Here is a 265,367-nt window from a genome sequence, read left to right on the forward strand (position 1 = left end):
AGTCATGTCATAAAAATTAACATGGATATTAAATTGGCCTGGCACTTACTGGCCTTGCAGTGTCCCCCACAGAATGAACTTTGGTCTCTGTCTTCCCCTGGGTCTGACTGGGCCCCAGCCTCCATACATTTCCTTTATTGGCAGGAGGCTGGACCTCAGATTTTTGTACTTTGGGAAACTTTGACCCTGAAATTGCAGCAAGGGAAGGGCAATTTATTTTGGGAGGTTTTACTCATGTTGCCATGGAAATTGATCCCTTTTCCAACTTTCTGTCCACACCCTTCAGTTTAGAGCCAATACTCCTCAGTTGACTTTTAAAAGACTCCGGTGGATACCCTCAGAAGCATCTAAAACACCCCAACTGGGCTGAAGACTTTCTGTGCAGTCCTTTTAGTAATCTATACAGATCCTTTCTCTAAAGCTGGTGAAATGTTGTAACTTCATATTAATGTGCAACTATGTCTATACCTACATCTGTGTCTGTAAAGGGGAAAACTTTGTAACTCAAGTGTCTGTGCCCAGCTGAGATGGAAAGACATTTTCAGCTATTCAACACCCCAGAAAATCTATCCCTTTTTTACTTTTCTGAAAAAATTACTCCAAGGCATACTCAGCAAATGCAAAGTAAAGTAAACATAATAATGGAAAGGCTGTAGCATAAAAAGCCCTAGTGATAAACACTGAGACCAGGAAGTTAATACTAAACAAATATCACACTAGCTCACAAGATAACTGTGCATCAATTATTTGTGCAATGATTTTCACTCCATAAGTTGAATAGAAGCAAATAATAGTATCCCTTAGAAACTTAGCTTAGTAGCTGTAGATTTCTGGGGAGAGTTCCTGGTCTTCGGTAGTCCTACAGTCTCATCTGCCACCTACAACAACCTAATTAAACATGATTTTTTAAAGTTATAAATAATTCCTTACATATACTAAACTGGAGCTAATAATGGTTCAATTTAAATATATATATATATAATTTTTATTTTATGACTTTGGATCAGATTATCCATCTGTTCCCACTATCTCTAGAAATAATACAATGATGAAGAACAAGTTATACCAGAAGAACTGCTACTCCCACTCCCTAGTCTTTTGGAAGACCAAATGCCGTAACGGAAATAGCAAGACAGGCCAGGGAATCAATACAGAGTCTAGAAATTATGAGCAGTGTAACCTTAGACAAATCACTTCACTACTCTTTGCCTCAAACTCTTATTTATCCCTTGCTCTACAGCAAAGGGAGACAAAAGGAGACCCAGTTCTCTCTAGGCTGGACTTGGATGAGAGAGAAAATTATCAGTAATCAATACTATGTAACATGACAAATTGAGCAATCAAAAAAATAATAAGATGAATTCATATTCCAGGAAAGGTTAAAGAACTAGGATTGACTGAGACACAATGTAGAGAACTTACATCCTCTCTAATAATGAACACAGCATACACTCATATTTATAAAACAACTTTCTGCAGTTTCTTCAGAAGCCCTGTGTGTGTGTGTGTGTGTGTGTGTGTGTAACTTGATCATTACAATTCTCTAGGGAAATAATTATTACCTCCATTTTTTTAAAATGGAGAAACAGAGATCAGAGAAATTAAATATTTATTTAAAAATGAATGGCAAGATAAGAGGTGGAGATACAGTGACAAGAGTGGGAATGCTGGAGTAAGGAGCTCTGAAAAGCTGCTCTTCCATGGAAACAACAAGCAAAACACCGACAAAAATATTATCAAAAACAACTGTTTCACAACTCTGAAAATTAACAAAGGGGAGCATTTATTTACAAAAAAATGGCTGAATATCAGCAAGCACTGTGAGCTTTGTGGCATTTTCACTTGCCCTTTCCTTACCCATCCTCCCTGGCTCTGCAGCAGTCTTGAAAGCAAGAGGCACTGCACTCAGAGTGAAAACCAGCAGCCCTGGGGCAGCAGAGTGGGTTTGGAGTGCCCCGAGGCACCATTTTCACAGAATTGTCATTATTTGATATGTCTGGCAGTTCCCTGGGAAACCCTGTTTTTAAGATCTTGTCTTAATCTGAACTGACTCAGAACGTCTTCCCCAGGACATTTGTCAAAAACAATCAATAGCCACTGTTTAATATCACAACTGCCTGAGGCGGTGATAACAAAGGAGACAGACAAGCTGTTGACCAAAAAGCTTACAAGGAAAAGTTGGAGAACGAAATATTCCCGGGGGCTTTGAGAAGGTCCAAAACATTGCTAGAGATCCAGAAGGACACAAACAATAGGGCTGTACGCGTCCCCAGGAAAGACATAAGAAAATGGAAAGATGTCTTGTGTTCATGGATTGGAAGATTTAACAATGTTAAGGTGGCAATACTCTCCAAATTGATCAGTAGATTCAATGTAATTCGTATCAAAATCCCAGGTGCCTTTTTTATAGAAATTAACAAACTGATCCTAAAATTCATATGGAAATGCAAGGGACAGAGAATAGCCAAAACATTCTTGAAAAAGAAGAACAAAGTTGGGATCATACTTCCCAATTTCAAAAGTTACTACAAATCTGTTGTATTCATTCAGTGAGGTAGTAACATAAGGATAGATATAGAAATCAGCGGAATTGAATTGAGAGTTCAGAAATAAATTATTACATTTATGGCCAAGACACTTCAATGGGGGAAAGAACAGTCTTTTCAACAAATGGTACCTGGACAATTCGATATCCACATGCAAAAAAATGAAGTTGGAACCCTACCTCCAGAGAAACAGAACCAATAGGACATATATAGATACAAAGGAGGAGATTTATTAAATGAGGAAGCCAAGAATTCCTATGATCTTCCATTTGCAAGCTGGAGGCCAGGGAGGCTAGTGGTGTAGTTCTAGTCCAAACCTAAAGGCCTGAGACAATGGTGAATGAATCCAAAGGACTGAGAACCAGGGGGCTGATGGTGTAAGTCCCAGTCTGAGTCAAAGGTCCAGGAATTAGGAACGTTGTCCAAGCAGGAAAAGAAGGATGTGCCAGCTTGAACAGGAGAGCAGATCCACCCTTCCTCTGCCTTTCTGTTCTGTTCAGGGCCTCACTGGATTGGATGATTTTGGGGAACACCCTCAACAAGACCACCAGATGACCCATGCGCTGGACCCCAGTAATCAGAGGATCCTCACATCGTCCATTACCTTTGGTTTCTGCCTGCTTTCCGCATTCCCAGAGGCTACCTCAAGGACACAGCCTTGAAACGGTGATGTGGTGTTGAAACCATCTGGATAGTATACATGACTAAACCCAGTTAAGGCTTTTATAAATCCTTTAAGATTTGGCAAGCAAAAGCAGCAATCTGCTCGTCTTGTGGCTATCCCAAACAATCCTCATATGTAAGATACCTTTGCTTAATAAACCTGCCACCTAACATTTTTAGAAACCTGCCATGTACCAACCTGGAGGGCCTGCCTCCTTCTTTGCTCTCTCCCTGACCTCTGCATATGGGGCTGGTTTCAGATTACACCTGGGAAGCTCCTAAAACACTTGTAAACCAACAGATGATGTCCACCTACACTGGTGAAAGTGATCTTTTCTCAGTCTACCAATTAAAATCCTTCTCTCTTCTGAAAATACCCTCACAGACACACCTAGGTTTAATGTTCTACAAGCTATCTGTGCATCCTTTAGTCCAGTGTGGATAAAGTGAAGGTTCCTATGGCCAGAATTCTCACCTGGCCCTGATTGGCTAGCTCACTACACATGTGTGGGTAATACGTCAGTATTGACTGTATATAAAGAGCCCTGCCTAGTGCTCTGGGTGACACAGTGGCATGGCTGCAAGGCTGCAGGAGAGCAGAGATGAGACTGGAGTGGTGGCAGCACTGAGGACAGAGGCCCAGAGGACAGCTGCACAGGCAGAGAGGCCCAGAGGCAGAGACCAGCTTGCTGCATGCAGACTCGCTCTGAGTGAATGGGATTCTAGTGACTGACCTGCCACTGTGGAATTAAAGTTGAGTATAACCCTATCACCCCAATGAATAGAACATTCTATTATCATTTCTTTGGTCATATTGAATCCATAGTGAACTTGCCAAGGGCTGAAACCCAGTGGCAAGCCACCAGTCAAGTTGACACACAAAATTAACCAACAGATCAATATGAAAATTACTCAAAATCAAAGACCCAAACATAAGATCTAAACTATAAAACTCTTAGGAGAAAACAGGAGTAAACCTTCAATGGTTTCTTAAATACACCAAAAGCATGGGAGCAAAAGAAAAAAATAAGTTGGACTTCATCAAAATTTACAACTTTTGTGCTTCAAATGAGACTATCAAGAAAGTAAAAAGACAACACACAGAATGGGAGAAAATATTTGCAAATAATTTATCTGATAAAAGACTAGTACCCAAAATATACAAAGAACTTATACAACACAATAAAAAGACCAATAAACCAAACTAAAAATGGGCAAATATGTGAATAGATACATTTCAAAAAATACATACAAATCTCCAAAAAGCACATGAAAAGATGCCCAACATCACTAGGTAAATGCAAACTAAACACTGAGACTATTTCATATTCATTGGGCTAGCTATAATCAATCAAAAAGATGGACAATAATAAATGTTAGTGAGGAAAGATGTGGAAAAATTGTAGCCCTCATACGCCACTGGTGGGAATATAAAATGGTTCAGTCACTTTTAAAAACACTTTGGAGTTCCTAAAATTGTTAAACATGCAGTTACCGTATGACAGCATTGCACTCCTAAGCATAGCATCCACTCTAAGAAAACTGAAGATATATTTACACAAAAACTTCTACACAAATGTTGAGAGCATTATTCGTGATAGGCAAAATTGTAAACAGTCCAAATATTCATCAACTAATGAATGGATAAACAAAGAGTGGTATGTCCAGACAATGGAATATTATTTGGCCACCAAAAGGAATAAAGTACTTACACATGCTACAGCATGGATGAACCTTAAAAACATTTTGCTAAGTGAAAGAATTCAGACATGAAAGGCCACATAGTGTATGATTTCATTTAAAAGAAATTTCCAGAACAGGAAAATCCATACAGACTAAAAGCAGATCAGTGACTGCCTAGGGCTAGTGGGCGGTTGGTGTGAAATGGGAGTGACTACAAATGGGTATGGATATTCTTTTTGGAATGATGAAAGTGTTCTGGAATTAAAGAGTGGTAATAGTTACAGCATTCTGTGACTATGTAGAAAGCACTGAATTGTAAACTTCAACAGATTGAATTGTATGATATGTGAATTATGTCTCAATAAATTTTTTAAATTAAGAAAAAAGAGGTGGAGTCAGGAAGCAGCTATTGCAACTGTGAAATTAGGGGCTCTGCACCACACCACACCAAATGAAATGTGTCAGGCATCACAGACGCCTGTTTAATGAAGATGCACAAACAGAAAGGGAATCGCTCTCTTTGCTGGACGACAAACATGAGTAGTTGAGAGATAAGTAATAGTTCTTATATCTTCTATGCTCCTAGCCCCCACTGGGAGCCACACATGGTAAGCTCTTAATAAATATCTGCTGATTGCGTACATGAACTAGGTCTTTGGTACTATAAAAGAAAAGTCTTGTTGGCAAGATTTAACGAGTTTAACAAAGTTTAACAAACTCTGGGTAATTGTCACCCTTTCCTCCATAGGAATGCTGAAGTAAAAGTGAGGAAAGCAAGCCCTAAGGAATCTGAATATATAGGCAGTTCTTATACTAAAGAGAGATTGGACTGAAAATCTTGCATGTGGCTTACTTGGTTTACTCTAAACTAATCTCTGAGAAAAATTCTTCCCTTTTCTCCTGGCATGACAGGCACATAAACTGATTTTATAGTTTCAGAAAATAACTCAACCTAATCTATGTTTGTGTAAGGCGCTACTATACCAATTATCAAACTATGCTTCTTTCTTTTTAATGTCAATTTGGGGCAAATTATATGCATATAATATGTATATTCATAAGTATATATCAAACTAGTCCAGTACTCACCATATTATTTTGTACTTGCTTGTTCCTCTCCACCAGCACATCCCTAGTCTATGTGTTCTCCTGAGAGGGAATATATATAGCATATTCTCTAGCACATGCCTGGCATCTGGGAGGCATGCAGTAAAAAACTGTTAGATTGAATAATCACAACATATATTCTATTTAGAGCAACAAAGCCTCAGTTGCATAATTCTTACACTAACAAAGTCTTTGTAAATTGATTTATGGAGTCGCCATTGAAGAATGATAATTAGTGAGTTGTTTATATACATGTATATATAAATAATTATATACGTATACACATATAGCATTAATATTACTAATTATTTTAGTGGCTAATTTTTTAAGTGTTCAAGACTAAAGTTTAGGGACCATCTATTATGCTCAGATTGAAACTGCATTAATCTGTACATGTGTTTCAAAAAATAGGTTCTTTTTAACCAAGTAATTACACTCTGAAAAACCCAAGGAAATAGTCATAAATGTAGAAAATGCTTTATGCATAAAGGTACTCACTGATGAATTATTTATAAATAATTAAAATTGGAAACAAACTCCCTCAATAGAGAAATGACTACATAAATTCTGCAGATATTAAAAATAATGTTCAAGAAGAATCTAGAATATGATAGAAATTATATTATACTGTAACTACAACTATATAAAAGAGGAGAAAAACTCCAAACCTATGATAAGAAATATACCAAAATGCTAACAATGGTATAGTTTGTGTGGTGGGACAACATACAGGTCTTTCCTTTTTTTCTATTTTCTAAATTTTAAATGTGATTTTATCATTATAATTTCTAAAAATACAATAAACACTCAAGCAAATTACATGAAAACATTTTCTAAACCCATATGACTAAAATGGATGTCTCTGATGAAGTTTTTGTTTAGGACTCTCACTTTGAGAGTATAAGGAAAAAGACTTAAAATGCTTTATGAACTGCTGTGGGGCAACTGGCAATTCGGAATATACTTAGCCCAAACCAACTGAGAAAATTTACTCTCTCTTGGCTGGGCAATTTTTGGTACTCTTACCTAAAATTTTCCACAATTCTAATTATTCTACAGTGCCTGGGGAATGCAGAGCAGAACTTCATCCTCAAACATTCAGTGAGCAGAATAATACCAGAGCCTCTGGATTAAATGAAATTCCCAAGTCCTGGCCCCAGAGATCCAGGTTCACTAAATCTGGGATGGAGTCCAGGCATCTGCCATTTTAATTTATCAAAGTAATGAGACAGATGAGCTATAGACCACACGTGAGAAAACATGCTTTCCATCATCTTCTAAGGTCTTGACCTATTTTTAATTCAGAAGTGGCCCATTGTAATGAGCTGTTATGGAAGGGAAATTCTGCCAAACTTACCAACCTACAGTACAGGTGACCCCAGCAACCCCAAGTTGGAAGCTTTATTTAAGCACCTCACATTAGTTTGCTGGTTCTTAGGGAAAAATAGAAAACTTTGGAAGACAGAGAGGGAAAATGCCTATGCTTTAAATTCCAAGGAGTGTCTCCTCACTTTGGGATAATAATACAATAGGTGAGCAGTCATCTTTATCAGTTCTAAACTGACCTTCTGATAGGTTTGTTAATATAAAAAACAAGCTGAAGAATTACCTTAACCTTCATTTCTTAACTGCAAGAACCTTTGTTATACAGTCACTGTTTGGACAGGGACTTTGGATCAACAATGATAACACCTCATCGACACTCCAATGTAATGTCATCAGGGTAAACCTGGGAGAGGGCAAAGAGATGCCCTAGAGGCGAGAAGGTGGGACCTCCGCACATTCCATGCGATCGGTCCCAGAGCTTGCCAAATACACATCCAACTGCTTGGAGTCTATGCTGGAAGGAAACGGAAAGCTGGAAGCTTTCGCGAAATTCTAACGGGAATTTCATTCCATTTGTAGCCAGTCCTGAATTCCACTCCATCAGGCGTGTAATTGAGGCGCAAGCTTCTGCCAGAGACAGTCACAGTAAAGCTTGTAAGAAAAAAAAATTGCTTCAACAAACCTGTCGACTGCTCGGCCGTTGTCGTTACTTTGTAAGAATGTAACTTCCTTTTCTTCCTTTTTTCCCCAGAGGGCGCGCGGGCTGAGGAGTTGCGCCTGCGTCGTCCCCTTCCGTTCGCCTGACCACCGCCTCCGGAGCTGCGGCCCGGGAGTGGTGTAGTACCATTGATAGTACATTCTTATTAACTAAAGTCTATAGCTTATTCAGATTTCCTTATTTTTTCCCTCGTTGGCTGGTGTCAGTTCATCTCACTCAGTCTTTCTGAAGTACAAGCTGGTAAATGTAACAAAAGCTATAAAACTGCAAGTGAAAAATTGGCAAGTGTGGATAAAATGAGAGTTCCTGTGGCCAGGATTCTCACCTGTCCCTGGTTGACTAGCTCACTGCACACCTGTGGGCAATACATGGCGGTTGGCTCTATATAAAGAGCTTCGCCCATTGCTCTGGCATATGACACAGTGACAGGGCTGCAAGGCTGCAGAAGAGCAGAGCAGAAGCCAGGAGGTAGGGACGGGCTTGCTGCCTGCAGACTCGCTCTGAGTGAATGGGATTCTAGTGACTGACCTGCCACCTGGAAATAAAACTGGGTATAACCCTTTCACCCCAATAACGTTTTGCTATCAATTTCTTTGGTCACATTGAGTCCATAGCGAACTTGCCCGGGGCTTTAACCCATTGGCAAGACAGCAAGAAATAAAAGACCCTTGTAAATACTTTTTGTAAATATTGTATATATTTTGTAATTTGTAAATATTTTACAAATATGTTTATATCAGCACTATTTGTGATAGTGAGAAATGACCCAAATATCAAAGAGTAAGAATAGATAAGAAAACTGTGATACACTAACACGTGGTGTACCTTCTGGCTATTAAAACTGTAAACTAGGAAAGTTGTTTTAAGAGATGGACTATACTGTTCATGAGAACAATGGAAAGTAAAATAAAGTATGCATACTGGTTAGAATTTGGCAACCCAAAGTTAAAAAGGAATTTAAGGGATTGGAAATGATTAGAATTTACTCCTTAGGTTATATCTTCTGTATGTGTGGTTGCTTTCAAAATTATTACTAAAAAATAAAACTAGCAGCAAATCTCATCTTTAGGAAATACATTAAGTAAAAGATTTATATGGTGAGGATATTTCTGATTTCTATGTTCCCTTCCCTATATGTTCCCAGCCCCCTCCTCTCTAGACCTAGGAACCTATACCCCCAGCTCCCTCCTCCTTCAGACCTATCCTTATATTGAGTAATAAAGTAGTTGTAAAATATTCTCCCTAGCTATAAGGAAAAATAAACCAAACCAGGGTTACTGATGGATCTCGCCCATTTTGAGTTGTAATCAAGCAGAGTGAGTGTTCTTCAAACATATCCGGCCCACACCTGTCTCATGTCTCCACTGGCCTACGAATAAACAGAAAAGCTGCAGGTGAGAGATGGGCGGTGACAGCTGAGAGCTTCCACTCATCTTCCTGGTATGTGTGGGAGAGCAGGTGACCTGTTTCCTAGAGGAGGGGCCTCCTGCCTGAAAAGTCATGCACCCAGAACACTGGACAAAGAAGCTGGTTAAAAATAAAATTACTGCTTCACATCAAAGGAATGCAAAGAATAATTTTTTAAAAAATTTAAAAATACATTTAGGATATAGCCCCTAACTGCAGAGAAAAGAAGTGATACTGACACAGAAGAGTGGTCTGCAAATGAATTCTGAACTGCCCCACTTTCAGCCATCTGTGGACATAAACTTTTCTTTAACTCACTAATATTGCTACCGAGTTGAAATGGGAAAATAACAATATATTAAACAATTAAATAGGTTGGAAATGACTATGTGCAGGAGGGTTTCATTTTTGTTATAAATTCTGGAAGGATACACAACAAAATACTATCAGCAACTACTTTAAGGTAGTGAAATTAGGGCAGTTTTTCCTTCGCTTATTTGTTTAATCTGACTTTTTTTACAATAAACATATATTATTTGTATAATTTTTAAATTCTTTAAAATATAAAATAGATGTAAAATTTATAAAAACCAACCTTTCATCATGACTTTAGTTCTGTGCACCTAAAATGCAAATATACTTTATATACATAATGATAAACACAAAGTACATAAGGATCTTGCATGGCTTTTGAAACATAAACTACTTTGTGTTTAGTTTTAGTGCTGAGTATAGTTATAGCTCAATTTCCTTCAACTGTTAATCATGTGAAGTATATGTAAGAAATCCCTATAAACTAGAATAATTTTTTTATCAAAGAAATCCATTGCCCAAACCAATCACATAATGGGAATATTTATTGAGGTACATCCCACATCACAAAATACTGCTTCATTTCTCCTGCTAAATTTTCTATACCTTTTTAAGAACAATAGTCCCTTACTTCAAAGCCATCTTCCATCATAAGTCTGTATCTACATGCTGTGGCTTTAAATTTGTAAGGGATAAGGATTTCCTTTTCCTGACTCATAGAAGATGAATAAAGGCATAGTTTTCAACCTGAGAAATGCCGCACAAAGACCTCCAAAACAGAACTGAGCCAGACATGTACCACAATAAAGAGAAAACATTAACTATGGGAGAGAAATAGCCACCACAGTACTGGGATTGCCAGGTGCTACTGTACACCTGTTCTGCGGCTCTACTTTTCTGGGTGGCCTTGAAGAAGTTTGTAGCAGGAAAACACCTGGACCCAAGAGACCACAAGAAGGTACAAGGTGACACACAGAGAAGGGACACTGGTTGATGGTCAGGTGGCATCTGATATGACCTCTGCCCGTAGATGTGTGTCTTTGCCCTGTCTACAGAATTAACCCTTTCCTCAAAGAATCACAGGCTGGTCACAGGTTTAGGTATTTTACTGGACGCTGGGTTAGCTCCCTCATGCAGATGCCTGCCTTTTCTAAGAATCTGGGAGACATCTTAAATAAATACAGTAGATCTTGGGATATAAAGAACAATTACAATTAATTCAGTTCCCCATTATTCACATTAGAACATTCATGGTGGGGTTGGAGATGGGGGTGAGGGTGGAGGTGGAGTGACACAGAATATAAATAACACTGAAACAAATGAAATATTCAAATAATTAGAAGTCTTAACAAGTAGCAAGTCTTCTTGCACTTCAACTCTCTGTCAGTTTCTGACTGATGTTACAATTAGCCAAGAACTAAGATCAGAGGAGAAAATGCCTGTGAAAGATCATCCATAATGGATTATGCTACTCCAGAAAGAAATGAAATTTCTTTTTCACCCCAAACTTGAAGAATGGGTCTAGGATCAGTTTTCCCAAGCACTTATGCCAAGCATCGGGAATCTTGCCCAAGAAATCTAGAGCAATGCACAGATCTGCCCAAGAAATCTCCCTGCAGTGCATAAAAAGTAGGCTCTGAAGGTTGGCTAATTATATGTTATTATGAAATGTTACTTAGGTAATATGCCCCTTAGGATTTGAGAGTTAAAATCACTCTTGTGAGAAGATTTGGCCTCAGGATAAAGAAAAATCAGTCTTCTGTTCTTTTTGTTGTTGTTCATTTGCTGCAACCCACTAGCGGTAAGATATGTTTTAGAACATCCCATCCCAAAGATCTGAGGCCAACTTGATGTTATTGGTATAGTTTTTTCTCCTTCCTCCCCTTTCCTTTCCTCAGAAAATTAAGGGCCGCAGGGATTTCATATTCATTATAGAACCAGTTAGGGTCAAACCAGGTGGAAACTAAGGAGAACACTCAGTCAACATCCAGACCCTGTAAAGGCATCGATAGTCCCATTCAGGTGGATATATTCTAGCCCTTTCCAGAAAGAAAAATCAATGTTACCTTCCCTGGACCATCAAGTCAGTTCAGGCAAAGCTATTATCATAGCCAATGAGTACTCATTTGCTCAATTTTAAAGTTCACTTTAATCAGAAATTCCAAAAGTTCTCATCTGGACAGCCTGTGATTTGCAAAAGCCTAAATCCTCAAAGCACTGAGGAAATGAGACTGTTCCTGGCCACACTCCCTCTTGCCTCAGCCCTTCCTAGGTCAGTGTCTGGGCAACAAGACTGGTTGTGGGATGGTGGCAAGTTGCTTGGTTCACTCACTACATTGATGTCGCTGAAGCACTCCTCTGACACCAAAGGATAGGAGTTCACTAGAAAGTTAATTGTATTTGGGGATATAAACATAATTGCAAAAGGCTTCAAGTCCTATTAGGTTAACAACCACAGTTCCAGAAAGAGCGATGACATAGAAATGACTGTTAGTAGCTGCCAGCTCTGGGAATGTTCATTCTCAGGAAAAGAAATAGAATGCGTGGAAGAATTAGAGCCTCTCAAAACAGATTCCTGGCTTTGGCCCCAACACAATTCAAAAATTATCTTTCTCCTTATTTGTCTTATCATATTCTTATTTCATGGAGTCATAATTTACATACAGTAGTGCCTTTAAAAAAATTTTCAAAAAAAAATTTCAAGCCTTAAAAGTGGGAAAGAAGAGTCAAACTTGAGAGCTAGGGATCAAGAAATACTACTTTCAGACCAAGGAGGAGGAATAGTTCAACAGGTCAATAATTTTTAATCCAGTTCGGTGAGACTTCATTTTGACCAAATTAGTGGAATTTTTATAAAATTCACTGCATAGCTGAATTTAGATAAAGTTTCGTTAAGTGATAGTGGCTTTAAACACACACACACACACACACACACACACACACACACACTCAGCTCCTCATAAATCTCACCCCTTCAGAGCTCTAAGTTTCAGTTCCAGGCCACACCAGAGCTGCTAATTTGAAGGGTGTCAGTTTATGTGACTTCAATTAGATATAATTGTTTAATGACATACCATCAAACTAATGATTGTTATGCACAAGAGATAGTTGGATAGTCTATTTCATTTGAAATGAGAAACACAGCATCTTTCATGTAGAAACAGAAGGAAAATGTCTTGATCAGTAAATATACTTATAGCACCTTTTTAATAAACTGGAGGATTTCTTTGTTTTCAGCATAGATGGAAATTTAAAGTGAATTGTATATTTAAAAGGTGTTAAAAATAGTAATAAATTAACATATACCTACTATATGCCAGGCAGTTTCTAGAGACTTTGTATTAATTCATGTGATCTTCTCAAAAAACCCACCTTTAAAAAGGGAAAATTGGGAAGCTGAAGGCCTTGCCCAAGCCGGGACAGGATCCCAGGTGGGCCAGCTTCCTTGTCACGAACTCCAGTTCTGCACTATCCTAACCTTTCCTTACATTTGTAATCATTTGGCTGATGTGGGCAAACAGAAGCACACACACCAGCACTGCTGTGCTAGGCAGAGCCTGTACAGAGAGTGAATTTACACTATTAGATCAGTGCCACCATGAACCCTGACCACCGGCACAGCATGCGATGATCTAATCAACCAGACAGGGCATTTTAGAGATGAGAAGGAAAAGAAAGACCCTTTTGGATCTTACCTGATTCTTTCTAGTTCTTATCAATCAAATCATCCCGTCTCAGATGTTCTTTCCTCATCATAGACATCCAGTCTTACCCACTCCAGCCAGCCGACTGAGTCAACATTCCTAATACTTTCAGAAGAAATAGAGACACTGTAATAACTAATCTGTGCTTCCAGTTTGTCCTCCTCACTGCAGCAGGAGGGCCCTTTGTCCGCCTTAGCTTGTGCATATCACTGCCCTGCCTTAAAACGAGTTCTTAAACCTCTACAGGAGTTTATTGTGGTGATGGTTGCACGACTGTGAATACACTAACCCACTGAGCTGTACACTTTAAACAGGTGAATGAAGAATCAAAGCGTCAGGATTCTTGGCATGCCATGTGTAAAATCCTAAAGTGTTGAACTAGAAGGAATTTAATAGCAGAAAATGACTGTGGTATATAGTATGTATAAGATTAAAAATTACTACAACTGTGTCTACAAAAAAGGCAAGTGGTTAAGAATATCAACAGTTTCTAATGTTTGTCTTTAATATGAAATTACCATTTGTTAAATAATTTTATTGCCTATCACTATTTGCTAGGAAAGGAACATTAACAACACTGAAGACATAAGAAAAATTTCAGAGGGAAACTTTTGAAGTATATCTATATCTGATATATTGAATTATTTTTTTTGTCTTTAAATTAAGACTTTAGGAAAACATCTATATTTGGAATAACACTAAGGTTTTCTAGAAGGAGATTTAATAATCCTTGACTTCCTAGATAATGCCTCTATTTCATGACATATCTTAAAATACTCTTTTTTCAACCTGGCCTTAAATCACCTTTCCATGTTCACTTCTTTCCACACCACCTCACTGTTACATGGCAGTGGCTGTGTAGCCCCCACAGCCACAAGTGACTAAGTATCCTGCAGACACTGCAGCTTTGCTCAGGCTCCTTCCTTCTTCTAGAATATTCTTTCCTCCTTTCTTCACTTGGCCCTTCAAAGCCCATATAACATCTGTTTTACCTTCCTGACTTTCCCAGTCTAAGAAAGTGCCAGGAGAACAAGAAACATATTATCTTACTTAATGTTGTATTTCCAACATACACAGAGAGGCTGGTACATAGAACATGCTCCATAAATGTCCTCTACTCTGTATTCTCTTAATGTCGATGCAGACCGCTATCCACTAACCTCACTGGGCTAGAATTATTTTTCAGTGACCCACCCTCACACTCTCCTTCCCCAGTAGACTTCTTATGGGCAGGAATTATGGCTTTATCACATAATTGATTTTCCATAAATATCTGCTAAATTTAGATGAATTGAAAATATATTCTCTAATCTCCAATGTTCCAAGTCTTAGGGAAAAAATAAAACATACCAATAATTTACTAAAATACCATGTAGCAAAAACTGTGAGTGAGGTGCATACAGGGTGTCATGAGAATGCTGTTGCCAGAGCTATACATCTTCTGGGTTGGAGGTATTTACCCTGGAATCTTCTTGGAGGCTGTGACATTTGTACTGTCCCTTGAACAAAAGGGCAAGTTCACCAGGAAAACATCAAAAAGGATTCTAAGCTGAATGAATTCAGCACCAAGACAAACCGGGAGGGTAGGGTCATTAGCACCCCAATGGGTCTGGTGTGGCTTCAATGTAAGTAGGGAGTAGTTGGCAGGAGGCTGGAAAAATGTGCTGGGCTTGGCAGCCCTCCTAGCCTGGACTTTCCTATATGACCAAGAGGGTGACACAATCAGATGTGTTTTATTCTGTTCTCAACACCCTCGTCTGCCCTGCCCCCTCCCTCCCAGTATACATGTTGACTGTGTAAGAGAGCTGACCAGAGCCAGAGGTATGATGTGTGGACTGAGGCCAGAGGGCCCCAAATCCTCACGAGAACCACCCTGAGACCAGGACTGTGTACTAACCACTGAGCGGCCAGCACCAGAGCTATGCAAATCACACACTGAAGCAGAAAGCAAGAATGTGGTAGAACCAACAAGGCTGGTTTCTCTGGAAAGCAAGGATCAATGCACTTGAAAATTCCTGGCCTCTGTGAAGCCCTCCAGGATCTCCCTAGTCCAAAGGCAATCTCACCTCTGAAATCCTCTGGAGCACTTTTGGACTTATGACACTTTGCAAATTTGTTCCTGTAGTGTGGTTTTTGCCCTCTTTCCTGGTACCAGCTCTTTACTCTTCACCTCATTTAAAGAGCTTTTGTCTAATAAAAGGCAGCTTTAAAAGACACCTTGGGAGCAAGAGAGGGTATAAACTAATCAATTAACAATGAATCTTGTTAGAATTTAAGTCTCAAGTGGGGATTTTAAGTGGGGCGAGGTCATGCCACACTCACCTTTATAAATCCCACAGCACTAAGCAAAATATATTTGCTATATAACTTGATGTAGTAATAAAAAATATGATAAAGTGAAAACATTCCTTAGCTTTTAAAAGAAGTTGTTATTTTTGTGACTCTTTTCCTTGAAAATTGCCTTGCTAGGGAATTTGCATAGGTGTTTATCTTTTATTCTTTTAAATTTTCACCTCTTCCTAACCATGATACCACTATCTGTAATTGTTACTCTTTTTTCTTGATTTGATTTGCCAAAGTTTCATCCCTTGTGTATCTTTCTGGAAATAACCACCCTTAGACTTATTTATTATTCCTTTTTTTCTAATACAACAGAGCTATATTTATTTTTGCAAAATTATAAAGTAAAACTACAAAGAAACAAAAATATTTGACACTCACTGAAACACAATTTTGTAACAAAGTTAACGGTCATCAGTACAAGTACAATAAATTATAAAGATTTGTTGATATTTTCAATGGAGGAATGAAGCAGAACCACAAAAATACTTAAAAAATACAACATTATTGCTACAGCACATGAAAATATTTCCATAAAAAATTAACGATTTCCATAGGGACATTTAATTTTTAAGCCCTCTTTGAATTTACATTCTGAAATCTTGATGCTGTACTGCAGTTTATAGACTAGCCATTCCCTCATTCCAAGGACCTACAAAGATCGGTTCCATCACAAACAATTAAAAGGAGCACTTCCTGTTATATATAGCACTTCAAGGCTAATATTTAATCTTATTTGGCAACAAGTTTAGTGCAAATAAAATTATATTAAGCAGCTCAGAAAATTCCTAGGGAGAAGGCATTCACCTCTTAACCCTTACCACTTCCCAGAGAATGAACACTGGCCATTCAAGTCTACAGAAAATTACTAATGCTAATTCTGCCATTTCTTACTCAGGAAGTTTCCTTGAAAGATGGTTGCAGTCACTGTGTAAATCAGTCGACAGTTTTTACATTTGGAAAGTTCCTCTTAGCTTGATTTTTAAAAAGCAGGGCCTGAATGTCAATCATAACTGGACCTTACCTAACTGCTTCTCTGATCACACAGAGACCTGAATGAGGCACTAATCATTTCACACACTGGCCACCTTGGGTTGCACTCAAAGGAAGACCTGAGGACAGGGCTGAGGAATCTCTGAAATCAAGTTTTACTCTTCAATAATAATTTCCTTTCACTGTTTTGAATGCCAAAAAAAAAAAAAAGAAAGAAGGAAAGAAGAAAGGGAGAAAGAAGGAAGGAAGGAAAGAAGGAAGGAAGGCAGAGATAAAAAGAAAGGAAAGGAATGGCCAACATAGAAAAGACTAGGAACAACAAATGCTGGCGAGGATGCAGAGTAAGGGGAACCCTCCTACACTGCTGGTGGGAATGTAAGCTAGTTCAACCATTGTGGAAAGCAGTATGGAGGTTCCTCAAAAAACTCAAAATAGAAATACCACTTGACCCAGGAATTCCACTTCTAGAAATTTACCCTAAGAATGTAGAAGTCCAGTTTGAAAAAGACATATGCACCCCTATGTTTATCGCAGCACTATTTACAATAGCCAAGAAATGGAAGCAACCAAGTGTCCATCAGTAGATGAATGGATAAAGAAGGTGTGGTACATATACACAATGGAATATTATTCAGCCATAAGAAGAAAACAAATCCTACCATTTGCAACAACATGGATGAAGCTAGAGGGTATTATACTCAGTGAAATAAGCCAGGAGGAGAAAGACAGGTACCAAATGATTTCACTCATCTGTGCAGCATAAAAACAAAACAAAAACTCAAAGGAACAAAACAGCAGCAGACTCACAGAACCCACAAATGGACTAACAGTTACCAAAGGGAAAGGGACTGGGGAGGGTGGATGGGAAGGGAGGGAGAAGGGGAATAAGGGTATTATGATTAGTACACAAATGTAAGGGAGGTCACAGGGAAAGGCAGTACAGTACAGAGAAGACAAGTAGTGACTCTATAGCGTCTTACTATGCTGATGGACAGTGACTGTAATGGGGTATGTGGTAGGGACTTGAGAATGGGGGGAATCTAGTAAGCAATGTTGCCTATGTGATTTTATATTAATGGGAACAAAATAGAGAAAATAAAATAAAGGAAAGGAAGGAAGGAAGAAATGAAGGGAGAGAGAGAGAGAGAGGAGAAAGAAGAGGAGAAAGAAGAAAAAGGAATGAAAGAGGGAGTCATCTGATTTCAAAATTGGTGCTTTCCACTCACTCCTCAGCCAAGATTTATCCTCCAAATGAGCAGAAGCCAGAGAGCTCCTAGCCAGAGAGGATTTTGTTTGAGCTTCCTGGAATTGCCTCCCTTTTTCTTAGACATTTGTTCACTCTCTAGCCAAGGCCTGGGATTACTGCTTTGGAAAACAATGTGGCTCACTGTACCCTGATCCATGCTGGCAATGGAAGAAGAAGAACACCTCGGGGGTTTTAAGCCCCTCACTCTGTCCCTGGTCTAGGTTTCACTGGCCCAAGGACTTGGCCCCCAGAGAGCGTGGATGACCCCCAAGGTCCAGGATTTGCTGACCTACAATCCAGGCAGATAAACACTAGGCAGGCCATCTCAACTTGACCTCTTTCTTTACCAACATCTCAGCAATTTTTCTATTCCCCTTAAATTCTCTCCCTGAATAGTTCAAGTACAGGGATAGAGTGGATGATGTAGCAAAGAGGGGCCCACCTCAGTCACTATATTCTTCTCTTTCCCTGGGAGTATGGAATTTCTCATACTGGTTGGCCATTTTCCATCTGCTGTGCTGACTTTTGAGTAATGCAGCAAAGGATGTCTTTCGGGTGATATTTCTAGATATTTCCCGGCTCTTGGCCTTCCTGGTGGGGGAAGAGCTTTGAACTAGGGGATAGACAGGAAAAATGGGCTTGCCCCGAGGGGCTTCCAGGAGCTGCCATATTTCCCCAGAGGTGTTGCTGGTCAGATACTGCCATGGCTTCTTCCCACTGCTGTCCCGGATATTCACCCGAGAAGCCAACCTTTGCACTAGCAATTTGATGACCCCCTGGTGGCCGTGAATGGCTGCAAGGTGCAGAGGGGTATATCCACAGCTGGACTTCACATTTACATCAAGAGCAACCCCTGCTTTCTGTGCACCTGAGACCAGGTCCTGAAGAGCCCTGAGGTCACCATGTTTGGCCATCCAGTGCAAGGCCGTGTACCCAGTCAAGAAATCTTTGTGCAAAGCCAGCTGGGGGTCCTCCCAGAACAAAGTCAACACCTGAATCCAAGAGCCACTGGCAAGCTTGACAATCCACTCATGCTCCCTGGCATCCAGGGGCACCAGGGATGATTTGTGCTCAGAAGGTCTGTGCAGGACCAAGGATGCAGGCTCCTCCCCACCTGGGGCCCCCGAGCTGTGTGACTGTGGACCCCTCTGAGCAACAGCAGCCCTAAGGTCTGCAGGTCTGGGTGTTAAAGCAGCATCCACCCTTGGGTTGGGCACCGCCCCTGCCTTGGAGGTTTTCCTGGACCGGGGTGGGCGCCGAGTCCTCTTCAGCAAGTCCTCCTCGAGGTGTTCTTCATCTGAGGAGGACAGTTTGGCTCTCCCTGCCTGAGAGCTCCTCCTGAGGGATCTCCTTAACTTGGGTGCTGACCAGGACAAAGGCTCCTGGGGGGAGCCTGCAAGGCCATTAGCCCTTGCTGGGACCTGCTGAGAGATGTGACCATCCCCTCCGGGCTTGAGGCCTTGAGGGCTCTTGCTGGAGTTGCCCTCCTTTGGAGAAAGGCCCTCAGCTGGATTCCTGAGTTTTCTCCAGTCTGTCCCCAGGGTCACGTGCTGGCCCTCTTCAGAACCCCCAGGGGACTCTCTGGGCCCACTGCTGCTCTCCTCACTGCCATGGCTCTCCTGGTCCACAAAGTCATCCAGATCTTGGAGGGACAGCTGACAACGAATGCTACGAAAGACCGTCAACGACGGATTCCCCTGCCAGGATTCCCGGACGGCCGGAAAGACAGGAGAGGAAAGAGAGGGGCCAGGCGGCGCTGAGTTAGGTTCCGGGACCCAGAAGTTCAGCTGCGCGGGTGTCTGGGGGAAATCGTCTGGGAGCACCGACCAGGCGCGGATGGGGCCCTGGTCCCGGGGCTCGGGTCTCTGCGGGTGTCTGGCCACCCATTCGCGAGTGCGCCGCTGCTGCAGTAGGGCCGAATGCTGCAGAGAGCCCGGGCTCAGCAGCTCCTGCAGCTCTCGGGGGAAAGTAGGCCCGGACAGGACAGCAGGCGGGGACGCCCTGCTCCCAGCAGCCCCGACGGCTGTCGGAGGCGAGCGGGACGCTGCGGACCCCAACTCGGGTTCAGCGGACGCTCCTTCCCGCTGCTGCCTGGGAGCCCCGCGGTGATCCTGGGCCCGCGGGGCCCGCGCCGCCCTCTCCCGGGCGGTGGCGTTGTCCGAGACTGCGCCGAGTAGCAGGTCGCCCCCGAGTCCCCCCAGGCCGTTTTGCTGGCATTCCCAGCAGCAGCGGCCCTGTGTCTCCGCCGCCGCGCACCTCGTCGGGACCCCGTGGCCGGAGCTGCCTCTCCGCCCGCCGCCTCCCCGGGCCGTTTCCCGGGCGCCACTGGCGGGGAGTCCATTGCAGCCGGCGTCGGCGGCTGGGGCTGCGGCACCTGCTGGCTCCTCCTCCGGCTCCTGGTCGCGCTGCCGCCGCCTGGGCGGCTGCGGCTGCGGCTGCGACTCTCCCGGGCGCGCGCCTCGCGGGTAGCAGGGTGCAACCCCTCCTGCAGGGGAAGCGGCCGCGGGCGGGTCGCAGGGTCGCTGCAGCCCCTCCTCCCCCAAAAGGTCCCTGTACCTCCTCTTGAGCACCACGTACTTGGTGCCGTCGGGGTCCTGGCGCACTGCGGCGACCGAGTTGACGAAGCCCTTGAAGAGCTCGCGGCGGCGCTGGTGCTGGCTGGGGGGCGCGTCGGGGTCTCGGAGAAAGCTCTTGAAGTGGTTCAGCAAGGCGGCATTGGTCACTCGGCCCCCGGCCTGGCACAGAAAGTCCAGTAGAGCCTCCTGGCTCAACTCTTGGGCCATCGTTGCCTTGTCGTCCCCTGGCCCCGGGGTGTCTGCGTTTCGCTCTCCCTGCGCTCTCTCCCGCCAGCAGAAGCCCTGGCCTGTGGTGTGCCACCTGCGCCCGGTGCGGCACCACTGGCCTCCATCAGCTGCGGAGGGCGGCACTGCTTGCAGACCCCGAGCTCGCCAAGAGAGCCGCGAGTCCCCAGGGAGAGGCCCCTGAACTGAAGCCCCGCACGCAGCCCCGGAGGGAGAGGGCGGCTCCCAGGCCGCCGCTGCGCGACGCAGACCTCTAGCAGCGAGTCCCGGCAGCGAAAGTTCCCGGGATAGGTCGGAGTCGGTTTCACCTGCTCGCTGGCGACGCCTCCTCCCTGGCTCTGGGGGAAGGGCGCAGCCCGCCTCCTCCAGTCCCTCCGCCCTCTGAGGTCTCCTTAACCCCTGCCACCTATCCCAGATGAGTCAGGCTGGCCCGAGCCGGAGATGGTCCGCAGGTGAGGACGCGAGCAGGCGGGAACCCGCTGCGAGCAGCTCTGCAGGACGCGCAGCCGCTCCCGAGCCGGGAAATGGAAGGCAGGTAAGCGACCGGCTGCTCTTAGGGTCTTGGCCACGTAGGAAACGAAAGCAATAGGAGATCCGTTCCTGCTCTATCCTTGCGCTGCATAAATTAAGACTGAAGTCGATGGGTGGGGAAAAAGGTGCAAATTAACAGGCATCATGTCTCTCCAAAAGGTGCCTTTATTAGCGCTGTGGGATAGTAATTTCAGATTCCCCGAGGCAGTGTCGATCTCGGGGGAAACTCAATTTGCATCCCAAAGAGGCCTCTCGTACCCGGAGATACCTACTGCCCGGGCGGCTCCTCCAGCCCCGGCTCTTGGGGGTCTAAATACACCCAAGTCCGTACTGAAAAGAGAAGTCACTGAAGATTACAGGACGATTTTGGCCTTCCTTTTTCCTTTGTAATTGTCTCACGTTGAGGTGCAGGAAAATCAGGTCGATAGTTGTCCCTGCAGCTAAAATGAACAGGAATTATGTCTCAACAGTTAAAGTATCTGATGACTAGTGTTATTTGTATTTCCTCTAAAATCTGTGAACAGATTTGTGTACAGTCTCTTTTGTGTTGGCCTAAGTGGTGAAATGTGCTTTCTTCCCTCCGAATGTAAGTTTTCTTCCCCACATTCAAAATGTTAATCATATTACAGGTTGGCCTGATATGACCCCACAACCAACATTAGAATGGCCACCTGACTCTAATTCTCCATTGAGAGGCTGTGAACTTCCTAATTCTGAGTCCATTTGTAGAGTAGAGCTGTCTTTTTTCTTGGCCTCTTCCAGATGGTAGAATTACAGCACTTTTCCTAACAGCTGCTTTCCCTCCTTATTTTGTCTGTCCACATGTTGATCCTGCCATTTCTTTAATTGAGGTCTTTGAGCCAAGGTCCTGTTTGTCTCTTTATTAGGCCTCTTTACATGCCGAGGACACTTTCTTCACTCTATCTATTTACTTTTCTGGCTCCAGGCACTCCCTATTTTTTTCTTTAGCTGCATTCCCATTTCTTTCTGTTACAAGGTCCTTGTTTCCCCGTTGGCTCCAGCTGTGATGGCAAATGTCTATTTCCTGGAATCCTGTCAGCTGAATTTCCTATTGTAAAGCCTCTATTTTCTCCTGCTCTGTCACTTGCCACTCTTTCGTATACTCCCCCTCCTCTTTCCATTTTTCCTTTTGCTATATTATTTCTGATTGTTTCATGAGTCCTTGGCATTTTCGCCAAGGTAGGGTATTGAAAGTATATTGGCCCCGACTTGTCGACATGTGTTAGCATAGACCAAACAGAGTGACTGCCACATAGGCCACATTAGCTGAGCTTTAAGTCCCCAACAGTACCCTGGTACTTTTCCATGAATGAATTGGAGTCATTGGCTTTAAATCATCTAGGTCAGAAAGAAGAACTGGGAAACATTTTTGTCTATTTTTGACGTTTTCTAGAATCCAAACTCAATACTGTGTTGAGAGGGGGATAATAATTTTCACTGAGGTGGAACATTAACTTTAAGCTTTTAGGATAGTTATTAAAATAAAGATTTTGTGTTAAACTTCAGCTTCCTTTTGAGTTTATTTCCTGGTGTTGTCATGGTGGGACTGAGCAGTGTGTCCACATCTAGGGCAGGAGGGCATTTTAGAGTGACAAGTGGGAAGAATCCCCCTTTGGTACTTTTCAAAACTTATGTGTAAAAATAGGGTTCTTGTGGCAGGAGAGAATGATGCTATGGACAGAGGTTTGGACTTGAAGCACTTAAAAGGACCAGGGAGGAAGAAAGGGGTCATCAAGGGCATGGTTGTTGAAATCAGATTTATCTATAGTTAAGGGTGGAATTAGTAGGCCTGGAAGAGTAGAAAGCAGGGAAAGAAGAAAACCAGTAGCTTTAGATTTCTGGGTGGCTAAGTGGGTTAGCACCTTCTGTCCTCCTTAAGTTAAGGGAATGGTTAATTAGAATGCTCTTTGTCTTATCTCAAGGAGTATTTTTTCCAATGTTTACAGAGTGCTCTTGTTGCCCCGGCACTACTGGAAATGGATATAAAGAAGAAAGTGTGCTCAAGAACTCACTATTTATGGGGAGCAATAAGAGAAATGGCATGAACCTGTGTGTTAAGGGACTTAACAAAGATGTGCCCCAGGTGCAGAGAAGCTGAGAAGCAGAGCATAAAGGAAGAACCCAGGCTCAGCTTGGGGATCAGGACAGTTTTCCAATAAGGGCAACTTGGAGCAGAAGAGGTGAGGAAGAGACAGAGGAAACCCCTGTGCAAAAGCACAAAGATCTGGCTCCACAGAGAGCAGGCCTGTTCAGCTTTAAGGAAAAGGATGTGCTGAAAAGGAGGCTGCAGAAGTAGAAGGGAGTCAGAAAATGAAAGGCCTGAGGTGATTGGGGAAGCAGGAACGGGAGTCTTTGAAGAACTTTTAAGAGGGTCATGACCTGACCAGGTTAGTACTTTTAGAGAGATCATCTCACAGGTAAGTGCTGGTTTGGAATCATGACCCAGATTAATGAGTACAAGTACATTGCAGAGTAATAGTGTATTTAACCAAAGCTAAGACACCTTTGATTGTCTGATATCTTCTGGTTTCAGAGATATTAAAATGTAGAGAAAAAAAGTGCCTCTTAAAGTAGAAGGAACGCAGCATGTTTAATATGATTCTATTTTTAGAAAAAAGTTGTGTTTGTGTATTTAAATGAGATTTGAGGACTGAATCATGGGTGAATTTAACATTTTCTGTATAGCCTTATATTTTACATTGAAAGTATATTACTTTTTACTTTGAAAAAGATGTTAAAGAAAAAAAAGACACAAATGAGTAACAATGACAAAGAATAAAATAACATCAAGTCTTAGGCTGCAGGAAGGAAATGAAGTTGCCAGCAGGAAGAACAGTCCAGAAGTTCTGAGATGATCCAGAGAAGGGATGCCAAAGGTCTGAGTTCAGTAGTGTCAGGGAAAGGGAGATGAATAGACGGATTGAAGAGAGATTTGGTGGGCAAATTCAACAGGATTTGGAGCCAGATAGCCTGGGGATAAGGAGCAAGCTTGGCTTCTCTCATGCATCTAGCCTGAGTCCCTGAATGGATGGTTGTTAACATCTAAGTGGAAAGAAAATATAGAAGAAAGCATTGGTTTTGGAAATGGGAAATATGATAAATTCAGTTTGGGGCATATTAAGTTTGGTGCATATAGGCTATAAAAATAGGAATATCTAGAAGGCAATATATGTATGAGGCTCCAAGAATATGACCTTAACATAAATAAATAGTCATTTAAACCACAGCAATAATAAAATTGCTTGGAAAGAGATATACAGGCAGTGAGAAGGGAAGAGGGTAGGGGTGAAGCCACACTTACCAAAGAGAATAAGGAAAAGAAACCTGTTAGGGAGACTTAGGAGGAGTGGCCGGCCGGGGAAGAGGAACCCCACTGAGCCAGGTATCACAGAAGCACCTGTGCAGAAGGAGGAATAGCTTCCAGAGAGGATGCCAACTCAGACAAGAGATGAAATATGACCAGAGCCTGTCAGCTCCCTGGTGCCTGGTCTGGAGCAATTTCAGAAGAGTGGTGGGGACAGAAGTATGGTCACAGAGGGGTGAGGAGAGTGGGTTGAGAAAGACTTGACTGTGAAAGGAAGGAGAAAAGACAACTCTAGATAAAGAGTATCAGATCATGTAACCTCAGATTTTTCTCTGGTGGTTGTTAGAGAGATATGATCATGCCTATGTGCTGAGGGAAAAAAGCCAGGAGAAGCTAAGTTGAAGATCTGGGGGAGAGAGTAAATAATTGACGGCGCAGGACATGGGGGTGGGGCTGGAGTCCAGAGTTCGGGTAGAGAGCTTCCCTGGGACAGGACCAGAGAGAGCCACTTTCCTACTGAGAACAGAACGAACAAAACTGGCTATTGCATTAATTAGGCAGCTAAGAGACGGGGAGGAAATGTGTGAGGAGGTCTTGATGGGGTTGAAAAGCAGGTTCAATGGGTGTGAGTGAGCATGAGAGCTATGTAAGCATACATAAAATATTGTGAATTCTTGGGGCTTAAGGTTTCCAAACTGGAATAGTTTGGGGGTGATGACAAGATTCAGAGCGTGATGATATGGATGAATCACAGTGGAAGTGAGAGGCACTGGAGGTGATAACATCACAGAAGTAGGAGGGGTGTCGAATGAGCCTTAGAGATGCTAAAGTCATCTAGGCAGGAGAGGACACTGAGAATTATCTGTGTAAATCTTTAGTATTGTGGCATCAGTAACACAGAAGGCGTTTTGCCGGGAGCACTCACTGTGCACCTCATCAACAGATGCACTAGGCAAACGGTGTAATAGAGTGGCTTACACATGGCTGTCACATTCCACATCACACTCCTTTATCTGATCCTCAGGACAAGTATGGGAAACATGTAGAACAGAAATCACTACCTTGCAGAAAGTAGCCCTCCTTGCTATTGATATATATATATTTCTTGTAGGTTGTATTCTGATATTCTTTGCCTTTGATCCAAATCTCTACTGTGAATGTAGAGGGACATCTCCACCCAAGAAGGTAGAACTGCCCAATGTCAATCATCCAGGTAGGCAGGTAGATCCCCAGGTGAAACCAGAGAAAGGCAGGAGAGGAAACCAGGGCACTCTCCCACCCTCCCTCTGGATTTCCCTCTCTTTTTATCCCCTCCTCTTCCTCCCTCCCCCTTCCTCTTTTTTCTTTCTCTCTTCTCTCTGTCTCTCACTCACTAAGGTTTGGATTTCTGCAGGTCTGGGCACCGCCCCCCCCCCCCCCCCCCCCCCCCCCCCCCCCCGGCACTCTGAAGAAGCAAGGGGAGGGCATTTTCATGCTGAGGTTGAGAACTCTAAATTACGAGTCAGATGATCTAATGATAGAGGGCTCTCTACATTTATTTACCTTCTCCTGTCCTGAACCTGCATCCATTTATTTATTCCCTTATTCCTTCCTTCCTTCCTTCATCAGTATTTATTGAGGGCCTACCATGTGTATGCCCTTTTCTGAGGCTGGAAATACAGTGGTAAACCAAACAGACAAAATTTCTGCCTTCAGGAAACTTACTTTCCAAATGAGGATGAGACAAACAATAAACATAAAAGTAAACAAGAAAATATCACTAGTGATAAGTGATCAGATACGAAAGCCAACTGACATGCTAGAGACTGACCAGAGAGCTACACTAGCAAGTGTGGAGGGGGAAGGCGGCTCTTAGAAGAGAGCAACACGCAGAGACCTCAGCGATGAGGAGGAGACAGCCATGTGAAGATGGAGGAGAAGTGAGTGGGATGGGGAAGACGGAATAACCAGTTCCTCAGAGATGAGCCTGGCCTCTTTGAGGAGCAGAAAGAAAACCAGGGGTCACGTGGAGCATAGTGAGAGACCGGAGTATGGCGTGAGAAGTCAAAACAGTGAGTGGGGTCTGGATCTTATAAGACTTACCTAATAAGATTTTAATAAGTGTGATAATAAGATTTTAATCCGAGTGTGATGGGAAGCCATTAGACATTTTTAATCAAGAGAGTAATATGTGTTTTATGTCCTAAGCAGATCAGCTGGCTGTTGATTGGAGAATAGATTAACAGGGATGCTAATGTAGAAGCAGAAGACCCAGTGGGGAGTCTTCTGTGCAGAGCCAGGTAAGAGAGATGGTGGTGGCTTCGAATGGCAGGGTATCAGGTATAGAGAAGGGGTGACAACTTAGAAAATGTCTGGAGGTAGAACCCATAGAATGTGCTGGTGGGTTGGATATAAAGTTACCAAGATTGGGGCTATTGAAGTAAGACCTGGTTTGGGATAGGAAGTCAAGTGTTCCCTTTTAGAAAGTTTAAGTTTGAGATGATCATTAGACTCTGAGTAATGACCTAGAATAGGTAATTGTACATGAAGTCTGGAGCTCACCCCACCCCCACCCCCACATGCATTGGAATTGGGTCCAGGAACCTGAAAGTTGTACTACTATTACTGCTGTGTATACTGTTACACTGCTGCAATATACTATTGTTGTTATATAGAAAACCACCACAGCCACTTAACTGGTTATAAAATAGTAGGAAATTACATTATCTGGACCTTGGTTTCCTCAACTATAAAATAAGGATAAAAATAGCTCCTATCTCTAGGAACTTGTTAGGAGAATTAAGTCTGTTAATGTGTAAAGTACTTGGCTCACTGTCTGGCATAGAGTATGTAATAAATACCATTATTACTATTATAATTATTATAAGTAGCATCAGGTCTAGAATCAGAATGTGAGCAAGGAACTTCAGAACCATCTAGTCTAATTCCTTCATTATGCAAATGGAGAAATTGAGGCCCAAAGTTTATGAATTGGCCACATTTAATGATAGAGGAAGAGCTAAGACTAGACTAACTGCTTAAATGTCTACTTTTTCTGGGTGGGCTTCACATATAGATTTGGAAATCATAAGAACATAGATCATAGATGAATCTGGGAACACAGTCAAAGTTACTGAGGAAGAACCTGGAGAATGAGTAGGGAATGTGAAAGAAGAATGGAAATAATAGCTAGTAAGGGAGACTATCTCATAAAAATGATAAGTACTTAAAAAATGTCTTAAAAATATCTCAATGATATTTATATTTCAGATTTATACCTCCATCTTCTCCCTACTTCCCTCCCCACTCCCCCACCCCCACACACATTGGTGGGTCCAGGAAGATCTTCCTATACACAACCAGGCAATTCTTGAACACCAGCAAGGTGTGCAAGAATTCAGGTCTGCTTCTATCTACCTGGAGACAGCACCAGATCCAGAGCTTAAGGACTCCGTTCTACAAGACTGCCCTCCACCCCATACTCCAGACCCCAGTCACAAGCCCCAGGCATATCCTGGGCTTCTGATCAACTGACTACAGATTGGAGGTTCCTACCACCTCCCCCTTAGGTTCAATTAATTTGCTAGAGCGGCTCATAGAACTCAGGAAAACAACTTAGGTTTACCAGTTTAATAATGGATACCATAAAGGAAGCAAGTCAACAGCCAGATGAAGAGATACACAGGGCAAGGTCCCAAATACAGGAGCTTCTATCCTCGTGGAGCTTGGGGCCTGGCTTGGTGGCACATGGAGGTGTTCTGGTTCCCCAAGCATGGAAGATATCTTTGACAGAGAAGCAGGATCCATGAGAATGATACGCTCCTCTCAGGGGTTTTTGGGAGGGCTTCATTGCATAGTCATGGCTGACAAATCATTGGTAGTTGGCTGATTCAACCTTCAGCCCCTGCCCTTGGATGGGGTCTAAAAGTCTCATTAACATGAAAAGACACCCATTTCACCTTTTTGGCCTCTGCAGTGCTTTCAGGAATTGTGGATGAGACCAAATATATCTGGGAAATTCATATTTGGTTATCTGAATGACCAAGTATGTATTTCTTATGACTCATTATATTGCAGTGGCAATGCCAGGACTCAGACGCGGAGAATTGTAGTCGGGGGTCAGCAGCACTTAGCCCCTACTGTGTACTTACATTTCCCTGTGAGGACCGCATCCCTGAGCTGCTTTCTCACCCTGGCCTCAGATCACTTCTGCCTCCTCCAAACACTTACTCCTTGTCACCCTCTCCCTCGAATCTTCATCTTCTTCTTCTCTTTATCTCTACTGACTGTTTATCTTCCTAAAAAATAACAATAAAAAAATAAAACGAGCGCGCGCCGTGCTTTGGACTGCCTCTCCATCATTCCTGCATTATGTCTCCCCTTCCCAGAGGCCTTTCCTGACCATCTTGAGTAAATCAGCTTCTCACATGCAGGCATCTCCAGGGATTCGTATTTGGGGAAAATTAAGTTTGAGATGCCCCTTAGATATTAAGTAGAGACAAGTGGGCAATTAGATACACAGTTCTGGTGCTCAACTTTCACAGCACCTGCCACTCCACTATTAGAAATAACTTTTGTGTGTGGGCCCTTCACCCAGAACATGGGCTCCATGGGAGCCAGGCCCAGCATGTTCACCACCAGCGAGAATCAGCTGTGGAAGGGCTTGCAGTAACAAGGTGTATTCGTTTCTTGGGGCTGTTGTAATGCATTATCACAACCTACGTGGCTCAAAATTATAGGAATTTATTCTCTCACAGTTCTGGAAGCTAGACGTGAAAATCAAGGTGTTGTAAGGGCCTCACTCCCTCTGGAGGCTCTGGAAGAGAATGCTCCTTGTCCTCCTCCATTGTCTGGCTTGCAGCCACAGTGCTCCAGTCTCTGGCTCCATCTCCATATAGCCTTCTCCTCATCTGTGTGCCTCCTTCTGTTTCATACAAGGATGTTTGTCATTGGATTGAGGGCCCAATCAGATAATCCAGGATGATCTGATCATGAGATCCTTAGTTTAATTACATCTGTAAACCTTTAACTTTTTATGAATAAGGTAACATCCATAGGTTCCCTGGATTTGGATATGGACATATCTTTTGGGAGCCCACCATTCAACCCACTACATGTGGGGACAGAAGTTCAGGAACATCTCTCTCCAACCCTATGCCTTCTCCCTTTATTCTGGCTAACTTCAACTTCCTCCAAGATTCAGCTCACTTGTCACCCAATCAAAGGAGCCTCACTTTGTCTCAGTATGTGTCCCTCCTAGAATAATAATAGCTATAGCATATGCAGCTCTGTTTTAAGGGCTTTCTCAGTATGAACTCACTTAATTCTTGCTACAACCCTATGAGATAGTCTCTATTATTATCCTTATTTTACTAAATCCTGACTGTGTCTCTACCCCAGTAGACCTGCCACCAGGGCAGCAACCAAGACTTTGCCGTCTCTCTAGTCCCAACACACACCATGGCCCATGCAGGCTCTATAAAGATCGGTGTGTTTAATAAAAGACTGAACAAGAGATAGACTGGAAGTAGAATAGGGGGTGTTTTGAGTATTAATTTAAGGCATTTGGATCACAAGTGGCCAACAGAGTTTTAAAGCTGAGGAATGATAGGATGAATGTCTTTCGAATACATCCTCTTCTTGGGAGAAATGTCATCGGTATTGTTTTAAATATCATGTCCAGGTATGTAGTTGCATCTGGGCCTTCCTCCTGAGCTCTCATTTCACATCGCCAGCTTTTGCTGGGGCTAAGTGAACCCAAATTCAGCATGTCCGAACCAGCCCTCATTATCCTGTCCTTCCCCCGGAGTCATGCTCCCCATATTACCAAGCTCACCAGCATCCGAACTAGACCACTCAAATTAATTCCAAACATTTCCCCACTTCCACTGCCAATTCATCATCAAGTCCTATCAGCTCTGTCTCCTCAATTTTATCTCAACTCCATTCCCTCAGCCATGGCCGTAGTTCAGACTCCTGCAGCTGTTGCCTGGACTGCTGCTTGCACCTCCTCCCCAGTCTCTGCCTCTAGTCCTCCCTCTCCAAGTCCAGTCCATCCTCTACCCTGCTGCTTGTCTCATAAGCCTAAAAATCAGATCTGATCATGTCACTCTCTTGTTGAAACAAGAGCAAACTAACCTCCAAAACAATTCTGCCCTGGTTCTTCATTGCTCACAAGGTACAGATCTTCAAGCTCTGCCTTTCCTCCCCATTCATGCACTCCACACACGTGGACCGAATTCCCTGTTTACCCAGTACAGAGCTCATCGCATTTTTGCGCAGGTGAGGGAGAGGCTGCCCGCCAGTACAGATGGTCCGGGGTGTTCTGGCTTGGACCACCTCCCGTCACAGGCAGGGAAGTACCTAAAGGAAGAGACCACAACTGGAAGCCATTGTGGTGGCGTCCTCACCCGTTCGTTTTTCAGTATATACTATAACTGTATTGTCATTTGTATGCCTGTTGAATGGGCTTATAGATTCTATAATTAATCTTAGCTTAATCTATAATCTTAGATCTAATATTAGATATAATTAATCTTTAATTAGAATTAGATTATAAATTAATCTTCACCAAGAACGCAAATGGTTTAAAATAATTCTCACACACAGGAAAAAGCTACAAAATAAAGATAATACTAAACTTTAAGCCTGAGAGACCATGGTCATACCTGATATGAGCTTTCAGCAACCTTAGATGGAAAGCACTAACCATCTAACCACATCTGACAAGAACTGGTACCCAAATTAAAAATTATGGTTAAGAACATTTGAAACAGAGGTTTATGTGCTCCCTTTTCAATGATGAGCTCCTCCTTAAGCATATATCGGAGCTTGAGGTATTAGCGAGTAATAATGTAAAAAGCCATCATGATTAGCATTTCTCTGTCTCTTTTCATGTAACATACAGTACAGTTTGATGGGACTATCATTTTTGTGTTTTTAGAGGTTATAAACATTCCCCAAAAATAGAGTGTCATGCTTTTATTAGCTCTCACTTTTCCTAACATCTCTCTCTTGGAAAAATTAAAGCACCCAGCCGAGTATGAAGAAATCACTCAGTTTCATATTGGTAGGCATCACATAGTTGGAAAACAAATGAATGAGCTTTCAGTTCTCACTGTTTTTAATGCTTACTCAGTGCTTATCATGTTCATGATTAGTAATATCTTTACAATTGCTTCTTTTTTCCTTATAATTTCTATTTATGTTTGTTTTTAAAAAGTGCTTTAGTGTAGTAGTATATACATATACTTTTAAATAAATAAATTGCCCTGGGTTACTTGTCACTGTCTAAGCCAGTTCCATTTTCTTCTTCAGCTTTGTGCTTTTGTTACTCTTTTTCTCAGTCTGGTTTCTTTCTTCTCTGTTTGGCAGAGGCCTAATGATTTTTCAAGGCTTTCCCGATAATCAGAGGCACAAATAATCACTTTTCTCTCTTTTCTTTTAGAACATACTTGTTATGTACGTCTCACCTTGGATTATACTTGTCCTGTTAGTGTCTCCTCTAGTGGATTGTCAGTTTCCAGGAAGTAAGGATCATTCTTCATCATCATTTTGTCCTTACTGCCATACTGTTGCAGGTTGTGGGTGTTGCAAGTGTTGATTGAATTTAATCATCTCAGAATATTCAGTCTTAAATCTCAAACCAATATGAGATCTATGGAAACATATGGGACAAAATGAGATATAAAGAAATAAGAAACAGAGGGCTTTGGATTTAAAGCAAGAGATTTAATTTTACATATAATATTTTATAAGAATGATTCTCAAGGTATGATCTGTAGGTCCTTCTGACAGACTGTAATTTAACAAATGCACATCTTCATTCATTATATGTGAAAGTGTGTAATTCCACAGATTTTCATCTTGCATGCAGCTAAGGGCTGCTTAGTAATCTACTAAATGAGTCATTAAATTTTGATATTTATAAACTACAGTTGGCACATATCTAAAGAGTGCTAAGGATTCTAATTTAGCAATCTACTAAAAAGTCTGGCAGCCACAAAAATGCTTGGCAAATGCACATAAGCAGATATGTTGGATTTCTCTCAAATTTCAAAAGGCCAATTTCTCACGTCATCACTATTCTATTAAGATAGCTGAGGTTCTGATTACAGTTCTTCCTGCTTATTAATTATATGTTACTGTTAGTTTAGTTTTATCATTATCAATTTGTTTTGGGTCCTTCAATTTATAGATGTCTCAGCTGCATAGTTTCAGACATGACTCTGGAGGTGGAATGTCTTTTATGTATAACCAGCATGAACTTGGGCAAATTATTTAATTTTTCTGAGCCTTGGTTTTCTATCTCAAAGTGGGGATGGGTAAGAATAAAAGTACTTACCTCTTTGGTTTGATGTGGGGAATCTTTGAGTTAATGCTGCAGAGTGCTTTCACAGGATGGTACCTGTCACGTAGAGAAGACCCCTGGCACATAATATATGGTTATATCAGTTAGGGTTCGGTTCAGCTAAGAGCAACAGGAGACCAAAATAACAGTGACTTATTAAGACAGAAGTTTCTTTCTTCACACGGAACAATGGGCAGCCCAGAGGTAGTATGACAGTATGCTATCATCACATACTCAGGTTCCTCCCATCTTGTTCCACTGTTTCTCCGTATTTCCATTCCACAGTCTAGATGATTGCATTCCAGCAAGCAGTAAGGAATAAGGGCAAGGAGAATTTCTCTCTCCAAAGACACCTCTCAGAAGTTACACATAATACTTCTGTTTATATTCCATTGACCGGACCTTGATCACTCACTACATCTAGCTGCAAAGGGAGGCTGGCCAGCAAAATCTTTATTTTGAATAGGCATGTTCCCTACTAAGTAAAAGGCGAATTTGTTATTACAGAAGTGGGTTTATCATCTGGAGCACTGTTGGTCTTTAGGCAGGACAGTCTCTCTTTTGAATGAGACTATCTTGTATGTTTCAGGATATTCACACCTCCGTAAGTGCTGGTAGCACTGTCCCAGTTACTGTATCAACCCAGTGCTCCTACACCTTACAGTTACCCTCAGAGGGTGGCACCATCCTTAAATTTTAGGTTTCTGTGGCAGGCTTTGTCGCCTAGTGTATCAGCATACACCTTTCCAGGAAGCACCCCTTCCTATAGCCATGTTGCTGGATAGCCATTGTCTCATGTGATCCTTCTTCTAATAACAGATGAGAAGACACGTCAGCATCTGACCCAGGCCAGGCCAAATAAAGTCTTTTCCTGGACTTTTAAAAATGGGACCTAGGGGATCCTTCATGGGTAGAGATATAGGCTCCACTGCTCTACTTACACTGCTGGTGGGAGCATAAAACGGTGCTGCTGCTTTGGAAAACAGTCTGGCAGCTCTTCACAAGGTTAACTATAGAGACACCATATGACATAGCCACCCTTCTCCTACTGCTGTATCCAAGAGAAATGAAAACATGTTCTCATAAAAACCTGTATGTAAATGTTCATAGCAGTGTTATTCATTAATAGCCAAAACGCAGAAAGAGCCCAAGTGTCCATCAGCTAATACATGGATAACAAAATATGATATCTATCCATACAATACAATATCATTTGTCAGTCAAAAAGAATGAAAGCACTGATATGTGTACAACTTGAAAATATATGCTACTTGATAGAAGCCAATCACAAAGGACCAAATACTGTAGGAGTCAATTTGTGTGAAATGCACATATATGCAAATCCATAGAGACAGAAGGTAGGTTACTGGTGGCTAGGAGAAGGTAGGACTGGGCAGTGACTGCCATGATTTAATCCATCATACCTATATAATGAAACTGTGATAAAAACTCCAACTTTAGATTCGGAGAGCTTCCTGGTTGGTGAATAATATATCAATGTACCTGGAGGGTGGCACAGGCTCCTAGTTCTCCCTCACTCTGTATCTGGCCTTATGTGTCTCTTCCATTTGGCTTTTCCTTTATAATAACACAGTTTGAGTTGTATCCTTTAAATAAAATAGTGATTAAATGTACAGTGCTTTCCTGAGTTCTATGAGTCATTCTAGTGAATTATGAAACCTGAAGGGAGGTCATAGGAATCCCCATACTTGGAGTCAAGCTGGCCCGTCAGAAGTACAGGTGGTCCCCTTGGAACTTGAGGCTGGCATCTGAAGGGGGTCTGAGCCCTTAACCTGTCAGGTTAGATTTGAATGGAATTTTTGGACATCCACTTGGTGTTGGAGTGCCCTGGAGAAGGTAGCATTTGCTAAGTGAGCCATGTTCAGAACGGTTTAAGAACACTACAGGAAAGTACATGGTACAAAAGCACTAAACTGAATGTAGTTAGAAGGTAGTCGTTGTGCTACTTTGAGGCACTTCTTAAAAGTGAGAGATAAAAGTATTGACATTTTTAGAGCTGACTTATACTTTACAATATGATTGTTTACTGGGGTACTTTGCAAAAGACACTTTCTCTTCTTATCAACCTTTTCAAAGATAACGAGGTCTGTTTCCCCAAAAGTATTTAAGGGTAGATCTACATGAAGGTGAAAAGATGGAATTAGAGGCTCTCTTTTAGCCACATGATTATACGTATCTCCATCAGGAAAAAGCTTCCCTGGATCTTGAAATGAAAGTGTCTGCTGCTCTTCAAATAAGTGTGATGCTGTGCTTCATACTCCTTTCAGTAGGGATTTGATTACATTGCTTCTTTTGGAAAAGTTGATTATTTCCATGCTTGCTCTGCGCCCTTCCCTCCTCTTTAGTCTCCTCCTTTTATACCTTCCATTGCCAGAGAGAAAAAGGACATTTTTAGAAATACATTTAGCCAGTGGCGGATTTAAAGAAACAAGAACAGTCCATTATGAAAAAAAATTACATTGCTCCAAGCTTCAAAGCAGTTCATAAGGCATAATACAAACTAAATATTTGTAAAATGAACGTAAATGACGGGAGGACATTTTAAAAAAATCAATTGCAAAAACAATGCAGAAAACAAGTAGTCAGTGTGTATAATAAGGTCTTCCTTGTGAGGAATCATACCGTTATCATATGTATGAATTTGATCATACTGAGATAGAATCCCCACATATCGAGTTAATTCACAACTTAAAATTTCAATAAGAGATTCATTTCCCCCTAGACACAAGCAATGGTTTTAGTGTTATTTCAAATGAGATTATATACTGTACTTCATTGAATTAGTTCATCAAATCATGGTAAAAATGGCATGGTGCATTTTTTCTTATTTTAAAAGATTACTGTCTCATGATGGGTCTTTATAGATTGCCTTTTGTGCCAGAGTAAACATCTTGTATTACTTTCCTAATATTTTTTAACTGCCAGGAGTTTCTGTACATAGTACCTTGAGGAAATAGTGAACGTGAATAAAGTTATGCAGGCAATTTTTAGTTAGCTAATTGACTAACACTTTAGTTCATCCAAAGTGGTTCCTAGAGACTATAACAAGTAAGTAGCTCATTTATTTTTAATTGCTAAATTAATTTCAGCTGTAACACTTTTATTTAGGAAACGACTTAATGGGAGAAAGTATTAGGCAGCAAGAAGAGAAATGATCAAATATGTAATAGTCTTTATGATTCCATCAGGCAGAGGGCTCATGATACTATTTAGAAGAAATGAAGCCATTCTGTAATTTCAACTCTCTAATGTATATTACATTTGTAATAAAAATAAATATGTGTCTTTTAATTTTCTTAACGAGTTAAATATATGTATAAAAAGGCTGTGCATTGTAGTGGAAGGAACGCTGTATGAAAGTCTGAGGTGTTGGCTCCAAGTCCTACTCTGCCACCATCCAGCTCTATGGTCTCAGACACAGAAGTTAATTTAATTCCTGATTCTTGGCTCCTGATTCATTATTCTGGGGAATAGACTCAAGAATCTCTCATGTACTCCCTAGCTGCAAATTTCTGTAACTAATTACATAACCATCAGGGTGTGTGTACAACATTAAAGTGTTTCAGGAGCAGTACTGAGCACAGGATTGTAGACACATTAAATAGGTCTCCAGTTCTGCCACTTGTAATGTAACCTTGGGCAGGTAACCTTTCTGAATTCCATTTATTCAACTCTAAAACTAGGTTAATAACACTATAACAGACACTGTGGTGCCAGCCTCCATGCCCTGTCAGCTGCCCACCTCTGGGCCTGCCTCTCTCTCCTTCACTGCCCCTGGCCTTTTTCTGGTACACAGGGACTTGCACAGCCCAGAAGTACCAGGGCTTAATGTCCCCAAATGCAATCCTCCACCAGTGAAAGAGTCTTCCGGACTTTCAGTGGAACAATTTGGAGGCACATTAACAGTTCCTCAGTGGGCTCCTATGAGGATTGAAACCTGTTCCCCATATAACCAACTCCTTAACAAACCCTCCATTGGCTTTTCTCATCTACCTGTCTCCCTTTTCCCACTATCTCATTTGTGCTTTCTGGGATCTCCTCTCAAATCTTTTTGCACACAATGTCTTGTCTTAGGTTTTGCTTTTGGTAACTCATTTCACAATTGCGGTGATGATTAAGTGAGAATATGTGTGTAAAGTATCAACTAGATCCTATAGAAAGACCCCAACAAATAGTAATTATTATTATGTCTGACAACTGAAACAGAATATCATAGTTCCAGACAATGTTCAGGTTGTGTTTCTACAGTTAAGTGATATTTATATCCTGCTAAAGCATAGTTACATAATTTTATAAGGCTATCTAAAATAAAATTTTTGTAAGTGGGGAAACTTTAGGTATGATTAAAAATTTGGCATAGAAAAATAAATTGCTAAGGATTTTTTGCTTTTTCTTTTCCCATTCTTATTTGTCCTTCCATTGTATTTCTATACTGAAGTCATAGTTCTAACTTCTGTATGAACTGTCATAAATTGAGTAGTATTTCCTTGAAGAAATAGAAGAGCATTAATAATCCAAGCAACATCTTGCATATCATATAAACCTTTTGACTACTACTCAATTATCTAAGTATTTAATCATGAAAAGTTCATTTATTTCACTTTAACATAACAATTATATAGAAGAATGCTAGATATTTTGTATTTTCTTCAGTGCTAGGATTAAATTCCTTTAATCATCTCTTACTATATATCTTTCCTAGGCAAGTGTATTTAACAAGCATGCTGTTGTTTGCTGATAATGTGTCCCTGTTCAATTTAAAATACATTCTTGGCTTTTAAGAAATTCCGTGAACAAGCACACAGCTTATGAAGAAGTTATAAAAAGTGATAAAATGGAGTAGCATGAATCTTATGGCCAGAAGCTGTAGGTGTGTCAATATTCCAGTTCTAAATTACACATGCTAACTGAAAAGACCCCTCTAGGACTTCTGTGTTTATTTGCACAGGCTTGAATCCTCTGGGCTTGCTCTAAGACCAGAAAGGCATCCCTTGGGAAGTGCCAGGTACATGCAAAGGCAATAATTTTTCTTTTGTTTTTCAAAATTTAGTTTTATTGAGATATGATTGACATATAACATTGTATAAGTTTGGAGTACACACATGGCAATTTGATTCATTTATATATTGCAATATGATTACCACCATACCATTCACTAACACCTCTATCACATCACATAATTATCATTTCCTTTTTGTGGTGGAATCATTAAGATCTAGTTTGTTAACAATTTTGATGTTTATAATACAGTATTGTCAACTGTAATCACTATGATGTGCATTAGGGCTCCAGGACTTATTTATCTACTGGTTTCAAGTTTGTGCCCTTAGACAACATCTCCCCAGTTCCCCCATCCCCAGCCCCTGGTATCCAACATTCTACTCTCTGTTTTTACAAGTTTGCCTTTTTTAGATTCTACTTATTTGTGAGTACATACAGTGTTTGTCTTTCTTTGTCTGACTCATATCACTTATCATAATGCCCTTAAGGTCCATCCATGTTGTTTCAAATGGCAAGATTTCCTTCTTTCTCATTGCTGAATAATATTCTATTGTATACATACCACATCTTCTTTATACATTCATCCATGACAGCCCCTGAAGATATTTCCATATCTTGGCTATTGTGAATAATGCTGCAGTGAACATGGGGGTATAGATATCTCCTTGATACTCTGTTTTCATTTCCTCTGGATGTACACCCAGAAGTGGAATTGCTGGATCATATGATAGTTCTGTTTTTAAGGAATTATTTCCCTTTATGAAGGTGTAGTAACCTAGGGATTCCAATATATTGGTAGTGGGAAGATAAATTGGTTGGTTCTTTCTGAAAAGTAGCTCAACTCTGTGTATCAAAAGTTTTGAAATATTCATAGTCTTAGATCCAGTAATTCACTTCCAAGGACATTTCTTAAAGAAATAATGAGAAATTTAGACAGTGTACATAGATGTTTATTGTGCTTTTTATAATAGCAGGAAGGAAGAATATAAGGAAAGAGAGAAGACAGCAAGGAAGGGAGGGAGGGAGGAAGAAAAGAGCAAAGAGCAAAGAAAAAAAAAAAGAAATTGGAAACAACCTAGTATTAATATTCAATAACCAGTGAATGATTATATAAATTTTGATGCACTCATATGATGGACTATTTGGCAGCCAGAAAGATAATCTTATTTATCTATAACAATGGTCGATATCTTTCATGCATAAAAGCTTCTATAACACAAGAGAACAAATTAGATACTCCTTTGAAAATAACAGGCAAATAATATAAATAGAAAATTTATGAAGAAAGAATAGTAAAAATACTTAAAAGATTAAATTATTAATTGTCATATAAAATTAAATTTTAATTAAACAACAAACTATCATTCTTTACTATGAAAATGACAAAAAATTTAAAAAATGAAGCCCAGTGCTGCCAAGAGGGCAGAGGGCCTTTCTGTAAAACAGCAGTATGTATCAAAAGGTTCAAAATGTGCAAAAGAAAAAAAACTCATAGCCTAATTAAGATATCTTAACATTTTCTTTGTAGGAACTTGTTTCTACCACCAAGGTAGTTAGATATTGAATGAAAGGTTAAAAGGAAGCATGGTACATATTTCTATCTGAAAGAAGCCAGTCTGAAAAGGCTACCTAATGTACGATTCCATTTCTATGACATTCTGGAAAAGGCAAAACTACTATAAAAAATAACTATAAAAATCACTGTAAACAGAACAAAGGATTACAAAGGATTCAGGAAGGGTTGAATAGGTAAATACAGAGGATGTTTTAGGATGGTGAAACTGTTCTGTATGACTCTGTAGTGGATCATATTGGTAATGGATCCATGACACTGCATTTGTCAAAACACACAGAACCTTACTGCAAAAAGAATGAACCTTTATGTATGAAAATTTCAAAAATTCATTTAGGAGATTGGGGACCCCAAGATGGAATACAGAGTGTGACAAAAATTTAAAAATATTTAACAATCTTGGGACAAATATAAACCCCATTATTGCATAAGCTCAGAGAAGAGTTGATTACACATTTAAGTTCAATCCCTTTGTGATAACTTCACTCATCTGACTGGAGAGGAAGATGATCAGACGGATTAGAGAGAGAGAGGCAATCAGAGACAGTCTGGAATTAGCCCTAGAATGGACTTGGCCTCTTTTTCTTCTCAGCCTCTCTGTTATGGCCAGGTTAATTTATGTCCAATCACTCTTCCAGTTCCCTTAATCATTATTAATATAAGTTGTCCCACTGAAACTAGAATGTCATTCAGGCAAGCATAGTTGCCATGTCAAACCTTTGTTAAGGGTGTTAGACTGTCTGATTTTATTTATTTATTTATTTATTTGTTTATATCATTAATATACACTTACATGAACAACATTGTGGTTATTAGATGCCCCCCATTATCAAGTCCCCACCACATACCCCATTACAGTCACTGTCCATCAGTGTAGTAAGATGCTATAGAGTCATTACTTGTCTTCTCTGTGTTGTACAGTCTTCCCTGTGTGCCCCCTACATTATGTCTGCTAATCGTAATGCCCCTTTTTCCCTTTTGTCCCTCCCTTCCCACCCATCCTCCCCAGTCCCTTTCCCTTTGGTAACAGTTAGTCCATTCTTGGGTTCTGTGAGTCTGCTGCTGTTTTGTTCCTTCAGTTTTTTCTTTGTTCTTATACTCCACAGATGAATGAAATCATTTGGGGCTTGGTTTTCTCTGCCTGGCTTATTTCACTGAGCATAATACCCTCTAGCTCCATCCATGTTGTTGCAAATGGTAGGATTTGTTTTCTTCTTGTGGCTGAATAATATTCCATTGTGTATATGTACCACATCTTCTTTATCCATTCATCTGATGGACACTTAGGTTGCTTCCATTTCTTGGCTGTTGTAAATAATGCCTCAATAAACATAGGGGTGTATATGTCTTTCTCAAACTGGGCTCCTGCATTCTTAGGGTAAATTCGTAGGAGTGGAATTCCTGGGTCAAATGGTATTTCTATTTTTAGTTTTTTAAGGATGCTCCATACTGCTTTCCACAATGGTTGAACCAATTTACATTCCCACCAACAGTGTAGGAGGGTTTGCCTTTCTCCACATCCTCGCGGACATTTGTTGTTGTTTGTCTTTTGGATGTTGGCCATCCCAACTGGTGTGAGGTGATATCTCATTGTGGTTTTAATTTGCAATTCTCTGATGATTAGCGATGTGGAGCATCTTTTCATGTGCCTGTTGGCCATCTGAATTTCTTCTTTGGAGAAGTGTCTGTTCAGATCCTCTGTCCATATTTTAACTGGACTATTTGCTTTTTGTTTGTTGAGGTGTGTGAGCTCTTTATATATTTTGGATGTCAACCCCTTATTGGATCTGTCATTTATGAATATATTCTCCAACACTGTAGGATGCTGTTTTGTTCTACTGATGGTGTCCTTTGCTGTACAGAAGCTTTTTAGCTTGATATAGTCCCACTTGTTCATTTTTGCTTTTGTTTCCCTTGCCTGTGGAGATATGTTCGTGAAGAAGTTGCTCATAGACTGTCCAATTTTAAAAGTTGATTTATTGGATGGATGAATAAAAAACTGTTTACTCAATGTCTACCATATGTACAGCCTTATAAGAAAAATGAAAAATTATAAAATATGATTAGTCAAAAAAAAATTAGCCATTTAACAGTGACATAACAATTCAGAGTCATTCCAAGATAGTATGCCACCACATCCAAGACAGGATGACATTGTAGCAAATGCATGGACATATGAGTCATTCCTCCCATCAGTCTCTGCCCCTTCCTTATGGAGTGTGTGGCTTTGACATGTCTCCTAGACCCAGGCTCATTGTTTTTCTCAACTGTAAAGGGGAGACGGTAGCTATGCATAGCAGTCAGCTTTCAAGATAGTCTCTAGTGAATTTTGCCTCTTGCTGTATTCCTGCCCTGTCCAGTACCTCTTACATTGAATAAATATAATCTGATAGTCAGTAGGCTATGGCAGAAATGATACAGTGTGCTTTTTCTAAAGCTAGTTCACAGAAGCCCTTGTGACTTCCACCTTGCTCTTTTCTGCACTGGATCACTTTGTTTTGGGAAAGTCAGCTACTATGTTACAGGGACACTCAGTCAGCCCTATGTGAAGTCTACATGGGGAAGAACTGAGTCCTCCCGCCAGCAACCAGTGCAAACTCAGATGTCTTAGTGAGCCACCTTGGAAGCAGGTCCTTCAGCCCCCACCAAGCCTTCAGATACTGCAGCCCCGACCCACATTGTGACTGTGATCTCATAAGAGACCCTGAGCCAGAACCAACCAGATAGGCTGCTTCTGATTTCCTGACCTGCAGAAACTGTGAGATAACCACTGTGTATTGTTTAAAGTCACTACATTTTGTGTTATTTATAATATAGCAGTAGCTAAGCAATATTCTGTGTTATAGTATGTTAGTGTCTTTATCTGCTACTCCAACATCAGAGAGGGCAGGGACTGGGGCGGCATCTTTGGAAAGGAGGGATGCTGTGGGCTGTAGACACAGCTGCCAATTTGTACATGAGGGTGAATAAGGGTCCTTCTGCTGAAAGGATTTGGTTTTCTTCATTAATTGGAAGCATAGAATAGCTGCTAGGGGCGTGACAGGCTATAGAAAAACAGAAAAACAAAAAACAGACAGGAGGAATGTATAGCAATATATCGACAAGGCTCTTATCTTTCTCTGTCAATTCTCTGTGATGTAGGGACAAAAATCATGAAAAGAGCCAGCAATTGGGGAAAGCCTGAGGGAGAGGTTTATCAACGACCCAGGTATTTGGGGCATTCACAGGGGGCACTAATGCCCTGGTAGTAACACACATAGTTATAAATTATAGTATAATTTATACTATAAAATTATCAATATTTAACCATTTTGACCTACAAAATGTCAGTTTCATGCCATTCAACCTATACTAACTCTGTAAAGGTTAATATCTTCCTGTACAGGAGTTGAGATAGTTGAGCTTGAGGGAAAAAGCGAGTTTCTTAAGAAACTACATCTTGAGGAAAAAACCCTTAAAACTCCAGGATTTTTCTTGAATACTCTTATTTCCCAATGAGTGGAATACAGTAAACTCTTTAAAAATCTTTCAAAAGGAAAATATAGAAAGGATATAAAAGGAAAAAAGTCTTGATCTCCATTGCTTCCAGCTACAAGTAGTAGAAACTTGACATCTGACTAAAACCGGCTTAAATGATAGGCAAATGTTTTAGTTTATTTGTTGTTGAAGAGGTGGGAGATAGACTTCAGAGTTAGCTGATTTAGCAGCTTAACAGTATCATGAAGGACCCAGGTTTTTTCTTACCCTTGTTTCCTAGTGCAATGGGCTTCAGCCTGAGGCAGAATTTCTTTCGTGGTTGTAAAATGTAAACAGTTGGGCTTCATGTTTCCTTGTTTGTGGGGAGAGAAAAGCTGACCTGTGAATTTCTCCTGAAAATGAGAAAGTACAATCCCAGAAGTTTCCAGCAAACCTCTCCTCTCACTAGACAGAATTGGGTCACTTATAATAGGTCATGGTCAAGAGAATGGAACCATACTTATACCACTCAGAGCCATCCCTAGAGAAAATCAGTTTTCCAGATGTGTTTGAATAAAATGGATGCAGTTGAGTCACCCACAATGTGTATTACTTTGGCCACATCTGCCCCATATATTTTTTCACAAAGGCAAACACTGTTTATTGCCAGTTTCCCATGCATTCATCTGAAAATATTCTGTGCATGTTCATTTAGAAGCCTTTTTCTATCTTCTTTTCAGAGAAATGGTAGCATATACATGTTGTCTTACACTTTGCCTTTTTCAGTAACATTATTGGTAAATGTTTAATTAACAAATGGTAAGAACATATATTTTATAAGCCAAATGGCTTTTATCCTAATTATGCGTTTTGCCTATTTGCCTCTTGTATTCCACTAGCATTAAAGCCTTTTATTTTTTTAAGGTCAAGCCAATTTTAGTTGGGCTATGGGGGAAATAGGAAGGTTTTTTTTTTGTCTGAGCTGAGCATTAAATGGGATCAGCACATCCTGGGTGTTAGTGTGGTAGTGATGGCAGGGAAAAAATCTCAAGGGCTAGATGAAATAATATTGTTGGGGGTTGAGTTTATTCTCCTTGGTTTTGTCCCCACCACAACAAAGAATTGAAGGGCAGAGACACAGTAGTGAAGCAGAGTTAAGGTTTTATTTGAATGCACTCCAAGGGAGGAGGGGGCCAGAGTCAAGGTGGACAAAGGCAGGTTTACTTGAATAAAGCAGAGAGGAAGGAAAAATGGAGGACGGGGAAGCTCATTGAACTCCTATGTGGCACAGGGCATAATCCCCTGCCAACTCCTGAAGCCAGTGTCACGTGGCGTCCAGTGTCCACGAATCTGCACAGCGTGGGAACTAAGCCCCTACCACCCCAGGATTTGGGGGAGCTGCAGGGCACTGGATGGAGTGGGATTATGTTCTGAGAACTTCCCAAAGGCAAAGAAAAGAGATTTTCAGGCAGGTTACTAAAGGAGCATGATCGTATATCTGCAGTTCCATCTGGTTTATCCGGGCAACGGAAACTTGCAAGCCCCGATCAGAGAGCTCAGCAGCCCCTCCCTGCTTAGCTGGAGAACAGAGAGCAACTCATTCAGAGAAAGGTGAGTGTGGAAAACTCAGAGAGGGGGCGCTTAAGAATTTACGGTCTGGGGTCTTATAGGACCTTTTTGGGTAAGGGTCAGCATAAGGCATGATGTATACAGGTGATTCATAATTCCTTTGGAGTTTTGTCTTAAGAACAGGGTTATTTAGGTGACTGTGTTGGTTTGGGATTTCAGCATTCCTTGCCCACATAAGTTTATTTACACTTCTGAGGTCTGTCTCCTGCCCTGGTTACAAAGTTACTTGATTAGAGGCTGGAGGAAGAAAGTAAAAAACACCATATAGGTTAAGTTAAAGAATAAACTGGGCCTTTTAGCAGGCTAAGTAGATTTTACAATGGCATGATCTAATTGATACAATGAAGACATGGGCTGTGCTCAGATACTTTTATCTGGGGAATATCCGGACATTCTAAGTTAATCTTGGCCTTTGGAGCTTCAACTAATTAACTCATTAACTTTGTGAGTCTTTTCTGGCCCTCTGGTTTATCCGGTTAACTGTTTGAGTCCCTTTCAGTGGGCTTTACTGGCCTTAAGTCTCCCCTCCACCCTGCTCATGTCTATTTTTCTGCCTAACAATATCACAAGACAGCAACAATAATAAGGAATCGATGTTGGTTGCTTTCTTATGTCCCAGGTTGTGCTAAACATATATTCAGTAAGAACTGAGTTAGGTCTGCATCAGTTCTCTCTTCACATCTGAAGACTCTCCTTCAAATGCTAAACCTTATATTTCTTAGTGTTTTAATAATGGAAGTGACTCTGTTAGACTTGGTATGAGAAATTCCAAAGAGCTGCCTTAAAAAAAATGTGAATGCTAAGAAAGGATGATAAGGGATGTAGAAAGAGGAGTCTAACAACCTGGGTTTGAATCCTGGGTTGGCCACTTACTAATGTCACAGTGACAGCTGGACACTGGGCAATATTCTTAATGTCTCTGTGCTTCACTATCCACATCTTCACAGAGGGCTGTTGTGATGATTAAACAAGATATATATGCAAAATATTTTGCTTGGTGCCTCCTACAGAGTAAGCATTCAACAAATCTAATCAGAAGTTTGATAGTACATGATGACGTCTAGAGAAACAGACCTTTTTTTAAAATTAAAGTATCATTGATATATGATCTTATGTTGGTTTCACATAAACAGTGGTTCAACATTCACCTATATTATCAAGTCCTCACCTCCTCCAGTGCCGTCAATGTCCATCAACATAGTAAGATGTTATAGAGTCAGTAACTATTCTCCTTGCTGTACTACCATCTCAGTGACCTACCTATATTGTGATTGCAAATTATTGTGCCCCTTTATCCCCACCACCCTCCCCCCACAATGCAACCCCTTCCCCTTTGTAACCACTAGCCCCTTCTTGGGCTAGTGAGTCTACTGCTGTTGTTTTTTTTTTGAGAGGGCATCTCTCATATTTATTGATCAAATGGTTGTTAACAACAATAAAATTCTGTAAAGGGGACTCAATGCACAGTCATTAATCAACCCCAAGCCTATATCTCAACAGTCTCCAATCTTCTAAAGCATAACAAACAAGTTCTTACATGGTGAACAAGGTCTTACATAGTGAATAAGTTCTTACATGGTGAACAGTGCAAGGGCAGTCATATCACAGAAACTTTCAGTTTTGATCACGCATCATGAACTATAAACAATCAAGTCAGATATGATTAGTCGTTTGATTTTTATACTTGATTTATATGTGAATCCCACATTTCTCCCTTATTATTATTATTATTATTATTTTAAATAAAATGCTGAAGTGGTGAGTCTACTGCTGTTTTGTTCCTTCTGTTTTGCTTTGAAATAGACCTATTCTTACAGCTTTGGCATAACAATTACATGGGTATAATAATTCAAAAAATAAATTTTATTGATGTATAATTCATATACAATAATACAAATACATTTTAAGCATATTGGTGAGCTTTGACAAATTAATTCACCCATATAATCATAACCACAATCATGATATGAGCATTTTCATCACTCCAAAAATTCCTGTTGTGCCTTTTTCAAGGCAGTCCTCCCTGAGACCCCAGGCCACCACTATTTTGCTTTCTCTAACTAGTTTTTTGTGTATAGAATTTCAAATAAATGGAATCATATTGTATGTACTTTTTTTGTATTTGGCTCCTTTCACTCAGCATATTTTAGAGATTTGTCTACATTTTGCATGTGTCTGTAGTTTATTTTATTGTGGAGCAGTGTCCAATTGTATAGCTATCCCACAATTTGCTCAGCAATTAATTTGTTGAAGGACTCTTGGATTGCTGCCATTTTTTATTATTATTAATAGAGCTGCTATGAACATTCTTTTTGTGGATACATGTTATTTCTCTTGTGTAAATACCTCTGGTTGGAATTGTTGAGTCATATGGTAAAAATGTTTAACTTTTTAAGAAACTGCTAAGCTGTTTTCCAAAATAGTTGTATATTTCACACTCTCACTATCAATGTATTGGTGTTCTGGTTATTCCACATCCTCCCTAACAGTTGGTATTGCCCATTTTTCTAATTTTCACCACTCTAGTAGGTTTATAATTAGGGCTTAATTTGCATTTCCCTAAGGACTAATGATGGTGTATATCATTTCATGTCCACTTGACCAAACATATATCTTCTTTTATTTTGTGTATGTTCATATATATTTTGCCTAGTCAGAAAACTTGTTTGCCATTATTGCAGATATTTTTTTCCCAGTCTGTGGCTTGCCTTTTCATTTTCTTAATGGTGTTTTTTTTTTTTCCATAGAAATCAATTTTAATTGACTTAAATTTAAAAAAAATTTTTTTAAATCTTGGTATCATTAATCTACAATTACATGAAGAACATTATGTTTACTAGGCTCCCCCTTCACCAAGTCCCCCCCACATACCCCTTCACAGTCACTGTCCATCAGCGTAGTAAGATGCTGTAAAATCACTACTTGTCTGCTCTGTGTTGCACAGCTCTCCTCGTACCCACCCCACACACTATACATGCTAATTGTAATGCCCCCTTTCTTCTTCCCCACCCTTGTGCCTCCCTTCCCACCCATCCTCCCCAGTCCCTTTCCCTTTGGTAACTATTAGTCCATTCGTGGGTTCTGTGATTCTGCTGCTATTTTGTTCCTTCAGTTTTCCTTTGTTCTTATACTCGACATATGAGTGAAATCATTTGGTACTTGTCTTTCTCCACCTGGCTTATTTCACTGAGCATAATACCCTCTAGCTCCATCCATGTTGTTGCAAATGGTAGGATCTGTTTTCTTCTTATGGCTGAGTAATATTCCATTGTGTATATGTACCACATCTTCTTTATCCATTCATCTACTGATGGACATTTAGGTTGCTTCCATATCTTAGCTATTGTAAATAGTGCTGCAATAAACATAGGGGTGCATCTGTCTTTTTCAAACTGGAGTGCTGCATTCTTAGGGTAAATTCCTAGAAGTGGAATTCCTGGGTCAAATGGTATTTCTATTTTGAGCATTTTGAGGAGCCTCCATACTGCTTTCCACAATGGTTGAACTAATTTACATTCCCACCAGCAGTGTAGGAGGGTTCCCCTTTCTCCAAAACCTCGCCAACATTTGTTGTTGTTTGTCTTTTCGATGATGGCGATCCTTACTGGTGTGAGGTGATATGTCATTGTGGTTTTAATTTGCATTTCTCTGATGATTAGTGATGTGGAGTATCTTTTCATGTGTCTGTTGGCCATCTGGATTTCTTCTTTAGAGAACTGTCTATTCAGGTCCTCTGCCCATTTTTAAATTGGATTATTTGCTTTTTGTTTGTTGAGGTGTGTGAGCTCTTTATATATTTTGGATGTCAAGCCTTTATTGGATCTGTCATGTATGAATATATTCTCCCATACTGTAGGATACCTTTTTGTTCTATTGATGGTGTCCTTTGCTGTACAGAAGCTTTTTAGCTTGATATAGTCCCACTTGTTCATTTTTGCTTTTGTCTCCCTTTCCCGGGGAGATATGTTCATGAAGAAGTCGCTCATGTTTATGTCCATGAGATTTTTGCCTATGTTTTTTTCTAAGAGTTTTATGGTTTCATGACTTACATTCAGGTCTATGATCCATTTTGAATTTACTTTTGTGTATGGGGTTAGACAGTGATCCAGTTTCATTCTCTTACATGTAGCTGTCCAGTTTTGCCAGCACCATCTGTTGAAGAGACTGTCATTTCCCCATTGTATGTCCATGGCTCCTTTATCGTATATTAATTGGCCATATATGTTTGGGTTAATGTCTGGAGTCTCTAATCTGTTCCACTGGTCTGTGGCTCTGTTCTTGTGCCAGTACCAAATTGTCTTGATTACTGTGGCTTTGTAGTAGAGCTTGAAGTTGGGGAGTGAGATCCCCCCCACTTTATTCTTCCTTCTCAGGATTGCTTTGGCTATTCAGGCTCTTTGGTGTTTCCATAATGGTGTTCTTTTTAGGAGCAGAAGTTTGAGTACTGATGATGTCCAGTTGTTTAGAGCTTTCTGTGTCCTAAGAAATCACTGCCTAGGCCAGTCAGTAAGATTTTTCCTTTCTTCTTCTCAAAGTGTTACTGTTTTAATGTTTACATTTAGGTTAATGATCTATTTGGATTCAGTCTTTGTGTGTAAGTGAAATAAGAGTTGGAATTCTTTTTTTTTTATATGATGTTCAATGGTTCTGGTTTGATTTATTGAAAAGATTATCCTTTCCCATGGAAACTACCTTGGCACCTTTGTCAAAAATCAGTTGACCATAAATATGCAGGTTTATATCTGGACTCTTATCTTCTTTCAGAGGACTATATGACTCTACTTTGGCCAATTCAACAATGTCTTGATTATTGTAACTTTTTGTAAGTCTTGAAATCAGGTAGTTTAAGTTCTCCAACTTTGCTCTTCTTTTTCAAATTTGTTTTAGTATCCTGGGTCTTTTGATTTCTGTATAAATATTAGAATCAGGTTGTTGATTTCTATAAAATAGCTCCTTGGGATTTCATTTGGGATTATGTTGAATCTCTAGATTGATTTGGGAATAGTTACATTTTTAAATAATAAGTATTCTAATCTATAACATGGTATATCTCTCTGTTGAGGTTTCCTTTCATTTCCCTCAGTAGTGTTTTATAGTTTCTAGGGTACAGATCTTATAAATATTTTGATAAATGTATCTTAATTTTATGTTTTCTAATTATCTTGTACAATAATTTTATATTTATTATATTTAAATATTAATATTTATATTAATAATTTTACATTTATAGTTATTTCATTATCAGTATGATCCTATGTATGAGGTAAGCATGGACTTCATTTTATAAGTAAAGAAAATAAGACTCAAACAGATCAAAGACTGTGTATCATATGACTGGCTCATCTTGCTTCTGGAAATATATCTTACAGATATGCTTTCACATGTGCAAAATGACAAGCACAAGATTATTATTGTGGCATTGTTTGTAATGGCAGAATATTAGAGAGAATCCTGAATTTATCAATGATACCATTAAATAGATGATGATATATTCTTAAAAATACTAAGCAGCAGTATAAAAGAATGAGAATTACTATGCACTTACATGGAAGGAAGTGCAAAATACATTGTTAAATAAACAATGTGAAGAATGATATACATAGGACATTTTTCTTTTATGTAAAACATGGGGCAGGGTAAGAAATATGAATATATATTTATATTTATTTGAAGTTGCTTAAGAAAACTCTGGAAAGATACACAAGACACAAATAAAGCATTTATCTTTTGGAAGAGGGATGGAGCATGGACAGATGGTGAATAGGGTGGGGGACTTCATTCTACACTATTTTACGTTGTTTTATTTTTTAACCATATAAATATATTACTTCTCAGACTGCTGATTTACCCTCAGTATTTATTTTTCATTTCTTCCTTTTACAAATAGGATCCTGCTTCCAGGTTTTAGTAGAGCATGTCGGTGCCATGTAAGAGATCACAGATCCTAACCTCCCTTGCAGCTAAGTATGGTCATATGACTGAGTTTTTGCAATGGATTGTGAGCAGAGGTGACATGTACTGTGCCCATGTCATGTCATTAAAAGGAAATTGCTCCTTCCACTATTTCTTCTTATTCACCTGTCCCACGGGCTAAAGTATGGATATGGTGTTAGTGAGCTAGCTTTGATTAGTGTAGATGAGATAACAACCAGAAGTTGATTGAATGATAAGAGAACAAGGAACAAGGACTCCTGGATGACCTCAAGAAGCAGAGCTTCCAGGCCTCTCCAGACTGCTTACCACCTCCTAGACTGTTCATGAGAGAAATAAACGTCTTTTTGGGGCCACTGAGTTTTGGGGTATCTCCATTACAGCAGGTTAGCCTATGCCCAAACTAGTATATCAATTTTAAAAATTGTAAAGCTTATGATATTTGTCAGTGCAGGAACATGAACCAAATTGTCTCCACTCCCAAACCCAAGCCCTCCATTGTGGATGAACAAGGAGATAGCCTTGCAATGGCCCCATTCTGTTATCTTCCTAAAGGACATAACAGTGAGGCATGAGGCATAATCAGTGCATAAGCATAAGCATAAACAGTGAGGCATGAAGCAAATTTATCATACTAACCAACCAATATCTACTTCTGTTGATTCACGTGGGACTAAATGAAATGGACAGAAGAAACTTGCAATATAATGCTGGTGACTTTTGAAATCTTAGGTTGGAAAGGGAGAATGAATGGCAAAGCAAATTGTACTTGGAAAAGTTAACAAAAGGTGATGAATGCAGTCCAATAGGCATTGGGAAATGAGGTAGCAAGGAAATAAGTAAATAAAAAAAGTTTAACTTCATTCAAAGGAGAAGAGATGAAGGTACAGAGTGACCCCACATACTAGAGAGCTGGTGGAAATTGACAGTGGAAGAATAGTGGATAACGAATAAGTTGAGACACATAAAGTGAGAATATAGAAGTGATACTGTTGTCAGAATACACAGGAATGTATGTATGATTCTATTCTAATTCAGTGACAATGTCCGGTACTCAGAGGGACTTCAACAGAAATTTTCTATGCTCACAAAAAGTAATAATGACTGGCACCACAATGACTGGCCACGGGGAGAAAGGAATTATATGAGAACTAGAAATGCCAGAACTAGAAGAGCTGACCCAGCTCCAGGGCTGGCTGTCTATGAGAGTGGCCAGTGGGCCAAGTTATACTCCAAGGAGCATGTCATTTCACAGGATGCTCCTTAATGAGGTCAGATTTTAAAATAACACATATTAAAGAGTAGCACAAGCTTACAAGGACTGATATTTTCTTATAAGGTTAGGTAAGTTTTACTTTTAAAAAGAATACCAAGAAATTTTCAAAACTTGTTTTTCAAATACCAAATACTGGTTAATACTTGCCACAAGAATGTGAACAAGAGAGGATGAAAGCCACTGCTTGGTGCTGATGATAAAATGCTAGTCAGAGATCCTCAACTTTTATTTATTTGCCTCCTCTTTCAAAAAGAAGAATATTTTTAATGAAAAAAAGTAGAACAAACATGATTAAAAGGCTACTGAAATCCAGTGTGGTAAATGAGCAACCAGTGGTTTGAAGTGACCTAAACTTTCCAGGCCTAAATGAATTATCCATGAAAGACTTTGTGTAAATGATTGCATAATCAATATCAGACTGCTTTGGGAAGTCAGAGAAAAATGAGAAATGCCAAAAGATTGAAGAGTGGCAAATACTGTTCTGATTTTCAAAGAGAATAAAAAGCAGTGGGAGCAGGAGAGAAATTGAAAATTACTGGTAAATTTAACAATGTTTAGAATGAATTTTTAAGCAAATGTTTGAGCAGAGAAAGAAAAGGAATTGAGCTTGTGAATGACAATTTCAATTTTTTTGTTATTGTTGCCATCTATAAGTTCTCAGTGGAAAAAAAGGATTTACTGCAGTTGTTTCAAATGAAGAAACTTGAATAAAGGGACTCCTGTAAAACCTTGTTAGTCTAGTATGATCACCAGATCAGTAGTATCAGCATCAGCTGGTGCCTGATAGAAAGGGAGAGTCTCAGGCCTCACCCCAGACCCTCTGACTTAGAATCTGCATTTCAGTAGGATCCCCAAGTGATTCGTATGTACTAAGATTTGAGAAGCACTGAGTTAAACAAAGTTAGAACAAGTAAGGGATGACAAGGCACCCAAAGTCTAATAACATGAAGAAGTAAGTCATCACCACTCCTAGAGCTGAAGAAACAAAGGAGGACACTGTGAGACTGAAATCATAAAAATATGTTAAAAACCATTGAATTGTACACTTTACATGGGTGAAATGTATGGTATGTGAATTAAATAAAACTGTTTAAAAAGAAGAAAAAACAAAAGGCATGCAAAATCTGTATGCTATACTCTCCAAAATGTTGGAGAAAGCAATGGAAATATATGGGGTGAAATACTGTGTTCATGGATTAGAAGATTTGATATTGATAAGATGTTTATTCTCCCCAGGGATTCTGTAGATTTAATGCAATCTCAGTTACATTCTACCATGATTTTTTTGGTAGAATTTTACAAATTTATGATAAAATTGATATAGAAAGGCAAAGGAACTAGATCAGCCAAAATAATTTTGAAAGAGAACAAAATTGGAGAATTCATTTTCCCTCATTTCAAGACTTACTATAAAGCTACAGTAACAAGGCAGTTTGGTATTGGCAAGAAGATAGATACACTGATCAATGAAACAGAATAGTCTAGAAATAGACAAGCACATATATGCTCAGTTGATTTCTGACTAAGGTACAAAGGCAATTCAGTGGAAAAAGGAGAGTCTTCTCAACATGTGATGCTGAAAAATTGCATATGTGAAAAAAATGAATGCCAATCCTCATCTCACACCATATAAAAACTGAACTCAGAATACATTGTAGACCTAAATATAAAAGCCAAAACTATGAAGTTCTAGAAGAAAAAACAAAGACTTGGCACAGATTTCTTAGACTCCAAAAGCACAATCCATAAAAGAAAAAAAATCAATAAATTACACTCCATCAAATAAAAATCTCTGCTTTTTGAAAAGATTCTCTTAAGTGAAATGACAAACCTTAGAGAAAATATTTTAAAAATATGTATCTGATAAAGTATATATCCAGCATCTATAAGAATAAATAATAATAAAACAGCTCAAAGAAAAAAACAGGCAAAAGACATATAACTAGAGAAGGCATATGGATGGCAAACAAGCAACCGAAAAGATGCTCAGTCAGTCTTTGGAGAAATGCAAATTAAAACCATATTGAGGTAACACTGCAAAACTACTAGAATGACTAAAAATTTTAAAACTGAATATACATACCTACTGCTGGGGGAGGGCAGAACCCCCAAAATTACTACCACAGTAATTTTTAGACCATTCTTACTGCCTCAAAAAGAAATCCCATGCCCCTTAGCTATCGTTACCCCTTTATCAACTCATTCCCCTAAGTCCTGAGCAACTGTTAATTTACTTCCTGTCTCTATAGATTTGTCTATTCTAGACATATAATATAAATGAAATGACATATAAGTGATCTTTTGCGATTGACTTTTTACACATAGCATAATGTTTAAAAGATTCATATCTGTTGTATACCATTTATCAGTACTTAACTCCTTTTTATGGTCAAATAATCCTCCATTGAGTGGATATACAATATTTTCTTTATTCATTAGTAGATGGGACATTGAGATTTTTACCTTTGGTTATGTGAATAATGCTATGATTTCCTATATGAGCCTTTGTGGACATAACATTTCTCTTTGGTATATATCTAGGAGTGGCACTGTAGTCGTAATGGTAACTGTTTAACCATTTGAGGAACTGCCAAACTGTTTCCCAAAGTGGCTGTACTATTTGGCACTCCCACAACAGTGTATAAGGGATCTGATTTCTCTGAGTAACTGAAAACACTTGTTATCTGATTTTTTTTTTATTATGACCATATTAGTGGATATGAAGTGGTATCTCCTAATGACATCAAGAATCTTTTCATGTTCTTATTGGCTATTTGTATGTCTTTGGAGAAATGTTTCTTCAAATCTTTAAACCATTTTTTTTTTTAGATTGGGTTATCTTTTGTTATTGAGTTGGCAGACTTTCTATTTTCTAGATACAAGTCTCTCATTAGATATATTAATTTGCAAAGATTTTCTCCTGTTGTGAGGTTGTTTTACTTTTTTGATAGTGTTCTTTGACTATCAGAAAAGTTTTAAATTTTGAAGCCTAATTTGTGTACTTCTTTTTTTCTTGCTTGTTCTTTTGGTGTCATATCTAAGAATCCACTGCCAAATCCAAGGTCATGAAAATTTACCTTTGTATTTTCTTCTAAGAGTTTTATAGTTTTAGCTCTTAAATTTAGGTCTTTGATACATTTTGGAATAATTTTTATATATGAAATAAGGGTGTGAATTATTCTATTGCATCTGCCTATCCAGTTGTCCCAGCATTGTTTGTTCAAAAGATTATTCTTTCCCCATTGAATGGCCTTGTCAAAAATTAGTTCATCAAGACATGTGGGTTTATTTCTGGTCAATCAATTCTATTTGATCTTTATGTCTGTTCTTATGCCAGCTCCACACTGGGTTGATTACTGTTGTTTTGTAGTAAAATTTGAAGTCTGGAAGTGGGAGTCTTGCAAGTTTTAGCTATTCTGGGTCCTTGAATTTCTATATGCATTTTAGGATCAAATTATCATTTTCTATAAATAAGCCAGCTAGTATTCTGCTGGTGATTGTGATGAATCTATAGATCAACTTGGGGAGTACCATCACCTTAAAACATTAAATTCTCCAATCCATGAATATGAGATGTTTTTCCATTTACTTTGATTTTTAAGTTTTTCAGCAATATTTTTGGAGTGTAAGTTTTGCACTTCTCGTTACATTTATTCCTGTTTTATTCTTTCTGATGCTATTTTAAACATTGTTTTCTTAATTTCATATTTCAGTCATTCATTGCAAGTGTGTAGAAATACAACTGATGTTTGTATATTGATCTTTTATCAGTACAACCTTGTAGAGCTCATTTACTAGTTGTAATGATTACTTAAGTAGATTCCTTAGGATTTTCTATATACAAGTTTATGTCACCTGAGACTAGAGATAGTTTTACTTTTTCTTTTCCAATTTGGATGTGTTTTAAAACATTGGAACATTTTTACATAATAGGTTACAGGAGGGTTCAGGATCTATTGTTGATTATACAGTCTGAAATGAAAGTGGCAAAGTTTTTATCTTAGTCTATCTCCTACTGTATTCCTTTCCAATTTATCGTTTTTACTGGAGTCAAGGTGATTTTGTGGCAGATAGGGTTCTTTGCTTGTAAGCCACAGAAACAAATCTTAGATAACTTAAGCTAAAAAGTAAAAACAGATTATGGAATGCATAAATTCTAACATTTTGCACTGTCTTTGTGTCACTTGACTAATGACTCAAACACAACAGTGTCTGTTGGCTAAACTTAGATCACATGCTTTCTTGGGTGTACTTTGGTGTAAAGGGAAGGATTTGATGGAAAGTAACTTTAGGAGTCTCTTTTGTAGAGGCATTTACTTTCAACCAGTTTGAAAAACTCATTGGAAAATCTCATTAAAAAATTGGGATTTCATTAAAAAGGGAACAAATTCTATATTACTAACAATGTCACATATTCACTAGAGATCTTTTCTAAAATGCAAATATGATGTTACTTCTTTGCTTAACCTCCTTGGCTCTTCCTTGCCCACAAGATCAAGTTCTAAATCATTAACATGGCAGTAAAAGTTTTTCACAGCCTAGTACCTGGCCTCATCTCCATGCCAACAGTGCTGAACATTTATTGAATATATCAGACCTCGTGCCATATAAGCTAAAACACAAATAAGCACTCTTACTTTGAGACACTCATGTTCTAGCAAAAGATGTATATTAGTATGATGAACTCTTAATTCCCTAACTTGTAATGAGAGCTAGCATGACCATTACTCCTGGTTTTTGCCTATTGTCCTAACACAGTTACTAATAGTACTAACCCTATTTTTCAGTCTCTAAAGTTTCTAAGTTTAGACAATAAATATAACATACCTACATTTTCTCAGTTAACACTGAGCAAAAAAATTCTGTGAAGGATTGAATCTGTTATGTCGTAGCAGGAATGAGATAGTGCATTCCTAATGGATAATTTGTGTAGAGTTTAATAAATCAATTATTTGCAAAGGTATGGGCAAAATATAGAGAAACCTCAAGAGGCGTATCCTGGGCTACCCTAGGGGAGGTAACTGTGACCTTCCACTGAGAGATGCAGCCCACCAGCCATGATTCCATTTCAAGGGAGCTGGGGGAATACATACCCATACTCCTTTGTTGTACTGCTGTAGCTCCCATTGCCTGAACTCAACTGCAATCTAAGGAAAAGAAAGCCGTTTGAGTTCAGGCTCCTGGGGGAAGAAAGGATGGAGAGTGGATCTGGCGAACAGATATCCTCCATAAGGACTCACTGTTAATACCCTATATTACAACAGGAAAAAATGAGATGAAGAAAGGCTAACTTGATCAATGTGACAAAACAAATGAGTGGTAATGTGGAGTTGATGTGTCATGTTCTCCCTACTCTCCCCGGTTCCCACACTCAAGCAATGCCAGTTATCTATCCTTCCCATAGCATCACCATCCTTGAAACCACTGCATCTTTGCTTATTCTGTTACCCCTTTGCTCTCCGCCCTGTTCCACCTCCTGTTCTGACAGGAAGAGTGAACAGCTCCTTCTACTGTGCTTTAAACCACCCCACCCCACCATGCCTGCCCAGTTCATATATCTGTTCTAGGATTTGGCTTATTTATCAGAGTTGTTTAAATATCTGTCTCAGACAGACTATGCACTAGTTAAGAGTCAGAGAGACATAATCATTTAGAAATATTTAGTTCCTAGCACAGTGCTAGGTACAGAGTTAAAAAAGAAATCTATTTGTGGGGGGGACCTGGTGAAGGGGGGAGTCTAGTAAACATATTGTTCCTCATGTAATTGTAGATTAATGATACTAAAACAAACAAACAAACAAACAAATAAATAAATCTATTCCCTTAGCAACTCTATTAGGGAGGAACTATTACAGATTTTAAGGTGAGAAAATTAAAGCACTGAAAGATTAAGTAATTTGCCCAAGGTCAAACAGCTATGAAGTGGTAAGCCAGGATTTTTTTAACATGGGTAGTCTGCCTGTAGAATGTTATTTAAATAACTTCATAATGAGAACTAACACTCTGAAATAGCCTTCCTTGACCAAAAGTAATTAAATTGTACTTCTATTAAATATATTTATGCAACTGCCAAAAAAAAAAAAAAAAAAAAAGGAGGGGGGAAATTAAGGCATTGCTCCTAGTCAGTGAAAAAGTAGTTTAGGCAGAAGCTGGGTACATTGTGATGATTTTGTCCTAAAAGGGTTTCCTCCAACAAATGAAATGTTGGACTAAGTGACTTTAAACTTTTGTGATGAGAATAAACTAACCTACCCACAAAGGTAGGAAATTACTATTCTTTTATAATCTAATCAGCAGTTTTACACATAAGCATTTACAAACAAAACAATTAATTAAATCCTGCAGAGAAGCATTTCTTTCTTGTCCCTCCCTCCCTTTGCATAGCGCCCATCCAGGTGGTAATCTTAATTCAACACTTACTGAGCGCCTACTGTATGCTGGACATAAAATGGTGGTCCTTCAAAAGGTTTAAAATTAAAAGTCAAGGGGGCAGAAATTGGCAAAACTGGAGGTTAGAGCTCTGCAAGTGTGGGTCCGCCCACAGACTGAGGAGGTACCCATTCAGAACTCCCCCGCCCCTTTTTTTTTTCACTGAATGCTCTCATCCCTGGCGGTTCCCTGGGATCCTGGCTCTTCGACCCCTCCCGGGGCAACCCAGCCTCTCTGCCTCGCAGCAGCCAGACCGGCGCCCGAATCCCCTTCACCCCTTGCCAAAGGCGGCGCGGCGCGATCGAATCCGGAGACCCAACAGGGACAGGGCGGGAGAGCAGACCAAGGCCCCGAGACACCGGTGCTCGGTCTCAGCTCAGACTAAGAGGCGCCCCGGTCTAACGAGGTTTGTCTTTCACCTAATTCAATACGCCCGGGTTTTCCCTGAGGGCGCAATCCCGTGGGTTGATCAGAGTCCTTCACCGCCTCACCACACTTTCCCTGCGCTTCAATCTAATTGGTCCCCGTCCTCTGACCGATCGCTATCCTCAATCGCCTTGTCGTCGTGGGCCTCCGTCCCCGGCCCCTCGAAGGGCGGCGGGAATATACAGCACCTCTGGACCCTGGCCGCCCAGGCTTTGCCCGGGCGCCGCGCCTGCCCGCACCACCAGGACCCTGCCATTCTGCCCGCCACACAGACACGCAGTTACGCCCCAACATTTGCTGGAAAAATCCTTCCTCATGGCCCGGTAGTCTCCCAGTCCGTGCGCCTCGGAGTCTCACCGACTCCATAGTCACTCGCCCGGCCCTGTCTCCGTGCCGGCCTAGCGCAAACCCGCTCTCGCGCCTCCGGGCCCTGGGTCTGTTTCCAGCGATCAGATGAAGTGAGCTGAGTCCGCACGTGTGATCAGCGGGCGCACGCCACGCCTGGGGGAGGCCTCGGCCCCCACGCACTAGGACAGTCACCAGCTGTGTTCATTCTCTGGCGGGGGCGTTCTTTTCTTTTTCTCTAGAGAGTGGTGGTTGGGTCGTCCGCGGCAGCAGCTACTATGGCCTCTTCCTCTTCACTGTGGTCCCCTAGCCGGTTGCACGCTCGTGATAGCGTCCACCTGCCTGCCTTTTAACTACTCCCTTACAAAGAGAGGAACTGTGGAGGCGCCTCTCTTCCCTCTTGGGGGTCAGCCGCCCACCTCGGTTGCCCACCGCTTGCTCTGGTGGCCTGCATCTCTTCCAAGCCGGTTCCTCCGGGTGGAGCGTGCTTGCTCAGGACTGTCTGTCTGCGACATGTTGTCCCCGCGGACCCGTATTGCCCCAGGGCCCCTTCCCCTTCTCCGCAGCCGCTCCAGCAGCCCGCTTCGCGAAGCGCGTGGCGGGACCCGTGTCTGGAACCCCCGCGCCCAGGCTTTTACTCGGACTCCAGCACGTTGTTGAACAGGGGGTAGCGGCCAGCGCACAGGTTTGGGGCCTCTTGGTGGCACCGGAAAGAGTAGCTTCGGGGCGGACGGTTACCGCCCGGGAGAGAGAGCCCTGCGGCCTGAGGTCGCTGACCCCCGCTGGAGGCCCGCCTGCCATCCTGCCTCCCACCGCCTCAGCCCCGGCGCGCAAACTCACACCCCTTTCCAGAGAAGCAAATGGTCCCTTCCAGGCGGGTGGCCATGTTGCTCTAATAAATCGGGAGGGGCGGCGGCGTGGGGGGAACAGAAGCCGCCGGCTGCGAGGAGGAGCCGGGCGCGAGCCGAGCGCAGCAGTCAGGGAGGCGCGAGGGAGGCGCGGGGGAGGCGAGCCGGAGCGGCAGCCACTGTTGGCGGGGAGCACCCGGGCGCAGCCGGAGCTGCCGCCGCGATGGCCGTGGCCGTGGGAAGAACGTCTGTGAGTGCGGGGACCTCGTTCGCCTCGCCCGCTGCTCCTCCGGCGCTGGGCGGTCCCGGTTTCGGGCGGGTGCCGGCGGGGAGCACGGGGGAGCCGGGCGTGGGCTCGGACGGTGGCGGCTGTGGGTGTGGGTGTGGGTGTGGGTGTGTGCATGCTTTTGGGCGCGCGTCTGGGGCGGAGGGGAGGCCGGCGAGCCCGGAGGCTCCGCGGCTACGTGATGCCACAGTGTGTCGATTCGTCGCGCCCAGATTTCGGGGATGGGGGAGAAAAAGGACCCCGCTCCTGTTTTCCTTTTGAAAAGATTCTTTTAGTCCCGGCGTTTCTCAGCCGCCTCCCTTGCTACGCGCACACCTTTCCCTCATGACAGTGGAGAAAGGCGCCGAGTGCGGGGGTTTCCATCGGCTCCCCCAGATCGAGGGGTGACCCGGGCATGGGAGTTGTCAGCCGAAGCGCTGTGTGTCACACGGTTGTACAAACTGGCCAGAAATAAAGGGTGGGATTTCCGTGGTGGCTTCCCCAGTGCATTGTGAGACCCCGGACACCCTCAGGCACCCACGCGGGTGACTGGGCCCTACCCAGGATGTGGACAAAAGCCTTACACACACAAAGTTTTCAAAAGGCCCCCTTGTCGCGGTGGGTGGAGGTACTGCTCTGCGTGTGGAGGGCCGGGGGTGGCGGGCCGAGGGCGGGAACGCGGGGAAGGGTAGGGAGGGCGGGTGCGTGGAGAATCCGGCGCCGCGCCGCCGGGAGTTGAGCGGGCGAGGGCGGGGTGCGCCTGCCCGAGTCCTGGGGAGCAGGGCTCAGTTCGCGCGCGGCTCAGACCCGGTGGGAGGGAGTCGGACTCGCAGGGCGCGGTTTCAGCCGGGGCTCCGCATCCCTGGTGGAAGGCGGAGGAAGGGGAGGCGGCGGCCTTTCCTATTGATTGAAAGCGGCCGAGCCGGGTGGGGAAGGCGGCGTCCTCTTGCTTTCTCTTTCCCCATTCTGTGTCTATGTTCACAGTCCGCTTTCTCCCCACTGGCTTTGGGGGCGCCTCGAGCGACGTTCTTTCTGCTCTACCACGTTTTTTCCTTTTTCTCTTCTTCCCCTTCCCACAACTGTAGCTGCAGGTGATGGCTTGAGAGATTTTGTAGAGTACAGACAAGTTTTACCGAAATGCCGGAAGCTCTGAAATCCCAGAAATGCAAGCCTGTGCTCTAGGACTCCCCGGGCTCCTTCCTAACTCCTCCCACGATATACAGGCTTTTTGCACCCCCACCACCATCCCCGGAAATTTGGAGGTCCCTCTAATGGTTCTAACTTGGTTTGGTGGTTCGGCGGCTGCTGTGTTTTCAAAAAGATTCTCCACAGTCAGAAAATGTGCAGTAGTCATATTGAAGTATAAATGTGGGTCTTTTAGGCATTTTAAACTCTAATATTTAATGACATACTCTTAAGAATTCAAGTCTCCTCTTGCACACAAATAGTGGTCTTGATAATTAGTGGTCGTAGATTGTTGTTCCTGAGGGAATTTGCGTAGTCCCTGGGATAATCCCTTTATTTTTCTGGTGAGGAAATCGAAGTCCAGAGAGGTCAAGTTTATCTGGTTAAATTACTCTCTCCTCCTTCCCGCCCCCACACTATGTTTATTTCCAGGGCACAGATTCAGAGAACTAAAATAATACCTGCTTTAGGTAATGGGAGAGCATCTAGGAAATGCGAACTTTTTCTGAGGGTCGAAGGGAGTGTCTTTTACTGTAGCACCTATTGCTGATGCATTCTTGAGGCGCGGGGGAGGTGGAAGAAATAATTTGCTGCACATTTTCTATAAATTAGTTCATATATGTCAAGTTAAATAGGAACAGTATGTGGATTTAAGATTTAGTTGTGTGGCCATAATCATACCCAACACCAGGTCTGCCAACCAGATGTGAGCTTAATTCCACAGAATTCTTATGTAAGACCTCTCATTCAAATAATAGGGGAGATTTTTTAAAAGTGTATGTGTACAGAGGAGGTAACTGCCTTCGCTGCACATTCCCTCTTGTCTCTGGAATTAACATTAAATTATATAGAACTTTTTGGAGAACTGAGTTGTGGGCTGGGTGATCCATTGACTATAAAGTCAGAAAGTTATTTCATACATTTCCAAGAATCTGTTGAGCTCTTTCACTATTCATTTGGTTACTGTCTTAAGTATGGTGTCTGCAGTTATGTCTTCAAAACAACCCCAGTGAATGCTCCACACCCAGCTCCAGGGGGTCTACACTGCATTCTCTACCCTTACTGTTCCCTTATCCTGTGATTTGAACAAAAGAAAGGAGGAGTGTGTTGAGAGAAAAGAATCACTTCAAAGTTGATTTCTGTATGAGTGGAGCTTCCCTACTTACTCCTTTAGAGTTAGATTTTTTTTCTTAATTGTTTAGTAAAACATGAACATATTTCCTTTCCTTATAAATTGCATCTCCCATCCAGATTAAAGGAAAGATCAATCAGAATAAATTGCCCTCAATTTTAGACAGTCTTGAATTTGAACATCTTAGTGTGATATCCCAGGTAAATATGACATTTTACTGGACAAAAACCCCTATATGTCAGAAGCAGTATTTTCTGTCTTGTGAACTGGTTATAGTTATAACCATTTATATCTTAAGGCTGAATTCATGTGTTTCTTAAGTTGGATTTGGATTTGTTGCTGGAAAGCGAAAGCTTCAGTTTACTGTGATGCTTTTTATTTCCATTTTAATCTTGACCCCTCAATTATCCATTTTCTCAGGGATGGTTTTGGGGCTTGGCCCTGAGAAGACCCTGAAGCACATATGCTGTTTCCAGAAGGTAACGGATGATTAGTAAGAGCCTTTCTTCCCCAGGGATGTGTCCACATTTTGGATGAGTTAGTATTTTTACATCCAAGTCCCAGGGCAGCTATTATTTTTATTTTAAACAGAACATGATGATTTACTCTACCTGGGAATTAGACTTTATGTAGCTGATCCACTCTCTCTGAAGGTGTGGTGTTTATTAAATTATGAAGTCTAAGAGTTGAACTTTAGAGGTCATTTGGTTCAGCCTCCTTCCCAATGCAGAAACATTTCCTACTCTATCCCTAACAGAAGGTATGTTTAAACTTCCCAATGGCAGAGATTTGCCTATACCATCCTTCAAGAAACACATTTAATTGTTCTTTTATCTGTAAAATCCAAAGGAACTGGAAAACTAAGTTCATTCATTCACTTATTTAACACTATCCGGCACCTCTGAAGTGTCAGCTGTTCTAGGTGCTGGGGGTACAACAATGGACAAGAGAGAAATTCCCTTCTTACCTGGAGATTTTATTTTCAGAGAGATTTAGTGTGCCTGTGTATTAAAGTGACAGAATTCAGTGGCGTATGTAAACCATTTAGGGAGAAAGGGAATTAAGGGCTTACTGCTGAAACGACAGTTGTGATTCTGGTAAAGGATCTTATCTGCTTGAGGATCATTACAAACAGTTCCTGAAGATACAGCCTGTCTTCGGCAGGAGGAGGGGTGGGGACTGACACTGAAATGCTATTATTTCCTCTTGTTATAAGTTGTCATTCCTATGACTTGAGGATATAGTCCCCCACAGAGGGCTGTGGCTGTTGTACCTATAGAAAAATTAACGGTCCAGGGGAATGCCATCTAAATGATAAAGGTGCTGTCATCTAGGGGGAGGCTTTTAGAAATAAAACTCTTTAGTCAGTGATATAAATTATACACATTGAAGCTCTACTGGCAGTTATTAAAGAAGCAAGAAGTGTTTGAGGTGCAGTAATCCCTCCTGTTTAAATCTTGTGAACGCTGTAGGTTATTTTTTTGTCTTCTAAATATCTACTTGAAAAATGACATGTCAAGTAATGATTCTATAGCATCTTACTATGCTGATGGGCAGTGACTACAATGGGCAGAGGAGACTTGATCATATGGGTGAATATTGAAACCACAATGTTGTTCATGTGAAACCTTCATAAGATGGATATCAATGATACTTTAATTTAAAATATATGTATATAATAATAATAAAAATATTTAAACCCTGGAAGTAGCAGCAAACAAACAAAAGGACATGTCAACATCACAGTGAAAAAAAGACCCAAGGAAAGGACAAAACTACCCATATTCTGCCATCCTGATGTAACAGCTCTTAGGGTGTTAGTACATTTTCATCAGTTTTTCGAGCTGTATGCCAGCAAGTGTAGCCCATCTTGTATGAACTGTCCCTTAGAAACCAAACTGTGTGGGTGTACCCTCTCTGACTACTGGGACACTCCTAATGGAAGAGGCAGATGCTTAGTGCTTTTGAAGGGGCCCTTCTGTGTCTGTGTCCAGACAAAGAAAAGGATGATTTGAATGGCCTACTTTGATTGATTGCTGGAAGACCCGGTGTTTATACCCAGTGATGATGCCCCACAGCTGATGAGGATCTTGGGGTGTAGACTTGCTGTGGAGCAGGCTACAGTTTTCTGTGCCTGTGTGTCTCTTTAGAGGACCTCAAACTTGGGGGAGGGGAGTAGGGGCCGCTCTTGGATTTTGTTACTTATTGGGAACTGTCTTTCATAGCTTTAGCTACAACTGTCTCTCGACTGGGGTCATTGAAGCTGAACCATTATTTAAACAGACTCAGCGGGTCTATATCCTTTTTCCTTATGAAACCTGCTTTACAATATAATTGATGTCCCTCCATGCCCGCCCATCTTTTTCTTTAAATTCAAATTGACTGAAAACTCCCTTCCCATGAAATAATACCTCTCCTGACCAACTCAGGATGCTGGCAGCCTATCAGTGAAGCCGCTGTTGAACCTAAAAACAGTCCTTGGGCTGAGGTGATAAGGCTTCTTAGGAGAATTTGCTCTGTTGTTGATGTCAAGTTTGCATCATCTGAGGCCTGGCATGAGGTAAAAATCAGGAGCCTGTCCCTTGACAAGACCGGAGCCAAGGCACTAGAGCCACTTTTTTAAGGATCTATGCCAGTGTGAGCACCTTGTCAAGTCAAAGGAAGTTGAGCTGTGAGGATGCGTTCTGTCTGCCTGCTGAACTGTGACCCGTGTGGGACGGAATGTGATGTGTTGATGGAGGGGGAAGGCTGAGGTGGAAAGGCAGAAAGGGCTTCATGTTCCAAAAGAAACATCTTGGTACCTGACAAGGGAGCTTTCTTCCTGTCCCCCAACTTTTGCATTTAAAAAATTGTGGTAAAATGTATATGTAACATAAACTGTACCTGCTTATTTTTGACAATTAAATAACAGTCCTTGGGGAAGAACTTATGTTTTTTTTTTTTTCTTACAGAAATAGAATCACAATAATATAGATAGGTTAGAAATTGAAAAACGAAGCAACCCTCAGCACACTAACACATGATTAATCATTCTTGGCTTCCTAATCCATCTGCTTTCTCATTCTGTGCAGGTGCTGAGATTATATTGAGTATTTGAGATGTTGTCCTGGCTGTTGTCATCAAATTGCTCTGAAGGATGAGTAAGCAATAGGACTTAGCAGGGAAAGTGAGATGGAAAGGTGTTTCAAGCCAAGGGAGCAACATGTGTAAAGCTCTGGAAGTGAGGCAGAACCTCTAAAGGAAATCCAGTGTAGGTGCGACATCAGTGTTCAGGGTGGTGGACAGATGTGAGGCTGGGCAGGTGGGAAGAGATCATGCAGTACATCCTTTAAGGCATATGCATATTAACTATACAGCTCTTTAAATATTTATATCCTATCCACCCCTGTCCCTCAACTAAGTATATCTCAGATTCTTGGAACTGGTTGATGGAAGACACTGAAAACCTGCAGAGCACAACTTCTTCAGGATTCAGCAGAGTAGAGGGGAGTTGGGGAAGGATCAAGAGAGCATAATTGAGGAAGCAAAAAGAGGAGGAGGAGGGGACAGTGACCACATTCCAGCATAGGCCCTCCTCTCTCTGTTCTTCTGTATTGAGACCTTTGTCAAGATGTAGAACTAGGAATTATTTTCTTAGGCACTTGGGGTGAGGGTGGGAGAATGGTAGGACTTTCCCACCTTAGACTGCAAGTACCATTGAGTGTTGTCCATAAAATAAATTAAATATGCATTGGATCCTATCAAAGTAGGCAAAGGGGATATGCTGAACCCTGAACTGACTATTCAAGCTCTTAGATGTATCACTTCCACAGGAACTTCCAAACACTCACTCCTAAATGCAACAGGGGAAAGATGGATATTCGTTCTGCAGAGTGGCTCTGCCAGTCATTTGGCCAAACTTGATTAAGAGGACCGTGGGATTGGAGTTAAATCCTACCGTAGAGAGGGGCAGGCAATATTTTGAATGATGAGAGTTCACCTTCCCTTCCTACTCAGGAAATCTCCAATAGAGGCAAGGGTCTTTATTATTTTAAAAAATTGTCTCCCCATCAGTATGGTTTTTCTCACTGTCCTACTCGGATTCCAGTTGTACTTGGTAGAACGGTAAGTGTGTAGGTAGTGTGTTTGTGTTAAACAGCCAGAATGCATTGAAGGCAGAGAGTGATCATTCCTGTTAGTCACTCACAACGAGCTTCCAGCAGTGTCCGCACCAAGTGAGGGATGAGTGGTGACCTTCTGTGCTACTCGGGTGGCCCCAGCCCTGGGACTATGCTCTCTGGGAAGTGGTTTTGAAGGCATTTGGACTTCCAGCTGCTTGGTAGAATTATTTTCCTTGGGATGCCTCCAGTTCAGTCCTTTCCCAGCCCTTCTGTCCCCAAATACAGAGGCATCAGATGGCACCTTCTTCCCTTGCTTTGTTTTCCCTCACTGAGAGGCAGTAGTATAACACATTTTGGTCAAGAATGTGGGTTCTGGAGCCAGAGTGCTGGGGTTTTAGGGTGTCAGCTCTGCCATTTAACCACCTTTATGGCCCTAGGCAAGTTACTTATCTTTGAACCTCATATTCCTTATCCATAAAATAAAACAGTACCTTCCTCAGTCATTGGATTAAATGAGTTCATGCACACAGTGCTTGCAGTGAGGCCTGAAACATTCACCCTCCCTTCAGAGATGTGAATGCTGGAATAATAGCAGCTTTGTACCGATGACTGGGCTCAAACCAGAATTGCCAACCCACCCACCCAAGTCTTCCTACTTAATATTTGCCCCTTCCTCTTGCACGCCTGAAATGCAGTATTACGTTTTTCTTGTGAGAGCAGACCTTTGAGGTATAGGTGCAAGATACCCTCTCCATGAAGTCCCCCTTAACCATTCCAAGTTTTGGTGGCTTTTTGGTCTTTGAATTCCTACTGGAGTATTGCCTGCAACACGATGTCATTGTGTTCTGGAGTAACCCTCCACACACACTTTCTTCAAGTTCCTTTTTTTTTAAAAAGGAATGATCAAATATAGCTGTGAACATTTAAAAAAACCGCCCCATTACCGTAAGCAACAGATTCTGCTAGCCTTGACCACATTGTGCATTCTTAGCCTCAATTCCCAGATTTGAGGGGAAGAGACTGTGTTGAGCACTGCTGCCCCCACCTGCCCAGTCATTAATAAACATTTATCTGAATGAGTGAAAATTGATCCTTTGGGTCAGTTGCATAAGACATACGCTGGCCCACATCCTCTCAGTCCACCTTTTCATTCCAGCTTTAGCTGCAAATTTCAGGCAGGTGTAGACATCATAGCTGCAGCTTTCTGCTTAGGCTTCTCTCCTGTAGCTGCTTGTGTTCTTTCTAGCTGTTCTGACCTTTGTAATGAATGTCCAAGGGAGTTTCATGGGCCTTAATTGATGGAGGATGGAAGCAGGTGGAATTATTTATACTTCTCTCTTTTGTTGCTAAATGGGATGATTCTGAGGCACAGTCTGTATGGCTGCTCAGAGGGTCCCAGCCACAGTATCAGCCTACAGGGGAGATTAGCTCCATATGTAAACCCTTAAGGTGGCTGTCGATCCTTCCCATTATACTGTTCATAGTCCCTACTCCTTTTCCTTTTGATCTCTTCCCCAAATAGCCACATGCATGCAAGCCCTCATCTTAGGCCCCTGCAATTTGGGGAAATCTAGGGGAAAACACATTTGGGATCACTCTTTTACCTTATGCAAATGAGGGAGGATGAATATTACTTTTGTAACATGCTAAGTAATGCCGGACATTAAAGTAATGCTTAGAACAAACTTACTTGACTAGGTTTTTACTATTTATTAGAGTTCAAACTTCAAACTTTTTGTAAAAACTAAACTCTGAAAAGAAAGAAACTGGATACCTCACCTAAAACTTTTAGTGCTTTTTATTTCTAGTTCCTTGGAATGAACTCTCACACTCACTGTCCCAGGATGAAAATGTTCATTTCTGGTTGCGCACTTTGTTCTGTAACTTGTTTAACATACCCATTTCAAGTAAATTATGTATTTTGTTATCTAGAAACTAGGTACAGAGTGACTGGGAGAAATATGTTTTCTGGTACATGAACTGTGAACTTGGACCACAGCTTAAAACTGTTTTGAAAAAGAAATCTTGAGCTTACACTGTCTTCATAGATTTTGGAAAAAATCAGGCAATAATTCATGAAACAATGTTTAGTTAACAAATGTTGAGCAATTGTAAGTGACCAGATTAAGTGTCTGCCTGAGAGTTCTTAGGACAGTTGTTCAAATCATCCCTTTACTTTTTATGAGCCTAGCCCAGGGGCAGTCTCTGATAAAGCAGTAGAGATCCTTGGAAACTTCATACACCAAACTGATTCATTCTCCAGCTCTTCCCAAACTGGTTACCTCTTCTCTTGCTCTCAGGTTGGGTTTGACTTTTTGTGTGGGTGGACAATCTAAGGCTGTACTTCAGCCTGATGAAGTGATTTGATGATTTTTACCTCTTTGTTTTCAAAGCCTTTTCCAATCCTTAGTCAAGCTCTTAATCAGTTCTGCCCTGGGGAATGTTGGACTGTCCACAGTTGAAACACAATTTTATCTCTGAGTACTCTAAGAAGTCTTTTAGTTGTTGGTAATCAAATTTGCCCCATTCAAAACCAAAATTCCAAGGTATTTTGTGAAGTAGGGCAGAAAATTTAATTAAGATAAGATTTCAGCCATTGAATGATTAATAATTGATTTTTTTGCCACTAGCTGCTATTCCAAAGCTGTTTTTTAAGCTGTGTGGAAGAGAACCTGAGTCAAATCGGATTTTATAACCAAATCAAAGATAAGGGTGATAAGAATTCTTAGGACTTTACATGATACACACTTAGGTATATTGAGAATTTGGGATACTGCTAAATATTTATTGGTAAATCTTCTTTCTGGAAGAACTTGTGTTCTTATTGCTCAAAGGCTTTTCCTGTTTCCCATTCGTTAAGTCAGCAAACACTGAGCTCCAGCCAACACTGCATGTGTGGAGATATTGAAACTATATTCCTTCTCATTCTCCCACCAAACCAAACCAGAACTAAAATTTATTTTTGGCAAATGGATCTCCCTGTAACTAAGATTCAAAATCTTGGAATAAGGCTTGAATTTAAGGGTGAGTTACCAAGGCTTGTTGGTCATTCCATTGCCGATTGAGTTTGTTCTCCTTGGTTCTTGTCCCTGCTGAAACAAACAATTGAAAGGCAGAGGCACAGTGGCAAAGCAGAGTGAAAGTTTTATTTGAATACACTCCAATGAGGGAGTGGGCCAGAGTCATGGTAGACAAAGGCACAAACTTTTAAGGGAGGGTCTGTTTATCATGTCCTAGCTGGGAGGCTTCTCTCCCATTGACAGGGTGAGGTCCCTTGATTGACAGTTCTAGTCATACACCCATTCTTCTTGGTGCACATGAAGAGTGCACACACAAAAGTCTTTTCCCAGAGTGCACACACAAAAGTCCATGGTGTGGGGGGTGGTGAGCAGAACTGCAATTTTATTTTAATGAGATTATGATGAGGTGTGTTTGGGGTGGTTCTTCTTGGGACCTGGTTGGGACCAGTTGGGCCTTGTCCTGATAGGCAAGAAAGTTATCTCCCAGCAAAGCCTCTGTCGTCTTGTAGTGGGACCTTGAACCTTATCTTTGCCTTCTCCGGCTGCTCCTGTCTTTTCTACTTAACAATTCCTACCTCATGTCTCAACCACTTGCAGCCTCATTCATGATGGTGGATCATCAGCCAGATACTTGAAGACCTTTGGTTTTTGGTTGTGTTCTCTACATTGTTGGAAATACCTAAGTAAAATATCTAGCCCATGCTCATAAGAAGCCTACAATTTAAGTTAAGGAGAAAAGTCTGAGACTCAGATAATGTTCAACTTCTGTGGGGGGATCTTTTTTTTTTTCCTCCTTTTTCATCCTCCTCCATTCTTTGTATGTTATGAATTATGTTCTGTACTCTTTGTCTTTCCCTTGGGTGACATCTATTTAGCCTTAGGAATACTTCCAATCTATAGGAATCCCTCCAAAATGCACTGTAGAGGTGGTTTGTGGGAGGTAAATTCTCTCAACTTTTTCTTACCTGAAAATTGTTTGATCCCTCCTTCGAATTTAAATGATAACCTTACTGGGTAGAGTATTCTTGGTTCAAGGCCTTTCTGCTTCATTGCATTAAATATATCATGCCACTCCCTTCTGGCCTGTAAGGTTTCTGTTGAGAAGTCTGATGATAGCTTGTTAGGTTTTCCCTTGTATGTGATCTTTTTTCTCTCTCTAGCTACTTTTAAGAGTCTGTCCTTATCCTTGATCTTTGCCATTTTAGTTACTAGGTGTCTTGGTGTTGTCTTCCTTGGGTCCCTTGTGTTGGGAGATCTGTGGATCTCCATGGCTTGAGAGACTATCTCCTTCCCCAGATGGGAAGTTTTCAGCAATTACCCCCTCAATGACACTTTCTATCCCTTTTTTTCTCTCTCTCTTCTTCTGGTACTCCTATAATATGAATATTATTCCGTTTGGATTGGTCACACAGTTTTCTCAATATTCTTTCATTCTTCGAGATTCTTTTTCTCTCTGTGCCTCAGCTTCTTTGTATTCATCTTCTCTAATTTCTATTCCATTTACCGTCTCTTCTACTACATCTAATCTGCTTTTAAATCCCTCCATTGTACGTTTCATTTCAGGTATGGAATTTCTTAATGATTGAATCTCCGACTTAAATTCGTTCCTGAGTTCTTGAATATTTTTCTGTACCTTCATAAGCATGTTTATGATTTTTATTTTGAACTCTCTTTCAGGCAGATTGGTGAATTCAGTTTCATTTGACCCCTTTTCTGGGGTTTGTGAGATTTTGGTCTGAACCATGTTCTTTTGACATTTCATATTTCTGTGTGGTGCCCACTAGTGTCCAGAAGCTCCAGTCTCTGGAGCTGCTCAGCCCCTAGAGTGAGGTTGGTGGTCATAGGGTAGTGGAGCTGGTGTCTGGGGGGAGAAAAGATCTGTTTCCTGATTCCCGTCTGTGGTGCCTGTCTCTGGTGTCAGAGCCAGTGGGCCAAGCACACAGGTGTAAGCCTCTGTGCTTGGCATCTCTAGCTGTTGTAGGCAGGGCCTCCCTCTGGCTGGCCTGATGCCAGTGCAGTGACTGCTGGTTTGTGAACCAGTGCCGGCAGGCTAGGAGGAAGGTGCAGCAGGCTGCATGTCACAGTGGGGGGCCTTGGAGCTGAGCAGCCAGTCAGGGGAATAGAGCACCTGAAGCTCCTCAAAGTTCCCAACCAACTGGACAGAGCACGCCCAGACAACCTGGTCCAGCTTTCCCCACCCCCAGACAGCAAGCTCCGTGCAAACCCCACCCCTTCAGCAGCCCTCTCGCTGCTAGGGAGCCTCTCAGACTGTCTGCCTTTCCCTTGTCCTGGAGTGGCCAGGTGTGGATCCCGTCCTCCACAATCGGCTGGAATCTCAGTCTCTCAAGCATTCCACCTGTCTGAGCTCCCCATTGTCCAGAACACCACACAATGTAGGTTTCTGCTCCCAAAGCAGACTGCCAGGGCTGGGTGTTCCTCAGTCCTAGGCCCCCACCCCCTCCCCGCTCCATTTCTCTTCCTCCTGCCGGTGAGCTGGGGTTGGGGAAGGGCTCTGGTCCCACCGGATCAAGGCTTTGGTATGTTACCCTGTTTCGTGAGGTCTGCTCTGTTCATGAGGTTTGTATGCAGACCTCTTTTTTTTTTTGCTCAGCCTTCTTTTTTGTTCAGCCTTCTTTTTTGTTGCTGTTTTAGGATTAGTTGTATTAATTAACTATATTTTGGTACCATTTGTGGTTTTGGGAGGAGTTCTCCATCTCACCTCTCATGTTGCCATCATGAATCCAGAAGTCCTGTGGGGGGCTCTTGTCAACTCTCCCTGTTCTCTTAGATAGTAAACTTTGGGAACTTTGTTCAGCATTCATAAAGAGTATGACCCATTTCTTTCCCTTCTTTTCCCTTCTTATTCTGTAGCTTGAGGAGTGCTAGAAAGAAAACCCTAACTTTCTTTCTTCCTAGGCTACCAATCTGAAAGTTATTTTTTTGGCTTAAGGCCGGGATGAAAAGGGCACACCAAAGGAAATTCAAAGTCTCTGCCAGATTAGTATATGCACTCCATTCCCTCTTCAAAGCACACTGACTGCCCCCAGCATGCTAGATGCTTTTGGCTCATAGGCTAGTACTCTATTCTAGGGTACACATGCATTTCTGTACCTGTGCTTCTGGGTCAGTTCGTTGTTTCCAAACCTGCTTAAGCCAGTTGTAATAATCATCATGATTGCATAATTTAATTTAATAGTATATAAATCTGTGAAATGCAAGTGCAAAAAAAGAGTTTCTTCTAAATTAGGTGATTTAGAAAGATTTAGGAAATGTGTGAATTTTGCTAAAATAAAACTCTATGGATTTAATATGGCTAAGATCATTCTAAAAGGTTGAAGGCAAATTGTAAGAATCTAAAAAGAGTTTGCCTGCTGGAGAAAGACAAGTGCTGAATGACTTCACTCATTTGTGGAGTATAAAAACAAAGCAAAACTGAGGGAACAAAACAGCAGCAGACTCAAACTCCGAGAATGACTAGTATTTGGTTACCAAAGGGAAGGTGCTGGGGAGGGTGAGTGGGGAAGGAGAAGGGGATTAAGGGGCACTGTAATTCTCAGCCACAATATAGTCAGGTCACAGGGAAGGCAGTACAGCATGGAGAAGACAAGTAATACCTGTAGCATCTTACTACGCTGATAGACGGTGACTGCAATAGGGGGCATGAGGACTTGATAATATGGATGAATGTTGAACCATTGTGTTGTATATTTGAAACCATCATAAGATTGTATATCAGTGATACTTAAATAAAAAAAGAAAGAGTGCCTTCAGATTGAATTGAAAATGTCTTTGAATTCTGACTCCATTTGAAACAAACAGACAAGAAATCATAGATGACGTTTATGGATTTATGCTTGAGCAACATCTCTAATTGAAATTCCTCTGACTCTTCATGATGGAAAAAATCCTTGGCCCTTTGTCAAAGAATTGGTCAATGAATACATGTTTATATATTTTAAGGTGAAATAAAATGTTTATAACTATTATTTTAAAAATCCCAGTCTGTAAATGCCTTTTAAAATTATTGTCCAACCCTTACTCCTAATAGCCTTGGATAAAGGGACTCTTGTAGGTGACAGAACAGCTGTTCTCCAGACTTCTGCTCTCCCACCCCCATATTCTAACACATGGGTAGATGGGCAAAAAAAGGTTGATAATTATTGGTTTGTCCTGGGTTGAAATGTAAATGTCTCTGGGAGAGTTAACTCATTTGACACTGACTTCTTTTACACCTAATGTAAATGGTTATCAATTTTCTTTTTTTCTTCTGATTTCAGAGTTGAATGGACACTAGAAACATTGCCTTTTTCATTAGTTTCTCTTAGTTTAGTCCAGAATAAAAGGAAATATGATTTCTAAAGCAAAATAACCTCATTTTGGAAAGGCAAGGTTATTTTAGTGATCTTTTAAGTTCTGTCTTTGAGATATGTGCACATGCACATGAGATAAAGGTTACTCAAAGATGTACTCAGTCAGTGTGGGAAGGAGAATGTATCTCATTAGATGGTAGATGAAGGCTTGGACCACAGTCTTGGTGTCAGCCTTCCTGGGCTTTTGTATTCATTTGGGTGCTTTGACCAGCCTAAATAGTTCATTCCAGTTTTCCTTGGATAATCTTCCATCAGCAATTTGATCTAATTTTTAATCCAATAGTGAAAGTCTTTGGTGTTAGAAAAATGAGCAGAAAGTTAGTTTTCTATTTTAAAAGGGAGTGAGAGGAGAAAGCTACACCAATTGAAGCCGAAATATGTGATTTCTGCATTTCTCAAACTAAAACTGGAATACTTTTTTAGGTTTTGGGGTTTTTGTATTGTTCTTTATTTTGTTTTGTTTTTTGCTTTAGATATACTTTTGGAGTGTTGTAATTTGCCTATTGGCTTTGCTGCTAAACTCAATGCACATATTACAGTAATGTCCTAATTGAAGTTGTGGAATTCCACACATTTTTCTGTGATTAGATTCAGTGGGTAAAAGTTGATCTTCACAATAACTTTGTGAGATAGTTTGACTAGATATTATTTCTGATACAACCCTTCCAGCCCCTATTTGATAGACCAGGACTCACAGACTTGCCCAAGATAAATGGTGATTATCTTAAGGCCAAGTTTTTTGATTATTGGTTATACCCTCTTAGCAAACACAGATACCCTGAAGGTTGCAGAACAACACTGTCAGAGCTTTCTGTGATGATAGAAATGTTTAACTGCATTGCCCAGTATGGCAGTGACTAGCCCTCTGTGACTATTCAACACTTGAAATGTGGCTACTACAACTATAGAATTAAATTTTTTATCTTGTTTAAATAATTTGCATTTAAATTTAAGTAGCCGTATGCGGCTAGTGGCTACCATATGGGATAGTGAAGCTTAGGGGTATAGTTGAGAAGTATTTATAATCCTGATTTCTCTCTTCTCTCATTTTTTAGAAAACCTTTTTATTAAGGAAAATTCCAAACGTACACTAGAGTAGAGAGAATGGTATAGTGAACCCTTCTATCCCATCACCCAGTCCAGTCTTATTTCTTCTCTCTAACTTCCTCTCCCCACCCCTCAGCCTCACAAATTATTTTGAAGTAAAACCCAGGCACAGTTAGATCTCATTTTGTTTTAACAGCTAAGTTGGTGGAAGGAGGAAATGGCATCAGGGAGAGATACTCAGGGATCTTCAGATGTGTTTGTAATTAAAAAAAAACTTGGAAGTATATGGATGGATGGTAAGAGATTTGGTTTAAGATAGATAGTTAATGAGTATATAGATGGGTGATATGCTGCATGCTTGAAATATTTTATCACCATTAGTATCATATAAAAGGCCAAGAGTCAGCCCAGAAATATAATAGTTACTGTATGTACCAGACCTCACTTACCTGTGCTTAAATATTGAACTTTGGATTCATGGGTCATTTAAACATTATTCATAGGCAGTATTTATCATTGAATTTTCTTGAATGCCAGCAGTGTTACAGGGTCATAGGATCTTTAAAAGGTGAGAAGCAAGTTGGGGATCATTTTTCTTTTAGCCCAGTCTCCAAACACGTAATTCTAGAGTGGTAGCTTGATTTGAGCTCATGTGGAGAGGCCCATTGCTTTCATACCATACTTGCCAGGTTGACTCGTTCACTGAGTTTAAACTTGTAGCACTAAGTCACTCCTACTTACTTTTTAAAACAGCAGATACTTATGGCTGAATTTAGAGCAAATATGTTATTTCTATTTGCAGTATTGAAGATAATTTTGTTGGGAAGAAATGTTTTTGTAATTAACAGTATAAAGAGGTCATTTATGAATTTTATCTTTTGGGCTGAGAATTTATGCCTGTTACTGGTGGGTATTATTATAGGAAATGCCTGTTTGTCTTCTGTATTTGTTTGTAAAAGGAACCCTCGTAGCAAGCACATTTTGGTTGTGTGGACACACTGAAGGAAATAATGCTTGCATCAGTGATATTTAAAAGTGCATTTTTCCTTCACAACATAAAACAAGAGTTGTTACTGTGCATTTGCAGTTGAATTTAGGAGCTAGTAATGATTTTCTTCTTATGATATAGTGCAGAATATGTATATTCTAAATTTGGAACTCTGCTTAGGATCTCAGAATTTAAGGGGAATGAATTTGTGATGGTAAAAGGATCTTGTATCATCAGAAATGCTCCCAGGCCTTGGCTCAGCTGTCCTATTGATGGAAAAAGACAATATGCCTTAGAAAAAGAGCTAGTAAAAATTTCAGCAGCATTCTGAACAGCTGCAAGCTGACAGTTGCCACAGGACGCTGTTCCTTTTTTGTGGTCAGGTCTCCAATAGAGCCTGACCTGTTTGTTCCTTTCGTCTTTTGTTAACCACATTCCTGGGAGAGAGGGAAGAGCCTGTTTAATCTCATCATCTACACTGCAGCTTAGTCCAATTTGCTTTTATTCCATGATTCGTGGAAACAGTGAATAGCGGGATAACACCCTACATGTTAATGTTACCATGAATCAAAATTTTTGCCATTTTTGCAAAAACTACTCCCATGAAACAAGCTGCCTTGTCTCCACTTAATAAGAAATATTTGAATCCATGTAGGATGAAGATTTAGGGAGGTGTTTTGTCAAATCCATTGTGCTATAGAGACAAACTATTAAAGCTTTAAAAATGACTGACCTGATTGGGAAACAAAGCAAGTATTTTCAGCTAAGAGGGCACAAGATTACTATGAGTAACTTGTCTTTTTTTTCTTATGTATTAAGTTTGTAAATTTTGAAAAGCTTTTATAATATGCCTGATTTAACTCTGGCAATGACACATCTTGAAAAAGAATACATTCATGTAATCTAGATCTCAATTAATGTTTATATGTTATTACAGTTAGGAAACTGCTAAACTTGATGTAGCCATAACATTAATAGGAAATGGAAATTTACCTTATGTATTCTCTTTAAAAAAATAACGATTGATCAGTGGGTTATCACAGCTTTGATAGGCCTCAGATTGGATCTGGATTGGGTTATTTCTGGTACAGTAAGGTAGAAAGGAGAAAAGTACATAAACCATCTTTAACGGGGTGAGCTTCCTTATTTGGCTCATTTTTTTAGGGAGAAAAAAGTACCAAAAGGGACAACTGTCAGATTCCTCAGTTAAAATGCTGTGAATTGGCAAGCACGTGCTACCCCTTGGTTCTGCCTGGCAAAACTGAGGGCCTTCTTGATGCCATAGGTTTTAATTTTTCAAGAGAAGATCGACACTTAAAGTTCGAGGTGAAATTTCCCCAACTGAAAATGTTGGCAACGAAATGAAATATTTTTAAAATACTGTGTGAGCCACATAAACATGTTTGTGGGCTGAGACTGCCAATTTGCAATCTGATTTCCTTTGGAAGTCATTCATTTCTTTTTATTTTTATCTGAATAAAGAAACTGTTAAATTTTTTTTGGTGTGCCTTTTAAAATGCTTTACCATTTGAACAATCGAAGTACTTTTTGTAGAAAATGTGCTTGTTTTTAAGACAGAGGGGAAGCAATTAATTGAACTCTGATATGAAAATGTCTCTAGGTTGTCTGAAGGCAGCATCAGAACTTTTAAACAGTTTCCTTTCCATGATCTCTCCAAACAGGTCTAAGCTGTAGGAGATCAAATCGGGAGAAGTGGAACCACAGTTGAGGTGTGTCGGGTGACTAGGACCCACCACAAGAGTAGGAGGGATTCCTGAGTGTGGTGTCCAGTGCAAATGTCCTTCTGCAAAACATGCTATATATAGTGAATGGGACTGGAGTTTTTTCTGTTTGGTTTAGGTCCAATGACAGTTAATGGTTGTTCCCTACAGGCTGTGAAATAATTTATGAGTTTGGCAGTAGATGATGTAAAATGCAGGTGGATGTAGGTAGAATAATATCTGTTCCCAAATCAGTGAACTGTTTGTGCTAGAGCAGGGAGGGATTTCAGAGGTCACAGATCCAGGGTCTTCCTTGGAGATGAGAAAACGGAGTTCAGCTGAGGCTGCCTTTCCCTGTACCCCTCCCCATCCGGCAGGAATCCAGCACTCTCCCTTCTCCTTCCTCACTTCTTCCCACCTGTAGGACAGTGTATCTTCCAGGAACTATTTGTGACAATTAGAGAGGCTTGGGAAAACAAATCAGGCATTTAGTAAACAGATTATTTAGAAAACATCTTCCTAGGATGTTGATTTGGCTTATCATTGTGATAGTTAGAACAGTTTTTACTAATAAAATTTCTGTTGTTTTGATATGCTTATTTCCAAAAACCTACTCTTCCATAATGTTTTTTAAAAGCAACCAGTTAGATGAAGAGAAAAATGTGGCAGTTAATTCCCTTTCTACAGAATTTCCTCGTGGTGGGTTAAACCACATGAACTAGTTGATGTCAGTTGCTTCTGAACTACAAAAATGGTAATCTCATATGGTTCAAGATAGTAGCTTGAGCAAAAGGGTAATAAGGAGCATCAGGGTGTCTTCCTATTGGTCTAAAGACATCTTTGGCATTCCACATGGTCACTGACCACCCAGGCCTTCCAGTTTATCCTGCCCAAACTCTGTTAGGCTAAAGCATTTTTCTGAGAAATGTGGACTCGAAAGCTCCATGTGCACACGTGGAACAGCCTTCCTTCCATGTGCTGTATTTGGCTTGAAAGCCTTCCTTGCCTTGACAAAAAGACTACCCAGCAAAAGTCAGATGCTGGATTTGTTCTGAATTTTTCAGGCCAAAAGAAGCAAGTTGGAATGGAAGTGCTTTTCATGCTCCGTCGTACTTAACAGCACAATAGTTTGATTAGCAGTTATATTAATACTAACAGTTTATATTGACGATCTGAGATTCTTGAGAACATTGCCCTGTTATTGTAAGTGAATCCTAATTCTGATTTCATGGTGGTGGTGGTGGGTGGCAAATGAACCCACAGAAAGCAATGCCATAAACTTTAGGCCTTTTCTTCTTTAGGCCTTATTCAACCCACTGAATATTGACTTTGTCAAACCAACTTTTGTAAAAGAAGTGGCATTTTAGCATTTTGAAGATGACAAAAACAAGCATAAAATAAGAGACATTTGAGCTTAACTCTGATAGGGAAAATTTTATTTGAGAGGTAAAGTGATCTCTGAATCATATTTCAGGCCCCTGACCAAATAAAATAAATATTTGGACTTTAGGCATCAAGGGAATTAGTAAGAAATGTATGTGTGCTCATTTTTTTAAAGAAATTAGAAACAAATCCACCAAAATCCAATCAACAGGAGAAAGCCAAACTCTACAAAATTCATGATTCGTAAAGCTCTGAATACAGCACAGCTGAATAAATACAACTAAAGAGCCATCACAAACAGCAACTTGGAATGGGATTTTTCTGGGACTACTTTGAACCAGAGGGTTAGTTAGAAATTCGCTTCTGACATTTCAGACTCCTTTTGACTAGTAGTTTAAAATTTGAGTGCGATTCTAGTTCTTAAAAGGAACTGTAGAATTAAATTGTAGAATTTAAGGGCCCTTTTACTGGGGTAAAAGGTTTTCCAAAGGAAAAAGGTATGTATGGGAGAGGCTGAATCTGTTTTTCCCCCCGTCTTAATTTATTTCTGCCAAAATGCTCTTCCATACTCTGTTCTTTCTGGTGAAGGCTCACCTGCCCGGGATGGTGTGCCTCAGTAACTTGATGTCTTTCTCTAATCCCACTAGGTATGCAGGGCCCAGTGCACACCCCCTTCTCTCACACTCTGTCTTTGCACCTCATGTAAATGCCTTTCCCCTGGCCTCCTTCCCACCCTCGACACCTACTCATCCTTCAAGGCTCTTCCAGGTCTCTCAGCTTTGCCCTCACCCAGGCAGTTAGGACTAGTTTTCTGAATTCCCATTACCTTAGGCTCTTGTAATAAGCAGATGTCATGTTGTACCATAATAGTTTTCAGACCTTACTTGTTTATTTATTATTATTTATTTAATTGAGGTATTGTTGATACATAATCTTATATTGGTTTCAAATATACAACACAGTGGTTCAGCAGTTATCCATATTATTAAATCCTTACCCCCATTAGTGCAGTTACTATCTGTCAACATAGGAAGATGTGACAGAATCATTGGCTTTATTCTCCATGCTATACTACTATCCCTGTGATGAGCTTATATTATGATTGAGAATTTTTATTGCCCTTTATCCTTCCCTTCCCCCTCCCTCACCCTGCCCACTTCAGCCCTTCCCCCATGCCCATAAGTCACTTCTCAGTGCCTGAGTATACTTCTATTTTGTTCATTTTGTTTTGTTTTATATTCCACAAATAAGTGAAGTCATATGCATATCTCATTTATTTTTGTATCTTAATTACAACAAAGAATAGGGCCTGGCACAAACGAGTTCCTCAATAAATGCTTCACAGCCAACTGTGGTGATTGGCCCAGGATTCTGCCTATGTAGAAGACTTAATCAGTAAAAACTACTATGACATAATGTCCTAGAAGGAGACTGTAGAATAGAGAATTGAATGATCTGCTAAATTTTACCTGGGAATTCTTAGTTACCATTACTTAATGGTTGAGCACCCGACAGAGGGAGCTTTGGAGGGCTGAGAAATGAGCACAAATGCAGCGGACTGAAGATTTAAATTTTTCTTTTCACCTATTTCTTGTCTCAGCCCAACCTTTCTCAGCCCCTGGTTGCCCAGACCATTACCAACTGGAGTTGACAGTGTAATATAATTTACTCCTGTCCATCAGAAAATACTGTGGAGTAACTCAGTAAATAGTATAGGTAGTTCTCTTTCATGCTGTTTTTGGGCCTTCCCCCACCTTGTTTTCCTAATTATCGAAATTATATGTATAGCAATGACCCCTGAAGCTATTCTGTGTGAGCATTAGCGGGCTGCTTTCAGTATTTTCATTTACATTACTTACTGCCTCCCAGAGAGCTGCCACATGCTTGGTAAAAGTTCTTGAAATAATAGTGTGAGAGGTGGTTATTCATAGATGTCTTGTTCTGTGTAAGTGAGGATACAGGATTCATTGGAAGAATAAGTATTTACATTTGAAAAAGTTATATTTGATATCCATGTGCACATATTGTATATAAACATACACTAAATAGCTAGCAGAATTGACATCAGATTCATAGAGAAAAACATTCTAAATGTTGTCTACTATGAAATTGTTTAGAATTAGCAAGACTATACCAGGTGCTTTTTAATTTCTCATTTGAACTATAACAAACTTGCCGGGTACTTTACAATGAAAGGAAAAGAGACCTAGAAGTACCCTATCTCAAAGTCATTCAACTCCACAGAGTCAGAGAGCTGGAGTGTCTGTTCCTGACTGATGTGTAGCCAGTGCTTATACTGCTATTATTCCATGCTGCTTTATTTTTTTGTGTTAATTACAGAGAGTTTTTTAAAGGCTATTACTTAAGATAATGATATTTAAATATTAAATCTAAAAATGGCACTAGAGACTTCAGGCAGACCTGCCTGAGATGTATATTGGTGAAAGGTAACACTAATTATTTTTTGAATTTAAATAATTTCATGCATTGTTCTGGAACAGAATTTTGAAGTGGTTATTTTAGTTAATACTTAATTAGATCTTTGAAGTCTGTCTGACATAAGTTGAAACGCACTTATAAATATGTCAAGATTTTTATGAACTTCTTAGGAGGATAGTATTTGCTTGAGAAAGTGGGGAAAAGAAAATCACCTTAACATGGACACAGCTTTGGGCTATTCTCTCTATCTTGTTGACATTCGTTCTTTTTCTGTGTGCAAGTAATCTCCCAGTCTGCCATGTGTCATTACTTACACTTTGATGTCTTTTTATACAAAACTTTAAAGGTGCCATCTTCTTTTTGGTTTGTATTTTGGTGTCTTGTTTTAAAAAATCTAGTTCTTCACTGAGGTTCATTTAATTATTGTTAACAACTGTTTTTGTCTTTTGCTCAGTGGTTTAATCGGGACAAGAATGTAGCAGCTGTTAAGAAACTGAGTCCATTCATCTCATGGGAGATGTCCTGAACTAATAAATTAGAAACTCAGAAAGGAGACAGCAAGGGAAGAGCTGGAACCCAGGACATGAAAAGGAACACAGATCAAGAATCTAGCCCTATTAGAGAGGAGTGGGCATTTAATTCCCTGTGACTTGAAGAGACTTGTATGAGATAATTAACACTTAACTTGTAATTAGCAATGGAGCACATGCCAGTTTATTTGGAAGACAAGAAAGGGAGTGCTTGAGTTAGGGGTAGGACTTGTAACTGAACTGCAAGTCTGTTGTTTGGGGGAAGGTATCTAGTTTTAACACTCCTTCCAGTTGGTTTTTTTCCAAGTTTACAGATCAAAGTAATGTTCTCTTACTAATAGTAATATTACTGAACACCCACTATAAGGCAGGCCCTGTGTCTAAGCACCTTTTATATATATATATATATATATATATATATATATATATATATATGCATTATCTCATTTAGTTAGCAAGCTTATGAGCAGGTGGCCTTGTACCACTTTACAGATGAGAAAACAGGTTCAAGAAGGCGAAACACTTGTCCAAAGTCCAAAGTCATACAGCTGATAAGTAAATGGTACCAGATTCAAATTCAATTTCTTCTTACTTAAGAGCCATTCAAATGTGGTGGTTACATAGTTTTAAAAATGAAAAAGTATTTGTGAAGACAGTGAGTCTTTGAAGTCAGTGATTGTCCTGTTCTGCCCTAAAATCAGGCCCTATCAAGCATCTGTAGTCATGCCTGGAGTTAGTTGTTCTTAGTGGAAATGACAAATTTTTGCAGGACTTTGAAACCCTTTTAAAAAAAAAAAAAGAATCAAAGCCCCTTCCCCCTGCTTTTCTACTTTTTGCCTGGGTGCGGATGGGTCTGTCTCTCCTTCCAAGCTCTGGCCTTGGTCTCCAGTGCCCTTCATTCAGTGAGGTCACAAGTGTGGGCACTTGAAGGGCCCTGCCAGCGTGTGCATATGAGACACATGCACATGAGGCAGCCACGCAGAGCGTGCAGGAGAGCCGCTGTTCACTTGCTGACGCTCAGAGCATGACCATGTCCCAGGGCTTCCATCCGCAGTTAACCTCATAGCTCAGCATGTATTTCATCAGACTATCACAAGCATAACCTTTTACTTCAGTGAAAATGTGTCACATATCAAGCAAATAGGACAGAAACTAGAATTTGCTTATATGGAAGAAATGCTGAGGTGAGTCGCTAATATAATTTCAAGGTGTTAAAGCAGGTTAAAAGTCCAGGCTGTGTTACATACTTGCTCTGAGACCTTGGGCAAGTTTCTTTCTATCTGTGATTAGTTTTCACCTCTGTGAAATGGGGATAATAGTATTTATCTTACAGGGTTGTGAGAATGTATACTTTAATGCATATAAAGCATGGAGAATAGTGCCTGGCCTAAAAATAGAACTTCAGAATGTTAGCTACTTTCATAGATTTAAAGCAATAAGCTGCTATGCCGGGGTGGGGGTCCTGGTACTACATCAGTGCACTCCGTGGACATATTTATAGTCTTTTCTCTGACAGCTTTGGTGAGTTGATTGCACTTTTACCTCCTGTTTCAGATGAAGACATTCCTTGTGGCCTCCAGAGAGGGAGGGTCTAGCTGGACCCCAGCAATACTGCTTCCGCCTTTGGGCCGTCCTTTTCCCCCGTGGCCACATTCCTTTGCTTACCCAGATGTGATCCCCCCTGAGGCCTAAAGAATTGGGTTCTCCCCCTTGGGTGTTGGTGGTGTGCATAGTTGTACCTGAGCAGCTGAAATCTGGACTAAAGCGTCCTGGGTGTCCTTCGTGGCCTCTGCCTGCTTCTTCTTTTTGTTGCCCTCATCCTCCTTAACATTCCCCCTTAGCTACAGTGCTCCCCAGCTGTTCACAGAGCTCAGTGACCCCTGCTGAGCGCTGACTGACACTCTTGCCAAGGCCTGGACCAGATGCCCTGGAGGCAAACTGAACACCGCTTCAAGTTACTGTTGTGTGTGGTTTCATAGAGGATTCGAGCAGGAAGGACTTTAAAGAAATCATCTTGTCCAGCTCTTAAATTTTACAGAGAAGGAAGCCAAGACCCAGGAGAGGAAGTGACCTGCTTAAGGCCCATAGACTCAGAACTGGAGCCAAATCCCCTGACTTGCTTGTGCTACAAATCCAAGGACAGTAGAACTGAGGCGTGCTAGAGAGGTGTAGCTTGTCTGCAGATTGTTTGGTGGTTCCCATTGCCCAGTGGAGGAAACCAAACTCCCCTTCCAGTCACCTATCTCATGTTCAGGACCCTGGTCACTGTCTAATGTATGGTGAAAAACATTTTAACAGTTTTGGAGCTGGGCCACAGATGGAGTGAATCATTTTCCTTAGCTCCCCAATGCAGTTAGATGGTTCTGGTGAGCCATCTCGTAGGGAGCGTGAGCCCTCGTCATAGGCTTACATACCCCTGGGTCACTGAAGGTGCTGCTGATGTTCACACCGAACAGACAACACAGGACACCACAAGGAAGCTCTGCCGTTGTAGCAACGCATTCACTGCGGCAGGGCAGCATCCATTTGGGACGTTTTTGGTTAGTTTATACCAGAACAAAGTGCTTCCCGTAGCCATTCCTATGGGATTTTGTTGCAACTTCAATCCACTTCTTTTTATTTTTTAAGGTTTGAAAATTTTACTTATTAATTCATTAAAAATAACAATAATCTCATTACATGTTACCATAAATAAGTTTTATGAAATACAACCACATTTTTCAAACCAAAACATTAGTGAGATAAGATGCATTGTTTTACATTTTTGTGAATCTTTTTAATGTCCGAAATAATAGAACACAGATGGGTCCTCAGATCTTCTCATTGACTCTGATGCAGTGTATTGTTTTGGTTGAGGTACATGAAGGTGATCCAGCTTCACAGATGTGTGGTTGGGAAAGGAGGAACTTGTACATTCCTAAAAGGTCCCTGGAGAGGCCCCAGGGAACCTCTGACCACACTGTCAGAACTACTCCTTTAAAGTAACTCTCTTAGGCTCTGTATCTGTATTCGTTCCCCTCTCGGTAGGAGCATTGGATTTACTGACAAAGGGCCTAGAGAGGAAGTGGGCATTTCTATAATATTGAAGTTAAGAATCACAGTGACTGTGCTGAGGGTGGTGTATAAAGTAACACTATAAAGAAAAGGAAAAAAATGACTGGACGCAAATTCAGGATAGTGTTTGCCTCTGGTGGTGGGCATGGGAGTGGGATGCCATGGTGTAGGGTAATCTGGGGTTTCACAGCTTTTGGTGATTCTCTTGCTTCTTGGGCTGGGTGTTGGGTATTTGGGTGTCTGTTCTGTTTTCTTTACATGGTAAGGATATGATTTAGACACATTTAAAGAGAGTTGTGGTTTCTAGTACTTGGGGGAAAGAATGAATCTGTTCATTTCCTTGTTTGATCTTTTCTGCTTTTTTGGCATGAATTTATTTAATCTTTCTAGGTCTGAAAAACACCTGTTTGGATACATGACTTGTGACCAGATCCATAGCAGTCATTTTTCACTTCCTGTACTTGTGTTAACATAAGCTCTGAGGTTTGTGATTCCCTCATTGTTACGTGAATAAACAAGATTGGAGACTCTCAAGCCTAAACATGTGGCCAGAATCAAGAGATCTCTTGGCCTGGGAGTGGCCAAGTGACAGTGGCCTCCCGCCACTTTGAGTCTTCTCTGTCGCATCGATCCAGGCCCACAAAGGCTGGTTGGTTGTTTTGCTTTCTGCTAGGTAATAGGCTGGTTTTGTGATCCCAAAACCATACTAAAGTTCTGCTTCTTGGATAAGATAACCCATTATTTATTTGACTTGAATTTGGATCCATCTGTCTATGTGTCTTCTCATTTGGCTTCAGTATTTTACACTTTTTGAGGACTGACTACTTCTAGTGAGGTTGTATTTGAGGCCTGGTAGCGACTCTCATAGGGTGCTGGCAACTTTTCTCTGCTCCTCCAGTGTGAGTTATAGAATCCCATAGTTGAAGAACTAGAGATTGTTCGTGTACCCTTCCTCAAAAACCCTGCTCCCTTCTGTGTTACAGATGATGAAACTGAAGTGCAGAGAAATGGTAGTACATGTTTTTTAAAGCAGACCCTAAGTGGAGTAGGACTGGAAGCACTGGAGGATTTTCAGCTATGGAGTGTAATGGCCAAAGTAGCTTTTGTATGTGTGTGTGCTTATTCATTTTAAGGTGGATTAGTCCAGCTACACAGTACATGGAATGAGGTGGAGAGAAGAATAGAGGGTCCTGAAGACAGCACATTTGGTGGGAAAGAAATTTAGACCGAAGGAAAAAGCTTACGAGGAAGCAACTACTAATTTTTATTGGAAGGAGAAAAAAATGTTAATAATATGTGACTTCAAACTTCTTAAAGTTTGATTTTAGAGTGCTTTCCATTTGTTGCACTTGCAGAAGTATTATTGCCTAAATAGATGACATCTGAATATGGTTTCCTTGCTCCTGAATATTCGTTAAAGAACTCTTTGTAATTGCCTCTTGGATTATTAGGAAATTGAAAAACAGGTATTTTTGTGTTGGTGTCATCAATAGCTGGTGGTTTAAACATTGGCTCCAAATTGCAAGCTGTAGAGAAGTGCATGTAAAAGAATGTGAGTGCAGTTAAAATGCCTTCTTAGATGGGAGGCTAAGTAAATATTACATTAAGTGAAACAACGTAAGTGAAATTACCAACTGGTGCCTAGCTCATGGTAGGCTTTAGAATTTTGAATGTTAGTTTCCCTAAGCCTGAAAATATTACTAGCTTTAAAAGGTTTTTTTTTAAAAATTTTAAGCTCAGAAAAGGTGAATAATGGTGTTCTATCAGTAAGTCAATAGATGTTTATTTTCTCTTTAGATGTTTGGGTGATAAGCCTCTACACTGGATGAAGGACTGAATCTGGAGATGTCCTCTCATCCCAAAAAGGTGCATCTTTTTTTTTTTTTTTTTTTAGGATAAGTAAGTTGATAAAATGGCTTGCCAATTCCTTGAACATAATGGGAAGGGGTAGAGAAAATATTTCTTCTTCTCTAGCCCATACTGCCGAAAGGTTTTCCGGGGAATACAACCATACGTGCTTGTTCCTCAGTCCAGCCTGTGAGGAACTGAGAAGGAAAGGAGAGGAATTTCTGATGTGTTAGTCATGTGGTTTTAATCAGTCAGGACTGCTAACTACATCCTGTCTTTCTTTTCTTTCTCTGATGCATTTTCTTTGCATCGTCTGTGTGAACTTTGGTTGATTTTTCTCTGCAACTGGTTTTTTATAACTTTGCCAGAGAAAAAATTAATAAAGGAAGCTTCACTTTGATGAATGAGAATAAGAGTGATTGTTGTAGGCTTGCTCGACTTCAATATATAGTCTTAAGGTTGGACTTGATCCTTCTGTGTGACAATACAGAAAATTCACTCTAACAGTTCATGGTGGAAATGTGTCTCTTCTCAGGTTCTCCCTCCTCTTGCTTCCTGCTCTCCCCACACAGCTCAGCTTCCACGTCACTCCCCTTCTGTGCTCCCATGGCGGCCTGTGGGTGTGGCAGAGAACCTCCCCTATTTCTGACCTCGGGACATGGTGACTCTGTAATATGGTGCGCTGGCATGGGGCTGCGGATGTCCCAGGATGGCCAGCACACATATCACTCTGGTTTAAAAAGGGTGACCAGAAGGAGCTTTCCTGGGCTCTCGGGCCTTCCTCATGTGCTCCAAGGGCTCTGGGGGCAGTCGGCCTGGCACTGAACCACTCCTCACCTGCTCCATGACCCTGAGAAGCTCAATCTCTGAGCTTCAGTTGCCTCAACTATGAAATGGGAATAGTACTAGTACATACCTCAGAGGTGATGGGAGAGGTAAGTGAGCTCAAGGTAAAGTGCCCAGGATGGTACCTGGTACGTGCTCATGTGTGTGTGTAAAATAGGAGCTTGATAAATGCTAATGTTAGGTTTAGCCGGGGAATTATTTCCTGAGAGCAAGTGTCCCTGTGATGTTTGGCCTTTAACTAGGCACACCCAGTGGCTGCTAAGTGTTGAGAAGGGGCCATACTGAAGCATGTGGCCAGTGCATTAATGCCATATCTTCTCCAGTTTCCAAAGGCTCTCTTCTCCCTCACCCCAGCCATCAAACACACCTTGGGCATTTTAGCACATAATGAATGCCCCCTCCTGTATGGCCAAACTGGAATCTGGTGAGACTGGTTTGAATGCTGGCTCTGCCACTTAATTGAGCTTTGGTTCTTCGTCTATAAAGTGGAGCCAATAATATCTACTTCACAGGGTTATGAGAATTAAATGGGAAGAGTTTTTAAAGGTCCAGATATGGTGTTTGGCCCAAGAGTGCTGAGTAAACTATTGTGTATGTGATGCTTGTGGAGGAAGCATGAAGTATTGAAACATTTGAAGGGTAGACCAAGCTTGGTGCTCTCAGAGTATCTTACTCATTTTTGCTAAACTGCACTTAGCACTGTGGTTTTAACGTAAATGTTCAACAATTGCTTTTTGGTTGATTGATCAAGGGACATGTTAGACTCCCTTCTTTTTAGTTCTCTGGCTAAAGAAGTGGTAGAGCCTGTTTCCTCTTTTCCCTACTTTGAATATTTTAACCTTCATTATTCATGAATTCCAGGAAACTTTAAATTGCTAACTTTTAAAAAGCTATCCATTGACTTTTCCACCTTGATCCTGAATATGAGATGAAATATGCAGTACATTTATTGGTTCTCTATTCTCCATGAGGACTAAAGGTTCACTCATTTCTCTGTCCAGATGTACTTGGTTTTATGTGATGGTTTCTTGAGTGTTTGTGCATGCAGGCAGCCAGATGGCTTGTGGCTGTTGCACTGTCTTGTGGATTATTAGTGTCTGGATGGAAGAGTGTGTAGGAAGTTGGACTGAGCAGAATTCCTAGGGAATAGTGGCCAAACCTCCATCCCTTACACTGGTGGTTGCCCCTACCACAGTGCGCAAAACCCGCTCCCGGTAATAACCAGCCCAAGTGTGTACAGTTGGTGCAATTGTGGCAAAAGGGGTTGAACTCCGTGTAGCCATGATTACAGTAAGATGGACAGTCTGACCCTCTCAATGCAGGAGGGATTTGAGGCTTGGATTTTTCTCAAATCCAAGTGGCCAAAGTTCAAAGTTGTTCTAATTTCATGCCAGTGTAATCATCACTTGTTTTCTCCTGCCTGCCTTTCATTATCATTATGTGAATAATAATTATTCTAATGAGCCATTAGGCTTTGGAAGAGTTTAATGGCAGCTACTTGGATCAGTGCCTAAGACTTTTGCTAATTCTGTTCTTTCTCTCTCATTGGGTCTCATTTAACTTTCTCAGTTTCTCCTTCTTACAGAATATATGAATTACAGCAAGGGTCTCTTACCAAGCTGTAATCTTTCACATTTTTATTTCAGCTTAATGCTTCCCTGTAAACATGCTATCAAAGATTGTCAGGGACATATTCCCATTCATATATCCCATAACTTCTAATCTATTAATCTAAGAGCCTTGAGGTGGAAACTGGATCCCATGTCAGTGAGAAGTCCGGGCTGTTGACCCAACCCCTTTGTGCTCTGTGGGAACAGCATGCATGAAAATGTAACCTCTGCTGTTTGTTGCGCATATTTCATCATCTGTTTTTGAGAGCTGATAGGATTTTATAGCAAATTGTTTTATGTAGTAGAGGCTTCCCAGTGTCCTACTTGGGTCCTACTTAATTATTCAGAAATACCACAATAATAATGGTAATGAAAATGAGACAAGGGAGAGGTGGAGGGGGAACTGTGGGAACATTCTTCGGTGGCAGCATGTGAAAAGCTTTGTTTTACATTAGCTGACACAGCCAAGAAGCCAGCATCTAAATCATCCATCAGTAGCAAACATTGGGGAGTGGAGAAAAATTGTGATATGGTCTCTGGGGTCTGCTTTCCTAAGCACACCAGCGTGTGAGAAAACCCCTCAGCTGACCTTCTCTGACAGGGAGATGCACACTTCTATAACGCGCAGTTAACCTTCTGTAAAGTAGAGAATTGTCTGTTCTGCTAGTGGGAATGTTTATTTTTTTGGGGTTAATTGGCTCTGTTTTTTGAAGAGAACAGAGTAAGAAAGAAAGAAGAAAGCTTTAGCTTGATTAGAATGGCAGAAGTTGTAGTCAGAACTGATGGAGTCAGTCTATTAGATTCTCTGCAAGACACACATTTTCCCCCCTTTTTTAGTGCTCTAAAGGAGGTTTGCATCAAATTGCTTTGCATTTGGATGGCTGCCCAGGCTGGTATTCTAGGTTAAAACCTTGGCTAGAAGGCAATCCTATACTCAAGATCCCTAGGTCTACTGCTCTGTAGGAAAGATATGTTCATAAGTGCATTGGGTGGAAGGAAACAGAAAAATCTCTCCTGATATGACTGCTCAGTGAGTGTTCCTAGATCTCTTCCACCACTCAACCCGGGCACCAGTGACAGGTCCTGGGTGTGTGCTTAGCTAGGTATTGCTTGTATGTGTCTTCATAAGGCTTCACTTTAAGAAATATTTCCAGTATTCTGAAATGTGAACCACTTTTAAAGTTTTATATCCACTATTATTCTTAATTTTTCCAGTTTTCCCTGTCCATTGATTTCCATGCCCTGTGGACCTCTTTCTTTTCCTGCTGTCTCACTTGACAGACTTTCTGTACTCCCATCACTATATCGTTCTTTGCACCTCTCCAAATCTTGTTTCACTTTATCATGACCTAGATCAGATCAGTCCTCTAAGAAAGCCTTACCTTTTTTTTTTGCTAAGGTCCATGTTAATCTCCATTGTCTAACCTTGATAGCCTTTGTGCTATATTTCACCACCAAACATTCTGCATTTGCCTTCTGTTTTATCTCAGTGATTTTTCTTCCTAATAAGGCTTAATTAAGTTCCTTAAAAATGTTTGCATTTCCTAGAATTCTCATTTTGTCATAGGCACCTAAATATTTGCAAAGTTTATTGGAAAACCTCCCCCAAAGGCAAAGTGACTGGCTGACTGGCTAACAGTAATTTGAGGGAGATCTAGTTTCCTGTTTCATTAATTTCTGCCATTTTTCCCTGGAAACTTAGTTGTGTTCTGTTTTATGTTAGGGAAATGTTGGTGTTCATTATTATATCACATCCTAAAGTTACACCGAAGAATATGGAATATTATAATGGGCACTGTGGCAGGCAGAATCCTAAGATAGTCCAGGATGCCAGCCCCCTGGTGTGCACACCCTGTATTGCTCCCAGAACATGTGAAAGGGACAGCCATGTGAAAGGACAGGAAGGGATAGCCACTCCTGTGATCAGGATATGTTGTAGAACAGTTGACTTTAAGATACGAAGATTATCCTGGGTGGATCTGACCTAATCAGCCCCTTAAGAGGGACTGGACTTTTCCTGGAAAAGATTTGTGTGTGGCAAGAACATGGGATTCTCTGTTGTTGGCTTTGAAGATGAGGTGGTCACATGGCTAGTACCTGGGTGACCTTTTGTGTCAGCCCTTGGCTGACAGCCAGCAAGGAGAGGTGGACCTCAGTCCCACAGTTGCAAGGAGTTGAATTCTGCCAACAGTTCTGGTGTTGGAGTGGAATTTTCCCTCCAAGCTTCCAGATGAGAGCTCAGCTTGTCAGCACCTTAATTTGCACCTTGTGATACCTTAGGAAGAGAACCCAGCCAGTGGAGCAAACCCAAATCCAGACATCTGACGTTGAGGACCAAGAGCTAATAAATAGGAGTTGATTCAAGCCATCCAGTCACTTGCTACATGGCAATAGGAAACCAGTACATTCCCCACATTTGTGTAAACAACCACTATACTACCCTGATAGTGTTTCACTGATAGTGTTTCATCCAGTGCTGACATTAACATGCAGTAGAATAGAACTGTTAGGAGGGTTTGAGAATTTTGGTCAGAGTTGTTTAGTGGTACATGCAGAGTGATCTCAAATGTTAACTTGTGTGTTTATTTCCTGAGAATGTATTTACCATGGCTTTGGTTATTTTTGGTATCATTCCTCAATTTTCAGGTGCTGGAAATGCATCCTTGCACTCAGAGATGGCTGGAGTAGCCTTGCTTTAGGAACTGAAACTGCCTGGGGAGGAGAAAGTTCTGGCTGAAACATCCCTGGTGTTTTTGCTTACGACTACCTTAGAACTGGTTTGGGCTTTGTTCTTCTTCTTGGAGACAACCATTACGTGGTCATTATCACGTCTGAAAACCCCTTCCATTTTCAGGAAGGGACAGAAATACATTATATCTTCTAAAAAGGAAGTAGCTAATTTATATCCGGTGATAGAAATGGTGGCATAAGGAAGGAAGTGTCCCGTCCATATTTCATTATTTGCTGATTAATGCATTCAGTGAGTAGAAATACATGAACTGAGCCACAGTGTTTCTCAGATAGGAAGCATTGAGGAATTGATGTGTGAATATGAGGGGTAGAACTGTACATGAAAAGTTGAGAAAAAAATCTTTCAACTGATATGGGCCCTTAATTATGTTTGACCTCCTATTCATCACAGTTTTGAAAAAGCTTGTCTGAAAGATGTACCAAACCATAGATGCAGGTCAGAAGGGACAAAAATAACCCGAGTGACATTTGGGTGGTTTTCTCCTCTTCAAGATAGGTGATGTGTTTGAAATAGTATCGGGTTACTAGGGATCCCACAGGAAAGCCAGAGGGTTTTGAAATGATTACTGGTGCTCCTCCATGGTTTTCTCATTAGCTTTCCTAGGCGGCTGGTCCTGAGAAGGGTTCTCCCATCTCTGATGTGGAATGGTGCGAGAGGGCAGCTGCAGCATCTGTTTCCAATCTCACAGGGCCTTTGTAAATGCTTCTTGCCTATTTGTCACATTGCTTCCCTCCCACCCTCCTTTTCCTCTGAATAGTGCAAAATTTGTAAGAGTCCCTGGAATGCACATGTGGGTCTTGTCATTCCCAAACATGAGGTTTTCTGCTGATCAGCACTTTGTAACATCAGGCTGTTGTAGGCATTAGTCACTTTGACTCAAAAAGAAAGACTGGTCTTCAGAAACTTAAGAAAATGTTTTTTTCATTAATTCTTGGCATCCAGTTAAGTTTAACTTCTCAGAGTTTACATGGACTTTTAGAAAAACATTCAGTCTGTAAAAAAAAGTGCTTCCACTTTTTACAATATTTGGATTGCCACACTTCATGGTTATTTGCCAGAAGTTTGCTTTACTAATAACCCAACACTAACTCCCTAGTGCCCCACCCGGCTTCAGATCCAGGGTTGTGAGCAGCAGCTGAGGCTCTATTCACTTCAGATACCCATTTCTGGGGACTGCTTGTAAACAATATTCTCCCTAGTTGTTATGTGAGACATCTAATTTCTGATGGGCAAAGGTGAGACTAATCACAGGCAAACCAGCCAGACCTTAGAGGAAGTGGGCAGTTATTTTAGAGAAGACAGAGCTGGAGACAGGGAAGAACCCGAACAGCACTCTGCTTTCAGGCCCTTGGCGTCCGGCTTCACTCTACAACCAATATGATTCTTACCTTCAAAGCCAGCCCCAAGCATCATGCAGAGACAGGTGGACCAGGCACCAGGGCGTTAGGTGTGCGCCATGTCTCCGTTGCCTACCTGGCCTTGTTCATGGGGAAACCAGCCTCCACTGCATCTGCTTCCTTAGGAGAATGAGAAGGTTGGAGAATATGTTTCTGTGAAATGTCACACGGATACAAATTTTGGTGAAGTCTACTGGGGGTAATGCTAGGAAAAGAGAAATGTCCCAGTCATGGGTTTCCAGGCTCAGAAATAGCAACCCGCTGCTAGACTGGATGTGGTGATGGCAGTGAAGAGGGCTGGCTGGGTGGGAAAGGTTCAAAATAGAGAAGTTGTGTTGTGTGGTTATTATATCTGGGCTCAGAGGAGAAAAGCTAACCTGCTGCAGATGTCTTACAGATGTTTCCATTGTCCAGTTCAGAGGATAGTGGAGGGTTTAAGATGATTAAACACTGGACTTTTTTTTTCTTCTGCAAGGGGGTGGAAACCTGTAAATTTATGCAGATTTTTATCAGAGTGAGCAACATGAATGCTAAGCAATGTTATTCTAGGGGCCTCTCTGGTACCTTGAAGTAGATGTTGTTGCCATTTGACATGAGGAAAAGGAGGAAGGGCAGATTTGAATTGAGAATGGAGGATAGGATGAGTTCTACTTAGAAGAAGTCGGCTTAAATGTCAGCTTATAGATACCTGGGCCACGGATGCACAGGACAGAGGAGGAGCTGCTGGTTATGACTAGGTTGTTTTTAGCAATGGCTGGTTACTGAAGTCAGGCAAGGATGAGGTCATCCAAGAAAAGTGTATAAAATGAATGGAAGATAGAGGATTATGTTAATTCTTAAATCATAATAACCCTGTGAAACAGTTTATTTTGGTGTTGACAAAACCGAGGCCAAGAAGTTAAATAACTCACTATAGGTTGCACAGCTGAACAATGGCCGAATTGTCCTTGAGTCCTGACTTCACAGGGTTGAGCAATTTCCACTATACAATTTTGCCTCTCTGCTTACTCTTAACACTTTCAATGTGATTTAGTTCTGTATTAGAAAAATTAACTATTAATATTTTATCCTATCACCCACTTATTAGCTGCAATAAAAATTAGCTGTAATAAAAATTACAGACTTGTCTATTTATTATTATTAGCATTCCCTGATTGTTATATTTATTTATTTTTTTTAAAGTGTGAGATGGATTTTTTTTTTTTTGGTAATAGTTCAATTACAGAAATAAAACATTTAGAAAGTAAATTTCCCTATAATTCTACCATCTCCAAAGAAAACCCCTATGCCACATTATATTTGTAAGGGTCTGGAAAAGCAAAATTTGTGCCTCCGCTGGGAGTCTTGGAGAGATTTATTTAGAGATGGCACTGGAAATTGGGGCAGTTACTCAGTATTAACCGAGATCTTCTCTGGTTATTTGGTGGGGTTGTCTAGGGTAGCTGCCTGCGCCCAGCAGTTGGTGTTGGTCTGCCTGACGTCGTAACTTGGGGACTGGTGCCTGAATGTCCCCTCTCAGTCCCGGAATCCAGCTGGATTCCTCATGTTCTTTCCTCATGTGGTTTTCTTCTTCCTGGCTCTCTCGGTTCTGCTGCCTGTGTGAGACAATTTTCCTTGGGGGTTTTCTTGACTCCAACCTTGGAATTTCATGGTATAGATGTCCAGCAGAGTAGCAAATGTCCAAATCATCCTAAAAGAATGCCATCTTCAGTGGTAATGAGATGCTTCAGACACTTTACATTATGAAAGTTAGCCCAGCAATGCCTTGCCTTGAAAATATCCCCATGCAGGCTTCATAGTTGTGGTTTGGGTCGATACTTTGCATTCCAGAGTTTTCCCTTTTGCATGGGAACTAAGGGCGTTTCCCATCTTCCCACCAACGTTCTTTTTTTAAAAGAAGAATATGAAGCCAGTTTGATGCTCTCTAGAATGTAGTTAGAGAAGAATATGTATTTACAAAAATGATCAATCAGGCACTTGGGGGTAAAACTTACTTCGTAGACACTTTGTGAGGCCAAAATTTATCTATACATACTGGGAAGTGGCTGGTGGTCAGTCAAGGATTTCATGTGAGAAATAGCAAATTCCATGTTCTTGTTGCCTCTCTTCAGCTGGGTGCATCTGTTCTGCTGAAACAGGACCTTAAAACAAGACACGACCTAAGATGAAAGGATATATATGCCTCTTTCTTCCTCCAAGAAGGCATTTTCTTTATAGGGAGAAGACAGAGCAAAGGGAGCATGCTCTGCCCCATAGTTTATCTCAGCTCCATTTTTTTGGCATTTGTTTTCTTAAAACTTGAGTCTTAATCATTTCTACCTCCTTCCATCAGGCAATGCTAGAGAGACTCTGTTTTTATCTGAATACATAAAATATGCACATCAACTGTACATAGGGGTACTTACTAAATGAACACCCAACAATGCTGCAGACTAATACATGTTTTTAATGTTTTTACATACTGTTGGTAGGTGGATTCACTGGAAGAATGACTAATTAATCAGATGAGTTATAAGGTTGCATTGCATCCTGTACTTTGGATAGCTTATGATTATATGTTTGTGACTGTTTGATTAACATCTGTGTGCCCTGTGAGGCTATACGCTCCATGGGTTAGGGATGCTTTTTCTCATCGCATCTCCACAGCATTTAGCACGGGATCTAGCACACACTGATACTCAGTAAATGTTTGCTGAATGAATGAAAGCCTAAGTACAGATTTACTTTTCTTCTTGAAGACAGATGACTGAAGTATGCAGAAGAGTTGTTTTCTAAGTTTTATTTTGAGGTTATAAATCTGCTTTTCAAAAACCTCATGGAGAGCTGCAGATAAAATCTGAAGGAAAAACTTGTTTTTAAGTGGGGCAGTTGTACAGGGTGGATTTATAACTTTTTAAAAAACTAACAATTATTATAGTGAAATAAGCACAAATGGAAAGTTCAGGTGGAAAACACAGAAGTATGTACACAGATTTTTTTTAGGGGTGGAGTTCCAGGATAACTCATAAAACTCCATTTCAGGGATCATTGAAAAATTGAACCATCTTGATCTGGCAAAGAAAACATATACTACCAGGAAATTTTCACCCCGTGTTGGCTTTCCTCAGGCAAAATGACAAAATTGGACTTATGCATCTCTGATTTCCAGACTCAAGAAACTTCAGAATTATCGTTAGAACCAAAGGCTTTGCTTAGAGGTCATTTGGTTAAATCTTTTCATTTTACAAATGAGGAAGCATAAGCCTGAGGATTAAGTGATTTGGGTCAATATAATTTATTATCCATAAAATGAGTCTTTGAGAAGAATGTAATCACTGTTTCTTGTCAACAAAAATCTCCAGCTCTCTAAATGAATGCATAAATGAAATTATCTCTTAAATTTAAAATATAATACAAATTTTAAAGAGGTGAAATTTTTCTACTTAAATTGTAATACCTGTTTTTAAAGGTAAAAATTTAACTCTAATTGTTTTCAGCCTACATCACCTTGGTAACATGCTCTCTTGCTTCTGTGGGTTGATAAAGATCAGCAGCCACAGACCACGTCACCACATCTGCTGAGGCCTTCAGGTTTAAGAGTAAAGGGGTAGCACTTTACTTTGAGTATGGTGAATAGAATCCATCGAGGCATGTCCAGTTTGTTAATTTCAAGAGGTTCTGGGCTGGATTAAGGTAGAAGGGAGAGCAAAGATGGGGAATCTGGAATGATTTCCAGCTCTGGAGGATGTTAGTGCCTGCAAACAGGAATGCGATTCTGTGGCCTTTTTCCCAGCTTTGTCAATATTTCCTATTTAGGGTGGACTTTCTTTTTGCTAGAGTCCTCACTGTCTCTTCCACTTCTTTTTGTTCACTCTGTTCTTCCCTTTCAGATTTTTCTTTCTTGGTTAGTCTGAGGGATTTGCTGATCAGCAGATTCTTCTGGCTTGCCTAGCAGCAGTAGGAAAGTTCCTAATTCATTGCAGATTCTAAAATTACAGTTGTCTCTTCTTCCCACCTAATTTAGGGAGAGGAAACCTAGGTTTCCTGAGGACCTATTAAATGCTAGGCACTCTCATACATTCATAATTTTCTTAGCTCCTCCCAGCCACTCTGCCAAGTGTTCCTTTTTTTGCTGATGAAACAGGTAAACAGGAGGCAAAGGGGGGATTCAAAAGGCTGTCTGACTCCAGACCTTATGCTGTCCTGCTTCTGATTAAGCAAGACTTGGGGTTGTGCAGCAAATTTTAAAGTAGCACTCAGAATGTCAGTATTGGCACATATTCTTATATAACTTATTTCATAATTATTTCAATAATGAAGTCAGCTAGGCATCTTCTGGAAAACTTGTCATTTATAAACTTCAGAGTATACATTCATAATAAAGTGCCCCTTTGGTCATAGATGGCATTTATCTAAGAGGCTTTTGCAAGCTAGATCTTTGTTTCCCTGGTAGATTTTGGGAGCTCTCTAGCCTTCCTGAAAGGTGCCCTCTCAAATTTTCCTAGCCAAAAGCAGCCCACTCCCCCATATCATCCCATAGTTAAAGTCATGGTATTTATCACTTTTATCCTCAGGAGTATTACATTTACTTGTGCCCTGTCTCTATTGCAATATTGTAAACCTCTTAAAGACATAAAGAATGTTTATCAGTCAATAACAAAATAACATATTTTTGCTTCCTTAGTGCTTTGATCAGTATTTTTGAGTGAACGAATAAAAATCGTATCCATGTACAGATGATCTGAAAAGAGAAAATTAGATTGTCAAGTTAAAAGCTGGTTATTTTATTTTATACCATAGAATTTAGTCATAACCCATTTCAAGATGGAGTGTGGGCATGGAAGTCATCTAAATACAAACCCTCCTCGATAGATTAGCAAACAGAGGACCAAAGCAGTTAAGGTCTTATGTTACTTACCTAGTGTTGGCATTTTCATTCCAAAAATGCAAGTCACTCTGGCCTTGGCATTGCCAGGACCAGTAAAAATATATTTAAAGTTAAGTTTGCCAATTCTATTTCTTGACTTCCCCTTCTTATGGTTGCCAAAAAATTACAATTTTAGAGAGGTTTTTTTTTCTTACTATTTTAACATACTGGATTTTTAAAGCAGCAAAACCATTGTATTTTCTGGGGCTACCTGGGAACTTCATGGGTCATAATGAGATGACGGTGACTAAGTGTGGGACTCTGGACTCTGGAACCTGACTTCCTGAGTTCGCATTTCAGCTCTTTGTCTCACTAGCGTGTGACTGTGGGCCAGGTACTAAGCTTCTGTGCCTTTGTTTTCTCTTCTGAAGTTGAGGTTGGAGAGTAGTAGTAGCTTTCTTATGGAATCATTACATAAATTAGCTAGTTCATTCATGTTTAGGGTTTTTATGGAACATTGGAAATGATAAATAAATGTTAGCTGTTATGGTGATGATCATGGAATACCAAATAGCTTGAGCCACCTTTATCCAGTCATTATTTTTCTTTTATTGGTAAGGGGAATGTTCACTGAAATTTTCCCTGAGATGTAATAATAAAGACAATGCTGGGGATGAAATTTCAGTGAGATTTAAAAGGATATGTAAATGCTGACTGTAAGGCAGGTAGAGGAAAGGGTGTGCCAGAATGCTGGCGCAGTTTAACTGCAGTGCAAGGTGCTCCTTGTGGAGAAGCAGGGGGTTCCGGTAGGAATGGGAATTTGGGTTCAGCCCATGGAGGCCCTGAGGTGGCAGGCCTAGGAGTCTGGATTGAGGGCTTTTGAGTTCTGAGATCCCTTTTGCAGTAAGGCCGAGAGAGGAAGGATTAGAAGGAGTGGGATCAAGGCAAGGAGACCAGTTGGAAGGCTGTTCAGTTAGTAGGAATAAAGAGGAGGAGGATGTGGTCTTGATAGCACGTTGGAATTCATGCCATGTTAGGCAGGTTTCAAGCATAGGTAAATTCCATTAACAGAAATAGGGAACTCTGGGGTAGGGGTGGGTTTGAGAGGGAGGAATATGATTTCAGTTTCATGAATATCAGTGTGCAGTATGGTTAGGACAACTCAAGAGAATTGCCTCTTCAGTAGAAATTCAGAATTAGAACTCAAGCAGAGTGCAGTATTGGAGATAAAATTCTGAGAGTTGTTTCCAATGTGTGACAGTGTTAGACATGAAAATACATGAGATCCCTGAGATCGTGTCTATAGACTGAAAAGAGATCCCACATCCTTTGGATAGAGACAGCTAAGGATAGAGAAGCAGTTAAACTTGTAGCATGCAATGCTGGAGTGTCTGCATTCAGTTCAGCAACTCTGTGAGTTAGAGCCTTTCGGCATTTCTACTGCGCTTTCCAGTTTTTAAGCCTGTTCAGGAGCCAGAGGAGGAACTTCCTATTTCCCTTTTCCCCATCACGTACTGATGGCTAATAACTCTCAGATTCCTTCAATACTGGGCAGAGAATTAGGCTCAAGTTAAGGAATTTAAAAATAGCATTGTGAGATTTGCGTATTTTATATCACAAAGTTAGAAAAGAGACTCGGAAGACATAAATTTAAATTTCATAAATTTCAAGACCAAACTGTTTTATAACCTTTCATTTTGTTTGTGGTTTTCAGTGGGTATAAAAATACTCAGTGGGTGTGTGGGTGGTTTCTAGTGCTTTGGAAATGGTGAGAATATGAGATGCTGAGCATTGGGTTCTGGGATGAGAGCTATAATTATTGACTCTGATTCTTTCCCAGGATTGGCTCATGGGTGGGTATCTGAATTTAAAAACCCAACAGTCCAGAATCCGGAGCAATAAGCCACTGTTTCCTCCCGCCTGGAAATCAAAAGAATTGTTGTACTGGAGAGAAGAGGGAATGTAGGGTGATGGTTCTCCCTAGCCTGTCTCCTGTCATGCTGCTTGCTCGCTTGCTGATTGTTCAAGTCAGCGATGCTGTGAAAATGCAGGCCGGTTGGCCGGCTCCCCCTAGCCTGATACACAGCAGCCGCTGCACAGCTGAGCTGTGATGGAAAGAGTTCTAAATATAACTCAGGCCCATTTCAAATCCTCCTCCCCCAAGTCTGGGCGGATGTGGTAATACCCTAAAAATACCTGCTTTATGAACCTTTGAGGTATCCGAGGAGGAAGGGGCAGGTAGTAGGACTGGGCTCTGCGGCATTGCTGGGAGGCCTGGCCAGCCACCAGCGTGCTGCCCCCAGGGGCCGGCTACCCAGACTGTCTGGTGAGCTGTGACCACGCCATCCCATCCAAGGATAAGTGCCTACTCTTGAGTCTCATGTTCACTGTTGGCAGGTTTCAAGGAAACTATTCATAGAAGAGGCATCTGTTCTCTGTCCCATTGACCTCAAACCTGCAGCTGCCACCACTCTGGTGTTCAGGCAGTGTGGTGGTTTTTAGTGTTATTACACAGAGTCAGAATTTTAGAGCTGGCAAGAACCTTAGGCATTATATTGTTCTTAAAACATTCCATTAAAATCACAACATTTAGGGAGTCACATTTCTCTGCCTACACAGTGGCCATAGTGATTTGAAAATGGAGTCTCAGTCCTCAGTAGAAATCACTCTCATCATTATGTAACACAAGTAGGAGGCCATGAAAACCAGTCTTTTCAAAAATATTGACTCAAGTGATCCTATGTAAAGGTTTTTATTTTAAAAAATTGGGACTTTGAGGTTCATTTTTTCACCCAAACTGAAGTATTTTGAACATGAAGTTCATTGGCAACAGAGCCAGGATGCCAGGAGACTTGTTTTCAAGAAAATTTCAATACCTAGTTTCTGGAATCCCAAACCATAATTGTGGCATTGTAATTGAAGGGCCATAGCTGACCTCTGTTTTCCAGGGAAGGAAAGGTCTCACAGGTCACCTCCAACACCTCTGGGATACATTCAAAGTCAAAGTCATGGAGGCAGTCAGCATCTTACGAAATAGCATAAATCACCCAACTTCTAAAATTCATGATAACTACCTTACCCTGGTCTCCAGTACAGAGACCTGATTTCTAGTGTGCGTAGGACCTGAGCTAGGAGCTGTGTGGGGGAGCAAAGATGCCAAGAAGCCTCTGCAGCTAATGGAGGAGATGGGACCTGTTCATGGGCCAGGTAGTTTAAAATATGTTGCATTACGGTGGTTACAGAATTTTTAGAATTGTAATGAGTATGTATCCTGTACCGTGAGCTTCTCAAAGCTCCTTCATGTATCTAAAAGAGTGTTATTTAGTTTTAACTCAGGTTGAAAGTAAGTTGAAAGTTTTTCTTAAGTTCTGGAAGCTATGAGATTGATTGGAATTTTCTGTGTCACTTAATGTGTGTCTGAAATAGTCACCTCTAGCCACTCAGATTTCCCCAGGCCAGTACATGTGTAACAGGAAATGAGGTAAATCAGGAGATGGTCTAGTTTGGGAGTCAGTGTGATTTTTGTGATGAGCATGGCTTCAGAGTTACTAGTACCTTCAGTTTTGCAGAAGCCAAGGAAGGTGTGGGTACAGAGGGAATCTCCTTTTCCAGTGCCTCTCGGGATGAGAGGGAGGGAGAGAGTTACGATTGTAACATGTGATGCCCATGTGGCAGAGTTCATGGATTCTCAAACGTTTCCCCTCCAAAATTCCAGAATGAAGAGCTCCGAAACTCGTCCCTCTCTGGCCATGTTGGATTTGACAGTCTCCCTGACCAGCTGGTCAACAAGTCTACTTCCCAAGGATTCTGTTTCAACATCCTGTGTGTTGGTAAGTGAGTCATCAGTTGGCTACTGAGCAAGGCATCTGACCCTCAGGTGTCAGCAGGTGACTGTCAGAGGGGAACATTTCAGGGAAATGAGGGGAATGATGTTTTTACTCTTTTTTTTTTAAATCAGTAAAGCAGGACAATAATACCCACTCCCTGTATACCACACAGTTACAGAAATTGAGACTTGTATTTGAGTGCTTTGTAAACTTAGTGATGTTCCTCAAATTGTTATTTGTGTCACACAGTTAAGCAAGTGGTCAGTTTAATATTGTTACTAAAACACACTTATTTTAAATTTTGGTGGGAGGAGGGACTTAGATACTAACTAGACTATAGGAAGTTGAAAGAAGGAACTGAAATGTATACACATAAAAAGGTCATTTAGAAGTGTTTGAAGATTTCTTTCTAAGGTCTCTGGCTATACTGCAATAGTAACCTCCGTTGAAATATTTTTAAACATCAGCAACCTTAAAGTAAGAAAAATCCGAAATGACCCTACTTAAAAAACTGATGATGTTTAAATTTTTTGTTTTTAGAGTAAAAGACAATTCAAAGTTCTGTTTTAATTTTGAAATAAATTCTCTTCCTGAATTATCAAATTAACTTTTTATCCTTAAATTGGAATCGAAAACTGACCTGAGCTTATTCCTGGTAGATAAGTGGAAAAGGCAAAAGGAATCCACTGTATCTGCCTCCTCAGTATGTTTTATTTATGTCCTTTAAATGTGACACATTAGCATCAGCCTCTGGCATTAGTATTTCTCTTTTTCCCTCCACCTGCCTGCATCCTTTTTACACTAGGAGGAGGAAAGGTAGGAAAGAAGGTAGGAAAAAAGAGAAACATGGAAATATAAATCTCTTGTTGGTCTGAAGCAGTAATATTAGTCCCTGGAACAGATAATGGCCTTTTCGTCCCCCTCCCTGTCACTTGTGATGAATAATCAGGCCGTACGTACAGCAGCAGCCGGTTTGAGCTGTTTTGTAGCCATTGTCCTTTGGGCATATGATTCTGAGAGAAACCCAAAGGATTTCTCTGTGTAGCCCAGTAGACCATCCTTCCCCTAAACTTGGCAGAATTACCAGACTTGCTTCTCTTGTCCAAGTGAAATGAAGTAAATTTACAAAAGTTGTGTGTTCTATGTAATAACCACTTTTTAAAAATTGTCAATTACCATGGGGAGGGGTAGGTATTTTCCCTTGTGAAAAACTTTTTGAGGAATGTATTGAATGTGGCCTGTGCACTGAGCCTTCATTAGTAGAACACTGGACCAGCTCGCTCTCTGGCACTATGTCATAGGCACTGGATAAGACAATGACCAGAGAGAAACATGACCAAAGCAATCTGCTCTCATGGTTTCCCCTTTTCTCTACATAAAGTTGTTTAAAATTCAGTAGGGCAGCTTCTGAATGGCAGCTAGTTCTGCGGAGTGGCATAAATGAGCTGTCTTTTCTCTTAGGATAAATGCTCATTGCAGAGCAGGGCAATTCTTCATTAGCATAGCAATTTGTTGGCAATTTGTTGATTTTCTATTGAAAAGTATGCTAAATTGTAGGCCAGTTACTATGCTGGCGTCTCTTCCCTGCCTCCCTCAGCCCTGTATTCAGAATGAGCTTCAAGAATATATGTGAGAGTCCTGTCCCAGGCCCTGCAAGTGGGGTAAAGACTTCAGTGGGGTCTGTCTTGCTGGAAGGACCTGGTTTGACCAAGTGGGTGGTATGCAGGAGGGTATGTTGCTGGCTCATTGGCTGACCCCTTGTGTTAAATAGCACAATTATGCTGCTAGTTGGGATTCCTTTCAAGGCACATCCATGCTGCCCCATTTTATTTGTAAAGCAGCTGCTGTTCTGACTCTGCTGGGTGGGTGATAATACCTGATTCTTAAATTTTTTAAAATTCAGAGTCCATTCTTAAGCATATTTAAAGTTAGTTTTTCAAACTAATTAAAATAATTCAAATTTGTTGTTAAGAATTTTATAAAAATCCAACCCCTCCCCCGTCCTCATTTACATTCCACAAAGATAGCATTGTGGAAGCCTTCTAGAAACTTTGTACATCTTCTGCAGTTGGAAATTATTTTTGATTACTTAAAACAACACTGGTTTATTATTGCACATGTGTCTCACCAAGCTAAAATCAAAGCACCCTCAGGTTCCTGTGTGGAACCTCTAGAGAAGAAGGTTTTCCTGCCTTTTCCAGCTTCTAGAGCCTCTATATTATTCCTTGGCTGTTGGATCCTTTCCTTCATCTTCAAAGCCAGCAACATTGCATCTCTCTTTGAATGGTCTTGCAGTAGGAAAATTTCTACAGAGTTGCAGAAACCCAGTTTAAGTTCAGTTAAGACTCTTCCTCAACCCCAAAATATACTAAAAAGGTAATACATTGAATCGTGTATTTGAGAACAGCTGGCTCTAGGGATTCAAAGAGTATTTTCAGGGCTCTGTCTCTGGTTCGTGATCCTGCTTGCTTCTGCTTGGCTTCAAGTTCAGGCTTTTTCTTCATGAAGGTAGTATGGCCTCCGACGATGCTGCCAGCTTAGCAGCCCCAGAGGAAAAAGCAAGCCATTGCTGACAAGCCTCGCTGAACAGTCAACAGATGTCTCTGGCCAGGCCCGAGTCATATGTCCACTCAGGGTAGGAGATGGGGTTAGTCCACCCCAAAACACAGAGGTTCCCTATAGGAGAGAGGACATGATCAGAAAGGCAACTGGGCTTGGGAGAGGCACACGCTGGACAGACACAAACAGCTCTCCCACAATTACATAAATACCTTTGTTTTTGTTTTATACAAAAGAGATCATGCTGATCATATTCTTCTGAATGTTATTATTTTTTTTAACTCCACAGTAAGTCCTGGCTACCCTTCCATGCCAGTATATCTAGCTATTTGGGTTATTTTCTGTAACTCCTTGGAACCCCTTGGCGGGAGTGAGCATTAGCTCTTTGGAGTCAGGAGTGTCAGCCCTAAGTATTAAATAAGCATACTTATGCTCAGAGGGTAGAACACAGCAAGCAAGTCCTGTACAACAAATATTTTATAGCAAAATATCTGTAGAAGAAAACTGTCACTGCCAATTAATGGCCTATTTTTAAAGTAAGAGTCTATAAAAAAGTGTTCCAGTTGATCAAAATATTTTGGCAGCCACTTAAGAGTGATAGGTGTCATATTTAACTTGAGTATCTATGGTAGTTTCTTTTCTCATTGTCACCGATGGTCCGCTTGTATTTTTTTTCTTACATATTATGCACATGTGTGGTGTTCATAGCATCATTATTTTCATATGATAAATACAGAGGGAATCAAGGATATTTTTAAAAAAAGAGTTATGATCCTAGTGAGGAAACTAATGATGTTCATCAAAAAGGTCTTAGCATTGTAATTTTGTTTTGTGTCAAGAACCTGTAAGTTGCAAAATAGAGGAAACAAACGAGGGTAGAAACTAATCCTGGCATGAGCTTAGTTTAGTTTTAGCGGCATGAATTAAATGTCTGGTATTATAATCCATCTCTGTTGAGTCCTGGAAAGAAATACAATACAGATAGGGAGAAGAGTGTTCACTTAACCAGGAAGCTAATTCTTGATGCTAAATGGGGTGCCAGCACACCCAGGAGGTCATAGTACCTCACTGTCTATCTTGCCTACAGCATGCTAAATCATCCCCGAGCAGTATGTTAGTTTAAATAAAACCTTTTATTTAAATAAATACCTACACTGTATTTCTCTAGAGAATCTGTATAAGTATTCAGCCTTTCTTCACAATTTTAAATTTATATATCTTTTTCATTTTCCAAAAGGTCACTAGCTCTGTGACTGTCTTCAACATGGACCCAGCACTGTCAGTTCTTTGTGCAAATGCCCAGATGGGTAGAATACTGAACATCCCTGCTTCTGAAGAGGAACCAGTTCAATAGTAGGGTTAAAGTAAATTAATAATACATTTTGAAATTAGAATTTTTTTATAACTAAGCCCTAATTGTTTTGAGGGGATGACAGAAGAATAGAAAACAGACAAGTTTATGATCATTTTAGCCAAGGCTATTGTGTCAACATAAACTGTGGAATTTTACAATACTTTCCTAAACATTTTGATCCCATTTTGCTCTTCAGGAAAGGATAAGAATTGGTTTACAGGGTAAAATGAATGAGTAGATGAATACAGCTAAAACTATCACCAGAAAATAAAATGAAGTCAGGGATAGGGTCAAAATACAAAGCCATAAGGACTGTGTACAGCAATCACTTCTACCAGGAATACATCTGTCTCTCAGCCAGTGTCAGCATGGAGGGCTTCCATTCATCCAACAGATTTTTACTGAGCACATAGTATGTGCCAAACACAGGATAAAAGTTTAACAATTACAGATTTATAGTATCTATATAAACTAAAAACAGTAGTTGCTCCACATGAAATATAGTTTCACCTGGAAAAGTTTCTGCTATAGATATTTCAGAAAAGAGAGATGGCTAGTGTCACCACAGCTTAGGTTCTGGGTTCCTGAGCATTCCCGAAATCAGGGCAGGCAATGTGCAGAGCACTGAGGAACACATGCACGCTTCCTCCCCATGCAGGCTGGCAGTGCTGGCCAAAGCAGGTTTCATCAGAGGCAATTCATGAGGAGTTCATACAACATAGCTTAGGCGCATAGCTCTGAACTTCCTAGCTCCATCCAAGGATAAAATCTAAAATATTTAGGGAAGGCGAGCAGACCTTCATGTACAATTATGTGGATAATTCTACAGGTAGCTGGTCTTGGCAATCAGAGTAAAAGATGCTGGCTCGTAGATCAACTATTCGATCAATCTACAATTACCTTCTAATTAATAACCCAAGCCTTCTGGGTTTTTTTTGTTTTTTTTGAGAGGACATATCTCATATTTATTGATCAGGTGGTTGTTAACAACAATAAAATTCTGTATAGGGGACTCAATGCACAATCATTAATCACCCCCAAGCCTAATTCTCAACAGTCTCCAATCTTCTAAAGCATAACAAACAAGTTCTTACATGGTGAACAGTGCAAGGGCAGTCATATCACAGAAACTTTTGGTTTTGATCACGCATCATGAACTATAAACAATCAGGTCAAATATGATTATTCGTTTGATTTTTATACTTGATTGATATGTGAATCCCACATTTCTCCCTTATTATTATTATTTTTAATAAAATGCTGAAGTGGTAGGTAGATGCAAGATAAAGGTAGAAAACATAGTTTAGTGCTGTAAGAGGGCAAATGTAGATGATCAGGTCTGTGCCTATAGACTAAGTATTAATCCAAGCTAGACAAGGGCAACAAAACATCCACGGATGCAGAAGATTTCTCTCAAAACAGGGGGGGTGAGGTTCTAAGCCTCACCTCTGTTGATCCCCAATTTCTCACCTGATGGCCCCCCTGTGACTGTGCCTGTCTTAGGTTGTTCCTCCCTTGAGGAATCTTACCCGTCTCTGGCTAACCAGTCATCTTCCGGGGCCATACAGGGAAATGTAAAGTTGATAAGTGAGAGAAAAGCAGTATTGTTTGAAAAGGTTAGCTTTTTACTTCTTTGCAGATTTATGCCCTGTAGCTTCTATGCCCAGCATTTGTCTTGAGGTATCTTTACCACTTGGAAGAATTATGATACTTGGTAATTTCGATATGAGGCACGAATTCTACTAAACGGTTGTAATTAGGAAGGAAGAAGAAAAGCTATAGAAGTAGCAGACGGAAGAAAACATGGGAAGATTGATTATTTCTTTGACATCTCTTCTTGTAGAGTAACATAAGCATGTATAGGTTTTAAACTACTAATTAAATTGCGTGCACACATTAACATAATAGGAATACAGCTACATCACCAAAGCAGACCTACAATTACCAGCCATATCCAGTGAAACCAAGAAAACCAGTTAGGCACCCTAGGCATTTGTGAAAACTTATCAATGATTTGATGGATATTGTCTAACTGAATTTGAATAGTTTGAGAAAAATCAGAGAAATTAAAACAACACATTCCTGGGAACTGTTCACATCCCATATGTTCTTTTAACAGTAGATAGTCTAGTCGCAAGATTTTGGAGTGCTGCAACTTGCACTTCTCCTAATTCTTGGTTGAGTTCCAACAGTATAGATCCAGTCAAATTTGTTGTTTTACTGTATGCACAGGCCAGCTTAGATATCTCCTTCTTCATTCCAATGGCAAGTCCAGGAACCGGTGGGATGAATGCAGCTACAACTGCAACAGCGCCAGGATCTTTGTTGAGGTTTTTTGATGATCATCTTCTGGAATGACTCTTCCAGAGAATGCTGATGTTGGAAGTTCTTCTTCATATCATATCTTAATTCGTTTTCTGGGTAGCCAAATTAGGCTTTGATCCTCTGTATAAACAAAAACAAACCCTTTGCCCACACTTTGATATGCCCTTTATACCATTGTGAAGAACTTATTGGAGATCACCACACAGGAACTGCTTTTTTTTCTTTTTTTAAGAGAAAGGAATATTATCAGAAAAATTTACTTCCATAGCTGATCATCTGACACCCTTTAAATGATCAAAATTAAGGATATTTAAAGCTTGCATTAATCAGTGATTTGCAGTTAGTTTTATCCTATCAGGGAGTAATCCCCTTTTTCTTTCTTTTTTTTTTTGTTATCATTAATCTACAATTACATGAAGAATATTATGTTTACTAGGATCTCCCCTATATCAGGTCCCCACGACAAACCCCTTTACAGTCACTGTCCATCCGCATAGCAAAATGTTGTAGAGTCACTACTTGTCTTCTCTGTGTTGTACAGCCCTCCCCTTTCTCCCACCCCCCCATTATGCATGCTAATCATAATACCCCCTTTCTTCTCCCCCCACCTTATCCCTCCCTACCTACCCATCCTCCCCAGTCCCTTTCCCTTTGGTACCTGTTAGTCCGTTCTTGGATTCTGTGATTCTGCTGCTATTTTGTTCCTTCAGTTTTCCTTTGTTCTTATACTCGACATATGAGTGAAATCATTTGGTACTTGTCTTTCTCTGCCTGGCTTATTTCACTGAGCATAATAAATACCCTCTAGCTCCATCCATGTTGTTGCAAATGGTAGGATTTGTTTTCTTCTTATGGCTGAATAATATTCCATTGTGTATATGTACCACATCTTCTTTATCCATTCATCTACTGATGGACACTTAGGTTGCTTCCAATTCTTGGCTATTGTAAATAGTGCTGCGATAAACATAGGGTTGCCACTGTCTTTTTCAAACTTGAGTGCTGCGTTCTTAGGGTAAATTCCTAGGAGTGCAATTCCTGGGTCAAATGGTAAGTCTACTTTGAGCATTTTGAGGAACCTCCATACTGCTTTCCACAATGGTTGAACTAACTTACATTCCCACCAGCAGTGTAGGAGGGTTCCCCTTTCTCCACAACCTCACCAACATTTGTTGTTGTTTGTCTTTTGGATGGTATTCATCCTAACTGGTGTGAGGTGATACCTCATTGTGGTTTTAATTTGCATTTCTCTGATAATTAGTGATGTGGAGCATCTTTTCATGTGTCTGTTGGCCATCTGTATTTCTTTTTTGGAGAACTGTCTGTTCAGTTCCTGTGCCCATTTTTTAATTGGATTATTTGTTTTTTGTTTGTTGAAGTGGGTGAGCTCTTTATATATTTTGGACGTCAAGCGTTTATCGGATCTGTCATTTACAAATAAATTCTCCCATACTGTAGGGTTCCTTTTTGTTCTATTGATGGTGTCTTTTGCTGTACAGAAGCTTTTCAGCTTAATATAGTCCCACTTGTTCATTTTTGCTATTGTTTTCCTTTCCCAGGGAGATATGTTCAAGAAGAAGTCACTCATGTTTATGTCTAAGAGATTTTTGCCTATGTTTTTTTCTAAGAGTTTTATGGTTTCATGACTTACATTCAGGTCTTTGATCCATTTGGAGTTTACTTTTGTGTATGGGGTTAGACAGTGGTCCAGTTTCATTCTCCTACATGTAGCTGTCCAGTTTTGCCAGCACCATCTGTTGAAGAGACTGTCATTTCCCCATTGTATGTCCATGGCTCCTTTATCGTATATTAATTGGCCATATATGTTTGGGTTAATGTCTGGAGTCTCTAATCTGTTCCACTGGTCTGTGGCTCTATTCTTGTGCCAGTACCAAATTGTCTTGATTACTATGGCTTTGTAGTAGAGCTTGAAGTTGGGGAGTGATATCCCCCCTACTTTATTCTTCTTTCTCAGAATTGCTTTGGCTATTCGGGGTCTTTGGTGTTTCCATATGAATTTTTGAACTATTTGTTCCAGTTCGTTGGAGAATGTTGCTAGTAATTTGATAGGGATTGCATCAAATCTGTATATTGCTTTGGGTAGGATGGCCATTTTGACGATATTAATTCTTCCCAGCCACGAGCATGGGATGAGTTTCCATTTGTTAGTGTCCCCTTTAATTCTCTTAAGAGTGACTTGTAGTCTTTAGGGTATAGGTCTTCCACTTCTTTGGTTAGGTTTATTCCTAGGTATTTTATTCTCTTTGATGCAATTGTGAATGGAGTTGTTTTCCTGATTTCTCTTTCTATTGGTTCATTGTTAGTGTATAGGAAAGGCACAGATTTCTGTGTGTTAATTTTGTATCCTGCAACTTTGCTCTATTCCGATATCAGTTCTAGTAGTTTGGAGTGGAGTCTTTAGGGTTTTTTTTTGTACAATATCATGTCATCTGCAAATAGTGACAGTTTAACTTCTTCTTTACCAATCTGGATTCCTTGTATTTCTTTGTTTTGTCTGATTGCCGTGGCTAGGACCTCCAGTACTATGTTAAATAACAGTGGGGAGAGTGGGCATCTCTGTCTTGTTCCCGATCTCAGAGGAAAAGTTTTCAGCTTCTTGCTGTTCAGTATGATGTTGGCTGTGCGTTTATCATATATGGCCTTTATTATGTTGAGGTACTTGCCCTTTATACGCATTTTGCTGAGAGTTTTTATCATGAGTGGATGTAGAATTTTGTCAAATGGTTTTTCAGCATCTATGGAGATGATCATGTGGTTTTTGTCCTTCTTTTTGTTGATGTGGTGGATGATGTTGATGGATTTTCGAATGTTGTTCCTTCCTTGCGTCCCTGGGATGAATCCCACTTGGTCATGGTGTATGATCCTTTTGATATATTTTTGAATTCGGTTTGGTAATATTTTATTGAGTATTTTTGCATCTACATTCATCAGGGATATTGGTCTGTAATTTTCTTTTTTGGTGGGGTCTTTGCCTGGTTTTGGTATGTTGGCTTCATAGAATGAGTTTGGGAGTATTCCCTCCTCTTCTATTTTTTGGAAAACTTTAAGGAGAATGGCTATTATGTCTTCTCTGTGTGTCTGATAAAATTCTGAGGTAAATCCGTCTGGCCTGGGGGTTTTGTTCTTGGGTAGTTTTTTGATTACTGTTTCAATTTCTTTACTCGTAATTGGTTTGTTTAACTTTTGTGTTTCTTCCTTGGTCAGTCTTGGAAGGTTGTATTTTTCTAGGAAGTTGTTCATTTCTTCTAGGTTTTCCAGCTTGTTGGCATATAGGTTTTCATAGTAGTCTTTAATAATTCTTTGTATTTCTGTGGAGTCTGTCGTGATTTTTCCATTCTTATTTCTGATTCTGTTGATTTGTGTTGATTCTCTTTTTCTCTTAATAAGTTTTGCTAGAGGCTTATCTATTTTTTTAATTTTCTTTAAGAACCAGCTTTTGGTTTCATTGATTTTTGCTATTGTTTTATTCTTCTCAATTTTGCTTATTTCTTCTCTGATCTTTATTATGTCCCTGCTTCTGCTGACTTTAGGCCTCATTTGTTCTTTTTTTTCCAGTTTCGATAATTGTGATGTTAGACTATTCATTTGGGATTGTTCTTCCTTCTTCAAGTGTGCCTGGATCGCTATATACTTTCCTCTTAAGACTGCTTTCGCTGCATCCCACAGAAGTTTCGGCTTTGTGTTGTTGTTTTCATTTGTTTCCATATATTCCTTGATCTCTATTTTAATTTGTTCGTTGATCCATTGATAATTCTAGGAGCATGTTATTAAGCCTCCATGTGTTTGTGAGCCTTTTTTTTTTCTTTGTAGAATTTATTTCTAGTTTTATACCTTTGTGGTCTGAAAAGTTGGTTGGTAGAATTTCAATATTTTGGAATTTACTGAGGCTCTTTTTGTGAGCTAGTATGTGGTCTATTCTGGAGAATGTTCCATGTGCACTTGAGAAGAATGTATATCCTGTTGCTTTTGGATGTAGAGTTCTATAGATGTCTATTAGGTCCATCTGTTCTAGTGTGTTGTTCAGTGCCTCTGTGTCCTTACTTATTTTCTGCCCAGTGGATCTATCCTTTGGGGTGAGTGGCATGTTGAAGTCTCCTAAAGTGAATGCATTGCAGTCTATTTCCGCCTTTAGTTCTGTTAGTATTTGTTTCACATATGCTGGTGCTCCTGTGTTGGGTGCATATATATTTAGAATGGTTATATCCTCTTGTTGGACTGAGCCCTTTATCATTATGTAATGTCCTTCTTTATCTCTTGTTATTTTCTTTGTTTTGAAGTTTATTTTGTCTGATATTAGTACTGTAACCCCTGCTTTCTTCTCTCTGTTGTTTGCCTGAAATATGTTTTTCCATCCCTTGACTTTTAGTCTGTGCATGTCTTTGGGTTTGAGGTGAGTTTCTTGTAAGCAGCATATAGATGGGTCTTGCTTTTTTATCCATTCTATTACTCTGTGTCTTTTGATTGGTGCATTCAGTCCATTTACATTTAGGGTGACTATTGAAAGATATGTACTTATTGACATTGCAGGCTTTAGATTCGTGGTTACCAAAGGTTCAAGGTTAGCTTCTTTAGTATCTTACTGACTAACTTAGCTCGCTTATTGAGCTGTTATATACACTGTCTGGAGATTCTTTTCTTCTCTCCCTTCTTATTCCTCCTCCTCCATTCTTTATATGTTGGGTGTTTTATTCTGTGCTCTTTCGTGTTTCCTTTAACTGCTTTTAATGGGTAGTTGATTTTATTTTTTTGCCTTTAGTTAGTATTTGGTTGGTCTGCTTTCTTTGCTGTGATTTTACTTTCTCTGGTGACATCTGTTTAGTTTTAGGAGTGCTCCAGTCTAGAACAGTCCCTCTAAAATACCCTGTAGTGGTGGATTGTGGGAGGCAAATTCCCTCAAGTTTTGCTTGTCTGTGAATTGTTTAATCCCTCCATCATATTTAAATGATAATCATGCTGGATACAGTATCCTTGGTTCAAGGCCCTTCTGTTTCATTGCATTAAATACATCATGCCATTCTCTTCTGGCCTGTAAGGTTTCTGTTGAGAAGTCTGATGATAGCCTGATGGGTTTTCCTTCATAGGTGACCTTTTTCTCTCTAGCTGCCTTTAAAACTCTTTCCTTGTTCTTGATCTTTGCCATTTTAATTATTATGTGTCTTGGTGTTGTCCTCCTTGGGTCCTTCCTGTTGGGAGTTCTGTGTATTTCCGTGTTCTGTTCGATTATTTCCTCCCCCAGTTTGGGGAAGTTTTCAGCAATTATTTCTTCAAAGACACTTTCTATCCCTTTTTCTCTCTCTTCTTTTTCTGGTACCCCTATAATGCGGATATTGTTCCTTTTGGATTGGTCACACAGTTCTCTTAATATTGATTCATTCCTGGAGATCCTTTTATCTCTCTCTATGTCAGCTTCTATGCGTTCCTGTTCTCTGGTTTCTATTCCATCAATGGCCTCTTACATCTTGTCCATTGTGCTCATAAATCCTTCCAGAGTTTGTTTCACTTCTGTAATCTCCTTCCGGGCATCTGTAATCTCCCTCCAGACTTCATCCCTTAGCTCTTGTATATTTCTCTGCATCTCCGTCAGCATGTTTATGATTTTTATTTTGAATTCTTTTTCAGGAAGACTGGTTAGGTCTGTCCCCTTCTCAGGTGCTGACTCTGTGATCTTTGTCTGCCTGTAATTTTGCCTTTTCATGATGATAGATATAGTTTGCAGAGCTGGCACCAATGGTGGCTGGAAGAACTTTCCTTCTTGTTGGTTTGTGGCCTTCTTCTCTTGGGAAAACAGCGACCTCTAGTGGCTTGTGCTGGGCAGCTGGGCGCAGACAGGGTTTCTGCTTCCTGCCCGGCTGCTATGGAGTTTATCTCCGCTGTTGCTGTGGGTGTGGCTTGCCTCGGGCTGCTGTTCCGATATGGTGGAGCCCCATTGGAGGGGGAGCGGCCGGGAGGCTATTTATCTCCGTGAGGGGCATCTGTGCGCCCTGCTGCCCTGGGGGTTAGAGTGCCCAGAGTGTCCCAGGACGCTTCCATCCGGTTTTGGGGTCCCTGTCCCTTTAAGACCTCCAAAGAGCACTCGCAAAAAAAAAAAAAAAAAAAGCCACTCGCTTTTCTTTGTCCCCAGGCACTTTGCTCAGGGACCCGCTCATAGGTCTTGCTGTCCTGTTTCCCTAGTATCCAGGACCCCACGCATGCACTGTGTCTGCGCTCTGGTGCAGATGGCCAGGGCTGGGTGTTTAGCAGTCCTGGACTCCCTCTCCCTCCCTGCTCTGACTCCTCTCCTCCTGCCGGGAGCTGGGGTGAGGCGAGCTCGGGTCCTGCCGGGTCGGGGCTTGTATCTTAACCCCTTCGCGAGGTGCTGGGTTCTCGCAGGTGTGGATGTGGTCTGGATGTTGTCCTGTGTCCTCTGGTCTCTATTCTAGGAAGAGTTGTCTTTGTTATATTTTCATAAATATATGTGGTTTTGGGAGGATATTTCCGCTGCTCTACTTACGCCGCCATCTTGGCTCCACCCCGCCTGCTGTTTTTTTTGTTCTGTTTTGTTTTGTTTTTTATGTCCAGCATAGAGCATGTGATTAGATAAGCCTGAGAACCGAATAGGAGAGGTAGGACTGCTCTTCACCGTGGTGCGGGTGTCAGGCAAGCCAGTGTTGGCAGGAGCAGGAAGAACAGAAGCCTCAACCTTTGAAGAGCAGACCTCTAATTATTCTAGCAATTGAGTTTTTAGGCAGATGAATTTATAGGAGAATAAACAACTAACTGAAAAACCTACCAAAGTGGCAAATCTCAGTATAAATTATCACCGTGGTCATTTTTCTTTTCAGCTGGCTTTTAGTAGGTGCTGACTCTGTGCCAGCTGCTCTGCTAGGGAGTTCAGAAGTGCTTCAAATTTAGTGTTGGTCATTCATTTTTTTCAAGATATTATTTTGTTGTTTGATTTGCAACCTAGGCAGTAGGCTTTCAGTTACACAATTAGGAAGAGGCCTTTTTGCTCTTGTGGGTCCTCAGAGGTATAAAATATGCCCTGCTTTCTGAGGCTAGAGACACCTTAAAAACTAATGCATTGGAAAACTTCCCTTGTTCTGTCATTCCTTGTATCGAAAAGCTGTCATTTCTTCCTGAATACATTTGGTGAATCACACTGCTCCTAGAGTAGCTGGGTCTAATTATGGCCCCTAAAAGCATAGTGTATAGAACTGGAGAGAAAGCACCCTGAAATTTAGAGGAACAGTGGTTTTTCCAAACTGTTGATTAACCATATACTATAAGTAGGGCCTGGAATGCTAATTGTTCATAATTTCCACCTTAATGTGAATGATAATTAAAATTACTTTGCATTTAAAAAGAAAGGAAAGGCCTGGTGTTCCTGACTCACATGTGCTTAACTAATTCTCAACCTAGTAAAATGGGATGATAATCCCAGTCCTGGTCCAGGCAACCTAAAATCCTTGCTCTGTGAATTGAAGTCTTGATTGCTGTTCTTGAGGAAAGAGATGAAAGTGAAATGGGTCCCTTTCTGCTTGGTAAGCTTTGAACCTTATGGAGAGACCTTTGTGAGGCTGTTGTGCTCTCTCTTTGCCCATGTTCTGCAAGTAGATAAATCCTGAAAGGAAGTTGGCTGTACTTCAGAAAGTTACACATGTAGCATGAGCTTAAAAGGGCTCAATACTGAACTGCCTACCAGATTCTAAGTATCTAAGAGTGGGAACCCTGATTTGTTTCTGTATCTACTACAAAGTAACTCTATTTTCCTCAAACTTACTTTGTTAAGCATGAATCATAGATATGAGCTTGTTGAATTCTCATTTTAGAGAGTGGAGACTAGTTTAGATTACTATTATTGATGGTCCTTTTTGTAAGAATATTCAGGAAAGTAAGAAAGACAAGAAATAGTTTCAACTATTGTACCTGCAGACTTTACGGAGGTCTGGAATGACATTCAGGATATTACAGGTGTTCAGGCAGTGTCAGTTGTCTATTTTTACTCACCATTTTATCCCCAGCACCAATGCTTATCACATAGTAAGTACTCAACTACTTTTAGTGAGTAAATTGCTGATCCTAAACTGGGCTCTATCTGTCTGCTGTCTTTCACCTGTATTTCCAGCTTATGCTCTGTCAGCACATCTTCTGTTTACCTACATCCTTTGCCCATGGCTTCTTCTTGCTCACTTGGCTCTTGTGTCTCTTTTATTTTTCATGCCATCAGCTTGTGTGCAGATTGTATATTTCTCATTCAAAAGCCCAAAGAGAGATGTTCTGATTGGATAGACAGGTACAATGTCCAGTGTGGAGCACTCTTGCAGAGCATGACAGTCAGGCTCTATGGGCACCTTGCAGGGTCCAGTTACCTGTGATCACTAGCAAGGTCACAAAGTATAAAGCATACTTTGGTATAAAGTATACAAGGTCTTGCTCAGAAGAGGTATGTGGTTATGGCAGACACTTAGCATGTCATTCCCATAACAGTAAATGAGAGTCTGACTGGTATGCAGTCATGTTCCAGGTGAGATTCTAAGCTGTGGGAGAACACCAAATCAGGCTAGTTCATGAATATCTGCCCAGAACTGGATAGTGAGCTTGATACATAGTAGGCACTGAAAAAATATTGGCTGAATGAAGCCTAATGAATGAAGGAGGATGTTCTTTGATCTCAGATGTATCAGGGGCCCAATTGGAAAGGTTAAAAAGTAAGGCATATGTACTTGAACAACTTTTATCCTATAAGGGAAATTTCGTTGTAGTCAGTGACAAACCATGTAAGGCTTTTAATTAGAGATCTAATCCAGAAAGATCTAATTCAGAAAGACTCCATCCTACTTCACTTTTACATTGATGCAAAGCAACGAGTAATCCAGAGCTTCTGATTAGTAAATAGGTTTTGTCCTCACAGTGGGAGAGCTGCCCTAAGGCCACAAATCCCAGGGCTCTTCTTCCCATGAAATTGTCACCATCCTGAAAGTCACTGTAGCAACAATTTAGAAGAGGAACACCATGGGATTGGGATTTGTTGAAAGGGCTGCAGCTATTGGCGTGTTTAAATTGAGCTGCTAGTAAAATTGGGAAGTTTTCTATATTTAAAAAAAAAACGCTTTCCAAGGGTAATGTTCCTTGATTCATATTTTGCCCTTCCCACCATCACACACTCAATCACCTTTTACCACCAGTGAAAAGAGTGGGTTCTTTCTCATGGCTAACTACTTTTGACAACATATAAGAATTAGAATTAAGGGAGAACTTTGCTTGGTGTTATTTTGAAGGTCAAGCTGAAGTTCTTCATGGATCTGCATTTGGGTCTGAGCATTTGATGAGGGTAGTGAACACTCTTCTGTGCACATATTAGGGCTTCAGTAAACACTTAATGACTTGACTCACCTATGTGAATTCACTGCAGGTCATTTAACATCATTCTGTTTCTTTGTCACAGATACCACCCTGAAACTAGGCAAGCTATTAACAAACACTTGCCATCTTGAGATTCCAGCTGAAAATGGAGATAATATGGGGGATTCACAGATTCATAACTATAACTGGAAAATATTAGATAATTGTTTTTTTCGGTAATTGTAAAATCAGGATGCTGTGTTGAGTGTAGGTGTTAGAACCACACAAACCAGGGTTAGAACCTTGGCATTTAACAATGTGGCTTTACACAAGTTACCTAAACCTTACCTAAGCCTTAGTACCCCATTTGTAAAGTGAAGGAAACAATGGTACTGGGTTCATGGAGGGTAGCAGTGGGGTTCAAATGAAATAATGCATTGGAAGCTCTTGCCACAGGGCCTGGCTCCATGTAAAGTCCTTAGTAACGTTAGCTGGATTTATCATCGCTGCTACTGTCAAGAGTGATATTTTTTTTTTTTTTTATTAATAATTATTTTTTATTGAAGGGTAGTTGACACACAGTATTACATTACATGAGTTTCAAGTGTACAACACAGTGGTAGAACATTTATATACATAATTCTAGGTTCCAGCTATCACCCTACCAGGCTGTTACAATATCTTGACTATATTCCTTATGCTATACATTACATCCCGGTTACTAATTTATTTTACCATTGGAAGTCTGTCCTTCTTTTTTTTTTTTTTGTGAGGGCATCTCTCATATTTATTGATCAAATGGTTGTTAACGACAATAAAATTCTGTATAGGGGAGTCAATGCTCAATGCACAATCATTATTCCACCCCAAGCCTAATTTTTGTCAGTCTCCAATCTTCTGAGGAATAACAAACAAGTTTTTACATGTAGAACAAATTCTTACATAATGAATAAGTTACATAGTGAACAGTACAAGGGCAGTCATCACAGAAACTTTCGGTTTTGCTCATGCATTATGAACTATAAACAGTCAGTTCAAATATGAATACTCATTTGGTTTTTATACTTGATTTATATGTGGATACCACATTTCTCTCTTTATTATTATTATTTTTAATAAAATGCTGAAGTGGTAGGTAGATACAAGATAAAGGTAGAAAACATAGTTTAGTGTTGTAAGAGAGCACATGTAGATGATCAGGTGTGTGCCTGTAGACTATGTGTTAATCCAAGCTAGACCAGGGCAATAAAACATCCACGTATGCAGAAGATTTCTCTCAGAACGGGGGGGTGAGGTTCTAAGCCTCACCTCTGTTGATCCCCAATTTCTCACCTGATGGCCCCCCTGCGACTGTGCCTGTCTTAGGTTGTTCCTCCCTTGAGGAATCTTACCCGTCTCTGGCTAACCAGTCATCTTCCGGGGCCATACAGGGAAATGTGAAGTTGGTAAGTGAGAGAGAAGCCTTATTGTTTGAAAAAGTTAGCTTTTTACTTCTTTGCATATTTATGCCCTGTGGCTTCTATGCCCAGCATTTGTCTTGAGGTATCTTTACCACTTGGAAGAATTATGATACTCGGTAAATTTGATATGAGGCACGAATTCTATTTAAGGGTTGTAATTAGGAAGGAAGAAGAAAAGCTATAGAAGTAGCAGGCGGAAGAAAACATGGGAAGATTGATTATTTCTTTGATATATCTTCTTGTAGAGTAACTTCAGCATGTATAGGTTTTAAGCTACTACTTAAATTGCACACACACATTAACATAATAGGAGTATAGTTACATAACCAAAGCATATCTGTAATTACCAGCCATCTCCAGTGAAACCAAGAAAACCAGTTAGGCACCTTAGGCATTTGTGAAAACTTATCTATGATATGGTCCAACTGAACTTGAACAGTCTGAGAGAAATCAGACAAATTAAAACAACCCATTCCTGGGGACTGTTCACATGCCATATGTTCTTTTAACAATAAATAGTTTGTAGTTGTAAGACTTTGGAGCGCTACAATTTGCACTTCTCCAAATTCTTGGTTGAGTTCCAACAGTATAGATCCAGTCCAATTTTGTTGTTTTACTGTATGCACAGGCCAGCTTAGATATCTCCTTCCTCATTCCCATGGCAAGTCCAGGAACTGGTGGGATGAGTGCATCTACAGCTGTAGCAGTGCGTGGATCTTTGTTGGGGTTTTTTGATGATCATCTTCTGGCATGAGTCTTCCAGAGAGTGCAGATGTTGGAAGTTCTTTTTCATATCGTATCTTAGTTCATTTTCGGGGTAGCCCAATTAGGCTTTGATCCTCTGTATAAACACAAACAGACCCTTTGCCTACACTTTTATATGCCCTTTATACCCTTGTGTAGAACTCGTTGGAGGTTACCACACAGGAACTGCCCTTTTTTTTTTTTTTTTTGCTATCACTAATCTACACTTACATGACGAATATTATGTTTACTAGGCTCTCCCCTATACCCGGTCTCCCCTATAAACCCCTTTACAGTCACTGTCCATCAGCATAGCAAAATGTTGTAGAATCACTACTTGCCTTCTCTGTGTTGTACAGCCCTCCCTTTTCTCCTACCCCCCCATGCATGTTAATCTTAATACCCCCCTACTTCTCCCCCCCTTATCCCTCCCTACCCACCCATCCTCCCCAGTCCCTTTCCCTTTGGTACCTGTTAGTCCATTCTTGAGTTCTGTGATTCTGCTGCTGGTTTGTTCCTTCAGTTTTTCCTTTGTTCTTATATTCCACAGATAAGTGAAATCATTTGGTATTTCTCTTTCTCCGCTTGGCTTGTTTCACTGAGCATAATACCCTCCAGCTCCATCCATGTTGCTGCAAATGATTGGATTTGCCCTTTTCTTATGGCTGAGTAGTATTCCATTGTGTATATGTACCACATCTTTTTTATCCATTCATCTATTGATGGACATTTAGGTTGCTTCCAATTCTTGGCTATTGTAAATAGTGCTGCAATAAACATAGGGGTGCATCTGTCTTTCTCAAACTTGATTGCTGCGTTCTTAGGGTAAATTCCTAGGAGTGGAATTCCTGGGTCAAATGGTAAGTCTGTTTTGAGCATTTTGATGTACCTCCATACTGCTTTCCACAATGGTTGAACTAACTTACATTCCCACCAGCAGTGTAGGAGGGTTCCCCTTTCTCCACAGCCTCGCCAACATTTGTTGTTTGTCTTTTGGATGGCACCCATCCTTACTGGTGTGAGGTGATACCTCATTGTAGTTTTAATTTGCATTTCTCTGATAATTAGCGATGTGGAGCATCTTTTCATGTGTCTGTTGGCCATCTGTATTTCTTTTTTGGAGAACTGTCTGTTCAGTTCCTCTGCCCATTTTTTAATTGGGTTATTTGTTTTTTGTTTGTTGAGGCGTGAGAGCTCCTTATATATTCTAGACGTCAAGCCTTTATCGGATGTGTCATTTTCAAATATATTCTCCCATACTGTAGGGATCCTTCTTGTTCTATTGATGGTGTCTTTTGCTGTACAGAAGCTTTTCAGCTTAATATAGTCCCACTTACTCATTTTTGCTGTTGTTTTCCTTGCCCGGGGAGATATGTTCAAGAAGAGGTCACTCATGTTTATGTCTAAGAGGTTTGTGCCTATGTTTTCTTCCAAGAGTTTAATGGTTTCATGACTTACATTCAGGTCTTTGATCCATTTTGAGTTTACTTTTGTATATGGGGTTAGACAATGGTCCAGTTTCATTCTCCTACATGTAGCTGTCCAGTTTTGCAAGCACCACCTGTTGAAGAGACTGTCATTTCGCCATTGTATGTCCATGGCTCCTTTATCAAATATTAATTGACCATATATGTCTGGGTTAATGTCTGGATTCTCTAGTCTGTTCCATTGGTCTGTGGCTCTGCTCTTGTGCCAGTACCAAATTGTCTTGATTACTATGGCTTTATAGTAGAGCTTGAAGTTGGGGAGTGAGATCCCCCCTACTTTATTCTTCTTTCTCAGGATTGCTTTGGCTATTCGGGGTCTTTGGTGTTTCCATATGAATTTTTGAATTATTTGTTCCAGTTCATTGAAGAATGTTGCTGGTAGTTTCATAGGGATTGCATCAAATCTGTATATTGCTTTGGGCAGGATGGCCATTTTGACGATATTAATTCTTCCTAGCCACGAGCATGGGATGAGTTTCCATCTGTTAGTGTCCCCTTTAATTTCTCTTAAGAGTGACTTGTAGTTTTCAGAGTATAAGTCTTTCACTTCTTTGGTTAGGTTTATTCCTAGGTATTTTATTTTTTTTGATGCAATTGTGAATGGAGTTGTTTTCCTGATTTCTCTTTCTGTTGGTTCATTGTTAGTATATAGGAAAGCCACAGATTTCTGTGTGTTGATTTTGTATCCTGCAACTTTGCTGTATTCCGATATCAGTTCTAGTAGTTTTGCGGTGGAGTCTTTAGGGTTTTTTATGTACAGTATCATGTCATCTGCAAATAGTGACAGTTTAACTTCTTCTTTACCAATCTGGATTCCTTGTATTTCTTTATTTTGTCTGATTGCCGTGGCTAGGACCTCCAGTACTATGTTAAATAACAGTGGAGAGAGTGGGCATCCCTGTCTAGTTCCCGATCTCAGAGGAAATGCTTTCAGCTTCTCGCTGTTCAATATAATGTTTGCTGTGGGTTTATCATAGATGGCCTTTATTATGTTGAGGTACTTGCCCTCTATTCCCATTTTGCTGAGAGTTTTTAACATGAATGGATGTTGAACTTTGTCAAATGCTTTTTCAGCATCTATGGAGATGATCATGTGGTTTTTGTCTTTCTTTTTGTTGATGTGGTGGATGATGTTGATGGACTTTCGAATGTTGTACCATCCTTGCATCCCTGGAATGAATCCCACTTGGTCATGGTGTATGATCCTTTTGATGTATTTTTGAATTCGGTTTGCTAATATTTTGTTGAGTATTTTTGCATCTACGTTCATCAGGGATATTGGTCTGTAGTTTTCTTTTTTGGTGGTGTCTTTGCCTGGTTTTGGTATTAGGGTGATGTTAGCTTCATAGAATGAGTTTGGGAGTATCCCCTCCTCCTCTATTTTTTGGAAAACTTTAAAGAGAATGGGTATTATGTCTTCCCTGTATGTCTGATAAAATTCCGAGGTAAATCCATCTGGCCCGGGGGTTTTGTTCTTTGGTAGTTTTTTGATTACTGCTTCAATTTCGTTGCTGGTAATTGGTCTGTTTAGATTTTCTGTTTCTTCCTGGGTCAATCTTGGAAGGTTATATTTTTCTAGGAAGTTGTCCATTTCTCCTAGGTTTCCCAGCTTGTTAGCATATAGGTTTTCATAGTATTCTCCAATAATTCTTTGCATTTCCGTGGGGTCCGTCGTGATTTTTCCTTTCTCGTTTCTGATACTGTTGATTTGTGTTGACTCTCTTTTCTTCTTAATAAGTCTGGTAGAGGCTTATCTATTTTGTTTATTTTCTCGAAGAACCAGCTCTTGGTTTCATTGATTTTTGCTATTGTTTTATTCTTCTCAATTTTATTTATTTCTTCTCTGATCTTTATTATGTCCCTCCTTCTGCTGACCTTAGGCCTCATCTGTTCTTCTTTTTCCAATTTCGATAATTGTGACATTAGACCATTCATTTGGGATTGCTCTTCCTTTTTTAAATATGCTTGGATTGCTATATACTTTCCTCTTAAGACTGCTTTTGCTGTGTCCCACAGAAGTTGGGGCTTAGTGTTGTTGTTGTCATTTGTTTCCATATATTGCTGGATCTCCATTTTGATTTGGTCATTGATCCATTGATTATTTAGGAGCGTGTTGTTAAGCCTCCATGTGTTTGTGAGCCTCTTTGCTTTCTTTGTACAGTTTATTTCTAGTTTTATGCCTTTGTGGTCTGAAAAGTTGGTTGGTAGGATTTCAATCTTTCGGAATTTTCTGAGGCTCTTTTTGTGGCCTAGTATGTGGTCTATTCTGGAGAATGTTCCATGTGCACTTGAGAAGAATGTATATCCCGCTGCTTTTGGATGTAGAGTTCTATAGATGTCTATTAGGTCCATCTGCTCTACTGTGTTGTTCAGTGCTTCCGTGTCCTTACTTATTTTCTGCCCAGTGGATCTATCCTTTGGGGTGAGTGGTGTGTTGAAGTCTCCTAGAATGAATGCATTGCAGTCTATATCCCCCTTTAGTTCTGTTAGTATTTGTTTCACATATGCTGGTGCTCCTGTGTTGGGTGCATATATATTTAGAATGGTTATATCCTCTTGTTTGACTGAGCCCTTTATCATTATGTAGTGTCCTTCTTTATCTCTTGTTACTTTCTTTGTTTTGAAGTCTATTTTGTCTGATATTAGTACTGCAACCCCTGCTTTCTTCTCACTGTTGTTTGCTTGAAATATGTTTTTCCATCCCTTGACTTTTAGTCTGTACATGTCTTTGGGTTTGAGGTGAGTGTCTTGTAAGCAGCATATAGATGGGTCTTGCTTTTTTATCCATTCTGTTACTCTGTGTCTTTTGATTGGTGCATTCAACCCATTAACATTTAGGGTGACTATTGAAAGATATGTACTTATTGCCATTGCAGGCTTTAAATTCGTCGTTACCAAAGGTTCAAGGTTAGCCTCTTTAGTATCTTACTGCCTAACTTAGCTCGCTTATTGAGCTGTTATATACACTGTCTGGAGATTCTTTTCTTCTCTCCCTTCTTGTTCCTCCTCCTCGATTCTTCATATGTTGGGTGTTTTGTGCTGTGCTCCTTCTAGGAGTGCTCCCATCTAGAGCAGTCCATGTAAGATGTTCTGTAGAGGTGGTTTGTGGAAAGCAAATTCCCTCAGCTTTTGTTTGTCTGGGAATTGTTTAATCCCACCGTCATATTTGAATGATAGTCGTGCTGGATACAGTATCCTTGGTTCAAGGCCCTTCTGTTTCATTGTATTAAATATATCATGCCATTCTCTTCTGGCCTGTAGGGTTTCTGTTGAGAAATCTGACGTTAGCCTGATGGGTTTCCCTTTATAGGTGACCTTTTTCTCTCTAGCTGCCTTTAACACTCTTTCCTTGTCCTTGATCTTTGCCATTTTAATTATTATGTGTCTTGGTGTTGCCCTTCTTGGATCCTTTGTGTTGGGGGTTCTGTGTATTTCCGTGGTCTGTTTGATTACTTCCTCCCCCAGTGTGGGGAAGTTTTCAGCAATTATTTCTTCTAAGATACTTTCCATCTCTTTGCCTCTCTCTTCTTCTTCTGGGACCCCTATAATACGGATATTGTTCCTTTTAGATTGGTCACACAGTTCTCTTAATATTGTTTCATTCCTGGAGATCCTTTTGTCTCTCTCTATGTCAGCTTCTATGCATTCCTGTTCTCTGATTTCAATTCCATCAATGGCCTCTTGCATTCTATCCATTCTGCTTATAAACCCTTCCAGAGTTTGTTTCATTTCTGCGATCTCCTTTCTGGCATCTGTGATCTCCTTCCGGACTTCATCCCATTTTTCTTGCGTATTTCTCTGCATCTCTGTCAGCATGTTTATGATTCTTATTTTGCATTCTTTGTCAGGAAGACTGGTTAGGTCTGTCTCCTTCTCTGGTGTTGTCTCTGTGATCTTTGTCTGCCTGTAGCTTTGCCTTTTCATGGTGATAGGAATAGTCTGCAGAACTGGGACGAGTGACGGCTGGAAGGACTTCCTTTCTTGTTGGTTTGTGGCCCTCCTCTCCTGGGAGAACAGCGGCCTCTAGTGGCTTGTGCTGCGCAGCTGCGTGCAGACAGGGTTTCTGCTTCCTGCCCGGCTGCTATGGAGTTAATCTCCGCTGTTGCTGTGGGCGTGGCCTGGCTCGGGCAGCTACTCCAAAATGGTGGAGTCGCGTTGGGGCAGGAGCGGCTGGGAGGCTATTTATCTCCGTAAGGGGCCTACCTGCTCCCTGCATCCCATGGGTTAGGGTGCCCAGAGATCCCGGATTCCCTACCTCTGGATTAAGTGACCCGCCCTGCCCCTTTAAGACTTCCAAAAAGCACCCGCCAAAACAAAACAACGACCACAAAAAAAAACAAGAAAAAAAATTTTTTTAATTAAAAAAAAAAAAATTTTTAATTAAAAAAAAAAGGTGGTCGTTCGTTTTTCTTTATTCTCCGGTGCTAGCCTCAGGCCTCTGCTCACCGGTCTTTCTGCCCTGTTTCCCTAGTATTGGGGTCCCTGTCCCTTTAAGACTTCCAAAAAGCGCTCGCCAAAACAAAGCAGTAAAAAAGCAAAAAAAAAAAAAAAAAAAAATGGTCGCGCGCTTTTCTTATGTCCTCTGGCGCCCAGCCTCCAGTGCCCGCTCACTGTTCTTGCTGCCCTGTTTTCCTAGTATTGAGCGCCCTGCACTCTGGCCCGGATGGCGGGGGCTGGGTGTTCGGCAGCCCTGGGCTCCGTCTCCCTCCCGCTTTGCCTGCTCTTCTCCCGCCGGGAGCTGGTGGGGAGGGGCGCTCGTCTCCCGCGGGTCCGGGGCTTGTATCTTACCCCCTTTGCGAGGCGCTGGGTTCTCTCAGGTGCGGATGTGGTCTGGATATTGTCCTGTGTCCTCTGGTCTTTATTCTAGGAAGGGTTATCTTTGTTATATTTTCATAGATATATGTTGTTTTGGGAGGAGATTTCCGCTGCTCTACTCACGCCGCCATCTTCCGCCCTTCTCCAAGAGTGATATTTTGAAGAAATGGAATTCTTTTTGACTATTAGGTGATACCAGATTATATAAATAGGATTAATCTTTTTTTTCCTTACTGACTGAAACTCAGCAATGTAGTACTTTTTAAAAGTAACAATTTTATACACCAACATTTACAAGAGGAAGAGATATAGTTTATATCTTTATAATGTACAAACCGACCATAGGTAACCTTACTGGTCCTTTTTCTCTATCCAGAGGTAAAGAACATTTTAATATACAAGTTCAAGATCTTTTCTGTTAAAGGTTAATTAGCAGAATTATTTATTAGAATTTGTTATTTATCTATTATTTATTAGAAGAAATTCTGGAAATTCATTAAGCCATTTCTCAGGTGGAATTTGATCACATGTGGAAAAAACTATGTTTTTATAGTGGGATTTCTGGTGATACTGATTTGTAAAAACACTTTACGAATGTGATTATGAGAAAACTCCTAATGCACCTGAACTAAGCTGAGAGGCATTGACACATTTCTGATTTCTCACTTGTGGTCCTGTAGGTGAGACGGGCATTGGCAAATCCACATTAATGGACACTTTATTCAACACCAAATTTGAAAGTGACCCAGCTACTCACAATGAACCAGGTGTTCGGTTAAAAGCCAGAAGTTATGAGCTTCAAGAAAGCAATGTACGCCTGAAGTTAACCATTGTCGACACTGTGGGATTTGGAGACCAAATAAATAAAGATGACAGGTACATCTTGGGATTTTTGTGGGGATCTAAATGGATGAGGAGATAGCAGGATCCATCCCAGATAAATTCAAAGGCTAACTAACTACTCACTAGTTATGGGGATTGATTCTGTTGCCAGAAAAATGAGACATTTTTGTCCTCTGAGAAATTTTCTTAGAATGTTCTTCCCTGAGGTCAGAATCAGATAGTACAGTTAGTTCCAGCTAGTAAAAGCAGAAAAGGGATTTGTTACAAGGAATAAGTTAGCTTATGGCATTTTTCCAGGAGGGTCATGAAACCAGGTTTGGGGGTTTTTCCACTGTCTAGAGAAACACCCAATCACCCTGCAGGACAAGTAGCAGAAGCCCCTGCCTTGAACTGCTTTCTAGAGCTTGGCATCCTGACCCTGAGCGGGGTCTCTAGAACTGCCACCACATCTGGCCCCGATAACCACATGCATTCACTGTTGCCTGCACGAAGAGCCCTGTTCCCCCTGTGTGGCCTCTGTCATGGGGCATTCACTCCCTGCTTCCAGGTCTTGTATGGCTGCATCTGCTTGCCAGAAATTGGACCACATCCAGAGCACTAGCTGTCAGAGTCTGGGGAATGTGGTTTTTGTTTTTTTTGTGACTGAAAAATAAGAAGGCATTAAAGAGTAAAATGAGCATCTGCCATGCTCTCTTAGTCCCTGAGGCAGATTGGGATATTTGATTTAATCCCCAAGTTATTACACATTTGAATGAAAATTGAGAATCAGCGACATTTTGCTTTCGAAGCCTCAGCCCAGGATTTAGGAGACCAGGTTGTAGTATGGGTTCTGCCAATGACAAGCTACAAGACCTTGGCAATTATTTCACTTCAAGAGAATGACACTGGGTGTTCTCTGAGGCCTCCTCCAGGTGAGAGTGCGTACAGTCCTATTCTCAGGAGGAGGCCTAAGGAAGGACATTGTGAAATCTGAGGCCTGGGAGAAGGGTGTTGTAGTAACAGGTGGTTATGCTATATTTTAGCGGCTTTGGTAAAAGTGATACTAGTGCCTAAAACTCCAAAGTGAAGAAAACATTTTTATGGAAAATCTATTGGGAAAAAAATTTTAGCTGGTGCCAGAGCTTAATATTTATTGTAGTGCTGTGGTGTGAGGCACTGTTAGTACTTCTGTGAGGTGTCTGGGGCTTCCTGCAGGCTGCTCAGAGTTGGATGGCATGCTGGGTGCAGAACTGCCAAATTGAGTCTGAATGATTATAGTTTCAGTCAAGCCTATTGAGGAATTCAGATCGGTTGGATTAAAGTTTCCCTCTCTATCCAGCAAGGATTTGTTAAGCTAATTAGATAATATATACAACAGACTTCTGTGTATATGTAGAAGAAACGATGTGTTTAATCTGCTTAAGAAATAAAATACTTTCTAAAAATTTTGTTCCAGTAGTTTGTATGTAGATAGAGGCTACTGGATATAAGTCAGTCTTATGTATTGACTAGTTAGAACTGGTTCACATAAACTTGGAAGATATATAATTATAAAATAACACAGTGAGGTTTTATTTTTATTTTTATAAAACATATACTCAGTTTATAAAGCCAGGTAAGTTTGACTCTTCTCTCTGAGTTGCTGTATGCCTTTAGTTGAGAGAAGCTGTTAATCCTTAAAACTTCCTGGTGTACAACCTATATGTTCATCTCAGTCACAAAACACTGTTCATACTCCTGAAGATTATGCATCCTGTTCATCAATCTCAACTTCAAATGTCCTGTGACGGTTGTAAATATGTTTGTTCTCAAAAGGAGTATGAGAAAGTTAAAATTGTCCCAGGCCCAAAGATGATTCCAGAAGGAGGCTTCCAGAGACATTTTTGAGCAGTGACACCATTATGGGAATAAAACCCCAAGTCAGTAAGTTATGGTATGTTTGCTTAGGACTCAGAAACTTTATTAGTACCAGGATTTTTTTCCCCCTCAAAACTGTATATCTTTATTTTGTGAAAAGGAACTTGAACCATCTTTATCTAGAAATGTGTATTGCCCCAGTATTTTAACTATTCCTGGTATATATAAACACCATGGTAGTGACAGAGAAATATTTAATTCATTCTCTAGCTGAGCACTGAGCTCTATTTTATCTATAGAGCAATTTAAGTGCTTTTCAATAAACATTGTCCTGTAATAACAGGAGCAATTGTTAGATATAGTGAGAAAGATTTTATTTTGCATCTGGTCAAAATGGACTATCTGTACATTGTGTTGGGTGGGGAACAGCTAAGCTCAGACCCTGCAGCTGAGCAGTTGCTCTTAATTTATGACCTCAGTGCCAAGGAATGATGGAGAGGTTACTGCCTGAAGGCTGTTTGTAACACCAAGTGAAATAGAGAGAGGGCAAACCCTGGTGACAAGAAAAAGAGCACGGGTGCATTGTGGGAGCTGGGGAGAGAGCAGGGGGCTCCTGGTCATTGTGCAGTCACAGGGCACACTCAGAGCAAGAGGTGTCTCCATCTGTCCAACCAGCCCGGTGTCTCCCTGGGCTTAGAGAGTGGTACGCGTGTGCACTCCCTACTGGGAAGGCAGCAACTGGGCCATTTCAGGATCCCTCCCTGCAGGAATGGGAGCTGTCTTCCAGCATCTTGTTGCTAATATGGCACATGTGGTGCCAGCTTAGAGTCATTGCCTCAGTGCTACCACTAAATTTTTGTCTCTCCCCTAAAAGGGGGTTTTCCCTTAGGGCAGTGGGTTTTAACTTGCCAGCACCAAACAACAAATAGCTAGCATAAGCCGATCCTTGCATCTGCAGCTAGAGGCCTCTTTAAGAAACTATCTGACTCATTTGGGTCAAATAGTTTCCAAGGAGATTTAAGAGAGAGGAAGTGTGATACTAACCTAACCTAGATACCAAATATTTTTTTTCTTCTAAATTTCTTGACAGCTGTTGCATAAACTCTTTAAGTGCCATTAACAACTCTGTCTCAGAAGGCATTGTTGACAATGTTGACTATAAACCCAAATGACTGTTGTATAAAAAAGTTATTCTAACAGGCCCTGCTTCTATCAAAAAATTGGAAGTGGGATATGCATTTTTACACTGATATGTAAGTCTGTGGGAAGGGATGTGCTGTTTCTCTAAACCCATGATTATTTTTACTACGTTGGGGGTGAAGCATGCTTTTCTGCCATCGATGCAAGACTTCAAGAATGTCCCAGTTTGTTTATATAGGCTTCGGACATGTCAGCATTCCTGCCTCATTATCTGCCTGGGACAGGGCTAGCTAGAACGGGGCAGGAAGAGAGATCTGGTGAGGTTTCCTGTTTTGTTTAATAGCGTAATTAACTCTTCACGGTTTAAGGGCTCCCTTGTTTTGCTGTTTGTACTCTTCAGTGGAGAAGGAAAGGGTTCTGGAGAAGTAATGGGTTCTAGAGAAGGGAAACAAAGTTTTGCTGTGGCCCTGGATATAGCCGTCAGTCTGGGAGATGGGTGGTAGACTGGCAGGGGCCTGTTACTGACCGTCATGATAACCAGCTGTGAAAAGCCTGGGTGATCGAAGTCCATTATGAGAGCCCCAAACTCCCCGAGATCCCCATCAGAGTCACAAAATACTGGGGCGCACTGTTTGGGCTTAGATTCTGTTTGTACCACACTTTCTGGTGGAAGTAGTTGAGGAATAAAGAAAACTAACTTTGATGGACAGCTATATAGAGAAAACTAGATAGTAGATACCTGGTCATATGTGAAATGGACAGTCAGGCTTTGAGTGATGGTGTTGGCTGTTCTGCAAGAATGATCAGTGGGTAGCTTGGGTGGATAGAAAACAGTGTATAAAACATTTTTTTAATCAGTTTTAGGGTCAACTTGTTTCATCTTACTGTTTTTCCTATGGCTGGAGGTATATAAACAAAACAAGTGGTGGGTAAAAAGGAATATCCCCATGCCTTCAAAGGAAAGTATGAAAATGTAAGGACTAGATTTGCCCTTCCCCACTTTCTTCTGCTTGATAGGGCTACAGTCCAGAGGAGTTTGAACTGGCCAAGCAGGATATAAGTGGGTGTCTTTTCCATAAGAATGTAAATGAGCAAAAGGCAGAATTAGGCATAAGCTTCCTTATCTTAATGATTATGAACATAGATAAGAAATGGAAAGGAGGAGAGAGGGGCAGAGAATTTATTTAAATAATTTTAAAGGGGAGTACAAATGGCTGCTTTGTTATTCATGAAGAAGAAACTATCTCAAAGGAACAGAAAAGCAGAAGATTCATAAACACCTAGAAAGGACTAGTGGTTACCAAAGGGAAGGGGTTGGGGAGGGTGAAGGGGATTAAGGGGCACTACAGTTAGCAGCCACAACATAGATAGGTCACTGGGAAGGCAGTACAGCACAGAGAAGACAATTAATGACTATAACATCTTACTATGCTGGTAGTGACTGCAGTGGAGGAGTGAGGGCTTGATGATATGGGTGAACACTGGACCACTGTGCTGTGTATGTGAAACCATCATGAGATTGTCCATCAGTGATACTTCAATTAAAAAAAAAAGAAAAGAAGCTGTCTCAAGGACATAATTAAATCTTGAACACAGAGAATAGTGATTTTAGCAAGTCGTTTTCCCAGAATGCATTTATTTTATTTGCTTATGATGATGTATAAGGTAAAATGAATGGGATTTCATGCTTTATTATGTATGGGAAGTAGGAGAGGATTCTTTTTGAATCCCAGGGTTCTTTACTTGGCCACTGGCATGGAGGGAAGTGTCATTTACTGTGCCAAGGAACATGGGGGAATGTGGGCTTGGCGGCAAGATGAAGAGTTCGATTTTAGATGCCTTTAGTTAGAGGAACAAATGGATGGATGAATCTGAAACTTGGATGAAAGACTGGGCTAGAAGGAGAGATCTGTGACTCAACCATCAGTTAGATGGTAAGTGAAACAGGACTGAATGTGATTTTCCTGGGAGACCTCACAGAAGAAAAAGAAGGAGATCGAAAGATTGGCCAAAACTCCAATAGGGGAAGGCAGAAAAAACCCAAGATGTAAGAGGAGAACAAAAGATTTATTTGGATATGTTGAACCCGGGCAGAAAGCATTCCTCACTGGAAAGGGAGAGAAGTTATGCCTCCCATAATCTTGGATGATCATAATCAAAACCAGGGACAAAAAGGGAAATTAATGGAAAGCAGAAACATAAATGGACCACTGTTGGGGAGGAGTGCTGAGAAGCTAAAAATCAGAAACTAGAGAGGCAGGAAGGAGCAGTTTCTCATGAGCTACTCTTCCTTTCCTTGGGCTAAGACGGTGCTAAGGAAGGACCCTGATTTCCCAAGCACATGCCTCAGTGTTAGTAGACTAAAAGATCAGGCCAGGAATGGCAGACTGGGCAGGCCTCCTCGGAGTGGCCTGGTGCACTTCCCCACAAGCAGGATAGGAGCTCAGTAGCAGAACAGTTACCATGGAGCTGGGTGAATGTGAAGTTCCTTTTTGTTTGTTTGTTTGTTTTTGTCTTTTCTGTCTTTTTTAAAAGTCAGGCTTGCTTTTTTCTCTTATTTGTTTATTATATTATTTTTATTGTATTACTGTGAAATAGTTACATCTCACTCTTGTGTTCTAGCCCTTAACATATATTAGCTCACCTTCTTGTCACAATAGCTCTTTTAATACAGGACTTTTTTTTGTCCTTCATTTACTTATGAGGCTATCAAGACACAGAGAGGTTTAGTAACTTGCCCAAAGTCACATAGATGGTAAGTTGTGGGGTCGGAGTTTGGGCCTTAGGTCATCTGGCTTGAATCTATGATTCTAACTACCATCCTATATAACTACCCTATAATAATAATGATTATCACTATTGTTATGTAATATTTGTATTTTAAAATTTGGGAAACATACAAAAATCTTACCACTTGCTCATCCTTTCTATTGGAACTTACTGGGATTTCTCTTGTCATATTTAGAACTTGATTTTTGCTGAGGCACATTCTGCTTTTTCTTTAAACCTCTAGACATTTTGTCTGCTCAAATTGAGTCAAAGGATTGTGATGACTCACCAAGGAAAAAATATCAAAAAACTTTTTTCTGACTGCTTTTGGGTTTTGGTTCATAAGTCTGGTTTTTTTGTTTGTTTGTTTTTGGTTGCTTTGTCTTTTCTCTTCGGGTATCTTCTGTCATCCTCATTATAATACTTCCTTTCAAGTATTTCAAATTACTTATGGGTCTGGAAGTTGAGTGCTGAAAGGTTTTTATTTTTCTTAAAACTTCTACCATCCCTCAGCAAGGTAGTAAGTTGGGAAGAATGGACCCATGGTATCCCTACTAGACCAACACCCTTGCAGCTTGCGTCTCCTGAGCAGTGCCCTGGGGGACCTGGAAATATCTGTGGTTTTTCCACGGTGACCTGATGCACTAAATCCCTGTAGAATTCCATATGGCTTATTGAACATGCATTCTCAGTATGCTATTAATGATTATGGTCAGTTAATAGAATCATATGTAATTATTCAAAACACATTTGAACCATGATTTGGTGAGAAGAAAAGGTTACAAAGTTTACCTTCAAATCATACAGTTTTAGAGTTGGCAGGAATCTTGAAGCTCATGATGGTCCAGGGCCCACCATTTGTAACGAAGCTAAGGAACATGCACACGGGTTTATGAGAGCACAGAGCACCCTTACCTCTCAGGAGGATGGAGCAAAGGATGCGGGAAGAGCTCCCACAAGGAAGTGACGCCGTATCCTGACATCACTAACCGGTTTCCTTTGGTGCGCCAATGCCGGTCGGTTGGGAGAGGCTGTCGGATCACCTCCCTGAGACAGGTTTTGAGGCTTAGTGTTGGCCCATTCCTAACATGATCTTCCATGGGGGAAGTGAAAGCTTGCTGCACATATTCATAATCGCTGTTTTAAAGGATGAATGTTAACGGAGAATAATAGGGAGAAGACTTTTGCCAGGTTGCGGGTGGCACGAGCGGAGGCCTGGAGGCAGATGAGAGCTTGCTAGGTGGCGCCCGTGCTGGCAGCTGGGAGTTGCTGGGACTGAAAAGGTGAGCCAGGGAGGGAGTGGAGGGCGGAGCCTGGAGCGATGTCCAGGGGCCACATGGCGCACAGCCTGGACGCTAAGGCGAGGAACTTGTGCTTTAGCTCTTAGGAAGGGGTAATCAGTGAAGGCTTCACCGGAGGACTATTCCACGCTGCACTGTGAGAGAGGTTTGAGATGTGACACATGCTGATTTGAAAATGTGTTCTAAAAAACATTCCTCTGCATTCTAGCTATAAGCCGATAGTGGAATATATCGATGCCCAATTTGAGGCCTACTTGCAAGAGGAATTAAAGATCAAACGTTCTCTGTTCAACTACCACGACACCAGGATCCACGCATGCCTCTACTTCATTGCCCCCACTGGACATTCACTGAAGTCCCTGGACCTGGTCACCATGAAAAAGCTGGACAGCAAGGTACTCACTGCTATCCTGGTTACCATCCACTCTCCATTTGGATAGCCTTTATCTGAAGGTCCTGATGGAGCTCTGTTTTCAGTGTGATTTGTTTGTTTGTTTTTTTAAAGAATATTTTTAGAGCAGTTTCAGGTTCACAGCAAAATTAAGAGGAAAATACAGAGATTCCCCATCACCCCCTTCCTCCTCACATGTAGTCTTCCCCATTATTAAAGTCCCCCTCCATGAGTACACTTGTTAACCATCAATGAACCTCCACTGACATGTCATTATCGCCCAAAGTCCATAGTTTACATTAGGTTCATTCTTGTGTTGTACAGTCTGTAGGCTTGGACAAATTCATAGACGTATATCCACCATTATAGTATCATACAGAGTAGTTTCTTGCCTTGAACATCCCTCCCCCTTTCTCCAACCCCGTAATTTATCTTTTCTGGTTTGCAGAACCATAGGGTTTAGTTAGCAGTGTGAGAAAATGCTTCAAAACCTCTCTGAATGTTAGGCGAAACAGAATAAAACAAACAAATCCATGTAGCTTGTTAAAAAGTATTTTTAGTTCTTCAATTAGTACCCATAAATGCTCTGATGGGACTGGGGGATTATATAGTGGAAACAACTAAAGGGTCACAGGAAGGGTTAAATTTAAGGAGACTGAAATACAAATTCACAATGCTTAACTTAAAAACTTTATCTGAATCTTTCTTTAAAAGGTTTTTAAAGGCTTGGCTTTACTTGGAAGTTTAGGAGAAAAAAAAGATGTTAATTTTATACAACATGATAAGTGCGGTCCAGCTTCTTAGACTTAAAAACTGAACTGGACCCTTGTGTTCGAAAGAAGTAGAGTCTTAGTTTCGGTTTGACCCCTGAGCTTTACACATTAATAACCTCTTCCACAGCATTTGAAGAAAGGGACTGATAAGGTTGATAACATTTGGTGATTCACTTTACAATTAATTTGATTTTCCATTCTGAAATAAATGGAAGACAATGCATTCTGAAATAAAAAAGAAGCAAATGGCAGCAAGATCAACCACGAAACAAAGCTGTGGTATTTTCCCTTAGCTTCTAATCCTCTTTTGAGTTCAATTAAAAGTCTTATCGTCTTTAGAGGGCTTTGTTGGGTGTTACTTTTTGTCCAAACAACACTGTTTAAAAGACGCTCTCTCTCCAGAGGGACATTATAGCGCAGGAACACTCAGGTCAGCCTGTCCCCAGCGCCTGTCTGACCCGGTCACAAAGGGCCAGCAGTGGCCGAAGCAGAGCCAGGCCGCTTGGTCTTCCCACATGTGTGGGCTGATTGGTTTACAGAGAAATATCCTAACAGCACGGAAGGGTTATTGTAGCTCGAGGACTCTCAGGAGCACAAATAGAAACCCATCTTCATTGTGTTTGATTCAGCTGCTGTTAGTCCTGGATGGTGGCGAGGGGTCCTGGGCAGAGGCAGGCTCCCTGTACTGCTATATCCTTGAGAGCCAGGCTGGGAAGGGCCCTGGGCAGAGAGGGTGGGGAGTTTGTAGACCAAGCCAGGCTCATATCCAACAATAGGATTATCCTTAGTGGAGTTGATATAAAAAGGGAAAGAATAAAAGGCAAAACAAACACAGCTAAAAAAAAAGAATAAAAGGCAAAACACAGAACAGGTTAAACTGCTTTCAAAGAATTGATATTTCCATATGTTTGGGGTGCTAGATAGTATCTGAAAATGTTAATTTCAAGGTTCTTATATATAAGCACAGTGAAGAGTAAGGCAGATATATAATGATTTCAGAAAAGATAATAAAGCACCTACACTGCAAAAAAAGGTATTTTTAAATCTAAGATTGATCTGTGTATATCTCTGATCAAGTTGGCCAAGAAACTGTGATTCTCTGCCATTTTGTCTGTATCTATATTAACTGAGTACTCTGTGTACGGGGAAGTTTTTGTTCCTCGGGTCCTTGTTCTAAACATTTCCTCACTGTCAATGATGTTTCTCTCAGTATGTAACTTAGCGGACAAAGTCTAAGCGTGATGAGATTAGGAGTGGGTTGAGGAATAAATAGGGTGAAGAATACATTTTTCTATCAGCGTGTCATCTCATTCTGGTTTATCAGGAATTTTGATTTGGCTCTTGAAATACAAGGAGAAGCAAAGGAATGCAGAAGCAACCCAGAACACCTCCTTGAAGACTGTCTTCTCTGGCTAGGACTGCTGCTTGCTGCCTCCTTCCCTTTTTCCCTGAGCTGGGTGGAGAGCATGGCTCCAGCTGTCAGATGTCAGTAGCATCTTATTGAAACCTCTGTACCTACAAAGGAGTAGAGGAAAGTTAATCTTAAAAAAAGGAATTTGCTTACCTGTGTGCTGTGCACTGTGCTGGGGGAAGTGGGAGGAGAATGGCCCCCCTTGGGAGCTGGAGCTTGAGTCCGAGGGTGCCCATGGCTCTCATCCTGGGCTCTACGCCCTTGTTCTCCTGGTCTTGGTGACTGATGCTCTGAAAGTGAGCCTTGTCTTTGGCACGAGGTCTCATTCTGGCACCAAGGAGTAACGTGAGAGAAGTTGATTTTGAAAAGAACTAGTTCATGTGATTTTGAAAAATTTTAAAGGAGCCCAAACCATTTTTACCTGGGTTAATACTTCAGTTCTCTGCTGCTGGTAGTTTTCAGATCATCATAAGAAAGAAAAGGGTGTTGTCCTGTGTGAAGCTGACTATTCCACTATTTTAACTATGAAAACCTTTATTATTACACTGTTAGGAGCATGCAAAAATCAAGCTCCTAAAGTAGCTGGAGGAGTCTAAAGGGAGTGGCTGATTATTCAAAGAATAGACTTCTTTGTTATCGCTATTTGTCATAGAGGGACACTTCCTCTTAACTGGTAGCACAGAAGAGGAAATTACAAGTATGCTTTCTGTGCCGGATGAGAGGAAGTAAAAGCGCTCACAGATGGAACTAAAAGATTATCCCATATCTTCTTAATTTTACATCTGGGTAGAAAGCCTGATTTTCAGTATCTCTTTTTTTTGAAGTGAAGTTTTACAGTTTTTATATAATTTTTTGCTATGTTTTACCCATTTGTTTTTCTTATGTTGGAATTGTGTCAAAATAGATGTGTTTGTTTTATAGGTGAACATCATTCCAATAATTGCAAAAGCTGACACCATTGCCAAGAATGAATTGCACAAATTCAAGAGTAAGATCATGAGTGAACTAGTCAGCAATGGAGTCCAGATATATCAGTTCCCCACAGATGAAGAAACGGTGGCAGAGATTAATGCAACAATGAGTGTAAGTCCTCAAGTAAGAAAGGACCAACTAGTGATGTTCCTGACAGCTTTTCCTAGTAGCAGCATCATACAGTAGCTGGAACACCAGACTAGTGTGGTCCAGCTCTTCTGTGATGTCAGCTCATTCAGCCACCCTGCTCCTCAGTTTCTCCATCTGTCAGATGAGAGAGTTAGGCAAGGAGATCTCAAATTTCCTTCCCGCTCCAGCAGTTATGATCTATAACAAATGCTGTGGGAAGGGAATGCCAGCAGGTCACCATTCACATCAAGGAGCTTAAAGGAAATAGATCTCTGCTTGTTCTGTCTTTGTTGTCAGAAATATGTCCACCTGCCTCACTTTCGCTTTTGTGATTGGTTCCTGTCTTTCCTGCCTTCTTTTTCCCCCCACCCTTTCCTGAATCATTAGGCAAGTTGAGAATTAAATGACTTGGCCAAAGCCATCTCGTTAATAGCAGCACTGAGATTTCAACCCAGCCCATCTGGTCTGAGCCCTGTGTTGCTTGCCATCATAATTAAGGAGATTAGGGTTATTCCACAAAACTGGTTCTTGGTTCTTCAGTTCAGCATGTGGCCTCCTCTATCGAGGGCTTTTATCATGCAGGGAGGAATCTCTTCTATAAATTATTTGCAATATGACTAGGACTTTGGAAGCAAATATAGCATTTCCCCTCCCTGGGACTGTTATTCAAAGAGTGACTCCATACAGTAAGTACATTTAGGGATTCCACTCATCAGAGGTGTCCAGCTCCCCGCTGCTCTGGGCTCCTGTGGTCGGGACAGTAAAGGCTGAGGAATCCCTGGCAGAAACTGGGGGCAGAGACTCCCAGGGAAAGTGGCCTGAGGCGCTGTGACAGGTAGGGTGTTGTATGGGGGAGTGATGACTGCATTTACTCAGAAGACAGAACCCAGGTTAACTGGCAGAGCAGTGAGGGGTTTGGCTTCAGTGTGAAGTGGGCACCCCTGAGATATAACAAACACTCCATTAAAGTAGCCAGTTCCCGCCACAGGTGATATGTGGACAACAGATGCTGTTTCAACTCACTTAGAAGAGACACTGTAGAGAGAGTTCCTATACAGGATCAAACTGGATGACACAGAAGGTCTCGTCCACCTCTAAAATCCTCTGATTATGTGTATTGAGAACTACCTAATAAGAGCAGCACCCAGTATTTTTGACATTTTTGGAGCATTCAATATGCACCAGCCACTGTTTGAGGCTTTACATGTAGTCCTCACAGCAGTCCTGGGGGTTGGTCTTACTATTATTCCTACCTCACAAGTGGGGGGCTGCAGCCCAGCATCTGAGCGCTCAGCTGTCAATAGTGGAGGTGGGATTTGAACCCAGGCAGTTCAGCTCTAGCGGCAACACTCGGCCTTTGTAGTAACTGCCACCCAAGTAAGCAGCATGCTCATTTTATAACATTGTCAGAAGCTTAGGCCGAGATGGCTCTTGTTTATTCTGCTGTAGACCTACAATTTGGGATGTCAGTGACGGATTCAATAAATAATATGAATGAACATCATCCAGTTTTCTCTTTGTATCCCTCCCCATCCTTTGAAATCACCTTGCATGGTCATGGAACTAAATTTGTGTGAAATTTCTTGGAAAGAAAATACTCATGAACCTTTGGTCTCTATCAGATTAATAGAACTGATATTCCCAATTTAATCTTGCTCTTTCCTATTGAAGTTTTCTTTAGGCTCTCCTTTTTTTTTTTATGATTTTATTTTAGTTCTTTAAATTTTTTATTAAGGTATTATTGATATGCACTCTTATGAAGGTTTCCCATGAAAAAACAATGTGGTTACTACATTTACCCATATTATCAAGTCCCCACCCATATCCCAATGCAGGCACTGTCCATCAGTGTAGTAAGATTAGGCTCTTCATTTCTAACAGTTCCTGATAATGAAGTCCCACATGGTATTCGGGGAACAGATTTCCTTGACAATTACTTTTGTCATTCAGTTTGAGTGGAGAAAGCTGTTTGCTCCGTCATTACACCAAAATGTTGGCCGGAAGTTTCCTGTTACACCTCATTCTCAGGGAACACGTTTTCATTCCAGACTTGGAGTTTGAGAAAGAGAATGTGCATTGTTTCCTTCCTACAGAAAATATAAATATCTTGAGCATGAGACAAAAAGCCAGTTGGGCATCCTGGGCGGAGTGTCACCAAGCTCTCTGTGGGAGAGGAATTTGGCTTTAAAGCATTCTTGTTTTTCTCGACTTAACTGTGGTAGAATCCTGGGTCAAGGAACTCAAGATCATAATTCTCAGAGCAGCCATCTCAAATCTTCTTACTCTTACAGACTAACAGGAACGATGGAAGTACAACACCCCAGCCCCGCCCCAGTGTAGCCATAGCTACCAAATAAACCAGCACAGAACAGTCACTTGTCTTGAACATCATCCCCGCTTGCAATAAGTCTGGGTTGCAAGGCTTGGGCCAGTAATTTGGGCTAGAGTGTATTTCTGACTAGAATTTTGTGCAGTGATCAACTGGGTAAAGCAGTGCCATTCAGTAGAAATGCAATGTGAGCTACCCAAGTAATTTAAATAATTTTCCAGTAACCGTATTTTAAAAAGTAAAAAGAAATATAAAATTAATTTTAAGAGCTTATTTAACTGACTATATCCAAAATAGTATCATGTTAATATGTAATCAATATAAATTTTTTGATGAAATGTTTTCATAGGAAGTCTTTGAAGTCCAATGTTTATTTTACAATTACAGCATATCCCAATTTGGATGCATACCCAGGTTAGTCCTAGCATAACTTACTTTTTTCAATATGAAATAAGTACCAAAAAGATAATTTTCCTTCTTAGTAATCATACCATATTGACCAAATTGGTTCTTCCTTTTTTAGATTTGAGTTTAAAGCAAAGTGAAATGCAGTCCTACCAAAACAGTAAAGTTATAGTTAATGGAAAAACATGTTATAACTGCTTCTGTTTTCTTAATTTAAATGTAAGTTAATTAAAGGTAACGAAAATTAGAATTCAGTGACTTGATCCCACCAAGCTCATTTCAAGTGCTTAATAGCCACATATATTTGTGGCTACTGCATTAGACAACACGCATCTGAAGCTTACTGTATGGTTGTAAAGACTCCTACAGTTTCCACTGGAATCTAGCTCCTATCAAATACTCATTTTTGTGTGTAGGAGGGGTGAGATCCACGAAGCTCATCTCCTATCCCCAACCTGCAGTCTCCTACCACTTCTACCCTCCTCCCTGTTTTCTCTTGTCACTAAGTGGAGGCCTGCAGGAGGGAGGACAGTGTGGAGTGGGTGGAGAGCCAGTCTTTGCCAGAGCTGGGGAAGAACACTGCTCTCTCTCCTGTGTTGCCCGGCAGGTCCATCTCCCCTTTGCAGTGGTCGGCAGCACTGAAGAGGTGAAGATCGGCAACAAGATGGCAAAGGCCCGGCAGTACCCCTGGGGCGTGGTGCAGGGTATGTGCGCATCACTGGGAAGGGTCCCCGTTTCTTCCCTCCCACTGTGTTTGGGGAGGTCCTCACCTGTGGTCGGGGAAAGCAGGGTGTGTACCCAGCTATGAAAATTTCCTTCATTGGTTTATGATCCATCAATCCTTTCCTTTTTCTGAAAAAGGGCCATAAATCTGTGAAAAGTGAGAAGAAACTGTATCTTTGAGATTGCTAGGGAAATTACAATTTTTATGACTCTTCTCAATTTCTCTAGAATGAGAAAACTTTTTTCATGGTGTTGTTGATAAAATTTAAGGAGACAGGATATAAAACTGTCTTGTACAGTTCCAGACAGCATGGAGTGGTAGAGGTGGCCTGGCTTTGGAGCCAAGGGTCCTGATATTTGAGTGGAGAGCCTGCTACCTCTGTCTGGCAGCTTGCTTATCAAAGCCGTGCTTCTGCACCTCCAAAGCAATGTCACACCCCTACTTGGAGAAGTATCATGGAGGGGAAGGCGCTGTTTGTACAGCTCCTCCCACAGTGTCCTGCCCTGAGCAGGCCCCCAGCAGGCACGCTTGGGATCAGTATCATGATCATGGTCAACATTGTCAGAGAACTGTCTTCGTTAGGGACGTGAGGTGAATCCAGAAAAGGATCTTCAGATGGCTTTGGGACCTCAGAGATTTCAGGGGCAGTGGTACCAACTCCTTGGAGGAATGTTCACTTCAGATTTTCAGCAACATGGTTGCTGATAGCCCTCCCCCTGCCTCGTGCCCATCTCTTGCAGTTGAAAATGAAAACCATTGTGATTTTGTGAAGCTTCGGGAGATGCTGATCCGTGTGAACATGGAAGATTTACGGGAACAGACTCACACCCGCCATTATGAGTTGTATCGGCGCTGTAAGCTGGAAGAGATGGGGTTCAAGGACACAGATCCTGACAGCAAGCCCTTCAGGTACGAGGGCACCTGGCAATCAGGTGTTTCCCAGGTGTATTGGTGCACCACAGAAGCTTTTGCTGAACTGAGACCTTGGTGACGCAGGGACTGGGGTGGGTAGCTGAATAGAGTATATTGCCAGGTGCCACAGTACCTCAATGAACCAGTGTAGTGGCCGCAGTATCCTTGTCCAAAGTCCAACCATGAGGACGCTAAGGCACCAAGAGTACAAACAGCCTGCCGAGTCCGGCGGGTAGGAGGTGACGGGGTGAGTTTTGAACCCGTGCTCTAAACCATTACACTTACAGAAGCACAGAGTCTGGTCTGGGCATTTGCAAAGGTGTGGCCACTCATTACAGTTTGCCCTGGGTGCATGTTTGCCAAACTGATTTACTTAGCAAGTCTCTTATTTTTTAAAGTGCTCTTACTGGCTTTCAGTGGTTCAGTATAATTCTAATAATGAAAAAGTAGGCAAGGGAATAACTGGCAGAAAATGTCATATTGATTTTCCCCCATCATTGACTGGAGGTGAAGAGCAAAATGTGAAGGGGAGAATATCACACGGTGTAGCATCCATGACCTAGCAAAGGCTGCGTCCCTGTCAGAGCCCAAGGGCTGGGCGGAGGGGAGGCCAGGCTTGCCTCCTCTGTGTTCAGAAAGTTGCTGTGTCCAGACTGAGCCCACACAGTTTCTTTATTTTATTTTATTTATTTATTTTTTATTTGGGTATCATTAATCTACAATTACAGAAAGAACATTATGTTTACTAGGTTCCCCCCTTCACCAAGTCCCCCCCCACATACCCCTTCACAGTCACTGTCCATCTGTGTAGTAAGATGCTGTAAAATCACTACTTGTCTTCTCTGTGTTGCACAGCCCATTCCGTGCCCCCCACACACTATACATGCTAATCATAATGCCCCCTTTCTTTTTCCCCGCCCTTATCCCTCCCTTCCCACCCATCATCCCCAGTCCTTTTCCCTTTGGTAACAATTAGTCCATTCTTGGGTTCTGTGATTCTGCTGCTGTTTTGTTCCTTCAGTTTTCCTTTGTTCTTATACTCCACATATGAGTGAAATCATTTGGTATTTGTCTTTCTCCGCTTGGCTTATTTCACTGAGCATAATACCCTCTAGCTCCATCCATGTTGTTGTGAATGGTAGGATCTGTTTTTTTCTTATGGCTGCGTAATATTCCATTGTGTATATGTACCACATCTTCTTTTTCCATTCATCTACTGATGGACATTTAGGTTGCTTCCATATCTTGGCTATTGTAAACACTGCAGCGATGAACATAGGGGTGCATCCATCTTTTTCAAACTGGAGTGCTGCATTCTTAGGGTAAATTCCTAGAAGTGGAATTCCTGGGTCAAATGGTATTTCTATTTTGAGCATTCTGAGGAACCTCCATACTGCTTTCCACAATGGTTGAACTAGTTTACATTCCCACCAGCAGGGTAGGAGGGTTCCCCTTTCTCCACAGCCTCGCCAACATTTGTTGTTGTTTGTCTTTTCGATGATGGCGATCCTTACTGGTGTGAGGTGATATGTCATTGTGGTTTTAATTTGCATTTCTCTGATGATTAGTGATATGGAGCATCTTTTCATGTGCCTGTTGGCCATCTGGATTTCTTCTTTAGAGAACTGTCTATTCAGCTCCTCTGCCCATTTTTTAATTGGATTATTTGCTTTTTGTTTGTTGAGGCATGTGAGCTCTTTGTATATTTTGGATGTCAATCCTTTATCAGATCTGTCATTTATGAATATGTTCTCCCATACTGTAATCCTATTTTTGTTATACCTTTTTGTTCTATTGATGGCGTCCTTTGCTGTACAGAAGCTTTTTAGCTTGATGTAGCCCCATTTGTTCATTTTTGCCTTTGTTTCCCTTGCCCAGGGAGGTATGTTTATGAAGAAGTCGCTCATGTTTATGTCCATGAGATTTTTGCCTATGTTTTTTTCTAAGAGTTTTATGGTTTCATGACTTACATTCAGGTCTTTGATCCATTTGGAGTTTACTTTTGTGTATGGGGTTAGACAGTGATCCAGTTTCATTCTCTTACATGTAGCTGTCCAGTTTTGCCAGCACCATCTGTTGAAGAGACTGTCATTTCCCCATTGTATGTCCATGGCTCCTTTATCGTATATTAATTGGCCATATATGTTTGGGTTAATGTCTGGAGTCTCTAATCTGTTCCACTGGTCTGTGGCTCTGTTCTTGTGCCAGTACCAAATTGTCTTGATTACTGTGGCTTTGTAGTAGAGCTTGAAGTTGGGGAACGAGATCCCCCCTACTTTATTCTTCCTTCTCAGGATTGCGTTGGCTATGTGGGATCTTTGATGGTTCCATATAAATTTTTTAACTATTTGTTCCAGTTCATTGAAGAATGCCGTTGGTAATTTGATAGGGATTGCATCAAATCTGTATATTGCTTTGGGCAGGATGGCCATTTTGATGATATTAATTCTTCCTAGCCAGGAGCATGGGATGAGTTTCCATTTGTTAGTGACCTCTTTAATTTCTCTTAAGAGTGTCTTATAGTTTTCAGGGTATAGGTCTTTCACTTCCTTGGTTAGGTTTATTCCTAGGTATTTTATTCTGTTTGATGCTATTGTGAATGGAATTGTTTTCCTGATATCTCTTCCTATTAGTTCATTGTTAGTGTATAGGAAAGCTACAGATTTCTGTGTGTTAATTTTGTATCCTGCAACTTTGCTGAATTCTGATATTAGTTCTAGTAGTTTTGCAGTGGAGTCTTTAGGGTTTTTTTTTGTACAATATCATGTCATCTGCAAATAGTGACAGTTTAACTTCTTCTTTACCAATCTGGATTCCTTGTATTTCTTTGTTTTGTCTGATTGCCGTGGCTAGGACCTCCAGTGCCACGTTGAATAACAGTGGGGAGAGTGGGCATCCCTGTCTTGTTCCTGATCTTGGAGGAAAAGCTTTCAGCCTTTCGCTGTTCAGTATGATGTTAGCTGTGGGTTTATCATATATGTCCTTTATTATGTTGAGGTACTTGCCCTCTATGTCCATTTTGTTGAGAGGGTTTATCATGAATGGATGTTGAATTTTGTCGAATGCTTTTTCAGCATCTATGGAGATGATCATGTGGTTTTTGTCCTTCTTTTTGTTGATGTGGTGGATGATGTTGATGGATTTTTGAATGTTGTACCATCCTTGCATCCCTGGGATGAATCCCACTTGGTCATGGTGTATGATCCTCTTGATGTATTTTTGAATTCGGTTTGCTAATATTTTGTTGAGTATTTTTGCATCTACGTTCATCAGGGATATTGGTCTTTAATTTTCTTTTTTTGGTGGGGTCTTTGCCTGGTTTTGGTATTAGGGTGATGTTGGCTTCATAGAATGAGTTTGGGAGTATTCCCTCCTCTTCTATTTTTTGGAAAACTTTAAGGAGAATGGGTGTTATGTCTTCTCTGTATGTTTGATAAAATTCTGAGGTAAATCCATCTGGCCCGGGGGTTTTGTTCTTGGGTAGTTTTTTGATTACCGATTCAATTTCATTGCTGGTAATTGGTCTGTTTAGATTTTCTGTTTCTTTCTGGGTCAGTCTTGGAAAGTTGTATTTTTCTAAAAAGTTGTCCATTTCTCCTAGGTTTCCCAGCTTGTTAGCATATAGGTTTTCATAGTATTCTCTAATAATTCTTTGTATTTCTGTGGGGTCTGTCGTGATTTTTCCTTTCTCATTTCTGATTCTGTTGATGTGTGTTGACTCTCTTTTTCTCTTAATAAGTCTGGCTAGAGGCTTATCTATTTTGTTTATTTTCTCGAAGAACCAGCTCTTGGTTTCATTGATATTTTCTATTGTTTTATTCTTCTCAATATTATTTATTTCTTCTCTTATGTCCCTCCATCTGCTGATCTTAGGCCTCATTTGTTCTTCTTTTTCCAATTTCGATAATTGTGACATTAGACTATTCATTTGGGATTGTTCTTCCTTCTTTAAATATGCCTGGATTGCTATATACTTTCCTCTTAAGACTGCTTTTGCTGCATCCCACAGAAGCTGGGGCTTTGTGTTGTTGTCATTTGTTTCCATATATTGCTGGATCTCCATTTTGATTTGGTCATTGATCCATTGATTATTTAGGAGCGTGTTGTTAAGCCTCCATGTGTTTGTGAGCCTTTTTGCTTTCTTTGTACAGTTTATTTCTAGTTTTATACCTTTGTGGTCTGAAAAGTTGGCTGGTAGGATTTCAGTCATACTGAGGTTCTTTTTGTGGCCTAGTATGTGGTCTATTCTGGAGAATGTTCCATGTGCACTTGAGAAGAATGTGTATCCTGTTGCTTTTGGATGTAGAGTTCTATAGATGTCTATTAGGTCCATCTGTTCTAGCGTGTTGTTCAGTTCCTCTGTGTCCTTATTTACTGTCTGGTGGATCTGTCCTTTGGGGTGAGTGGTGTGTTAAAGTCTCCCAAAATGAATGCATTGCATTGTATTTCCTCCTTTAATTCTGTTAGTATTTGTTTCACATATATTGGTGCTCCTGTATTGGGTGCATATATGTTTATAATGGTTATATCCTCTTGTTGGACTGAGCTCTTTATCATTGTGTAATGTCCTTCTTTATCTCTTGTTACTTTCTTTATTTTGAGGTCTATTTTATCTGATACTAGTATTGCAACACCTGCTTTTTTCTCTCTGTTGTTTGCATGAAATATCTTTTTCCAGCCCTTGACTTTTAATCTGTGCATGTCTTTGGGTTTGAGGTGAGTCTCTTGTAAGCAGCATATAGATGGGTCTTGCTTTTTTATCCATTCTGTTACTCTGTGTCTTTTGATTGGTGCATTCAGTCCATTTACATTTAGAGTGATTATTGAAAGATACGTACTTGTTGCCATTGCAGGCATTAGATTTGTGGTTACCAAAGGTTCAAGGTTAGCTTGTTTACTACCTTACTGTCTGACCTCACTCGCTTATTGAGCTGTTATAAATACAGTCTGATGATTATTTCTTTCCCTTCTTTTTCCTCCTCCTCCATTCTTCATATGTTGGGTGTTTTGTTCTGTGCTCTTTTTAGGCGTGCTCCCATCTAGAGCAGTCCCTCTAAGATACCCTGTAGAGGCAGTTTGTGGGAGGCAAATTCCCTCAACTTTTGCTTGTGTGGGAATTGTTTAATCCCTCCTTCATATTTAAATGATAATTGTGCTGGATACAGTATCCTTCGTTCAAGGCCCTTCTGTTTCATTGCATTAAATATATCATGCCATTCTCTTCTGGCCTGTAAGGTTTCTGTTGAGAAGTCTGATGAAAGCCTGATGGGTTTTCCTTTGTAGGTGACCTTTTTACCTTCTCTGGCTGCCTTTAATACTCTGTCCCTGTCCTTGATCTTTGCCATTTTAATTATCATGTGTCTTGGTGTTGACCTCTTTGGATCTCGTCTCTTGGGAGTTCTGTGTGCCTCCGTAGTCTGATCAACTATTTCCTCCCACAGTTTGGGGAAATTCTCAGCAATTATTTCTTTAAAGACACTTTCTATCCCTTTTTCTCTCTCTTCTTCCTCTGGTACCCCTATAATGCAGATATTGTTCCTTTTGGATTGGTCACACAGTTCTCTTAATATTGTTTCATTCCTGGAGATCCTTTTATCTCTCTCTGCATCAGCTTCTATGCGTTCCTGTTCTCTGTTTGTATTCCATCAATGGCCTCTTGCAGCTTATCTATTCTGCTTATAAATCCTTCCAGTTTGTTTCACTTCTATAATCTCCCTCCGGATATCTGTGATCTCCCTCCGAACGTCTCTAATCTCCCACCGGACTTCATCCCTTAGCTCTTGCATATTTATCTGCAGCTCTGTCAGCATGTTTATGATTTTTATTTTGAATTCTTTTTCAAGGAGACTGGTTAGGTCTGCCTCTGCAGATCCTTTCTCAGGTGTAACTATCTTGGTCTGGACCAGATTTTTTTGCCTTTTCATGGTGATTGTAGTGGCTGTAGGCAGGTTGTGGGTGTGTCAGCTGGGAGAAGAAAGTCCTTTCCTGCTTGCTGGATGCCTTGCCCTTCTCTGCTGCCTGTGACGGCTACCTGCACTCCTGGAGCAGCCACCGGGTTAATCTCCTAAGCTGCTGTGGGCGGGGTGTCCATCAGAGCAGCGTGGAACCCTGCAGGGAGTGGCAGCCACGCCAGGTGCGTTCCTCCATGCTAGCGGCAACCCTGCTGGGCAGCTGTGTAGCAGCAGCGGCCTTTGGGTCTGGCCTGCGCGGCTGTGTGTTGGCTGGGATTCCGGTCGGCTCCTGGGAGTGCGCCTGCTCCCTCTGGCTCCGCGCTGGTGCACGCAGGGCTTTTCTGCGCGGGTTTCTACTGGGCTCTGGTTTCACTGCTGCCGGTGCACACGAGCCGCACCCAGGCTGTTCGGTCGCGCCACTGCGGGCTAGCCCTGCGGCACATGGATCTGCTCTCGGTTCCTTCTAGCGCTTCCATCCCCGGTGCGCACTCCCACTGTCCTGCTACTGGGCCCATGTGTTGGGGTCCACGCCAGTTGGAGGAACGACTGGCAGGCTGCCTCGTCCTGTGAGGGGCTTCAGAGCTGCACTGCCTCCGTTTAGGACACCTAAGTTTCCCCAGTACTCCCAGCTGCCAGGACAACTTCGTCCAGCTATGGGGTCCCTGTCTCTTTAAGACTTGCAGAAAGCACTCGCTTTTCTTTTGTCTCAGGGACGCCGGTTGTGGGGACCTGCCCCCAGGTTTTGCTTTTCCGTTTCTCTAATATACAGCACCCCTTGCACCTTGTGTCTGTGTTCCAGGTGCGGATTTCTAGAGCTGGTTTTTTAGCAGTCCTGGGCTTTCACTCCCTCCCCATTCTGACTCCTTTCTTCCCACCAGGTTTTGGGGTGGGGGAGCGTTCGGGTCCCACCTGGCCGCGGCTTGTATCTTACCCCCTTCATGTGATGCTGAGTTATCGCAGATGTAGATGTATCCTGGCTGTTGTACTGCATCCACTGGTGTCTCTTTTAGGAATAGTTGTATTTATTGTATTTTCATAAATATATATGTTTTGGGGAGGAGATTTCCTCTGAACTACTCATGCTGCCATCTTTCCGTGATTCCACACAGTTTCTTAATGGGGATTTAAGTTGAGGGGATGTGAGGTGTTGGGCTAAGTGCCTCTGCTGACTGGGGGCAGAGCTTCTTTTTCCTCCTCGTGTGCCTAGTCCTGTAACTCATGCTCTGCTGTCCAGGAACCGGCTGGCCATTGTGCCTGAGGCAGCGTATGTGCAGCGCAGGCTGATCTGTCCCCCTGGATCTGAGCTGCCATTGAGGAGGGAGGAATTTGTTTTCTGGGAATTGCTTTAGAGAGTCTGATAATGCCTGGGTTGGTCTCCTGGTACAGTGCTACCGTGGAGTGCTGTGGGCAGGTGTGTGTGTGTGAAGGCAACAAGGGAGACCCCAGACGAAGGCTTCTAACCAAGAAGAAGTTACCCTCTAGCCAAGTTTGCATCATTTGATCCTGGCTTGCGGGCAGCTTCAACCATATGAACTTTTGCTTTCTGAAGCTAGGTGTACTAAGCCATTTGTGTACACAAGGTTCAATAATTGAACCCTTGGAGTACATGGACCAAAAAATAGTCTCTATAAAATCAAGCCGATTCTATGGTTATTAAACCTAATGAAAATCATTTTTGTGCAGGAGAGGCTGTCTGTATTTATTCACAGAGTGAACTCATTCAAACCCAGCAGTGTAGAGGAGTACTGGGCAGAGTGAGGACTCGGGGGTCAAGTCTTGACCCTGCTACCACTCAACTACCTAACTAACCTCCCTGGGCCTCAGTTTCTTCATCTGTAAAACAAGGAGCTGGGCTAGATCAGGGGACATCTAGAAAAATGACTTTTTCTATGATGGGCCAGAGAGTAAATATTTTAGGCTCTGCAGGCCATGTGGTCTCTGTCACAACTACCTAGTCATGCACTTGCAGTGTGACAGCAGCAGAGACCATAAGGAAAATGAATGGCTGTGGTTGTCTTCAGTAAAACTGCATTGACAGGACAGGTGGGGGCAGAGTTCGCCCTTAGCCTATAATTTGCAGGCCCCAGGACTGGATCACTTGCCCGTGAACTGCCTGCAGAAGTTATAATGCATGTAACTGTTCCTTAAGTCTGCTAGGGGTAGTTTACCTCCCCCAATATTAGGAACATTTGGCACCGCTGTTCTTGTCAAGTCTGGAATTTAGAGAGTCTGAGATGCAATCCCCTGAGCTGCCTGCCTCTCTCCACCAGGGCTCCTCAGGTTCCCTGGTGATGCGGGGGTGTGGCGGATTTCCTGGGCTGCAGTCATGCAGCCTCCCCTGATGCTTCTGTTTTTGGCATTTTAATTAAAGTATCTCCTACCAGCACCACCCCGCTACCCCCGTGACTACCTACCAAGGGCAGGTGTTTCTGGGTCAGTCCCACAAGGCTTCTTCTGCAAGGCCTGGCAGGCTGAGTGCAGACCATTGTTCTGGGATGGTGGTAGATGTCACTGAGGCCCCAGACTTGTCAGCACATGCTTATTCACAAGTGTCCCCCTCACCATTTGTTTCCATTTCTACTGATCTGAGGTTTCCTGGTTAATGATGAAACAGAGGGAAATACATAATATATGTATGTATATGTGTGTGTGTATATATACACATAAAGCCAAGGCCTTTACTCTTTTCTCTGTATGAAAAATAGAGAAAAGTAGACTTCTAAATAAATACCTTCTCTCTTCTCACTGGGGTCACTGTAAACAGTTTTTCCTCTTAGAAATCCACTCATTCAAATCCAGGTGGCCACCTTGACGCAGGCAAGGTCACCTAGAACATGGAAGTTGGCTTGGAATCAAATGTCTTGGCAGATGGCTAGGTGGAATGAACTCGGTTGTCCTTCCCTTGGAAACCCCTACTTTGGAAAGGGGCTCAGCCTCTCCTGCTGAGGAGTGTGCGGTGTTCTCAGCTCCCACCGTGGACCTGAGCCCGCTTGTGGTCTAGCCCACTGGCAGGGACCCTGCATGAAGGATGACGCAGCTAAGGAAAAGCAAAAGCCATAGCCAATTTGAGTGATTTACCTGACTTTAATGTTCAAAGTCATCATTTCTGGATGCTCTTAGAAGATGTTTTCCATATGAATTTTGGGTGTGCTTAGAGAAGAAAAACAAGGCTGAAGGTATTCGGTATTCTCACAGCAGAGGGTTTCTGCATAGGTATACCATGAAGATCCTCCTTCTGTCTGGGTGCCCTCATCCACCATTTGTCCTCTACGTTTATGAAGCAGAGGTGGACCTCTGAAGCCAAGGCTAGTAAGTGGCAGCCATCACCCAAATGTTATGACAACAAGAAACCAACCTGGGCGCTGGGCGTCTCAGGAACCAGCTGCACCAGAGCCCGGCAAACGTCCCCAGCAGTGCAGCCCATGGAGTCTGTTCTGGTGTGTCCTTACTGCCACCCAGGGCCACCTTCCCACCTGCTGCCCTGCAGCCTAGGAGCTCACGCTTCAACCCAGCTGGAGCACCACGCCTTCCCTGCACCCGGCCCCTGCCCCAGACCACAGCCCCTTCCTGGCTGGCATCTGGGATGGAAGAGGTCGGGGCTGTAGGACCTGAGTGGATTGGACTGATCTCGTCCCTACTTCTTTTCTCCTGTTTCACCATCTCCCTTCCCACCAGTCCCTGTCCAAACTGCTCCTTCCTCATCTCAGACCACCACTTTCTCCTTGACTGTCAGGTCACAAAAAGTGCCGTTACCACCATTCTCTCAAGAGATCCCAGAGCTTTCAGGCCTCTGAGACCTGTTCATAGGAGTGTGTGGGGCTTGGTTCACCAGCCATGCAGTGCAGTGGGTAGAGTTCCTGCCTGAGCTCTGCAGCCCAGGTGTGGATTCTGGCTCTGTCACCTCACTGTGTGACCTGGGCTGATTACTAAACAGCTCAGTGGCCAGGGTTCTCTATAAAACGGGAGGTGGTGAAAATACCTACATTATTGGGTCGTGGTAAGGAGTAATGAATTCTCATAGGTGAATTGTTGCATAAATACTGGCGATGTTACACTCTGGCATCCCTGTCACTAGGTGGTTCCAGGAGATTGTAACAAGGAGAGAATTATGCCGTGGGAATTCCCAGGATGAAGGATGAACGGCAATGTTTAGATGCATCCTCCCTTCCTAGAACTCCCATGAGCAAAACCCACCTCTACCAAGGGCTGTTAAGAGAAAATGAGATAAAATCCTCAGTTTCAACCAGCCTAAAAATCTCATGAAAATATTGTACATTTCTCACTTAGAAAAGAGTGTTAATAACTACAATTAAAAATTGGGAAGAGCTAAAAACTGCAAAAGGGGCCATCACTTTAGGTATCTGTGAATGGATGACATAGAAGCAGTTCCTTTTTGATGGTTTTTGTGGCAGGAAGCACCCATGAGGTTTTCTGGTATCTCACGTACAGCCTGATCGGCAGAGGTGCTGGAGGAATAGGATTCTGTGGATGCCGTGGTGATTCTAAGCCATTTCTAAGTGACTCACTGTAATGCTAACTCCTTGGAGTGGGCTTTTGTGAGTTCCTTTTTACATATTGCTTTTCACTTCCAGTGTCAGAGTTCAAAAGCTGGTTCATATGCTTAGTTACAGTGATCTAATAAGTAGCATTTGTCGAGTCCAGTTTCCTGTTGCAACCCAGGATGTCAAAACTGCTACCAGAATCCTGGCTGAGGCTATCTGGCCAGTGGCAGTGTTGTCCTGTGCTTTCTTGAAGGCATGGGCTTTCCAATTTTGGCTGCCACCTTCCCTAGAAAGTGTGTTCTACATCGTGACCCAGTATACACAGTTGATGAAGTAATACCTGCTGTTACTGTCTGCGGTGCACTCTGGTATTTTCTATCCAATTAAACCTTTCCTTTGAAAAGACTGGGTAAGACCCTTGGCTGGGTCATGACCCATAGTTTGAAAATAAATCTCCAGAAGCATGTGCTAGGTTGTGGTTGTGGCTGGAACTGGATAAGGCAGAGTCATCTTGAGAGTTCTCAGTATTCTGGGTAGCGTAAGCCTCAGTCACTCTGTGGGTGGCTTGGTTTTCATGATGAAACAAATTTGGGGAGCTCTAAGTCAGTCAACTTTTATTAAAGGGCTTCTTGGAGCATTTGAGATAAGCCGTAGTTGGCAAATTTGTTACATCAAATCACCTGGGAAGCATTTAAAAAATACAGATTATTTTGCCTTAGCCTGACATCCTGAATCAGCATCTCCAGGAGTGGAGTTAGGAAACAATGTTTACAAAAGTCAAATAAAACATGCCCGGGCCATCCTGATGGGCTGTCAGGCTCAGGAGCCACTGTGAACTGTGACGCGCCTAAAGGGGGGTCGCGCAGAATTTTTCCTTTACTCACTTGACTTGAAAACCTTCTTTTGAAGATCTCTTGAAACTAGTGATTTTCTGAAACACTTTTTGGGTAGTGTTTCTGTAAAAGGTATTCCACTGCTTGTTATAAAGAAGTATTCATTATCCTAAAATCAACAAAAACTGAGTTTCTCCCCAAATTTTGTAGCAGAGATAAGTCATCTTTTTGCCTTTGGCAATTCTAACCCATACAATAGGGAAGAGTTTATTAGAGGCTAACAAGGAAAATCAAGTCTATGAATTATCTTATTAACACATTTCTGTATTTCTGTGGCTATATATCTTAAATTTCAAGTCCAAATATTGCCGTCAATATCAGCCAACATTAACATGGGCCAAATTTGTTTCTGTCTCATAAAATAACGTGAAAGCTAAATATACCTCTGGAAACTCAAAACACATGATTGTTTAGGAATAGCTAGTGTTGACACTCAAGGGCAGGAGAACTTATTTTTAATCAACTAATAGTTGATTATAGATGAATAAACAACTCTACCTAATAGGTTTTCTGATTGTTCAGGTCTTGGTATAGCTACATGCACGTTTGCTCCCACCACCTGAATGTCCTTTTTTTTCCTAAAAGGAAAAGTGTGAATGTTGGGGGCCTCTGCAGGGTGCCTGGGGTCATCCACAGGTGCTGTCCAGTATGGAGTTAGCACTTCGGATGAATTTGGTCAACCATGGGTACCGGTGGATAATCCTACAGACTTGTGTCACTAAGCAGTTCTTTTTCTAGGGAAATTGCAAGGGAGAAATAGAAATAACACCTTATAAAATATCAGCAAATGTTTCTGTTTGTGGGTTTGGTATATGTTTTCTTGAGCTGTCTTACCAAAGACAACTTTCTGTAAATATATTTGTTCTGACTTAGAGATAAAGCCAAGTCTGGCATTCAGTTTAAAATGCTGGGCTCTCAATTCTGTAGACAGGAGGAGGATGGGGTTTAAAATAAAAATGAAGATTCTTCCTGCTCTATTTACAGTTGGTACTATAACTTGAAAAGTAGCTATTTGCTATAATGTCTTTCGTTAAACTATTGTCTCTTTAGATGGTTCGCTGTATTTCTTTTCTAAATCGGGGACTGGTGGGAGATGATGGGGGAGGGTAACATTGTTAAGCACTGATGTTATGTGAATGCTTTCCTCACTTTGTCCTCACTTAATTTCCGGATCACATCCTAGAAGGTAAGTGCTGTTGCGTCTACATCTTCCACAGAGAGCATTGAGGCTTGGAGGCTGTGGAATTCCCAAGATCAGTCAGTCACTGCTATGGCCAGAATCCAAACTCTGACCTGTGTGGACTGGTGCCTCTGCATTTCCCTCCCTATACTATGCTGCCTCCGTCTTCTAAAATTCTAAAATGTTTGCACTGTCTACTTTGGGGCTGATCTGGAAGATACCAACCAGCGCATCCCAGCCTTTGCCTGCATGAATATATGTAGGATAAAACCTGGCCAGAAAGAGACACCCCTTTAGTGCTGCATTGTGCTCATTGACTCATCTCTGGTCTTGATGCACTTGTCTTTCTGACGGCTGCATAACTAAAAAGAATTTTAGATGTCCTTTAATATGGTCATTTAAGGTGTCCTTTAATATGGCAAGTGGCAGCCTTATCTATTTTGGGAAGTGGATGGGTAGAAATGATATGAACTGAAATTTCTTATTATGCGACTTCACAACACTATCCTTGGTTTGTGGCTTTTGAATAGTCTTCAGGAGACATATGAAGCAAAAAGGAATGAATTTCTGGGAGAACTTCAGAAGAAAGAAGAAGAAATGAGGCAAATGTTTGTTATGAGAGTGAAGGAGAAAGAAGCTGAGCTTAAAGAGGCAGAGAAAGAGGTAAGCCTCCTGTCCTCCTCAAGGGAGAGAGACATAAGCCAAGTGTTTCTTTTCACATTTTATAGGATTTCACACTGTTCTAAAATACATATTATACATTGTGCATATATATTATCATATGAGTGGCATACTAACCTGGTAAGAAAAGTAAGTCAGATATTCTTATTCCGTTTGTTACAGATGATAAAAGCTAGTCATAAGGGTTAAGTGATTTATGCAGTCACATACCTAGTAACAAAGCTGAGAATAAAACTAGGTCTTAAATCTTCAGACCTGGTCTCATGTTCCTTGTTTCCTCAGTTTACTAATCTTTAAACTTAAGATTTGGGATTCTGGGACTATTGCTATTTTACCATCAATCAACTCAGTGACCTGAACGTGGAGGGGCTCTTCTGTGGTACGTGGCGGGCAGTGGTCTCTGCACACCATGTCTGCACTCATGCTTCCCCGTTGGCAGGCATGCAGTCCCGTCCAGAGTCCATCACACTCCCCTGCCCAGGCCAAATTACCTGTCTCCCTGAATTTCACATGGATTTCTGCTGTCACACTGAGCCATTGGGAAAGAGAGAGCATGTGTGTGTGTTTAACATGTTTGCCTCTGATGATACAAAATGAGTATCTCAGTTGACCTATAGCTCAGTACATTTCCAAATGAAATTGTCTAAACAGTCCCCTCATCATTCCCTATTAATTTATCTTTATAGTGAAACTTAGAAGTTATTTACATAGTTAAGCACTCAGCATAGTTTTGCTGCATAGAAAGAAAAGTTGAGCCTTATTTGCTGTTGGCTTTAAGTACCAAGTGGATGCTGGATAAAAAGCTAGAATTATCTAGTATGGTTTTTGTCCTTCCTTCCTCCCTACCTCCTTGCCTCCCTCCCTTTGTTCCTTCCTCCCAGTTTTTGTTTCTGCAATGTGTACGGATCTAAGGATATGTGTATTACACATTTTGAACAAGAACCAGAAGTAAAAAATTACTGTTACCCACTAGGGTGAATTTCTTATTAAGAAAATGAATAGTCTTTATCTTCTTCATGGGTTTTTACAATGAACATGTATTATCAGAAAAAGAGTATAAGGATTCCTTTTAATCCTAAGGGGTTCAAGTTTTGTAGGACTACAGGGCTCCAAGGCTGCTCTTGGCCACTCCAGCCTGGCCCCTCCCGGAGCACCAGATGGGTTGTCACTTCTATAATTCAGCATGTGCAGCAACACTGCACACGTTTTAGTTTTCAACAGATCCAAATAACCTACACCAGTAAGCTTCTCTTTCCCTTCCCCATGCCTGTCCTCTTCTTCTCTCCAGCTCCACGAGAAGTTTGACCTCCTCAAGCGGACACACCAGGAGGAGAAGAAGAAAGTGGAAGACAAGAAGAAGGAGCTGGAGGAGGAGGTCAACAGCTTCCAGAAGAAAAAAGCTGCGGCTCAGTTACTGCAGTCCCAGGCCCAGCAGTCTGGGGCCCAGCCAACCAAGAAAGACAAGGATAAGAAAAAGTAAGCGGGTGCCCCTCATGTACGGGGACCCTCTAACAATTTATTTCTCTTGCATGTCTCTGCTTTTCCCATTTACAGACTGGAAATTGGTCTGTTACCAGAAAGATAAAAGCAAGTTTTATCTACAGTGCAGGAAAGATGATGAAGGTTCTTAAAGTATTTCTAAAGGGTACACAAACATTAATTTATAAAACTTGAGCACACGGTTGAGCAGTGAGGACTGGAGTAACCTTTTGTCTCCAGTAGCATCTTCTGCACCAACACTAGGATTCTCAAGAAGACAGCTTATTTCTCTCCACTGCTCTCTGGGGACAATACTCATGACTCTTTATAAAGAGTATCCTAAAATTATGATTGTTAAAATTATTTTTATATTCTTTATTGTAAAGCTTGATAAGCCAGTCATTGGAAGTCTTATTCCCAAAATGAAAGATTTGTAAGAACTGCTGGTGGCCACTAGTTTTCCTCTTAAGTTCAACAAGATGGTGAATCATTTTATTATGAAAGTGGGTCAGAATGCTCATCCAGTTAAGACACTCCCCACCAACCCTCTAGATACCCATATACCCACACAAAACCATTTTTTAATATGGTCTTGATTTGATGTGCCCAGCAGTCAGATTCTGCTCTTGAGTCAGTCACTTTTTATGATACTCTAATAGCAGCTGCCTGAATCCTGTGGGAGATTTGGGCCTTTCCTTGAAATTCTCTGCTGGATTGAAGCTCTATGTCAAATCCCCTTGAAGACCAGAGAGTACAGCTTTATGACAATCGCTGTTTATTTGACAGCGAGCACAATGGTCAGTAAGATAGCTTTGAGGAAAGCCTTGTGGTGGTTAGATGGTGAGCCCATGGACACTGCCCTCCGTCCACTCTTGGGGCAGCAATAAGGCACTTCAGAACATGTTTCAGGATTCTGCTCTTCATCCTTAGATGCTAAGGTCCTAGGGAAAAGGCTGACAACTAAGTGAACAACAAAAATGTTGTTACTCGAGTTCGCAGGAAGTTACAGCCTTAAAAACCATAGCCGGTAGGCTTGAGCCCTCCTAGTAACTCAGGCCCATCACGAAAGAGGGGCGTGATGGTGATTTCACTTAGTCTTGGTGGACATGCAGAGTCGCCCGAGGACTCCTGTCACGCTGCCTGTGGCAGGACTCAGAACACACTGCTACAGTGAACACAGAGAGGGTTTAAATTATACTTGATAGGCTTTGACTTTCCAAGCTCTGAGACAGCAGAAAACATGTCAAGAGAGCAAGGGAGCAAGTAAATTTTCTAAGCAAGGGAAGCAGTTGGGGTAGGGGTGGTGTGATTTTAATGCGGCTGGTACAGACCCACGTGATCACAGGACTCCAAGGGTTGGCAATTTAGTTATGCTCGATTGATTCTGAGAGTGCCAATTGCCTGGATTACAATCCAGTTCTAGAAGGTGCTTTGTAACTAAGTATAGTGGGAAAGTATTGGTCACTAATGCAGCATTTGCATGGCATTCTCCGTGCAGAAATTCAGAGATAGGGACTCTTCCAGTGAACAGAAAATGAAGGCCATTTGGCATCATATCCTTGTGGATCCAAACGAACTCAAGAGAGAAAGAGAGTGAGAGAGAGTGAGTGTGTGTGTGTGTGTGTGTGTGTGTGTGGATCCAAACGAACTCAAGAGTGTGTGTGTGTGTCTGTTTGTCTGTCTACATCTATAGGCATGAATGAAACAGGAAAAGCTGCTGACTCACAGCTTAGGAAACCCAAAGTCAAGTTTTTCCTACCCTAAGCATGAATGTGCACAAAGGTACATGTTTTAGTACTAAATATGTTTATAAGGACCAGCAATGTTCCAAGGATATTTCATGTATGATGGGTGTGCCTTTAAGCAATAAAAATTCTAAGAGCTGATCAGTATTGTGCCTCCATTTAAAAATGTCTATTTGGTAGCAGACTTCCCAGTGTAGGGAGGCTTTTCCTTATCCTTTTGAACATTGTCGGTTATTTTCTTCCCAGCTTTGGGCCTTAGCAACATATAATGCTTTTCAAGTTTACATGAAGTGTATGGGAACTCTATTTTAGCCTTACTTACACATTCTCATTCATCATTAATGGAATTAGACTTAATTTGGTGCATAGTAGTCACCAGGTGTTGTGCCAGACAGAGGCAGGTGTTTTGGGTAACTTCTAGGTTCTTACCCTTTTCTACACTTTGATTTGAACAGTGAAAGCAACTGCCCATTGGAGGCTGACATGTAAAAGTAAAAAAAAAAAAATCACTCCTCTTCCTGCCCATGGAGAGTTTTGGCTAGAGAGGCCCACAGAAAGACAGCAGCCAGAGCAGCACCTGTGGAGTAAATGAGACTCTTTCCCTCCTCAGGTAGCTAGAGGAGATGCTGGAGTCACCAGCGTACATGCCACTTAGGAGCTGGCTTTGTTCTAGGAAAAATAATAACGTAAAAAGAAATGCTTATTTATTCACCTGCCATGCTTCCACCTTAGAGCTTAACTTGGTTTTTCTAATAGTTTTAAATTGTTTTTTCTATCCTAATGACATGCTTCCTTTTTAACCTAGGTAAGGCTTTATGCTCCTCCTTGACTGTAGTGGCATGAAAGCACATAGCATTTCTAAGGTACAAAGTAGACTAGCCCCCACATGGCCCTTAGCTGGAGCCCACCTCCCACCAGCTCTGGCTGCCAGGTCATTGACTTGTTTGCAGCTTTGCTACAGTGGTGGGACTGCCCCAGGGTAAGTTGTTTAGAAGACGGTGCTCATCTTTTCTGAAGACTGCTCAATTGCCAGCAGGCATTTGCTGGTTAAAATGCATCAATCCCAAAAGGAAGTTTTAAAATCCATCATTTTAAAACTGTACCTGGCATCTGAAAACTACACTTTATACAATCACCCACTCATCTTAAAAAAAAATTTTTTTTTTGATTCTTGGTAAGGAATGAAGTTGCTTATGTTGTACTTGCCTAAACTTAGCCATGTGGGTCTTGGATTTGATATTGCTTTGTACCTTCAAGAGGGGGAGGCTCCTGGCATTGCTGTAGCTGTAACCATATAATGATTGTCTTTTTTTTTCCTTCCCAAGTAGATTAATAGCATGTCCTCCATCCACTGTGTCCTAATCCCCAAGTTAATTGTTCAAAGACATTTGTAGAATATTTATTCTCTGACTCCAGCAGCTGAGAAATAGAGGATGCAACTCCTATTCAGTACCCATTTGATGCCCAAATCTAGTAAATAATGGTTTTGTGTTATTTGAGAAAATGAAAATGAAACAGTAAATCCTTCCACTAGAACATTATAGTGGTTTCAAGAAGTGACTCGTGAATTCCAAATTTCATGCAAGTGGAAACTAACCATGTGTTCTTTAATTCAGTATTAAAATTTTGCTTTGCTTGTCATGTAGAATAGCTTACTCAAATTTTTGGTTTTAATTTCTGTCAATTCCATAATCATTGCATGAGCATTCACAGTCACCAAATGCTGGTGCTGGCGCTCCTAATTTTTCTTTCTTATTTGTTATTATTTCTAACTTTTTTGTTTTGTTTTTTAACTTGCAGTGCAAGCTTCACATAAAGCCTGGCAAGCCAAGGATGGTCCCGCATTCACCTGCTTTTGCAGTAATATTGTATCTCTGCCATTTGTGTCCTTTTGTTTTATTTTTTTACGCTTCCCCAGACACCAATAACTATTAACTCATTTTGCTAAATGTTGTTGGGTGGTAGAACATGATAGAACAAGGAAGTAACAGCAGAAGCTATGTGTAGCTGTGCTTTGCCTTTGCCAGGTCAGTGACTTGCCTTCTGTGCCTGTTCAGAGCGGCAGCAGGGAGCAGCCTGCTACTTGTGTGTTGCTTTTGACTGAGGGAAGGAGGGCTCAAGTGCTACATGAATGTCTGACAGGAAAACTCACCAGCTGAACTATAAACCTGAACAGCCATGACAACAACTAGCTTTTCTTGATTTCTCATCTCTGTGATGGCAAAAGCTGAGCTCAGTCTGTCTCTTTTCCACACCTGCCCCAGACCAGGGTGGCTTTGTACATAGGCAGAACAGTGGGTAAGCTTTATGTGACTTTCACGCTCACATGGATTTTTCATCATTATACCATTATTTGGCCTGGGTTGTTGGTCTGTTCAGACTGATTGTCTCCTCTTATGGCTTTAAAAATGTATCTGAACCCCTATCTCTCAAATCCTCACAAAATTGGACCGTAATAAGAAAACTATGATTATGTTCAATTCTATCAGTGCAACCTTGATCCTCTCACAGCACCTCAGAGACTGGATCATACAGCATTGCTTTGTTAAAGACTCATATATGGATGTTGGCTTTCCACAACCTACTTAATACTTAAAATAAGAGATCTTTTATAAAAACACACCTAAATTTGCTCTTAGGGGACCGAGGAGAGGGCCTAATGACTGGCTCCAGGATATTGGTCCCTCTGATAACATTTTTCAGTAATCATGAGAAAATTTTCAGAAACCTTTCAAATGAAAATGTGCTAATCATCTGAGGAAGCTAGCTGTGCTGAGGGACACAGTGAGCAAATTCCTTCCAGACAACTAGTTTTGGAGACCAGCTGGGTGTCATCAGCAGCCTGACTTGGAGGGGACCTTGTTACTTTAAGGTACAAATGGGAGAAGGAACAGGACAAAACCTGGGTCAAGAAAGCAGAGATTCAGCTTCACCTCGGGTTTCCTTGCTTAGTCTCCTCTCAATATTTGGCAATAAACAAATGAAGTAGAGCAGCCACATTTGTAGGAGGGGGGCATGCTTAATCTCTGCTGTGCCTTTGTGGGGCTCATCCTGTCATCCTCTTGATTTCTTCCCTTCCACCAATACACACCTCCCTGCCTTCCCTCTGACTCTGTGGTCTTGTTTACTTGAAAGAAGAATGTTTCTTAGGAACCCCAGAGAACTTGACCTCGGCACTGTCTTTCTGACCCCCACGAGTCACACACTGAGGAAATGGGATAGAATACACTGCTCCTCCCCTGACACACCTCACCTTTTTTTTTTTCTTTTAAATTAAGAAGTCTCTAGTGGATTGCAGTAAATATTTTTTATCCCCTTCTTATCATTCTCAACTATTCCCTTAGGGAAAGAAGAAATGGTCTTCCAGAAACAGATTGAGGCTTAATTAGGCAAAGCGAAAAATCAGTTTCATTGAAGCCCAAACTAAGTTGGGATAGAAACTTCAAACTAGAAGCAGTTCATAGTGGTATAAAGACAGGCCAAAGAGCTACTGGACCATTGTTTTTGTTTTTGCCTTTGTTTTTTTAATTATTCCAGTCTGAAACTAGCTATGGAGCAGCCAAATTGTAGCTGGCATGCCAATTCTAACCGTGGGCCGCATTTGCTCATATGCTGTGCACCAGCCAAAAGCTTGAATACTTGTGTTGTATGCTTGCTCCAACCGCTGCTTGTTTGAGCATTTTTGTGCTTTGTAATAGAAAATACATTTGTAACATCTAAAAATGCATCACTTTAAAATTACCATTCTTAATACATCACTAAAGCCTTTTTAAAGTGAGCCTAGCCATGAAAGGCATCCAGCTGACTCTTTAATTCCAAGATGATTAACTTTTTTCCATTAACGTTCTCACAGCAAAATAAATCATATGGAGAGTCAGGGAATAAAAAGTCAAAGGAAACATACAAAAGCTCTTTTTTTCAAATGCCTTGCTTCTGCCCTTTTTTCTGTCCCTGGTCCCCAGCCCCGGCGGTTTGTTATTGCTGCCCTTCTCTTCTTTCTGTATCTGCCTTTCTTCACAGTAGCCCTTGGCTCTGCACGGAATAAATGATACCCTCAAATCTAATTGGATGTGCTTTCGCCTTTGCATGTAAGTACAGTAGTAAAAACCTTTGAGATCTTTGACTTCTTAAAATTAGAGAAACAAATGGGATAGATGGATTTTTTTTTTCTTTTCAGTGGGAGGCAGAGGTAATGGTTTGAGTAGCCTTTGTTAAAAAAAAAAAAACTATTTTAAATGGCCCTGTTTCTATCTTTTTCACAAGAAACATACAAATTCAACTCTCCCTTGATATTAATGTGGAAGTCAGAGATTACTGTTCGCAGCCTGTGTTCTACCCAGCATCATGGGCATCACTGGGGAGAACGGGGGGCTCTGGTTCTGACAGTGTCAGTAAAGGTAGAATGAGAAACTGCCTTCCACTGGGGAAAACCAAGTGGAAACATTTTTTTGTTAGCTCCCTTTATGACTGCCTTATTTTTTGGTGATCTTGGGTTTAGTGGTCTCTCCCTCATGCTACCACCCGGCATTTACTGATGACCTTTCTTATTTTTTTGGCCAGACCCCTTTAGCTGGCCTCTCCCCACTGCATCTTTTGTTTAACCATAAGGACCATTGTTACTTCTGAACATTACATACCAGTAACAGTTGTGTGTGCTGTTACTGCGCAATAGGATGTGATGGAAAAGCATTTGAGAATTTATTGGTAGTTCAGAGATGATGTTTTCCAGTTTAGGCTCTTTATTAATTGGTTAAAGTTTTTGTCCAGAAAAGGCATCTCAACCAGGGGAACATTTAACATATTGCTGGGAACAGGTTACTGACTATATTCCTTCTCTGCTTTGTAATCTCACCAGCAATAGCACTCATTCTTCCTATCTTGAGCACCTCAAACATGTAGACGTGGTTTCCTCACTTCCTTGACATAGCCGTAAGGGTTTCACATGCAAACTGCTGAATCAGGTTGTTCAGCTGTTACCACCCATGTCATGCTGTCTGTGTGTCCTACCACAACTGTCCATTCAGATCCCTTTGCTTTGCCATTTGCAAGTGTCTGAAATTGTCAAGTCTCAGCTTCCAGAAGTCTTGGTTTCATTGACAGGGTACATACATGATGACTCTTGAGTGGAAATTAAAATTTAGCGGACCTACAAAGTATAGGTTGTTTGTAGGTATGAAGGGAATTTTTAAAATAAATTTAAAGTTAAGCTGTGAACAGCATTAGAACTTTGTCTATTTCTTAATTTTAAAATATGCTGATATGCCTTAAACTGTAGTTGTAGATTATTGTCATTTTGCTGTTTGAAAATAACCAATATGTTTCTAAAACTGTTGTGTAACTGACTTTCAGTGTTAATGCAGAACTGTCATATATGTAAGCTGCATGTTAGACACTTGTCTTTTTTAAAACTAAAATAATTGTAATCGATGTGAAGCATATCATTTTTTTCAAGTATGAAAGTAATTACTTAGCAAATATGCTTGGTAATTTGGTGTCTGTTAAGGTAGGAAAGGGTGGACAGGTAACCTATGCATTTATCACTAGTGCCAAGATATAAAGTGGGGGAAAATATATTTTTACCCAAACATTGTGTGCCCTTTTGTGAATTCTTTTAGTCACTGTTTGATATGCATATGTACACATGCTTATAATACTGGATAAAAGAAATAGGCGTGAAAGAGTCTCATGCTCTCCTTCCTTGTCTGGTGAACTTCAGATGCTATCTGGGGAACACCAACTTCTCCAAGATACTTGCCACGTGGTATCCTGAACTTCACACATCCTGTGTCTGCCACCCTTTCTCCCCCAGCCCCATCCCCTGTGCTCTGATTAGCATCCCTGGCACCACACTTTCCTGAGGCCCAGCTGAGACATCCTCTTCTTCCCTGGTCTCCGATGCCAATGCCACTCACCCCCAGCCATGGCAAAGACATGAAGCCTGTAACTGACATACTGCTCGTCTTTCACAGTTTATTGTAGAGAAGATCCTTTTTTTTTCTTTGAGTCTTTTGAAGAATCAAATTTGAATCTGAACCTCTCTTTTTTCTCTTCTGTAGCTTCTTCTTTATGTAACCATCCTGTTGACAAGCCCTACTCTCTCCTAATGGACATAGAGCATTAGAAGAGCAGGAGCTGTCTGTTCACACGTGTTGGGGAAGAGTTACCTCATTTCCACCATCGCCTCCTATTTTAAAAGTCTGGGTCAAATATTGCACTGCTGTTTGTATTTGTCAATGTCTGTTTACAAACCACTTGCTCGTAGTGGCTACTACAGTGACTTCTCACTACCAAAAAACAGTAATACTTAATACTACTTAAAAGGAAATTGAGTGAAACAAATCGAGCCAAGACCCAAGGTAGCCATGTGTTGGGGTCCTCTTGCTTAGCTGTTGTGTTCTTGAAGCTGCTATTCCAAGAACTCCTGGACTGAAGACAGCATGTATCCTAACCTCAGGTGGCCACCACCTCCAGGGTCCACAATCTTGGTCTCATGGTAACTCCAGACTTTTCTGTCCCATAAGTGACATTCTGAATGGTCCCATCAGGACCTTCAACCATGAATCAGGTCATAAGATCTGGGCAACATTTTCTTTCCTTTTGTTTTCTGTGTTGTTTTGGGATTTGGGTTTTTTTTTTTTTTTAACATTTGATATTGCATGAACAGAGATGGCTGCAATTTTTAAATTTGGAGTGTTCTATTGATACAATGTTTTTATTTTTCAGCTGACCATCTGCCTCATGAGAGAGAGAAGTGGGCCTCCTTCCTTTAAAATCAGGAACAATTGTTTTGTTTGACTCTTTTTCTGTTACCTGCATCCCTAAAATAAGTTGTTTTGAGTTTGGGATTCTGTTTCGGAAAAAAGAAATTTTCCATTTAGCCAATTCTGTTTTATGTATTGGTTATTCATGCTTAGCTTTGGTATCAAAATTATGCCAGTTTTAAGCACAAGGGGAAATTTAACTCAAGTTTAAGTAGCAGAATTCTGTTAAAGATGTTTTTCTCATCTCAGATACAACAAAAAAATCCCTTTGCTGTCACTGGGGTTTTGACTATAAGTCTTAATCATGTTTGAAATGTGCCAATGTTGGGTAGATGACTTTTCTGCCTCTGGGACTCAATTTATATTTAAAGATACCTTAAAATAACTTTTTGGCCCATTCTTGATTTTTTATTTATTGTGAAGCTCTGCTTTACCTTGTGTCCAGAGTTTTTGTGTCCTGGACCATGAGAAATGAACCCTGAACAAGTACATATCCTATCCCAGACAACAGTATCATTAACTTGATTCTGATCCACAATTGTCTTAGTTACCCAGGTGGCTTTCTCCACCATGTCTGCAAACAAAATCTGCTGGAAATCACTTAAAATACACCCACACGCAAACACACATTTCTGCTGGTTGAGAAGTGTAGTTTCTAATGCTGACCCATTTGTGATGGGCTAGATTGAGAGCTGCATCACTTACTACCTGTCACCTCTTAGGGGCAGTTTTCATAGTCAAGGAGCAACTTTGCATTCAAATTCACTTCTATTTTAGAGCATGAAAATGCATTTTAAAGTTACCTTTTAATTTCATTACTTGTTTACAGCCTTTGCTTATTTCCATCATTTTTTTCAGCCCCATAGTAGCTGGGTCATAACACTTGTGGTAGCATGAGTTACCTTGGTGAAGATCCTTAGGAGTATTCCCCTCTAAGAATAGTAACATATGCTTCTGTTGAAAGGTGAAGTGAAGTAACAGGTCCAGCCTCTTGAATCATTCAGTTTCTAGAAAGAGGTTATTTAGAGCAATTGATGAGCATGCTGGCAAGGGGCTTTCCGTACTTGGAAAGGGACTATGATTAAATGCAATAAAGTCAGGTTCCTCTGAGCCATTAAATGATCAAAATAGAAGAGTCAACAGTCATCCCCTCTGTACATTGTTATCCGTAAGGATAGAAATCTGCTAGTGATTGTGACCAGTGGTGTGGGGGTTTGATGGGTGGGCACTGACTCCTTAACCAGCTCCAGTGCAGGGCCTTTTATCAATATTGTAAGTCAAAAACAAGCGTCCTATTGTGTGAAACCACTGTAATCACTAATTACAACTGGATTTATTTTTAATAATACCAATTTACCCTATCATTTTAAAAACAAATTCTGTATCAGGTTGTAAACACATTTTTTGAGCAATACTTACAAATCAAATTAGGCAGGTTTTTTTTTTTTTAAAGAAATGTGTAGTCAGTCTATTGTTGCTCTTCCCCTCCTGTCCCCCTTTTTTAGTCTCCAGGTTAGCCTTAGCCCACCATCTAGTGGGAGGGAGAGAGGGAGCAGGCTATCAAAAGTAGTTGGCCTCTGTTTAGTTCCCTAGGGAAACGTGAGCATGGACACCATCGGTCAAGTGCAGGTACACTGGCACCTGTCCACTGAGTTGGCATTTTACTTCAGCTGGCTCCTTTTCTCAAGTGTTGATAGACTGGTTAGGTTCTCAAGTTCTCCTGGCTGACCAACTAAGAGGTAAGAATCCATTCCATGGCTAATTACCATAATAATAATTACTTGCTTATCCCAAGCAAGATTGTGGAAAAGGGAGAATTGAGCCATTCAAACCTATTTTCATTGGTAACAGGATTTTTATTTTTCATTCAATTAAAAAAAATAGTTCAGATACAGACTCTGCCTTATTGCTGCTGTCAGTGTAATTGACAGGGTCTATTGAGATGGGCACACACAGCACATGTAGAAAGGAGAGGTGATCTGAATTATGTGCTGGGCTGGGGCAAATAAAATTAGGTTATCTTCCCTCTATCTTGGCCAAACTTTTTCCCATCAGTTGTACTTACCAAACAAAACTTCTTTAGTTATTTTAGTTGCGGCTTTTGCCTGTCATTGGCTGAAAAACTAAGTACAAGAATTTTCCTTGTATTTAAATGTTTCTACACAAAACCTTTTGCTTACAGATGACTGTCATCCTTCCACCCTGGAGACTGACACTGATACCAATGTGGGTCACTTGAAAGACCCCTGTACTTGAATTTTTAAGACCATGGCATTTCGTCCTTGTAATTGATAGCATTTGGCTTTCAGATCAGATCAATCTCTAGCACGCAACTGACACCCCTCCCAGGGCAGTGAAGGATTGAATGTGACGATTAGAAAAGACTGAGAGTCTAGGTATTTACCCACCTCCCTTTCCAACCTTCCTATTCTGACAAGTAGCTGTATATAAAAGGTCAGTGGAACATTGTGCGAGGCACAAATGAAGACGTCACGTCTGCCTCAAATCAGTTACTTGCAGTGCCGAGTTGACTGGCACAGTCCACTGGAAACTTTCAAAATTATGGCACCTAGGTCAGAGCCTATTAGGACAAAATTAATCCCTGTCCCTGTTAAACTCTTTTCTTTATTCACATCTATCCAGCCACCTTCCCCACCCCTTCCTTATCCTTCTTTCCAAATACTTTATTCTATACATTGCACTGGGCCTATGTAAGTGCTGGAGATGTTGCCACATGCTGCAAATTGCACTTGTCTGTATACTTCATAAACATAGCAAATTTTGGAGTAAAAGAAAAAGAAAAGGTAAACCTTTTCTATGCTAAGTCGTTGAAGACACATTGCACTCCAAAAAGGGAAAGGATCCTAAGGTCCTCTCCTGGGAACTGCTTCAGTGGTTCTGGGGTGTCCCTGTTGCTGTTTTCCAAGAAATGAGAAATCAGTTCACTTGGCTTATGCTTTTCTACAGCCCTACTGTTGCATTAACAACAGGGTCAAATATTCTGGCACTTGATCTGCTATAAAGGTTGCACTTTTAAGAGTCAAGGGAAAGGGAGAGGTTCCATCCCTAACTTGGAAGCTCCTGGGCACTGAAAAACTAAAGTTGTGAGCTCTTCTCAAATTTCTCTAAGACATTCTTGACTACTTCTTATTACACCTTTTCAATAATCAGATGTTATACGGAGAGTTATGTCTCTGTCCTCCATATTGGTCTTACTAGTACATCATTAAAAACCTCTCCACCTTCCCTATGGTGAAGGGAAGCCTTCCTCTTAATTCTTTGATGTAAGCTGTGTTGCATAAGCTGGCACTTGAACCATTCTGCTCTAGTGAGTCAGATCCAACTTAGTCAAAAGGACTGGGGACTTGGCCATTTTCAAGTCTTCTCAATTGTATATTTGTAGGTTAACAGAACTAAACTCACAAAAATTAGTATCTTTTAGTATTTTAACTGATTCTTGTGGAGTTTGTTTAGTGTAGGACATACCTAGCCACTATCAGCCCCATACGTGGCAGATCTTGTTCATTTCCCATCAGTCCTACACCCACACGCACAGGTTTCTGATATCATTTGAACTTGTAACCGCAAATGATGTTGATGCATTGCTTAGCAACTTGAGGCAAGTGTTCAATTGCTCGTCCCACACAGCCCAAACAACTCAAATTTCTCCCCGAAAACTTAAAAGATGCATTATTTTTCTAGAAGCCCCATCTAGTGGCCAAATCTCAAAAATACATTTGATAATGGGGAGACATTTTCCCATTAACAGTTTAAATCTGAAGAGTTTGGGAGGCTTTAGAAGTTAACGTTACACAAAATTTGGTGGTATCAAATACTAGGGTAAAGGTCTGAGATGAGCTGGAAGTTGAACCTAGTTAATCATTTATAGTCACCTTGCTACTGTACACCAGGGATGCGCTCCCCCTGGATGGTTGTAAAAGTCTTTCTTTCCTTTGCAGTTGGAATTGTACAACTGATTAGGGATGAAGATAATGAGCTCCCTACCCGCTGGCAGGGCAACGGTGGCTCAGCCACTGCAGTACTTTGGGCAGTAGTGTTCCAGCACAGCTGGTTGGCTCAGGAGCCCCAGGAGGATATTAGAAAGCCTGAAAAAGCCAGCTATGTAGAGTACAGAGGGCACACATGTATGTTGAGTCTAACATAGGAGAAAAATACTTCTTGGGGGATGGACACTAATGTCCTAATCCCATCAACAGTGGGAATGTAGGCTTAGATTCTCACCAGTTTAGCTGAATGCAAAACCACACTCTGGCTTCCTTCAGATCCAAATCTGTACTGTTGGGACTATTTCTAACATACTGATTATATCTGGCTTTTTATTAGCATTTGGGGGTACTCTCCCTTCCCAGCCCTCTTCCCCCTGCACAATAAGACATCTAGAAAAAAAAATTTCAGTTCTCCACTTCAAACGAATCTTGCAGAGAATATTTAGCTTCTCCTATTATCAAGAGCTATAGCACTCACTTTTGTCAAATGGTGGACTGAACTGACTTATGCCTATCAAGTTTATTTCCTTACCTTTGTGTCAGCTTCACAGAATGGGTTTTCTAACCACCAGGACGCACCAATTATGTACCATAAAAATCAAGTTTCCAAATCTTCGAATAGTTTGTGATCATGATGCCAGAACTTAAGTAAATTGAGACAGGCTAATGAGAATAGTTTCAGGCAAAACAGGTCCCAATTTAACAGAACAATTCTTAATGAAAAGTCCCACACTATTCAAGAATATTGTGCTTTCTCTCCACCTATGAGTTAGTGCCTCAAAGCCAAAGTTCTCCAAAAGCCCATGACTGCTCAGGTCTTGGGGGACAATGCAGGGAGGTAAACCTGAAAAGGTTCTCAGGAGGGTCTGGGCTCCAAATAAAACTATCATTCAACTGAACCACAGCTTAAATAAGCTTTGAGAAGAGCACTAGCAGCCCATCTCAATTGTTTCCCATGACAACCGTACTATATTTAAAACTAATTTACATCATTTTTGGTAAGATTAGAAAACCTCAATTAACATCTGTCCTCTAACTTCAATTTGTAGCTACTGGGCTACAAACAAAATATTCTGACCCTAGACTCAATTTTATCAGCTAGTTTTCTATATAACTGAAATGTTTCTCATCTGCTTAAGTGGAGGGAGGAGAGTGTTGATTAAATGCTGTTACTTTATGGAAACAATGGACATACACACTTGTGAACTTTCTTGGAGCTCTCACAATCCAGAATTAAAACAGACCAGATGAAGATTAGGCTAAATGGGAGTTTTTGTGTCTACCTTCCAAGGCCAGTATCAGTATCTTCACCCACAAACAGTTCATCCTTTAACATTTCCTCCCACTCCCTACACCTACATGCAAGTTCCTTTTGGATTGTAAGGTCATAGGTAGGCATCCAACTTTTCCCCAGATTTCCAAAGAAGTGTAATGTTGGCCTGAGAATACTCTTGCTTTGCTAAACTAGAACAAAATCAGTAGGTAGAAAGTGACATTATCTAGGTACGGGTCTATGCCTGCCCTCACAAATAGTTCCATTAGTATGAGAACTTCTGCTATCACAAATAATTCCATTAGTATGAGAACTTAACTGTTTGGAAGGTCCACAGTCAACCAGTGAGGAGAAAAATTTGTCAAAACCTACATCCCTCAATTACATTTAAATTCTCATGTCTTATTTTTTGTAAGCATACAGCATATTTATCATTTTCTGTAGCTGAAACAGCAGTGCCTAAGTAATCACGAACTTGCACCTCTTTACAAGCAGAAAAAAGCTAGAGATACAAAGGTTAAGGACAACTTTTATTGCTACCAGATGCATTTATCATCAGTACATGGTTCTGACTGAAATACCTTCATCAGACTGCACAGGGAGCTCAGGATCCAGAAGTCATTAAAAGAAATACAGGTAGGCTGGGGAGACAGGGGAAATGACTATCAAGAAAATCCTAATGGTTTAACATAAAACTAGGGTACTGAATTCAGTTCTTACATGTTACAGACCCAAATCAGAGCTGCCCCAACATCTAGTCTCTCTCACTGATTATGAATGAAAACTATCAGTTGCCCCCAATTTTAATTGTTGCATGTCTCTTTGGTGAGCACCTGGATATAGTAACTTTATCACAAGTTCTTTTATATAAATGTCAAAAATGCTTTCAACAAATCTGAGTGTCCTAATTACGTGCCACTTTTAAGCTTCACTTGCAGATAAAAATGAAAACAATGATTTTGTTCCTAAGCTAATAGAAATTGAGACAAAACCATGGTAATGTGAATCCTTTTCCTATTATCACCTCTGACTCATGGGGCAATTCTGAAGTACCCTTTTCAGATTAATCTGAATATGAATCATGGCTGTCTCACTGTAATAATTTGCTCAGTAAATTGCTAAAAATTAACTTGAGGGTATCCTAATCAGTGTCAGGCTATAGATAGATCAACATGCATAAAATTTAATAAGTATTCAAAGAAGCAAGCCAAAGCAAAAGGGAAATTAAATCAGGACACTGGGGACAGATGAGGTTTGCTAACTATGAATTTGGGGGTGTAAAAAAAAAATTGTGAATTCTGACACATGGGAAATCTACATCATGTTTTATCAGAGAAAAGGGTAGAATGGACAAACACCACAAAGAAACTTTTTAGTTTAGAAAAGTTTTGGATCTTTTGAATTTTATAGTTCTTTTTTGGTCTTTAAGTGCTTAAATAATGTTCAATTATAATTAGCCATACAAGTAAATGGGGTTTTTTCTTCTGGCTCATTTCAAATCAGCCTGATAAGGTATATACCTTAATATAACCTTTCCTGATTTTCTATGTTCCCATTTCCAGAGTAGTCTACCTTACTTAACACTTAAAGGTCATGCCTGAAAGCTACATGACAGAAACAGGCTGCAAAGGTGGACAAGGGGAAGCATGTCCCTCTTGCCTTGATACATCAGTGCCACATACAGAACCCACATTTTCTGAACCATTATCTTCATTATAGAGCCGTTTGATTCCATCATAGAAGTCATCCACTTCCATTTCCTCTACTTTGCGTTTAGCAGAGGTATGCTTGCACCCACTGGCAGCTGGGAGGTGATGGCAGAAGGCTGCTGTACTTCTCACTGGCACTTCTGGTTTGCTGTTGTCCTTGGAGAAATCTGGGCCTGGGACAGAGGAGGGATGTAATCTGAACACTCCTTTGTCACAGGTCACCAGGGTGTGCTTGAGGGGACGGTAGACATAAACGGAATTTAGAGGCAGGGAAGACTGCAGAGTAGAAAGGTGATGTGAAACAAGCTCCCGACAGTGGATCAACTGGGAGCTATCCATCTGGGCCAGGGGAGAAAACACAAAGTCCATAATTAATGTAAACTGCTCTGTCATCTCTGCTGGCCTCTACCCACTCCCCTTCCACCTTCTCTTCCCACATCTTCTACATCAAATATAACTATTCCTCCAGCCTACTTATCATCTTTTTAGGAATTATGTCTAAATCCATATTTCCTCCCTGGAACTTGAATTCTGTATCTGCAGTTGTTTGCTTAGTATCTTCATGAAAGCAGAAACTATTCTTTGTACACCTTATATGTCCAACACCAGCTTTTGTTTAGTCTGTTCCTCTTGTCCAAAAGGGCTTCCACTCCACCCTCTTTGCCTCTTAATCTCTACAGTCAAGACCAGGGTACAGATAAACACAAAATTCAATGGCAAGGAAAAGTTAAGGAATGTGGATAGCTGTCTGGTGAAGAATTTGGAAGTATTTTTTGCTTTTAAAGCTGTAAAAACTTCTGGTAAGTTATAGTTTTTTTGTAGGAAGTACCAGGCTTGACAACACTAGGAAGAAATGTATGTTTCTGCTTCTATTTTGTTTAAGTTGGGGGTTTCACTAATACCTTCTTATCCTTCAGGATAGTTCTCGTATCTATCCTTTCTGAAACCACCCTGGACTTCCCCCCAACCCCTACACCCCAAACTAAGGGTCATCTGTTTCTTGAACAACGTGCCATACTTACCACATTACATTAAAATAACCTATTTAATCACGTAGCTTTCCCATTACAGATTTTAAGATCCCAATAGGCAGGCATTGTATCATATTCATTTTTAGTCCCTAAGTTTTTTTTCTAGCACAATGACTCCATGGAAGGCTTCAAATCTTACCTGGGTTAAAGAGTCTGGTTAGTCTCTGTCCTGCTTTCAAAATAATCTTCCTCTAGAAACACAGATTTCTCCCCTATTTACGTTTCTTTAGGCACTCCAATGCCTACCAGAAACAAGCTAACCCCTTTTAGTTTGGTATTAGTAACACTCTCCACAGTCTGATGCAACCTTCTTTTCCAACCGTATTTGCTAGCATATCCATTTGTGCTCTATCTGCATGCCTGCCAAACAGGCCTGCTCTGTCTACTGTACAAATCTTGTCTTCTCCTGCTTTACCCATGCCCATCCTACTTCTACCTGTGGAAATTGTATTACCAATTTCTTCCAGGTCTGGCTAGCTTACCATCATCTCCATGAAGCCTATCTAGACTATTTAAGTAACAGGAATCACTTTCTAGTCTTGTGTATTTCCAAAGTATTTCTGGACATTTCTTAGCCAAGTCTTCCTCATACCCATATAATGTGCAGCACACAGCATGACTATTTGCAGTACGACAGAGAAAATAAAGGAAAATAACATGCTATGCAAGAACACCCTGGATCACAAAATTATTTTTATCTCTAAATACATTTATTACTAAGTAGGGTTAACATCCTGGGATTGACAGGGTGGGCACATCACTCACAATGAGGAGGACACGAGTATAGCCACAAAAGAAGAGTGATGAGAGAAGAGTAAGAGAAAAAAGTTTCCTCATCCCAGAATAGTGACCAACAGGTAGCACAAGAGCTAAGGGCAGGGATGGGAAATTAGGTAGGACAAAAGACTGGTGCCTTTCAAACCAGGGTACTCACTGCACTTTGTCTAAAGTCCAGAAAAAACATAGGCAGAACTAATGACAGGTGGCCCATTCACAGCATAAAATGTCCGTAATAGACAATAGGCCATCCTCCCAAAACAGGACACTAGAAAACACATCGTGAGTACTTTTGGCATTGATCTCACCAATCTGATTGAAGAATTTCCTATACTAGAACCAGAAACCCAGGAGTATGTAATATTACTATACGCTTACCACAGGTCTGATTACAAAGATATTAGACTGGTTTTCTACCTAAACATGGCTGAACTTAGCAAAGACAGAACTGAAGAAGCTACCAGGTTTGGGCCACAAGGGCTGGCTACCAGTCCAAGTTGGTTTCGGGAACTGATAAGCCCAAGCCCCAAAGTTTCTAGTTTTGTGACCTGACTTGTTTCTGACTATCTTGTTACAACTTGAATACAACATGGGGCAAAGACTTCTTTTTAGAAATCACTGTGTTCGCACCCAATAGATCTCTGCCCCAAACATATTACACAGTAATACCTTTCTACTTTGTATTCCGGGATTGCGTATGTCCAAGATTTTGTTGAGGACAAGGGAAGGTTTCTAATTCTTTAAAATGAAAACAACTGGTCTAGAATCTTTAAGGTTTGTGTGGTATGGAAAATGAACTGGTTCTTTTTTGTCTCCTTTACTAGTACATAGTCCTGTGTGTCTCTGAAAAGTCCCAAGTTCCCTGGACTGCAGGTACAAAGGAGTTGAACAAAATGATTTCTAAGAAGCTTCCTTCATATACCAAGTTTATAACACTCCTTCAGTAAAAGGGGAAATAAGGTTCAGTGAACGCTTTCTTCTTTTAGCACCAGAAGACTTATGAAAAGAGTAAGCAGATTCTCCAGTGTTCTTCAGCAGAGAACAAGCCCTCAAAGCTACAGAATATACATGTTATTTACAGCATTTTTATTACTTATGCCTTTTCTCCGTGACATTAACACTTCATACAGCAGATTTTTCTCTGTAGTAGCTTGGAAATAGGCAGAGAAGAGACCAAGTCAGGGTATTTAAGAGATGTGTCATTGTCCCAGTAAGTAGAAAATGTAATTTAGGAGGTTTTCTATTAATGTCCCTTCTCCGACTTCCACAGTCTGATGTAAATTATTAATATTCAACTTCATTCTCCAACACTAGAGGTAGGCAGAGTAAATTTTCTGTGCCATGCTGTTCACTTATATAGTAGCTTATGAGTTTCTAAAAATTCTCACTAATTAGCAACTATCTCCTAGGATTTATTTTCATTACAGCATTTATTTCAATGGAAAGAAACACATCTCAATTATCTCAATTATTTCAATCTAAGAATATGCTATTAAAAGAACCTACCTCCCTTGTAAAGGAGAAACAACCTATGTTACACTAACACTATATGTCCCAGGATGTATAACAAGCTGAGCCATGCTAAAAACAGTGGAGCAAAGCCCACAGAACAGGGACAAGGAACTAGCTAACATAGTGCTCCAATCATCATCCTTTTATAAAAACTTTCAGCTCTTCTCTGCTCACAAACTATGGCCTGACATTTTCAGAGCTGAAAGGTAGTACTGAGGTACTTCTCATATATCTTTCACATCTCAACTACCTTACAAAACACCAAATTCAAGTATTAGTCTCTAGTATTAAGTTAATCAGTAACAGTAGCTCTTTGCTAAAACTAGTTCTTTTTCTATTACAAAATATTTTTTAAGCTTAAAATCTCACAGTCTTTTCTCTAAATAAAATCCAGTAAATCAGAATAATTGCTGAATGAGACTCAACAGGCACATATAAAGGGAATGTCAGTTCATAAGTCTTCAATGGATTCAGCTGGCAAAGAAGTATGGTTTGCAGATCTAAACTTTTAAGTTCTAGTGGTGACAAGAATAGAGCCAATAAGGATTCTCTCCAAGTAGTTCCTACAATAGAGCACTATTACTAACATGCCATTTGAATGAGAATTTTATCTAAACCCTTACATTTTATTTAGATGACTGGTAAAAATTTAACTGACCCTTAACACATTTTATACCAATATGCAGATAGAGATTATGGACTGATCTTCAGCCATAAATGCAGGACAAAGCCTCTCTCACAAATACAGCTCCTACTTGCCAAATTGTGTATATATACAAATAACTTCACTTTCTAGCCAAGAATAAATTATCTGCTTGTTTAAAAAGCAAGCCACTTTCTGCAATTTATGTTTTTGACTTATCTTTTATCTTTTGACTTATTTTATATATATCTTTTATAAAATAAGTGAAGTAAAGAAGCACAGTAATGAAACCCATAAATGTAGCTACAAAACTAAAGGCGAATATATCGAGAATCTTAATTTTTCATGATTTGTAAAGATTTTAAGTAATCTAGAAGAAAGGCTGAAAAAGAATCAAGGAAACACTAAGGCTTCACAGGAGGAAAAAAGACATCTAGCCCATAAATCTCAAGTGTATGTTACTGCACTCTTGTTTACTTTCAAAAATATTGTGCCATTACAAGATTAGGAAATTCTCTTAGTTTTATAACCACCTGCTAACACTATGTATCCTGTAAGAGAGAAAATGAACACTAAGGAAACTGACACCTACCTGTGCTTTCTGAAGCAGTTCAATTGTAAGAGGAAGCCAATCAGGAATGAGTTTCTCCATTTCTAAACTAACCATGGCTAGAGCAAGCATGGATCCTTTGAACTGCAGAAGTTGGCTGCAGGCCATACAGTGAAGCAATTGCTTGGTAAGGACTGCCAAATGTTGAGATGGGCTCAGTTTGGGCAAACTGAAAAGTAACTGAGGCCTAGTTGACACTGCAATGGCATGAAACTGAAAAAAAAAAACCAAATGAACATCATTCTAGTTTTACTTAAATGTCTAGGTAAATTATGTACAGAAATTGAAATAACCTCAGATATTACTCCATCTAAGTTTTCAATTTTAGCTTCAGTGATTTGACATATATCCTAATTTCTAACTTTTATTTAGCCTATCACAATAATTTTCCTTTCCCTAAAAATGGAAACAAAATAAGTGAGTGGGCAGCCTACTCTGCAAGTTACTGAAAGAGGACTACAACTAAGAAAGTAAAACTTCAGGTATATTTACAATGTGAAGAAAATCCAATGGTGTGGCTGTGTGAAGATCCCAATTCAACTTATCCAGAATAATTCTCTCCATCCTCAGAATTTCAGATGAAGAACACCCACAGAAACTGTCTCTTGCCAAAACCTTCAGTACTGGAATTCTCTATCCAAAGCAAAGGGATATGGGGCAGGGAGGAGAGAACAGAAAAAAATAAACTCATTTTCAATTTTTGTTTTGGTAAACAGACACAAGTTAATAAATGGAGAGAACTTTTTGAAAAAAGAGACACAACTTATCTTTAAAGGAAATTATTTACCTCATCTTCCTCAACAGTCTTGGCAGCTAGGAAAAAACAGCTGATTGCAATACAACTCAAGTATTTTGGGTGGGCCTAAAATTTTGAAGAGGGAAAAAGCAACTTCAGTGATTTTCCAAATGTTAAAAGCTTATTTTTAAAAAGTAGATATGCAGATGAGACAAGTATGTACACATGCTATGAATCATTGATTCCCACCTACTGCTTCATAAAATAAGAGCTGACTTTTAACTTCACAACCCTAGCCATATCATATTCTATGGATATACTAAGATCATTCCCCTGCTGCAAGTTCAACCAGTGCTATTTAGCCAAAGTTCATTTCTATTAAGCAGAGAAGAGCTTGTTTTAAAAGACTATTTTGTAACAAATTCCCCACATTTAAACTATATTTATATGTGTATCTATTTTATAAGCCAGTTTTATTCTCTTTACCTGTCCTATCAGTAAGATTAACATATAGGTGTTAGGGAAATGAAAAGGGAATACAGAAAGAAGACTATTAATATACTTCAAATGCTTTTAAAGTTTATAGGATGCTAGGTAAGTAGAAATTTTCAAAATATTAAGTGTCCACATACACAAAAATCATATATTCAAGTTCCATGGTAAGAATGAAAGGCTCCTAAATACATAATCAACTAGTGGGAGGAAAACCTTTCTTGGGCTTGATACCCACAGGAGGGCTTGACTGTGCCTGCTTTCCTTATCTATAAGGTAGGCCCACTTTTACCTTACTGTAGAATAACGGTTTGCCAACCCAGCATTAGAAAACAGTTCTAAATAATCAGAATATAGCTCACTTACACTGAATGACTAAGTTCTATAACAAAAATAAAATGTTTCTAGATTTATTTTATACTTAAATATTACATTCCCATGAAACAGGGGAAGCCTTCTGATGACCACAGTATGGCCTTGATTAATTAACTTAATTAACAAACATGCCAATGAGCACTGCCTCAGTGTTTAAGTGGCACAGTGTCTAGGAATATTCCAATCCTCTGCCTGTATGAGAAATTAAAGCTTGTTTAATACTATCAATATTTTAGGATGATCATTAGTATTAATCAGAACATTTTGGTTTAGAAAGCACTTCCATAAATATTGTTATGTCTATTTTATGTCTACTTCTGACAGATAAGAAAACAATCTCAAGATTAACAGGTTATCACACTTAATTGATCTATGATGTGAAGTCAGATCTTAGTGCTAAGAAAGTTTTCCAAGCTCCCTGGATTACAACATCTCAAACCCACATACCTGAGGTAATCAGAGTTCACAGAAAGAAAAGAACCCAAGAGTTAAAAGCTTTGGGTAGGCAATGCAACCCCTAAATCAAGAGCAACAATAATAAACTCAGTAATAAAAAGAGTCCCAAATAAATAGTAGTTCCCAGTCCAGGATTTACATCAGAATCATCTGTAGTTTTTGCTTCTTTAAATACAAACATCCAGATCTCACCTACTAGGGATTCAAAATCAGTAGGCCTGGGATAGGGCTGAAGGTCCATAATTTTAAAGCGCTTCATAGTACTTTCTTCTGCACAGTTGGGATTGGGGTTCCACTCATTGTTGCAACCCTTTTAAGGTCTGCTTAAAGTGCCTTTTTTAAACTATAAATACATTTTAGATTAACTGTTTCAATACAGATTAATCATCTCTAAGTAAGAGTATCTAATAATAACATGACAGGACCCATTAAATAAGTATGAAAAAAAAGACTGTAACTTGGAAAAATTCTCTAATTGTTCTAGAAACGTCCCCAAGTCTTAAAGTGTTTAATAATATGGTCAGTAAGAATCTTCCCTACGACAGAAGCTACAATAAGGTCATTAATAATTTGTAAAGAATATACAACCCAAGAAAGGACACTAGCTTTGAACACACCTTTCTTTGTGAAAAGAGGTTAGCTGTGGTATGGGGACAAGGAGAAGGGATTTCATACTGAGATAAAAGTAGGCATTCTCAGATAAGCCACATTTCAGGCAATTAGCATCATTATAATTAGGGGTTCTTTAAGTCTCTTAAGAGTAGAAATCTGAAAAACAAAAAGACTAAGTGGCCATCCAAATTTGTCCACTCCATAATTCTTTGGCCTCTATTTCTTATACCCTAACAACATAACAAAAGAATATAGTACACCCTCAACACTGAATTCATAGTTGTCCCAGCTAACATATTCCTATGCATACAAATGGTAGCACTTGAATTGCTTTTCTACTTTTTCATGCTTTACCATTAAATAAATGCTGACTTTCTGCTTTGAATCTGTTGAGGGCCTGCTATGACCAATTTTGCATAATATAACTGATACAGTATACCAACAGGGACAATATAAAACTTACTCATGTATTTGTATGCTGCCACTCAACAAAAGACATTGAAGTTATGACAGTTCAATTTACCTTGTTATACTCTAAATGTATGCCTTCAGAGTGTACTGTACATTCAATAAATAAGCAGTGTCAGAATAAAATGTGCAATAGGCTTTTACTTTTTTAGTCTGATTCACTGTCCATATCTAGTATATCAATGTGTTAAAAGACTAAATATTTTGCCAATGCAACACAGCTTATGTTAAAATCACAGATCAAAAATTTCATAGGTTAAGTTATGGATACTTGTAACAAAAATAAAACTCCAGAATACAATTAGAAACATTTCTGAAAATTTAAAGCAATCGCATAAGACACGTCATGTCTTCTTACAGGTACATATATGTCCAGGAAGGTTTTCCATTCCTTTGCACTTTATAGAATGTTTACTAATAGCCCCTGGTTTAGCACATAAGCCCTCAAATAAGAGGTGGTGTTTAAAAGTGTATCCTCAAGTATTTACCTTTACAGTAGCTAAAAACCTGTCCAAAAGACTGCTAGCCAGAGCAAGTGTTTCTGGGTAAAGGTTGAATTGGTACTTGAGTTTAGCCAGCCACTGAATCACTTCATCTCTCTGCGATGGAGAAACATTCTATAAGGGAACGATTGAAAAATAAAAGAACAGGTTTCAAGTTAGCATCAAGAATATACTTAGAACTCTCTTTTAAAAGGTTAGCAGATGCTTTGGACTACATGTTTGTATGTTTAAAAATGTATTAAGTTTATTCAAAATCTAACAAATGAGATAAATGAAGATAAAACTATACACTGGTTGTAGCATTTAATATCAATATCCAATATTCTCTTACTATTTATTAGATAAAACCTTCACTGTGCCGTCTCACCATATATCTATATAATTAAATTCAGGAAATATAATAAAGTTTAGGTAACACTATTATAAACTGATAGGAATTTTGGAATTAAGTTTTCCCAATTCGAATGACAATAAGAAAATAGTGAATTTATTTTTAAGGCAGCAAATATCCATTAAAGTACTTTAGGAAATATAAATGGATTATAATAGGATAGCCCATTAAAAATAAAACTAAACAGGAATAAATAAAAAATACAGGAACAACAAATTACACATTTGAGGATAATGAAAGAACACTAAAGGGGAAATTCACCTGAACTAATTTACCACTGGAGATATTACACAGACACAAAATATTGTTTTAATCTTCTACATATTATTTTGAACTACTGAGCATAGGCTTAATTTTTAGAAGGTACACACTTTAAAAAGAAAACCTAGGGTATACACTTTAAAAAGAAAACCTAGGAATACTTAATCTACTCATAATAAACCAAGCAGATCCATATGAACACTTCTGCCAGGTAAACAAAACAAGGTACAAAAATAAACTCTGTGACTAATAAAAAAAGAGATTTTCAGTAAGGGTTCCAGTCAAATTAAGGTTTAATTCAAGCACTGGAGTCTTTAACATCATAACCATTTTTGTTGGAAATGTCTTTAAAAACATACTACTTATTTCATTCCTTTGCAAGTATAGAGATCATAGCTTCAACTGTTTTCTTGATCACTCAACTTTATGAAATTACTCTATCACAGAGAGATGCATTAAGAACTATTAAAGAATGAAGGGCTGTATATTTTGACAATTTATCTCTTCAAACAGGTATTTTCCATTGGAATTTCTTCTTTCCTTCCTCTTGGTTTTCTTTAGTGTTGTGAGGAATAGATGACTTTTCTTTAGTGTTGTGAGGCCCCTATCTCTGCCACTGCACTGACTAATTTCTCTTATTTTTTTTGAACCTCCTGTCACTTTTCAGCTTTAGTACAACAAAGAGTTTCTCAGTCTTGGCCAAATCAATTAATTACACTTACATAATTTCAACATAGAGCTCTAAAACTCAGTTGTAACTGGTATTTTAGAAGGTTAACTGCCATATATATATATATATACCTCCTAGTCAATTCCTTCTGTCAAATATTGACTGACCCTAGAATACTGCACAAGAAATACTGACAAGAAAATGAAATAAAGATGGTTTATGACCTCTTACTTTAACATCTCACCACCAAGCTGGCATTAAAGACTATGAACAATAATTTGAAAGAATATGATAATCAAGACATTTAATTCAGTCTCACAGTGAAACAACAATCAGAAAAAGTTAGTAAACTATAATAAGCCTAAAACAGGGTGCTAGGCGAGCACACTGGAAGGGTACCTGGGCCGGTGTGGGAGTAGAATGAAAGCTTCTTGGAGGAGACAGCAAATTATTTTTATCTTAAAACTAAAAAGTGAGCAAAGACAGTGATCATTTGCAAGGCAAGGGAAAGAGCCACATTTATAAGCCTGTGAATTTTACTCTGAAGGAGAGGAATGATGTCAACCTGAAGGCAATAACCTATTGTTAAGCTCTTCCAACTTGCAAATAAAATCAAGGTGGGTGGAAAAGACTCTCAAAACAAATACTCCAAGAATCAGTGATAGGACTCCCTGAATCAAAAAGAAACACAGGGCAAAAGGAAAAACAAAACAAAACAGAAGGCAGTTAGTTCATGGGACTGAAACTGTAGGCTTGATAGATTCTGGGTGCATAGAGTAGCATGGGAATTCATGTTCTGCAAAGACTACTGTCCAACATGACAGAGGAAACTGGAGTTAAGCTGTTAAAACCAGAGGTCAGATTCTGCTTCTCACAAAGACAGTTTGAAAAAGGCAGCAGAACACTACTGTCTGGAGCTATGGCTTCTCCACATAGGTGAGAGGAAGCAGACACAGCCTTACAACTAGGCCCTGGGTCAAGCCAGCAGTTAGCATGGTCACTGACTCTACAATATACCATTTCCCATAGAGTCTTGAGGTGCTAATTTAAGGTCTAGTTCTGAACTAGGGGCCCCGTGAAGGTCCCTGGGAACCAAGTGAAGGCAGTCACAAAACTTCTAGATAGAGGGAGTTAATAAGCATTCAAGAAAAATTACATTCCTACCAAGATGAAAGTTTATCTAAAGTGATAAAGAAAAGTAATTTTAAGCAAGCCATCCAAACAAATTAATGACAAGGAAATAAATTCACACAAGGAGAGGTAGATGATAATATAATCTGGAGAAACTGGGCAGGCTTTTAGGGAGGTGAAAGAACAATAATTAGAGTATCAATGACAAGCAAGAACACCATTAATTTCATCTTCAGGTCAGAGATACAATGGGGATACAGGAGAAAAAACCCTAAGTGACAAATTATATTATATAATCTGACTATATGGTTTTTGACATTGTGTTAAAGAAATAATACAAACATGTAATTGTAAAAAGTACCACAAAAGATGGACATGATGTATGTGCCTTAAGGGTGTATAAGACAGGGGAACACAGACATAGAGACTTCCATATTATAGATATGACTAAATGATGTAACTTCTGTAAAGCACAAACACAGAATGCAAAAGGCACTCGAATATTAGTTTTGTCTTTTCCCACTTCCAACAATACCTGATCTCTAATCCCAGAAAAAATAAATTTACAAAATATAACATATAAATAATTCTTTTAAACCAATTATAAGCCAGTTAGTTATAAAAGAGATCATGACAATATCTTTGGACTTTAATATGACTTATATTAAAATTTGAGAATAGGGCCAAGAAAGCATTCCTGCACGGCTAGTATTATCACTAGCCAAAACTAACAACTCACACACACAAAAATTAAAAGTCAATACAACACATCACAAAAGATGGTATTCAGAGAAGACTCACTTCTAGTGAAGTGATACTGATTTTAAGATCACTTTTTCAAATCAATTTAAATGCGAGATAGCTTTACCAAAATTAAATTCTGTGCCTAAGTAATCCCATTCAGAAGGAAGGAAAGGAGGGAGGGAGGGAGGAAGGAAGGAAGGAAGCCTACTCACCCACCTGCCACCAACTCCACACAGTATTTACTCATCAAGGGACAGGTTTTCTCTTATGTGGATTACTCAAATAGGGTTAAGAGGGTTTAATAAATTGATTGAACTAATCCCAAAGAGAATACATGGTAAAACACAGGGCTTTATATTCCACATGTTGCTATTCTGATTAAAACACAAATCCTCCCACTCCCACCAGCTTTAAACTCTGAAAGGTTAGCTGTTACCTAAAAGATTAAGTACAATTATCCAGGCATGGTATACAAATCCCTCTATGACCTACCTCTTCAGCCTCACTCACTTTCCATCACCTTCTGCTTTAAAATTCAAACTGTAAGAATAGTATTTGTATTTATGGCTTTGCTCCTGCCATGCTATTATTTTACATCACTGCTCCTACTTGTTCCACTGGTTGGAACACACTCCCCTCTCTCTTTTACCTCCCTTATTATTTATCCTTCAAGAGCTATTTCAGTATTTACTCCCCATCAAACACTTTCCTGACACCTAAGGTTGGGCTAAGTATCTTCCTGTGCTCCTACCACAGCATCTCATCACACCTGTGAAATTCAACTTTTTTAAAAAATTACATTTCTGCTTTTGGTAGCAGCAAACCTATACCCCAGCTGAGAACAACTAGAAAAAGTACTAACAACAAAAACCTGTTTTAAAGGCAGGAGAACTGCTAGGACAACCAGGCCTTTAGGAGCCAAGATTCTAGAAAGGAGCTACAGGCATCCTGTTAGTATGGTAAGAGGCTGAGAGCATAAGCAAAGAAACCCACAGAACTTTTTGAGAGCCTTAAGGAGCCAAAAACCTAGTGGGGGAGGAGGAGGGTCAGAGATCTGAATGTGATACTCAGCTGATTTCCCCCTTAATACAATTTTCTGGATGAAATCTGAAGTTGGGAAGGTAAGGCATCTAAGAAGCTAATAAATAGGCAAATGCCTCTGAAAAGGAAGAATGAGTTCAGGGAAGAATTCGGCACCCTTCAGGAATAAAGGGCCCTGGTGAACACCCGAAGCTGTCAGCTGGAATCTGGTTACACTAGAGGAGATGCAGCAAACCAGAGGTAGATGAAACCATACCCAACTGCAACCCTGCCTCCCATCAACACAGTCTCTCACTGGATTAAAGTGATTAATCTGCTGCTCAATTTGCCCACCAGAGGGAGGACTGAACCCTCCTGCTAGAGCCTCTACAATTTTTTATAATGCTCAGCCAATCCAATCAAAATTTATCAGGGATGACAAGAACCAAGTGACTGAAAACCAAGAGAAAAACAGAGGGGAGGGAAGGCAACAAAAAGATCTAAAGTTGGGGGTTATCAGAAAAGGACCGATATTAATGTAAGAAATTATATTAATACAAAAGAGGGAATGAAGGAGAAAATAAGTGACAAAATGAAGAATTTCACTAAAGAAATGAAACCTATAAAACAAATTCAAAGAGAAATTCTAAACTGAAAAATGTAACTAAAATTTAGAACCCAAAGTGTGGATCTAACAACAAATGGGAGACAGCTCTGCTTTGAGGGAAACTGCCAAAAAATCACAACAAATGTAATCACACAAAACACCAAGAAATGAAAAGGGGAAACACTACAGACCCTTTACATGTTAAAAAGATATTATGATTAACTTTATATAAGTACTTGACAATTTAGATGAAATGAGTAAATTCTTTGAAAAACACACTTTACCAAATTGAAGATTTAAATGAAAACTTGATTAGTCTCACATTTACCAAAAAGCTGAATTAATTATTACTTTCCCACAAATAAATTTCTACGTCCCAGTGGTTCCCGAGCGAAACCTTCCAACATTTAAGAAAAAAAATACCAATCTAAACAATGAAAATAAAGCAGAAGCACTCCCCAATTCATTTTCCAAAGCCAGCATAACTTTATCATGAAAACCTGACAAAAGCATTATAAACCAATCTCACCCACGAACAGATGCAAAAATCCTAAGCAAAATGTTAAGAAAATCCAGTGATGTATAGAAATACAACATTTATGAAAAATTTCTTAGCAAACTAAGGCAGAGAAAAGCATTTCTTAATCTGACAGTCTAAATAAATATATAGCAAATATTACACTTAATGGTGAAATACTGAATATTACCCCTCAAACTGAGACTGAGACAAGGGTGCCTGCCTGCTACCATCATTTATATCCAAAAGTGCCCTGGAGGCCCTAGCTAATTCTATAAAGCAAGAAAATAAAAAGCATAACAAATGGAAAGGAAGAAATAAAACCATGACTATTCACTGTTACATAACTATGTACAATATACAGAAAACCCAAAAAAAGACTGCAAACTATTAATAAGCTAATTTAGTATGGTCAATAGATAAAAAATATTTTTTCATTTGTATATATCAGCATACAGAAAGAAAAACACAAAAAAGTGAGAACTTTAAAACAGTAGTATTTGTAGTAGCTTCAACAAAATTCAAATACCCAAGAATAAGCCTAAACTACCAAACATTATTAAAAGAAACAGAAGACCACCTTTAAAGAAAATGAAAAGCCTAAGTTCACGGATTGCAAGACTTATTACAATAGTCAACCTATAAATTCAATATAACCAAGCCCTTATAATTTCTTTTGTATTTTTTAAAAAATTGACAAGTATACTTTAAAATATATATGGAAGAGAAAAGGCCTAAAAGTCAAGACACTGTTGAAAAAAAGAAAAAACAAATTTTATGCCATCAAAGACTATACTGCTATAAGGCAGTATTTGTATTAAAAGAGAGGCAAACAGACCAACGATGAGAACAGAGAGAAGCAACAGACCCACAAATCTATCTACACATATACAGTAGTCACTTGATTTATAACAAAAGCACACTGGAAGACAATGTGGGGGAAAAGTCTTTTTAATAAATGGTGCTGGTTATCGATATGGAGAAAAGTGATTCTTCACTCGTACTTCACATCATACTAAACAAAAAACCAAAATTCCAACTGGAATGTAGATCTAAATGTGAAAGACAAAAAAAAAGTTTCCAGAAAAAATGCAAGACAGTAGCTTTATTACCTTGGACTAGACAAACATTTCTTTAACAGGACTAAGCAAAAAGTAAAAAGTTTGATAAACTTCATTAAAAATTAAGAACTTCTATTTGTCAGAAGGTCAACAGAGTTGAAGATATCTGTTAAAAAGGGCCTGCAAAAGATGACCTATAAAATAAGTAACAAAAAAAAGACAGCTCAATAGAAACCCAGGTCAAAGATTTGAACAGACATTTCAACAAAAAAGGATATCTAATTGCCAATGAACACATGAAATACTTCTGATCTCCATTAGGTATCAAGGAAATGCAAATTAAAATCCAGTATGATACTGTAACACACTCACCAGTAAAACTAAAATGAAAAAGACAATACCAAGGATGTAGTGAAACTTGAGACTTTCATACTCTGCTGGAAGGGTTTTAAAAAAACAAGGTCCAAGGAAAATAGAAAATGCTGTTATCATAAGAGCAAATATAATTTTTTTCCAGTAAAAATGGCAGAACTGTACCCTTGAAATATTATGGAGGAAAATAGAGACAATGTCCCTGGTATCAAGGAGCTCACAATGAAGCTGATATTTTGAAAAAATAAAAAATAAAAAATAGATGGTATGTTTTGGAAATACAATTGGTGGCATCCACTAAAGCTGAGAATACACATAGTCTACGTTCTAGCAGTTCCACCCTTAGGAATATACTCAACAGAAATGTACATATATATTCACCAAGAGACATGCACAAGAAAATGACTCTAATGACCATCAACAGAACACAGAAATTCATACGATGGAATAATACATGACAGAATAAATTTTGACTACATTAAGTAACATGGATGAATCTGACAAAAAAAAATACTGAGCAAAGGAAAAGGAGGTCAGTACATACTCTATGATTCCATATATTCTGAGATCCTGTGTTAGGAAACCACATAATTAATGACCTTTAAGATCCCTTACAGTTTCAAAATTCTAATGAAAACCATCTTTATATAAATAGCTTTACCTTGGTATATCAAAAGTACTTTAGCAAAATAAACTGACAGTACCTGAAAGTGCATGTCACTTTGACCAGTCTTTAATTTTTGCCCTCCCAAATTCTTATAACAAAACTGCCATGTACTTGAAAGTTCTATTATTATATAAAATAACTTCTCTAACTTTGACGAATTACAAATGAATGTGTTATAAACAAGCCTGTTACGTGCTAGTAAACAAAAATGACACAATCCTACCCAAAGGGAATGAAGTCAAATTACCAGGAAATAATACTGTGTGCTATCATAAGGTAAGTACAGAGTGCTGTAGGAGCACACAGAGGGGGAGTGGTAAGTATACAATACTCTTGTGACCACTGCGTCTTGAAAACTGGGAGAGAGAGGATTCAATTTAAAAGAATTGTAAGAAAATGACCTTGAAGTAGAATTTAGGTGGAAGAAGACGAAGGGAGAAGTAAACTGGAGGAAAGCAGCATAAATAAAAGGAAGCTTGAATATATACATTTCTCCATTATGACCAACACTTAACAAATTTTTTTTAAGTTAGAAAACACATACGTATGGTTGAATGACCAAGCTGTGTTTCTCTTCTACCAAGAATCAAGGAGGCAAATTGTGGTTAGAAGTACTGGTGGAAAGCAAAGTAGAAAAGCCAGTCTCTGAGAGTGGCAGAAAATAAAGGAATTAGAACTAGAATAGGTAAGTGTCCTTAAGGGTTACTCCAGCCAAGTGGCTCAAGTCCCCACAGGTGCTTACTCCGGTCCCTATCTTATTTCCTATCTCTACTAGACCAAGACCACCCACATCTTAGAAGACTACTTGGCATTACTAAAGGCAAATAAATACTTATGTAGATCCCTCCTAGAAGTTCTGACACTATTTGGTTCTCTGGCATCACATTTGTTAAATCATCTAGAGAAACAGGCCAAATTAAATGACATAGCAATCTTCTACCATCTTGGTAGAATATTACCCTCAAAGATCATGTTGTAAAAGTATAGTATTATTATTGGTTATGCTGATTTAAGGAGATGGCAGAAGAAAGGAATGGTTTTTCAAAGGCAGCTGCAATAAAGCTTGGAGGCTTTCCAGAATGCCATAACATAAGGGCAGGAATTCTGTTTTACCCACTGTTGTATTCCCAATGCCTAGAACAGTGCTCAGAATGTAGCAGATACTTAATAGACATTTACTTAATGAATGAATCCCCAAGTAATCTAAATATCACACAAGAACACAAAAATAAAAAGTGAAAAATAAAGCAGAATGGGAAGAGAACTGCCTCAGGTTCAATTTTTTTTCTTATTGAAGTATATTCCACTGTATATATGTACTACATCTTTTTTATCCACTCATTTGATAGGCACTGCGGTTGCTCCCATATCTTGGCTACTGTAAAGAATGTGGCAATAAACACAGGGCTGCATATATCTTTTTAATTTAGTGATTTTGTTTTCTTCAGATAACTTCCCAGAAGTGGAGCTGCTGAATCACATGGTATTTCTTTTTTTTTGCTTTTTGAGGAACCTCTACTGACTTCCAAAGTGAATGAACCAATTTACCTTCCCACCAACAGTGTAGGAGGGTTCCCCTGCCTCCACATCTTTGCCAACACTTGTTATTTCTTGTCTTTTGGATAGTGGCCATTCTGACTGGCGTGAGACGATATCTCATGCAGTTTTGATTTACATTTCCCTGATGATTCTACTGTATACTTACTTCTAATAGAAGTCATCCATCTATAGAGAAGAGAGAAATCATTACCTGATTTGTAGGCATTTTCGGCACATTCACCTTCCACATCTGAGCTTCCCTAGAGATTGCCTTTTCCAATAGAAAAGACAACCTCTGGTTTTCCAAAGACCCTGGAAACTTCATGATATCTTTTGGATCTGCCTGCCTCCCAGCTTGATGTAGCTACCTATAAAATAAAATATAAGACAATGCTCTTAATTTAATTATAGAATAAGTAGCATTGTGTAAATATGTTGGTTCTTATTATGTAATTCATAATACAAAATAATGATGTTATGAGTCAGTATAGGATTTAATAGCTCTTTAAAATATCATGTAGTAAAATGTTATAATACTAATCAGTTATCTACAATATTCTGTAGATAATTTTTATTCTAGAATAAAAACATGCCCATATAATTGACAGAATATTTGTACTCTGATCAAAACATTACTATGTCAAATTGTGTAAAAAAAATTTAAGTCACAGGCTTTTCTTTTAACTAGGAATGCTTATCAATAACAGTCCCAAATATTCCTCTTAAAAATCTTATCAGCTCAGGGCTACTAACCTTCTTCTTTATTAAAAAAAGTTACATCCATTATATTAAATCCCACCCATCCCCTCTTAATCAGTATGAAACCATCGTGAACTGCCTTCCAATATGGTATCCACCAGCTACACATGTAGCTATTTAAATTAGAATTAGCAGTCACACTAGCCCCATTACAAGTGCTCAACAGCCACATTTGCCTAGTGGATACTACATTGGACAGTGCAGAAGAGGAACACTTCTATCAGTGCAGATAATTCTACTGGACAGTATTCATCTAGAAAGTTCAACAGTAATGTGACTGGTACTCTAAAATGAGCAGCAAGTCTAAAGAGTAAAACTCTAGATCAGTGCAAAGCAATTTAGATTCCAAGAGAGATGTCTCTATATTAAAAAAAAAACAAAACTATTTGAGAGGTATTACTGTGCCTAGAAAATTGGATTGCTGAAGAATGTGAAAAGAACAGTAGATTTGATGGAAGCTAAGCAAATGAAAAGTTAATTCATAAAAAAAGATTATGCAAAGTAAACGTAATAATATACCACAATATTTACGTAGCAATAATGATGAAAATACTAAGCAAGTATTCCAACAAACACTGTAATAAAACTATGTTGGGAAGATGAGGGGTGTTGGGAGAGGGTAGAATTACATTTCCTAGTAGGAAAACCATAAGCAATATCTAAACTGAAATATCAAAAAACCACAGTAGATTAAAAATATAATCTCAAACAAGAGGGACAGGTAAGAGCTGATAGTGGTTAAACTCTGGGGAGTGAGGAAGCTCTGCAATAGGGGAATGCTGTTTTCATTATAAACTTTCTAAAACTATTTCACTTTTTCAACTACGTACCTGTACTATGTATGTGCTTCAGCTTCATGGGATTTTTTAATTTAAATGTCTTAAATCAACATATGAAAAGTTCCAAAATTTGATAGGATTTAAAATTAATTCTAAAAAAACAAGAAACAACAAACCTCTTCTTCAATTTCCACATTCCCCCTTAACTCCTGGTGCTATCCTCTTATTAATCACTCTATATATTTTACCTACTTGCTACTCAACCTACTGCAAGCTACCTCTGGTTAACTAGACTGTGACTTTTTTCCTTTTTGCTTCTTCAAACTTCTGAATTTTTGCAAATTTTCTATAGTGAGCACTAAGTACTTTTCACCAAGAAGAAAAAATATAAGTAACTTAGGATGGAGTAATAACATCTACCCTGAAAGGCCCATTACAAAGGTAAATTTCTTCCAAGAACTCTATTCTGTAATTTGGTGTGACTTTTCTCCCTTCTATAAACAAATTATAAATTCCTTTATAATCACAAGTACCAATATCTTCATATCACTCGTAGTGCCCACAGCACAGTATCCTGATGAGATAGGGACTCAACCAAATGGTCACTGCAACCCTTGGGTCCAACAACAAAAACCATCAACCAAAAACAACAAACCCAAGTCTAATCTTTCACAAACCAATCCTTCAAATGTTTAAAGGCTTACCAATTCATCTTCTCCACAGCTAAAAAACTGTTCAAGAGTTCTTCACATGACATGATTTCTGCTCTTCTAAACTAGCACCAATTTATTAATGAAGTCTAAGATCATTAGCTATTTTTGGAGGCCACACCACAGTATCAATTTAGAACTCATAGTCAACTAAACTCTTAAGACTTCCTAAGGAACACTTAGGCAAACTTCCCTCTGCCCGCCCAACCCCATTGTGTGGGGTTTTGGTGCCTTTTGGGGGAGGTGAGAGAAAGGAGGGTTGTACATCCTTGTTCAGGGCCTTAAATGTGGTCTTTCTTTTTAATAAAGTCATCCTGCTAGACCCCATCTATGGTTATATTCTCTGGAGATGTTCCAAGATTCCAATTTTGTTGTCTTGGTACTTTCCTTAGATTCTCCAAAATTAGATGAAGAGACTGTAATTTCATCTAAAGCAAACATAAATACTAACCTTAGATGTGGACTATAAACTAATCACTTGTCAAGAGATTAACTAAAAGAAACACCCACACTGAAGATTGAACTTTATAGGTTCTAAGGTTTCTTTTAAAACTAATTTAGTCTGCAATTTATTAACTCTTGTCAAAACTTCAAACTTACTTAACTAATTATTTCAACCCATTAGCTATACCCGACTGGGTGGGTCACCAGGACCTACCATCACAGCCCCATGGCTGACTGCCCCTAGTGATTACTTTTCCCTTACAATGCTTTCTTTGAAGATTACTTTTAGGGAGAATGGATGGGGAATAGAGAGGGATTATAGGATAAAATCATGTAAAGAACAGTAAGATCAGGTTCAATGAGATTCCCATTCTCCAGTCTCCTACAATTAAGGCCCTTTTAAATGTTTGCCTTAACTTTTTAAAACCAAAGTAATCTGGGTCAAAGAAGAAATCACAAGGGAAATTAGAATTCCACTTTGAAGTGAATGAAAGAGAAGACCTAATGCACCAAAATTTTTGGGATGCAATGACAATAGTGCTTAGAGAAAAATTAATACCTTAAATGCCCATATTACAAGAGACTTCAAATCAATACCTTCTATCTTAAGACACCAGAAAAAAGCAGAGCAAACTGTACCTACAGCAAGCCAAAGGAAAGAATATAAGAAATATTAGAGTGGAAATTAGTAAGTAGAAAATAGAAAAAGAGAAAAATTGATGAAACTGAAAGTTCTTTGAAAAGATCAAAATTGGCAGACCTTTAGCTACACTGGCCAAGAAAAGTCAGAATGAAGTACTAAAATCAGAAATATGGAGGGGTCATTACTACCTACATTACAGAAATAAAAAGGATTATATAGGAATTCTCTGAACAATTCTAAGTAAATAAATTGGACAATTTAGACAAAATAAGACAAAGACCCACAATTATCAAAACTGACTTAATAGTCACAAAACAAGAATTAATTTAGTAAACAAACCAACTTTTGTCAAAGAAAAGCCTATGCTCAAATGGCTTCACTTGTAAATTCTACCAAAATTTACAGAAAAATACAAATTCTTCACAATGTCTTCCAAAAAGGAAAAAGGAAGAGCACTTCTCATTTAATGAGACCAGGTATTGCTCTGCTACCAAAACCAAAGACAACAGCACTAAAAAAGAAAACTATAGACTAGTTATTGCTTCTAAATCTCCATGCAAAATTCCTCAACAAAATACCAGCAGACTGAATCTGGCATCCTAAGAAAAGAACTAGCTACCACAGGCAAGTAGGATTTAGGCCAGGAATGCAAAGTTGGTTTAATACTCAGCAATCAGTGTGATTCACCATATGAATAGAAAACAAAGGAACCACTCTGCTCAGACTACGGAAATGTAATGAAAGAAAAAGTTCAAGTTTCCTTGAAATTTCAAAAATGGTATGTAATTAACAAAGGTGGAAAGACAGAAAGTGTGGAGAACACCTGTGGGGATGTTCCAGATTAAGTGAGAGTACAGAAAAATCAAAGTGCAATATCTGACCCTAGATGGATCCTACACTAGAAAGAGGTTAAAAACTATAAAGGTCATTATTTGGTCAATTGTCATAATGGGAACACAAACATACAAGATAGGAGGATAAAAGTAATGAATCAATGTTAAATCTACTTAAATTGGTAACTTTACTATGACTCTGTAAGAGAATATCCCTATTCTTAGAGAATATGCTCTAAAAAATTTAGAAGTAAAGGCCCATATGTATGCAACATACATATATGGAGAGAGAAATAAAGAGAAGGAGGAAAATGATAAAACAAATGAGGTAAAATGTTAACACTAGGTAAATCCAGGTAAAGGATTTCTTTTCGAAATTATTTAAAAGTACGAATAAAAATGCAGAGAAGCAAGAGAATGAAACTGGATTACTGCCTAACCCCATATCCAAAAGTAAACTCGAAATGGATCAAAGACCTGAATTTAAGTCATGAAACCATAAAACTCTAAGAAGAAGACATAGGCAAAACTCTCTTGGACATAAATATGAGCAACTTCTTCATGAACATATCTCCCTGGGCAAGGGAAACAAAAGCAAAATGAACAAGTGGGACTATATCAAACTAAAAAGCTTCTGTACAGCAAAGGACACCATCAGTAGAACAAAAAGGCATCCTACAGTATGGGAGAATATATTCAAAATGACATATCAAGGAGTTGACATCCAAAATATATAAAGAGCTCACGCACCTCAACAAAAAGCAAAAAATCCAATTAAAAAATGGGCAGAGGATCTGAACAGACACCTCTCCAAAGAAATTCAGATGGCCAAAAGGCACATGTAAAGATGCTCCACATCGCATTTCATCAGAGAAATGCAAATTAAAACCACAATGAGATATCACCTCACACCAGTTAGGATGGCCACCATCCAAAAGACAAACAACAAATGTCAGCAAGGATGTGGAGAAAGGAGAACCCTCCTACACTGCTGGTGGGAATGTAATTTAGTTCAACCATTGTGGAAAGCAGTATGGAGGTTCTTCAAACAACTAAAAATAGAAATACCATTTGACCCAGGAATTCCACTCCTAGGAATTTACCCTAAGAATGCAGCACTCCAGTTTGAAAAAGACAGATGCACCCCTATGTTTATCGCAGCACTATTTACAATAGCCAATAAATGGAAGCAACCTAAGTGTCCATCAGTAGATGAATGGATAAAGATGTAGTACATAGACACAATGGAATATTATTCAGCCATAAGAAGAAAAACAAATCATACTATTTGCAACAACATGGATGGAGCTAGAGGGTATTATGCTCAGTGAAGTAAGCCAGGCAGAAAAAGACAAGTATCAAATGATTTCACTCATCTGTGGAGTATAAGAACAAAGGAAAAACTGAAGGAACAAAACAGCAGCAGACTCACAGAACCCAAGAATGGACTAACAGTTACCAAAGGGTAAAGGACTGGGGAGGATGGGTGGGAAGGGCACGGGGAAGGCAGTGTAACACAGAGAAGACAAGTAGTGATTCTATAGCATCTTACTATGCTGATGAACAGTGACTGTAATGGGGTATGAGAGTGGGGGGAGTCTAGTAACCATAATGTTGCTCGTGTAATTGTATATTAATGATACCAAAAAAAAAATGCAGAGAAGCAAAAGAAATACATAATTTATGGAAATATTTATGTTACCAAGGTATTTTTTACATTCCTTTTTTAAGACTTTAGTAGACAGACAATATGATACAGGGGAGAAAGCACTGACTTGAGTTTTATTTCTTTTACTGATAGTGCACAAGCCTATTTTCCAATGTGTAAAACAGGCTGAGATAATGAATCCTGCTAAGGAATTTTTAAAAAATGCTTAAAATGTAATTTTACTGTTTTAAATATTATAGTATATAAAATATTTTGTTATGTTATATGCATTGTTGGTCACAACCAGAATTGTGAATGCTTGGATATAAGTCTCTAGGAAATAAAAAATTTTAAAAAGACTATTTTGTTTGGCATATTCCACATTCTCCTAACTTTATGATAGTTTCACATTTCTCCTCCCATTCTGCTTCTCCATGTCTATCAAATAGGTTAATGTCCAAGTGAACAGTTTACAAAATGCTTACTGTACAGCATAAACTGTGTTAACGCAGTTCCCTATTTTTCTGAGGAAAAGTGCTGCACTGTTCTGGGTATACAACAGAAACAACTTCATTAATATAGACTTGTAATTATCACCATCTGTGGGTAAAATTGTAACATTTCCAGAATATCTCGCCTGGCTTTGGTGTATCTGCCTATCAATACGCGTTCAGAGGTGGAAAGAAGTATGGCTTTAGTTCATTTGCATCTTTCCTCAGGGGTGGAGAAGTTCATCTCCATATCAATGGGTGATTACCTGGGCAACAGAGGGCTTATCTGCACCTGAAAGGTGAGGGAGAGGGCCGGTGTGGTTGCTGCTGGAACGGCGAAGAAAGACGGACTGGGACTGCAGTTTGTGAGAAATAAACGGGTTTTAAACTTTATTTCTCCCTTTGACTGACTTCGGTTTTTAGGGGTATTTTGCCCCAGGATTTCCTTTCCCCGGTCTTACACCATCCTAACACCAACTATATTAATAATTCTGTACTGATGCCAACCTCTGGGTCTTAGTTCCTTTTCTAAAGAGGGACTTACTAATGGGTTCATGCAAGAACCTCACGGTCTACTTTTACCTCCTGGATCTTATGTTCCTAACCTAATAATGAACTACAGGTACTTCTAATTCCAAAACAGCCTGCTCTTTCCCAATCTTCACGCCTTTCTATACACTGTTTTTTCAACTTGAAATGTGCTTTAAATCCACTCCCCTTCCTAGAGAACTATCATCAGCAGTCTAAGGAGTAGTAGCCTGCCTTCCTACATCTGTACGTGGATATAATTCTACTTTTGCATTAATTATTCCACAATTACCTGTAGACCGATCTCTGCTACTAACCTTAAGTTTCCAGAGTTTAGCACTTTGTCTAATAAATAACAACTTTTACTTGGCCATATTATTGTTAAAAGCACTATACCATATTCACTCATTTAATGTTCATACAACCTTATGAAATTGGTATTAAATCCACTTTAAGGATGAAACATGCACAGAAAAATGACTACTTTTCAAAATATTATTCAATTAGAATAAAACATGTTCACAGTTTCCAATCCTGACCAATAAACTAAATTTTAGGCTTTCATTCTAACCTATTAGGATGTCACACTGCCACATAAACTAAATTATCTGTAACAGCAAATCTTCACTACTGCACCTTTGCAACACACACTGATTCTACTCTTCAGTAATAAACTTTTCCTAGTCCAGAAATGCAGAATCTCTCATCCTGCTGGTCCCACATTAGCTAATTTAAACCCTGTCCATTCTTTCTTAATCTATTTGTCCATTCCCTTCTATTTCGTCTACCACAGTGAACTGGAACAATCTTCTCAACAAATTCATTTTCAGGAAAGAGACTATATACCATAGTCAGACTGCTTCAGGTTTGAATTCTGGCCACCGGGTTCTTAGCTGTGTCATCTAAAGGGAAAATTGCTTACTCTGTGGACACTGTTTTCCTCATCTGTAAAATGAGACTCCTGAATTACCTGCCCCAATGAGTCCAATTAATTGCCAACCACTTAGAATAATGCCTGTCAGAGAATAAGACTCAACTAGTGTTAACATCATAACGTCACATTTTGCTGTTCAAATGTTGAATGCCTCCCCACTGACCGAATAAAAGCTAAATACTTGTGGTCGACTAAGATGTTAAGTCTGATTTCATTCTTCCTCCCAAAAGATACTTTCCACAATTTTGCTAACCAGTTGTCAACCACTGCCAAAATGATCAGCAATGGAACCTTTAGCTCAGCAATGGACCTTCTGCCGTAATTTCCAAATTTTCGGTATTTTTATCTACCTTTCCACATCTCCATCTCACATCTCCAATTTCCCTCACCCACCCAAATTCGGGGGAACGAAACGTTCCCCCAAGTTCCCACAGCACTGGCGATCCCGCTCCATTCACTCCGCTTTGCAACGTAAATTATCTTTCTTCCGCTACTGCCGAAGAGAGGTAGTCAAGGGTGGGGGTGTGTCCTCTTTGTGTATCATTATACGGGCTCGGGAGCATAGAACAGGCAGGCCCTACAGAGCAGGCAATTTGCTGTCGCTACAAAAAAGTTACTCGCTGAGAGAGAAATTGGCCCGAAAGGAACACAGCAGAGCTGTTGACCAACTGGGCAGGTGCCGAGCTTCTCTAGCGTGAAGAGGGCAGGGGAGGGGCGGCCCCGAAGGCTTCCTCGGGAAGCGGGGAGGCGGGCTGGGGAGAGGGGAGCCTCAGCGAGGGGCGCGCGGTCCCGGCTCTTCCATCCGGGCCGCGCGGCGCGCGCGGGTCCCGGAGGCGCGTGAGGACCCCCGCCCCTCACCTTCTCCTCCTCTTCCTCCTCCTCCTCCTCCTCCCCGGCAGAGCTGTAGGCCTCACAGCGGTGACTCGGGGTCATCCGGGGGCCCGTCACCACCACATTTTTCTCAGCGCGCGGCGGCGGGACGCGCGGGACAAGGACTGGGCCGACTGAGGAGAGAGAAGAGAGGAACCGGGCCGGCGGGCGCGGGCGATCGGGCGGGACTCACGGCTGCGGCCGGTGGGTCGGTCAGCGAGTCAGTTCCATGATGCCCCCGGGCCTGAGGCCGCCGCCGCCGCCGCCTCCGCGGGCCCCGCTCCTCCGGCCGCCGCCGCTAGTGCCCGGGTGGGGAGGGGGCTCCCTCTCGCCATAGGGCGGCGGGGGGAGGGGAGAGGCGGGCGGTGACACCGGCTCTGCCCCTGCCCGGGGGAAGCGCCTCCGACGGGAAATGGTGAAGAGGGGGAAGGGGGAGAAGGAAAAAAAAGGAAAGGGAGAAGGGGAAGAAAATAAGAAAAAGCGGGGCGGAGGCGCTGCCGCGTCCGCTCGCGGGGAAGGCTGGGGAAGGAGGGGAGAGGGGAGAGGGAAGGAAGAAGTGCCGGCTTCCTCGGCTCCGCCCCCGCGGGCCGATTCCGACACTCGCTCCTTGTAAACAACACAGGTCTCTCGCGCGCCCCTTTTTCCTCTCCGCCGCTTTCCCCTCAATGAAGGTACAGAGAAGTCTGGCAGTAAGTTTGGCTGTCGGAGACGGACTGGGGAGGTCCTTGGCACTAGAGTGGAAGGAGGGAAGAAGACATTTTCTGTGAGCTAAGAAAAGTCAAAGGTGCGTGGACTCGTTTTCTTGGAGAAGCGGAAGGGTTCCTCGCCGACAGCACGGTGACGTAAGAGTCCGCTCGGCTTGCTGGAAGGCGTGCGGTGGCCGGAGAGTGCGCTGCGCATGCGTCCGGGGAAGAAAGAAGAGCTTTGCGCTCCGCCTGGGGGTGGGGCTGCTCCTTCGGCGGAACGTAAAGCTGCTTCGTTTTATCCAACGTAACTGACCTCTGGGGCTCATAAGAAAGATTTATCGGGTAGCGGTTGGTGATCTGTTGTGTAAAGATTTTGCATTCATTGTTAACCTCGCAAAAATTTTGTTCTCTCACAGCCACATCGTGAGTGGAGTGAGATTCTCAAGCGATTTAGAAATTTGGGGGACCATAGCCTTAAGCACACAAGAAGGCCCCTTTTTAAAGCTATAAATGATTCTGCTGATGGCCGGGAACCTGCTTGGTAATGCGCCAAGAGCAGTCGATCCACTTAACCAACACATCTGAATCTTTCAGGGTAGGTTTTATTACCAGGTCTTTAACAAGTGTGTGGTGGCATAATGTGTATTATTTGGGGGTTCTTTTACTCAACTAAGGTAATTTTTTGCTCATCTTTAATTGTTTCAATTACAAAAAGAATATGCAGAATTACAGAAGGTTTAGAAGGAAAGGAGAAAACCCTCAAACTCAACCATTTACAGAAGTAGTCTTTGTGTTTTCCATTTCTTTTATATGACCGTTTTAACAGTCATTGAAAAAAAAATGTGTTGAGCTTATTCAGCGGGCCAGACTCAGTGCAAAACTCTAGCAAACTGGAAGTAACCAAGACAAAAATAGCTCCTGTCTTCATGGAGTTTACAATCCAAACAGACAATAAACATTGAGCTAATTATCGCTGTCTGCAATTAGTCAGTACGTTGTTTAGTTGTACATTGTATTTTCTCCCTAGAATATAAGGTCTAGGATGGCAGGGATCGTCCTTGTTTTATTTCACCGTGTATCCCTGCATGTAAAGGCTCTCAACATTTGACTACTGACTGAATAACAATTACCAGTATCAAAGTATTAGGGTGGAAATTTTCAGGCTGCTATGGAAACACTTAACCCTAACCTAGTTAAGGATATCAGAGAAGGTTTCTCTGAGGAAGTGACATTTAAGATGAGACTTGAAACCACTGGACAAAGTGGGGAGAAAGTGAAACAGGCAGGGGAAGCTTGTGTAAAGGCTCTGAAGCTGATACACTCTAAAAATCGGAAAGAGTGTAGCTGGCCCTCAGAGAGCTGAGGTCCAAAAGTCTGGAGAACAGAGGAGGGACTGGGAAGCCCAGGAAGGATTTTAAGTGGGTTTACATCCTGCTTTTTTCACTTTTCCGTGTTACTATATGGTCTTCCTTCTACACAGTCAGCATTTTTCTGCATAATACTCTTGAGAGTAGCATTTCTATATAATACCTTTGAGGGTGTAGCTTAATTACATTGTTGGACCATGATTTTCACTCCCATAAGAATATAAATTCTACTCCTAGGTATGTTGCTAGGAGAAATGACAACACATCCATGCAGAAACTTGCACATGAATGTTTATAGCACTGTTATTCACTATAACCAAAAGCTGAAACAACACAAAATGATTACCAACTGATGAAATGTATAAATTAAGTGTGGTTTTTTTCTATGCAGTGGAATGTTATTTGGCCATAAAAAGGAGGTACTGATAGATGGTGTACCATAACTCCTGAAAACATGTAATCTTTTGTGACTGACTTCTTTCACTTAGCATAACAATTTCTTTTATATGAAATGTCCAGAATAAACAAATCTATGTAAAGAGAGAAAGTAGGTTGGTGGTTGCTGAGGACTGGGGGCAGAGAGAGGATTGGGGGATGATAGCTAAAGGACGTTGGATTTCTTTTTGAAAAAAATGTTCAAAAATTGACTACGGTGATTTTTGCACAACTCTAAATATACAAAAAACCATTGATTTGTACACTTTAAATGGGTGATTTGTATGAGATGTGAATTATATGTCAATAACACTTCTACCAAAAAAATGAAGAAAAAAATACAATTGACATCTTCGTGCATAAACTTTTTTGGATATCTGTCCAATAGTATATATAGTTTTATGGCTTTTGATGAATACCAATTTGTCAAATTGTTTGGCAAAGGGTTTGAACTAATTAAAAGGTAACGGAACATTTAGGAGCTCCAACTTCATTATATACTTATCCTTTTTGAAGTTTAGTTTTGTTAAAACTGTCTTACTGTCTGTGAGATTGTCAGTGACAATGTAATCTACAATACTATAAATATAATTACAAGTAGTTAATAGGTGATAAGGAACAAATTCCTGTTGTCCTAACAAAAAGGAAATGGATATTCTTTTTCTTCACTATTCTCTTATAAGACCTTTTAATCAGCATCTCTTTTATTCTTAAAAACTTTACTATTGCTTTTGCAGTGAATTACACTTGTAAAAACTGGAAAGCCTTTGAAATTCCCCGAGAAAATAAATCAGGTATATAAAGAAAACATTAATATCCATGTATCGGTACAGAATTCATATTTTTTAATTAAAAAAAAATTTTAGGAACGTTCCCCTTTTGTCCTAAACAGTAAAAATAAACTGCCTTTCTACCTGGCATTTGAGAATAATAATAACTAAAATATATTGATTGCTCACTATGCACCAAGTGTTGCACTAAGCAGTTTTATTGCTTCCTCTCGTTCTCTCCACAGCACTCTGCAGTAGGCATTTTTCTTGTCCCCATTTTGCAGAAGATGAAGAGGGAAAGTAAATCTGTCATATTGGTCACACAGCTTGGAGCACTACAGCCAGTATTCAGACCCAGCTTGTCTGACTTCCAGAGCCTGGTGTGCTTTGAGTCACTACTCTTTACGAGCTCACCCTGTGGGTATTTCTGGCTTGCATTAAATCTCAACAGAAATACTCCCCTGGTGGTATTTTTGGTTTACTTTTAATGTTAGAACAAATAATCACCAAAAAAGTTTTTAAGAAGCAGTTTATATTTGTATTTCTAGGGAGTTGATTTCTGCTTGAAAAGGGGTTATCAAAACTTTCTTAGGCTTATTTTATTTCATGATAGGAATATGGAATCTTGAAGTATGAACATGCCTTGCTTCAAATGCAGAATGGTAGAGTAAGGAAGCACCTGAGAACCTGTGTGCTGTTATAATAAAGTTTCTGTTCTGAAATTCAAAATAGTATAAAGTGAGACCCCTTCAGAAGTCTAGGACAATTGAAGGGAATCAAATTGGTGAGCACAGTGATTTGCTATTCCTAATCTTCGAAGAAAAAGAAATGCACTAACATTTTTTTGAGTATAGAAGACAAGGCTATTTAATCTTTGATGATGAATTTCTGGTCTCCTTTGTCTTAAATTTTTAGGGTAATCTTCCCAGCAGATAATTTATGAGGGTACTATCTTGTAGGAGAAATACTGAGGCCTACAGGAACAAAGGAAGTGATTTATTGTTATCATAATTATCTTTAGCATCAACCTACACAGAAGGATCCTTTCTACAGCTTCCGAAGTATTTGTTTTCCTTAATCTCTACAGCTGCAAAATGTAAGAGGAGTAAACCTCCCAAGTAGACATCCCAAAGAGAAAAAGGAGTCCCCATTCATCAAATAATTAAAAGACCTCCTACTTCCTATAAGCAGGGAGAAAGTAATGAGAGAAGGTAAGTCGAAGACTAAGACAGGAAGCCTCAGGCTGCTTTCCAGACTTTGACAAACTTCAAATGTAAAATGGGATTTAGGTGTCTCATATTTAGGGTCTAATTTAGAAAGACCTCACTGGGAGGGATCATTGGTTGCCTGCTTTATTAAGAGGAGCCCAGGGTGTCAAATAGCAGCCACCTATTTGGAATTCGTAAATCAAACACTTCAGTGGAAACATTTTCTTCTTTTGTTGTTGCTGGGAGAAAAATACACTGAAAATAACACAGTTGTACTCTTCCGCAAACTGTTTTGAATCCTGAACCACCAAATTTAGTAAGTTCAGAAAAAAATTTTTTATTTATCTTGCATAATCAAACTAACTGAGACACGTTAATTGTCCCAGCATTTATGGAGAGGTGTGGAGAAAAAGGTAAACATCTTCCAAACTATTTTTAGTCTCATTGTAACATATGTTTACTAAATTAAATGGAAAAAACAAAAACAAAGCTTATTTTTTTCTCAATAAAGGAAAATAATTTTGTTTTGGGAATCAGTTTATCCCCAATCAGGGTGTCCAGTAATTCTTTCTCACATAACTAAGCTGTTTTTATAACAGAATGGTGGTTTAATAAATATTTAAGTCTCAATTGCATACTAGCCTAGGCAATATAAGAGACTCTAAGGTGAATCAAATACAGTGTTGTTTGTAAGAAACATACCCATTCATTCATTCTTCACAGCAGCAACATTCACTACCTATTTGACCCTTAGCAAGGTAATCAGCTTCTCTCTAACTTGACCTCAGTGTCATTATCTGCAAAATGGGGGTAATAGTAATATATCTACTAGGTTTTTGTGAGATTTGAGTGGTATAATATTTACAGAAGGTTTACAACAACATATGACACATAGGAAATGCTAATTGTTAGCTTCACTATTTTAAGAGTCCTTTATGTGCCAGGCTTGAGTTTTATTTTTGTTTTTTCCATTTAATATGGTTAAAGATGCCCCACCCTCAAACAGCTCTTAGCTTTGCAAGGGAGACAACACATTAACAAATATCATTAATATAACATGAAAGGTTTTATAATAGTTATATGCAGGATGTGATGGGGAAACAGGAGAAATTCTGTGTGTTTGTCAGGGAAGGCTTACATAGGTTTGAATTGAATGTGGCATCATTTGCTGTGTAACCAACTGCCTCAAAACTTAATTCTTAAAACCAATATTTAGTATCTCACACAGTCACAGTTTCTGAGGCTCAAGAGTACTGGGAGTACCTTAGCTGGGTGGTTCTGGTTCAGGGTTTCTCATGAGGTTACAATGAAGTTGGCTGGAGTTGAAGTCATGACAGGGCACAAAAATCTGCTTCCAAGTTCAGTCATGAGGGTGTAGACAGGAGAATTTTGGTACTTGCCACTGGTCTTCTCCAAAGGGCTGTGCAGGATGAGGTAGCTGTCCCTCTCTACAAGTGATGAAGAGAGAAACACCAAGCTGGAAACTGCAGATATTTTATAACCTAATCTGAGAAATGATACACTATTAATTCTGCCATATTCTCTTCATTAGAAGCAACTCACTAAGTCCAGTCTATGCTGAAGGGAAAGAGAATTAAACATGAAGGGAAGAGTATCACAGAGATCATGAACATATTTTTAAATAAAACCACCATGTGTATGGAAGGAAAAGTAAGGTTTAGACAAGTACACAGAACAAATTTATGACAGGCAAGGCAGTAACAGAAACAAAGGATTAGAGATGCTGGAATATGTGGTTTGTAATGGCCTGGCTAGAGAATTGAGGGGATTGTTGTTACTCCCATTTTAAAGATGAGAAAACTGAGGCTTAGAGAGGTAAAGTAACTCCCAACAAATGTTATACAGTTAGTAAATGGCAGAGCCAAGTCCTGAACCCATATTTCTGATTATAGAATCCATGATCTTATCGGTACCTGTATTAGGCAGAGTTCTCTAGAGAAACAGAAACAACAGGATGTGTCTGTGTCATCTATATCTGTATCTATATCTGTATACAGGGGCGGGGGGTGGGGGTGGGGAGAGTTATTTTAAGGAATTGGCTCACATGATTATGGAGGCTTGGTAAATCCAAAGTCTACAGAGTAGGCTGGCAGACCAGAGATTCAGTAAAGAGTTGCAGTTCAAGTCCAAAAGCAGTCTGCTGGCAGAATTCCTTCTTACTCAGGGGAGGCCAGTTTTTGTTCTATGCAGGCCTTTAACTGATTGGATGAGGCCTGCCCACGGTAGAGGGTAATCTGCTTTACTCAAAGTCCAATTTAACTGTTAAATCTCTACCAAAAAAAAATTCTTTCACAGAAACATCCAAATAGTTGTTGGCCAAATATCTGGACACCATGGTACAGCCAAGATGACATATAAAATTAACCACCATACCACCCTAAACAATAGCAACAATTTAGGGTTCAGATTGCAGTGGGCCCTGAATGCCATACTAAGCAGTTTGTTGGGTTTATAAAAATTAACCAATGGCTCTCTCATGTCTAACCAGACATTATTTTGAACATCTGATATTGGTGGAGGTGTTCCCATTGAATATTGTAATTCCTTTAGGGCATGTGTCTTGGAATATTTGTCATGTTTGATTTCGATCCTGTTTTGGCAAATGACAAATCTGTTTTTTAATTGACGTTCTATTTTTCCTTTTAAATCTACATGTTTTTATTTTTTAATTTTTTAATTTTTTATTAAGGTATGATGGATATACACTCTTGTGAAGGTTTCACATGAAAAAACACATTTACCCATATTATCAAGTCCCCACCCAATGCAGTCACTGTCCATCAGTGTAGTAAGATGCCACAGATTCACTATGTGCCTTCTCTGTGCTACACTGTTCTCCCCATAATCCCCCACACCATGTGTACTAAACATAATACCCCTCAATCCCCTTCTCCCACCCTCCCACACTCCTCCCCTTTGGTAACCACTAGTTCATGGAGTCTCTGAGTCTGCTGCTATTTTGTTCCTTCAGTTTCACTTCATTGTTATACTCCACAAATGAGGGAAATCATTTGGCATTTTTCTTTCTAAATCTACATGTTTTTAGTAAGCATCCTTTAACGTATTTCAAAATTATGACTTTAAAAAATATTTTTCTCTAATACTTATTCTACCCTATTTGGACCTTTTTCTCAACCTTTTCTTTCACTTTGATGCCTTATTTTAAGGCTTCCTTTTAGCCGTGCCTAACTACCAAGATGAAATATGAAATTAGGAAGGAAGACAAAAGTGTAGTGGGAACTAAAGACCCCAGTGTGTGAACCAGCTGGACTTCATGATTCACAATGTATAAATACTGTCAAAGCATCATATCTTTGCAGACAGCGCATAAAAGAAAAGCTGTTTCAACCTTGCCGCTGGAGAGATTTCTCTTCATAGCTAGCATAGAGCAGGAAACTTCACATTTTTCTTGGAGCTTGAAAATTTAAGGTTGCCGTGGTCTCAGCCTGTTCTTTTGGCCCACTCCAGTATGGGTCCCCAGTGACAGCAAGACAGATGGGCTGGAGGGTGTTGTGAAGCCACCTGAAAGCAATCTGGATTGTAAGTCTGTGAATACACCCTGTGTTGCAGGAAAGAGCAAAAAGCGAAATCTAGAAAACTAGTAGAGCAAAAGATGCGACAAGCTGGAAAGGAAAGCAGAACTGGACTTGCAGAATTAATGGGGCTGAGACTTGGTAGGAAAGCATAAAACAAGGTTAAGAGTTTGAGAGTGAGTGCTGTGACTAGAGGCCATTTTCAGCTTTCCTGCTTTTGAACAACATGATATAATTTGTGAGTTTCAAAGCACCCATGGGGTGGAGGACACCACTAGGTAATTTGGTGAGTTCTGTTAGGTGAGCAGATTTTGTGGGCAAATGAAGAAGACAACCCTATTTGGAGGAGATGTTAGTTTCCTAAAAAAGGAACATTCAGTGCATCAGTGCTGCTCTGTGTTCCTCTCTCTCCCACCCCCACCCCCGTTGCTATACTGATCGTCCTACGAGCTCAATCAAGTGTGATTTCCATCTTTAATGCTATAGGAAAAGGGCTTCATTAGTAGCCTGAAGAAATAAATAAAAGTTTTACTAAAATCATTTTATTTTCTAGCATATCAACACAAATATTATGTCAGTGATATAGAGGAGATTTTGGTAGTTTATTTATCTTTCTGTCTTTAGTAAAATTAAACCATCTTGGAAAAACAGTTTTCCTATTTTACCTTGAAAGATTGCCACTGAAGGTATTCTATAAATTCTCTTAAGTAATCCATTCCAAAGGAGTAATCTCCTTTTAATTGTGTTCCTTTGCATATTCCTGGAAGCTATTCTTAATACAATACTCATTTGAACTGTGTGACAGTGGAAACTAAGGTCCCCAAATTTAACCATTCAAAATACTCATTGGATCAACCCATGTAGAAAATGCTCAGCTCATTTTGACCTAAATCTCATTTATGCTTATAACCACTTGCGTTTTTTTTTCCTGTTTTATTTACTCCACCTATCCACTTGCCCATCCCCTCCAGGTAAATATAAAGTAAAATTCAGACATCCTATCATTTTACCTGTAAATTTTTCAGTGTGTTTCTCTAGAAGGATTCTTTTTTAATAACATAACCACAATACCATTCACATAAAAAAATTTTTAACAATACTCTCAATATTATCAAATACCAAGTAATTGTTTAAATAGCCCCAATTATCTCAAAAATTTTTTAACAGATTGCTGATTTGGTTAGGACCTAAATACAGTGTGCTTGGTTGATATTTATCTTAAATATTTACTTTATAGGTCTCATTGCTTCTGGCTTTTTTTCTTATAATTTATTTGTTGAAAAATACTGTAGTTTGTAGTTTCCAACAGTCTGGTCTTTGCTGATTCTTTTTCCTTTTTTTTTTTTTTAATAAATGTTTTATTAAGATATTATTGATATACACTCTTATGAAGGTTTCACATGAAAAAGCAATGTGGTTACTACATTTACCCATATTATCAACTCCCCACCCATACCCCAATGCAGTCACTGTCCATCAGTGCAGCACGATGCCACAAATCCACTATGTGTGTTGAATGGAAGAAGTGAAGGTGGGCATCCTTGTCCCATTCCTGATCTAGAGGAAAGCTTTCAGACTTTCACCATCGAGAGTGAGGTTATTTGTGGATTTTCACATATGACTTCATCATTCTGAGGAATTTTCCATTTATCTTTACTTTATTGATTGTTTTTATCATGAAAAATGTTGACTTTTGTCAAATGGTTTCTCTGCATCAAATCCTTTGTTTTTTTTCTCTTATCCGGTTAATGTGGTTTATCCCCTTGTTTTATTTTCGTATGTTGAACCATCCTTGCAGTCCAGGAATAAATCCCACCTGACCTTGGTATATAATTCTTTTAATAAACTATTGAGTTTGGTTCAATAGTATTTTGTTGTAGATTGCTGCATCAGATTTCCTAAGAAATATGGGTCTGTAGTTTTCCTGAGGTACCTTCATCTGACTTTGGTATGAGTTTAATGCTGCCCTGAGAATGAGTCACAGAATGACTCTGAATAAGTTAGGAACTGTTCCTTTTTTTTTCATTTTGGTATCATCAATATAAAATCACATGAGCAACATTGTGGTTACTAGATTCCACCGATTATCAAGTCCCCACCACATAACCCATTACAGTCACTGTCCATCAGCATATAAGATGCTATAGAATCCCTACTTGTCTTCTCTGTGTTGTACTACTTCCCCATGCCCCACCCAATGTCACGTGTGCTAATCTTAATGCCCCTCAATCCCCTTCTCCCTCCCTTCCCACCCACCCTCCACAGTCCCTTTACCCTTTGGTAACTGTTAGTCCATTCTTCAGTTCTGTGAGTCTGCTGCTGTTTTGTTCCTTCAGTTTTTCCTTTGTTCTTATACTCCACAGATGAGTGAAATCATTTGATACTTATCTTTCTCCATCTGGCTTATTTCACTGAGCATAATACCCTCTAGCTCCATCCATGTTGTTGCAAATGGTAGGATTTGTTTTCTTCTTATGGCTGAATAATATTCCATTTTGTATATGTACTACCTCTTCTTTATCCATTCATCTACTGATGGACACTTAGGCTGCTTCCATTTCTTGGCTATTTTAAATAGTGCTGTGATAAACATAGGAGTGCATATGTCTTTTTGAAACTGGACTCCTGCATTCTTAGGGTAAATTCCTAGGAGTGAAATTCCCGGGTCAAATGGTAATTCTATTTTTAGTTTTTTGAAGAACCTCCATACTGCTTTCCACAATGGTAGAACTAGTTTACATTCCTACCAGCAGTGTAGGAGGGTTCCCCTTTCTCTGCTCCCTTGCCAGCATTTGTTGTTTCTAGTCTTTTCTATGTTGGTCATCCTAACTGGTGTGAGGTGATATCTCAATGTGGTTTCAATTTGCATTTCTCTGATAATTAGCAATGTGGAACATCTTTTCATGTACCTGTTGGCCATATAAATTTCTTCTTTGGAGAAGTGTCTGTTCATATCCTTCGCCCATTTTCTAAAGGGTTATTTGCTTTTTTGATGTTGAGGTGTATGAGTTCTTTATATATTTTGGATGTTAACCCCTTGTCGGATATGTCATTTAGAAATATATTCTCCCATGCTGTAGGATGCCTTTTTGTTCTGCTGATGGTGTCCTTGCTGTATACAGAAGGTGTTTAGCATGATATAGTCCCATGTGTTCATTTTTGCTTTTGTTGCCCTTGCCTGAGGAGATGCATTCAGGAAAAAGTTGCTCATGTTTATATTCAAGAGATTTTTGCCTATGTTTTTTTCTTCTAAGATTTTTATGGTTTCATGACTTACATTCAGGTCTTTGATCCATTTTGAGTTTACTTTTGTCTATGGGGTTAGACAATAATCCAGTTTCATTCTCTTCCATGTAGCTGACCAGTTTTGCCAACACCAGCTGTTGAAGAGGCTGTCATTTCCCCATTGTATATCCATGGCTCCTTTATCAGATATTAATTGACCATATATGCTTGGGTTTATATCTGGGCTCTCTAGTCTGCTCCACTGGTCTATGGGTCTGTTCTTGTGCTGGTACCAAATTGTCTTGATTACTGTGGCTTTGTAGTAGAGCTTGAAGTTGGGAAGTGTAATCCTCCCAGCTTAATTCTTCCTTCTCAGGATTGCTTTGGCTATTTGGGGTCTTTTGTGGTTCCATATGAATTTTAGAACTATTTGTTCTAGTTCGTTGAAGAATGCTGTTGGTATTTTGATAGGGATTGCATTGAATCTGTAGATTGCTTTAGGCAAATGCCATTTTGACAATATTAATTATTCTATCCATGAGCACTGTATGTGTTTCCATTTACTGGTATCTTCTTTAATTTCTCTCATGAGTGTCTTGTAGTTTTCAGAGTATAGGTCTTTCACTTCCTTGGTTAGGTTTATTTTTAGGTATTTTATTCTTTTTGATGCAATTGTGAATGGAATTGTTTTCCTGATTTCTCTTTCTGCTAGTTCATCATTAGTGTATAGGAATGTAACAGATTTCTGTATATTAATTTTGTATCCCGCAACTTTGCTGAATTCAGGTATTAGTTCTGGTAGTTTTGGAGTGGATTCTTTAGGGTTTTTTATATACAATATCATGTCATCTGCAAACAGTGACAGTTTAACTTCTTCCTTGCCAATCTGGATGCCTTGTATTTCTTTGTGTTGTCTGACTGCCGTGGCTAGGACCTCCAGAACTATGTTGAATAAAAGTGGGGAGAGTGGGCATCCTTGTCTTGTTCCCGATCTTAAAGGAAAAGCTTTCAGCTTCTCACTGTTAAGTGTGATGTTGGCTGTGGGTTTGTCATATATGGCCTTTATTATGTTAAGTTTCTTGCCCTCTATACCCATTTTGTTGAGAGTTTTTATCATGAATGGATGTTGAATTTTGTCGAATGCTTTTTCAGCATCTGTGGAGATGATCATGTGGTTTTGTCCTTTTTGTTGATGTGGTAGATGATGTTGATGGATTTTTAATTGTTATACCATCCTTGATACTCATCTAGTTTTATAAGTTTATTGAAACATGGCCTCCTGACCACTAGTCAAAACTAAAATATACATGTATAGGTAATGAATATTGCAAGGATCATTTGAATGCCAAGTCAGGTTTTTTTCACCCAGAGAACTGTTGAATAGAACAGACTTCCTTTGATAGCTGCTCCCACATACATTATGATATATGCATCATAGTCCTTACTGTAGCAAGTTACAGTTAATGTTATAGAAACTGGATTGTGTGTCCATATGGAAAAAACAAGATTATCTATGTTACCAGTAGTATTGCTTTGGCATTTTTCCATATCATAAAATAAAAAACATATGAATATTAAATGTGACTTTTTGAAAAAGACTGAATTTTAAATATTATTCTGGACACTCCAATGATTGTATTCTTTAACATAAATATATTTGTTTCACATAGTGAAACAATGCATTTGATACATATATAATGCATCCACACACATATACACAAATACTCAATAGTAGTATAAATAAACTGATTAATCTTATTAGCTACAAGTAACTTCTTGAGTAAATTGATGGTCTTGTCTTATTAACTGATTGCTAATATTCATAAAGTTCAAAATATACATATCTGAAGAGATGGACTACATATTTATTTGCAATAGGAAAAAAATTAGTTAATGAACTTTACTGTATTAAAATATGGAACTTATCTGACAGCCTAAACTGTAGTACTCATACAAAATCTTTGTGGAATTCATATTTACAATTAAAACATTCCTGAGTTCAGAAAAAAAAAAATAGCTTGACTTTATAGCTTCAGGAAAAAACTGAAAAATAAATTTAAGGGACTGCCAGAAGGAGAAAAATGAAGTGGAGAAAAACCATATTACCACGCTTTTCTGATAATTGGAACTCAAACTCTTGGGACATAGCTGCATCATTTATACCCCAAAGACTGGTTCCTCCTGTGGGTGTATGTCCTCCTCGTGGACCTTGAGAATAAAGGGCAGAGGTACCTCAGAGTTGGGAACCAGAAGTTAGATTCTAAGGGGTTGGGGAAGCATAAGTCAGCTAAGCATACACAGTTCTCTAGAACAGAGTTTTCTTGAGACATGAATCATGTTTATTTTAAACACAGAACTTTCTAGCTCCAAATGGAAAAAAAAAAATCATTCTTAGTTTATAAAAAATGTCTTTCTCTGCCGAAATGTTAGGAAACAACTGAGTTGTCCAAACCCTGAGGCTCTGTGTGTCATTTGCAAAGTTTGTCTTCTTCATGTGCTATCAGTGCATCCCAGTCCTGGGCCAGGCCCTGGTTCTCAGTTCTGCCATTGTGCTGAGGAACAAAGCATGTCTGGAGTGTAGGCTGCATTCGCCAGTGAGTTCATCTACCTACTCTAGGTCAGTCAGTATGTCCCAAGAGAATCTTTGGGAACACAGAAAGTGTATTATGTCCAATGAATGCAGCCCTGTTGTAGGCCTGCTTCTGAACCTGTAATTAGACAATACCACCACTTTCTGCTTCCTGGAAGGGTTCCTGCATGAGTTATAAAGCTGTAACATGATTTACAACCTTATTAATTTTAGCTGCAAACTTGAGCACATACAGCATGCTCTGTTTAAACCAGTAATAAACCTATGCTATACTGAGTGGTGTTGTGTTCGTTTGTGCAATTGCACTTTACTATAGTGTTATAAGGTTAAATTCTGGACTCTCAAACAAAAATGTTAAAATATAGTGCCTAAACTATCTCAGACTAAAAAGCTTCTGTACAGCAAAGGGCACCATCAGTAGAACAAAAAGGCATCCTACAGTATGGGTGAACATATTCATAAATGACATATCCGATAAGGGGTTGACATCCAAAACATACAAGGAGCTCACGCAGCTCAACAAACAAAATGCAAGTAATCCAATTAAAAAATGGGCAGAGGATCTAAACAGACTCTTCTCCAAAGAAGAAATTCAGATGGCCAGCAGGCACATGAAAAGATGCTCCACATCGCTAATCATCAGAGAAATGCAAGTTAAAACCACAATGAGATTTCACCTCACACCAATTAGAATGACCACCATCTAAAAGACAAACAACAACAAATGTTGGCAAGGATGTGGTGAAAGGGGAACCCTCCTACACTGCTGGTGAGAATGTAAATTAGTTCAACCATTGTGGAAAGCAGTACTGTGCATCCTCAAAAAACTAAAAATAGAAATACCATTTGAACCAGGAATTCCACTTCTAGGAATTTACCCTAAGAATGCAGCAGCCCAGTTTGAAAAAGACATATGCACCCCTATGTTTATCGCAGCACTATTTACAATAGCCAATAAATGGAAGCAATCTAAGTGTCCATCAGTAGATGAATGGATAAAGAAGAGGTGGTAAATATACACAATGGAATATTATTCAGCCATAAGAAAACAAATCCTACCATTTGCAACAACATGGGTGGAGCTAGAGGGTATTATGCTCAGTGAAATAAGCCATGTGGAGAAAGACAAGTATCAAATGATTTCACTCATCTGTAGAGTATAAAGACAAAGGAAAAACTGAAGGAACAAAACAGCAGCAGACTCACAGAACCCAAGAATGGATTAACAGTTACCAAAGGGAAAGGGACTGTGGAGGGTGGGTGGGAAGGGAGGGAGAAGGGGAAATAGGGGCATTACAATTAGCACACATAATGTGGTGGGTGGGTGGGGTGGCACGGGGAAGGCAGTACAACAGAGAAGACAAGTAGTAACTCTATAGCATCTTACTACACTGATGGACAGTGACTGTAATGGGGTATGTGGTGGGGACTTGATAATAGGGGGAGTCTAGTAACCACAATGTTGCTCATGTAATTGTATATTAATGATACCAAAGTAAAAAAAAAAAAAAATATATATATATATATATATATATTTAGTGCCTATGCCTACAGAACCTCTTTTGAACAATACCCATATATTTGCCAGTACCATTTTAAAAATTGGTTTCCAGTACAGTTTGAGGCCTTGGATCTAGTGTAATCTGATTTATCTTCTATGACATAGAAGCCAAAGCACATGGTAGCCTTCATATATTGCGTGAGTTCTCAACTGACTATTGATGTTTGGGACTGAGTAATTCTTTGTTGAAGGAGTTGTCTTGTGCATTGAAGAGTGTTTAGCTGTATCTGGTTTCCTCTAGGCCTGAAGCTCTCTAAATGCTATATACCCCAGGCAGTAGTCAACAATCAACAACAGTTTTGTTTTATTTCCTCCTTCAAGCATAAGAGCTGATCTGTGGCCCCTTCCCTTAGATGGAGCCCTTTGAGCCCATTTTCCCTTTAGGAGCGCTAATCTAATTTTTGCCATCTCTGAACCTGAGCTCCCAGCAGACCAGGAGATTCATCCCATTCCTTTGCATTTCTACTTTTTATTCTATTCTGTGAGTTGCCCCATAACCTTCTCATGAATTCATTTAACACTATTGATTTTACCCCCGTTCAGTAAATAGCAACTCTATTCTTCCATTTGCTCAGACCAGAAGCTTTGGAATCATCTTTGACTTCTCTTTTTTCCTCACATCCTGTGTCACTCAGAGTCCCAGCAGGATACAGATAGCACACTAAATGAGTATTGGAGGAAAATGCAATGGGTTATTTACAAATGTGCAAATGTGTGGTCAGGTTAAAGGAAACTATTAAGGTTAACAAACGGTGAAGCACCCAGGGTAGTCACAGTGGGAATCCGTTACTACATTTAGGCTGGAAGGAGCCAGGGGTAGGGAGAGTTTTCCAGAACTGGCTAGAGCTGTAGCTCTTGTGGATGGTGTCTGGTTGGAGCTGTGGCTTCAGGTAGGGAAGGGCAGCCATTGCCAAACTGCATCCTGGCAGGGAAGGAGCCAGGAGAAGAAATATCCCGGTCTTCTGCTCCTCCTGCCCTCCAATCCCTTTCTAGTTTGAGTCACTGCCTGAACCCAATCAAAGAAAGACAGGAGAGTCCAGGTGTGTAGCATGTGTGGTCTGCGGAGCTCAGGCTTCCTGGCTGTGGGAAGGAGTGGACAGTAGATCTGAGAGGGCAGTCAGAGAACAGCTGTATGCCCTGATTAGCAATCTGACCTCTCTATGTTAAATATATCCAGATTTCAACTCACACTCATTACTTCCCTCATCTCCTTCCTAGTCCAAGCCACTGTTTCTCATCTAGACAATTGCATTAACCTCCCACCTCTATCGCTTTACCCAACTTAATTTTTTACAGCACTTACAGCCTCCTAAAAGATTATATATGATTTTTTAATTTTCTTATCATCTGTTCTCTCTCCACTAGAATGTAAACTTGATGAAATCACAAATTTAATATTTCTTTAAGCTCTTAAATTCCTTATACACTGTAAGCAGTCAATAAATACTGAATTAATTAATTAATTAATACTTAGGTTAATCTGATTTGGTTTCTGTTGCTTATATCCAAAGAACCTTAGATGATTCAGTTGTGTACAATGTAATCTCATTTTGTTTTTTGAAATTTTATTTGTGCATATAGAAAAGAATGAAAGTGTGTTCGAAAATACTAGAAGTGATTACCACTGGAAGTGGGATTTTTGGTAATTTTATTTTCTTCTTCAATTTTAATACTTCTGGAATTTTCTATAATGACCTTATATTGTCCGTGTCAGGAAAGAGTATAAAACCTAAATGTGATTTATTCTCACCAGGATGTTTAAACATTTTAACAGTAAGGTATTAACAAAGGGCCAAGTGGTGGAAGATGCTCAGGCTGAGAGTGGAGGTGGGGGTGGGGGAATTGGTAAGGGCCTGGCTATACTTGTTTGATTTGAGTTTTTTAAACCTACAAATACAATTAAGACAAATGTAAGGGAAAGATATCACTGGCTTAGGCGACATCCGGGAAAGAATGTGAACCCCGTAGTACTAGCCAATGAGGAACCAGGGAGGGACTCCTGCACTAGGAAATAAATTACCGGCGCCAACCTCCCCAGGTGTGACTGCTCACCAGACACCCATTCTTGCAAGATCGTCATTAAAGCCTCGCTCCACTGTTCTCTTTGTCTCCGTGTCCACTTACTGAATTTGGACCAGTGAGTGTGTTTCTCACAGTCCTGCCATCAGGTAAAAGTGAATACCTTTACTTTAAAATACTGACTAGCATCAGCCCAATCTAGAGAAGCTTGGCAATTATTTTTCTCCTCTTAGCTCCCCATCCCTTTTCTCACAGTGGTGTTGCCAAACCTTTCCCACTCTTCCTAAGCACATGTGTAGGATCCATTTCCCACCTGACTACCCTGCTTGGTACACTAGGAAGCTGATCCATGAGGCTGCAACAACCTGGCTCCCTTGCCCTCTGGCTTCCAGTTGGGTTCAGCTAATTGCCTTAGCTGAAATCTAAAGTAAAGGGCCCAAGGAGAGTGAGGTCAGATTATTTATCCCCCTAACTCCCTCCCTTCTTGTTACTTGCGGGCTGGCTCTGTTGCTTTATCTAAAGGACACAGTTCCCATTGGGTGGTTCTCTCCAAAGAGCTTCCTCTGGGTCCCAGTTAGTGCTCCCTCCTCTTGCTTCTTCAGGCCCGGGTATGGTAATAGTTTCCCCTCCACCCTCCACCACTGACTTCAAACCATGGGGTAATGCCCCCACCCCTTGTTGTTCCTAATCCTTGCTCACAGTGCTCTATAAACTCTCCTCAAATTATCCACTTGAAGTGTTCCAAGGTGCCAACTAACCATCCACCCCATCCTCTTGCATTCACTCTCAGCAAACTGCCTTGCCTCTTCTGTTACTTTTTGATGAGAAGTTTGAGGCCATGTTATAACCCCTTTCTTGTCATTCCTCACATGGCTATGCACTGTCCCTTTACTAACAGTAGTCTAGGTGATGGCCTGCTCTCATCTCTCATCTTGGCCTCTCAGGGCACAGTGCAGTCTTCACAGATGCTGTATGATACACATGGACCTTCCTTTTCTCAGAGCCTCTAAGACCATTTACTGTCTGTACCATTAACTTTTACATTTCACTCATGAAGTACTTTGAGTTTTTATTCAACTGATATATGTCCAATTGCTATTTAGTCATCCCAGAAGAAAATACTGAGTGCTTGTTATTTGCCAGGCACTGTGTAAGTTCTGAGAATACGAAGATGGGTAAGATTCAGTCTCTGAGTTTAATCCAGGGGGGGCGACAGATATGTAAACTAAAATATTACAATGCACTCTGATACGTGACAATATTGGAAGGTTGTGTTGCATAATTGGTTAGCACATGAGTTTTGGAATTGCCCAGATATAGGTATATTTTCTAGATCTTCTCCTTAATAGGTAAGTGAGAATTACATAGCCTCCCTAAGCCTCAGTTAGCTTACTTACAAAATGGAGATAGGAATAGTAGCTACTTACTAAGCTTCTTAACAGAATTAAAAGAGTATAAGGTACTTAGAACAGTGCCTAAAAGTCCATAAACCTTTATCCCTCTTCCCCACAAAAAGGAATTTGCATGTATTCTATATATATTCTTCAGTGGGACTAGAGAAGATGGAGTGAATAATTGCCTGGGTGGTCAGAAAAAGCTTAGGAGAGAAGGTTGACTTTGAATAGGCTCTTGAAGGAGGAGAAGGGATTTGCCAGGTTACAGTGAGAACACAGCATTCTTGTTAGAATATAGGAAGCATGTGGAGAAATTCTAGTAAAAGGAGTCTAGAAAGCCAAATTGTAAATAGCATTGTGTATGCAGAGGTATTTGTATGCCACTTTCTTGATTAGTAACTCCCCAAAGGCCTTGATGTGCTAGAAATTTACAAAGTCATGAGCCTACCAAATAGTATCCATATATTAAAAAAGCACAGTGACTCAGTCACATTATGGTTCTTGTAGATACTGTTTTAATTAATAAAATATAATTTATTTTAAGGCATTTCTGAAGTTATTTCTGATGTGACTTATTGGCATTTTATACTCTATCAGTTAAGAATCCTAAAAGAGTTACTATATGTCCTATGCCAGTTATCATTATATCTTAGCTCCAGATTCACCCTACATAACTTGATGCACAAAAATGGATCTCAGTCTCTTAAATATTTTCATACCTTGTTAAGCTTTGTAGTGGCCCCTTGAGGGATATTTCAGGAGAAAGAGATATGAGTCACAATGGCTATTCCTTCGAGAATGGATTGGGGAGGAGGGAGTGTATTTGCTGGAAGAATAGTTTATTTGTTCATTTATCTTTTAATTTAACAAAGACTTATGAGAACCTACTCGATGTCAGGCAGTGAGGATCATCAGATAAAGAAGACAGTCCCTACCTCAAGAGTCTCAGAAAGGAAGAGGGTTGAGTACATTAATAATGATAAGCCCCAGATTCTGTGAGAGCTGGAGGGAGAGCTCATCACTCTGGGGACAAGGGCCAGTATTCTAAGGGAAATCATTTGAGTCAAATTTTGAAGGAAAATAAAAATTATTTTAGTCTAAGTGTGGACTAGCTGAGGTGAACTACAAGTGTTAGGTGTGAGAACATTGAAGTAGTTGAGTGTTGGGATGGGTGAACAGTAGGGGCTGGTGACAGATGATGCTAGAGAAGTTGGAACCAGATTATGGAAAGCCTTCCAGATTATTTGATACTTATATTGCTCTATATTTAAAAATTTTTTATTTGGAAACAATCTCAAATGTATAGAAAAGTCGAAAGGACAGAACAAAGAACTTTTTCCTCCCTGAATCATTTGAGAATAAGTTGGCAACAGGAACTTAATCATCTCCTGTCACTAAATGCTTTAGTGTCTGTTACCCACAAAGACATTTTCTTACATAACAATGATGCAACCACCAAAACAGGAAAGTAATGTTGATCCATTTCTACCATCTAATCCTCAGGCCTTATTTGAGTCTCACTTGTTCCAATAATATCTTTCTTATAGTAAAAGGATCCAGTCCAGAATAAAGCACTGTGCTTGCTTTTTGTCTCTTTAGTGTCCCTCAGTCTGGGACAGTTTTGCCCTTCCCTTGACTTTCATTTCCTTGATCCCTTTGAAGATTACAAGTTAGTTATTTTATAAAATGTCCCACAGTGTGGGTTTGTTGGGATTTGTTCCTGACTGGATTCCAGTCATGCATCTTTGGTGGTACATTCTAGAAGCAGCACTGCATTCTCATTGCATCCTATCAGGGGATGCATGATTTCAATTTGTCCCATCACTAGTGATGTTAGCTTTGATCAGTTTATTAAGGTGATGTCTGCCAGGCTTTTCCAGTGCACAGTTACTTTTTTTCCTCCTTAAAAGTAATAAATATTTTGTGAGGAGGTACTTGGAGACTATGTAGGCATTCCTTTTCAAGTGGTCAGTTTACCCATTTGTTTATAGCATGTGGATGAGTGTGGACTCATTATTCTGTTTTAGTCAATGCCTATGTGTCCCTTTGAGATGTTCCCATTATTCACTGAACCCATCCTTTCTGGCAAAAGATGCTCCAGTCTCATGGTACATTCCCTGCTCCAGCCCTGGAATCATCTGTTTCTCCAAAGAGCCCTGGTTCTTTTTAGTGAAGAACAGTACTTAGAAAACAACATCTGGACATTGGTGGGTTCATTGCTACTGGGGTGACACTATTCCCAGACCCTCAGAATGGATGTGTGTGTGTGTGTGTGTGTGTGCATTTATTTATTTTTATTTTTCCTATATCTATTTCTTTGTATTGAAAGCTATGAGTTCATAACAATATCTAAAATACCTCTTCTTATCCTCTCCATTATAACTGGTTTCTCTGGCAGTGAAAAACCTGGCTCCCTTATCCTTAATGTATTTACTTATTTGATCAGTCTCCTGTATGTAACCACTTCCCTGATTGCTACCCTCCTCTCACCCCTGCAGGTGCCCTCGTCGCCCTGACTGGGCTATGACACCAGGCTCCGAGCTGCCCTTCTACCCTTCTTCTGATGTTCTCTTCTCACTGTGAGGGCTCCAGCATCCTGAGCGGAGTCACTCCCCTGCAGAGACTCCTTTCTCCTCCCAGTGGCCCTCTGTCATCCCATGTGCTCTGCCATGGCTCTTCCCCTGTCCACATGGGGAAGACTCCCACTTTGCTAAGCCCCAGTCTAATGGGTTTTGGACTGAGTTACTCAGGAAGTAAACAACTGAATGGAAGGGAGCAAGAGAAGGGAAGGAAAGGAGAAGGAGAAGAGCATTTTTGAAAAAACATTGTCTATAACATTCCCTCTTTGTATTTGAATTTTTATCTTCATTCAGATTATATTCTGGAATAGATTCCCAGAAATGGAATTACTGGGTCAAATGTTATAAACCAAATAACTTGTCTTAATTTTTACTCCTGCCAGTAGTACTTGATAATGTCTATTTTATCATAGACAGCTTTAGGTATTGTATCTAATTTTAAAATAATTTGTCATTAATTTTATAGATGAAAGTAATGTATCATTTTCTTTTTTTATTACTAGTGAGATTGAATTTTTTTTTATTTATTTAGCTTATTTTTAGCTTCTCTTAAATAAATTATTGTCTTATACATTGCATTTCAGAATTGTATTTTTCTTTGGTTGATATATTAATTGTATTAACACTTAGTCATATTTATTGCAATAAATACTAGTTTTTAAACCATAACTAACTTCTTCTGGCCACCCTCTACATTTGTGCCTGCCTTTCTCTGCTGCCAATCAACATCTCAGGTAAATGCAAGCTAAAGGTAATATTACCATAGCAATATTAACAACAGTTACTTTAGATTCTTGTATTTTTTACTCTCCATTAGTTTGATTGATTTATCTAATTCTCTTCTCGATTTTTTTCATTTTATATACTCTGAAGCTATGTTAGTTAAGTTATATTACTACTGAATTGAATATTTCATCATGTATCTTTTATTTCTAATATTTTTAAATATTAAAGTCTAGTATAGTGTCATCAGCTTTTTTGGGGGAGATGGGTGGCTTTTGCATGCTATAACATTTTGAACCTTTTATTTTCACCTTTCAGTATCATTATGTTTTAGGTGTATCTCCTGTTATGAGTCAGGATCCTGGCAGAAAATTTACAGGCAGTGCACTCAAATGTTAATTGAAGAGAGTTTAATGAAGAAATTCCTTAGAGAGGTGTGGGCAGCATTAATGGAACCAATAAAAGGTTCCATTATTGAAATACTCAGGAACCAGAAACAGGGAATAATAGCATTTATACCCTAGCCCTGAAGGGTCAAAGAGAGGGAGCAGTGTTATTGGAATCCTTTATAAGCTCTTCCTGGGAGAGTGGGCTCCTACAGGATCTGTGGTCTTAAACAGAAATCTCACAACCAGTGAAAAAGTCTGGTCTGACAAGGAGAGAAACTGGGAGAATTAATGCACCTTCTTCTCTTCTCCCGAATTGTGATCTTCTGCCACTATCTGCTGTTGGCCAAATCCAAACACAAGTTAGAGGGCTAAGGATCTCAGGCGATGTGGAGAACAGAGCTGGACTCAGACCTAGGCAGAGAAAAATGGAGAAGAGCTGGCACACATGTAAACAGCTCCCATCTGAATTTTGTTGATATCCAGTATGAGTTTTCTTTTTTTAAGTCAAGCATGTAGCCCATTTACTTAACAGTTTTTTTCTTAATTCTTCTTTTTTTTATTAAAGTATCATTGATAAACAATCACATGAGCAAAATTGTGATTATTAGATTCCTCCCATTATCAAGTCCCCATCACATACCCCATTACAGTCACTGTCCATCAGCATAGTAAGATGCTATAGAGTCACTACTTGTCTTCTCTGTGTTGTATTTTCTTCCCCATGTCCCCCCTACATTATGTGTGCTAATCATAATGCCTGTTAATCCCCTTATCCCTCCCTTCCCACCCACCTGCCCCAGTCCCTTTCCCTTTGGTAACTGTTAGTCCATTCTTGAGTTCTGTGAGTCTGCTGCTGTTTTGTTCCTTCAGATTTTGCTTTGTTGTTATACTCCACAGATGAGTGAAGTCATTTGGTACTTGTCTTTCTCTGCCTGGCTTATTTCACTGAGCATAATACCCTCTAGCTCCATCTATGTTGTTGCAAATGGTAGGATTTGTTTTCCTCTTTTTTTTTTTTTTTTTTTTTTTACCCTTTGACTCTTGCTTTATTTTATTTTATTTTTTTTTATTGAAGGGTAGTTGACAACAGTACTGCATTACATTAGTTTCAGGTGTACAACACAGCGACTCAACATTTATATACATGATATTTCTAGGTACCAGGTATCACCCTACCGAGCTGTTACAGTATCTTGACTATATTCCTTATGCTATACATTACATCCCGGTTACTTATTTATTTTACAATTGGAAGTGTGTTTATATATATATATATATATATATATATATATATATATATATATATATATATTGTGAGGGCATCTCTCATATTTATTGATCAAATGGTTGTTAACAACAATAAAATTCTGTATAGGGGAGTCAATGCTCAATGCACAATCATTAATCCACCCCAAGCCTAATTTTCGTCAGTCTCCAATCTTCTGAAGCATAATGAACAAGTTCTTACATGGAGAACAAATTCTTACATAGTGAATAAGTTACATGGTGAACAGTGCAAGGGCAGTCATCACAGAAGCTTTCGGTTTTGTTAATGCATTATGAACTATACACAGTCAGTTCAAATATGAATATTCATTTGATTTTTAAACCTGATTTATATGTGGAAACCACATTTCTCTATTATTATTATTATTAATAAAATGCTGAAGTGGTAGGTAGATACGAGATAAAGGTAGAAAACAGAGTTTAGTGTTGTAAGAGAGCAAATGTAGATGATCAGGTGTGTGCCTGTAGACTATGTGTTAATCCGCGCTAGACGAGGGCAATAAACATCCATGTATGCAGAAGATTTCTCTCAGAACATGAGGGGGGAGGTTCTAAGCCTCACCTCTGCTGCTCCCCATTTTCTCACCAGATGGCCCCCTGCGACTGTGCCTGTCTTAGGTTGTTCCTCCCTTGAGGAATCTTACCCGTCTCTGGCTAACCAGTCATCTTCCGGGGCCATACAGGGAGATGTAAAGTTGGTAAGTGAGAGAGAAGCCTTATCATTTGAAAAGGTTAGCTTTTTACTTCTTTGCATATTTATGCCCTGTGGCTTCTATGCCCAGCATTTGTCTTGAGGTGTCTTTACCACTTGGAAGAATTATGATACTCGGTAAATTCGACATGTGGCACGAGTTCTATTTAAAGGTTGTGATTGGGTAGGAAGAAGAAAAGCTACAGAAGTAGCAGGCAGAAGAAAACCTGGGAAGATTGATTATTTCTTTGACATATCTTCTTGTAGAGTAACTTCAGCATGGATAGGTTTTAAACGACTAATTAAATTGTGCACACACATTAACATAATAGGAGTATAGTTACATAACCAAAGCATACCTGTAATTACCAGCCATCTCCAGTGAAACCAAGAAAACCAGTTAGGCACCTTAGGCATTTGTGAAAACTTATCTATGATATGGTGGATATTGTCCGACTGAACTTAAACAGTCTGAGAGAATTCAGATAAACTAGAACAACCCATTCCTGGGGACTGTTCATATCCCATATGTTCTTTTAACGATAAATAGTCTGTGGTTGTAAGATTTTGGAGTGCTACAATTTGCACTTCTCCTAATTCTTGGTTGAGTTCCAACAGTATAGATCCAGTCCAATTTTTCTTTTACTGCATGCACAGGCCAGCTTAGATATCTCCTTCATCTTTCCCATGGCAAGTCCAGGAACTGGTGGGATGAGTGCATCTACACCTGTGACAGTGCGTGGATCTTTGTTGAAGTTTTTTTTTTTTTTTCTGATCATCTTCTGTCATGAGTCTTCCCGAGAGTGCTGATGTTGGAAGTTCTTTTTCATATCGTATCTTAGTTCATTTTCGGGGTAGCCAAATTAGGCTTTGATCCTCTGTATAAACACAAACAGACCCTTTGCCTACACTTTTATATGTCCTTTATATCATTGTGTAGAACTCATTAGAGGTCACCACATAGGAACTGCATTTTTTTTTTTTAATCATTAATCTACACTTACATGACGAATACTTTGTTTACTAGGCTCTCCCCTATACCAGGTCCCCCCTATATACTCCTTTACAGTCACTGTCCATCAGCGTAGCAACCTGTTGTAGAATCACTACTTGTCTTCTCTGTGTTGTACAGCCCTCCCCTTTCTCCCACCCCGCTATGGATGCTAATCTTAATACCCCCCTACTTCTCCCCCCCTTATCCCTCCCTACCCACCCATCCTCCCCAGTCCCTTTCCCTTTGGTACCTGTTAGTCCATTCTTGAGTTCTGTGATTCTGCTGCTGTTTGGTTCCTTCAGTTTTTCCTTTGTTCTTATATTCCACAGATGAGTGAAATCATTTGGTATTTCTCTTTCTCTGCTTGGCTTGTTTCACTGAGCAAAATACCCTCCAGCTCCATCCATGTTGCTGCAAATGGTTGGATTTGCCCTTTTCTTATGGCTGAGTAGTATTCCATTGTGTATATGTACCACATCTTCTTTATCCATTCATCTATCGATGGACATTTAGGTTGCTTCCAATTCTTGGCTATTGTAAATAGTGCTGCGATAAACATAGGGGTACATTGGTCTTTCTCATACTTGATTGCTGCATTCTTAGGGTAAATTCCTAGGAGTGCAATTCCTGGGTCAAATGGTATGTCTGTTTTGAGCATTTTGATGTACCTCCATACTGCTTTCCACAATGGTTGAACAAGTTTACATTCCCACCAGCAGTGTAGGAGGGTTCCCCTTTCTCCACAGCCTCGCCAACATTTGTTGTTGTTTGTCTTTTGGATGGCAGCCATCCTTACTGGTGTGAGGTGATACCTCATTGTAGTTTTAATTTGCATTTCTCTGATAATTAGCGATGTGGAGCATCTTTTCATGTGTCTGTTGGCCATCTGTATTTCTTTTTTGGAGAACCGTCTGTTCAGTTCCTTTGCCCATTTTTTAATTGGGTTATTTGTTTTTTGTTTGTTGAGGCGTGTGAGCTCTTTATATATTCTGGACGTCAAGCCTTTATCGGATGTGTCATTTTCAAAGATATTCTCCCATACTGTAGGGTTCCTTTTTGTTCTATTGATGGTGTCTTTTGCTGTACAGAAGCTTTTCAGCTTAATATAGTCCCACTTGTTCATTTTTGCTGTTGTTTTCCTTGCCCGGGGAGATATGTTCAAGAAGAGGTCACTCATGTTTATGTCTAAGAGGTTTGTGCCTATGTTTTCTTCCAAGAGTTTAATGGTTTCATGACTTACATTCAGGTCTTTGATCCATTTTGAGTTTACTTTTGTATATGGGGTTAGACGATGGTCCAGTTTCATTCTCCTACATGTAGCTGTCCAGTTTTGCCAGCACCATCTGTTGAAGAGACTGTCATTTCGCCATTGTATGTCCATGGCTCCTTTATCAAATATTAATTGACCATATATGTCTGAGTTAATGTCTGGATTGTCTAGTCTGTTCCATTGGTCTGTGGCTCTGTTCTTGTGCCAGTACCAAATTGTCTTGATTACTATGGCTTTATAATAGAGCTTGAAGTTGGGGAGTGAGATCCCCCCTACTTTATTCTTCTTTCTCAGGATTGCTTTGGCTATTCGGGGTCTTTGGTGGTTCCATATGAATTTTTGAATTATTTGTTCCAGTTCATTGAAGAATGTTGCTGGTAGTTTCATAGGGATTGCATCAAATCTGTATATTGCTTTGGGCAGGATGGCCATTTTGACGATATTAATTCTTCCTAGCCATGAGCATGGGATGCGTTTCCATCTGTTAGTGTCCCCTTTAATTTCTTTTAAGAGTGACTTGTAGTTTTCAGAATATAAGTCTTTCACTTCTTTGGTTAGGTTTATTCCTAGGTATTTTATTTTTTTTGATGCAATTGTGAATGGAGTTGTTTTCCTGATTTCTCTTTCTGTTGGTTCATTGTTGGTATATAGGAAAGCCACAGATTTCTGTGTGTTGATTTTGTATCCTGCAACTTTGCTGTATTCCGATATCAGTTCTATTAGTTCTGGGGTGGAGTCTTTAGGGTTTTTTATGTACAGTATCATGTCATCTGCAAATAGTGACAGTTTGACTTCTTCTTTGCCAATCTGGATTCCTTGTATTTTTTTGTTTTGTCTGATTGCCGTGGCTAGGACCTCTAGTACAATGTTAAATAACAGTGGGGAGAGTGGGCATCCCTGTCTAGTTCCCGATCTCAGCGGAAATGCTTTCAGCTTCTCGCTATTCAATATAATGTTGGCTGTGGGTTTTTCATAGATGGCCTTTATTATGTTGAGGTACTTGCCCTCTATTCCCATTTTGCTGAGAGTTTTTATCATGAATGGATGTTGAACTTTGTCAAATGCTTTTTCAGCATCTATGGAGATGATCATGTGGTTTTTGTCTTTCTTTTTGTTGATGTGGTGGATGATATTGATGGACTTTCGAATGTTGTGCCATCCTTGCATCCCTGGGATGAATCCCACTTGGTCATAGTGTACGATGGTTTTGATGTATTTTTGAATTCGGTTTGCTAAAATTTTGTTGAGTATTTTTGCGTCTACGTTCATCACGGATATTGGTCTGTAGTTTTCTTTTTTGGTGGTGTCTTTGCCTGGTTTTGGTATTAGGGTGATGTTAGCTTCATAGAATGAGTTTGGGAGTATCCCCTCCTCTTCTATTTCTTGGAAAACTTTAAGGAGAATGGGTATTATGTCTTCCCTGTATGTCTGATAAAATTCCGAGGTAAATCCATCTGGCCCGGGGGTTTTGTTCTTTGGTAGTTTTTTGATTACTGCTTCAATTTCGTTGCTGGTAATTGGTCTGTTTAGATTTTCTGTTTCTTTTTGGGTCAGTCTTGGAAGGTTGTATTTTTCTAGGAAGTTGTCCATTTCTCCTAGGTTTCCCAGCTTGTTAGCATATAGGTTTTCATAGTAGTCTCTAATAATTCTTTGTATTTCTGCGGGATCTGTTGTGATTTTTCCTTTCTCATTTCTGATACTGTTGATTTGTGTTGACTCTCTTTTCCTCTTAATAAGTCTGGCTAGAGGCTTATCTATTTTGTTTATTTTCTCGAAGAATCAGCTCTTGGTTTCATTGATTTTTGCTATTGTTTTATTCTTCTCAATTTTATTTATTTCTTCTCTGATCTTTGTTATGTCCCTCCTTCTGCTGACCTTAGGCCTCATTTGTTCTTCTTTTTCCAATTTTGATAGTTGTGACATTAGACCGTTCATTTGGGATTGCTCTTCCTTTTTTATATATGCTTGGAGTGCTATATACTTTCCTCTTAAGACTGCTTTTGCTGCGTCCCACAGAAGTTGGGGCTTAGTGTTTTTGTTGTCATTTGTTTCCATATATTGCTGGATCTCCATTTTGATTTGGTCATTGATCCATTGATTATTTAGGAGCGTGTTGTTTAGCCTCCATGTGTTTGTGAGCCTTTTTGCTTTCTTTGAACAGTTTATTTCTAGTTTAATGCCTTTGTGGTCTGAAAAGTTGGTTGGTAGGATTTCAATCTTTTCGAATTTACTGAGGCTCTTTTTGTGTCCTAGTATGTGGTCTATTCTGGAGAATGTTCCATGTGCACTTGAGAAGAACGTGTATCCTGTTGCTTTTGGATGTAGAGTTCTGTAGATGTCTATTAGGTCCATCTGTTCTAGTGTGTTGTTCAGTGCCTCTGTGTCCTTACTTATTTTCTGTCTGGTGGATCTGTCCTTTGGAGTGAGTGGTGTGTTGAAGTCTCCTAGAATGAATGCATTGCATTCTATTTCCTCCTTTAGTTCTGTTAATATTTGTTTCAGGTATGTTGGTGCTCCTGTATTGGGTGCATATATATTTATAATGGTTATATCCTCTTGATGGACTGAGCCCTTTATCATTATGTAATGTCCTTCTTTGTCTTTTGTTACTTTCTTTATTTTGAAGTCTGTTTTGTCTGATACCAGAATTGCAACACCTGCTTTCTTCTCTCTGTTGTTTGCTTGAAATATCTTTTTCCATCCCTTGACTTTAAGTCTGTGCGCGTCTTTGGGTTTGAGGTGAGTCTCTTGTAAGCAGCATATGGATGGATCTTGCTTTTTTATCCATTCTTTTACTCTGTGTCTTTTGATTGGTGCATTCAGTCCATTTACATTTAGGGTGATTATTGAAAGGTATGAATTTATTGCCATTGCAGGCTTTAAGTTTGTGGTTACCAAAGGTTTAGGGTTAGCTTCTTTACTATCTTACTGTCTAACTTAACTCGCTTGTTGTGCTATTATAAACACAATCTGATGATTCTTTATTTCTCTCCCTTCTTATTCCTCCTCCTCCCTTCTTCATATGTTGGGTGTTTTGTTGTGTGCTCTTTTTAGGAGTGCTCCCATCTAGAGCAGTCCCTGTAGGATGCCCTGTAGAGGTGGTTTGTGGGAGGCAAATTCCCTCAACTTTTGCTTGTCTGGGAATTGTTTAATCCCTCCTTCATATTTAAATGATATTTGTGCTGGATACAGTAGTCTTGGTTCGAGGCCCTTCTGTTTCATTGCATTAAGTATATCATGCCATTCTCTTCTGGCCTGTAGGGTTTCTGTTGAGAAGTCTGATGATAGCCTGATGGGTTTTCCTTTGTAGGTAACCTTTTTTTTCTCTCTGGCTGCTTGTAATACTTTGTCCTTGTCTTTGATCTTTGCCATTTTAATTATTATGTGTCTTGGTGTTGCCCTCCTTGGATCCCTTGTCATGGGAGTTCTGTGTACCTCTGTGGTCTGAGAGGCCATTTCTTCCCCTAGTTTGGGGAAATTTTCAGCAATTATTTCTTCAAAGACATTTTCTATCCCCTTTTCTCTCTCTACTTCTTCTGGAATACCTATGATTCTTATATTATTCCTTTTAGATTGATCACTCAGCTCTCTTAAAATTCTTTCATTCCTGGAGATCCTTTTATCTCTCTCTGCATCAGCTTCTCTGCATTCCTGTTCTCTGTTTTCTAGTCCATTAATGGTCTCTTGCATCTCGTCCATTCTGTTTTGAAGTCCTTCCAGAGCTTGTTTTATTTCTGAATTCTCCTTCCTTAGTTCTTGCATATTTCTCTGCAAGTCCATCAGCATGGTTATGACTTTTGTTTTGAATTCTTTCTCAGGAAGACTGGCTAAATCTATCTCCCCAGATTCCTTCTCAGGGGAAGATGTAGCAGATGCTGAAGCTGTCTGGGTTAGTCTTGTCTGGATCATATTTTTTTGCCTTTTCATGTTGACAGGTGCTATTGACTGTCAGCTGGGAGGGCCAAAATTTTCACTTGCTACTGGCCTTTCTTTACTGGGACAACTGCGACCCCTAGTGGCTTGTGTTGGGTAATTGCGTGTAGAGTGGGTCTTTGTGTCTTGCCTGGCCGGAAGGGAGAAATTTCCCTTTCTGTGGGCGGAATTTGTCTCAGGCTGCTTCTCTGCTTTCGCAGCGCCCGGTGGGGTGATGGATGGGGGGGCTGCTTGACTGTTTGCCTCCGTGAGGGGTCTCAGAGCTGTTGCCCAGGGGGTTAGTGCACCCGGTTTTCCCTGTAATTTCCAGCTGCTGTACTGTGACCTGGGTTGTTTCCGTCAAGCTGTTAAGTCCCTGTCCCTTTAAGACTTTCAAAAAGCCCCCGCTTTTCTTTGTCACAGGGGCATCAGCTTCAGCACCCGCTCAGAGGTTTTACTCCCTGTTCCCCCAGTATCCAGGGCCCCCTGGGCATGTACTGTGTCTGCGCTCTGGCCCGGATGGCTGGGTCTGGGTGTTCGGCAGTCCTGGGCTCCGTCTCCCTCCCGCTCTGCCTATTGTTCTCCCGCCGGGAGCTGGGGGGAGGGGCGCTCGGGTCCCGCAGGGCCGGGGTTTGTATCTTACCCCTTTCACCAGTCGCTGGGTTCTCGCTGGTGTAGCTGCAGTCTGGCCACTGTCCTGCGTCTTCTGGGCTCTCTTTTAGGGCTAGTTGTGTTTGTTGTATTTTCAAAAGTATATATGTTTTTGGGAGGAGATTCCCACTGTCCTACTCACGCCGCCATGTTGGCTCCGACTCCTGTTTTCCTCTTATGGCTGAATAATATTCCATTGTGTATATGAACCACCTCTTCTTTATCCATTCATCTACCGATAGACACTTAGGTTGCTTCCATTTCTTGGCTACTGTAAATAGTGCTTATCCTGTGTAATTTACACATTGTCATAACACTGCCTGTTGTATTGATTATAAGTGACACTACAGAGATCGATGTATAATCTATGTGAAAAAATAAAATTCAACTGAGTAAATTTGAGAGATCTTATTGGCCTTATTCAATGATTCATGACTCAGGCAGCATCCAGTGTGACAGATAGACAGGAGCTCTGAAAGCTTAGAAAGTGAAAGACTTTTACAGGCAGAACAGAGTGGGAGCAGGGAAGTTACACTAGACAAAAAAGCAGATTGGTTTTGGCAAGGTCAGTTTCTTTTAGGGATGGCAGGTGTCTAACAGGCAGATTATTTCATGAGTGCTGATGAGGCGAATCCTAATTGACTGGGTTAAAATTCCATTTCTGGGAGAGTCCGAACTGTAATAAAGTTAAATCTGGTTTTGGTGATATAAGGCTAGCATAAGTGACTCCATTTGGAGCCTGTTGTATTATTTTTAATATCTACAATATATTGCTTGTTGCCCAAGATTCATGGAGGTTTTAAGCTACTTAAGTAACATAGCAATGTAGAGTTGCAACAGGAAGTTGTCAGCATGGTTATATTCAGTGGTTATATTATTAAGATATTTTAAACCTAATAACCACCCCATTACTCAATCAAATTTTTTGGAATTTTAGTTCCAAAGTAAATAGAGTAACTTGAAAGAGTCATTATTTTTTACTCAGTTCAAAATTTACAACATAGACAATGAATCGATTTTCCTCAATGGACATCTTATGAAGGTTTTTCTAAGAACTTCATATTGTTTTTGGAGGTATAAAATGTAACACAGATGGAGAGTCAAAAACAAATCCTTGTTTTATCAAAGTAAGTTGAAATGGGATTTAAGTACTGAGTGAGTCAGTTTCTGTTCTTTCAATTTTATTTCATTATAATTACTCAGGCTTAATGATAGCGTCCACACAACATGTACATAGGATGATTTATAAGAAACTTATATTTGCTCATTCAGATGACCAAAGTACATTTCTTATATATATTTGGCTTTTGTCCACAGTTCCTGGCTCCCAGCTCCCAAGACCCTGGGAATTTCCTGAGCCTGGAGAGTAACACATGTATCTCTTGTCATGTTGAAAAGGTGACTTTTGGAAAGCACGGACGGATGGGAGCTGGGTTAGAACCACCCCTTGACCTCAGGGAGGGAAGGGCTGAAAGTTGAATCAACCACCAATTGGCCAATGATTTAATCACTCATGCCTGTGCAAGGAAGCCTCCTAAAAACCCAAAAGAACAGGGTTCAAAGAGCTTCCGGATTGGTGAACACATAGAGATTTTGGGAGAGTGGTGTACTCCAAGAAAGAGTGAAAGTTCCTATCAACTGAAATCAACATGCTTTTGCATGTAAGAAAAAGTTTTTTCAGCGTCTTACTGAGAACCCTGCCCCAAGAGCAGCCCATCTGTGCATTCTGATAAAAAGCTTCAAAGCCCCTTTGTTTGGGAACATCTTAAATACTTCTTTTGTTTTTTTTCACAGCAGGGGGTGGGTGCAAGAAAGAGGTTATGTCAATCAGTACATCAGGGCAATGTCATAAAAGAATTAATGGTGAATATTCTGATGCCATCTATGAGTGAGAAGAAGCAACTATTAGGATTGCTAATTATTCTCCTGAAGAATTCTAGGGACACCTGCAACAGACCGGTTAGTCCTCTTTTGAACATTCCAGGCTGGTGGGGGTGGGGGGATGTGGGTCCTGTGACACAGGCAAGAGCTGCTGCAGGGGCATCTCCACAGCACAGCAGGAGTTGACCTAGCTGACACGGACCTCTGCAGCTTGTGCAGCTCTTTGTAGGCCCACCATTGGGAACCACAGAGTTTCATTTTATCTCATACTCCATGCCCTTTCCCATACCTTGCCCTATGCATCTCTTCTGTCTGGCTGTTCCTGAGTTATATTCTTTTGTAACAAACTGGTGTTGTAGTAAGTAAAATATTTGAGTTCTGTGAGATGCTCTAACAAATTTATCAAACCCAAGGAGAAGGTCATGGGAACTTCCAATCTGAAGCCAGTTGGTCAGTAACAGATAACAACCTGGGATTGTGACAAGCATCTGCAGTGGGGTGGTAGTGGGTACTCCAGTTAAGGACTGAACCCCTAACCTGTGGATCTGATGCTCTCTTCTGGTAGAAAGTGTCAGAATTGAGTTGAATGTCTCCAACACCCTGCTGGTGCCCAAAATTGCTTGTTGGCGTAGGGGAAACCCACAAACATTGGAATTGGTTTCAGAACCAATTTAATGTGAAAAGGGTGTGATGATGTGTATTGGTTGGAAAATTTGGGGATTCTGGAGACATCAGTAATGAACAGATACCAAAATGAGGCTTTAAAAAAGAAACCCTTTGTTTTCTTATATTCTGAGTAACCTAGGCATTTCTGTATTAAAGCATTCCAAAATTTCAGATAGGGGGTAGTATAAAAATCTGTTTCTATAATGAAAATAAAATCAGGCTTCCTAGGAGAAGTAAGATATACATTTCAGTTCTTAAGGGCATAGGAAGGGGAAATGTTAAAATTTGGAAGTAGGAAGAAGAGTCCAAACTCCTGTTTGGCCCAGTAAGAGAGGGTAGGCCCAGGAACTGGAAGAAAGAGTATTCTAAAGAGATTCATGCCAGGGCAAGGCAGGGTCCAGGTGAGGTAGAGCAGGAACATGGGACAAGCATCATGATTAATTTTTCCAGACTGTGATGAAAAATACCAAGATACGAATAGTAAGAACAGGAGGAACTCCATCTTAAGGCTAAGATTCCATTTTAAAAACCAGAGAGTGTGGAGGTAAGATTCCTAACATTTTATGGTAATTAGCCAACAATCAACCCTGTCTTAAGGCAGGGCTAGCAGTCCTCTGTGGCATGTCCCCACTGCTGGAGGGTAACCATTATCTTGTAGAAGAAGAGTATCAATAAATTCCTTGTGTTGTTTATCTTACAAAATATCTAGAGGACTGACTATGGGTGATTACATAGTGTCTCTCACTGGAGACAGACATCATGAGACCACATGTCAAACCTATGCTCTCCTTTAGTCCTCTGTCCTATTCTTGAAATCTTTAAACAACAGAAGTCCTAAACCTTTAAGTGTGCCTCCTTCCTGACACTGCCCTTTCTTCAAGTATGTGCTTTACCTTAAATAAAGCCTTCTTGCTCCTCAACTGATTGCATTTTATCTCTGTGCTCTTTCAAGCCTCCCAGGAGATTAATAAGAGACCCCTTTTCCCAGTGTAAGCATCTTTGTTACTTTGCTATTTCATTCTATTTTCTAGACTTAAGCACAAATCTTCACTCTCACTGTTCCACTTCAGACAAGTAGGGAGGGACTACTGAGATCTCTGATTTGGGCCTGCAAGTTCCCATCATCAGGGTGACCCAGACAGGACTGCAGCTATATGATCATGCTCTTTAGTAGCCTGCCCCAAAATCTCTTTGCTTTGGGGAAGTTCTCAGAACCTATTGTCGCTCCATCCAATTCTCTGCAGCTACCCCAAAACCCAGGGTAGTAGGAGCTTAGTTCCCATGCCGTACAGATTCAAGCGAACACTGGACTACAGGTGACCCTGGCTTCAGGTGTTGGAAAGATATCTTCCCTATGCCGAGCAGTTCAGTGAGCTTCCCTTTCCTGCCTCTGTTCTTCCTTGCTCTCTGCTGCCTGGATGGCTGCTGCCGTTCACTACCACTCTCACTTTAATGAATTCCTTCCTTACCTACACTTGTCTGACCTATCTGAGAATCCTTTCTCTATCAGAGTCAAGAACCCTCCCTCATCCAGGTTGAGGTTTCACCTAGTGCACAGGGAAAGACTTCCCCAGATGCAGTTGCCCAGCAACAGAGAGAGAACTTGGCTACCACTGAGGACTGCTGGACACAGGCCACCCAGAAGCCTTCCAGATCTTCATTTAGGAGAGCAGGGTGCCTTTTGAAGAGAGACTGGGAGAGCTGTGAATTTTGACCTTATCCCACTAGCATGACATTATCTTGATTAGCCTCCATTTCTGGGCCAACCTACTAATAATCCTTGTGTGGTTTCGTAGGCCCTTTATCCCCAAAACATTCTGTTTGAGTGTTGATGTGTAAAATCCCTTTAATGGGTCAAACAGCCCATGGCTCCACAATTAGAGGTAAAAGGCTTCCAGGGGAAATTTCTGATTGTGATTAGTCACTGAGAGAAACTCATTTGCACCCAAATGTGAACAGTTAATCAAGGGGGGGAAATAAATTACTGATAAGAGAGGTTTTCATAGTTTTGGGAAGAGGGAGTTCAGTGTAAGCAGCAGGAGTTGAGGAGCAGAACTGGAGAGATGAGCTCAGGATCCCCTTGTCTATCTGGGCCTCTTTCTCTTCAGTGTTTGGTAGCAAATAAAAGTTTCTGGGAAGGTATTTTTATGTGGGGGACTTGATGGGAGCATTGCCTCTAGGCCCCATGCTGCTGGTTTTGTTACTGTCTCATTCAGTTGCCACTGTCACAAACAGCAGCAATGAAGAAGGCCATTTTCACAGAGTCCAGTGAACTGAGGCCTCAGAGATTCATGCAGCCTGACTATTTTTTTTATTAAGGTATCACTGATATACTCTCTTATGAAGGTTTCACATGAAAAAACAATGTGGTTACGACATTCACCCGTATTATCGGGTCTCCCCCATGCCCCATTACAGTCACTGTCCATCAGTGTAGTAAGATGCCATAGAGTCACTAATTGTCTTCTCTGTGCTACACTGTCTTCCCTATGACACCCCCCATACCATATGTACTAATCATAATACCCCTCAATCCCCTTCTCCCTCCCTCCCCACCTGTCCTCCCCCACCCCTCCCCTTTGGTAACCTAGTCCCTTCTTGGAATCTGTGAGTCTGCTGCTGTTTTGTTCCTTCAGATTTTGCTTTGTTGTTACACTGCACAAATGAGGGAAATCATTTGGTTCTTATCTTTCTCTGCCTGCCTTATTTCACTGAGCATAATACCCTCTAGCTCCATCCGTTGTTGCAAATGGTAGGATAGCCTGACTTCTTTAATTTCTTAGGGTTTATTCAAAAGAGCAGTGCGTGGCATTGTTTTTACAAGTTGCCAGTACTTACTCATTAGGTCCTGTCTTGTCTTATTTGATATCTTGCCTCCCTCCACAAAGTATCTCAGGCTGCTTGCAGGAAGGACACGTTATCAACATAAACCATCCCATTTTGCTTAAGACAGTTGAGGTCTCATTGCTTACCACTGTGAGGGAACAAAAAGGTGGGGCTGAACAGCTGAACTGAGTAGGTGTTCTACACTAGCAACCAGCCAAGTGAAGCTGGCTGAGCTGGGTACCTTCAGGCAGTAACAACCAGTATTTGTGACTCAAATCATACCAACCAGGGATTCCCTTTGTTTCTGCTGTCTCACTGAGTGATTTTTTTTTAATGGGCACTTGGTAACCTGAATAAATTTTCTATAAATGGTAGAAATATTTTTGAGGGATGTGGAGGTCTTCCAAATTCCTCATTATGAAACCTCCTCAAAGTTGCCCAGAGACATTTTTGTAACTTTTTTATTTTAAAAATTACATAGGAGGTGGGAAGGGAGGGAGAAGGGGTATTATGATTAGTACACATAGTATATGGGGGATCACAGGGAAGACAGTATAGCACAGAGAAGACAAATAGTGACTCTGTGGCATCTTACTACACTGATGGACAGTGACTGCAATGGGATGGGGGGAACTTGATAATATGGGTGAATGTAGTAACCACAATGTTTTTCATGTGAAACGTTTATAAGAGTGTGTGGATAAAATCAGTTCCTGTGACCAGGATTCTCACCTGGCCCTGGTTGACTAGCTCACTGCGCACACCTGTGGGCAACACATGGCTGTTGACTCTATAAAAAGAACTCCGCCCAGTGCTCTGGGCATGACACGGTGGCAGGGCTGCAAGGCTACAGGAGAGCAGAGCAGAGGCTGGAGTGGTGGCAGTGCCAAGGACAGAGGCCAGAGGATGGCTGTGTGGGACGACTGTGCAGAGAGGCCTGGAGGACAGCTGTGCGGGACAGCTGTGCTGACAGAGGGGCCCAGAGGATGGCTGTGCAGACAGAGCGGCCCAGAGGCAGACACCAGCTTGCTGCATGGACACTTGCTCTGAGTGAATGGGATTCTAGTAACTGACCTGCCACCTGGAAATAAAGTTGGGTATAACCCTTTCACCCCAAGAACGTTTTGCTGTCATTTTCTTTGGTCACATTGTACCCATAGCGAACTTGCCCGGGGCTGAAACCCATTGGCAAGACAAAGTATGTATCAATGGTACCTTAATAAAAAAATTAAATAAATTACATAGGAAGTAACACTCTCATGGTAAAATACTATAGATACAGAAAGATATTCAAGTGCACCCTCACTGAAGAATTTTATGCTTCCTTTTGTAGAATAGAGGCCCTTTCTTTGTGGCTCTGAAAAGTGGTGAGGAGAGCAGGGCTGGGAACCACCTCACATCTCTTTCTACATCCTCTGGGTTAGTTAAGAGAGGCTTTGCTGTGTTGCAGCAATAAACCCTAAAAACTCATTCAGCTCACTCATATGAAGTCTACTGTAGGTCCTGTAGCTGTTCAGGACAGCTCTGTTCCATGTGGTGACTTAGGAATCAGATTGTTTTCACCTTACAGCTCTTCCACTTGGAAACCAAGACTTCAGTGACACTGAAACAGGAGACGAGAGAGAGAGAACTCATACATTCTCTCAACTGCCATGAACTAGAAGTGATACACATCAGTTCCTCTCCTAGTTCATTGGCCAATGCTTATGCATGGCCCCAACTTAACTTCAGAGGAGGCTGGGAAGAGTTCCTGTATGCCCAAGAATGAAAGGGAAACCAATTATGCTGAGCACTACTAAACATCTACCATATTCCCTCTTATCTGAATGTTCCTTCTACTCCAGAGCCCATACAGTCAGCAGTAGTGACTCCAACTGTGCTCAAGTTGTTCTTTTGTTTTGTTTTCTTTTATATTTATTTATTCATTTTTTTATTTTAGTATCATTAATCTACAATTACATGAGGAGCATTATGGTTCTTAGACTCCCCCCATTATCAATTCCCCACTACATACCACATTACAGTCACTGTCCATCAGCATAGTAAGATACTATAGTCACTACTTGTCTTCTCTGTGTTGTACAGCCTTCCCTGTGCCCCACTCTCTACATTATGTGTGCCAGTCGTAATGTCCCTTTTTCCCCCTTATCCCTCCCTTCCCATCCATCCTCCCCAGTCCCTTTCCCTTTGGTAACTGTTAGTCCTTTCTTGGATTCTGTGAGTCTGCTGCTGTTTTTTTTAAATTTTAGTATCATTAATCTACAATTACATGAGGAACATTATGTTTACTAGACTCCCCCCTTCACCATGTCCCCCCCACAAACCCCATTACATTCACTGTCCATCAGCATAGTAAGATGCTGTAGAATCACTACTTGTCTTCTCTGTGTTGCACAGCCCTCCCCGTGCCCCACCCCACATTATGCATGCTAATCGATATGTCCCCTTTCTTTTTCCCCCCCTTATCCCTCCCTTCCCAGCCATCCTCCCCAGTCTCTTTCCCTTTGGTAACTGTTAGTCAATTCTTGGGTTCTGTGTTTCTGCTGTTTTGTTCCTTCAGTTTTTTCTTTGCTCTTATACTCCACATATGAATGAAATCATTTGGTACTTGTCTTTCTTCGCCTGACTAATTTCGCTGAGCATAAGACCCTCTAGCTCACTCTATGTTGTTGCAAATGGTAGGATTTGTTTCCTTCTTTTGGCTGAATAATATTCCATGTGTATATGTACCACCTCTTCTTTATCCATTCATCTACTGATGGGAACTTAGGTTGCTTCCATATCTTGGCTGTTATAAATAGTGCTGTGATAAACAAAGGGGTGAATATCTTTTACAAACTGGACTCCTGTATTCTTAGGGTAAATTCCTAGGAGTGGAATTCCTGGATCAAATAGTATTCCTATTTTTAGTTTTTTGAGGAACCTCCATACTGCTTTCCACAATGGTTGAACTAATTTACATTCCCATCAGCAGTGTAGGAGGGTTCCCCTTTCTCCACATCCTCACTGACATTTGTTGTTGTTTGTCTTTTGGATAGTGGCCGTCCTAACTGGTGTGAGGTGATATCTCATTGTGGTTTTAATTTGCATTTCTCTGATCATTAGTGATGTGGAACATCTTTTCATTTAACTGTTGGCCATCTGAACTTATTCATTGGAGAAGTGTCTGCTCGGATCCTCTGCCCATTTTTTAATTGGATTATTTGGTTTTTGTTTATTGAGGTGCATGAGCTCTTTGTATATTTTGGATGTGAACCCCTTATCAGATATGTCCTTTATGAATATATTCTCCCATACTGTAGGATATTTTTTTGTTCTACTGATGGTGTCCTTTGCTGTACAGAAGCTTTTTAGTTTGGTATAGTGCATCTTGTTCATTTTTGCTTTTGTTTCCCTTGCCCATGGAGATTTGTTCATGAAGAAGTTGCTCATGTTTATATTCAAGAGATTTTTGCCTATATTTTTTTCTAAGAGTGTTATGGTTTCATGACTTAGATTCGGGTCTTTGATCCATTTCGGATTTACTTTTGTGTATGGAGTTAGACAGTAATCCAGTTTAATTCTCTTACATGTAGCTGCCCAGTTTTGCCAACACCAGCTGTTGAAGAGGCTCTCATTTCTCCATTGTATATCCATGGCTCCTTTATTGTATATTAATTGACCATATATGCTTGGGTTAATATCTGAACTCTGTATTCTGTTCCTCTAGTCTGTGGGTCTGTTCTTGTGCCAGTACCAAATTGTCTTGATTACTGTGGCTGTATAGTAGAGCATGACGTTGGGAAGTGAGATCCCCCCTGCTTTATTCTTCCTTCTCCAGATTGCTTTGGCTATTTGGGGTCTTTTGTGGTTCCATATGAATTTTAGAACTATTTGTTCCAGTTCATTAAAGAACGCTGTTGGTATTTTGGTAGGGATTGCACTGAATCTACAGATTGCTTTAGGTAGGATGGCCATTTTGACTATATTAATTCTTCCTAGCCAAGAGCATGGGATGAATTTCCATTTGTTAGTGTCCTCTTTAATATCTCTTAAGAGTGTCTTGTAGTTTTCAGGGTATAGGTCTTTCACTTCCTTGCTTAGGTTTATTCCTAGGTATTTTATTCTTTTTGATGCAGTTGTGAATGGAATTGTTTTCCTGATTTCTCTTTCTGCTAGTTCATTGTTAATGTATAGGAATGCAACAGATTTCTGTGTATTAATTTTGTATCCTGCACTTTGTTGAATTCAGATATTAGTTCTAGTAGTTTTGGAGTGGATTCTTCAGGGTATTTTATGTACAATATCATGTCATCTGCAAATAGTGACAGTTTGACTTCTTATTTACCAATCTGGACTCCTTGTATTTCTTTGTGTTGTCTGATTGCTTTGACTAGGACCTCCTGTACTATGTTGAATAAAAGTGGGGAGAGTGGGCATCCCTGTCTTGTTCCCAGTCTTAGGTGAAAAGCTTTCAGCTTCTTGCTGTTAAGTATGATGTTAGCTGTGGGTTTGTCATGTATGGCCTTTATTATGTTGAGGTACCTGCCCTCTATACCTATTTTGTTGAGCATTTCATCATGAATGGATGTTGAATTTTGTCCAATGCTTTTTCATCATCTATGGAGATGATCATGTGGTTTTTGTCCTTCTTTTTGTTGATGTGGTGGATGATGTTGATGGATTTTTGAATATTGTACCATCCTTGCATCCCTGAGATGAATCTCACTTGATCATGGTGTATGATCCTCTTGATGTATTTTTTATTTCGGTTTGCTAATACTTTGTTGAGTATTTTTGCATCTATGTTTATCAGGGATATTGGTCTGTAATTTTCTTTTTTGGTGAGGTCTTTGCCTGGTTTTGGTATTAGAGTGATGCTGACTTCATAGAATGAGTTTGGGAGTATTCCCTCCTCTTCTATTTTTTGGAAAACTTTAAGGAGAATGGGTATTATTTCTTCTCTAAATGTCTGATAAAATTCAGTGGTAAATCCATCTGGTCTGGGAGTTTTGTTTTTGGGTAGTTTCTTTATTACCGATTCAATTTCATTGCTGGTAATTGGTCTGTTTAGGTTTTCTGTTTCTTCCTTGGTCAGTCTTGGGAAGTTGTATTTTTCTAGGAAGGTGTCCATTTCTTCTAGGTTATACAGCTTGTTAGCATATAGGTTTTATAGTATTCTCTAATAATTCTTTGTACAAATGTATTCTCTAATAGTATAATAATTCTTTGTACAAAAAATTGTACATGTAAAAATACTATGTACAAATACAAAGTAATTGTATGTAATAATAATTTAAAAAGTCATGATTTTTCCTTTGTCATTTCTGATTCTGTTTATGTGTGTAGATTCTCTTTTTCTCTTAATAAGTCTGGCTAGGGTTTTATCAATTTTATTTATTTCTTCTCTGATCTTTATTATGTCCCTCCTTCTGCTGACTTTGGGCCTCATTTGTTCTTCTTTTTCTAGTTTCAGTAATTGTGACTTTAGACTATTCATTTGGGATTGTTCTTCTTGAAATAGGCCTGGATTACTGTATACTTTCCTCTTAGAACTGCCTTCACTACATCCCACAGACGTTGGGGCATTGTGCTGTTGTTGTCATTTGTCTCCATGTATTGCTTGATCTCTGTTTTAATTTGGTCATTGATCCATTGATTATTTAAGAGCATGTTGTTAAGCCCCCATGTGTTTGTGAGCCTTTCTGTTTTCTTTGTACAATTTATTTCTAGGTTTATACCTTTGTGATCTGAGAAGTTGTTTGTAGAATTTCAAACTTTTTAAAATTTACTGAGACTCTTTTTGTGGCCTAGTATGTGGTCTATTCTGGAAAATGTTCCATGTGCACTTGAGAAGAATGTGTTTCCTGCTGCTTTTGGGTGTAGAGTTCTGTTGATGTCTGTTTGGTCCATCTGTTCTATTGTGTTGTTCAGTGCCTCTGTGTCCTTATTTATTTTCTGTCTGGTGGATCTGTCCTTTGGAGTGAGTGGTGTGTTGAAGTCTTCTAAAATTAATGCATTGCATTCTATTTCCTCCTTTAATTCTGTTAGTGTTTTTTTCACATATGTCAGTGCTCCTGTGGTGAATGCATATGTATTTGTAATGGTTATATCCTGTTGTTGGACTGACCCCTTTATCATTATGTAATGTCCTTCTTTATCTCTTGTTACTATCTTTGGTTTGAAGTCTATTTTGTCTCATACAGATACTGCAACACCTGCTTTTTTCTCCCTATTGTTTGCATGAAATATTTTTTTCCATCCCTTCACTTTTAGTCTGTGTATGTCTTTGGGTTTGAGGTGAGTCTCTTGTAAGCAGCATATACATGGGTCTTGTTTTTTTATCCATTCTATTACTCTGTGTCTTTTGATTGGTGCATTCTGTCCATTTACATTTAGGGTGATTATTGATAGATATGTACTTATTGCCATTGCAGGCTTTGGATTTTTGGTTAGCAAATGTTCAAGGGTGGCTTCTTTACTATCTAACTGTCTACCTTTAACTGTCTCATTATGCTATTATAAACACAGTCTGATAATTCTTTATTTCTCTCCCTTCGTATTCTTCCTCCTCCACTCTTTATATGTTAGGTGTTTTATTCTGTACTCTTTTGTGTTTCCTTTGACTGCTTTTTTGGATAACTGATTTTGTTTTCTGCCTTTAGTTAATATTTGGTTCATCTGCTTTCTTTGATGTGATTTTATTTTCTCTGGTGACATCTATTTAGCCTTAGGAAAACTTCCATCTAGCAATCCCTTTAAAATACTCTGTAGAGGTAGTTTGTGGGTGCCAAATTCCCTCAACTTTTGCTTATCTCGAAATTGTTTAATCCCTCCTTCACATTTAAATGATAATCTTGCTGGATACAGTATCCTTGGTTAAGGCCCTTCTTTTTCATTGCATTAAATATATCATGCCATTCTCTTCTGGCCTGTAAGGTTTCTGCTGAGAAGTCTGTTGATAGATGAGTTTTCCTTTGTAGATGATCTTTTTTCTCTCTCTGGCTGCCTTTAATACCTGTCCTTGTCTTTCATCTTTACCATTTTAATTATTATATCTTGGTGTTGTTCTCCTTGGGTCCCTTGTGTTGGGAGATCTCTTGGCTTCCATGGTCTGAGAGACTATTTCCTTCACCAGCTTGGAGAAGTTTTCAGCAATTATTTCTTCAAAGACACTTTCTATCCCCTTTTCTCTCTCTTCTTCTTCTGGTACCCCTATTATGTGAATATTGTTCCGTTTGGATTGGTCACACAGTTCTCTTAATATTCTTTCATTCCTAGCGATCCATTAATCTCTGCCTCAGCTTCTCTGTATTCCTTTTCTCTGATTTCTATTCCATTAACAGTCTCTTGCACCTCGTCCAGTCTGATCTTAAGTCCTATTGATAGTTTCATTTCTGTTATCTTCCTCCGGACTTCATCCCTTAGCTCTTGCATATTTCTCTGCAGGTCCATCAGCATGATTATGACTTTTATTTTGAATTCTTTTTCAGGAATATTGGTTATATCTATCTCATCAGGCCCTCTCTCCTGCGTTGTTTGAGTGATTTTTGACTGAACCAGATTCTTCTGCCTTTTCATTGCGATAGAAGTGATCACTGGCAGGTGGCACATGTACCAGCTCGGAGAACAAAGTTCCTTCCTGCTTGCTGGTCACCTTGCCCTTCTCCACTGCCTGTGCCAGTTACCCGCACACAAGGTGCAGTCTCTGGGTTAATTCCCTGAGCTGCCATGGGTGGGGCATCCCTCGGGATAGCCTAGGGCTCTGCCAGGTGTCGCAGGCTTGCCGGGTGTGTTCTCCTGCTTCATGCCTTCTAGACTTTGTGCCAGCTTCTTCTGTGTGTGCTGGGTAGCTGTGTGCTAATGGCAGCCTCTGGGTCTGGCCCAGTTAGCTGTGCACCTGGAGAAGACTCTATGTGGTTGCTGTGGGCGGGGCTGCTCCCCGGCTGTTCTGCAGCAGTGGCAGGTCAGCTGGTTTGCTTGCAGCACTGGAGACGGGGAATGAATGGCAGGCTGCTTATTGCTCTGAGGGGCTTTGGAGCTGTGTTGCCACCCAGGAGATTAAGGCACCTGAAGTTCCTTAAGATTCCCAGCCTGCTGGGCTGAGTATGCCAGGACGATTTTGCCCACCTGTTATACACTTTTCCTTTTTTTTTTTTTTTTTTTTTCACTTTTCCTTTTAAGACGTTAAAGCACCCGCTTTTCTTTTGTCCCAGGGGAACCTGCTGTGGGGACCCACTCGCAGTCACTGTCTTGGATTTTACTTTTCCCTTTCTCTAATATCCAGTACACCGTGCAATGTGTGTCTGTGCTCCCAGTGCAGATTACTAGGGCTGGTTATTTAACAGTCCTGGGCTTCTGCTCCCTCCCCACTCTGATTCTTTTCCTCCTGCCAGTGAGCTGGGGTTGGGGGAATGATCGGGTCCCTCTGGATCACAGCTTTGTATTTTACCCTTTTCATGAGATGCTGCGTTCTCGCAGATGTAGATGTAGCCTGGCTGTTGTACAGTATCTTCTGGTCTCTTTTAGGAATAGTTGTATTTGCTGTATTTTCAAAAATATATATGGTTTTGGGAGGATATTTCTGCCACCCTACCCACTCCACCATCTTGAGTGCCTCTCCTCCACTTGTTTAAGGTATCTCTATACCCATTCCTCAGGATTATCCCTGAAAGTAACATATCTGAGATGGGTTAGAGGCTGAGAAAAGAGAGGATTTAGATAGTGGGTGTGCTAAATGGAAGGGTACTAAATTTTTCAATGAGTAAGATCCCCATGCTTGACAAGGGAGAATCCAGTAGAAATCAATTTTCCTTTCCCCAAACCTGTTTGCCATCTGGCCTTGCTATGGTATGATAGATGGGGTAGTAGAGTTTTCCCTCTGACCCTGCCACTGTACAATGATGGGGACTGTTCAGTTTCACCCATGAGCATCAATTTCTAAAAATGAGAATCTGATTTCTACCTAATCCTTGAGGGGAGAATAGATAGCAATGCAGGAATTTTTTGAAATGCTTAAGATTTTTTCCTTAGAGGTCTATGAACATTGTTTCCTTTCTTCCAAAATAACCTATGCCTCTTTATCTCTGACTCCTCCACCCTAGCCCTCTGTAACTCCAGGGTGGAGGAGGGAGGCAGAATATTTTCCCAGCCTGGGGAAAAATACCTTTGAAACTGATATCAGTCAAAGGGAGAAATAAAGTGGGATAAATGCTTTTATTGCTTACAAGCAGTCGTCCACTTCTGCTCAACCGTGTCTCTTGTTACCTGACTGCAAAAAGGGACCCCACTAAACCTCTCCAGTCCAGATATGCACTCGAGTCTCCCCCTGGTAATTACCTATTGATATGGAGATGGACTAGTTCTCTCCACCCCTTGGAAACACCTATTGATATGGAGATGCACTAAGGCCAAGTGAGAGATTCTGGAAATACTGCAATTTTATCCCCACCCTCCCTCACACTTCACACATTTATTTACACTCACAGTGAAGACATACACACATGCAGAGTAAGCTTCAGAAATTCCCTGAATCAGTTTCCAAAGCTTCTCTTCTTTCCCTCTCATGTCCAACTTTCCTCAGCTCTGGTGGGACCAGATCATTCATTAGTCATGAGGTAAATACCAGGTATAATTTGTGGTTATAAAAGCCTTTATTAATTCATAATTTAATCTAGATATAATTTATGAGTAAATATTTTGTTTAGGCTATTAATTCCATTACAGTATTTGAATTTCTGTATCATATGCAGTAAGATCTTTGCACTCTCCTCATTCCCCAATTTTCTATGAATTAATGTGTTCAGTCCCATAGTTTCAGTACCATGAGGTTTTGGACAACCTATCTCCAGCCCTTCAAAAACTGAGGACTTTCTTGGACATCATTCAGTCCCCACTCTGTAGGCATGCATGGCTAGATGACTGTAGACAGGGAGAAAGTGGTCACCAGGCAGTTCCTCTAGGTCTCAGAGGAGGTTGGATGTGTTAAAGAGGCATTCCCGAGAGGCCTGGGGCCCTTGCTATTGAGGGAGCAATGTCCCTTTGGTAGTGCCCTCATCATATTCCACAAGTCAGATCCTTCTCTGCCTGTCCTCTGTGTATACACATGCAAATGAGGCCCTTTTGCACATGTGCATTAAGGTAGATGAGCAAAGATAAGCTCACCTTAGCTTTTTCCTATCCACAGCAGAGTGTGCAAGCCAATTCTGAGGTTCCAGGAATGTGCTCTCTAAACATCAGAACTCTGAGACTCCTATCTCTAGCAGGAAAATGCTTTAGATGGTTCATATTCACAGTGTTTAACATAAAAGGTTTAACATAAAAAGTATGAACGATGTAACTAATCTGAAGTAAAACACACCGTTTTAGGGATTTATTCTTCTTCTTTCCCAAAACTGGAGGCTTTGAGAGGTTCAGTGACTTCACTTGGGTATCCAATACGAGAGGTAAGGCTAGGACCTCTTGAGTTCTCAAGCTACTTTCTAACCACCAGTCCACACTTCCTTCCTCTCTTATTGATAACGCAGAGAAAAATATAAAATGTAAGTGCTTGGGGTTATGACAAGGGTATGAGGGAAAACACAAATGTTACTTAGCAAGAGTGCCAAGTAAAAATCTGAATTTAAATGGACCTTTTAAGAAATTGTTTTGTATATTCAATAGGAGGCTCTCAATATGTAACTTAAATGAATGAAACAGTTTATTAAAAACCTACCATATGCTAGGCACTGTGATGAGTACTGGAATATAAAGCACGTACAAAATGATGTTCTTACTGTTATGTGTTAAAATCATTACTAAAGAAAATGAAGAGTGGTGTGGTGGCCACTGTTGTCCAGCCCAGACCCCCGTTGTGGGCTGGGGCAGACATCCTTCAGCTGCTGTGAGCACTTTGGCTAACAGTTTACAGCTGTGACTCTCATCAGAGACTTGACCTTGGCTAAGTGAAGCTACTTTACTGTAGACTCCTGAGAGGTGATACCCCTCCCTTCTCCAAGGGTTCCTGAGCCAAATCCCACTACACTGACACCAGTCACAAGCCCCAGGCTGTTACCTGTACTTCTGACCTACTGGCTACAGGTTGGAGGTTCCAACGAACTCCCCCTTAGGTTCAATAAATTTGCTAGAGTGGTTCACACAACTCAGGAAAACCCTTATGTTTACCAGTTTAATAAAGGATATCATAAAGGACACAAGTTAACAACCAGATGAAGAGATACAAAGGGTGGGGTCCCAAATAAAGGAGCTTCTATCCTCATGGAACTTGGGGCCTGGCCAGGTGGCACTTGGAAGCGTTCTGGTTCCCCAAGTGTGGAAGCTCTTTCTCAGACAGGAAAGCAGGATGCAATACAGAGAGAAAGAGAAATGTTCTTCTCTTGGGTTTTTTGTGAGGGCTTCATTATACAGTCATGATTGACTAAATCATTGGCCTTTGGCTGATTCAACATCCAGTCCTTTCACCCCCTCCCCTCCCAGGGGTTGGGAGTTGGGGGCTGAGAGGGCCCACCTTTTAATCACCTGGTCAGTCCCCCTGGCAACCAGCCCCTGCCTTTGGGTGGAGTCCAAGTCTCTCATTCACAAAACAAGACACCCAGCTCACCTTTATGGCTCTGAAGTGTTTTTCAGGAATGAAGACCAAATGTATCTGAGAAACATATTTTGACCATCTAGATGACCGAACATATATTTCTTATAACTCCTTATATCACAAAGGGTAACCAAGAACTGACTCATTCCTACTTTTTCCTTTTTTTCCCCCAGACTTTACCTGGGACTGTATCCTTGATCAGCTCTTTCCTACCCAGCTTCTTCCCCTCCTTACATGTTTTTCGTAAAGAGTAGTCACCCAAAATATATACATTAGAACCCTTTTCTCAGTTTTTTTTAACCCTTTTCTGCTTCTTCAAAACCCAACCTAAGACAACAGGTGTTGCTCTAAGTTGCTGAATAGTTTTCTAGATGAATTGTCTAGGGTAGAATTAGTAATGTTATATAAGTCTGTAAAAGTTTTAATAGAGATGCTAACATTTTCTACTATCCATAGGATATTTAACATGCTACCCTATTATTTCCCCTATTGACTAAAGGATTTAAACTTAGGAAGTCTAGTTAAGAGTCTGTTTTCTAGCTACTAAGAGATACTGTCTCTTTGAGGGGGAGGGGAGTTTGGAGAACCAAAGCCTAAGATCTGGGTATAGATTTTATAGCTGACAGAGTGAGCTGGAAGCTCTTGACAGAATAATTTATTATCTTATCTCTTTGGGTACTGCACCATACTTACAGACAGAATTTTAGATTAAGTAGGTCAGTTTCTAAAGTGATTTGCAGCACCTTAAATTAAAAGGAAGCTGAAAGCATGGGTAATACTTATTAAAATTTATGTAAACGCCAATATTTCCTTTTAGAAAACAGTTCTTACTGGACATTTGTATATTTGCATTTCAAGGGGACAGAAACTGCAGATTTTAGAACACTCATCTTTGAAAAGTCTCTTCGGGTTCATTAAAAACTGAATTTTTTGGATCTTTAGGGTGTTAGAAGGTATTGCACAAATGTAGATTCCTTAGGATTTTGCATTTAGTGTCCCTGTTTTAGAATGTTATTTAGCAGCAAAGAACACAGTATGATAGCTACCAAGTGAAAACACAGAGCCAGCAGTTACAAAGTAGGTTTGGAAAACAAGATTGCCAGTTTGGAATGGAAACAGAAGGAAAGGTCAAGTACCACATTTTAAGAGAAATAGGTTATATCATAAGGAGTACCTTGATGACCTCTTTTCTTAATGTATTTTTTTTCAAATTGGTGAACAAGGTTGTTGCTATCATCAGAACCACCTCTTTAGAATAAGAAATTGTATCTAATAAGCATTTCTCTTATGTGGAAAGGTTAACAGTACCAGACTATTAAAGCTCTAACACAGATTACTTTTCTAGCTATTATCATGGAGCAAAAGACTGCAGTGTAAAACAGATATTACTTGAGTAAAAGAATAGGAAAATAAAAGGTCTGGAAAGTGGGCTCTGGGAAGCATAAGGGCACATGGTAGGGGGAAATGCGCAAAGGAAGAGAGTTCTCAAAACACATTTTGACATTATTGCCCAGGGGTCAGCAAGCTTTCTCTTTGGAGCTAGGGTGGTGGATTTGAAATGTCCTTTCCAAGGTCATGAGATGGAGCTTCATCCATTTGGGATCACTTAAGAGATGTTTACATGTAAAGCTGAAAGCTTTCCCTCTAAGATCAGGGACAAGGATGCCCACTCTCCCCACTTTTATTCAACATAGTCCTGGAGGTCCTAGACACAGCAATCAGACAACACAGAGAAATAGAAGGCATCCAGATTGGTAAAGAAGAAGTTAAACTGTCACTGTTTGCAGATGACATGATATTGTATATAAAAAACCCTAAAAAATCCACTCCAAAACTACTAGAACTAATACCCGAATTCAGCAAAGTTGCAGGATATAAAATTAATACACAGAAATCTGTTGCAATCCTATACACTAATGATGAACTAGCAGAAAGAGAAATCAGGAAAACAATTCCATTCACAATTGCATCAAAAAAGAATAAAATACCTAGGAATAAACCTAACCAAGGAAGTGAAAGACCTATACTCTTAAAACTGCAAGACACTCATGAGAGAAATTTAAGAGGACACTAATAAATGGAAATTGATCCCGTGCTCTTGAATAGGAAGAATTAATATTGTCAAAACAGCCATCTTGCCTAAAGCAATCTACAGATTCAATGCAATCCTTATCAAAATACTGACAGCATTCTTCAATGAACTGGAACAAATAGTTCTAAAATTCATATGGAGCCATAAAAGACCCTGAATAGCCAAAGCAATTTTGAGAAGGAAGAGTAAAGCAGAGGGGATTATGCTTCCCAACTTCAAGCTCTACTACAAAGCCACAGTAATCAAGACAATTTGGTAGTGACACAAGAACAGACCCATAGATCAATGGAACAAAATAGAGAGCCCAGATATAAACCCACACATATATGGCCAATTAATATATGATAAAGGAGCCATGGATATACAATGGGGAAATGACAGCCTCTTCAACAGCTGGTGTTGGCAACACTGAACAGCTACATGTAAGAGAATGAAACTGGATCACTGTCTAACCCCATACACAAAAGTAAACTCAAAATGGATCAAAGACATGAATGTAAGTCATGAAACCATGAAACTCTTAGAAAAAACATAGGCAAAAATCTCTTGAATATAAACATGAGCAACTTTTTCATGAACATATCTCCTTGGGCAATGGAAACAAAAGCAAAAATGAACAAGTGGAACTATATCAAACTAAAAGGTTCTGTACAGCAAAGGACACCATCAGTAGAACAAAAAGGCATCCTACAGTATGGGAGAATATATTTATAAATGACATATCCGATAAGGGTTGACATCCAAAATATATAAAGAGTTCATGTGCCTCAACAACCAAAAAGCAAATAAGCCAATTAAGACATGGGCAGAAGATCTGAACAGACACTTCTCCAAAGAAGAAATTCAGATGGCCAACAGGCACATGTAAAGATGCTCCACATCACTAATCATCAGAGAAATGCAAATTAAAACCACAGTGAGATGACACCTCACACCAGTTAGGATGACCAACATTCAAAAGACAACAACAAATGCTGGCAAGGATGTGGAGAAAGGGGAACCCTCCTACACTGTTGCTGGGAATGTAAATTAGTTCAACCATTGTGGAAAGCAGTATGGAGGTTCCTCAAATAGAAATACCATTTGAAGATATGCCAAAGAAATAATCAATCTTCCCATGTTTTCTTCCGCCTGCTACTTCTACAGCTTTTCTTCTTCCTTCCTAATTACAACCCTTAAATAGAATTCGTGCCTCGTATCAAATTTATCGAGTATCATAATTCTTCCAAGTGGTAAAGATACCTCAAGACAAATGCTGGGCATAGAAGCCACAGGGCATAAATATGCAAAGATGTAAAAAGCTAACCTTTTCAAACAATAAGGCTTCTCTCTCACTTACCAACTTCACATTTCCCTGTATGGCCCCGGAAGATGACTGGTTAGCCAGAGACGGGTAAGATTCCTCAAGGGAGGAACAACCTAAGACAGGCACAGTCGCAGGGGGGCCATCAGGGGAGAAATTGGGGATCAACAGAGGTGAGGCTTAGAACCTCACCCCCCCTGTTCTGAGAGAAATCTTCTGCATACGTGGATGTTTTATTGCCCTGGTCCAGCTTGGATTAACACATAGTCTACAGGCACACACCTGATCATCTACATTTGCTCTCTTACAACACTAAACTATGTTTTCTACCTTTATCTTGTATCTACCTACCACTTCAGCATTTTATTAAAAATAATAATAATAAAGAGAGAAATGTAGTATCCACACATAAATCAAGTATAAAAACCAAATGAGTATTCATATTTGAACTGACTGTTTAGAGTTCATAATGCATGAGCAAAACTGAAAGTTTCTGTGATGACTGCCCTTGTACTGTTCACTATGTAACTTATTCATTATGTAAGAATTTGTTCTCCATGTAAGAACTTGTTTGTTATGCCTCAGAAGATTGGAGACTGACGAAAATTAGGCTTGGGGTGGATTAATGATTGTGCATTGAGCATTGACTCCCCTATACAGAATTTTATTGTCGTTAACAATCATTTTATCAATAAATATGAGAGATGCCCTCACAAAAAAAAAAAAAAAAAAAGGACAGACTTCCAATGGTAAAATAAATAAGTAACCGGGATGTAATGTATAGCATAAGGAATATAGTCAAGATAATGTAACAGCTTGGTAGGGTGATAGCTGGAACCTAGAATTATGTATATAAATGTTTTATCACTGTGTTGTACACTTGAAACTAATGTAATGTAATACTGTGCGTCAACTACCCTTCAATAAAAAATAATTATTAAAAAAAAAAAAAAAAAAAAAAAAAGAAATACCATTTGACCCAGGAATTCCACTCCTAGGAATTTACCCTAAGAATACATAATCCCAGATTTAAAAAGACATATACACCCCTATGTTTATTGAGCATTATTCACATAAAGGATAAAAAAGAGGTGGTGCATATACACAGTGGAATATTATTCAGCCATAAGAAGAAGACAAATCCTACCATTTGCAACAACATGGATGGAGCTAGAGGGTCTTATGCTCAGTGAAATAAGCCAGGCAGAGAAAGACAAGTACCAGCTGATTTCAGTCATCTGTGGAGTATAACAACAAAGCAAAATCTGAAAGAACAAAACGGCAGCAGACTCACAGAACCCAAGAATGGACTAACAGTTACCAAAGGTAAAGGGACTGGGGAGGGTGGATGGGAATGGAGGGAGAAGGGGATTAAGGGGCATTATGATTAGCACACATAATATAGTGGGGCATGGAGAAGGAAGTATAGCACAGAGAAGTTTACTATGCTGATGGACAGTGACTGTAATGGGGTATATGGTGTGGACTTGATAATAAGGGGAATGTAGTTACCACAATGTTGCTCATGTGAAATCTGAGCATAAGACTGTATATCAATGATACCTTAAAAAAAAAGATGTCTGCTAAATTGGTAGAGATACATAGTTCAATCTTTTTTTATTTGAAGTGTAGTTGATACACAATATTATATTGGTTTCAAGTATACAACAAAGTGGTTGAACAGTTACACACATTATTAAATCCTCACCCCAACTTGTGCAGTTACTGTCAACATAGAAAGACGTTACAGAATCATTGGCTAAGTTCTCCATACTGCACTTCCATCCCTGTGACCAAGTTATATTATGATATAGTTCATATTTTGTAGTAGATATCTTCTGAAATCAGCCAACTAATAATAAGCACCCACCTCTCCACTTACTGTTCCAATTTGGTAATCCATAGTGCTAAGACCAACCACTCCCCAACCCCAACATCACTCCACCATCCATTTTTATGTTGTATAAAGTGAATCCTTGACTCTGCCTCTCAGCTGCAATATTTGACCCAAGAATGGACCAGTGAGAGCACTTTCTCAATGCATTTGGATTGAAGTGGAGGAGGAGGAGAGGGAAGGGAGAAGGGAGGGCAGCAGGATATTGATTCAGTTTCCCCATGAGGTAAACTGGTGACTTGAAAACTCAGAAGTTATGGGCAGCCTTACTCTGCCAGACCAACAGGGAAACAGAAAGCCAAAGGGCATGGATAGAAGAACACAGCTGTTAGAGAGAAACAGGGAGATAGAAGAAATCCAGGTGTGGGCTTGCTGAGATTGAGCCTCCTTTGATGCTTCTATGAGATATCCCTGTAGTCTTACAGTAACTTATTATCTCCTTGTTTGCACAGTTTAATTCAACTGAACTTTTTCTTTTTTGTAACTGAAAGAATCTCAACTGGATACACTCTTTTCTCTTATAACCCTAATTTAATTGTTTTTGAAGCCAGGAGGATAAATCAACATTCTTCAGCTTCACAGTTCCCTCTGGCTTGTGGCTTCTGTGTTTTAAATATTTTATGGCTTATGGTACATGAAAATCACGATAAATTCCCATACCACCTCATATGTAGGAGCATTGTTTGTACATATGCTCAAATTGAGAAATGAAGTTTAAAATTGAGATAAAGTCAAGGTGTCTAGCATGATGCCTTCCCCAGTAGTTAGGAGTTCATTGGGCTCCATTGGATACAAGGAACAGAGACTCACCCAAGTTTTGTTTTGTTTTGTTTTGTTTTTGTGGGATTTTGGGAAGATATACATAGACAAAATGAATCTCAACTAAGAGCTGAGGTCTGACATGGCAACTCTAAGACCTGGGTTTTCTAGTTAGCCCTTCACTTACCATTCACTAGTAGGAGTTTGTTGACCCTCCATCATCACGGTGACTTGGCTCCTCTTTGTCTCTGCTTTCTTTGCTTCTGCTTCTAGTGACCATGCTGTGCACTCTGTCTTTAGCCCCCTTTCTCTACCTCATTGTTTTCCTCACTCATTGTGTCTCCTTTGTTATAGCTTCAGCTTATTATAACTTTTGAAGGCCTTTGACCCATTATAGCCCTGACTATTCCATTTCCCATCTGGATGTTTTTCTCTCTCCCAACTTCTGTGCCACCTACATGTGGCTGGTTTGTTTTTTTAATTCCCCTTTTAAATTTTAGATAGAAGGCAGCTGATTTCTCTAGTTAATCTCTCTTTCAGAGGAGCTCACACATTAATGTCCTCACAATATCCTGGTCTCCGTGAACCTCTATGGATGTCCTCAGTCCAAAGTCAGAGCTGGATGGTAGCAAGGATGATGGGTGTCATGACATGAAAGGACTGTACGGGCTCATGGTGAATCACAGCAGCCTGGAACTACCTCCTCAGGAGGGACTGTGGACATAATTCACATGTTAAATTGAACTTCATTAAGTCTTCTCTTTCTTTTCTTCCAGCATAGTGACCTGGGGAAACATCTTTCCAAAAATGTTCGGTCTCTCACATTACTATGATATATATATATCACATTAGTATGATATATATATATGCAAATTTTCAAGAAGATGACTGTGGCTAGATATTTTTTTTCATTTGTCCTGCGCAGCACTTTTCAAAAGGTAATCAGTGGTCTCCTCTCTGGAGTCTTGTGAGGTCAAAATTATTTTTTGTTATAACACTAAGATGGTACAATCTTCTATACTCCTTCTCTGTATTGACATGCACAATAATGGCATAAAGCAATGGCAGTTAAAACTGCTGGCATATTAGTATGACTCAAGGCAGTAGCACCAAATTATACTAGGAGTAATTGTATTTTCTCGCCATCTTGCACTTGTAGTAAAAACCAAACCACACACACACACACACACACACACACACACACACACACACACACACACACAGCCAGTTTCCCTTAAGAATGTCCTTGATGGAGCAGTAAATTATTCATTTATTAAATCTTGACACTTGGTTATGTTTTTTAATATTCTCAGTAAATATGGGAAATATGCATAAAGCACTTCTGCTGAATACCAACAAGTATGATGTTGTCTTGAGTAAAAGCGCCTGTACCATTGCCATTGCTTGAGATACAAGCTGAACTAGCTGCTTTCCATTTTTACTTGAAGAAATGGCTGACAGAAAATAATAATTCAGACTTGGCAGACATTTTATTAAAAATGCATGAAGTGAAACTGCCACTAAAAGGAAAATAACTGACAGTTTTTGGCCCATGAGAAAAATTGGTGTAAAAATTAGAATTTTAGGAAGCTTGTATCCACCATAGTGAGCTTGATAGTTTCCCAATACTTAAAAAGATTTTACTGATGAGATTGTTGGTGGTATGAGTGAATATAATTTTTGACATTATATCATGAAATATGTCAACATTTGGAAGATCTGCATAATTCAGTGAAGCAATTCCTTCCTAATGACCAATGTTTTGTTACAAAATCATGCAGGGTTAAAGGTCTACTTAAAATGCAAGGTAGACCTATGGATTTTATTTTAAGACCAAGAGAGCTTAAAAGTTGAACAGTTTCAGATTCTACATTGTAACTAACCTTTAACAAACTGCTACTTTTTGAGTTTTGATGTAGTGTAAAAGAAGAATATCTGCAATTATCTGAAATGGCTATTAAAATAAGCACACTTCCCTTTTCTAATAATATATCTGTGTGAGCCATATTTTCTTCATACACTTAATCAAAACAACATATCCCAACAGAATGAATGTAGGAGATAGGAGAATCTGGTTGTCTTCTCATAATCCAAACATTAAGAGATTTGCCAAAACTTAGAACAATGCTTCTCTTCTCACTAATAGTTTTTGTTTTGGAAAACACAGTTAATGTTTTATTAAAATATTTTTGCTAACAAGTAGTGAGGTTTTTATTGTAATTTTCAGTAGAACTAATAAATGAAACATCTAAAGATTTCTCAGTTCTAATTCCTGATGCTGTAAATGTTTACAGATATAATCCACATAAACTAAAATTCTTGAAGGGTCTCAATAATATTTCAGAGGTAAGGCAATGATTTGTTGCAGCTGGCTGGCCCTGGCTCACAAGAGCCAATTGTATGGATTTCTTTCCAGCTCTGTGTTCAACGTCATCTTGCTCATGGCTTGAAATTGGCCATGGAGGAAATGCTTCCAAGACAAAAATCAGCAAATTCTACACATCAGAGCCTGTTTGAAAAAGCTGTTTATTAAACATTTATCAGTATATTGCTCTGTGAGGGAATCCTGGGATCAAAATATGGGTGAACCACTGGTTTAGTGGCTACCTCTGTCTCCTCATGGTCACCCTCCCATGGGGAAACTTTCCAGAATTATTAATTTATTCATTCCATTAATGTTCACTGAATGTATCTATTTTCCAGGCACTATAATGGGAAATGGAGATGTCAAGATAAATAATTTAGAAATTAAGAGTTCCCCATTTAGCAGGGACATAAGAAGACAGACAATCCACAACAATCACAAAATTATGTGATAATTGTTGTGCTAGGGAGGGACGTTTCCAACCTAGAGTAGGGGATGGGAACAGCTGGGAAAATCCTGGGAAGATGTCGGTAGCAGTCAGCATCCAGTCAGAAGATAGAAAATACTCACTAAAATTTAACACCAGGAGTTGTAAACCAGAGTTGTTAACTAGGCAATTGCAGGAAGCAGCTACCATTCCAAGGCTGGTGGAATGAAGAGAAGAGGTTGGAATTATTAAAACTTAGAAGCTTGCCACGGAGAAGACAAATAATGACTCTGTAGCATCTTACTATGCTGATGGACAGTGACTGCAGTGGGGTGTGTGTGGGGCTTAATAATATGGGTAAATGTTGAAACCACAACATTGTTCGTGTGAAATCTTCATAAGATTGTATGTATATCAGTGATACTTTAATTAAACAAACAAAACCAAAACTTGGAAGCTTGGTTGGGGCTGCGTGGAGCTGAAACTCACGTATCAGGCGCTGAGGTAGGTATTCTTGGTTGGTGCTGGTGTCTCTGAGTTTGGAAGAGGAGCCCTTCGAGCTGGGAGCCAGATAGCTGAGGAAAATCAGAGGTGTCTGCTCACTGGTGCTGTTGTCTCTGAAGTGGGGCAAAACGAGGGTGGTTCTACAAGTACAGGAAACACTACAAACTGGGTTAAGCCGCTGCTATGGTGCTGCTAGAGAAGAAATGATGCTAGGGTAGCGCTCACAGGTACAGAAGGAAAACATGCAGCAGTCCCTTCATCCTCCTCCAGCCTTGGAGTATCCTTCTAGAACACCCTATCAGCAGTGCCTAACAGGAAACCAGCTGGCAAAGCATAAAGGTATGAGTTCCTATACCAGCATCATCAAGCAGAGTATAGAGGGGTGTGTTTGCAGCTGAGAGATAATAGCTGAGTGACTGACCCAATTTCCCCCTTGGCTACTCAAGAGTCCATACTTACTTTGCTATACATATCCAATCTTCTCACTGAAAACAAAGAACTCTATATTTCCACCCCGCAAGATTCAACTACCCTTTGTATAAATGAAGACATTTTTACCTTGTCAAAATGAGGAGACACAAAGTGCTAATAATCATTGAATCAGTTTCTGGGAGTCACTCACACTACCCATCTCTGGACCATGTCAATTATTCCTCAAATTCAGTCACTGCCTCATCTGAATATTCTACTAAAGACTAAAATTATAAAGTTAACCTTCAGCCAAACGTGTATGTAAAATAATTGAAGAAGGAGAGAGAGAGAAGGAGAGAATATTTGACTTTTTCTCTCTGAATATACACACAAACACACATATATAATAAGCATGGAAGAAAATATACAAAGCTGCTACAGTCTTTATAATGGATCATGAGACCATAGTTGATATTTATAACTTCTTTCTTCCTTCCTATTTTTTCATTTGTCCTCAGGTAGGACCTCAGCTGATAGGGGTTCTTTGCCTGGTAGTGTAATCTAAACTTTTAATACCAAAGCATCTGAGTATTCAGTTGTCCTGACTTTTTTTTATGGCTGTAGTTTGCTATGAAGTTTCATTATCATAGATGGCAGTCCTGAGAGGCTCCTCTGAGAACCCACTGGGTTCCACACGTAGTTGTCTCTGCCTCCACTGTGTAGCAGCAACTGAATTTTACCTCAGTAATCTGGAGCTATCATTCCAGTAGTATAAAGTAGACATTCACCCAGTGGTACAAAGAGCCCCGAAGCGGCAGGTGTCAGTATCAGCTTCCAACTCCGTGGAGCCATTGTTGTATCTCCTGCCCTTGGGAACCAAAAATCTCCAAATCAGCCGAACTAAAAATTGCAAGAATGGGAGGCAAAAATTCTGGGAGTGGTCATTAAGTGTAATACTGAGAGTGCCATTCTCACTTTCCTCTTGATTCCCAAACCCACATATTTTGGGTATAGAAGATACAGCACCATATATTAGTTGCTGATTCCACAAGTGTTTTCATCTTTTATGCCTGAACCCTCTCTCCTCCATTAATAGGCATTGCGAGTGAGTTTAGGAGGCTGTTTCACCTTTCTATTAATTCAGCTGCTTCTGGGTGATGGGTTATGTGGTAAGACCAGCAAATTTAAATGGGCAAGAGTCCATTGCTGTGCATCTTTGGCTATGAGATGCATTCTTGGACCAGGAGCAATGTTATGCAGAATGTCATGGTGGTACATAAAGCTTTCTGAGGGTTCATGAGTGATGATGCTTGCAAGAGCATTACAACCAGTGAGGCAAATCTGCATCCAAAATACACATCTATTTCAGTGAGGACAGATCTCTGCCTCCTCCATAATGTAGGTGTCCACTGTAATCAGTGTGTACCTGGTAGCTGGCTGGTCCTCTGTGGAAGGGTGCTGTATTGGGGATTCTGTATTGGTCTATGCTGTTGGCCAGTTAGGCACTAGTCTGTAACAACTAGGTCAGTCCGTGTTGTTAAGTCCATGAGTAACCTCCATTCTTGCCACTATGACCACTTTATACATAGGTGCATTGAGCAAGCCCTACAGTGGCTGGTGAAAGAAGCTGATTGACTAACAGACTGTGTCATTTTTTTCTATCTATGGGACTATTGAAAGCCTCCTCTACAATGGATGCTATTTGGAGGGTATTCACGAATACCTTCACGTTCTGTGCCCATTATGAGAGATCTATCCAGGTATCTTTTCCCAGATGTGTTCTCATCAGCATTCCAATCCTGTTTTACCAAGTCCCTGAACATCGGGCCAAGCACCTAAGCACCATGATCAGGGTAAGTCCACATCTCTGGCCCTCTGTCAGTATAGAAAAAGTGGGCAACCAACTCTTCCTTAAAGTTCTGTCTTCAGTGTGTATTTTCCTTTACCACTGTCCAGAGACACTCTGTAATGCTGCAGCTATCTATTCCAGTTTGTCCCAGCATATTGTTTTACTATCTGTAAATCAGGACTGAGCCTCTTCCTCCTCATTCAACTGGTAATAAGAAACTCCCTGATGGGGCTATAGATATGGGTTGAAGGAGAGCCAGAAGTTGATATTGAAAGAGTATGAACCACCTGCTTGTACTTAGTTGTGCCTCTGGACCTGCTTGAGCTTCATCTCTTATATACCATTTCCACTTGATGATAGATTATTGCCTCTGTGCACACCCAGCCTTATGGCTAGGAAGTTCACCTAGCTCATGATGGAAACTCAGGTTACGTGTAAGGATTTCAGTACTACTATCACTCTATAAACTGTTTCTGAAAAGGAGAATTGTTATTTGTAGAAGAGGCATGGATTTGCTTCAAAACACTGAATTCTACATTTGATTCTCCAACTGTTGCTTGTGAAAGACTTCAGGCAGCCTCCTATTTACCACAAGTAAGTATCAAGTACCATTGGGTCTGCTGGGTCACAAAGAAAAGCTGCTTGCATTTCAACCCACACTTGCGTTGGCCCTCCCCACAAAACTGGCAGCTTTATAGACTACTTGTAAGTGGAATCTAAGCAGTACACTCAAATGCAATATATTTAACTTCTAAAATACAAAAAGTCCACCTGGTGCCTCTTCTTTAGTGGTAGACCATGCAAGGTGTTGCAATTTATCTTTCACTTTGGAGGAGATAGTTTGAGGTGTTCCATGCCATTTGATTCCAGGAACTTCACACCATAATGAGCCCCTGAATTTCCATGGGTTTTGTCTCCTATCCTCTGTTCCACATGTCTTACTAAATCATAGAAAATAGTTGCTACTTCCTTATTGGATTCAATCAATATAATGTCATCAATGCGACGGATCAATGTGATTTTATGTGGGCTTTGGAAATGTTCATAATCTCTGCAGACTATATTAGGGTGGAGAACAGGAGAGTTGACACAGTACTGAGGCTACATCAGGTGAAAGCAAGCAGTTTCTGATGGCTCTCAAAAACTGGTAAGGAAAAAGAAGGATTTTCAGATCAATAACCACATACCACATGCCAGAGACTCTTGATTTGCTCCAGAAAGAGATTATATCTAAATAGCTGCTGCAATTACAGGCACCTGGTTAGGTCTGCCATGCTGCACAGTCAGTCTCCAAGATCTAACCAACTTCCCTTTAGGCCAAACAGGCAAAGTGAATAATAGAGATGTGACAGATACCACTACCCCTGCTTTTTGTCTAATCTTTCATGGTAATGCTAATCTCTGAAGTACCATTAGGGAGGAGGTATTGCTTTTGGATTACAATTCCAGGAAGTACAGGTGTTTCCAGGTCCTTCGACTTGACCCATTTTTGCCATAACAGTCCTCAATGGCAGAGATTCAACGGGACCATTGCAGAACATACAACAGAACTATCCTACCTCAGAGTTCTCCCACCTAAGTTAGGGGAGAGCTGGGTCTATCCCCTAATATGATCATTGGCTGAGGGCTGTCCTCACATATAAGCAGAGCAGACTCTGGTGGCCAGAGAAATGAACAGGGCAAAATTATTTGAATGGGAAAGTTTCTGGCTTCTGTTTTGAACATGTTGATAAGTTAATGAAACCCAGTAAGCTGTTGGATTAGTGAGTCTGCAATTCAGGAAAGAATATTTTAGCTCCTCTTCCATTACCTCCATGGCCCTGTGCTCACCTCTATTTACTATGTTTGGTTTGCATGACCTGTTTATGTGCCTGCCTTTTGACAAAACTGTGAAGGGCTATGTCTATTCTTTTTTCAGTGCCCATGATAGGACGTGGCACACAGTAGTTGCTCATTAGGTGTTCATTGAGCCAAAGTGAATGTTTTTCTCCTCATCAATAGTTTTTGTGCTATTTTAGGAAACTTCTAGAAGTGGCATGTGACAGCTGACATATAACCAAGAGAATATCAACTGCATTGTGGATGCTGGCACTGTGCCTGGCCAGTCCCACTCAAGCTCTCTTTGGACAGTGAGGAGAGCCTTCTTCTGAGGGAGACTGGAGTGGTCAGTCTATAGTCAACTTATAGTGTGTATGCTAATAGTACATTTCCAGTATTAGGATGTGATGTGATATAAATGCATTTAATTGATTGTCTTCCATCCAAAAGGAATGTTGTCATTTACTGACATAATATACAATCCCTAAAACTCAAAAATGGGCTGATACTATTCATACAGAATTTAGAGTGTTTCTTAGGAACAAAAACAATGAATTACCCCAAGTGAGGTAAAGTGTATGAATCATACTGGTGTTTTCAAATAGCAAATTGATTATCACAACAAACTCATATATGAAAGGAAATAAATAGTTTCATCTAAAACAGAATGCAAGTGTATATTTTAGAGTCAATGAAACCCAATGATCCAGTTTCCTCAGTTGCATTAACAAATAAACAGGTGTTTGATTCCTAGTACTTGTATTACTGGTTGGGATAAGATCAAAAGTTACCCTGATTCAGTGGCTTCTGGGAACACACAGTGCTATATGCTTATGGGGATTAAAACAATAATGACTTGGCTTACATCACTATTGTTTCACATGCCACATGCTACAGTACACCAGAAATGTTATACTTTTTAATTGCATGTCACTTTTTTTTTAATGGAATTATGTAAAGGGTTAGTATCATTTGGAGCCAGAATTGTCCCATACAGCTGCCTGGTTTCCCTAGCATGTCGCTGATCTGAATTTGGGTCATAAACATCTTAGAGATATCTGACCTCAAGGGCTGTAGGGGAAAGTGAATTAAGCCTGTGAGGGATTATAATGGCTTTTCGCAATGGTGACCCACTTTCTCCACCTCTCAGGAAAACATGGAAAAAATGACAGCTGGGTGGAGACAGCCAAAGCCGCCTGGTTGTAGAAATGGGCAATAAGGAAGGACAGAGTACAGATTTGTACTCTGAATAAGAAATAAATGAGTCGTGATTGGAATGTCCTTGTGTGAAATAAACAAACAATACTAATTCTTATCCAAATATTGCATGAGTATAATATTTACCAAATTATACAGGTGCTATCCTTGGGCTTTACAACAATATTCTTGGCATGTGAAATTTGTTTATATAGTCTGTGTCCAGGTTGGTTCACCCAGTTACCTAATAAGGACAAGGTTCAGTTTTCATATTGGCCAGTTAGCTCTCTACAGAGAAAAGATCCATTCCTTGGCTGTAAGCTCTGCACTAATTCAGGTCCCCTGAACACAGGTTATTGATCATGTGGATAGTTCAGTATTATCTATTATGACTATTGGAAGAATGACTCAAAGCAATTTTTCTCCTGACATAGGAACTCAGATAAGTAACAATAAGAAATAATAGTTACCCTTGCTAAGCCCTAACTCTATGCTTAAGCTCTCTATATGTATTGTCTCATTTAATTCTCCTAAAATTGCCATTTTCAGGAAACAAGTAGGCTTTAAAAATGTAAGTAGCTTGCCATATAAGTCAAACAAATATTAAGCAATAAAGCTGGAATTTGAGCCCAAAATACTACTGCTACTACTACTAACAATAATTTACATTTGTTTAGCATTTTTTGGTTTACTAGTGGCATTTACATACATTCTTTCACTTATTCTTCCCAGTCTGTCTTGTGAGATAGTTAGGAGTTATCATACTATTTTTATAAATGTGGGAATGGAGGCTCTGAGAGGTCATTCAGCTTGTAGGTGTCACAGAGCATATTCAAAGCTAAGTGCTTTCAGAAGATTGGAGACTGATGAGAATTAGGCTTGGGGTGGATTAATGATTGTGCATTGAGCATTGAGTCCCCTATACAGAATTTTATTGTTGTTAACAACCATTTGATCAATAAATATGAGAGATGCCCTCTCAAAAAAAAAAAAAAAGAAATGGGAAATTATGTTCTATCCTCTTAAGGGCAGAGTATCTACTTCAATTATTATAATAAGAGATATATCAATTCTCCTCAATTTATTTATTTATTCAATCAATCACTTATTTCTATCAGTATGGACTTATGAATATTTATTTTATACTTAGGATTACAATACAATGCTACTTTATTCATTTTGTTGCTCAGACTGTTCCAGCTTTGGCCATTAGAAGCTCTTTCCATTGACTCTTATATCCCTTTGATATATGACCATCATTGAGGGTGTTTTTTGTTTTTGCTTTTTTAATTCCTGGCACTTCAAGATGCTCTAGGCTCCAATCATATCATTCCTGTCCCATTTTTACAATCAGCGTTTTCTCTGAGGAGCCTTGGTTCCTTTATTGGAGAATGGTATTAGAAACCAAGATTTGGGCTCTAGGTTTGTTCATTGCCCCTGGAGTGTCATTTCTTTTAACTGAGAGGTCAGTTCAGAGAGCAAATAAATGTAGCTATGTATATATACATATATCTGTATATATGCTTATATCTCTATGCTTATATATGCTATATATATGCTTATATCTCTATATACATATATCTATAAATATTTCTATCTGTAAACACCTGTACCTATATTAAATAAACATTAGTTGATACTGATATTTCCAACTCTAATCCACTAAAACATGGATTATTCTAGCTTCTTCCCCTTTCTTGTCTGTAACCTCCCTCTCCAACATCAACCTGGCTACTACCACCATCATTCACTTAATTCTTCAATACCAGTATATATGCAGAGTGGTTTAAGAATTGCTAACCCATATCCTCATGATACTTATATACAATTCCTTTTGCTTTATTCTTATAAATTCCTCTCATTTCCAAAGTTATTTCTCCACCCCTTTCAGTGAGGTTGTTTCATACATTTGGATATATTTATATTCTTTGGTGACACTGTAGTCCATAATGGGGTCTCTGACCTCCTAAATGGTTTTTAAAAATTTGCATACATTAAGATTTGCTCTTTGTGATGCAAAGTTCTGTGGGTTTGGAAAAATGCCTAATGTTTTGTATTCACCATTATAGTACATACAGAATAGTTTCACTGCACTAAAAAAAAAAAATCCCCCATTTTACCTTTTCAAGGCTCCTCCACCCTGAACCTCTGACAGCCAATAGTATGTTTATTATCTCTATAGTTTTGCCTTTTCTAGAATGTTGTATAATTGGACTCATATAGTATGTTACTTTCTTCAGACTGGCTTCTTTCACTTAGCAGTATGCATTTAAGGTTCATCCTGTCTTCAGCAGCTCACTTCTTTTTATTGCTGTGTAATATTCCATTGTATGACTATACCTGTTTGTTTAGTCATTCACCCATTGAAGGCCATCTTAGTTGCTTCCAGTTTTTGGTGATTATGAATAAAGCTGTTATGATCATTTGAAAAAAAAAAAAAAGCTAATTGCTGGCTCCAGGTTTCAGGACATTTCAACTATAGACCAGCTGAAGCCAGGCATGTGTATTTATTGTAAAGTTAAAGTCTGTACAGTACAAAATGAAATGTAGATTTCATAATTATCCACATTACTCAGGCCTATAGGGCCCAGATGCTTCACTTTTGCTTAATGAAATTAAAAACATGAATGTAATGTTATAAAAAAATAGCATATATAAATTTTTTTATTAAGGTATCATTGATATACACTCTTCTGAAGATTTCACAAGAAAAACAATGTGGTTATTACATTCACTCTTATTATCGAGTCCCCCTCCATACCCCTTTGCACTCCCTGTCCATCAGTGTAGTAGGATGCCACAGTCACTACTTGTCTTCTCTGTGCTACACTGTCCTCCCTGTGACCCCACACACACCATGTGCACTAATCACGATACCCCACAATCCCCTTCTCTGTCCCTCCACAGCTGCCGTCCCCTACACCTCCCTTTTGGTAACCACTAGTCCCTTCCTGGAGTCTGTGAGTCTGCTGCTGTTTTGTTCCTTCAGTTTTGCTTCGCTGTTATGCTCCACAAATGAGGGAAATCATTTGGTATTTGTCTTTCTCTGCCAGACTTATTTCGCTGAGCATAATGTCCTCTAGCTCCATCCATGTTGTTGCAAATGGTAGGATTTGTTTCTTTCATATGGCTGAATAGTATTCCATTGTGCATATGTACCACCTCTTCTTTATCCATTCATCTACTGATGGACACTTAGGTTGCTTCCATATCTTGGATATTGTAAATAGTGCTGCAATAAACATAGGGGTGCATATGTCTTTCTGAATCTGAGAAATTATATTCTTTGGGTAAATTCCTAGGAGTGGAACTCTGGGTCAAATGGTATTTCTATTTTTAGTTTTTTGAGGAACCTCCATATTGCTTTCTGCAATGATTAAACGAGCTTACATTACCACCAGCAGTGTAGGAGGGTTCCCCTTTCTCCACATCCTTGACAACATTTGTTGTTCTTAGTCTTTTTGATACTGGCCACCCTAACTGGTGTGAGGTGATATCTCATTGTGTATTTTTATTTGCATTTCCCTGATAATTAGTGATCCATTGATTAATTACCATGTGTCTGTTGGCTATCTGAATTTCTTCTTTGGAGAAGTGTCTGTTCATATCCTCCGCACACTGGAGAAGTGTAGGATTAGCATTCATATCCTCTGCCCATTTTTAAATCGGGTTATTTGCTTTTTGTGTGTTGAGGCATGTGAATTCTTTATATATTTTGGATGTTAACCCCTTGTCGGATATGTCATTTACAAATATATTCTCCCATACTGTATGATGCCTTTTTGTTCTGTTGATGGCGTCCTTTGCTGTACAGAAGCTTTTTAGTTTAATGTAGTCCCATGTGTTCATTTTTGCTTTTGTTTCCCCTGCTCGAGGAGATGCATTCAGAAAAAAGTTGCTCACGTTTATATTCAGGAGATTTTGCCTATGTTGTCTTGTAAGAGTTTTATAGTTTCATGATTTACATTCAGGTCTTTGATCCATTTCAAGTTTACTTTGTTGTATGTTGTTAAACAATGATCCAATATCATTCTCTTGCATGTAGCTGTCCAGTTTTGCCAACACCAGTTGTTGAAGAGGCTGTCATTTCCCTCTTGTATGTCCACGGCTCCTTTATCATATATTAATTGACCATATATGCT

General features: G+C 40.1%; 3 protein-coding genes and 3 long non-coding RNA genes across 19 annotated transcripts; 2 read left to right on the forward strand and 4 right to left on the reverse strand.

Annotated features, from left to right (window-relative positions):
* Positions 1–16,039: 16,039 nt before the first annotated feature.
* On the reverse strand, positions 16,040–20,830 carry SOWAHB (sosondowah ankyrin repeat domain family member B). Its single transcript, XM_036896801.2, has one exon. It carries the CDS (start codon positions 20,826–20,828, stop codon positions 18,489–18,491), a length of 2,340 nt encoding a protein of 779 aa, XP_036752696.2. The 5' UTR covers positions 20,829–20,830; the 3' UTR covers positions 16,040–18,488.
* A 419-nt stretch (positions 20,831–21,249) lies between these two features.
* Positions 21,250–165,936, forward strand: SEPTIN11 (septin 11). 9 transcript variants are annotated; one of them, XM_036896805.2, is made up of 11 exons: positions 21,250–21,381; positions 102,215–102,329; positions 127,093–127,288; positions 134,510–134,696; positions 137,798–137,959; positions 141,319–141,415; positions 142,176–142,344; positions 155,404–155,536; positions 156,843–157,030; positions 162,799–162,866; positions 165,502–165,936. In XM_036896805.2, exons 1-10 carry the CDS (start codon positions 21,262–21,264, stop codon positions 162,821–162,823), a joined length of 1,392 nt encoding a protein of 463 aa, XP_036752700.1. In that variant the 5' UTR covers positions 21,250–21,261; the 3' UTR covers positions 162,824–162,866; positions 165,502–165,936. The 9 variants fall into 9 exon arrangements, with proteins under 9 accessions (XP_036752700.1, XP_036752698.1, XP_036752707.1 ...); XM_036896803.2 differs by lacking the exon at positions 165,502–165,936 and adding an exon at positions 164,835–164,990; XM_036896812.2 differs by lacking the exon at positions 162,799–162,866.
* On the reverse strand, positions 21,499–31,030 carry LOC130683803 (uncharacterized). The gene is made up of 3 exons (XR_008997771.1): positions 30,820–31,030; positions 28,833–29,605; positions 21,499–21,817 (listed from the first exon to the last, which is right to left on the reverse strand). It is a non-coding gene; the product is annotated as an uncharacterized LOC130683803 (long non-coding RNA).
* A 5,394-nt stretch (positions 165,937–171,330) lies between the features above and the next one.
* Positions 171,331–198,877, reverse strand: CCNI (cyclin I). Of its 6 annotated transcripts, none has more exons than XM_036896817.2 (7): positions 198,351–198,876; positions 189,935–190,091; positions 180,729–180,839; positions 177,889–177,963; positions 177,594–177,734; positions 177,084–177,314; positions 171,331–172,867 (listed from the first exon to the last, which is right to left on the reverse strand). In XM_036896817.2, exons 2-7 carry the CDS (start codon positions 190,046–190,048, stop codon positions 172,424–172,426), a joined length of 1,116 nt encoding a protein of 371 aa, XP_036752712.1. In that variant the 5' UTR covers positions 190,049–190,091; positions 198,351–198,876; the 3' UTR covers positions 171,331–172,423. The 6 variants fall into 6 exon arrangements, with proteins under 6 accessions (XP_036752712.1, XP_057358337.1, XP_036752710.1 ...); XM_057502354.1 differs by having other exon boundaries at positions 180,729–180,857; positions 198,556–198,875; XM_036896815.2 differs by having other exon boundaries at positions 180,729–180,857; positions 198,351–198,875.
* On the reverse strand, positions 187,020–189,928 carry LOC130683802 (uncharacterized). The gene is made up of 2 exons (XR_008997769.1): positions 189,733–189,928; positions 187,020–187,339 (listed from the first exon to the last, which is right to left on the reverse strand). It is a non-coding gene; the product is annotated as an uncharacterized LOC130683802 (long non-coding RNA).
* Positions 198,878–199,013: 136 nt separating the features above from the next.
* Positions 199,014–221,864, forward strand: LOC130683800 (uncharacterized). Its single transcript, XR_008997767.1, has 3 exons — positions 199,014–199,146; positions 199,465–199,643; positions 219,670–221,864. It is a non-coding gene; the product is annotated as an uncharacterized LOC130683800 (long non-coding RNA).
* Positions 221,865–265,367: the final 43,503 nt, after the last annotated feature.

The sequence above is a fragment of the Manis pentadactyla genome, chromosome 5 (genome assembly GCF_030020395.1).
Source record: "Manis pentadactyla isolate mManPen7 chromosome 5, mManPen7.hap1, whole genome shotgun sequence".
NCBI lineage: Eukaryota > Metazoa > Chordata > Mammalia > Pholidota > Manidae > Manis > Manis pentadactyla.

Coding starts and splice junctions, on each gene's coding strand:
- SOWAHB (XM_036896801.2), bottom strand. CDS start 20,828: ATGGCCCAAGAGTTGAGCCAGGAGGCTCTACTGGACTTTCTGTGCCAG.
- SEPTIN11 (XM_036896805.2), top strand. CDS start 21,262: ATGAGTCAGGCTGGCCCGAGCCGGAGATGGTCCGCAGGTGAGGACGCG. Junction 102,330..127,092: donor TTTCAACATCCTGTGTGTTG/GTAAGTGAGTCA, acceptor GTGGTCCTGTAG/GTGAGACGGGCATTGGCAAA. Junction 134,697..137,797: donor TGAAAAAGCTGGACAGCAAG/GTACTCACTGCT, acceptor TTTGTTTTATAG/GTGAACATCATTCCAATAAT.
- CCNI (XM_057502354.1), bottom strand. CDS start 190,048: ATGAAGTTTCCAGGGTCTTTGGAAAACCAGAGGTTGTCTTTTCTATTG. Junction 180,858..189,934: donor CGAAAATGCCTACAAATCAG/GTAATGATTTCT, acceptor GTTCCCTTATAG/AATGTTTCTCCATCGCAGAG. Junction 172,868..177,083: donor AACTGCTTCAGAAAGCACAG/GTAGGTGTCAGT, acceptor CCCCTGGCCCAG/ATGGATAGCTCCCAGTTGAT.